This window comes from Melospiza melodia, chromosome 11, assembly GCF_035770615.1.
Source record: "Melospiza melodia melodia isolate bMelMel2 chromosome 11, bMelMel2.pri, whole genome shotgun sequence".
In the NCBI taxonomy this organism is placed as follows: domain Eukaryota; kingdom Metazoa; phylum Chordata; class Aves; order Passeriformes; family Passerellidae; genus Melospiza; species Melospiza melodia.
In genome coordinates, this window is record NC_086204.1 from 17692555 (window position 1) to 17980912 (window position 288358).

The window sequence follows — 288358 nt, forward strand, 5'->3', positions numbered from 1 at the left end:
ACTTGACCTTTTAGCTGTCAGTGAATGTGCCAACTTAAGGCAAAACAGTAGTTTATGTGCAGATAATACAAACTCAAGTGTTGCTGTGAGGCTGAAGAAGCATTTTTAAAATTTTAATGGGGAAAACCCTGCTCAGAGACCTCACATAGTCACTGAGTAGCATTTTTAGATAATAGCTTTACAAATGTCTGTCCTGTAAGGGTGTTTTATGAATTCTTTCTCATCCTTTCAACTGCTTTGGGTATACAGACCTCTTGTCAATGTGATACTTACAGAAGAGACGCCTGTAGGAGTTATGTGTATTGTTTTTGTAACTTCAGCAACATGCCTATTTTATGCAAAATGCTAATGAAATAAAAGACCATGGACTTCATGGATTGCATACTGCCTTCTCCGTGTTCTCTGGATAGGAGAACCTTTTTGGAAAACTCCCCATACTGTCAGGGAACAGCAAACTGTAAGTTAGAAATAAGTTTCAAATATTTATCTCTTACCTGATTAACTGAAGATGTCTGGGTTAACAGAAAAAATAAAACTGAAATGTAAAACTAGAAATATTTTATTTTGAAAATTTCTTTAACCAACATATTTGCTGTCTTTGATGTTGTGAAGCATGATCTGTTTCTACAGCACAGCAGCACTTCTGGCAAATCCTTAGTGATGGCTAAATGACAAGTTGCTCAAATACAGCCATAGTTTTTTCCTGCTAAACTGGAAAAAGTCACTGTCCTTGTCACATTGGCTACAAATAGGAAGAGAGTCACATCCTACTTGATCTGCTGCTGTAGAAAGTTTTAATGTTTCCTGTTTGTCTTTCTGCAGACAGATACTGTTCAGTATCATTATCATTAGTTAGTAGTCCAAGATCATCCATAGTTCAAAGCAGCTGCTGTATTCCTGGTCACCAGCAATTGGCAGATTTCACTTACAAATGGAATTTTCTTCTACTTGTGTCCATTTCTCGACGCTGAAATTGAAAAGGGAAGTTGTTTACCAGCAAGTTCATGCAACAGGATGAAACAAACAAGGAGGACCACTCCACTTTATAGCAGGGCAGACAGTGAAATGTAGTTATTGTACAGCAGAGTTGTAAATAAGTAGTTACGGTATATTGACATTCATTGTCCTTGATATTTTTATTTTTTATTTGAAATACAATAGGATGTTTCTGCTTTGCATGACTCAAAATACACCTCTAAATACTTAAGTGCTTCCCCACTGAGACCTGCATTTATACCACTTTTCTAGGGTAAGATTTTTGGTTACATTTCATGTCAGATTTAGCCTCCCCAAGCAAGACTATTATCATTACTAAGACATACCTTATGAATCCACTCATATTCTCCAAATTTGGAATCAAAGGTTCCTTTTTGAAGTGACCTCAGCTTCAATGTAAAACGTGGCCCAAGTTCTTGAATTCCCACTTTCTTTTCACTCTTGAACATATATCTTGGGGAAGAAAAGAATTAAAATTAGGAATTAAGTTACAAGAGCATTCTCTCTCACTTGTAAATGAGTATTGTGGAAAATGTCACCTGTGGAATCTGAAAAAGATGTAGTCTCTCTGGTTGTGAAATGTAGCTACTTGTCTTCCAATGAACTGAGGATCGTGTGGGAAGAGCGCAGCGAACATGCGGCCGATGGAGTGGCCGAGGCGCGTTGTGAAGTTATTCAGGATCACTTCGGGCACGTGTTCTGTGGGCTCCTTCCCCTTCCGCTGAAATCAGAGCGATAACAATGCAAAGAACAGACTGAATGCAAAAGGATTTTAATCTATTACCTAAGAAGTGTTTGAAATAGATGGACAGGGCCAAAACCACGCCCTAATCATTCCTTCAAACACAACCTAAGTTCATAAACGTGTAAAGGAGCAGCTGGTAACATAAGGATCTTTGGTTCAACAATATAAATTCAATGAAAAAGCAGAAATAATTCTATATTTTCTCCTGCACCATTTTTTACTCTTAGCAGAACCTGTTATAGTAGACAATGCACTCTACCTATCACAGGAGTATTCCTCCTGTACTCATACCAACTAGGGGTATATGGGACTGAGAGCATATGGGCTTCTTTTAATAAAAACCAATTAGAGATTACTTATTTCAAAGAAGAAAACCCATTTTACTGCAAATTACTTAGGGCTAGGTAGACAATACTAAGAAGAGGTGACAGGGCTATAGGAACGAGAAGACCTAGGTTTTATTCAAGACAAACTACATCTAATGAAACCTTTTATGCTGCTGATTTCATATACCCTATTGTGTGTATTCTAGACATGTGGTATTTCCTACTGATAGGTTAATCATCTGCTATTTAATGATATGATTTTAAAAATACTTGTCAGATTATAAAATACTTGGCAGTTAAAGAAATACAGCAAACAAGCTTGAAAATGGAAATATGCTGCTTATGAAGTAGAATACACTAGTCCTTAGCCTCCTGTTAGCTTGCCAAAAAAACACATTTACAAGATCAAGCTGAATCATTTCAAAATGCAGTTTTGACAGTTGAAGTAGACTGGATGTATTTGTAATTAACCAACAGATAACCCATTTTTCAAATATTTTTGAGTCTCACCTTTATTTCTTTACGCAAACGCACACTACTCATTCTAAAATGAGCAGTTGGACCATCAGGCAGGTGACTTAAAACAAGACCATCTGTGCACCAAGTTAAGAAAAAGGCTGGTAAAATCGAGCATGTAACTTACAGAGGAACATTCAATGCAAAATGCAGTATTACACTGGAGGTTTAGATTCATAATCTATTCCCAAGGTTTTGTTGTATGCTCAAACATACATTCCCAAACTGGTTAACTAGCTTTCTGAAGGATGTCCATTACATGCTAACAAGGGTTATCCTCTACTGTTTTCACATTTAATGAATTCATAATGTTTTATCTAGCCAGAAAAAAGAGATGGATCTTCCTGGTCAGAAAAACTTGTTAATTAATCAAACTGTTATATTTACTGAAATAATAAGTGCTTAACCACGCATTACAAACAACTAAAAAGTGCCAACACTTTCTTTACTAAGTCCAAGTTCCATTAGCTATCAGACACTCAAGTTGGCACAGTGATTTTTAACTCTGTAATTTGCACTGTGAAGAGAAAGAAAACAGAATAAAGTAAATCTCTGATGCACACGACAGAATTGTTTCCTTTCCCTGATAAACACACAAAAGGATACTTGGTATTTTGCGATCTTCATTAATGACAATTAAATCTGTGAAGTCCCTTGCAATGCACTGTGGAATGATTCTTTTCAAAGCCAGCCCTCTTCGGTAGAAGACGTGTGAGTTGGGTATAACAGTGGCCAGCTGCTCACAGAATCTCACTGTTCTCTGCAAAACAGGGCAGATAAATTGCAGTGGGCAGAATTCAGCTGTTAGGAGAACAGAGGGTTGGTCATTCCATCCTTGAGCATGTATCACTTCCAGTATCTCTATAAAGATTTGAAGATAAGCTCTTAAATTACTTCATTCAGTTAGTGCAAAAAAAAATTATTTGCAGTAAAGAATGCTGCACACCAGAGATTTTTTAAGGACTTTTTCCCCTTCCTCCATCACGGAAAAGTGGGAAAATGCAAAAAGCATACTCTGCACACTCATTATTTATAAAGCACACTGGTTTATAAAAAATTCACAGCATCTCAAAATACAATATAACAATTTCTTCATGAACTCATGTCTGAGTTTTCAGACAAACTGTTTGAGGTGTATTTTTTCTTATTTTTAAAGCAATTTCTATTATGGTTTTAAAAAATGTCAGTAATCTCTTTAATCAGGCAATGCTGATCATTTCAATACAAGAACACATGCACAAGGTTGGGGTTTTTTTATGGAGGAAACAAACACTGCTGAAGAAACCAATGGATTACACACACATACAAGGTTACTGTTGGGCACTAAATAAAATGACAGAAAAAATCCATGTGAATGCTATTATCTTCAGTTTTAATGTAACAATCATAGGATGAAAACGCTGGTATCTTATAACCATTTGGTTTCCAAGTAAAAGGTACGTACCCCACGAGGTCGGTCTGATGTTGTAATAAGAATTTTGGGAACAGTCTGTCTATTAAAGTATGGTGCAAATTCATCAGTTGCCTCATCAAAAGCAACCTGAAAAAACAGAAGTTTTGTTAAATCCACCCTGTACAAAATACCTGAGGAACAATTGTTCAATGTGATCAAAATTTTAATTCACAAGATCTATTCTGTAATTAATCACCCAAAGGCACATGGTTTTCATGTTTTTAAGAATCTAGTGTGATGAACATGGGCAGCTTTTACTACCAATATCAGTATGGCAATTATTTAATATAGATAATGAAACAATGACATCACCTCTTAGTAAACCCATCATGTGTCAAATGTAATTCATCAACAGATTAACAGGAAAGTGGGGATTATTCAGTTTCATCAATCAGTTTATGTCCCTTGTTAGAAAAAAAAAAAAAAAGGTCAACTTATTAGGACATGCAGTTACCTCTTCATCATTGGGATCTACAGTGGTTTCATCATACACTCGCTGATTTTCAATAGTCTTTGGTACAGCTTTTGGAGGTGCCTAAAATACATAAAGTTTATTAACATAACATATTGATGTCATTATTAAATGCATTGCAAATACCACATTCATACCACCCCAATATTGCTTGTATTTCTACACAGAACTACAAGTATTATTTATTTGATGCCACTTTTAAAAAAGAAGTTACATAACCTTGATTAAAATATGCACAGCTATTGGGACATCAGAGAGCATCAGATGCAGAGAAGCACCACTGGAACAATGTCACTTTTCAAAACAAAACAAAAAAACAGGGGAACTTTCTTTCCATTTTTATTTCTTCTGTGGAAGAAAAGGATTCTGCTTTCAACTGCAACACATTTTAACCCTGATATCTAGAATTTAATGACTAATAGCTTTTAATGTTTACCCTGTAAACTTACACTACTCTGGTGAGACTATTGTAATACAGGAACTCACATCTGAATATCTTCAATCAGTCCAGTAAGGAAGCAAAACCTTTCCTCACAGCTGGGTTTGGAATCCAGCAGATAACTGGTCTGGGCATGATTTAGTCAGTTCTGATTGTTTTAATCTACACAAAAATTAAAATTGCAGTACAATTCCTAATAACAGCAACACAAATACCACAGCAATCACACCAGAGACAACTTTTCAGGAGTGGTGATATGTCATTAAGTTTAAAACTCATCCTGCCTGTTTACAGCATCATTTAACACAGGAGCAATAAGGTTTCTGAAGTCAGCTGTTTGATACCTCTGCTAGACAACAGTGTCTCTGAAGGCTACCACAGCCAGCGAGCACAAAGAGCATACAACTGCAGAATGGTTTGGCTGGAAGGGACCTTTAAAGGCCATTTATTCCAGTGCAGTGAGCAAGGACATCTTGGACCAGACCAGGCTGCTCTGGGCCGCTCCAACCTGGCCTTGAACGTTTCCAGGGGTAGGGCACTCTGGGCATCCCGTTGCAATGTTTTATCACTCTCACTGTATTCACTGCTCCGCTTCCCTGAAGTCTGCGGAGAAACCCTTAGGCTCAGGAAGCTGAGGAGCCCCAGCTCCGGGCAGAGCTGCAGGACCCTCACCCTGGCGAGCAGCGCCCCGTATGCAGGGGGGAAGCAGCGGCCTCGCCGCCACACCGGCTCCTGCGGCCGGAACCCTTACTTTGTCTCCGAGAGCCTCTCGCTCCTTCCTCCGCTTCTTCTTGAGGGCCAACTTCTCCTGCGGGCAGAGGAACAGCGCTCCGTTAGCCAGACCCGCCAGGCCCGGGCCTCCCCCGCCCCGCGGCAACAGCCCGCCCCACCTTCCTCTGCTGCTGCTTCCAGCGAAGGAACATGAAGTGCCGACGCTGCTTGTTCTTGATCTCGGACACGCTGAAGGTGGGCGGGAAGAGCACCCGCTCCGGGGCGGGCGGGCCGGCGCCATCCCCCGGCGCGGGCGCGCTGCCCTCACCCGCCATGGCGCTGCTGCCGCTGCGGGGCGGGGCCGGCCCCTCACCCTTGGCCTCTGCCCCGCCGGGCGGCGCCGCGCATGCGCTGCACGGGACTCAGGGCGGGCTCAGGGCGGGTTCGCGCAGGGCGGGCGGAGCGCGGGCATGCCGCGCCCACCCTCACAGAGTGTTCCGAATTGGAGGCGGCCGCGGGGCGTCATCAGTCCCGCTCTTCGCCCTGCACGGCCCCCAGGAGTCACACCATGTGCACACACCATGTGCCAAACGCTTCTTGAACCCCTCAGGCTGGTGCGGTGACCACTGCCCTGGGGGGCTGTTCCGTGCCCAAACACCTGGATGGAGAAACTTCTCCTGATACCCAACCTAAACCTGCCCTGCCTCAGCTGCAGGCCATTCCCTGGGTGCTGTCCCTGTCACTGAGCAGAGATCAGTGCCTGCCCCTCCTGTTCCCCTCTCGAGGAAGTTGTGACTGCAGTGAGCTCTGCCCTCAGGCTCCTCCAGGCTGGACAGACCCAGTGCCCTCAGCTGCTCCTCACGGCTTCCCCTCAAGGCCCTTCACCATCTTTGTTACCCTCCTCTGGACACTCTCATAGTTCAATGTCTCTCTAACATTGTGGTGCCCAAAATTGCACACAATACTCGAGGCTGAGTGCAGAGCACAGTCACCTCTCTCGACCCACGACGTGCCAGGGCTCATTGCTCAGCAGACAGTGAACCTGGAGATAAAATCAGTGTATTTCATAGGGGTTATTGCTGCAGTGTTTTTTATAAACCAAGTTAGCTGTCAAAGTGGGAAGCTCTGAGCGAACGTGACACATTGATGGGTTTACATTACTGCAGGTAACATCATGGCCCAGCAGTGCCTGCCCATGTGCACACTTTCAGACCCTTGCTCAAAGTGATTTAAGTTTTGGGGAGCACCTGTTTATTAGGAACCATAGGGCTTTTGATGATAATGTTCCCAAAAGTTATTTTTATTCCATTAAAGTCTGTTAAAACTTGATGTTAAAATGAAACAAGAACTCCTACAGCAAATTAGAGATTCAATTTACATAAAGTCATTTCTATTCCTGAGCTGATTTTCATGCTTGGAGATGTGCAAATGCGTCTGCACAGCAAAGACTACACAGTGTTTTATAGAAATTGAGTACTCAGGGGCTGGGGGGACCTGTTCTAAATTGGAGACATTTTTAATTTCAGACTGCAAAATTCTGAGCCTCAATGGGACTGCTTAGTTCCATTTGTCTCAAGCATTTTTTCAAAGCTCGATGTCTACTAATTTTATATAGAAGTACTATTTGTCTTTATTATGTCTTTCTCTCACTAGAAAAGGGAAAAAGAAATCTGTTAACATGAATATAGGAAGATAATAAAAAAAACCTAGAAATAACCAGAATAATAAAGAATGTCTTAAGCCTTGTTCTGTCCTATAAACAAATTTTGTTCCGCAACTCAACTTGCTTCACTGAGATTACTTCTGCTTAACACAGAAATCAAAGATCAAAGGCCTCATGCACAATCCCATATATTTCTGGCCTCGCTCCCATTTTTGTCAAGAGAAAATATTTCAGCTATCCTTACTGCCTTAAGGATAAGTAGTTTCCATGGTAATTGAGGCTGAGAGGATTTTGTTGAGAATATGTTAACCAAGGACTGCTGTAACTTTATCTCTCTAGCTGATGCAGATGTCAGAGATTGCAAGGTTATTTCTCAAAGTCATTAGCAGAGATTTTCATCACTGCTATTAGCAGAGCATACAGGGAACTCTGTTGTTTGTAGTTCCAGTTTGCAATGCTGTTTTTGCTGGGATCACTGAGTGCATATAAGAGGAAAAAACATATCATCTTTCTCCCTCCTAGCAAAAGGGATGACAACCTCCTAATATTATTCAAATACCTTTCTTCCAAGGACTCAGAGGAACAAAATAATGATACACAATAATACAAGAACTTCCTAGGGCAGGGGAGGGACAACGAAAGACACCAGAAGTACACTGAGGATTTGGTAGAGATCACTGACAACGTACAATTAAACTTCAATAGAAGGCTCAACTAATAAATGCATGCATAGTATTACTTTGGTTTTTTCACAGAAGTTCCAAGGTCTTTCTTAGCTATGAACTCAGTTCTGTGCAAATAACATTTTTACCAGGATACTTTTATTTCACAACTTAAGTAGCATTGTAAAAAACCTTTTGGAAGGTAAAAAATATTTTGGAAGAAACTGCTTGGTTAAAAACAAAACAACTGGGAAAAAAACCACCAAAACCCAAACAATCCCCCACCCACCCATACAAAACCCCCCAACAAGCAAGTTCTCTATAGAAAAGTGATGAATGAAAACATTGATTCCATGTCAGCACTTAGAAATTTTGGAGGAAAATTTCTGTAAATTCAGTCATGAAGCATCATTTAAAGTTGTATCAATAGAGCACTGTTTTGGTTTTTTCTGTTCTGTCATTTCAAAAAATTGAAAAAACCACTTTGAGATCAAGTCAAAATGATAAAAATTCGTCTGAGGAAAGGAAATTAAGTAAGAAAATATAGAAAGAGGCGAGAAAAGAGGGTAAGGTACCTTTGGATTCAATAATTCAGAGAACTGTTTTGGAGGTGAGGAGTTTTCTTCTTTGTCCTTTTTGTTGGGTTTTTTTGGGAGCGTTGTTGGTTGTTTGGTTGGTTTGGGTTTTGTTTGATTGTTTTTATGTAATAACCAATATTTTGCTATTTTCTTATTTTGTTGTTTGGGTTTTTTATTTGTTTTCCTGAAGGTTGAGAGCACATACTACTTGTCTCTTTCCCTCCACAATGCTGTGTAGATAATGAAGTGGTACCCCAAAGGTCTGGTTTTGTTATGCCTGTAAACACCTCAGAGCAGCTTTGATCACATCTGACCCCTCAGCAGGCCCCTCATGCTCACAGCTTCTCTCTGGTAGGTGTTCCAGGGGCTGCTGAACACCATGGAATGTGTAGCAGAGTCAGTGATAGTGGCTTTGCTTAACTGGTAGTTGAAGGATACAGAAGACAGGACCTTCCAGCCTCTGGAGATTATCATCTTACCTGTCAATGGAACACTGAAACCACAAGCCTGCAGGTTTTCTGAGGTGAGAAGTGTCTTCATTCTTCCAGCTGAAGCTACTGCTGTGTGTCAAATAAGATCTAGAAAATGCTGAATCAAATAGCCAGGCTGGGTACTCTCCTTCTGAAGGGAAACAAGATTTGACTACTGGCCAGATCTCAGTATTCTCCCTGTAGTTTACTTTAAAAGTTACACAGCAAAAAACAAGTTGTAGAGCAGCTTCAGTTTCTCTCTGTGTATGCTCTCATCTCTGAGTTGAAGAATCTGGTTCCTTCTATGCTGCTGGCCCGGTGCTCTGCTGGGCTTTTGGCACAGTGAAGAACAGACAGCGTGGCCTCACCAGGGTGGAACAGTCAGAGTGGTGGGAGATGCTCCTGTGGCAGGAGAATCTGTCTTTGAGCCCACTTCTCTTCAGCTGAGGAAAGTTGGGCATGGGCCCATCACAATATGCTGTCCTATTAAAGATGGACATCCACACCATCATTTTCTGAGAGAAAGGCTGCAATTGTGTTTTGCAGAGAGCCTAAGCCACTGGTGCTTAGTTTGCATTATTGTACCAAGCCATCTGGGGCTTCCACTGTAGAATAGTCTCTTGTTTACCCAGCTAGGAATAAGCACAAAATAAATGCTGAACTGCTTAGCTCTTTCCACATTGTTCCCAGACTCAGGCATACCCAGGGCTGTTTCTCCAGGAGTGCATTTCATTAAATTACCAGGTGACTATGCAGGAAGTGTGTGGGTAGTTTTTCAAGATCATCTGTTTGAGACTTACAGGCTTGCATTCCTTAGTGGATCTTGTCTACAGTCTTTTAATTTCAGTGTTTTCAGTCACCCAGGGCAATCTCTCTAATGGATAAAATGGGTATCATGCACAATGAGGTTGGGTATTGTTTATTATTTCAGGATGAACACTAGATCTAACCATATGCTCTCAATGCCCTGTCCTCATCCCATAACATAACACCAAAAAAATTATTTTTGTATGCTTTTCTGGGTTGCTCTTTTTTACAGTACCTGAGCTGTGTACAAGCATTAAGATGCTTATTGGAAAGAAGGCATGATGTCCATTATACAGATGGGAAAATTAAACTAGTCTGTCAAAACAAAATTTATCAAACACACTTAGAATGCCCAGTGTAAGACATCTAAAGGTTATTTTACAAATATTTAGCACCATGTGGTCAAACCACAGCTATATTAAATTATATTCCCAATTAATGTCTGCATGCTCAGGATCATTCTAGACACCAGATTTCAGGTACATCACTGACCAAATGAGGAATGCAGACTGAGTGTTTAAAAAAGTTTGGTGTACTCTGGGTCAATAAGGAGACCAAATGAATTTTTTTAGTTTTTATTCTGTAGTGCTCTTTCTTTTTAAAGCTTCTTTACAATCTTCACACTTTTGTGTAAGAAGTCCTAGGTTTAAGAAAGAAAACAATGGTAAAAAAGAACTAAGACCTCTCTGAATAGCAGCTTTATCTTCCTGAGTATTGACAACCCTGCTCACAAAAAGTATCACATCTGAACATGCTGAGAATGCCATTAAAAAGGACATTAAGAGTTTTAGCTCCTGTACAGGTCCCTGAGGAACACCATTAGTAACCAGCCTCCTTTTATGTGGAATTAGCACTGCTGATCAACACCTGTTTCACTGCACAGCCCAGCTGATCACCCATCCACCTTGCACGTTTTCCCACTCCCTATTTCACCCATTTCACTGCAGGGAGACTGTGGGAGTCCATGCTGCAGATCTCCCTAAAGTCAGGGTAAACAGCAAGCACTACTCTTCCTCTTGAGCCAGTCTTCCCATCAAAGGTTTGCCCTTGGCAAGGCCACATTGCACCATCAGTTCTCAGCCACCTTCGTGTCCCTCAAGTGCTAGGCAATGTGTCCCAGCAGTGTTTGCTCCACACTGGGCAATGTGTCCCAGCAGTGTTTGTTTGCTCCACACTAGGCAATGTGTCCCAGCAGTGTTTGCTCCACACTGGGCAATGTGTCCCAGCAGTGTTTGCTCCACACTCACGCTGGGGACAGAGCAGACCTGCAGCTCCCTGGCTCTCCCCTCCTGCTCTTCTGGCAGCTGCAGCAGCTCCTGGTGCAGCCTTCTACTGAAACACTGTGCAAGGAGTAGGGATGTGTCCAAGTGCTCTGTGTCAAACGTCTCAGAGTGTGTCTGTGGTTATGTGCATATGAGAAAGAAAAAGAAGCAAAGCTTTTGGAAGCCTGACAGAGCAAGATTTGCATAATCTAAGGAATAATTAAGCAAAGGAGAGGATTTAAAAAAGAAGGCATTTTATAAGGAATTCTTGCCAAAAAACCTTGCAAATGTATTATTTAAAATTTATGGAAATTCCATATTCTGCTGTATATGAGTGTCTAGTTTTCAACTCACTTGAGTTTAAAAAAAATGACTTTATGTATGGATGTCAACAGAGTAGTAAACATGTGGTTATAACCAACATAATAATTTTTTCCCCACAAGACTTATCAAGATGGCATAGCTGGTCATTATCTTAATCTGGACAGATTGGCCTGGCTAATATTGGGTGTTTGATTTACTACAAGTGTGTCAGCACTTCTGGTTAGTAGATTACAAATATTAGATAATGCATTAATTGTATATAAGCTGGAAAAAAAAAAGATAATGGCGGTTGCTAGAGTTTCAAGTGTTCAGAGTAGAAAACTGGAATACTTCCCCAAATAGAAATTCTATGGACAATAAAGTTGTATTTTGACACAATTCGAACTTTTGAGAAGTTTATCCAATAGTTACCCATGGCAAAGTACTGAAGAAGCATCTACTCTTTCAAACCTGGTATTTTGCTGAATTCATTGTGCTGCTTCTGGAGATCCCTACCCTTTGCTAAAGAATTATCCTGTAAAAGAGAAGATAGTCAATGGCAACATTTCATCAGCCTTGTGGGTATGTAGAAAAACTTGTGTTTCTTGGGAGGTGTGGTTCTCTTTGCAGAAAGTGATGCTTGGATCTTTCTGCTGGTGCAATTACACATAGCTTGGGCTGCCTTAATAAAACACTCCTTTATGTATGGAAAAATGAGTTAATCCAAGATTAGAGTATGACTTATTTCTAGGCAGATATTTCTCAGAATATGCTACATTGTGTTTTCATTTTATTTATTAAATTTCTGTTATTTTATATTAAGACATATTTGTGCAGTAGTGGAATAGTTTTGCTGAAATAAATCAAGTTGGTATATCCAATAATTTTGCTTCTTTTTCTGCATGCAGTTTGCCCACAGATAGAGAAGGATTTTCTCTTTGTTCAAAATTATTGCAACATAATTTGTAGGTGCTACTACAGAAATAAGGTGATTATTTTATTATAAAGTAAAAGGTGTCAACTGAAATGTCATTCCCTTCCCCTTGAAGACTGCTCTTAACTCCATGGTATCAACACACATTTTATTGAGAATAAGCCAAATACTACTTAAATATTCCTCTGTTTCAATACATTTCAGTGTCTGGCTATATTACACTAGGCTCTTACTATATACTTTACATTTTAAATTGAGAAAAATAGTCAGTTTTTTTACTTGGCATTATTAATAAGTGAGAAGTATTTATAAATAGCTAGTGACAGTTACTAGTTATTTTACAAATTTTAAGATAATCTTTTGTAAGGAACAGAAGCTGTGAAGTGATACATGATAAGAAATTAGTCCACATTGCTCCCAGAATCTAGGTGAGTTAACGTGAACAATGTGCATTATAGGATAGTTAAGTGCAGGTTAATATTGCTAGGAAAGAAAAATGTAATTTATTTACCTGAGGGAGGGCTGCATCATGAAAAGGAGTGATGCGGAAATGCAGTTAGGGACACACAGAAATGCCATCCTTGTGAACAAATGTGGGGAGCACTGCAGCAATGGGGATTTTGTTGGTGGAACAGTAGGACTTGCCCTGATACTGAGACAAAAACTGAGAAACTGGTTAAGCAGAACTATGTGGTTCCTTTGGGATCTAGAAACCCTTTTTACAAAAGAGACTTAAAAAGCTTCATCTCTTTGGCCCATCAATGAATCAGGGAAGAACTAACTCACCTGAAATTACATAAATAAAGAGAATAATCATAGAAATCTTCAGTTTAACAGACAAATCTTTTAGAAGATGCAACGTTTAAAAACTGAGTCAAGAGATCTTTTTTGATTGAAACCAAAATCAAAACAAACAGAAAACCCCTTGGATTAACTAAGCCCTAGGAAAAAAATTGATAGGTAGGCCCGTGAAGTATTCTTTTTCACATGAAAACTTTAAACCAAGGTGGTGGATTTTTTCCCAAAGGATACATCCCTCAATCTAATTATCACCTGTACCATGCAAAAGGTCAGGCTGCAGACTTGTGGTACTTTCTTCTGGCCTGAAAACCCATGATGCTATGAAAACTCAAAATGAAGTAGAAAAAGCCCTTTCAAATGTTTTATAAGAATGGTAGAATATCTTCCGTAATATTCATATGGTAGGGGGTTAGACACTGCAATGAATGGACTTTAAAATCATTTAACAGGCTACATTTTAGCTACATTAAAGTTGGGGGTTTTTCCTGTCTTTATTTCTATATTTTGATTAATAGTCATTAGAATTGCAGTATTTCTTTTATTTAAGCTACCAAGCCCCTTTCCCCCTGATAAGATTTTCTTTCTTTATTGGTTTATCAAATCCTTTAAGACTGATAATTCAATGTTGTGTGTTCACCTCAGGATAACTTTCTGGAAAGCATATTCTGTATTTGGCAGTGATCATAAAAAACATCAAAAGCAAAATTATTGAAGCCAATAAAAACAAATGCTAGTGCAAGTAGTAGTTCCAAAATGTGTAGACAGACTGGTGGGCTAATATGAAGATTTACAAGATTTCTTTCTCTATTATGTTACAAACTCTCAGTAACTGTATTTTTTATTTATGTGCTGATAAACTGTGCACATTCTTTTGGACATTTAAAAGTGCTAATCACAAAACAGCAAAGATAAAAGCAATGTAAGACATTTATCTTGGAACGTATAATCCCAGTGTAAGATAAACTCTTTTTTTCCAGCATGCATATGTAGCTCTTATTACTGAAACTCAAGCTGCACATAATTATTGGTAACAGAAAAACACTGGCGTTTACCTCCCACACACAGAGCCACACCTTACCCTCCAGGAAATCCAGAGAGCTTCCTAAGAATTATTTCTAGCTGTGGCCTAGATTTCAGCCTCTTTTGTATAATTTTACAGTAGAAGCTTGTGAGAGCCAATCCTGACTGGTGCACAGGGTTTGACTGAACAAAGAAATGAAATTCATAATGAGATTTGGCCTTACATTGGACCTTTTATCACAGGATTTCTTCTGCTTGGTCTGCACGGTTCAACAAGTTTGATGCTTTACCCAGTACAGACTGATGCTGGAGACAATCTCTGTTCTCTGCAGTAAGAGACAGAGGACAGAATTAAAAGCACATTTCAGTAAAAGTTACATACAAATTGACAAGGAAGGATTAACTAAAATAATATTTCCTTTGTCTGTATTTCCAAATTGATCACTTTTTTTCTCCTGTTTGGAAAAATACTTTATTTCCTAAGCTTGCATGTAATTATTTATGAAAGAGAAGGCATGGCAGGAGAGAGTTAGACTCAGTGGTTCAAACCCTGTTTTTTTATTTCATCAGGTGACTTTTAGATACATCTGGAAAGAAATGGCAGCATTCAATCTGATCCCAGGATTGTATCCATCAGCTGACAATGCATCTGGCCATGGCCTCTGTCCTTCAGCCTCACATGGAAATGTGCAGTACTGTAGTGCCAGTATGGGATTCAGGAGATCTGTCCTGTCCCCAGTCTCTTTCTTCACAAATACTTTGTGGTAATCTCTGATACATCCCTTTGAACCTTATTCTTCTACAAAATCACTGAGAGAGCCTTTTTGCCATCTACAAATAAAGAAGCAGAATATATATTTCAGAAAGAACAAGGGCCCAGCAAATCTCCTAGGAAGTCCTCTGCTGGGAAGGAATTTTATCAGATCACAATTGCTGCTTCTCTGCCATAGTGATCAGAATATGTAAAGTAACTCTTGATTGCCCAAGGAAGTAAATATTGAGAAAGGATAAAGAGATTTATACTTCATCTTTATCTGGTACCAATGCAAGGAAAGGTGGAATGTTGTTCAGGATCTGGGTCCTAAATTCAAAAGAGTGATGAAAAATGAGAAGGATTTCATTGAGTAGAGATGAGACATGATTAAAGGATACTCTCCTTTGAATGTGGGGTTCAAGAAGTTCCACCTAGTTAGTTTATCAAAGAGAAAGTTAATGGGGGCCCTTTATGTACCATTCTATGGTGTAAATATTCATTTAAAAATCCATGCCTTAGCTCAGGCAGACAAAGATCCAAGACCTGCAATCTTAATTTATAGTTACCCATAATTAACCATTGAGAGGGTTACCAAGAATTATAGTAAATTTCCTGTTGATATTTATATGAAGATATATGTGCCCCCCTTAAGATGATACAATCTAGTTGGGACAGGATGAGTTCAGGAAAATCTGTTCTCCATTATGCCAGAAGTCAGACTAGAAGATCACACAGGTCATATCAGGTTTTCTAATCTGTTAATTAGATAGTTTATATAAATTCAGTTTAGTTGGGTCTGTGTTTTTAATAAGCAGTGTCTTTAATGGTTCGCGTTTGATTGCAGCCTCACGTAATCTCAGTTGGTTCTTACTGTTTGTGTGTGGTGGGACTCTGTCATTCCAGCAGCACCTCCACCTTCATCCTCAAGTGTTGCATCATTAGCTTGTTACACAGCCTGCAGGCTTGATACTGCTGATATGACACCAACCTCAAAATCATTTAGAGATGGAGTGATGGCATTGCTGGAGATCCCAACAAAACTGCTCCAGATCCTGCACACAAGTTAAATATCAAGACCAAATTCTGTTGTACATTTTTTAAATCTTAAGTAGAATATACTGGTCCCATGATTGTAATCTCTTTACAGGTCTTTGATGAGAATTTTTTTTAATAAATAAACGTATAATTTTTCAAGTTTTTATCCAGGCTGAAGCTAATATTTAATTAAAAGTTCTGTTCTCACTTGTTCTTTCAGCCGTATTTTGCTCAGTAGTTCTGGGAAGAGCCTGCTTCCCTGACAAGGATTAACCACACCTGTTGGACATGCTGTTTTTTCTCTGGGCACCCCTTCAGCTTTGCACAGAAAGCAGCACATCTTTAGCTCCTTCTCATCAGGAAGCAGTCCATCCTTTAGGGAACACTAAAATTTCCTTTCCTTTGGGCTCAGGATCTTTCATTCCATCAAGTGTGTTGGCAGAAATTAAAAGGGATACCTCTGCTGTTTCAGGTGAGACGTCAGTGCAATGCCCTCAACCACTGGCTGAGTTTCTAGGTATTATTCTGCTTTGGGAAGAAGCAGGCACTCCACAGCTCTGCAGTTCAAAACTCTTTGAAAAGTGCTGTTCCCTTCCTGTTTACATTCATAAATTGTTTCCATTTTTCTCATTTCAAAAAGCAAGCTGCAGAAGAATATCCTCTTCACTCTTTTTGTTGTGCCATGGTTTGATGCCAGTTAAGCTCCTGCTAACTTCCTGAACCCTCTGACCTTTAAGTACTTCTTGCTTTTCCAAGAACTTTTAACAGCCACTGCCTAAAATGTCAATGCTACTGGATGTTCCAGTGTAGTCTCAAAGCAGGCTTCCACCTGCTGTGATTTGGAAAAGACATTGCATATGTCCATTACATATCCACAGCAGAACACTGTGTGCAGAAACCAAGCTATGTACTGAGGGTGAAAAGCATTTCACCAGGTTTTGAGAAAACCCTTGTAACTAAGCCTAGGTAAAGGCTCAGCATGAAGCTGGGATAATCTTGTGACTAATAACAGGTCAAACTCAGAAAAATTGTTCAGCAGCAGAACTGCTGTAGTGTACTGGAAGGGCACCCACAGAAGGAAGGAAAGGAACCCTTTGAGTCTGTTAATATAAAATACTCTTTATCCCTCCACCCATAGGCACACATCTTATCTGTACCACTCCTGCATATCCTAGATCAAATGAAGAACCATCATACTTCAGGGAGCTAAGCACTTTTGAATGCTGTATTTCACAATACCAGAGCTCTGCAGGTGTACATTTCTTTTTATATATAGTGTGTTCATACTTACTGGAACCCTTTTCTGTATTAAGCTATCTGGGACAGGGTGCTATATAGAAGTACTCCTTCTGGGAGTATCCAAATCAGGAAATTCAAAGCACTAACAGATACAAACCTGTATCAGCAGTGAAATAAATAGCAGGGGTGGTTTTCTTTAAGAACAAAAGCATGTATTCTAATTGAGAATATTGGCTAACTGTCTATGTGTGAAATACTTTAAAGGCTTGTGCCTTTGAATATATTAGGTCCAATTTCTAAGGCTATTGAGAATTTGCCAACTGTGTAATTTTCATCTGTAATTATGAAAGATTACTGTCAGAAAAGCTGACTTTCATTTTTGAAGGCAATTCCTGAGAAGATACTGAAAAAACCAGACTCACCCTCAGTGATGAACCTTTCACAGATTCTTCTGACAAAGTAATGCTGGTAAGATAATAGCTTTGCTAGAGAGCTTTTGAAAACTGGTCTCTCAAGCTTAGAAAATCTGTGTGAAGAAAGTAATAGTTATCATTCAAACCTGACGCCAGACTCTAATTAATACTTCAAACACAACACAACAACAGGATTTTTTTTTTAATCTCCTTGGTACACTGCAGTAGCCACACCTACATCCTTTTAGAGGAAACATATTTTTCTTCTCCTGGCTACTTTGCACAAATATGTATTAATTTGTTCAGCACACTCATAAATTTGTTAGGAGTTTGGCCCTTCTAATTTTTATTCTGTTCATCCTATTACTTTATGCAGTACTACATTTAAATTAAACTGGACTTCAAATGCTGTGGGCCCTTGCAACTTCCCCTGCTTAGGAAAGACACCTTGCTTATGGTAGAAGTGGTAAGGGCCACAAAGCTGCTCAGTGTCACTTTGCCTTTACCACACTGCTCTAACTAAGCCAATCAGACCAGCTGCGCTCAGCAGTGGTCAGTTCAGGGGTGTCACTCGATCCCACAAAGCCCTGGCCTCATATTCCCAGAGGAGACAGGGACCATGAAATACAGATGAGTTTCTTATCTGAAATACAATATTTCATGTTTCCTGTACTATCTGTCTCACTGAGAGTCATTTCAGATGGACTACCAAGCTAAACCCACAGACTCAAATAGCATTGTTCTATGATTCTCAAAGCAGCCAAACCACATGCTCTGCTCCTCCTTTCTTAGGCTGATTATACATGTGCTGGTAGTGAACAATAAGGGCACTGAAACCCAGAGGAATTTAGCATTAAACAAATATTACATTTTATTATAAAAAAGTATTGAAATCCCAAGTTCTCTGTACCTGCAGGATCCTGAGGAGTGCTTGCTCTTTCAAAAAACCCCAGCTGTATATTTTGACATATAATATGGGTCTGACTTGTAAAGAGCACAGGTTTTGAAATGTTCTTATAGTTTTGCAGGAGAGGCTTCAGATTCCTTAAGAAATTTAATGTATGGAAAACATGCATAAACTTGTATTTTGTAGTCATATTTGTGGCTTTAATAAAGGTTGTCCACAGAACTCTTTACACTCAGAAACACAAAATCACTGCTGTATAGAACACAGACAAGCAAACGTGCTAAACACATCTCTTTTAAAGGGGCTTTTCTGAAAGTGCTTGCCATTGCTTTCCTGACATGGCTGCAGTGGTCTGGGGGTGCAGACACCATACAAAACATGAAATATAATTAGAAATTGATGGAGGGGCCTTAGTTAGGGTACACACTCCCATGGAACATTTTCCTACTGTTCTTTGGAATCTGGGTTATTTGAAAGAGTCTATATAGTCAGACTTTGATGACCAGTAAATAATTAAGCACAGAGGGGGACTTTTTCTCACAGAGCTAAAATATGACTATGAGGAGCAAATAAACTTATCAAGAGTGTAGCAACCTCCCCAGGTTGTACATTATATGTATTTTCATCCAGCAACTTGATACCATGTCATATTATGAATTCCCAGGAATGGAAGAAGCACTAGGAGTCATCTAAAGGAAGGACAGGAAAACTAATTCTGTTGTTAGTACATCTGTTCTTTGAATTTTTACTTGCTGTATGGTGTGAGTACCAAAACAAGACCTGCAGAGATGCCCAGGAAGGAGTTCCTTCATCCTGGCTTTCCCTCATTCCCAGCATTTAGCAGGCCATGTGCACTTAAATATGTTCTTAGTCTTCAGGGGAGATCTTAAATCTTCCTGGAGAAGAAACTATTCTTTATGTCCACACCACTCGTCTTCCTCAGTTCAAACAACACAAATCACGACTGAGGAGATACAGCTTTCATTCTGCCAGAGACAGGCTTTGAAAGAATATCTTAAGCTACTGAGACATAAAAAATGTACCAATAAAGGTGGGGATATCACTTCATCCTGATTTGGACACTGAAAGTACAGCCATGAGCAAAGAGAGAGGAGCTTCACCTGTGCCCAGCTCATGGGCTTCAGGGAGGTTCTTCTGTCGAGGAATGAGCTCTCTGAGGTCTGTCCTAACAACACCACATGCCAGTGCCAGGGACAAGGTCACAGCCAGGCCAAGGTCATGCAACTCCTGCTGGGGACATTTTCATGGTGTCAGGGCTACCCCACCACCCTCAAACACAGCTTGTGTCAGAGAGTATGGAAGGTTCAGATTTTACCCTTCAGGTTGTATGGGTGATTCCCATGTCTTTGAAGTTCTGTTCCCACTGAAGATGAAGGCAAATTCCTGCTGATATTAATGGGGCTAGGATGTGTCCTTGTCTCTGTTTCTTGCTGTTGTTTCCTTTGTTGCAGTAGACCTATTCCTTTATTAAAGTTTTTGCCTGGGGGAAAAAGCAAAGCCACGTTGCTAAATAAATTATGAAATATTTACATTTGTGAAGCCAACCCCTTATGCCTAGCTCCTCCTCTGATATTAAGCTGACACTTTTTATAGAGCTTCAGCTTCTATGCTGCCATTATTCCTCTGTGGGATCCGAGACCAGGAGGTGACAAAACAGCCACCATGAGCCAAGTGACAGTAAGTAATACCCAGGAATGATTGCTGATTTTGACTCAGTGCAGTAAGAAACTACTATGGTAGACCAGTGGTGGTTTGTTTAGTGTAGGAGAGCAAAGTAGGATCAGAGATGAAAATGAAAAAACATAAAACTGGGGGAGGTTTCTAAACAAAGCTTGATTTTTAACCTGACAATAAAAGGTCATATATTGTACAAAATACCCATAATAATACTGATCCCAGGAGCAAAGTCTTAAAGGCATCATTTTGCTACTCCCTATGTATATTCTTTTTACTTTCTTTTGTATTTGTATTTACCTCTTTTTGCCTGTGGTACTCTCAATGCTGCAAGAATGAATGCAGCTCACATTAGTGTCACCAGCTGTAATGAAATGATCTGCAGTTACTCTTGTGAACATTTTGCATCTCTTGTTTTTATTGTATTTGTACATTGGCTTTATACCTTAATAGTAGCTTCCTTCTTTTAAAAAAATGGTTTAGCATGTTGTTCAAATATGTATGGTTCAAACAGGTTAGCCTAGCTTACAAATTTCTCCCTCCTACTTTTACCTGTTTAATGCATTTGACTTTACCTTACCCCACCTCTTGCAGGTTTGGAAACAGAGAGGTAATGACTTTCTCGGGTGTTGGTTTGCACTGTGGTTTTTTACCACTTGGCTAAGTCACTTCAGTTTATGCCTTTTGCTTTTATCTCTGTGATGCAGCCTGTGGAGAATGAATCTGTAAAACGCTTAAGTGTTAGGTAACTACCATAGCAAATGAAACATCCTGTTAACTGGATTTTTGCACAGCTAACTCCAAAAGTTTCTCTGTCCCAACACACAAGGTCTCTAACTGCCTTGGTGTTGACCATTATAATGTTCCTTCTGCTCTTCCCTTGCTTCCCCTTTCTTGCTTGCCTCCAGTTGTTTTGTTCTCTCTTCTTCCTTTGTCCTGCAAACAATTTTTGCTGCCATTTCTCTGTCTATTCCCATCTTTTGGCAGGTTGGTGAGCAGCTGGGAATACAACTGCACAAATTGTCCCTATCTGCTGGGAAGTGTTTCTTTCTTTGCAAAATGTTCTGCACAAAAATTTCAGTTCCTTCATTCTCACCTTGACCTTCCTAAAAAAATAGTTGGAGTAGTTAGAAAGCAAGAGATTAAAATATGAGATTTTCCTTGCACAGTGCCTAGGAATAACAAGGTCAGGATGTGAAATGGAGCAGCTTTCAGAGCAGGGAAGAGTTCTGAAATTGTGCTGAAGTGGGGGACAGTGGTGCTTACCATGTTAAAAAATACATTTTTAAACTGCGTTACAGCAAGAGAAATATTGATATTTGGCTGACAGAACATTAACCCAAAAAAGAACCCTGGAAAATGGCAGACACAAAAGTGCCCTGGAGCTAAATTCTCTCACTCTTTAGAAAGTCAGCAAGCAACAAGAAGAAAACACTCAGTGACACAGCTTTTAGTGCTTTTGGCACGTTTTGGAATATAATGGAGAAACCATGCAGTGCTATAATGTGCTAAATTTGTGGGCATTAATACATGTGAAGACAGATTTTTTCATTACTGTATTATGATGCACAACTCTCTGGCTAATTTGCATGCAACATTTCTATGATTAATAAATGAGGCAATGCTGGAAACTACTGTACTACAGTGAACCACTTGTGGCAATTGCCAGCACTCCAGCATGCAACATTAAATACTATGCTCTGCTTCTGTAAGCTTTGAATATTTGAACATCAGTTTGCAGTTCCCAGGCTGCAAAGTGATCAAAGGAGGGGAAGAATGTTCCTTACTTTTATCCCTCTTACAGAGAACCAGAATAGTCAGCAGATAGCTTGTGTAGAAATGTCAAGCAAACACAAATGGAAAAAAATAAAATCGAAAGGACTTACTAAAATAACTTGAGTAAAAGTGTAACACAGCTCTTTATAAAAAGCAAGATATATTTTTCAATCCTAATGTTTTGTAGTTAACAGTTTTAGTAAAATGAACATATATCGTATTTACATAGAATAGCATACTCTCAATACTGGGATAAATCATTTAAAGACCATGAAGATAAGCATGCAATGGGTCTGCATTAAAAATTTTTTGTTGTCTGAATTCAAGATCTGAAAATACTACAACTGATTGCTTGGTTCAAATACCACTTCTTTTACAGCATTCATGCCAAATTTGTGAGGATTATGTGAAAATTTAGAAGGTTAGATCTATAATCTGGTATCTTCAGTCTAAATAAAAAAGTGTCAGATATGTGACACATATGGCTAGCAACTCAGGGTGTCAGGATATCTATAATACATTGATATTGCTATCCTAGCTTGGAATTTCAGATCAGGCTCTCTGCCTTTTACTATGAAGAATTTTTTCCCTGCTACAAAGGGTTTTTTCTGACACTAACAGAATTTTTTCTCAGCCTGACACAAATTTCTTCCTCTCCATTCTCATTTTTTAATTCCTGTCTTTTTAAGAAACCTCTTGTGAAATTAAAGAGGTGCATCATATTCTTGCATCACTCCCTGAGCAGAGTTAGGCTTTGGCTTCCTGAGCTTTCAGATGACGCTGCCAGCACCACTCTGCCTCCTGAACATTTTACTGCAGGCATGGGCAGCTTACATCTTCTGAAGCAATGACTATATTAAGTACCCAGTGATGTATCCTTCTCAGAAACTGAAAATAAAGGTATAAAAGAAATCTGCACAATAATTTATGGGCGTTAACATATGGGTGTAAGTTTCTCTGTGGGTAATTATGTGGCTATGCTAATAATGCCAAGGATGCTTTGATACATTAAAAAAATTTCTCACAATGATGTTATTGAGCATTTCATTAGTCAGAAGTACGCCTGCAGACCCCTATGACAAGACAAAGCACCAGGCTGCATTAGCATGCCTTGAAGAAGGTTCCCAGCTCAGAGAAATTGCTCCCAAAGCTTCCTTTGACTTGCTGGCAGGCAGCTGGCATGGAGCCCCAGAGTCCTTGAGAAATTCTCCAATACATTGCTCATCACTCCCATCATGAGAGCTCAGGGTATGTTCAGTTGCTGTGGAGACACCAGAAGCAATTCCACCACAAAGGCTGTCCTGTGAAGTGGGCTCAGGCTGCCATGCCTCTGCCTGTTTTCCAGTATTGTCATTGCTCAGCTGGAATTAAACTTCACACAGTTTAAATTTTTAAGCCTTCAAGTTTTTTTTCTATTTTTAGCTTTTCTTCAATGTCTAATCCTTTGACGTCTTGCATTAACTTTGTGTAAAACTGCACTGTTCAAACCACTGCCCTACTGACACACAATTACCAGCATTGGGGAAGGATCCTCAGGTATGCAGGGGTTTACAGAAGAGCCAGCCAGGTTTTTTGAGCAGTGTCAGGGAGGCAGAGTCCTGCCCTTGCTCTGGCTGTGGGGAGGGCAGGAGATGCCCTGGTGGGGGGTTGGATCTGGGGAAGCTGTGTCTGCATTTCCTGCACCCCGCCAGCGTGTCAGGCGTGCTGGGACTGAGCCTCAGCTTGTGGAAATGATTGCAGGGCAATTTATAGCAAACAACCACCCCTGCTGCTGTGTTTGTTACAAACTTGGCTGCAGTACAGTAATGTTTAGTGGATTAATAATGTTTGCTTTTGGCCTCTCCTACTCCCTCGGCAAACAATTTTCATGTATAATAAATGTTCTTATTTAGTCTAACTAGAACAGAGCCCAAGGGTCAGAATAGCCAAACCTGCATGCTGAGAAGAGACTCCAGGTTTCCACACCAGGCAGCAGCTTTCTTCTCTCTCCAAGCCAGGGTCCAGTGTTTGGGCACTTCTGCAGAGTCAATTTTGCTGAGCAGATCTCCCTGAAACTGCAGAGGGGCCATGCCATGTGTCCCCTTTGGCAGGAACCAGTCTGTCCAGTCAAAAGGGTTGCAGTGGGCAGCAGAGGCAGCACAGAATCACTGGAATAGGCAGATATTTCTTGAGTGTTTGGCATCTTAAAATAGAACAGCATATTTTAAATTTAAAAACCTTATTAATATATATATATAATAGGCAAAAAGTAAACATCTCACATAGGGCATGCTGTGAGGATGAGTAAGTGGCTTATGGTCTTGCATTTTTGAAGAAATTCCTAAGACTTTTAGAGTTACAAACCCTTTAAAAATCTATACTGTTTATTTTGTTGACTATTAGTCTCTTCAGGGAAACAAGGAGTCTGGCCCTGTTTCATAACATGTAGCAGAAATACACAGATATGCAAATACAGAAGTTACACAACGAAAGCAAAACCGAATTAAAGCTGTTTACAGTCAAAAAATGAGAACCAGATCTGCAGCCTTTTTATTGCTACACCACTGAAATGAGTGTGTGCACAGCCAGGCTGCTGAGGTGCTCATAGGGCTGAATGGTACAGCTGTTTCTCTGCATCTTCCCACTGCTCTTTTTGCCTCCTCAGTTATAGCTAAAATGGAGGCAACCAGTCTTAGGTATAATGAAAGACAAATGTTTAAGCAGTCCTGTAAAACTTTATGACAGCTATTAATTGACCAAGTAATTAAGAACAGCAATCAGCACTTATTTCAAGTGATGCACTGGTGACTGCTGGCCTGGGGAGCAGAAGGCTGGCAACACTTCTGTGACAACCAGTGGGACCGAGACTCTTGGCTATTGAACCCTGTGACCCAAGTGCTGTGGCTGAGTATTTGAAAATACTACAGGAAATACAGGTTGTTACACAGATCCAGGAGCTCCCTGACACACATGGTGAGCTTGCCAGCACTGTCTCCAGCAGAGGATTCCTTGCCAGTCCTGTACACTGAAGTTGTGCTTGCACAAAGCTGTGGGCAAGATACAAGAGCTCAGACAGGCAGGTTAGGTCAGTGTCTGCCATGAAAAGATAGGCAAGATAAATTAATTTTGTCTTGGCTTATCTGAGCAAAGCCTTACCACGCCACGGCGCAGTGTTCTGTGTCACTGGCAATTTTCGCTGCCACAAAAGGTGTTGCTTGACCACAGCTAGCAAAACAAGAAGTAAATATATAAAACAGTTTGAGAGGCATCAGAGAAAGAACATTATCAAACAAATTATTTATCTAATGTTATTGGGTCATATGCATGGAAAATAAAATAAAAAACTTTTGCAGGATATCTAAGCAACAAAACTATTTTCACTGAGCCATGAGACTCAAGCTATGAGCTACCTTCAATCCAGAGTGGCTAATTATGAAACTTATTCCTGTACAATTCCCTTCATTACACATCACATAGATTATTTCTATCTCTTCAAGAAATATGCACAAGTGTTTTCTGAAATTAATTAGTTTGACACTTTTTACACTTCGTTGTTTGGCTGATTGTTCAGGGTGAAAAGGGAAAGAAATCTTTGGCAACCTCTTGTGGTTGTGGGGCATTTCTTCATACCTACTTCCGTGGAGGATCAGTAGTGGGGACTACAAACACAGCAAAACAGAAATATCAGTGGGACAGCCAGATCAGATCTTCAGACTGGAGTTTATATTAGCAATTCAGGAAAAAAAGAGACAGAAACATATAAATATATTTAGGAACATATTAAACACAGATACACTTCTGAAATCTGAACACAAGAGTGTATTGGGAGTTTGCAAATCAGCTTTGTCTTTATAGCAAGACCATGCAAACTTCAGCTCCTAAGCCTGAGACTAGAGATATTGAAAATTACAGCCATCTTTGATGTAATGTGAAAATGTAGATTAAATAACATCTTTGTTCAAATATATTCTTCTCTTTATAATTTTTCCTAATTATCTTCATTTTTCCTTTGGCAGCCATAAAACATTTTAAGCAAATAACTATACAGATGGGAGAGGGAGAATGTAAACAGACTATTGTTACGCCTTGTTTTGCTTATTCATATTTTGAACATGTTTATTTGTTTATAAAATTGCTGTACATTAATAGAAGTGCTAGAAACATTTCCAAGCTATTAGTTACAGATAATTTAAAGATGATTTAAAGTTCATTAATTCTCTAAAAATGAATCATGTAAAAATGAGGCCTTCCTGTCCTCAGATCTACTCATCGCCCTGTCTGGATCTAATTTTCTCAGCTCTTTTAGAGATTCAGCCCAAGCTGAGCAGAAATGCTGTGATTTATCTCAACAGTGCCAGAAATCCAGGGCAGTTCTGAAGCACCTGGGGGTGCTTATCCCTGGCTACCTGCCAGGGCTGCCAGCCCAGTTCAAGGGAGAGTTTCCTGTTGTCCCTCCCATCCCAGGTCCAGCCCCACTCCCAAGGTGCCCAGGGATGCCCGTCAGATGTGCTTTGGTGCAGCCCCGTGCAGCAGTGTCCCTGCCATGCCATGCCATGGGGAGTGGTGACAGGAGCCAGGGAGCAGAGCAGGGCCCAGCACACACCCCCTGAGGGCCCCACAGCACAGGAAAGCAGCTGCCCTTCACCTGCTCCTACAGCTAACAAGGGGATGGCCTAGCACATCTGGGAACTCACAGAGCTGCTTTTCAGAGTGAAAATACAGTTCAGAGAGAGAGAGATTTCCTACACTTCCCATGTAACAAGGGCTGTGCTGGTTGGGAGGAATGTTTGTTAGAGCTCTCTGGGAGCAGAAGTGCAGCTTTCATAGTGGATTATCAAATGCCTGAAGGCTTTGTAGATCTGTTCATTCTGGGTACAGATGAACCCACCACTTCTCCAAGCTTGCTCGGCAGCACGGTTCAAGTCCCCAATGCATGTCCACTGATCTTTGTATTTCCTTGAAACAGCCCATTTGGAATGATCATTAATGGAATGGAAGGTGGAGTTCAAAGGCATCCCTATTATGTTTATGTTGTAGACGTGGTAGTCAAGAGAGCAATTTGAGTAAAGCTTTTCGCCAGAACGCTGCCAGGATTCAGCCAACAAATCAGTCTTCAGTTCCTGAGCCATCCAGGCCACATAGATATCTGTGGAATAACACAGGGTGTGGGCAATCAGTGTTTCATGTTCCTTCATTTAAGAAGAGACTGAAAAGCATAATCTAAATTGTGCTAGTTGCATTGTAAAGCATGAAGCTGGCCAGAGGGAATTTTGCCCCCTCCCCTTATTTTGAGCTTTTCAGAAGTTCATTTCTACTTTTTCTCCTTCTAGAAAACCTGTTACAAACAAACAGCACGAAAAAAGGGAACAGACAGAAAAATTGCAAGTCCTCTTCATAACAAAATCTCCCAGATGATTCAATGATTCAATCCCCCTATTTCTTCTTCTTTATTACTGTTGAATAATGGAACATAATTTTCCTGAAAATCTGATTGTTCAATATTTTAGGATGGACCAGACAGCTTTTTGCTTTGTGAGGCTATGAGAACATTAGGATAGGACAGCACACCTTGCCCTCTGTTACATTTATTGCTGAAGCTGAACTTCCTTTTTCTCCCTCAGAGAGAATATGAATTTTTAAAGAATTTATTAATTCATATTTTAAGAATTAATTGATTGAGAATGTATAATATAGAGAGCAAAAGTTCTCTTACCATCTATGAACAAGTGTGACTTTGCAAAGTGGAGAAAGGTTTCCCCCTGAGCTGACTGGAGCTTGGAGAGGTGGTACAAGGGGGGCGAGGGCAGCCTGGACTTTGCACAGAGTTTCTGGAGATTTGGGAGATCAGCTTGGAAGATGTCAGGGATGGAACAGCTGTAGATTCCTGGATTATAACTCAACATCTGTTGGTCTGAGAAAAACCCACAAAAATGAACACATGCAGAATTAAAATGGGTTAAAGAAAAGCAATCAAGAGAGGAAAGTTCTGTCTTGGACAGAAAACCTAAATCCTTCTTAATCTTCACAGCCTACCTCCTAGATGAGTTAAGTGTCAAAGTATCTTATTTTAGCAACCAAGAATTTGTGTATTGCTTTGTATTCTGACTGGCCCTGCAGCACAAAGACTGGCTGGGAGAGTACACTCAGGCTTTCCACTTAGAGCCCATTATATCTAGCAGAGCTGTTAACTGGTGGTTTTGGTCCCTGCCACTTCCACCCATGCCCATCTTGGAGCCTCTCTGCAGTCAGGAGCCCTCAGACATCATGTGTAAATCCAAACCTGGCTGTATTTACAGGACTAGTCTCCAGCCAGTTACAGCTGCCAAGCCAAATGCAAACAGAGGAGCTGCCAAAGGGTCTAGTTTGGTTTTAGGGAGAACAGAACTTGACTTTCAGCATCTGGATTGAATCTGCAGGAGAAATCTCCTTTTCTGAACAGTGCTCAGTTGTAGAAGTCCTTGCCATGGATAGCATAAACAGCTAGGGAACAAATGGGCTCATTAGGTGAGTTCATGGAATACCAGTCCATCAGAAACATTCCAAGTCTTTCTGGCTCAGGAAATCCCTGAACCACAGATTAGCAGAAGCTGGGAGGATGAGCATTAGCATATGCATCTAATTTTTTGTCCTCTTCTGCTAAACACATGCATAGATGTGTTTCCACAAACAGGAACCTGGGTTAGATAGCTCTGAGGTGTGGACAGCCTGGCAATTTGCACAGCAGGTGCTGTTCATTAACTTGATTTGAGGTTTGTAAGTGAGAGAAGAGGGGAAAAACAGTGTGAAAAGAGTTGAAGAACATGCCAACATGACTTCTTGTGCTGTCTTTCAATAGTCCCTTTTCAGGATTCCAGTACCAGTTATCACTGCCAGGTAGTTCTGAATCTTGCAGCTGTATTTTGTTGGGTTATGGAGTTTTTTATATATTTAGTATTGGCAATTTTTGTGGCAAAGAAATACCTGGGAAAATTCTAGGTGATATTTATTCCATACTTCATTTCTGATGAGTCAAGGCTACTACTCCAGCTCAAGCAGTGGTTGCCTTACATTTTTAGAAGTGCAGATGACTGATGCTGACTGAGCTATTACTGTTAAAAGTGATTAATCATCCTACTTTGTATTTCCAAAGCATTTGTTTGCATGGGCTGAGTTTACTCTTGATATGCACTTGTGACTATTATTATCCTGATAGTCCCCATAGGGAGATGAAAACAGAGCAGAAGAGTGAATTTCCCACATTCACACAGGAAATCACTGGATAAACACAACTGAAGCCAAGAATGCTTTTTCCAGGCCCCACTTGCTTTCCCAATGTCACAAAAAAACTCAAGAACAAGGAATTTTTGAGGGGAAACCTCAAGGAAAGCTTTCAGAGAGGTGTGGTGGGACTTTCTTAGGGAAGCTTTTCGTACCTATTTCTGTGAACTGATCATATTTGAAGGTTATACAGATGGCTGTCTGTCCAAAGGACTCCCCAGTAGATGGATATCCATAACCATCCTCAGGGCTGGGAGGGAACAGGGGCACACTGTGAATCACCCAGAAGCCTTGTGATTTATCCAAGAGCAGAAATCCTGTCAAAATAAAAGTTACTGCAAATGAATAAAGGAGGAAAAAGCCCTGAGATGATAGAGCTGTGCCCCACTTTGGTTTTGCTGCTGCAGATCCCACATTTCAATGTGTTAATGTCTACAGTAAGCTGTTCTAGAGTAGATTATTAGGCCATAGGAAACACTAATATTGTATTAAAATTGCATCAATTCTTTCCTGCATAACTCAAACTGTCATCATGTTTTATTTGAATGAAATCCTTTCACACCCCCATCCTCTGCTCAAATTTTGCCTTCAAGAGTTCTGACAATAGAAGGTCACTCTCCATCACTCATCTTTCTTCACTTCAAATATTCACTGGACAAAAGGAAACAGGTTCTGTCAACACTGTGGTTCTTTCCCAGACCAAAATGTCTCCCATGGGGAAGCAGGAGAGAGACAGGCTATGCTCCTCCCCTCCAGGGGGAATCATGCTCCTGAGCTGTGCCCATTGCTGCAGCCTGGAAATACAGCCCTGCAAAATGTGCTCATTTCCACCTCAGGCTGGGCAAACCCCATCTGCTTCCTCAGGGGAACATTTAAACTCCACTGAAGTTTACACTCATTTAAAGTCTTGATTTTCTGTAACTACATCCTACAGTGCTTCCATGATCTTGGCAGCAGTTTCTTGTCCCAGAGAGTTTGCAGAGGTTTCTGTTGAGGGAATGTTTCCCTTCACATCTTGTACTGCTTTGCCATCAGGCACAGGATGGTGCTCAAAGGGTTTGTATTAGTTTCAACTCTTGAAACAAAGAGTCCATAAGCCCCAGGATCCTTCACACAGCACAGGCACAGCAAAACCAAAACAAGCTGCAGCGTAGGTAACTATACAAAAAACACACATCATGCAAATCACTCTTCAGTTTTGCTTTAGGCAGGAATTTTAGATATGCAGATAGGCAAACAGACAGACAAGCAGATGCTATCTGCAACTTTAGAAAGAAGAAAATAGTAGTTTGGGACTCTCCCTGTACCTTTGGTGTGTCCACATTGTGATCCTTTGGAGTCTGATTCAGGGATCTCATCGTTGTATATTGCATATGCAGTGGTGTTCCTCTGCAGGGAAACACATATTTCTGAAACATGACATTCAGTAAGAGAAAGGCACTTAAGCAAACATCTGCTGGGAACAGAAGAAAGAATTCAGGATTCCTCTGTGTGAACATCATGAGCCTAATCCTGCTCCCAGTTCAGCTGACACAGTCTGCACAGAGCTTACAGTACAATAAACCTGAAGACTCAGCATTAGACCTCAGCTGACATGAAGTGGAAGCTCTCTCAATCACTGCAGTTGCCCTTTCCCAAGGGTTGAAAATGCTTGCTAAGCCAGTTTACATGGGTTTAGTGGCCCCTTGCTTGCAAAGAACTTCCACTGTCTGTTTTTAGGGCCTCTCTCTGATTTAGCAATCAGATCTGGTAAAAAATATTTGCTGAGTAAAAATAAACATGAAAACTGTTGTTATTAAGGGCAAGCAATTAAAGGTTTTTTGCAAAAAATTTGCATACAGCCACACCTTATTTCCCCTGAACAGAGAACTTCAAAGGAGTTAGGACATGCCTCCCCTCCCAATGTACTTTGTAAACAGTTTATTACAGCTGCAGTAAGAGCTAGGATTTGACAGTTTTCTGGACTGCCAATATTTGAGTGACTTTTGGGAGTCTCTTCTACATACAAATTAATTGCACCCTACCACAAACCCACAGGAGAAATGTGAGGACACACCCAGACTCCCAACAATACCACATGGATGGGAAAAAAATAATTATAGGGAAATCTTATGATATTTTACAGTCACTTCACACAAATGTACGTGAGGTGTCTGAGGGTGGGAGCAAAAAAAAAGGTCACAGTCATTTCAGGAGGACAATGAAAACCCAGATTTGATTTGAGTCAGAGTATGAAACATATGCATATAGCAGGGCTTAGGACAAGTGTCTGTAACAATTACCACTGACCTTGGTCAGATATTGCTTCAGATATTGCTCAACGTGAATTGTCAATTCATGTTGGCATGAAAAGAAGCCAAAGGGAGAATGCATGAACACTCTTTTTTTGATGGACAATAACTATATTAAAAGCTTAACGAGAAATTAGAAGTTTGAGGATTATCCCTAATTGTAGCCAAAACTGCAAATAATCTGCCCAGCTGTCAAGGTGCTCCTCCCCTATGTGTTTTAGCAGATCCATTGGTCAGGCCCGGCCTTATATGCTTATTTTGGCTGCTTTCATGTCATCTGCACAAAATATCGAGTAACCACACTAACAAAAACAAAATGTCACTTGCCTTGGATTCATATGTCTCATAGAGCTGCTGCAGTGTTTGTCCCAGAGCACCCTGGCTCATGTTGATGAGGTGTTTACCAAGCTGCCACTGTGGAGTCAGAGCATCCATGTACAGGTATTCCAGGCCCAGCAGGGGAATCTGTCCTTTGGCATGCTTTGGCAGCTTGTAAAGAGCAAACCTGCAACAGTGAAGAACAATTGGTTTTTCACCACCACCCTGTTGGAATGTGTAAATGAGTACCTCCTTCCCTGAGGAAAAGGAGGGTGAACCCAGGGATGCCTGGGCTGGAGGGGGAGCAGAGGGGCCATCTCAGCCTCAATGCACTGACCCAGCCAGGGACCAGCTGCAGTTGGGCAGCACAGTCCCTGCTGCAGACAAATTTGTGCTGCTTCTTAGCAAGCAAGGGAGGCAGTTTCAGCACCAAACTCCTGTTGCTGTGGCCAGACTGCTGTTGGTATCCCTGAAGAATCTGAGGTAGCCTTGGCTCAGTCCATGAAATCCCTACTGCTCCTGGTTATGGTAAAGAACCTCAGGTCCCAAACCCAGTCTAACATTCTCCCATGTCAAACAATTTCCATATTATATAAATATGGCTTTATATTAAATAGATAAAAGGTATTGAAATAAAAAGTGCATTATATTATGTTTATATGTATCACAATCAGAAAATAGGTATAAAGCAAAGTGATAAAGTGTAGTTCCAATCATACTTTCCATAATAGACTTGCACTATGATGAACTGTTGCAGACTGGAAATTTTCAAACCATTAGCCAGGAATACAAATCTCTTCAAAACTGTAAAGTACTCAATATTGTCAGTAAAGAGAGTAAATGGCTCAGTTCATACTAAGGTTCCTGATAAAGTAAACAAGTTTTCCCAGTGCACAAGTCCATGGGATTAATCACAATGTAATTAACTCAGCCACTTTCTCTGAGGGCTGTAATTGAGTCATTTGCTATTAATGTCAACAGTAAGGACTGAGTGGCATTATTTTCAATCTGTTTAACAAAAATGCAGCCTGTACTTAACCCCTCAAGTATATGAGGAGGAGAAAACCTTGCCCAGTTGATTTAGAGGCTCAAGTTGGTCACAAAAGATATCTCCAAATACAGGTAAGAAGTGGCAGGAAAACATTTTGCTAGAGAAGAACATTTAATCCACAGGCAGAAAAAAACCACACACCAGTGGTGGTCCTGGTAATCTACCTGCATTGCCACTGACTGAATGATCTCCTCAAAGTATCTCAGGAGAAATAACTTCTGATGACAGATCACAGAGAAGAAAGTGATTTATACAACTAGGCTGGGGAGAGTGGTCTGTGCCTACACATGCACCAGGAGTCATAACAATCCCTTTATTTTAAATAAAGATTTGAAATGAAGACTCGGAAAGGAGAGGAATAGCAGTAGCTACAGTAGTAAGAGCTGATGCAGGAATTAGTAGATGAAGCCTTTCCAAACTACTCTGACACCTACTGAAAGGTTTATGCTCTGGAAGTGTTTACAGCCTTGCATCTGACAAACCCACCTTGGCAGACATGCTTATGAAATGCTAGTCTTTGAACTATCAGGAAACTGCCTGCCAATTCCCAGTGGATACATGTTTTGGCTCTTCCCAGAAAGCCAGCTCAGTGTATTACCAATTAAAGTTGTATAAAATTTTTAGTGCTGTTCGTGCACAGGGAATTTCTCAAGAACTTAGGCATTGGTGGGAGCAGAGTAAAAGTTATTTTCCTGAGAACCAAGAAAGAGCAAATCCGCTCAGACTGGATTAGCATTGTCACATTGTTTTCTTGGGACTGAACACAACTTACAAGCAAGAATCACATCTTTACTTCTTCCCTTCCTCCCCACCCCACCAAAGAAGCCCAAACAAACAATGTGCATGGCGGCTTCAGTCCTTGACTCAGCATTTCTCAGAAAGCATAGTTCTGGCTTTTATCTGCAGGGAAGGCTTCCCACAGAAAGCAGTGAGTTTATATGAATAAAGGGAAGTCTCTGCCCTGCTCACACAGCCGGTCCTGCGAGGATTGTGGGATGAGATCCCCCATGTGCTCCGGCAGCCCCTGCGGGAGGGCAGCGAGGATTGCGGGATGAGATCCCGAGTGAAGGGAAAACACGGGAGCGATTTCTGCCCGCCCAGTGCTGCGAGCAGGGAGGAGCTGCCAGCCCAGCTGAGGAGCACAGATGGGATCAGGTCAGATACAGCAAGTGATCCCTCTGGTTCAGCGCAAAATGAAAGGGTGTGTGAGCACTGAGGAGTTCTGGAATACTGCAGGGTGAAACCACTGCATAGCAGGAACTCACACAAACCTTCTGCTAACTGAAAATAATGCAGTGTTGTTTGTTTAAAAGGACATTGACATATTTTGTTTAAGAGGAGGCTTTTCTCAGCAGTTTCAGTTCTGCTTCTCCTGTCAGCTTCATAGCAACCAATCCAGAATCCAAAGGCTGACTCTTTTTAGTAAAGCAGAATGACCCCAGCTGACAGGCAAGTTTCTCTTCTTTTGATCAGGGCATATTGAAAAGGTAACCCCCTGTCCTAGCTGCTAAATTTGTGAAAGGGAACATGGATTTGCCTCTGCAGACCCACAAGTTCTCTCCTGGAACAGGCCCCATGTCACTGGCATTGACACTGAGGCACAGGTGAATTACTCCTAGCCCCTTTAAAGAATTTCTCAGAAAATTTTAATACAAAAATGGTCTTCATCTAATAAATTCACAGTTTGTATATATATTGGTCTTTGGGGTTTGTTTTGTTTGTTTGGGTTTCTGTGTTCATTTGTTTTTCACAAAAAACCTCATTCTGCAAGGAATAAATCCAGTTTAGGGAGAAATAAAATATCTCATACCCTTAAGTTCCTGGGCAGCTGCACCAACTATGAGTCTGATTCCTGAAAAAATTACATTATCCAGAAGTGCCTTGGCAAAGGTGACAAGTCACAGGGATGGATTAGACCCTCATACATTTGACACTATGCCAACAGAGCAAAGCCAGCCTTGTGCTCCTGCCTGTGGTGCAGGACCGCCTGCCTTCCCTGCAGTTAGCTCTGTGCGTAAGGAAAGGGATGGGCCTACTTCTTTAGCACTTGTATCCAAACTAATCGTTGTTCACAAGAAAAACATTTTTCTTTTGATATTTATGTTCAGGAAGCTCTTTTTAAAGAGCCCTCATTTAACTTTTAAAATCTGAGCGGGATATTATGCAATTTTACTTTGCATCTTTTCATCTTGAAAGCTCTTTAATCCAATTAATCATGTAATGTCCGAAGTTGGGCTCGCAGGTGGCACTGGGAAGGCACCGGCGGTGCCGTGACGGCAGCTCCGGGCAGGGAGCGACTCCTGCTCCAGGCACGGGCACAGGAGCTCGGCCAGCCCGGGGCGGCTCAGCCTGCGCTGCCCTCGGTGCCCTCAGCAGGGCCAGAGCTCCGCTGCTGTCAGGGCCAGCCGAGGGACACCCGGGCGCCTTCCCCGCCGCCGTTCCCGGGCCCGGCCGTGCCCCCGGGGCGGCCGCTGGCGGGCGCAGCCCTGGCACCGCAACACAGGTTGTGCTCCCTTTGATCATGAGACATGAACGCTGTGTAAAACCGTGCTTATTTGATTGTTCTGCAGTTAGTCATGGTGCTGCACGGTGGTTGGTTGAGGGAAATGAAATCCGATTTCAGTGACTTATCCCAGGTTTTTCAAAGGCAGCATTCCGCCACTACTCTCGTGCCAACAGCGCTGAACCAGCGATTGTTTTTGCATTGCTCCTCGGTGACCCAGCCACTTCCCGCAGTTTAATCTCAATATATTTATTTACTCTCCCAGCGTTTCTCTCCAGCACGGCATTTACTCACCAGTCCACCGTCTCCCCATCTTCATTCCTGCAGGAAATCCCAGCGGCCCACAGGGGAACGCAGGAGAGGAGTAAGAGCAGAGCAGGCTGGCACCAAGCAGATCCCGCCGGCATTTTGCTTTCCCGGCTGCGCAGGGCGAGTCCCGAGCGGCTCTGAAAGGAGAAGTTGCGCTGCCGGAGCCGTCAGCTCCTGCCCACGGAGCGGGGAGCGCACCCCGCCTGGGAAACCGGGCTCCAGGGCAGGGCCGGCCATGCACAGCGGGGCAGGGGCTCCTGGGAGCCGCCGGAAACTGCTCCCGGCTTCTTTGGGCAACAGAATGACAGTGGACAAGCTATGTTTTTGACACTAAACAGAAAAAAAGTATTTTGACTATTTAGAATATTAATGGTATTCTGCTTTAAATAAAGCTCCAGCCTGCAGATACCGAAACCCTTTTTGTTTTCCTTTCGGTTCTCCATGACTGACGTACAAATTTTTCACAGCTATCTGAAAAAACCCTGGTGTTCAGACAAGCAAAACAACATGACTGCAGCTCGCTGCTTCTCCGCCCAGCCCTTGCCCCGTGCCCGCAGAAAGGGCTCCCGGTGAGCGCCCGATGCCGGCTCCGGCGCTCGGCGCCTCCAGTCACCCCTGGGGACTGAGCCCTTAGGGACCGAGCTGGAGAAACGCTCTGATCTCTGAACCAAATGAATTTACTTACAATTACCTAATGCTTTTTTCAACTATTTTAAAAGTGCATTTAAGAACAAACATGTCTGAATGGAGCGATTTCACAGCTGATAATCTTTTAGCAACTCACGCATAAAAAGCTTCAATTTATATTTTGGTGCGGAAAGTGCTCTTTCTCCATTCTCATTATGCCTACATGAAAAGGGGCTGATTTACATCACAAGTTGTTGATATGGGATATTTCAGCCTCATGGAAAGTCTAGTGCAATGAGCTCTGGGTATTTTAGTACAACAGAAATCCTCACAACTTTTGCAGAATTTTGTCACCTTGCTAGTACAGCCTGTCCAACGCTGTAAGAGATGTGTAAATGGGGTGTGTTTGACAGAAGCAGGGTAAAACTTAATAACAGGGCTTAATGCAAACAAAACCAATGATCCCAGAGAAGGGACTCAATGAAGGTCTATATAGGCAGGATTAATTCACAGATGACAAATGAGAGATTAGTTCACTGTGACTCCTGTTCTATAATCTGTTCCTCAGAAAATTTTAGAATTTCATCACAGCTGCTACTAATACAATAATAGTCTCCTAAAGCATTTTTTCTTCCTGTCAGGACTCTGCAATTTATAATGAAAATATTCTCATTATCATGAATAACTACAAAAATAAAGGCCATAAGCACTGTTTATGTTTCACTGACATTGTTTCATGACTGCATAAGTCAGGCTACCACTGCATTTTTTTACTACTGCCACGTGTTTTCTTTGCAGATCAAGGACCTTGAAGTCCTCAACTGTGAATATGGCAAGAATACAATTAAGTTCCTTCGCCTTCATAAAGAAGGAAAGAAGCAGTTTGTTAAAGAAGTGGAAGTGTGTGCACATCTCCGCCTGACTTCTCCTCAGGAGTACCTGGAAGGAAACAATTCTCTTGTGATACCTACAGACACCATAAAAAATATTGTCCTTGTGCTGGCCAAAAAAAATGGGGTATTTTTTTATTTTTTAACTAGTCTTGCTGCTTCTTACAACTTCATTTGGAAGTATTTGTTATGCTAACTTTTTATTTTCAATTTGCATATCAGACCAGTACCAAAGTAATTTTCAGTGATTTTAGTTTTCGTCCTCCACTGCTTGTTCTGTGGATTCTTAGTTTTCCAAAGCCTTTCTTCTCAAGATATAGCACTGGTTTTTGTGGATTTATCATATAAAAACCATCTTTTTTTTAATTTAATAGCCCATAATCCTGCATTATTCCTATATAGTATTTTTAAACAGAAGGTCTCAAAGTATGATACGCCTCTTAAGTCTTCTGTGCTCTTCCTGCCATCAATTGCATGTATCATAATGACAATCTGTAGCACTATATTTCTCCATAATGGAATCCCATCTTTACCCTGTAAAACTTAATTACGGTATCACCATATCAATCAGAATAATTGCGATAAATTATTATTTCAGCATTATATCCACAAAGCATAACACTCCTGCAGCAGTTTCTCTCAGTCCAAGAACTGCAGCTCATTGTACCAGAATGGAAGATTTTTGACACAACTATAGTTGCTATTTGCAGCACACGCTGCAAGCTGGTCAAATGACTGGGAACAGTGAGCCAAGCTAGAAATAAGAGAAATGTGTTTTTAACCACACTGATTCTTACATACAACAACCAGAAAAATCTACTTTTGTACATGAAGTTATTGCTTCTTTCTAATAATACTGTTTTCTGCCTTAGATCTCAAGTTTAGAACAATTTGCTATAGATATCTGCAATCACTTCATGACAACATTTTGCCAAGTGGCGTACGTCAAAGCCTACGTTCAAGAAGTACCATGGCAACGTCTGCATGAGGTATCTCAAATACATTCCATTTGTTTATGCTGTAGTCATTCCTCACTCTCTTAGCTCCTGTTTTCAAATTAACATAATAATATTTATGGCACTTTTACTTACATGTCTGCTCTAAATTGCAGGATGGCGTTCCCCACATCCACTCATTCATATGTGTTCCTGACGGGATCCGCTTTTGTGAAGCTGAGCAGTGCCGGAATGGTGAGAAAAGAACTGGCAGCATCCCCTACTTCTCTGTAAATATTTCTGCCAATGAGAGATGAAATGGCTTTAGAGATAGCTAAGGGTGTTACAGGGCTTAGGGCACAGCCAAACTGCTCCAGAGGTCTAAACCAAAGAAGATTTTTATAGTGTAATTTTGATGTTCTTGATCTCTGAGACATGGCTGAGGAACTAACATAGCTCACATTTGTATGTATATCCCAAACATGGAATGGTTACAACAGCACATCCAGCAGAACTGTTACATCCTGCCACAGGATTTAACGGCCTTCTGAGAACAGGCTGCTTCCTTTTCTACCTTATACTACAACCTGTGGTCTCCTATGATCCTTACCTGATACCACACTGCTGCAGGCCAATTGCCTGCTTTGCAGTAATTTCCAAACTCCTGTCAGCATGCCCTGATTTTATTTCTAGGAAAGCAATTTCACTGCTGCAAGCCAGACTAGCTTGCACATCATGAGCACTCTGGTCTACATGTGAACCATTTTTCACATGAAAATACTTCAGAGTCTGCTTACTATTTTTGCACACCATGCATAAACAAAGCAGTATTTGGCTGGACCAAGAGTTTTGTGATACTTAAAAGACAAGTTTTCAAGCTCAGCTGTCTGTCCATGAATTGGCATTCCAAATGGAGTGTAAAAATTATCTCTACTTGCTGTAGCTTGCATCAAAAGCCCAAGTCCAGTCTCACTGTGATGGTATTTTGTTTAATGCATCTCCTGGATTACTGGGAACTGAGCTGAGGCCACTCTATCATTTCACATCATGGCTTTAGAGGGCTTAGGTTTAGTTCAGTACCTGTACTGTATGTAACTGTAATGTAACTTAGAACTATTTCCCATCCTATCCAGAACCAGTGGCAAGACCAGTTTCACTTGCAGACAGGACACAAGTTTTGAAAGGTCCATCTGAGCATTGTTCCTGTGGTCCTGCTGAAAGAACACAGAAAGTCTCCAGTGCCTCTTGGCCTCATCATTTTAATGTCTCTAGTATTAACTACTGCTGTACTTTTGGCAGCCTCAACAGTATTGACTGTATTTTCTGGAAAATGTTAAAAAAGACACCTGAATTAAAAAAAAAAAAAAAAGAAACAAACAAAAAAAGTCTATACATTTTTGAAAAGCTTTTGCTCTTAATATAGAGCAATCTTAATATAGATTGTATTAAATTTTTCATCATCATGAAAATTTAACAAGCAATTCCGCAACTTCAGATTCTACACAAACAGAAAGCTTTTACAGCTTACTGAAGAAACCACCTTTTCTTCTTAGACTTCCCTTCATGTAGCCTTTTAGTTGTTTCTTTAGAATTCCCTGCCTAGGTGAACAATAACCAAAGTGATGATTTTCAAATCACTTTTATTTTTCTTCTAAGAGAATGTTCTCTATATTTAGCATCCTCCTATGCACCTATCAGCCAGACACAGGAGTTCATTTCTCAGTTAATCCTATTGTTTAATAATTTTCTTATCATGAAAAAGAAAACCCTAGTGAAGTTTAATAGAATTATGTTTTGCCATTGTATCAGCTGATAAAAGGCTCAGAGTTTTTTGGAAACTCAAAACATTGTAAGTAACTTAACTGAATCAAAATTTGTCAACTGAAGACAGCTCGAGCACAAAGCCCCCTGAAAGCACAGCATGAGCTGTTCACCTTGGAAACTCTCCCTTTGGAGATAGTTTCAGGCTGATTGCTGTACAGTCAGCCAGCCTTTCAGTCAATCTTTTGCTGCAAGGAGCTCTTTCAAATAAGTCTAAGTATTTGAATATAAGAAAAATATTTCTCCAGGTTCACTGATAGTACCTGCACTACATTAATACCTGTGTGTCACAGTCTTATACCCAAGTGCTGAATTATTCAAGATCTGTAAAAACCCCAAAATATCCTGTCCAAGGTCAGTCTCTTCTTTAGAATTTTTTACAGTTTTAGTAAATAACAGGGGGACATAGGCAAAATGATAGATACACCTCCTTAGACTAATTCAAAAACAATACTGCATGTAAACAAGAAAAGAAATAGATAAGATACAGTGTCAATAATATCCAGTCACAGAGCAGTTTAAAAACACACAAACCTCTAAACAACCATGCAATATAGAAATGCCTACCACGGTGGAATTATTTCCAGTATAAATTCCTTCAAAGACATAATTTAAAGACAAAATTTGTGAGTCTTCCAAATCCAAGGCAGGATTACTATGCACTTGACATATTCAAGGATGAATTTTGAACTAGCTAGTGTGAGCACCAAGAGCAGCACAAAACCAGCAGCTTGGACTTCAGGCCCTGACTATCTGCACAGGCCCTGAATGAGCCTGCATGCTGTGAAGTTTCTCTTTTCTGAATAAGCTCTTTGGCAGCTCTGGTCAGTGAAATTTTCAGTTACCATCTTGTTGTGCTCTAAATAACTGACTGCTTGAAATTAAAATAGCTGCCGTTCAAAAGGTGTCTGCAGAAAAAGTTCACAACTGCTTGGTGTTTGGAAGACAAAGATCCACCCATGCAGCAGTGATCCTCGACAGCTTGTTTTATAAATAGTGGCTAAGAGCAAAGCCATTGCCAGTTTGAACCTGTGGGTGGCATCTGTATCAGTGCCAGTTCCTGCTCATTAGCTGAACTGCAGGGATTTGCACTGGCTCCTGGCTCTCATTCTCAGAGATGCAAAACTCCCAACAGGATGGGTATCTAAAGCAAATTACTGACTGAGGCTCTGTGTTTATACCGAGAATTTTTACATTAGTCTGTGTTCTTGGAACAGGCACCATCACAGCACTGGTAGCCTATTTCATTTCCCTTTAGAGCCATTCCTAAATTGACATCAGCATGAGCCAACCCAACATGTCCCAATTCCAAGCGAGATAAAAAAGTCTATCCTCAATTCTCCTTAACTGCATATCACTTGATGGGATTCTCCATTTTCTAGATTGAGCCTGACTTCAGTAGTTTCTGTCTTGTTTCTTCCCTTTCTGCCAATATCAGTATGCAGAAAGTTATTGTCTGCTTTCTGGCTCTCGAGCTGTCAATGCAAGTATGCACCCAAAGATTTCTTTCTTTGTGTAAAAAGAAGCTCATATTTTCTTGTGATTTTCAATCACAGGTCCTCTGATTGTCTTTGCTGGAATTAAGGACCTGAAACTTATGAAGACAACACAGTCTGGATTTGAAGGCTTCTATAAGAATGAACACACCACACTTCCTGAAAGACATGACAGGATTCTGTGTGGAGAGTTCTTCTGCAAATGGTCATACGGCGAATGCAAGGATTTTGACTTTAACTGCATATGGTATATGTTATATCAAGTAATATTAATTTCCCAATCTATACTCACAAAGTCCCTCTGTACAATACAGGAGGTGTAAGGGCCAGATCCACAGCTGCTGTGCACCAGCCACTCACAGCAATAAGCTCTTGTTACAAGGGGTGAGAGGCGTCTCTTAGGGGTACTTCCCTCTCTAAGGGTACATTATTGGACAGGATTCAAATGAACAGTTCAGTGTACAGTACAGAAGACTTTAGGAAAATAAAATAACTATTTGTTAAATAGTTTTAACAAAACCTTTTTGTGAATTATATATCTGGTGGGCATGGGGAGAGGAAACAGAATTTGGATGAAAGTACAACTTGTTCTTGCATAAAATCCCATGGGCTATATATTTGTCAGAAAAGACATGCAAAATATAAACAAAAAACACCCCACAGCAGAGCATTACAGATCTAAGCAGAGACAGCTGATACAAGGTTTTGTAAGAACCTGTGTTACCTCTAGGAAAAAAATCCGTGAATGTATCCTTGAAGCCTTTGCTGGACCACCTGACTGTGGGGAATATTCACCCTCTTACCAGAAAACTGTCAACTGTATCCAGATGCTTGTCCTTTCCAGAGTGCCACAGGTATCTTCTTTCCTCCTAATGATGTTTTACTTCAACAATTGTGAATGTTAATTGCACCACTGAGAAGACCAGCATGAGGCTGTTATTTCCTCTGTAAGTTCTAAGAGTGGAAACTCACCAGCTGGAAACACAATGGGGGAGAACATCACTCAGTTCTTGGCAGCACTTGAATAAAAGTGAAAGGTGTGCCACACATGTTCACTAGATTGCATTTGATAAACTGTACTGAGGGGGTGGCATTGTTCTTTTTTACACAGAGTGAAAAGCCTGCCAGCTGTTGACTGAAAAGGTGCCCTAATTCATTGTCTCATCCATTTTCATGGTTTCAGGTACAGGTCATAGAAGTCGTCTTGAACAACACCTTTTATAATGTTGTAGACATGAAGAATCTAGGCTTGACCAATGACAAAGAAGTAAGTAAATGCTTCAAATACAACTTGACTGCCCTCTTTAGAAATACTCAGCCTCAAAGCATAGCTGCAGTTCTACATAAAACAGAGTTAAAGTAAGCAAACTTTCTCGCAGCCCCAGTAAAAGCTCTACATTACCTCTGAAAGAGACTTAAGCTGATTACAAAAGGAGGATAAATAATTGTCTTTTTGTGTTATTGATAAAACTTAAATGGCAAGTGGAATACTCTGGACATCAAAAGGATCTGTAATAGAGACTATCTCTGAAAAATTATTCCTGCTTTCTCCACTGAATTTGACTCTCAATTATAATGCCAACCTGTGAATCTTACCCAAGCAGAATGTACTGTGGCATCCCAGATTGGTCAAACAGTGGATAAGATACAAGCCTGGGATCAGGCAGAGAGCAAGAGGTACGGGGTGAGATGTATTTGCTCCTCCCTCCACAGCCGGTGTAGCTGCCAGCTAGGTCTAGCTGAAAGTCTGTCACATGAAAGAGAAAAATTGGGCTATTCCATTGACCTTTGATGGTCTATAGACTGTTTATGCTCTAGTCTCCCTCTAAAGTCCTGTGGTTCTGCTACTGTGCTCTCGTATCCTTCCCCTCCTTCAGGTGGACATTATAGATCCACTCTTACTTGTGATAATGTCAGCATCTACCACTGTTGTTCCAAAGAAGGAGTAAAGGTCTGGGCATGATTTTCTGCTGGTCTATCCCTGTCTCAAACATAACCTTTGTGTTTGTGCTCATCCCCCTCAGGTTTTGGTTCCAGTGGAAACTCCTTATGGCTCCTGTACTTGCACACTTGGCCGGAAGACGTTTTTTGAAGCACAAAGCCAAATGCTGAGAGATGAGAGGAGATGTCAGTTTGGACTGGCAGCTGCCCAGGGAAACTAAACCTCTTGGCTCTACTCAATCTTCCTGATAAACTTAACAGCATGGCTTTCCTATCAATGTTTACTCCTTATTGGCCTCTTCCATTACTGACTGCTTTTCCCTCTATGAACTCCTGAACATGGGATTTATGAAGGACCCTCAGGAAATTGGAAATCAAAGTCTGTCCCTGACTTCCAGTGTGATTTGCAGACTGAAGTGCCCTAAGCTCTTTGGAAAATCTCAGCTGGAAACATTAGGTAATTTAATTTTTAAACTAGCTATTCCTAGACCTTTTAATGAAACAAATAATTTGATGTCTGTAATAATTTGATGTTTTTGACATGTAAAATTAGGAAATCTCTATATTCTCTTTATTAATATTTCTTCAGTAAGTTGAATATACAGGCATAAGACCTGCTGTTTCATTGACATAACCTGTCATGACCCCTTGACACCACACTGATCTACAGAGCTGATGTTCTGACCGAGTGACTGAACAGAGAATCAGAATCAGGATTTCTTTAAGCAGAAGATGAGAAAGAAAAAAACAAACATCTCTCATATCTCCTTTGTGTTGTAATAGTTACAACTTTCTCTGCATGTAATCTGACTGCATGACTGCTGCTGCTACTCATCAGACTGTAGTTACTATAGTACTTTTACATTAATCACTGAGGTGATTTGAGGGTTTGGGCTATCTCTGTAGGTTTAATTAAATAGTTTTCTTTATTCTAATAATCTTATCATGACTTCTGAGCAGGTAGGAGTCAACCTACGTAGCCCTATTACATTTGGGAGGGGTAGGGAGAAAACTAGACAGACAGATAATGCATATTTTACTTTAGTTAGCCCAGGTGAAAGCTTTGAACATTAAGATAAAACAATACAGTCAATGATTCTCGTCTCACAAACTGGCTACCACATTTGCAACAGGAATCATCCTGATCTTCCAACAGCTTCAAACTCTTTCTCTTGTTTTCTCAGAGTGTCATTTTCACAGACTCCATGTGACAGAGTACAAAACAAGTGGGAATTGCCCAAAGTAAAAACTGCAGTTAAGTTGCCTTTGTGCCTCCTGAGTTTGCAGACATGCAGCACTGCTCTGGTACAATCATTAAATTCATAGGCACCAAAAATAGGGGAGATGTCCTGCTCTGTGTGATATTTTGAGGTGCTTTGAAAGATAGAAACTTGCCTTGATGAGCAGGGCATAAGAGATGCAAGAGGAGAACACTCCACCAGCCTGGGCTATGCCCTGAACAGCAGGAAAAATGACACCATGGAGTGAGGCTGTCCCAGCTGTGATGTTCTCTGGTCACCAGCCAATTCTGAAAGCTTTATTCACAACACTTCCAGCTTTTCCTGGGGATGGTCTTGCTTACCTTCTTAGATTGTGTTGTACTGTACTTGCGGGCTTATGTCTTGCTACTTCTGTCACTTCTAGGTGCTTTTAATTTATTAATGTATCTTTTAAAGGCAAATAAAGAGCAACATCAAAAAACAAAGTGGCTTTTGACTATTTACTACCTATATATAAATGTGAACATTTTAAGTAAAAGAACTCTTTTAATTAATCCAATTTCACCTCAAAAAGTCACCAATCTTCTTCCAAATGACACTTCACTACCAACAGATGAAAAAGAATCTTACTGAAAATTTCAGCATTTGCCTCTCTCTGAAACAAGGCAGATCTGCACAACCAACTTCCTTTCTACCTTATAAGAAATTTACTGCATTAGGCACAAGGTTTCTTTCACTACTTTTTGTGCTTCATTTGTGGCCCTGCAAGGTAGTGGTGGACTAACCTCTATGGTAGAATGAGGACACAAAGCAGTGAGCAGTTGTTTACTGAGCCAACAAACACACACACTCAGTCAGTGTAGTTTGTATAAACCTCCACAGACAGGCAGACACTGACTGTCTTTGGAGCATGTCAGTGCTGCTCCATCCAGCACTGCAAACCTGAGTCACTTACGTGGGCAGATTGCTTCTAAAGAAAGCACTCAGGCAATCGGAAGCAGCCCCAATTTCCCATATGGCAACAACATTAGGGTAACAGTGGCATAAATCAGTCTTGAAAATGTGAGTTAGCCAGACTCACTTGGGCCTGAAATCTGACCAAATTCCCATTGGCTTCATTAGATTCAGTCTCCACAATGGACTTGCATTAATTTCATTCAGACAGATGTTTTTTCAGTTCCTGTCCTAAGGAGCTGCTCAAGTTGCTTACTGTATTTTACTCAGAAGCAGCTGTGATGCTTTGCTGATGCCATCACACTTGATGAAAATGAGCAGCAGCTAGCAGGTTGTAAAATTGCTGTTTAAAATACAACTTCTTGCTGATAACATGAACCTTGCTGGTCTTGGGCTACATCCCAGTATTCATAGGGGATGAAGTCTCCTACCAACAAACAGAGTATTTCAAGTGCACAAACACATTATCTTTTTAGTCTTTGATTCTTTTCCATCCTGTTTCTGTTCAATTCTGATAACTGCCCAGGACAGTCCAACACAGCCTGCCTCAGCTGCTCACCATGCTCCATGCACAAGCAATGTCACACAGATAAAATGTACCAGCTAAACTCATCAGCCAGTACCTAAAACAGAGAACAGATGTCACTGTCAGGGTCAGGACAAGTCATCTGTCTTCCCTGACTGTATTATTCTATATATATTGTTACCTGCTTTCCAGTATACATTTAAACCTGCCATTTTTTATTAACTATCACAGCTACTTTTTTTCCTTCCTGAGAGTTGTCTTTTTCCTTTCTTAATTTAACCTTGCTTTTATCAAGAGTACATAATCCTGACTCTAAGTTAAGCTAAGCTACTTAAAGTGACCAAAAAACTGTTTCTGTCTAAAAATCTCAAAATAAATACTTCTGAATTTAGAATTACACTATTTTTATATATACAGCAGCCAACCATATCCCTCCTGTAAAGTGCACAGCTGTATCTAGAAAGGAAACATATGAAATGTTTCCAGTTACTGGATCAAAAATATCAGCTCACATGTCAGCTACAATATAAAATGTTTTTTGAGAGCTTCACCATTCATAGCAGCCTGAGAAGGACACACACAAGTACCTGAGTGCATGCACACACACACGTATGTGTATACAACATGAGTATAAATGACACCTACTAGATCAGCTGATGTATGTAGGACTCATCTATGTTAATCACATCAGAAAAAATGATGATCTGGGGTTAGTTGTTGCTAAAACAAAAAACCAGCCCAAACAATACTGGAGGGATTCAAAATTAGATAAACGAGGGGGTAGAGCAACCTTTGATTCAGAGGGAAGTACAACAGAAATTCAGAGTGCCTGAGTACTGTGGAGGGCTTCTGCCTCAAGTGTGGCATTAGGAATGAATTTCTACATTACATCTAACTGAAAAAGACAAGCGTTCAAGTTTTCATGACCTTATACTCCTGCAATGTTTTCAAATCCTCTAGACACACATATTTCCAGGCAGGAAGGCCCAGGCAAACTGGGGTGGGTTATTTATGCAGAAGGGAGGAGGGAATTTGAAGAGTGTCCTTGTGAAACAGGGTTGCTGCACCCAGGCACACACCCATTTCCACATTTCTCTCCCCACAGTTTGGCCACCACCTTGTGAACAAACTCACCCACAAGTTCCTTACTTTGACTTCCTTCCTCCTTCCCCAATCCACTAAGACAAGACAAAGCAATGTTCCTCTTGAATCCAAAAGATCAGTGCAAATGATAAGCTTTCCCTCCCTTGTCTGATAAAATTTAGCTGCTAAAATCAGAGGCATCCTCAATATAGTAAGTACCAAAGAGTGCACTCTATAGAGGGGCAGCTGGATTATAGCAATCATCCAAAAAAGGGAAGAGAACATCCTGAGATGAATGCAAGTCTGCCAATGCCAAGACATGTGCTGCTGCCTTATCAGCAGATCAGCTGATAATAGAGCAGTTGTAACTGCTGACTGCTCCTTCAGCAAGGATGCTCACAAGAGCAGCATATAAATACAACACTGGTCTCCAGTACTCACCAGCAGCCTTCAGCAGCAATGAAAGCCTCACATGGAGACCAACAACCACTTACAGTCTTCAAGGTGCTCCCCTTGGCCTCTCCAGGTGCCTGAAGTTGCATTTCCCAAATTTATAGCAACTACAGACCAATGTTATTCTGGGAATTGAACACACATTGAAGATCCAAATGAACATCACTGAATCAACTCCCTAATTATAGGGGCTAAGCAAAAAGTAATTTAATGACCTTGTTACACTATCAAAAAGAAGACAGACTTTCCCAATAGGAATGAAAGTTATTTATTAAATCAGTCTGCCCATTCTTCCAATGGAGACTGCCCCTGCCAGAGGGCTAATGACAGCCACTGTCTTCAGCACTTCCCCTGGGCAAACTGCTGTCCAAACTGAGCAACACAGAGGTGATGGAATGGGACATGGCTGAGATCTCCTGGATCACATCTCCATGCACCAAGTCCTCTCATTTGATGAAGAAGCCAATCCATTGCCTGTGTAAATTGCCCAAGGCGAAGGAGAGAGTAAAGCAGACCCTCCTCTGCAGTGCTCCACTCACCCTGCTGCTTATGAGCCAGTGATTGTTACACCCTCCATCATGCACATTCACAATCATTTCATTTCCCACACGACTTTTGGGCCAAAAGCCATTCCTGGAAGAGAAGGAACTGCTGTTCTGACTTGGAAGTAGAAAACCAGAATGAAGACAAAGTAAGGTAATATTTTTCTGGTCCTACCCAGACTCAGCCTTTAAATGTTGTACAATATTGCCATTTTAAAAATGAGAAATAAATTTGCAGCCAGTGTCAGACTCACAAAAAATAAGACCCTCTGATTTTAAAATAACTGTCACTGTAACTTAAGTGTGTGACACTGGAAAGAGGATTGCTGAAGACAAAAGATCAATTAAATGCTGATTTTTTAAAAGAGGAAGAGTGAAAGGATTTGGCAGAATTTGAACATGCTAGAAAAAGCAGGGAGAAGAAGGAAGAGTTCATTTAGCAATTAATGCCTAACATTGACAGCCTAATGAGACATTTTGCCAGGGTCATTTCTAACCAGGAGTGATGCATGGGAGCCTCCCCCCCTTGTTACAGCTGTTGAATCTTGTCTTATAATTATATGGGCAAAGAATCTTCTACAACATGAACAAGTGCAGCACATCAGAACAAACTGTGACCAATAACATGTAGGCATGGGAGACAGCAGCAAGCAGTCAGAACCATTTTTTCTGGGCTGAGAAAGTGGTCCTGGTGGACAGGTACTGCCACACATCCCATACTTTGCTGACAGGTGCCTTACACATGCTTTATGTGTGCTACTTGGCTCTGTTCGGATGCAAAGAGAACGTACTATGTTGTGTATCCACAGCTTTAGAGGAAAAGTGACCAGAGCTGATGAACAATTCCTATATATTTCACATCCATCATACCAGAACAGACAAATTGTAATGCTCTGAAATAGTTTTAAAAGTGTATGAAAGACTCTGAATGATAAGCACTTCTGATATTAGGAGAGAGGAAGGACAGGGAAGACCTTGGCTGCAGCATGACACTTCTTGTGCTGACCAACAGCAGGGCAGGGGAGCTCAGTGCTGCTTTATTCCTTAAAGCTGCCTCCAGGAGAAGGGCACTCTCTAAAGTGTGATTCAGTGTGAAAGCCATGACCTTCATCACACTCACCCCTGGATCAGCTGAGCAGCCAGAGGCTGGCAGCTTAACCATCACCAGGGCACAGGCAGGGCTTTTAAGGAAGAGGGACTCTCCCAGCTGCAGGCACATATAAGGGCAGGATTTAAATTGGATTCCTGCATAGCTCTGCAACTCAGAGCTGCAGTACTGACATGGTATCCAGTAATGCCTATCAGTTGCTTCCTCATCTCAACAGCAGCTGTGTTTTCTGCAAGAGGAATGGTAGCTAAAAATAATCTGGCTTTGACTTCCTCTTTTAAACCCTTCAGTGTCTTAGAAAGATTTTTTTGTTCTCCCAGAAATGGCAAAGAGAATGTAAGAGACAAAACCAGAACAGTCAACTGCACAAAGAGAAGAGCAGCATTAGAAAGCTCAGAGAACAGTAGGAAACTACAATAAAAATCAGAGACAGTAAAAAAATTGTCACAGTTTTGACCAATATTTTCCAAATTCCTTTTTGCACTTGCAATGAGATTTCTGTTATGCCTTTACTTGTATGACTCAGTGGTGCTGAGCAAAGGGGAAATAAAATCTGGATGTTTCTGACTGCAATTCATTTGCTCATTAAACATACTAAAAGAAATAACTTTGTTCAGTAGTCATCAAATGCACTCTCATGTCTGCACAGTGGAGATTTTTACTGCCTCTTGGAATAAGTACATTTTACTTCAAATTCTGTCTTCCATAGGACCACAAAATGTAAATCCCATACCAAACATGCAAATGGAGAAAAAAAAGAATATTCGATTAATCCTTCCATAACACAGCACCATGTATTCTCATCCAAAATAATTCTACACATACAGTGCTGGTTAGCATGTCCAGGCTACTTTCATGATCCTTTTCATAAACACACCTAATTCTATATTAAAATATTTAGGAGTTTCATGTATACTTTTTAAATTGCAATCCAAAATTAGCCAGATACAGACTATAGCTCAAAATTCCCCAAGGCAGGGTTGATGATCTGTATTTGAATCTAGTCTTCCAGCAGAGCTCTACTCCCAGCAGGTATCTCTGGACATGACAAACTATAAATAAAATCATAAACAGAATTCAGACCATGACTTACAAACCTGCTGCTAACAGACCAATGCCTGAAGTAAGGTCAGTACAAGGGACAGTCAAAGAAATGATTAATTGTCTGTCCTATTGTCTCAAATTCCAAATAAATACACTGTACCATGTAAAGGTTAGGAAGAATCCAAGAAAGCATGCTGCTGTATATATTTATGTTACACATCATATACCATGAGCTTCACCTATGGCATAGGTATTAGCATGGCTTTGTCCCTTCTCTCCCCTCTCTCCCTTTAGCCACAAGCATGAACAGCCACCTCACACTTGGCCAAGTCAAAGTGAAGACAGGGCCACTACCCAGGCAGAAAACTGCAGGAGTTTCTCCTTCCTCTCCCTGAATCTTGTCCCCACTTTCACCACACTCTCATGCTTAATTCCTCCCTCCTTGTTCCTCTGCTCAGCATTACCAGTGCAAGCCCACATTCCCCATTTCAGGGCTCATGGCAAAGCTCTCTGGGCCAGAGATGATGGTGAGCCCAGACAGGGTTTAGCAGCATCCTTGGGTGTCTCCAGACATTCTGGGGTAAATGGACCCACCCTGTGTACCAGGGCCAGCACAGCAGCTCCACAGCACTGACAGCTCCAGACACGGGTAAGGGAAACACAGATGTTATTGGTGAACTGTGGCCAGGGCTTCTCCTTCAGCAGTATGTGATACCAGAGAAGAAAGAACAAAAATAATTAAATCTTTAAATATTATGGTAGGTAGTGTTGCAAGTAATCACAAGAACATAGAATAGTAAGTAGATTTTGATACCTTTTTAATAGGAAAATGGAGGAAAGGAGCTCCAGTATAACACAACAGAGAAAGTAAAAGATCTGTAAAGTAAACTGAATCCAAACATAAGCAATGTTTTATTGGGATATAGCAAGCAACCTATCAAATAGGGAACCAGTACAAACAGATTGAACATGACTCTCTTTTAACAGAGATGTATGGTGACAAGACAGCTTCTTTCAGTTCTTAAAACAAGTATTCAAAGTGTTAAGTAAAGCATTAAAAAAAAAATCAATCATTACAACACCAAAGACAGACAATATTAAAAATGTGCAGAATTTTACTTTTTACAAATTTCTGCATAATGTTAGAAAACAATCATAAATTAAAAAAGGAATAAAATGAAGCTTTTTTGTTTGCAAAGCAACACAAACCTTTAAAAACCAACTATATTTTACATAGGACTACTATTAAAAACAGGTGAAAAGCTGAAAATTTAAAGGACAGCAAAAAATACACAACTCAGTTTCACCTGTCAGCAACACCTTCTGCTATCGAAGGAGTTATGTTAGTTCTATGTACAGCTTTAAACATTGCAGCATACCACAAGTAAACCTTAATAAGGTCAAAATAGGACCCTCTGCAAAAAAGGGTGACTTGGCAAGTGTCAGTCCCATCCTGAAATTATAAGCAGTAATAATTTTAGTAGGTCTTTAGTGTAAACCAAAACCTACTTTAATTGGTTCCTCTCTCTAAAGATGCATGTAAACGTTGGGGTTCTTTTTGTTTAATTTTTTGGTATCTTAATTAATGAAATCAAGAACATGTCTGGCTCAAAAATGAGAATGACATACCTCCCTTTTGTTCTGGATACAGTGATGTAGCTATCTCAACATGCTCATTGACACTTCCTAAAAGAGAAAATCATTATGTACTATGTAAAAAATACACACCACCTCTCTCAGTTCAGACTCAGCATATAGTATATTGCCAGCTCTATCCAATAGGATATATATTCTAATTTGGTTTAAACTCTTAATAGATATATTCTCTCTTTACAAAGTTCCATCACATGAAACCAAATTGCTTATTTTTCCCTTGAGGCACAGCATGACCCCAATTAGACAATTAGCTATAAAGAGTTGTTCTTTAGATGTTGTGTCTGTAGAGGTTTTACGTGATATTCATAGATTTTCAGCGCAGGCCCCAGTTTTAATGAAAGTCCAGTCAGTACATCATTTCTTGTCATCAACAGTAATGATTTGCCATCAATTTCCTATAAGAAGAATTAAAGAGTTGATAAAGACAAATATACAAATCTAATAGAGGAGAACAGTCATGCAACAAATGGAATACTACTATAGAGGATCAGTGAGGAAAACAGTAGCCTTGATTTTCCTGAAACCATGTTCACAGCTGCTGAATTCTGCTTGCTGTCTGTTTTTCAAGTGCTCACCTGTGCTGACTAAGGCATAAATACTATTCAGTCAAGCACAAAATCCAAATGAGCCTAATTTCAAAATTCCCTCCTTGTAAACCTTTTTCTAATTGATAGGTACAAGTGAAGAATGCCTAATTATCAGCCATTTAGGGAAGGATACTCCTAAGAATGCAGCTTATGAAGTGCATTTCAGAAGAATTACTATTGACAGCAATATGCAAGTTTAAACTAGTGAATATCTGCTAATAACTTCAGGTGCCTTCTTTAAAAGGCCAACCTTCCCATGCATCCTGTGGGGGGGAAAAAGGAAAAGACTCTTGCAATCAGAAATTTTGGAAGGGCTTAACTAGAGCTTGACACACTGAGAAAACTTCTCTTCCTCTACTTTTAAGGGAAAATGAGAAAAGCAGCAACTTGTCATCTTAAGTTTCAACAGCCCCGACACTTTCCTACTTAAAATACCTCTTGTAAATCACAGATATGGTGGGATTTTTTTTTTCCTTTCAGACCTGTTTAGGTTAGAAATCCTGTAGGCTTTGGATTTTTGTTTTCCATCTTAAAACGTTGACATATGCTTGAAAACTCCCTCTAAATCATTTTTAAACTCAAAATGGAAGAGAAAGAATCCACATCTCTTCACTCCCTTCTATTATCTTGGAAATATCAGAGATCCAATCCTTGATTACAATGCAAGATGAAAAGAAGACTTCTATTAGAGCTCAACAGGAATTTGTCAAGATGGATCTCTCTTAAAATTTAATAAATTTTATAAATACAAAATACATGGACAAACCACAACACAGTCAAAGATCAGCTGAAAGTGGCATTTTTAAAAAATATCCCCAAGATGTATACAACTACTAATCCCTCAGGGGAGCATAAAGTAACAGTAACTCTAAAAGAAAAAAAGTTTCCAATAACTTTTTACCCAATTATAGCAGGTGCCTCTTTCCAATTACTGTTGAGAATGTTAATGGAAAAAACCAGTTTCTATCCTCTCTTTTCCATTCGTCACAATTCTTTCTGTGGGAATTTTGACACCAGTGAGTGTTTTGCTCATTGCTATGACCGATCTGAAGTTGCCTTTTCTGCTGCTGTTCAACGATGCTATGGAGGAAGAACAGCCTCCAGCTTGGTAGGATCCAAATGGAGTAAATCCAGTACCTGGAATAGGAGAAACTCCAAGAATAGGAAAAAAGCATCTATTCCTTTCCCTTCTTCTTCCACAGGGTTCCCTGTGTTTTATAGAAATGCTGGTAACTACCAAGACTTCCACTGAATAGGAAACTGATTCTTTAAACACATCTGTGTAGGAAGGAGTGATTACATATTCAGAGTTCAAGCGTTTTATATCTCTGTGTGAATTGTAAGCTTTACCTTTTTCACTTCCTTTAAGTTTTCCACATTTACCTGATCCTGCAGAATTGTCACACCCTTTTTTTGCACCAGGTAAGATTTCGTATGCTCTGGTGACTTCTCTGATCTCTTCTCTGCTACTTCTCTATCTTCTGGATTTTTTTTCAGGATGCAATTTCAATGCTAGCTCTCAGTATGTCTTTAAATGTTGATTGCAGAGAAACTTCTCTGCACAACTCAAGCTACCAGTAATTACCCAGGTGCCAGGATGACCTTAACACCAATATCACACTGTCTTCAACAAATAACCAGGGGACTGCTTAAGCTTCAAGTCCCCCCACCATCCCTTCTAAGTGACTGAGAAATGCAAAGTTTTACAGTAAGCCAGCACACTCACATGCTTCTCCCTACTGTGGCTCTGCCAGAAAGCAGCAGTGGACCCCAGCTGATGTCAAACCCCAGTTTCCCTTCTGGTAAGGCATTGCAGTGAGGCTAGCAAACCAGCACTGGGTCACCTGGGCGTGTCTGGCTATCACAACACAATGCTCAAGAAGCCACATGGGCCATAACAAAGGTCAGAGCACAAGCACATCTTGAGACCTTATAAACAGCTTCAGTCTTGGAGTGAGCCACAGTCCCCTGTGCTTCCAGGGCTGCTACAGAAATCTCAGCCACAAATTGGCAGGCTGAGATTTTTCTGGAAGTGTCCACACCCTCGTCCTGCAACTGCTACTCCTCCCTCTTCAGGTATCCTGTGTCCTCAACTTCTTGGCTTGTCTGATTTGCTTGCTGATGTTATGGATTTTTGTTATTGGGCAACATCCTTCAGCTGAATCTGTTTTCATCAGCGAGCTCTTGATTTGCTGACATCAGTGGAACTCCAAGAAGGAATAACAGATAATCATCATACAAGCATCACTTCCTACCAGCACTTACAATAGAGGTTAATAAAACATTCTGCAGCCCCATAAAATGTCTCCTAATTATCCTTGAAGTATTGTACAAAAAATTCAGGTCTTAAAGATCTTTTGAGACACTTGTTTCAGGTGAGTCCAGATGTATTCAGATTCATCAAAGGAAAGTGTGGACCCAGTTATTGCTGTGTAAAAGCTCAGTGTAATAAAAGATGTCATGATTACATTCTGGGCTAAGGATATTTTCTAAGGAAACCATTGTGCTACCCATACTGAAGCAGTTCAGTGGAAAACAATTTCCCAGTGTTGTAGGTGAAACTGAATACTTTCCTTTACTGCTTACAATCTCATTCCTCTTCCAGTACATATTCAGGGCAGTAGCTCAAATGAAACTGGGTTTCTGGGGCCCAGGCAACTGCAAATGACAGAGGAAAATAGAGATGGCCAGAATTGCAGCTGCATGCCTGGTGCTCTACAGACAGAGGATGGCTAAGGGTTCAAAATCAATCTGTCTGCACTGCCATACCTGGGAGATCCTGACAAAATTACTGTAAGAACACAGGTCAAGTTAGTGGTAGCAGATAGTGTAGAAGAAACTGAACAGCACCACTGATAAGAAGTTAAAAATCCTCTTTGTTTATGGGGCTGTTCTTGATGCAGACAGGGAACAGGCTGGCAAACCTGGCACGTAGAACCAGGCACTTGCTGCTCCTCATGCTGCTAATGGAGAGGAAGAAGGAAGTGGCAATGACTTCTGCTGCAATTACCCATCCCTCAGCTCCTGGCCACATTCTGGTGGCAGCTGTCAGCCTCTCTTTCCAAGGTTTTAGCATAAGGTGAAGTTGGCAGTGGAATCACAGCCACATTTCTGCGCATGGCTGTCCCAGCAGAGTCCTCAGTTACCCTACTGAAACCACTTATCCCCATTGCAAAATACTAATAAAACCTACAAGGCTGCTGTTGCAGGCTGATTTGCCAAAACTCAGAAATCAGCCTCACCTTTCTGCTGCAAAATCAGTAGTAATTATTTCAATATTATTGACAATAATTGCCAGCTGTGAGGCAAAGAGGTCAAGATATTTGATGGAAGCCAGAGGTATCTGTCAGTATAAGGAAAAGACTTGCAGAGACCACAATTACTTTGCCTGTGTAGTTTTTAAGCCACATTTCCAGGGCTTTTTGACATGGATGCTGGAATTAAGGACCGGACACACTCAAACATTTTCCTTTTTAGCCTGTTCACTCATCTTCAAATTCTGAAAAATTAGCAGCAGCTGCAGAAAGAACCTTCTCTGCAACCTGTAAGAGAATCACCCAACACCACCAGGCTTTTCACCCTCAAGAACAAAGAACTGAATTTAGATACTTTGTTATATGCATCAGTTACATTCAGACTGGATTTCACTGACGTGGTGCTGAAGGTCAGCAACATTACCCTGACCAAGCACGATGTTATTTCATGGACAATGAAATGGACAGTCTCCCTGCAAAGCTGCCAGTAACTTGCACCAGCTCAGTACCTTGGAAGGTCGAGCCATCTATTTTGATAACTAATTACAAGTGTGGGTGACTAATTTGCTGGTAGTCACACACAAGCCTACAGACTTATCTGGGGAGGTGCTGCACTGCCAGTCTGATGTAAGTTACTTCTCTATGGAACAGGTGGGCTGTAGGCCAAGCAAGCTGACTTCCCAAGCCTGCCCCACTAGCACACAGCCCCAGCTGCTGGCAGGTGAGTCCCACTGGGCCACCTGACTGTTTAAGCTCTGACCTAATCTACCAAAAGGAGCCTCCCATTAGTATCAGCAGTTACAGGGCCCAGAAACAAAGACCCAACTTTTTCTCAGACTGAGTCCTACAAAAATGCTGCTCCTCTGCCAACTTAGTGCCAATCTGTCCTTTCCATATTCACTTGTACTGCCAAAGTTCAGGGCAACACAGCAGCCCCTTTGTCACCCTATGCCTTCACACTCACATTGTTGCTTAGAAGCCCCAGGTTTTATAAATACTCATGAGTGTAATTACACAATACACTAAGAAAGAAGGGAATTCACATTTTAAACACCATTCACATTTTAAATAACAAGACAGTGAAACTGAGTGGGTTGTATAGGGAGACTGAGTTCAAGCCAGAAAATTTATTTAGATTTCTCACCTTTCTGAATCCTATCTTAAACAAACTCCAACTCATTATCCACAGCTTGCAGAACAAGAGAGATTATTATATTACTCAGAGATCACAGTCCCATGCATTGTCACCCAATAACAGACTCAAATCCCACTATTAATGTGGGATTTTCTCTCCCATTTTACAGTATATAACCAGGCTCACAGCAAAAATTTGCAATGTGAGAAACTGGTGGCAGTCAAAAGGTGTTTGCTAAGAGATTTACCTGCTCCTGAAAAGCACTGGCTTGTTCTTCAAATCCAGCTGTTCTGAAATAATTCACAACATCAGTAACAGCCCAGTCAGCAGGATCCAGAGGTCTCCCATTCTCTAGTGAACTGCAAAGTGCAAATGCAGACAAGTAATCACTAAAGGTGTGCAGAACATCTGCTGCTGCTTTGTGCACGCCTCATGTCTGTCCCCCTCCTTCCTTGCTTCTGCAGGAAAAGTGTTTTTTGATACATCTCCCCCACTCCAATACAGAACAGTGTATCCTGTTCTTTCACATTCCACCTGATGCTGGGGAAAACTGAGACCCCTCTCCTTTCAGAAAAGAAGAAAGTATATGAATCTTCACATCAGCCAAAGGCAATCAGTTAGGATCTTCATACAAGTGTGCTGTCTTTGCTGTTGGAGAATGAGAACTGCCATACCTGGGGTACCAAACTCCTGCCTTTCAAGCCTGCAGCTTGCTTTCAGCTACACCAAGTACTTAAAGAATTACATGTGGATTATTTACACAGATGAGACTGTCCTTGTAACATGGGTAGAAATTACTGCTAGGCATCATTACCTTGCAAAATAACAAACAGAACTTCCCAACCAAAACAAAAAAAAAGGCACCAAATGATTGAACTAATTCTCAATATAGAAAATTTCCCAAAACTGTTGTTAGACTCATCTTTGGACAAATCTATGGACTTTTTAAATAGCTGTGCATCTGAGAAAACATCTGTTAAACACAATCAGAATTAATTCCTTCTGTGATTAACCTCAGGCAATTGTTTTCTACAAAACATTCATATTATTATCTTTATCCTGCATTTCTTTTCCTCAAACTACAATCACCCTGTCACAAAGATAACGGTGTATCTGAAAATTTTTGGTAAAAAAAAAAACAACACATTGTAAGCTTGACTTCCTGTTCTACTGCAATTTATGAGGATGAAGAGCAAGACATCAAAGAGAGAGCTTCTTTAACATGTTTCCTCAACCAGAAGTCCTGAAGTTCATGCCAAATATTCCCATCATTATACTTGCTGAACCATAATGCTAATGAAGCAATATTGAAAATGTACAGATTAGGGCAGGTGTCAGAATCCTGTCCATTTTCTTGTCTGAAGCTTAGAGGCAGGACTTTGATTTCAACAGCACCAGCTGGAAAAGAAACACAGATTATACTCTCCTGACAATATTTTTGTTCTGTCCTTCAATTTTTTCTTTTCCAACTGTCAGTATCTCTGCCTTGCCAAGACTTGTCTGTTTTTCAGCAAAATAACTGGGTGAATCAAGGGCAGACCATTTTTCAAAGCAGCCAGATGCAATCCATACATAGAGTGCCTCCCATCACCATTTCTATAACATTCTTATTCCTACAACTATCTGAGTCCTGGGAAGGAGGACTCATGGAAACAATGATTTTTGCAAGTCCCCAAACTCTTGAAATGTGTCTGTCAATATGGCAACAAAATCTGACCACAGGGACCATCTGCAGCCTGTGTTACATTGGGCCTTCTAAAAGCAGTTTCTTTCATTTATCACAGATCTCTGATCAATGAGGAACAGTTTCTTACTTTTGCTCATCACATGATGACTTACTTCATGAATTGCTTCACTGATTGTGATTACACAGAAAGCAATACTCAGCAAAATTGAAAATGAGACTATATGGCCTTATTAGAGCGGCACTTTTTTCATGCTTTTTTTTTTTTTTTTTTAATCAAAGAATGCCTTTCAAATAAGATTTTTTGGTGTTGTGCACATTCTGAGGCTTAAGAAGTAAAATGTGAAAACTGCCACACAAAATCTGTATGTATTTATAAAAGCAGCATTAGAGGAATTATATTTAAATCTTTGCATTTTCCTTAAGACACGGACTGTCACTTTCAATTACTCATTTTCTACTAAAAAAAAAATAAACTAAATGTGAACCACTCAGTTAAAAAACCAAACAAATTGAATTTAACCCTTCCTAAACAGCAAATAAAAGGTTCAGTCTGTAAAAATATCACCTAACTGGAATTAACTTACTTCTCCAAACACTTTAATTTCAAATTAAATATGGCTCCAAACCCTCCTTCCACAATTTTCTATCTCAGCCCAAGTGCTCCAGTTTTTCTTGCAGCTTCTCTTTTATCACTAGGGAGCTGCAGCTTGGTCTGGGTCCAGCCCCATCCAAGGCTCAACTGCAGTGACTTCAGGGACTCTTCCTCAGCCATTAACCAATCACAGGAATTAATTGCAAGTTCCTGCCTCAAGGAACAGCATCATGCTGGACCTCAAGTGGAGCCAAATTCCACAGCTACAGCTGCAGAAGACTGGAAGGCATGTGGCAGAGTGCTGGAGGCTGGCTGGATTTTAACCCATCTACCCACACAGAGGCTCATTCTGCTTGCAGACTTTGTCAGTCTCCTCCTCACACTGCTGCTGATATGGCTCTATTCTTCAGTCAAGACAAGGGAATATATAACATCCATGGCTTAGCCATACACTGGCTTATGCCTCACATCCTGGATGCTTTAAAATCTTACAAGGACTGGCATTTTAGGCTTTGAAGCTACTAGATGCACTAACAATGAATAAAAAATAGGCTTGTCTGTTTTTCACCACTGTCCCTGTGCCTTTATTGCCATCATGTGGCAGAAGCAGCAAGGTCTGAAAGGATATAGCTGAGAACAAACAGATTTTATCCAGCTTATTTATAGGCATTTCAAGAAAGTGTCAAATACTTCCTTTGTAGATATGCCCACATACATACAGCATACATCCATCTAGAAACCACAGCCCCACAGTTTAAATACAATTTCCATCCACTCTAAAAGGCCAACTTAGCAATCAGTGGTTGAGTCTTTATTACCCAAGCCTTGGGGAAAATGATTAAACATAAACTGTCTCTGCTTTGACTGTCTCCTTTCTCCTCCCACCCCAGAGGGCTCATTGTAGAAACCAGCCTGCCAAAGGGAAGGTGGTTTCTAAGGGACACACGATAATTATTCATAGTCACTGAATAGGAAAATGCTCTTTATGTTGGTGTGGTGTAGCCAGCATCTCAAGTGAAGGGGGAGGATGCTGATTTTAATGGCTGCCATCAGATCTTTTGATGCTTTTGATAATCAGGTGTTTTATCAGTAGCCTGAAGTGACCATTATGATTTACCTTACTCTAATGCCTGGTAGCCTACGCATTGTCACGTTTTCTTGGACAGCTTATGTAAGAGAGATCTGAAAGAGAATAATGAGGTGCAGCTGCACAAAGTGTTGCAGCTTGACAGAACAGACTAAGAGCTTACTCTAGTATCTTTCCTTATGGTCTTTTTTTCCTTTAATATATACACATATGTGTACATCTCTCTCACCATGGCTTCTGTAATCCTAAAGCAGCAAGGCCAGATTTTTCCACACAGAATGTCACTTCTCAGTCCATAATGTCATTCAGAATTTCTAGTCCTAATTAAAGGATTTCTGATCTTAAATAAATGCTTACAAAAAACATCTATGCCTTAGCTTGTAGTTTACCACACAAAAGAAAGCTGTAGAGCAATGAACACCATGTCTCTGCCTTATTCCTGCTCTAGGTCTGAAATAAAACCCCAGCAACTAAAGTATCTGTTTCAGAAGGAAACTGACACCTCAGTGATATCCTGCTACTCCTCAGCCCCAGACAGGTGAGCTGTCAGCAGAGAAGGGCACAGAGAGGTAACTTCCACACAGGACACATCTCCTATTAGGCACTGGTTCTGCAAAAGCCACTGACAGACAGGTGAGCAGAGACACAGTATTGGCTACAGTGCTACCACTTGCTTTAGTGTCTGGCTGAGAGGAAAAGAAAAAACATACTCCTGACTTAAGTTACTATCTTCTACATCTCTTCATTGCTATACAGTCCTACCACATATCACTTTTAATCAGCTCAGTGCCCTGGACTCTTCGATTTCAAAGCTGAAATACAACAGAAGTCATTAAGAACAGGGAGGATTTGAAATGTGCAAAGATGGAGATGGCCAACCACATTAGTTCAAAGGAAAACTACATTCAAAATCCATGTGCTGTTTATGTAAAAGAAACACTTACTTTTTGACATCCAGAGAGCCATTTTCCTTGTTTTCCATGTCAACAGTTAGCATGGGGAGGATAGAAGTTTTACTTCAGCAACTGATTGATAGGGAGGAAAAAAAAAGCCATGTTTAATAACTGGAAGTAAGACCAGTGCAGCGTAACGTAACAGAAACAAGCATTCTACAGGGACACATGCATGTTTCTACTTGAGAGCAACAGTGCTGTCAAAGACTGATTTCCCTGGAAGCCTGGCAAAGCTGATAGTAGCTAATGAACTAGAAAAGAAAGTTGATCTGTGCTTCAAACACAAGAAATAATTCTTGCCTGAAAATCAAGGAAGGTAATACTACATTTAATCCTTTTCACAAGTGTTAAAATTTTGATCAAACTGTATGTATTCAAATACATGGAGATTGATGTGCAATATATAGCTGTGTATCAAGAGCTTGATGGGTCTTCAGTCATCCTGTGATACAGAGGATCCAAACAGATGGAGGATCTTTAGAAAGATTTGGAAATCCATAGCCTTGTTTTACAAATATGGACTTGGATACAGATGAGCATGTCACTTATGCCCATTGTGCAAATAAAGCTGGTAAGCAGAGTTACTAATTGAGCCTCAAACTCCTGAGGCCTAAATCGTAAGACCTCCCTTCCTGCACTAGAGCAGCTTCTTCTATAGGTATGCTACACTGAACTCCAAAAAGGAAAGGAGCACATGAAGGGCACAGGAGAAAATCCAGTTTGTTTCCTTCCTTGCAGCACGCTGGAGTACTTGCACCACACAGCTTTTTCCATCACTCCACGGAACATGCAGAAATAACCCAAGCCTTTCCTTTCTGTCCTCAAGTAAGCCATTTCTATTTCAGAAGGCACCAGAGAACGGACCAAGGACTCAGGATGTTCTTGCTGTAGCATTAATGGATGCCAGTGAAATGTCTCAAAGCTCTGGGATACGGAATAGGGAAATCATGCTCTTCAGCTAAAACTTTGCAAAAATAGAGAATAGCAATTAATATTGCTGTGGGGGGAAAAAAAAAGGAAAAAAAGGGGAAAAAAAGAAGACGACCCTTTATTATACACGTAGAAGCGCGTAAAGCACCAAGAACACAGTAACAAACTAATCGAAAAGATGCTTCTTCCTGCACCGCTGACCAAACAACTCCACGAATTCCCTGAAAGCACTTCTCGGTTCACCTGAGGTGACTGCAGACGACACCCGCACCAGCCTACCTGCGGAACGCCCCGCGCACGGCCCGCAGCCCCCGGGCTCGGGGCGGGCACTCCCGCGGAGCCGCGGGCCCGGCCGGCGGGGGCTCCCGGGGCTCCGCTTCCCGCGGCTGCGCCGGGGCTGCCACACGCGTTCAGCATCTCCCGGGCACCCGCTCGCACTGCACCACATTGTCACTCCTGGCTGGGGGCGAGGGAAGCAAGGCAGAAAAACCTACCTACGAGCAACTAAACCGGCGCATGGCTACCGGCTGCTGCGGAGCGGCGGAGCCCGCGGCCCCCGCCCCCCGGCGGCAGCGGGCGCTCCGCGGCGGCTCCGAGTGACACCGGGAGCGGCCCCGCCCGGCCCCGTGACGCGCCCGCCACACACGGACCGCCCGCGTCATGGCCGCCGCGTTAAAGGCGCCGCGCCGCGGGACGCCCGCCCGGCGGGGAGGGCACCCGGGGCCGGCGGGCTGGGGACGGCACGGCACGGCACGGCACGGCCCGGAGCGGCGCCTCCGCCGAGCGGCTCACCCCGCAGCGCTTACCTGCTGGGGAGCCGCGGGCAGCGCCGGGGCCGGTATGGGCGGGCACGGACCTGCCGGCGGCACACGGCCGGAGAGCAGCGATCGGAGCTCGGTTCTTGACTTGAGGTTCTTGGGGCCTCCTTGTGGACATTTCTGCTCCTCCTAACAAGCAGGGTATTACAGGTAACGGAAAGGAAACACATCCCTAGTTGATGAAGGATGCAGTACCAAGCCGAAGACATTTTATACAAGGTACGAAGTAGGAGTCGCCAGATGTTGGCAGATTAATAAAATTACAAAAATTCATTCCTAGAATGACTTCGTCAACAGGTTTGTGAGTAGCAGACACTTGGTTTTCTGTGGAACTCCTGCAACTGCAGGCTCGGGGTGATGGGAAAGAGGAGCGACCCAGGACAGCACCACCGAGTCACCCCCACCGTGCCACCGCCGGCACTGGGGAAAGAGGAGATGGAGGCACTGAGTCTGCAGATCCTACTCGTCTGAACTTCAGACTTCATTTCACAAGGAGACCATGTACAGAAAGAATCAACTCAAAGAACTTACAAATTACTAAGTGTCCCACTGGCAATAAAATTGTCACAGAGTTTAATACAATCACCCACAGAATTTAATACAAAAGTTGTCGCGTTTTTCTGGCAACAGTACTTCTTTTTTTCTTTTTACACTAATTTTTTCTCTTAAGTATTTCCTTGCTTGGTGATGTTTTCTAGTGGCAGGTAGGCATTACCTAGATGCACTGTCAGTGCAAGGGAAATCAAGCAAGAACTATCAACACACCCTGTTCCCACACATGGGCTTTGTAGCCAGGGCTGCATCCCAGCCACTAATCAGGTGCTGTGACCTTTTGATTATCCATAACAGGCTGGGTTACTTCAAACTGGTGGGATGTTTTACTTGAAAAATTTCCTTCCAAGTCAAGGCACTCAAATTACACACCTGCTCTTTGCTGGAAGGCAAGGGGGACATTACAAATTACCTGGGGATTTGCACAGAACCTACTGGTGACTTTGGCCTGATTTCTGCAGGGCTCTGACACGAGTGCCCAGCTGGCACAGACAGAGCTTGCTCAGCCACTAGAGTGGGCACCTGGGACTGTCCCAGGCACTTTGCATCCATCTCACTCCCAGACAAAGCTTACTGCACCCAGACTGCATGGAGATCCAGGTCACCTTAACTGCTAACTGGGCACACTTACAAGCACTAAAATTACCAGCAAAGTGGACTTTTGGGCAAAGGACTGCAAACATGACTTCCCAAACCACTTCATTTTGTCTTACTTATGTGTTGTCAGATAAATAACCAGAGCTTGCAGGAGCTTTGCAAGTAATGGCACTCAAATATCGACAGAAGCATTGAGAACAGAGGGCAGTAACAGTTCTCACTGCTTTGGGATTTAAATAAATGCAGATAAACAAAATAAATAGAGGATTAAGAGTATGGTGCCCTAAACAAAATCCTCTTTACTTCCCATCCCAAAGTGCACTGTAAAACGTGGCATATTTGTGTTGGACAAGTTAGCCAAGCAAGGCAATTCTTTTCTGTCTCTAAAGAAATAAACATTCTAAATGAAGCCATAATGAGTTTTCTGCATCAGCTGGTTTCTAACTTTGGTAATGAACTGACATTTGAGGATACAAATATAAACGAGCTATTTTACTCACACTCTCCCTTTCATCATGTTCTTCAGTTAATCCTTTGAGTATTTGAAGTGAGGCTCACACAGTGCATGCATTCCTTCTAGAGGACCTTGAACAGAAAAGAGAGGAATTTTAAGAAAATGGGTTGTGGAAAAATTCCGTGTGGAATATGATCTGTGGCCTGTATTTTCATTCATTGGGGTAAGGTAATTTAATTATAATGAAATCATGTCTGGAGGGAGATAAAGCAGAGAAGTGAATTAGCCTTTTGTTTGACTATTTGCATCCCGCTTATGGCCAAAAAGAAAAAGTTTCCAAGCCATGCAGGGAACCAAGTGAGACCAGGGCTGGCAGATCCAAGTCAAGGGGTCTGTCCTCTGTGTGTGTCTGAACTTCTGCTATCACATGAGGGGAAACACACAAAGGTCAGTGCAGGTATTGGATACCAGGGTTTTCTGGGTACTGAAAAATGTCAGTTTCCTACTGGAATCCTTCCTATCCTTTTGTTTTATCCCTAGCAGTTAAAGAGTAGAAGACAAAATGCACGGCACATGTGGCAAAGGGAGAGCACAGCACCCTGCTAGCTGTGCAGAGAGTACTGAATTTCAGCTTCCCAGAGCTAAATAAAGCCCTTGGAACCTTCTTTTCAGTGCCCTGGGCAAAAAAACCATTGGGGAAGCTGAGTGAGAAACTAACACAGGAAATTGAGGGGAAACCCCTCTCAATAAGGCGGCATTATGCAGAGTCGAATGAATCTAGCCCCGTGTAAAACACGTATTTCTTTGCCAACAACGACCGAATGTTTCAGACCCCTCGGGCCCCGAGGGAAGCCCTGCGCCCTCAGCGGCAGACGCCAGGCAGGCCGCGTGCGCCGGCGCCGCGGGGGCTGCTGGGAGTTGTAGTCCCACGGGGGCCGCGCCTTCCCCTCACGGCCCCGGCTCTGGGAGCTGCTGGTGCCGCCGGTACCCGAACCGCGGCGTGGAAGGTGCCTGCTGCTCCTCTGGGTTCTCAGGGAGACATTTCGGGGCTGGCCGCGATCGTTTGTGGTTCCTGCTGCTCATTGTGAGGAAGAAAGTAAACCAAAGAGATTTCATCCAGATGTGGCTGGCGGTCAAAAAATCATCAAGTCCATATAATGCTCAGGACTGGCAGCATGGGAGTCCAATGGGGGCACATGCTGTTTCTAAGTGACTTTTGTCATGAGTGTGGAAGTGGCATGGGTGTAAAACGCCAGGCTGCCCAGCAAACTGAATAAATGTATAGTTATGTCCAGTCAATTACTAACAACAGTCTAAAAATCCCTTTTGCATCATTTCCCTCCTAGCAATACAAGACTGGAAAGGGACCGTCCAGGCCATGGGCTTTGATCTCCTGGCATCACAACCACCTCACACAAGCACATTCACACCCAGTGCTGGCTTGGGGCTTCTCATGGGGAATCTCAGCCCACTCTGCCCTCCAGAAAGGCTCTGTCCAGCTCCTCTTTGCAGGGGATTAAGAAATTTTAATCTATAACTTAAAAAATATAGAAACAGTTTATACTTGTTTGTTCTTCTAGTAATAATCTTTAGTTTAATATTCTTAAGTGCAATATTTGATTTCTCTGTTTCTCTGATATTAACATTCTTATATAGACTCAAACATCTGAGTGACCACAGCCCTTTTGTGGTCTGCATTTTCTGATCTTGTTCCCCTTTCTTCTTTTTGTACATTCACCTTCCAGGAGAGGACATTTAGAGCTGCACCCTGGGCTGCAGTAGGGTTTTGGCAGTACCTTCTCCCCTTCCAGTCTGCTCTGAATGGCCCCTTATCCCACACTACATTTTTATCACACCTATATGGTACTGATGATTTGAGGCATCCTTGCACTGATAAGTAACTAAGGATATTCTCCACAGTTCCTGGCAACTCCTATCTACCCAGAAAGAGGAAAAATCCCTCTTACTTGTCCAGTTGCAGCTTTTCAGCACTTTAGTCTCAGAAAACTCTCCTTCTTCACTTAAGGTATTTTCCATCCCTGTCCATAGTATTTCTAGTTTGCTTGAATTGAATTTTGCCACTTACCTTTCTCCACCGTATCAACAACTTACTACCTGTTGTCCTGCCGTCCCTTCCCTACTTCAGCACTCCACAGAGGAATGAGAGACAGTTCCCAGCCCATGGACTCCAGCAATGAAGTGCCTCTCTTCAATTCATGTCTTGGCCAGGAAGGTCCTCCAGAAACCAAGCTGTGTCTTCTTCACAGTTCCCTTCTGGCCAGCCAATGTGTTCTGCATGGCTGGGTATTGTCATGTTGCTCTGAAGTTCTGCATAAAGCCTAGACAAAAGCCTAAAGATCACAATGGTGTTAAGCAAGTGAGGAGGGAAGGGAGGCAGAAAACCCCAGGCCAGAATGCAGCAGTGACTTGGTACCAGCTGGCATTCATTTTGGAGGCAGTTATGTTACTGTGTGTGTTAAACACCAAATCAGAGCACAGCAGGCAGTGGGCCTGAACTTACCCTCCCTGCAGTTCCCAGGGTGCTCTCCCACAAGGTAAAGAACAGGGTCTGTAGATGTGCACAACCTCCTGTGACATCTCCTGGCTGCCAGGCTGGATCAGTGACAGCTCCTGGCTGCAGGCTGGGGAGAGCAGCTCTGCTCAGACTCACTGACCAGGCAGGGGGCAAAAATCTGGCTTCTGTCCTGCTGGGGAGCCCCTGAAACCTTTGCTTTAGTATCCTAAGGTATGCATTACCTGACCTTTTTCTCATAATCATATGAATCTCCAGTAAGATGACTGAAGTTGCACCCTCTTCATACAGCCTAAAAATGAATGTGTACAGTAGCTAACTAGAATGCAAGGCCAGTGACACCTTTATGCTTTTACTTCCTCTTTTTTCCAAGACTGAATTGCTTAACTAAATCTTCCTGCACCTGAATTATATACACTTCACTGAGAATTTCCTGCCCTACTTATTTTGTTGTGCAACTCCTTATTGTAGTAGTTGCTCATATTTAATAAAGCTTCTGTCTAGACTTAAACTTTTGTTATTTTAAAGCTTATACTTCATATTAAAAAACCACTGTATAAAACACAGCTCATTGTGCCCATACTGGCAGTAATACCTGCCACATATTTGCCCAGCTTGTAATAATGTAGCAAGAAGCTTATAAAAAGTATTCATTTGAAATACCAGTAGTGTTAAAAGGAATCCAGCCTGATAAAAACATTTTCTATAAACATGGCTCACCCATCTCAGTGAAATAGCTACTACCTCTCTAGGAAATCTATAATGTAGCACTTGGTTGCAGGAAGTGAGGAAAATGAAAGAGCACAACATGGTGATGCACTCAGAAAAACAGTTACAGACAGAAATGTGTCAACAAAACTCAAGCAGAAATTTCAACTATATTTCAAACAATACATTGAAAAATGAGTGCTAGTTTTTTCCCCCCACTTTGCTGGGAAGCCCTTCTCCTGGGAGTGAAGAACTGACTGTCAGAAATATTCAGATTTTTAAGATTTGTAAAGCAACCATGTCTCAGCAAATACTGGCATTTTCTCTCCACGTTGTTATTTGGGTGTAACTTTCATTCTTTGCTCCGCCTTGCAGGATGCTGCTCCTCAGCCCTGGGAAAGCACCCCAGAGCCAGGGAAGGGTCTCACTCACTGCTTCTCTTTGGGGGACGTACAGGTGCTCTGGGTGCTCTCAGGCGCTGAACTGTGAGCAGAGCAGAAGGAATGGCATCCCTATGATTTGTGCATCAATGTGCAAGCTCAAAGCACGCACACAGTGCTTTGGTAGGACAGTGGTGGCCAAAACAGACTGCAAGAAAGGAAGCTCTGTTACAGGGGGCAAATGTTCCAGTCACACATTGGATGACCCTGTTTCCCCCTCTACTCTCTCCTCTGATATAAACCAAACCCAGATGCATCTGAATATGAGCAGACATGACATTCAACAGTTCTGCATTAAGATTGTAACAGTTAAACTGATCGTTTAAAAACTTACTCAGCTCTTAAATTGGTTGATGATGCTCTGATCACAGGTGCTCTCAAGAGCACATTTGCTGTAACTTGTTCTCCAACTGCTCTGGTGATCACATAATTCAGAAAAATATAAACAGTTGTTATTTTGCCTGTAAACATAATTAGTAGAGATATACCTAAATTTGATTACCATCCAACACAAAATTTTATATCCAACTACTATAAATACTATTTACTTAATAAATAATCATAGGAACACTTTCCAATTTTTATTGGTGACCATCTTTGGTTAAAACAGTATATTTCTGAAATTTTAATTGCACATAAAATAGAAATGTAATTGTGGGCTATGAGTACAGACACCTCTACTTCTAGCTTCAAATGGTAATAGGAACTATCAATCAGGGATTTTTAGTGAAATTTTTATATAGTCCATGTAATAATACATATTATGAAAAAATACTTCTGTTCAAATTAGTGTCAAAACCTACTTTTTTCGCTCATGCTGATATTAAAACCAGTAAAAATATTGCAGCTGTTAACTCAAAAAGGATTTAAAGGCAAAATCTACTAATACACAAAGAACAAATACTCATGATTGGTATTGCATGTATTATTCCCTGACATATTATGTGACTGGTACAATCTAAATTTTTCATTCCCTATTGCTCTTAAATACTTTCCAAGTCTCTTATTCTTACTATGCTCTGCAGCTGACATGTCTTACACAGCATTCCACACCATGTAAATGTGACATCTAATGGCAAATAAATGTAACTAGAGCAATTGGCTATGGAAAGCTCCTGAAGATGCAATCATAGAATACTTTGGGTTGGAAGGGACCTTAAAGACCATCTCCTTTCATTATTTTAGTTGACAGGATTTTGCAGTAACCTGAAACATTAAAAAAAAACTTAAAGAAAAGTCAGAGTTGAGTTCTGTTAGTTAATAGGTAGTAGCAGAATGAAGACGAGTTTAGTAACTTCAGACACAACACTAGGTATGCCCTAAAGCAGAGGTTTGTGTTGCACAAATCCCAAGTGAAAAAGAATTTGTGCTGATAGTTCAAGTTTCCTTGAGTGGCTTTAAAAAAGATCAAATAAGTTTATGAGACTTGAGGGAGTTATTTTCCTCCCAGCACTCCCTGCAATACTTCTCTTGGCAGGAAATACCCCTTGCAGCAAACTCAGTCTTGCTCTGAAATTCCTTTCCAGAATCCATGAGCTGTGGGTGCTGTGGCCTCGGGAGGTGGCTCTCTGGAGTGGTTCTGGGGAAGCAGAACCACTCTGGAGATGAACTCATGTGCTTGCACTAACAAACTGTATCACCACATGCAGGTTACATCACATGTTCTGCCACTGGGATCCTCTTTCTGCCTCCATGGGATGTTTTTACTCAGGCTGCCTGCTCAGTTCCTCTCTTAATTTTGCCACTGGTAAGCAAGCCTGCCAGATGCACACTTCCCAATGCCAGAGAATGCCACTTCCCAATATGGCCAGAGAAAAAGGGAAATAAAGATAATATATTAACTGAGGACACACAGTGCCTTTTTTTAGGGGGGCAGTTGAAAACAGATACTTGATAAACTCTGGGCATTTATAAAAGGATTGCATATTGGTTGCTTACCCTGAATTAACATGTCTATGAGATGGGTGAATCATGTTTTACTTGTCCAGGGTGTTACCTATCATTACCAGAGTCCTGACACTCAGATCCCCAGTTCATGCAAGCATCAAGTAGAAGGATGGCAAAGACAGGAGAAAGTGAAAGGACATCCCAATCAAGCATTCATTTTGTTGAACTGTTATTTAGATAACTACATACACATTCAAAGTAGCAATGTAGATACAAATTAAAGAGTAATACTTTTGGTATTCTTGTGATATTGCTGTGTAGACCAAAGCATTAATACACCACTAAATCTAAGTGAGGTCTTTTTTTTTTTTTTTTTTTTTTTTTTTTTTTTTTTTTGCCTTCAATTGAATTAAAACACCTTGGTGGGGGAAGAATTCAGTTAACCAAGCCTTTCCAGCACTCCAATTTTCTCTTTGTTGCCCTAGTCAGCAGTAATTTTTCCTGGAACTTACTGAACACACTCAGAAGATACCACACTGCTTGCCAGGCTGTTGAGACCTTGCTCCATTTGTGTCAACATAGCTACAGCTGCGTCCTCTCTGATCTTCCACAGCACCTTGGAAGCAAAGGCAAAGGAAGAAGTCTCTGATAACAACCTCCCAGCAATGGCAAACACCTGTTACAGTGGTTGCACACAGATGGAACAGATCACTGACCTCCCTCCTCAAACTCCAACCTTCCATCCTGAAGAGTTTTTGTGCTGCAGCCTTGCCATCAGACTACTGTGTTTCCACTGTGTGCTCCATCACAATCTAGACCTGTGAGCTTGGCAGCAGTAAGAAATGTGCAAGTTTGCCACTGGCTCTTCCATTCACGCTTAGTGACAGCAGCTCATGTCAATGAACTCCACAACTATGTTTCTTTAAAGCTTCAAAGCAAAGAGCCATACACACACAATTCTTAGGAATATGTTTTTGCAAAGACATTGGTACTTGACCCTCCAAGGGAGGGAACAGCACAATGAAGCTGTAAGGATTCTAAAGGAATTTTTACTGGCTTCGAAACACTGGTGGGAACTGATCCTAATGATGTCATAGAAACCTCAAGCTGTTTTTATCCCTCTGAGGGACTACACTCTTTGTACTAGTCAATTACAAAAATAAAATACATTTTCAGTATATGCAAAGTTCCTTCAGGCATCCCTTTTTGTCATACAATACCCCTTCCCAAATCCAAACAATAAAGAGGTAAAAATGTGACTAGATCTCAGATTTAATTCATACTTTTATTCATCATCAAATTCAGAAGTTAGAAAGGGAAGATTTCATGAGATCCTGTCTTGCCTCTAGGTACCCATCTTACACTTCTAAAAAGATCAACACTTCACGTAATCCCTACGCAAGATGACAAACACTTACTGTCTATAAGGCATTTAAACACCCTTGTGGAGTTCCAACCCTTTTACTGCCCAGCTTGAAGCTAGGGGCTCATATTTTACCTACCTGTTAAAGAACTTAAATCAGTCAATACCTTGTGAAAATACCTTTCCATTAAAAACATTTTTAAAATGTATGCAAGACCCACACTTGTAAAACTGTGGTGGTCAAACTCTTTTTTTTTTTTTTAGTATCATCAAACAGATCCAGATCAGCTATATGCACCTCAGCTAGAGAATGGAATTGGTTTTTTACGATTTTCTTATGGAATGGCTCCTCAATTCTGATCTGGGATAAGTCCTCCTTATGCAGGAAATCAGAACAGATTTGAATGACACCTTCAAATCTGTGGCTCAGCATGCTGTGCTTGTTTAGGAGCTGTAGTAAAAGCAGAAGACAGTATTTTCACAGGTTTTTTTAGCTGAGCTTTAGAAAAAGTACAAAGGTCTTTAAAATGTAATGTAGCAGTGGTACCAGGAAACCAAGAACACAAGACCGCAGGCGCACAGCAGCAGAAGCACAGAGGCCACAGCTTGGCTCAGACAGTGGGAAGAGGAGAAGCTGCATTACAGAGCAGGCACCAGAACCTCTCCAAACACCACTTGCAGAAAAAGCCTCAAGACAAACAATGCCAAGACCATGAACAGTCTTTACTTCTATCAGTTGTTTCACAGCACAATGAGACACAGCACAAAGTTTGTACAGCGGGATCTGCAGACAGTTTAAAAACAGGCAATTATCTTTAATAAAAAGCATTGAGTCTGAATGAAAATAAAATGAAGACAAACAATACTGAAGCTAATGATCGCCTTGCTTGCTTTTGATTGTCTAAGAAGTCCAAGACTTCTCATAGTGCCTTTAATGTTCTCCACATCACCTTCTCCAGACACCCTAGTTAGTGTAAAGCTTACTGTGCCCCAACTCATATGTGTAGTAGGTTTCACAACCTCTTCCTCTTGCTCTCAAACTCTGCTCACACGTGGGGAGGTGCAACAACTGTCATCATACAACATTCTGATTCACAAAGAAGCAGCACAAGTGTTGTACATAATTTAATTTGCACTTCCGTATATAAATGTTTACTATTGCACACTATTGCAGCACTTAAAAACATCTAATTATTTGCAAAAATTAGTAAAATACTTTAAAGGATTTAAAAATAAGGGTTTTAATGCAACTGACAAGATAATAAAAAAAGCAATTTACTTAATGAGATACAATCCTTTATGTTGGAAATGAAAGTTACATACAACTAGAGTACAATTAAAATATACCATATAGTTCAACACTTAATTCCTCAAATGTGTAAAATTAACAAGCTTCTACTGTCATAGATATACAATTTTTCCATATTGTGAAAAGGATTTTTCAAATTAAATACAGGTAACATAATATTCTGTAGTTATATTTCATGACTGTGTTTAAATGAGAGGGTTGTATAATACTCACATTGTCAAATGTACTCACTAATGCCTTGGAAATTGCACACTTCCCCTCCTTTTCCAAAATAGAATCTCATTTCCATACTGAAGTCTATTATGCCATATTGGAAAAGTGTTTTACTTTCTAACAGGATTTTCATAAAATTAAAAAATAGCATAATATCATGGCATTATGATGACTTTTCCACTTATGCCCGTGTAGAATTTAATCTGGATATCAGACAGACATGTCAGAACCAATTTCCTAGACTTTTGTCTTATTGTACACGCAAGATGAATGATTACAGTATTTTACAGAACAGAAAAATCTTTGAACCTTTCTAGAACTATAAATGTAATGATTAAAAATTAAAATCATAACAGAATCAAATTGTGATCTTCAACATTTATTAAAATCTTTTAAAGTTCATAAACGACAACAAAGTTACTGTAGAATTTATCGCATACAGCTAGCATACAGCAGCATGTCCTTGGTCTAAATGAAATACAAAAGATTTTAACATTTTCATACAAAGGATTTCTTTAAATTTATTAATGTGACGATATATCTTTGTTACATAAAATTTGCTACAGCAAAGTATCTTATACTTTTCTTGCATGTATGTAAATATGGGTGGACAAAGACTGCATTCAGTGTCAGCCTCCTAATGACGTTGTGCAAAAATGCTCAACAACCTAAACAGACAGAACATTGGGTGGTATGTTTCATACTCTTTTGTAAAATGTCTACAAAGGCCTTTCTTTTAGGAGCGTCGTACAGATTAAAAGGAAGGAACGCCAGCTGTTTATTTGCACTGGCATTCAAACAAATCCAATGGCTATGTATCAATATAGCTCATTTTTTAAAAAAACAATTCATCCTTGTATGCATGTAAATTTATCATAAAACATGAGTCTAGTTTAAACTTTTAGATGTGCTGTTTTAAGACAGGTCACTGAGACAGCCAGAACCAAGTGTTCAAATAAAACTACTATGAATAAGTTTAAAAGCAACCCCGAAAAAAGTGCTGAGCCGCTGATTATTAACATTGAAATAAATGTGTAAAAGTGCCCAAAGCTAGCACATGGTAGCAATACCTTTTAAGTCAGTTGGTGAGAGTATACAAAACATAATTAAACCCAAATACTTGTATCTGTGTGACCATACATTCTGATTGATTGAAAGAAAGTAGGTTAGAAATGAAGACACAACGCAACTAAAATAAACTCAGCTGTTGCAGTTTTTAAACTTGATCTCTTTTCTTCATGAATGAAGTGCTGTAATTAAAAAGAAAATGATTGTAGCAGTACTCCATCCTCAGTTTACTAATATAGTATACCAGAATAAAAACTTGGCAATAACCTCTTATTCTTAACAGCTAACAAAAAATAACCGTGTTCATCCAGCGATGCATCTAGAACATTATTTTGCATTTGCTAAACCATTTGTTTTTCATAGCTAATGGCAGAGCGCATTTTGCTTTCTGTGGCATGATGGTTTTTATTCTAATGGATGCCTTTTTTAGTCAAAAAAGGCTTGAAGCAAGGAATACTTTGGGAGCCGAAACATTGGCTACTTTTAAAAAAATAAGAAAAAAACAGAAGAAGAAAAAGTGAATCAAAATGAATTCTCTACAGTACTGACCAAAACTTCCTTTAAGAGTTTAGGGTTCTTGATCTTAAACAAGCCATTTCACACCTGCCAACTGAAATGCTGGTAAGTTGACTTGGTTTAATATGGTCCAAAGTCCAGACCAGGTGGAATTACTCCCTCTGACGAGACTGCAAGCTCTCCATGGTACAGTCTGGTTATGGCAACCCGCCTACTGCCTAGGTGGGAAATACAAAGGAAGGAGGCAGTGACGAAAACTGCAGGGATGTAGAAAACCAAGGCACGGGGTCTAGCTACTGTCCCCTACTTAAGCCATCCAATTGATTCTACTGAATTTTGGTCAGCCTCCAAGAAGAAATGTTTTTAAGTTAATTTAGCAGACATTTATATGGCGATAAATACTACCTTCAAAAATGCTAAAAATGTTGGCTAGGTTTAGTCTGAGCTACTAAAAAATTATTATAAATTGTAGCATCAGACACAAGACAGACATGAATTATTGGCTGGCACAGACTAGAAGCAACATTTATCTTTCACTTCAGTCTAAATCACACTAGCCGCAACACCTTCCATTTCACTCACACAAATAATACATTAATTCAAAATAAAATGGAGCATTCTTGGGTAAAAAACTACTTCATTTCAAAGGGGGAAAATGAACAATACACAGAAACAAAGAACGACAGAAACCAAAGTTAAGTAGGAAAGTGGTCTATTATTCTGTGTTACTGCACAAACAGTGCTTGCTTAATTGTGCCTAGTTAGAAGGGTTGGTGCAAACTGCACACATGGAAGATGGCAATAAAGACCTCAGTCAGCTTTGTGGAATGAAGTAACTAGGTAACTGTTTTGACATATGATGGTCTCAGCTCCACCTCATCTGTTAACAGAGTGCAAAGATCCCAATGTGAGCCCTGATGTCATCTTGTCCTCTTACTCCTACTAAAAATCAGCAAATTCTTTTGCACATTTTTCTGTTAGAGAAGCACGAATATCTTCTTCTTCATAGTCATCAAAGTTGCTGGTATCTCCAGGACCTCTGCACTTTGGTATGAATGGAGCTTCTACCTGTATTGGTAGGAAATACAAAAAGGCAAATGAAATGTTACTGGCCAAATACCAATAGATTTAACATTGTAATAATGAGCACAGCAATACTCCCATTACTTCTCACATCCTGCCAAGAAATCAGGTATTTCAGATTTAAGTCGTGGCACAAACAAAACCAACCTAGGAAGGTAGAGACCTAGATGTGTAAATCTAAATTGGAAAAGATTAATCTCTTGCTGACAGACTCAAAACAAAGATTAGTCCCCTCCTCGTAGAGGTGATCCTGCTCCTTCCAGCTCATTAGCACAGGACATGGAGTACATTGATTGCCACCATCACCACACAAAAATCTTAGGAAAGGTTGGAATGCCTCTCCCTCCTACTTGAAAACAATCTTCTATTTCCAAATAAAAACTAACCTAATTCAAGTGGAAAAGAATTTGTTCTGCATATTTTATGAAGTTTCTCCTAGGAGCCAAGTGAGAAGTGAAGGCCTTCTAAAAACTAGGCCACAATGAGACACAAGCAATGACTTGAAGGAGTCACTCAAAGACTGCACTATAAGGTAAGCAAAATTACAAAAAATTATGCAGGTGATGCAAATTTAAACCTGGAAACACAAAGTAATCACTATCTTTCTCCCAAACATCTCAAGGAGTAGGTGTGCCAGAGGCAGAATGGTGGGGAGACAACGAAATGGGGCAGGCACATCTCCAGCTGAGGCAGAGGATCACACCACACTGTGCCCCCAGGTTGATGCTGATGGTGGGGATGTGTTGCATGTTTAAATCAGTAAATTAAAGAGGTACAGCACAGACTAACAAAATTAAACTCCAGACTGTGGGCAATACCATTATACACTGCCAAGAAATAACAGTAACTTGTGCATTTGTGCGTGCAATTGTCACGGATATATCCTCTTATTCTTAAAACAAGATACATGTTTCAGTGATTTAGCCTGAGTGAAGAACACAGTCTGTGTACATATCCAGCCTACAAAGGCACACATGACCAGTATCTGAATTCTGTCTGTGTCTTCTTAAACTGATTTTCAGTTACTTTATTACAGCAAAACTCAGAGCACAGAAAATATCTCATTTACTGCTTGAACTTTAGAACACTTTCAAATGAGACACAGCATCACCAGCTGGGCAAGGGAGGGGATTGTCCCTCTCTGCTCTGCACTGGGGCAGCCTCACCTCAGTGCTGGGGGCAGTTTTGGGCACCACAATGTTAGAAAGACACTGAATTATTAGAGTGTCCAGAGGAGGGCAACAAAGATGGTGAAGGGCCTTGAGGGGAAGCCGTGAGGAGCAGCTGAGGGCACTGGGTCTGCTCAGCCTGGAGGAGCCTGAGGGCAGAGCTCACTGCAGTCACAACTTCCTCGAGAGGGGAACAGGAGGGGCAGGCACTGATCTCTGCTCAGTGACAAGGACAGCACCTGAGGGAATGGCCTGGAGCTGAGGCAGGGCAGGTTTGGGTGGGATATCAGGAGAAGGTTCTCCACCCAGAGGGTGTTTGGGCACTGGAACAGCTCCCCAGGGCAGTGGTGACCACACCAGCCTGAGAGGTTCAACAAGTGTTTGGACAATGCTCTCTGGTACATGGTGTGACTTCTGGGGTCCTGTGCAGGACCAGGAGTTGGACTGGATGATCCTTGTGGCTCCCTTCCAAATCAGCAAATTTTGTGATTCTGTATCCAAAATATGAAGTAATTGACTGGTTTACTTATGACAATAGCATTAAAAAAAACCCCTCAAAAAAAAAAAAAAAAAAAAAAAAAAACCCAACCAAAAAAACCCCCAAAACCAAACCCCCAAACATAAACAAACAAACAAACAACAACAAAAACAAAAAAAAACCAAAAAAACCCCAAAAAACTCCAATAAACCCCAAAACCATTCGCATGACATTAGCTGCTAACGGAACACTAGGTTTATTCAAGAGAATACATGCTGTAGTAACAGCCACTGTGAAAAACTAGTATAAGTCTAATGTTTATTGCTGTATTTCTGTGACTACTTGAATGACATTACAATCCATGCTGTTGATTCAGACCCTATTACAATATTTATTCTTTATAGTTGGAAGCTTCAAACTTACTCAGTATCAGTTTTCACAACCTTTAAATTTAGTAATAGTTATTCTGACTCTACTACTTCTTAACATTTAAAAATATTTCTTATTTATGTGGAAGTAATTCATTATAGCAGTACACTAGCAATGCTAAGAGCATTTAACACAGTATTAAAACACTGTTAATATTACGGGGCCTGGGTGTTCCCAAACAGCATACTGGCAAATGAATCTTGCTGCATATAATGCCTCCTTGCAAAGAGCCATTAAGAAAGTGAAGAGCAGATAATTAGAATTCCACAATGGGGAATATTTTCTTAAAAATATCTATACTTAGTGCAAGGAATACAGGATGCATTAATTGTACCCTGTCTTCTAGTAATTAATACATTAGTGAATAATTCAACAATTGTACTGTCAGTTTGTGTAGCCAAACAACCAGTTTCCTTTTATAAACTATTGTTAGTATTCAGGTTTGGCCCTTAAAATACTGCTGTTACAGCAGCAAGTTCATGCCTCTATAGTCAAGACTGTTCGCATTTCAAATCCAAACCAATTTCTTTAAATATTATCACTTATCTCTAGCTTTTTTTACAGAAAGAGCAGGTTGCTTTAGGAGAAAAGAAAAAGCTCTAGCTTTGGCATGAGCTTCTCCACACTGAAGTTCAGTCTGAGTGCTGGCTGGAAAGGAAAACAAATTCATTTCTGCTGTGGAGGAGTATTTATAGATGCCACTATAGCAGGGGTTAAATAAAAAGTGAGAGAGGCAGGAGATGCCTTGTCCTGAGATAATCCAGAAATAGACTAATGCACAACATGTGTGTTAAAGAGAACGTGAATGTACACAGAGGTCCAGGCTAGAATACACAGAAAAAGAAACATAATTCAACCTATACATATCCTTTGGAACCTTAAAAGATTAAACTACTTTCACCCTTTCTCAATTAAGAAGTCACAGATCTAGGGAATGGAAATTAAACACAACAATTAGAAATTTTACTTCAATCCTTTAAAGACTTGTAGTAGTTTTGATCAGGAAGGGTCTTACCTTTCTCTGATAAATGGCAATCCAATCTGTAGTTGCAAACCACTTGTGATTCTTTATGTCATTTACACCATTCTTGAGATTTCCATATCGTTTGGTCAAATCTACCTGGAGTAAATTTCTTAGAAGATCCTTTAGGTCTGAACTGAAGTGTGATGGGAACCTCACCTAAAATTATACACCCATAACATTAAAAAACATGATACAAATTTGATTCTTTCCCCTGTGAAGGGAAACAACTTGACATAAAGGGAAACAGCAGGGCAATTTTCTATCTTTCTTCTAAAACCAAATCAAGCAGGAATGCATGAAGAGAGAGATGATTATTGTTGCACATGCATTTCTGCTTCAAAAAGCCTTCATCAGCAGCATTACATTGCCCATTTATGATTTCTTGAACTGGAAGTTTCTAGAGGGCAAGATATTAATTTAATTTAACAGTGATCTAAAAGCTAAGTTGAACTTGGTGTTTTAACAACACATCATCTCAAGAGAGTCTCAGCTATTTTCTAGGTATATATTTTTAGATTATATTATATATGTATACATCCAGAGGATACACACTATATAGCATATATATAGCATATAAATACATAGATATTATGCTCTGAAATAACTGTACATTCAGCAATCATATATGAAAAGTCAATCTGGAACTTCATGCTGTACTGCAATCTGTTTCTCATAACTAAATGCACCAACATCAGAAGCCTTACATAACAGCACTATTTGAAGACAGCACACTAGTGACTTGCAATTCATTCAAACCTGGCTAAAGGATATTTGAGGATGATTCGTGGGATGTAATTACAAAGGGTTTTTCTAACAAATGATCTACTGACACCATTTGAGTTGGCAGAGAGAAGGAAGGGGAAAAGAACAGGCAGAAAGCTGTATTTGTCATCCTCATAGTCTCAGTGTTTGACACTCCCGATACTGAGCTGATCAGTTATGATGTAAATATAGATCATGGAATTACTTAACATAAAAACTTTTAAAAAATCAAGAAGTCCAGTTATTAAGAACCCTGCTTCAGTTTACCTACCAATATAGTTCTATTGTAGATTATGAGAAATTCACAGGTTTAATGACTATACTATCTAGTCCACTGAGAAGTAAGGAAATATTAACTCAAATTTTTATGTAGAGAACTATGCAAATGAGGTAGAATAAATGAAAGACCCTAGGTTGTAAACAACTGCTAGCTGAGGAGGACTGAATTATGGTCTCCAGAGCTGATGTCCAGTACTATTTCTGCTGTAGTCCATCCATGGACTCAGTAAAAAAGGTAGATAACCTTTTACAGATGTCAAGCCAATTAGATAAAACTACAAAAACTGCCTAACATTTTGTTTTTAGTTTAGAAGAAAAAGATTTCTTTAAAAATATGTCCTGGTAAATTAATTCCCATATATTCATGGACACAGCTGAAGCTTCACAACATTAAAGCTTTCAAAAAGCAACCACCAATCACCTTCTTTATTAAATAAGAATCAACCTCAGTGCAGGGCACCACAGGCCTACTGAGGTACTGCCCTTGATTGGAATTACAGAGGCACCTGAGATGCAGCACAGCATGTGTCTGTGTAGGGAGGCAAGGAAGGGAACAACTGTAACAAATCAAGTGAGCACAAAGAATCAACACTGGCTGGCAGGGGAAACAACAGAATGACTACATTCTGCTGCTATCCAGCACTAAGAGATATTAATGAAAAATAAACTGGAAACATTGGATACACTTTTCAAAAATTTTATATAACAATGAAAGCCAAACAACTCTAGACATGTCTACCTATAGGACTGTGGAAGTAAAGAGACCTAGGAGTGATGGAAACTATTCAGGGCTTCTCAAAAATTGCAAAAAAAAATTATAGAAAATAGCTAGGCAAATTAAGCACACTGCTAAGTAGTTGTTAACAGTCGTTGGATCACTTTAATCCAAGCATAAAAGGATATAATACCACAATGTCTGTAAATTTAGTAACTTGCATTTTAAATTTGAAGGCAGGGAACAGATTTTTATAACTTTGCTTTTCAAGTAACAATGTCTGTACTTACGAAACGTACATTACATACTTCTCCTAGGCCCTTTTCAAATTGCTCACTGTCTAGAGGCCAGTGAATTCTGCATCTCCTCCACCAAAACCCAGGGTCTATAAAAACAACTGTGTTTGTGGAAACACCCAGAGCCTTAACCCACCTTGCCAGACACAATCTTCTCGTAAATTTGAATGGGCTGATCTGCAAAGAATGGGGGATATCCAGCTGCCATTTCATAGATTAACACTCCTAGTGCCCACCAATCCACTGCCTTGTTGTAACCCTGAATGAAATGAAACATGCCACTGTTAGTACAGGTTCTAACACAGCTTAGGATTTTCACTATAGATCTATGTATTTATGCAATACAAGGAAAGCAAATACATTTTTGTTCATTTAATGCAGAACTTACAACCTGACACCAACCAAACTGGCATTCACAGATTCCAACAGCAATACACTTAAAACCTAACACAGCAATGACAGTGAAATAGTGATGGAAATAAAGCATTTTGCACACATTCCTGTGATGAGTGTCAGTGATTTCTTTACACTCCTGGGTAAATGGGCACAGCTTATTTATTTAAAATCAAAACAATTTTTTACAGACTGGTAATTCTTCAAAGCTTAAGGAAATTTCATTACAACAACATACATAACATTTCCTATATTGTACACTGTCACCATTTTTTTTGATTATCCACATTTTGGAACATTCAGTTTCATATGTAGTTAACCAGCTACAAGAGCTTAGAAGTTTAGTTATTTAGCTCTTAGAGTCATTTATGATCTGATCTTAAAAGCCTGATCCTTAAACCATTAGTAGGTGCTATTCAATGTTATGAAAGGCAAAGAAACCACCAAACCCATTAATTTCATTTATGTTCTTTGAGATTTTTTACAAAGCTCAGGGCTGAGACTCAGTCTTTCAGGAAAATCCATCGTGAAGACATTGCAGTAGATGCATTGTAATTTTTTCTGCTGTTTTAGCTGCACAGGGGGAAAACATACAAACAACAAACTTTTTTCCCCCAAACAAAGTATTTTTTTTCACTTTTGATGATCTGTAAAGGGTATTTAATTAAAGCACATGTTAAATGTGTACTTTAGCATTATGCACTACGACTGTTTTATAGCATAAGCAGTTCTATATTTTCCATTTGCCAAACAAACAGTGCTGCAGTTGAACAGCTATAGGATAAATATTTCTTTTTTTTAATGTTGGAACGCGATGCAAGTAATGGACACACAGATCTACAGTCAGCTTAGACTGCATGTGCTTTACATGTAAAACCAGTGGATTGTCATGTTTGATTTGATGTCAAATGCCTTAAACCTGAAACTCTGCAACTAGTTATGTAATGACTACTGATTCATCACATCACAGTTCTTGTTACCTCTGGAGTTCTTGTTCTAGTGTGTTAACACTTCAGAATGTAATCACTCAGATCTGTTCTTCTGATAAGGATGTTAGTTAAATAACCTAATGACAGTTTCTCTAAATCTCTTTCCTCACAAGTTATGTGGCAAGCATATGTAGAGAGTTTGGTACAGTTATGAGAAAATTCCTTATCTGGCATAAGTTTTGGCATACTAAACCAATATTTACAATGCAATGACTGCATTTTGTGTCATCTGTCAATTAACTAATCAAGATTTAATTTTTGGAAGTATCAGCAACTTTTTATCCCTCAGAGCTTGATAACTGGGTGAGAAGCTTTAACTACATCAAATGCATGGCTGAGTAACAAGACAAAGTACCTTGCTGAGAATTATTTCAGGTGCCAGGTATTCTGGAGTCCCACATAACGTCCAAGTTCTGCCTTTTACTCTTTTTGCAAAGCCGAAGTCCGTGACCTGTCACCAGAAGAAATAAATTGATTGTAAGTGCATTGGTGCAAAGAAATTTAAAAGGAAGTACTTCAGAAATATTTTGGAAAGCCATTTTTTTACAGGGGAAAAATTTATTTCTCAAAGCACATAGTATCATATACTTTATTAGTCAGTCTTCCTGGAACTTCTAAGTCAGATAAATAGGGCTCATGATGAAATTAATAAAGAACACAAAATATGTATTATCACCCCGACATCAGTTTCTATTTATAATTTAAAAATCACTAGAAACTATGGTTTACTAATCTTCCACATGTACTGCAATTACATTATTATTTTTTGTTATATTTTAACATCAGACTGTTTGTCATGCTGAAAATTTGAAGAATATAAACAAGATATTTATCTTTTCCTTTAGTTAACAAATAAATGAATCCCAAAAAGGGTCAATATATTCTCCAGTCTTGTAAACTTTGAATTTTATTGCATAAGTGTATAAAGGTCATATGTAAAATTAGTGTGGGAATAAGACAACATAGAAGAGGTCTTCCAGTAACTTCTGATTCTGAGTATCTTTGAAAGCATTATCAGAGTCATGTTTGTTTATTTGAGGCCTGGGGGGGGAAATGCAGCAATAACTGCATTCACAAATGGCAAGTACTTGAACATTATAAATTCCTCATTTCACTTGTCATGTTTTCTACAGTAAGTTTTCAGAACTCTGTATGCAATATCATACTGTCTGTGTTTTTACCTGGACCATATTGTGGAATACATACAGAACCCAGGTAATTAAATGTGGAATTCTGGGATCAGTTTCAAGCTACTAAGTCTGTGCTTGTTTCTTTTGTTTCCTCCTTCTTGGTTTCAATTTCAACCCATTCCTTGAGCAAACATACTGTACCAAATGAGAATCACTGCTAATTACACAATAACCTGTGCTGATGTTACTGTACATTAATGTCACAACTAAAGAAGCCAAACTATCAAGGCAGCTTTTTTTCATTTTTGGTAGAAACAACAGCATCAGCAGCTGGAACTGAATGGAGTGGGTGACATGCTGACTGGAGAGACCTGCTTCAGTCAGCAAAGAATCATTTCTGTGTTTGGGAATGCACATCAGTCTATGTATGAAGAATACACTGCAGACATGGGACGAACAGTAATGGCTTTAAAATACAAAAAAAAATTAATTTGGAGCTGCAGCATCAACATATGAACACAAGCCTCCTTCTGCCACCATCACAGAAACATGCTGTTGCACAGAGAGAGCTGCCGGTGCTGGAGTAAAGCAGTCACAGTAAATGGAGTAAACCAGACATACACTAATGGTGCTCCCCAGCTACGTTAAGCTTGTACTGATCTTCTTCCTACAGTATTATCTTAGACTCCAAAATTATCTTACAGTTATAAACAACATAAGATATGAATCCTTTACACTTCTCTCAAACATTTTTATTATGTATTTTCTTGTTTAGATTCTGCTGTGGCAAAAGGTGACACAATGAGGGAAGAAGAACTTCCTTTTAAGTTTAAGGACTGCACAGCATTGCAGAGCGCTTGTTGCTGCACTCTGCCTTCCCATTTGCCATTTAGCTAAAAGCATAAGAGATAAGAGGAAGATGAGAAGGTGCCATGAGAGGCTGTTGTAAAACAAAGGCTGCTATTTGAGCACTGCAGTGCAGACCTCAACTCAGCTCCCACCCCAGCTGTGCTGGGAAGGCTCAGACTCTCCAAGGGTGGGAGTACATGATTAAGTACTATCATGTCAGGGCTAATATCTAAGCTGGTTTTCCTAAACTCTTTATACACACAGTGCAGAGAAACAGACATTTTAGGGCATCTTTCATCTTGTTCTAGGGCAGACATATAAAATAGGTCAGATGAACAGAGCCATGTAATCACCTACTTCTCACCACAGACCCCAAGGGAAATTCTGACAACTGGCTCAACTGCAGACAGCTCTACTGTGCATACTTAATTTTAGTCAGAGGAAGTACAACCCAAGGGTTTTAACCATTACTAGACTGTATGGCATTTGAATGCTCCACACAAACATACTAACAGACCATTTATTCTCAACACATTTTCTCAAATTACCTAAATCTACACTGCAAGACAAAACTTCATCCCTAAATATATGAAAATATCATACCTGGATGTATCCTTGCTGATCAATTAAAAGATTTTCAGGCTTTAGATCTCTGTAGATGAGGTCTAATGAATGGAGGTACTCAAATGTTAGCACTATCTGAGCTGCATAAAACCGTGCATGTGGTTCACTGTGAAGAATTAAAAGAATATTAAGTACCCCAGTGCTATGCAAAGGTGCCAAAACAACCACCTAACTGTCAGGCATAGACAAAGTAAGTATCTTTTAACTGGTTCTTTTACTGTGCAACAAGAAAGAGCAAAACCAAAAAACATTTTCAGAATTGATACATACATTACCTAAATTAAAGTCTTGCAGCTAAAATACACAAGCAAATCAAGGTAAATGTATCCCACAGTGCAGAGCTTTGACTTCAAATTTTACTTTTAGAAACTACCATGAATTTCAGTGACAATATGCATAGGAATTCCAAGATTCTATCATGCACAGATCACAAATGCCTGTATTAACTAAATGAAAAATAAATAGGAGTTCTTCATTGCCTAATTTAAGTCCACTGAACTAGGGGTAAATGCACTTAACCCTTCAGAATTTTTCCTCAATGCTAACAAATTTTACAAACCCCTCTTCCCAAATCAGCAAATTAGGCTTTTTAAAAGGAATAGTGTCATTAATACTCTTACCTGAACCTTCCGATTCTTCTTAGATGTGAAAACATTTCTCCACCAGGAACATACTCCATTACCATGTATAAATTAGAATTGTCCTAAGGAAATTAGGGAGACAAGTAAACACACATAAATGCACATTAGGCATGCTAGAGTCTCTACAATTCCTACGTGGAGCAGATTTTATTAAAGAATGAAAATGAAAAATTGTAGCCATCCAATGACATTGGCAAATGTAATGCAACATAGGTAGAAATTCTTGAAAAACTGCAAAAGAAGCATGAGATATATCTCAGGAAATATATTTTAAAGCAAATCTGATAAAGACAATTAGCGAGGTCCAGACGCAGACTGGTGTGTAAGAGACCTGAGGGAAGAGAAGGTAAGATGTCTACTGCAAGGCAAGGCCTTGAACTCTTCAATACTTATAACTGACAACCTGAGGTATTCTTGTCTCCACAGCCCCTGCCCCAAACCTCAAACCTCTAGAGATTGAGGTAGAACTTGTGTGCTCATTTAAAATTAAAAAAAAAGAAAAAAGAAAAAAAGAAGGCACACATCACTCCATAAACTAGAAAGCTTCTCAATTTCTTTACAAACTAACTAGTATGTACTGTCATTAAATTAGAAGCTTCATGTTAAAACTGTCCTTCATAGTCAAAACTGTCATTAAGACCTGCCTCAGGTATAAATGTCAAGCAAAAAGATCTGCAGAACAATTACAAATTTACAATTCTGTACAGTGGTACAGAAGATATGCTTTGATATCTCTCAAAAGTAAAATGATGCCTTAAAGCTCCCTTGCTGTACAATCCAGCTGCCCTCCAAGAGAAGAGAAAACTCTGAGGAGTTTAACTTAATTTAATTTTTATTTTTTTATTTGGAGATATCCTTTCAAACATTACCTGATGAACGGGGGTATATGAAGTGTACACGAGTGCACTCCACTCCTACTCAAGCCCTGGCAACAGTGCCAAATGAAGCATCTTTGAAAACAAAAATACTTGAACTATCGTACAGTAAAAGTTATATATTTTAATACCTAAAGTGTAAGCATGCACTTCCCTGAAACCCAACAACTACTTTGAATGTAATGAATACCTTAAAAGAATACTCCAGTTTAACAAGGAAAGGAAAGTTCACCGCTTGTAATATCCTCTTCTCATTCAGTGTGTGTTCTATCTGCTTCAGTTTGACGACCTGGGAGAGAAAAAACAATCTTCAGCTTAAGTGTGATATTTTATAGCTCTTGATAAACTTTTCCATGTTAAACAATTAGTTGAAAGCAAATTTGTAACTTTTCAGAAAATGAAAAACCTTATGGATTCCTAGTACAGTAACAGCACCAAGAAAGGACTTAAAAGTCTAATAACATTTTAAAGAGTAACACTTGTGTAATATGGTTGGCAGACAACTCTACAAATAGTGTTTCTTCCTATTTGCTAAATGTATGAGTCAGTAAGGAAAACCTGTCTGCATTTTCTATGAAAGGTTTATGTTTATTATGGCCAAACTTTCTCAGCACTTCAATAAAGTCCACTTGATCTTTGGACCCTTTGCTATGAAAGGCAGGAAACTGTGTAGGACACAATTATGAATTTTGTTACCTGTGAACAGAAGTAAACAGGCTGATGTTACACAGCTCACACATTAGTGACAAAACTAAGGAGAATACAAATTCAAAATATCCATTTTTATGAACAAGTTACTTATAATTCATTACAATGTTAGGATACTAACAAGGCAGTAAGTGGCAGGTTTCTGTTCATTCCTTCTCAGCAATTAATAATCAGTTTTCTTGTGTTAGACCCCCATGGTGCATAATGAATTACATCCATTTTATTTAATCCCAATTGCACAATTTATCTATAACCCATTTTCAGAATGGCATGATTTCCAAGAAAAGTTAAGGTTTTTTTCCTCACTCCATAGGAAAAGAGAAGAACATGTACATGAGTGATCAAAACAAGTCTGCTTTTATGTTTGGAAATCAAATCTAACTGCTATAAATAAGAGATAATCAAGATACTCCAACCTTGAATGAAACAGTACTTAAATTTAATTTTAGAAGCAAAAAGTAGTACCTATAAAAAACTCACTACTGTTTTGAAATAAACATCATACAAAGGAAATAATGAAACCCATTTGGAATTCCAGATCTTCAGGGTACAAATAAAGTTTTGCTCAAATCAACTCATTTGTGGGAAGTATCTCCTTCATCCCTAAAAAGCTACACTGCTGGAAAGATCTTGTCCATCCAAGCAAGAAAGCCAAGGCTCTTGTCTGGGAGGTGTTCAGCTGCAATGCCAGATCAGACTTCACTCCTGCTCCTGCATCTGCTCCCAGGGAGGTACTGCAGGGGGATGGAGCAACACCACAGGCTGAAGCTGCTGTTTAACACTTCACAATGTCCAGCTGGGGCTTCAGACCCAGCTTGTTCACACTTCAGCACAGACTCAGGGCATGGCCAGTGTCAGCTTCCCATACACCAAATGGTATAATGGCAGATCCTCCAACAGCTTGTTTGTGCCCAGGCTCTTGTTCAGGATTTTTTTCTTTCCAAAAACAATTACCTAATTAAACTAGCCAAACAGTGGCATGTTACAACCTTCCTAACTCAAGGCAGACAAAGGAATAACATCCTTACACAGAAAACTCCAGGCTGCCTCAACATCCATTACATTTTTTTCATGTTCTATGAACCAAGCATGAGACTGGATAAAAAGACATTCACTGGATGCTTTCCCTTTTTTTCAAGCAAAATGGAAATGAAAAATTATAGGCAGCCTGCCCATTGTCTAATTTCAGATAGCTGTATGTTTTCTGTCATAAACAAAGAGACAGAAATGTATTCTTTATTTTTCTAACGATTAATGGAAGCTACTAATATATTTCTAATAGAATACATAAAAATAATTATGCTAAGATTAGTTGAAAAAACAGGTATTTCATAAAGGAACACATCAAGATTTCTTATTATATACAAAACCATCTAATTTATGAAAGAAGACTGATGTCTGGATGCAAACATCTTTGTAATCCTGGGAATCATTTACTGCAAGTGCACTGCAGTTGTTAAAAATGTGACCTTTTTGCTTTTTCCAGATAACTTTCCAATTTTGAGAGGTAGTAATGAATTTAATTAACTTTAAAAAAAAAAACCTCTTTAAGTATTTTTATGGCAGCTTTCTGAAGTAAGATGCTATTTCCTAAACTCCTTCAGTAATCACAATTCAGCCATTCACAAAAAAATGGTTCAAAGTAAAAAAACCAGCTGAGACTCTGAAATTTGGTGGTGGACTCTTTGTGCAGCACTGGGATGCTCTGCTGCAGGCTGCCACCAGCCATGCTGAGGTAATGCTGAGGCACATTTCCACATAGGTGGAAATGGCTGGGCTGCCTCTATTTGTACTATGCTGGAATGTCATTTTAACTTCATTAGATTTTTTAAAAATACAAGTTAGACACCATTATAACAGGAGAATGTTTTAGATGCAAAAAATGGGGTTTTCTATGCAAAAAAAAAAAAAAAATCAAACTCTTCTGTAGCACAAAACCCCCAATGAATTATACCAACCTTCTGTTTGTCCAGTATCTTCATAGCATAATACTGTTCTGTGGATTTATGTTTCACCATCATTACTCTCCCAAATGATCCTGTTCCAAGGGTTTTTTGCCGCTCAAAATCATCTAGGCCAGCAGTATTCTATATGTAGGATATAATCACATTGTTTACAATAATACCAAAGAGAATTTTAACTGTATGAATTCAGTTATGGAAAAGAGTTGGGAAATACTACATTTAACAAAGATAACTATAGCCAACTATACTGTTATAATTTGATATCAGTCAAATTTTAAAAAAGAGATTTTACATTTCACTCATTGAAACAGAAGAATCAACATTTCTGTAATTTGTCCATACAGCTGTCCATACATGAACATCTAGCAGTAAACAGATCATGAATATAACATGCAGATAAATAATCCCTTCATGCTTCATGATCAAGAATATTAGAACATGCAAAAGACCCCAAGCTCTAGAAAGAGTTCTACATGAGAGCTGTCTGAAGAGCACATCCCCAAGTACATTTTCTCAGACATTCATTTCCATAGCATCTCAAATATTGCATTAGAACAAGAATCTTACCCAAAATCCCAAATTTTACAAGACTTCACTCTAACAAGCTCATTAACCAGCTCCCAAGCACTATGCAGTAGTCTTAATACTCTTAATTCCACTTACTAGCATGGCAGAAATTATTAACACGGTAAATTACAGATGTGCCAATCCTTCTGGGTATTAAAAAAAAGCCAACTAAAAACATGCCAATAGATTTTGAGTCTTGTCATGTTCATTATGAACATCATTCTCATAACAGAATATGTTGTTCAGTGGGAGCATTTTATCAGCTCAAATCTGGAGAAGACTTGATAATCTCTGTTGATAAACTTTTATGAAAGTGACAAAGCTGGCATCAAAACAACCTGAAAATCCTTTACAAATTGCACTAAAATTATTTCTGCACTACTCATTACAGGCTGAAAACATATTGATAACATTATCCAAAAAATGCAACACAGAAAATTACTGAATGCTTAAATGACTGATACCTGAGGGGGGCTTTCCCATTTTCTTAAAAAGTCTTCTTTGGCTTTGGCTAGGAACTCTTTCACTGAAAACACACAAAGAAGGTACATTTCAATTAATATAATTCATCATGAGTGCAATGGAGATGGTTTGTTAACAAAATACATAAGCTTCATTATCAACTTCTTTATTCAATTGATAATATGCTATTTTCACCATGGATGAAAGCAAGCATCAATGCCTCTAGAAGTTCTACTCTATTTCCAGGTGATATCTACGCTTTCTGGAGTAACTACATCATTCTACACAAATTACTTAAACTTTACCAGCTCTAATAGCTCAAATACTCTATAGGCAAGCAGGCTTTAAGGTGATGTCAGACATTCTTAATTCAGCTGGGAAAAAACCAAACACCTGACATTTATAAATAGCCATTCCACAAAGATTGACTTCTTATCTCTTTAAATGTTGCATTTTCTTTCAGCTGCTTGAGTGTAATGTCAATCTCATTGCTTTTTCCCCTCATCACCTTTATTTAAAGGCTGTTTGCAAGCTCAAGGACCAAATGGACAGCATTACTGCAAGCAAAGACAAAGCACAGGGCTACAACAACACTGCACGTTAGGCATGCCCACAGTCAGAGAATATGCAGTTTTAATATTGATTTTCCATTGAAATTGAAGGAATGTACAATGGCAAAATTCTGGATGACTGTTTAAAATGTGCACCAAAATATTTTGTTCAGATCATCTCTCAGATGTTCTCTTTTTTTTGAATATCAATGCTCAGCCAGATCAATGTGGATTACTTCATGCACAGTCATTAATGGGAGGTGTTTCAGACATTGCTGTGGTTCTGAAAGAGTCACAGAATCAAGAAAATATCATACTGGTTGTGTGTTCTCTGAATCATTTCACATAATACAACATTAATAACAGTGTTTTTTCTGTACTGTGACGTTCTGCCACAAGCAATTGCTAAAAATACACCACAATATGCCAAGATTATTCTGGTCAATATCTAGCACTCTGTGTTTTAGCAACTGTATTTTACATTCTGACAGTCAAAAAATTAGGTTTATAACAGGTTGTAAACAAATCACTTGATGAATCAGAACTTCCTTGTACTTTTCAGTGAATATTAACGTTGACAAAGAAAACTTCAAAAATACTCTTCTTATACTGGTACATTTCCAGCAGCAGTAAAAACAGCAGCAGCCCTGGAGAAGGCTGGTTGTAAATTATTATTTTTCCTTTTTCCCCCCCTTCTTGGGTGTGCTATGGGACTTGATTATCACAAAACACTCAAAGGAGGTTTATGGCTCCCACTACCACTGGCTCTGATGGAGCATTAAATAAAATGGTAATTTCATAGAAGTTGTCAAAAGTTCTGGCTGACCTCAACATTAGGAAAGTGTCTAAAGCATGATATCCACTCAGCAATGTTATTTGAAGAGAAACAAGCAATATCACAGAGGAGCAACATATTCAGTACTCTAAACTTATGGTTAAGAAGTGCAATAAAAACACAGTTTGTATCAAAGAAACTGGTAAAATGGTATTAAAACTGAGAGTTAAAAATATTTTAGTGGCTAATCAGCAAAAAATGTTAACGTATTTATCCTGTGTGTCGAAAATATTTCCTTTGTTTATAAGTAATAGAGGTTATTCATGTAATGACTTTTAATTATCCTAATTTGAAGATAGGACAGGATTTCCTGTGGCATGAAATAATTTTCAACACAAAAACCGGAAACTAGCAATGTCTAAATTCATGTTTGATGATCCTTTTTCCATTAGGAGAACAGAGATCACTTGATCAAGTGAGGAATACTGATACAGTTATTCAAACATCAATTTATGTCAAAGTAGCACAAATATTTTCTCTTAATGACAAGAAAAAAACCCCAAGAAAATCATTAAGATTACCAAAAAGCTGAGCCTTCAAACTTTAGCGACTGTAGCTTAGAAGTGAACATTAACACAAAGTAATTGCTTTTTTCTTTTTTAATGTCATTATAGTACATATGTTTAAATATCCCTCATGCCATCTCTGTTCATATAAATAAATATTTTATGTTGCTACTTATTTCACATTGAAGTATGACTATTCAGTATTTATAAAAATATACAATGACATTTACAGTCATTTTTATCTCTGTTCTACTTATGGAATAAAGAATGCTGTTTATGAACTGAATGTGATCCAGCTGGAAATATTCAAATTGTGGATTCATGAGAAAAATCTCTCATTTCTAGAATACCATTAAGCCACAAGCTCTCCTGCAACAAAACTCCTACATTGTTCTACTTTACTTTGGCCCTCTTTTCATAGAAAGCAGCATTGAACATAAATTTTCAAAATAAAGCTACCCAAGGGTAACAACATATCTGAAAATCACTATCTTTTAAAAACAGTTTAATGTTTTGTGCTCAGTTTTATTAAAATCAGTTTCTTCCTAATGGCAGAGTACACTGAATTATGTCTGGTTCTCACTTCCAGAGGTCACCTGGGCTCCTACACCTCAACACAATTCCGCAGGTGCTTTCAAATAGAACTTAGGCAATTTAAGTGCATGCACTTCTGTCATTTCTCAAAACATGACTTGGAATTTGAACTTTTGAAAATTATCCCTCAAGCATAAAACAGCAGCTCTTGCTAGAGGAGAACACATTTAATTTCTACTTTTAAGTGCAGAATCAAAATTTACGCCAACTGGGTAGCAGTGGCCATTGGTATTACTGTGATGATGCAAACAAACAGGTGTAATAGATGATGACTTAGAGGTTTTCCTCAAGTGCACATTTTTAGCCACCTTACATTGTGATGATGTGGCTCTTGTTTGCTTTTCTAGTCTAAACTGTACCTAGCATCTGTGACTTTGGGCACTAATGAAGGAATGAGCATACCAAACGTCTCTATAGGTTCCCCAAGGGTTTGCAGGAACATTCACCCACACAGATGAGATGATGAAGAGAGGAAAGAAAGAGAAGAAGAAAAAAAAGTTTTATGCATTTCCACAACAAACACATAGAAAACACAAATACATTCCACCCTTTCCCCTCCCCACTCAAGAACAGACCCTGTAATAAACCAGCCCTTTCCCACACAGACAGAATGACTCATGTTAAATCACAGAATGTTTGAGCAAAGAAAGAAAAAAAATCACCAAAGGCAGCTAAAATCAGTATGAAAAAAAGATGATGCATCACAGAAATAAGCACAGCTTAGAAAACTTCAGGAGATCAAGTTGGCATCTTTAATTATTAAGCTATTCCAAGACATACACATCCATGGAACTGTTGCTAACAATAGTGTATCTATCTTCATCACAGCATGCTGGATCACAATAAAACCTGTAATCGGGTGATCTTCCCACTACTTAGCACTTTGTTCCAGAAGACAGCATGTGTGAATTGCATGGCATGTGGTAGATAGCAAAGAAGTGGCAAGCAGTCTCCAAAAAATAAAAAAATCTCAATCAGATTTCAGTCCTATTACCCAAGAACAGCAACTTGAGAAGTCTAATCTGCACAGCTGAAGTTACCGTATGCAAACTGGAATGTACACAGGGATCTGGTATGGACACCATATGAGCATGATTTAATTTGGTAAAGCTGTCAGAAAAAAGGAGCTAAGGATGTGGACATACAGGTTCCCATAAACACTGAAGAGCAAGGATCACTTGTCTGTGGCTGAGCAAAGTGTAGATGAGAGTGGGGCAAGGAGTGTATGCACAGACCAGCAACAAACACTGCTCAGACGGGGTTTGCTGGCACAGTGGAAGTTGGAGTGCAGGAGGCTGAAAGCAAAGCAGGAGAGCTGCTGCTCAAGAAAGGAAGGTACTAGGAGGAGACAGCAAAGCACAGGTAACAGCACCAGCACAACAAGGACCACAGCAGAAACAACTGAACACGGCAGGAAGGACACCAGCTGGAAGCAGAGAGGATGCCCCCACCGGCTGTCCAGGGATCAGGCAAGCACAAACTGCACAAACCCAGCCCTTTGCCACCAGCATGAGCAAGCCTTGGCAGGAGAGGCAGGTCCTCTGCAGTGCAAACGCCCAAAGCAGGACATTTGGTGACATTCAGAAGAGGGTGGAAAGAAATGGAATAATGGCCAAGGACCACAAGTGAACGGCTTGAAGCAGTCACACCTTCTGCCTGCTCTGGTTCACCTTGGTCAGAAGCAGTGCTACAACCACTGCAACACGAGGCCTCAGCTACTCCCTTGCATATCACAGGGGGCTTGTGGAGAGCTGTACTTGGAACCAAGGCAACAGGAGGATAAGCAGGGAAGTCTGCTGGAACAGTGTTCTAAGGGAAGAGGAACCCAACATCCAGAGGCTCCTAGGTAATGCCAGCATAGGAGGAATTAAAGAAAACCCCAAGCATACAAACCAACAACACCTGAACAAATGAACAAACTCTGCTACATGCAAAACAGAAACACCCCTGAGCCCACCCCCAAACAAGAGGAGATTGGTCTCTATTGGTATATTCACACAGTTCACAATATGTTTGCTTGTTTTATTGATCAACTTTTCTATGAAAAGTTAACATGCTGATAAAAAACCTGTTAACTAAGGGTATGAGTACTGTAATGAGTACTTTGACCTAAAACACAGTTTAAGGGCAAGTGAATCAGAAGCAAGTTCCTGAAAAAAATCAAGAGGGTGAAGACCTCTTGGTTGCAGGATTGCAATGACAGCAGAGGGAAAGGGGTCACAGATGGAGCAGTCCTGAGAGTTACCATGAGTTACTCTGCCTTTCTCCCACCTCCCACATGCACAGTATTTGTTATTCTCAATCACATCTCCCACAAGAGCCAGCAAGCCAGGATTTTTTTTTCTTTGTAAGGGGAAAAAAAAGTATTTGGCTAGGATTCACAGCAAGAAAGCAAGAACTAAACTGATTAAGACTAAACACTGGGCACCACTAGAAACCCCCATCTGCTGTGCTAAATGCCAATCTCTGTCTGGTATTTAAAATGCCCTTTATCAAAATACAATTCAAATTTTCTTCCAAAACTGTAATATAATCATTTGAAGTCTGGAGTTAAATGGGCTATTTAATTAAATCATTTAATGGAAAAATGAATATGTATGAAGAGATTCTGGTAAATGTATATGTATATTTCATTTTTATAAAAAGTGTATTTATAGCCTTAAACTTTATCAAGATGTATATAGATATCTGTGGTTTTGGTACCATATGCAAGTGAGAAGCTTCTGATTCCAGTTCTAAGTCCCATTCTTACACTATTAACCTGTTGTCTAAATTTTTAAATATTTCTCTTTTGATTAGCAGGAGTAATAAAGGCTCAAAATAAGGTTTCTCTGCCCTGGCAAGTGTTTCAAAATGAACACAGCTAAGTGTTAAGTATTATACCCTCAGATGAAGCAGTGTGAGCACCAGTTAACAATTTAATAGCTGGAAAATACTTCAAAGCATAAACTGAAATGGTATCATTGAAACGGACTGTCAACAAAACCAAAACACTTTGCTTCTCACAATATACAAATGGTGGGTGAAAAAAGTCCAGGTGATACAAGCCTGGTTGAGGGCAAGTCCACCTTTTTTGAACACAGCAGAGAGCACAGCCACCAGACCTCCTGTGAAGAGCTGACCAGCAAGGAGTCTGCCTTGTTTCTGCCAAGGCTGGGTCAATGAACTGCATCAACTGAATATCTCATTTATCAGGTTTTGACTTAAAGAGCAAGGTTTTGACTTCATATTTCTCTATAAACACTAATTATGGTAAACACAGGTGATGCAGAGCAAACCGACTTACCAGCTGAAATGGGTAAGACCCTTTCTTCAGTTAAAAAAAACAAACCAAACCAAATCAATCCAATCCAAACCCAAAATCCAAAATCCAACAATCCCCAGAAACAAAGAGCCAAACAAACAGAGCAGTTCTGAAAGGGCCCAATTGCTGAAATACAAAACCAGAAAGTTCTTAGTAGCTACATGATCATGTAAGAATTATGTATCTACTAATTAGTAGATTAACTGAATTAAGCTTGCTTTTCACTGAATGTAAGCTTACTATTAAAACAGGAGCACTAATTATCAACTGTACACTGTAAACTTTTCTGAAGAATAGTGGAAAGAATGGGGAAGAAATGGGAAAAGAGACAGGCGTGGGAAAAAGGGAGACAAACAGGAAAAAACAGTAAATTAAGACCAATTACAGCTGTTGTGCCTAAAAACTAGAAGAAGGTACTAAAATCTGATCTTCGTAGGAGCACATTCAGGAGTTAATTTAAAGTGTGCAGAAATTGTAAAATACAAATTGATCTTATCCATTACAACTCAATTTTCAAACACGGGCACAAATCTTATTTGAATCCTGTGCATGATTTTCATGTTTTGAACTAAACAGTATTTTGTGAATTTCCAAAAAGCAAAGTTAAAAGAGTTAAGAGCTCTGTAAAGAACCCAGTTCACTGCTTTACTTGGCTGGCTACACAGCAACAGCCTGTACAAGAGATGTGACAGATTAAGACACATCAGAACAGGAGCCAGGTTTTCAGCCATCAGAGATAACACTGATCTCTGTTGAATTTTGAGCAGTAGATACTCTACTGCACAAAACTGCCACAGTCAGACTGACTTCCTTCTATTTTTATTATAGACAATATAATTAATTTCATTTTCAAATCCAATGCTCAGTCTTTCTCCCTTGATCTTTTCTTAAATACCAAAGTACTGCTTCAGAGGTGGCAAACCCTGCTAGTGCCAAAAATAGAATATAATATAAGGGGGGCACTCTGGGGAGACAGAATCAAACCCAAATAACAGAGTTACTTAGGACACGAATCCCTGAGATTTTGTTTAACCTCCCCCCCCCCAAAATGTATAATGTAAATCAGTAAAGTCAAATGTATAATGCAAAGCAGTAGTTTGTCAGTCACAAACACAATCAAATCTTGTACTAGCACTGCTCAGCAGAGCTGCACATGCACCCATGCCCCACTTGAATAATTTTCCACAAAAAAATATACATATGAGATAAAGCTCTACTTTCTTAATCTAAAAGATTAAGCTCCTCCAGACCCAATGTTCATCAAAATTTACAAACACATACTTTTATAAGTGACTTCTCCCTCAACAGAAGATAAATACCAAAAGCGCCATAGCAGGTTAACTTTATGATCCAACCTAGGATCTGTTATTCAAATCCTAAAGAAATAATGATTTGCAAGACTTTCTCAATGCTGACAAGCAGAATATTTTCATCTGAGCATCAATGTATAGGATGTGACAAAGCCTCCTGCAGATTCCGGGTGGCTGAGAGCTGTTCAACCCCACCTTAAGGTATTTTGGTCCTTCAGGCTGCCACCCCTCTTTAATACCCAAGCTTCCCTTTCAAATTAAAGGGCTAGTAGCAAGCTTTTGCTGATGGATTAAGGTTGAGGTTTTTGTTTCAATTCTCTAAATGGATCAGTTAGAACTAGCATTCAATTAGTTCTGGAATATATTAAAACTAGGATTTGGCTTAATGAACAGAGTCTCACTCATACCTTCTTCCTGCCCTTGAAGCATAAATTGAAGGAGATGACACATTTGTAAATCTGCTTCCTCTCTTGCAACAATCCATGTGATTTGAGGCTTTAAAGTCCAAGAAATAGCAGTTTGGTTTGTCAGGCTACAGTTCAGTGTTCAGCATGGGCTGAAAAAAACCCCACACCAGTCCTGTCCTCCCGCAGTCATTCACTCCTGCATTTCTCTAATGACCTTCCTTGAAAGAGCAAAAGCATTCTCGTGCCTGACTGCAAGCCAGGTCAGGGAACCAGCCCAGACTGAAAAGGAATGGGCAGGAGGCAGGGAATGAGCAGAGAAGCAGTTCCCTCCTCTTCTCTTGAATGCTCCTCCCGAGGTGAGTAGGCAAATATGGGGGACAGAACTGCTCCTTTCTGAAAGGGTATCAGCTTGTGCTACCATGACAGAACCATGAACACATCACCCTGGACTGCTGAAAAGGCTTCTGAAAAATAATTCTAAATTCAAGTTATTGGTTTTCAATTATTGTATTGAATAATTCCACTATCTTAAAATTTAAAATTAATAAATTATGTGTTTAACACAATTACTTTCAAATGCAGTACATAACACTCTCCATTTAAAAAATTTGCTCATACACAAAAAAATCTATGTGAAGAATCTTAACATGTAACAGAAGAATCTTAAGATGTAATATACTCAAGTGTCATCCTCTGAGGAACTTAGTATAGGCAATTAGGAATTAAGGTGCAGCTGTGCCATACCATCCTCTATAGTTGTTGAACTTTATCCAGCAAATAATCTAAAATGTTACAACTATCACAGGACCTGTAGTGTAAAAGACCACATTCCTGTGTGAAATATAACAGGTATTAACAATACAACAAAGAAAGCTGAAAACTGTGTGACAATTGTCAAAATTCAAACATCTTTTGTTCCTGCAGTGCATACATTTCCATGGTTACCATGTGGGGAGAAAAAAAAGAAGAATACAGTTTAAGAATGAGTTCCAAGAACAACATCTTCTAGGGCACTACTATAAAGTATTTTGCAAATGTATTACATTTTTGAGTAAAGGTTTTTAACAAATTCTAGTAGTTGATACAAATACACAAATTAATCAGATTTTCCTATTACAGTCAAAATCACTTACCAAGAAAAATGTTTTCAGCACCTGCTGCAGAGTCCCTCTAGTTAAGCTCTCTGCACCATTAAGATTCTGGCCAGTTGGTCAGCACCCACTTCCCTCTCCATATCACTGTCCCACATTTCCTCTCTGCAGCAGTTCAGTGACTACAAAGGATAACGTGCAGCTATCCCTAAGACCAGGCTTTATGGCTAGATCATTAGCAACAGTAAACATAAATCTGCAGGTAGTTGATCTTATCTGCATATTGACTAATGAACTCCCTGCAAGCAGGGAATAATACCACACACACTCATGCGCAAATACCCCTTCCTTTTAAAAGTAACCTTCAGAAGTTTTACTAAACTAACCTCTTCCTTATACTCCAAACTAAACAACTGCAGGGGCTGTTCACTGTATGGATGTATTTAAAAAGTTATTTGAGAAGAGAAACTATTTTGTTGCTTTTTCTTTTTTTCAAATATTTAATACAAGGCATAAAAATAATAGTGGATGCAACAATCTTGGTCTGTGGGCACACATGTCTAAGCCCACTTCCCACCTGCTATCTTGTTCCAGCCCTTGCATTATTAAAACTCCACAAAAATTATCATATAGATACTTTGGGATCAGCAAGACATCTTCACAGCTGTCAGGGTAAATCAGCAAAATAGTTCTTCATCTCCTCACAAGATCTGAGCTTCTGACACATTGCTGCACTGACATATCTCCTGCAGAACATGCTTTCAATATTTACAGGAAAGGGTTGCCTGCAGTAACCAGCCAAGCAGGAGAAGTTCATTTATACCCTTAAATAGCAGAGACTGGCTTCCTGAATAAGGAAGTCTTATGTAAATAAACACATTTCACAATTCAACACACTGGGTGAATAACAAATTTTTGTTTGTCTCAGGATTAAGGCAAGTAAAAAGTAGGTAAGAGGGTTTATTATCCATTCTGATAAAGAATGAGATTTTAGAAACTGGGTAAATTCAGCACTTATTTGTCATAGAGGCATGCCAAATAGAGGCATGCATAGAACTGAACTGCAAACCCTGAAAAAAAAAAAAAAAAGCTGAAGAAATTAAACCTATTAAACCTAAGAAATTAATTCTTAATGGGCTGAGCTATCTGTCAGCAGCTAAAGATGAATAAAGAAAAACAGCAAAAACATTGTGCAAGTTACAAAACTACCTGTAAGAGCCTCCACAATTAAAGCTGGGGAACTTCTGTGAACTTTGGCCTACAACAGCAGGACTAGCAGAAACTCTCCGAGTAACCAGCAACAAATATATAAACAATTTGAGATGTTAACTAAAAACGAGGGCAAAAACCAAATATTTCTGATAAAAAAATACAAAAGTAATGCAATGGTGACTAGAGTAAGTCAGAGTTCAAGACTACAACATACCAAATACCCTTTCCTTTGGAAGAAATCTCAATTCTGTTACTCTCATTTTTTGCTTCTACCCCAAACCAAGCACTGTGTTCACTTTGTAGATATATTTCATGAATTATGTAAATGCAGCAGCCTTTGTCTTGTCTTTTTCAAATATTTTGTACAAGAACTAGAATAAAACACAAACCCAAGTTAACACCAAGAAACTGCTGTAGTTTGCTGTCAGAGGGTAATGAGTAACAGTAGGGAATTTTTGAAAAGAAGAAAGCATTAGTCCCATGAGACATTCATAGGAAGATATATGGTTCTGGCACCCAGAAATTCCATGGCAGTCTTCCATTTTTTACAATCTTTTGAGCAGTGGGAATAATCAGTTGCTGCTTATTGCCCCTTGCTGTTAGAAATGTTCTCAGTGCACATAACTAATGTATTTATACTACCCCCCTTCACCCTTCACTCCTTACACAAGCCTATGCTCTAGTGTGCACAAAACTGGGCAATATTTCAGCAGAGTCCATCAGCGTGGCTCACGCCCTTTCCATGCACTGCTCCATCTGTCTCCATACACATCTGGTGTCTTTTGAGTGCAAATGTCTGTATCTCCAATTACCTCTATTTGCAGTATTGGAAAGTAGCAGCCCAATCATGTAATTAGTGACACTTCAGAATTTTAAGCCTATTCTTAGTGAAACAGAAGATTTAGCAGACTATACCTTTGACCCCTGGGTGCTGGGGCTATTATTTACTTGACCTTACAGTTTTATCTGTTCAAGCTGTTCAAAACAGAAGTCCAACTTTAAAGAAATAGAAAACCACCTTTTCCTTTGAGTCTTTCTAGAAAACAAAAAAACTAAGCATATAACCAGACTTTTCTGGGGAGGGAAAAAAAGGAAGAAATAAAAGGGGAAAAAAAATTAGCCACTTGTACTTGCAATTGAAGAAAATACATAATTTTTTTCATCAAGGTTTCACTTGCATCTTGGCTGTCTTTCTCAAGGAAAGCATCTGATTTTATCCACTGACAGGGTGTAATGTAACACTGCTGCAGTGAAGCCAGCCACAAAAATGCACTGAAAAGCACAAGTGGTTTAAATAGGGAAATGTTTACAGCAAAGACTTAATCTTGATGGAGCAGGAGATAGCTGCCTTTCCCTTGTCAAAATTAGACTAATTTATAGGTATTTTTGATTGGGAATCGACACCTGTTAAAAGTTGTTCCTATTTATTTCTATGTTTTAATGGAACTGGGAGACTGCATGCAAGATGAATAAAATCTACAGATGCAAATTGCAGAATAAACCCCAAGGGAAAAAAAAATCCCCAACCCTAAGAAGAACCACCACCCCCCAAAAACCCACACCACTAAACAAGCAAAAAACCAACATAATTGTTGAGGTTATAAACAACTATAACCTCTTTCTCACCTAGATTGTGTGAAATTTATTCCTTTATGACTCATAAATCATAAGAAAATATTCAAACAAAAACCCAAAACTCAGAATTCACAGAGCTGACTTCCACAAATCTCAATTCCTATGGAGGCTATGACCTAACTGTAAGAGAAACAGAGCAAAATGTGATAGAAAAACCAGTCTGGTACCAGCTGGTGAAAAGTGGAGACTTTCTGACCCCAGGAGAGACCTCTCCATGAGCAGAGGAGTGGCTGTGGCATGGAGGAAATGCAGAGGCTGCCGCTTCCCCCCTCCTGGAGGCTGAGCAGGGCAGGTGGTGCGGGGATGCCGGGATGCCATCGTGTCCCTGCGGGGCAATGTGGCCACAGCGGCTCCACGCTGGCCTCCACCTGCCAGCATCCCTGCAGGGATGTGGGGAGCACACACCCGGGGCTGGGACAGCACTCCCAGGGACAGCCTGCATTTGGGTTTATTCAAACAGCCATGAATGATGCTGTGCCACAAATCTCCATCGTGTAGGTACAAAGTACTGAAACACTGCCTTAATAACTGCATCGGTTTGACATTTGTACTTTGTACACTAAGGAAATGACAGCCACACTTTCCATTCTGGGCAAGATGACCTCAACACATTTGTATGAGATAAGTATAGATAAGCTGATATTAGATAAGGCAGTGGGATAACGCCTCCCTGCCATGCACACAAATGAAATCTTTGTAAAAATGGTCCTTTAAATTTGTAGTATTAAGCAAAACCACACAGACACACATGCACACAAACACCCCATATACGTGATTAACTGCTCTTTCTTTTCAATAAAATGTGTTTCAAGTCATTTTCCAAAGCTCTAGACTATCTGTTTGAAACAAAATGGCATCATTTCCATAACTAGCATATTTGGGCTTTTTGAAAACAATTTTCAAAGGATATATTTTTCTAAGAAAACAGATTTACAGTCTATATATTGAGAAAAATAATTTTCAATAATATTACAAGAAGGACTACAGCACTTCATAACTCCATTATATTCAAAGTACCTTATAATAACTAGTCACAGTGGTTTTGGAAAGTAAATACCTGCCTGATAAGTTTACTAGATCTATTACAGTATCTCATTTCAAATGAGACTCCCCTCCCTTACTTCCATGAATGACCTCAACTATTCTGCCATTCCAGCATTTGGAAGACTAAAAATAATAGCAGAATAAGCTGGTTCAGACGAAAAACAAAAGCCTGTTTAGATTTTCAGGTGATGATTACAAAAATTTCAGAAGGCCTCTCTGATTTGTATAAATTCACAGAAAATAATTTATTGTGAGTGACACAGAAAATTAAGTGAACAGACATGTATATATTCAATTACAAAATTGTCCAAATCAGATATTTCCAAAAGAAACCTTTAAAATAATATTTAAAATACTAAATACCAGTCATGCAAAGCAAGCTGTTTAACAAAAAGCTGCAAATCTTTAAGACTAATAATTTTACATAGAAACCCACAGCGAGTCGATTACAAAAACAAAGAAACCAGCAGTCGATGCAGCTCTGCAGACAAGAAAGGGAAACCTGGTAGATTTTCCCTGATTGTGAAGACGGAACAAAAAACGTCTCAAAAGGGAATAGAAAAGACTTACCATTCATGCTGAAGAGCTAGTTTTCAGAAACATATTGCTCCAAATATTAATCCAACAGTTGATGAAATATGTTAATCTCTACCAAATCAGTGCTTCAATCTCTAAATACACTTACACACTAACCAGAAAGAGAGCACACAGAATCCAGAGAGCTGCTCTTCCTTATGAGCTCCTTGTGATGCAAAAAACTACGAAGCACAAGATACCAGTAGGATATCAAAATCAATATTCAGGACACCGGTATTTGGTTTTGCTCATTAACTACTACTGCTCTGACCAATGCTACCTATTCATGTCTAAAGCAGCTCAAAATGGCAGGGGAAAAAAGCATGCAAACACCAGGAGGGTTTAAGATGTTCTCAATTATATCAAGCACTGGTTGTTTCCATGGCAACCTTAGACCAGAATTATCTGTTGACTTGTACCCAACTAGTAGTTATGCTAAAGCTTTAAGCAATTCATACAGTATGCTCTGTACATTATTTCATATTTAACATGCGTTTTTCTCTCTCTACACCACATATACAAGTAACTATTCTGCTAAATCTCTAGAAATCATTCTACTGTATTTGGAAGTATACTGGTATTATTTTGAATCAGAGATCAAATTATATTCTTTTGATTGTTTATCACCCATCCACTTTCAATTTAGAGACTATGAAGATGGCAGATGCACTAGTGGTGACCCTTCTGCCCATTTCAGGTATCCAAGTTGTTGATATTCTTATGCAGATTTGGAAAACACTTATTGGTTCAAGAATATAAGACACACTGATCTTACTGTCACTACATTCAAAATCAAGCAACCTCGTTCTCCTTTCCTTTCGCATTTCAGTTTTTGAAAGAGCAACAAGCAACTAAGAAAACAAAGCAAAAACCAAAGTGTAGGTTCCATATATTTGCAAGTGGCCACAGTCAAGACTTCTAAACAAAGAATGAAATGCATCGTTCTGATGGCTCCCATCATGTCCCTTTCACCCTTGGGCGGTGCAGCACAACTGACCTGGTCACCAGTTCAGGCTGTACCATCACATGCGTGCTCAGGCAACTTTTTAAAACAGATTTCAAGGCCTGTGGTGCCCTGAGTCACCTCTGCCCTACTGGACTCTGAGGACATTACAAAACACATTAATTTCATGCATCAACCAAGTATCCACGGTAAGTTGGAGAAACTGTATGCTTTATATATCAAAATAACAAAGCAAAGATGCTAAGTTTCAAACCCAACCACTGAAAATCCCCAAAGGCCATAGACCACATGGTAATTTATTCAAATCATAACACTGACAACAGCACTAACAACCAAAGTCCACCCAAACAAGCTCCTTCCCCTTCAGCAACCCCAGAGCTTCTGCAGAAACCACTTGTAAAAGAAACAGACCTGCTATTGTATTTCATTACACCAGAAGATACAAATACATCCACTTCCTTTTCATATGGTTTCTACCTGAAACAAACAAAAACTCTGAGAAGTCGCTTTGCAATTTTTTTTTCAGGAATGAGAGTGTTTTTGCCTTGAACTTCAATAGTTATTCATGCTGTCTGCTAAGTAGCTTCACCTAGAATTTTACACTAACATTACTAAGTTACAGTGATATTGAAAGAATAGTTGAGAATATTCAAATATCCTTCCAAGACAAACCACCGGCATGTTTCCAAAACACTGCTTATTAATTAAACTTTCTGGGAAATTAATCTACAAGCTGAATTCAGTGACTCTAGGCAATTCTAAGACATTGCATTCTTGGATATAAAAACCCCCCACAACAAAACAAAATGACCCCCAAACAAACAAACCAACCAAAACGAAATTAACAAAAAAACCCAAACACCTTGTTTCTCTTTCATGTTTTACAAACTATTTTCAGTGATTATGGATTTTTCTGAAGATCTCATTAGAAGTCAGGAGTAGACAGAAATACTTTCTCCACTGTAATCCCTTTTCTTCTCTATCAGTCTGACTTCAGTGGTAGCAAAATGAGAACCTTTAAATGTGAACTCAGTGCATGGGTACCTACAGTAATTTATATTATTACTTTTTAAAAATAATCTAGAGATTGAAGGTAGAGTTTCAGGATGAAGATTCAGAATTTCATCCCAAAACCAAAGCTACATAGTCACCCACCATTCAGTTACCAGCTCAGCAACTTCAGCTCAGAAAACTGCACGCAACTGTTCTGCTTAATTACGACTTAAAATAGCACAGAACAGCCATTTTCTCCATGTTTATCAAGAGACACGACAGTCCATTTCCTCATCAAACATGTCACACTAGGAAGCCTGCCTTATGAAGAGGGGAAGAAAGTAAGAGACTTGTACAAAACAGGTCGCAATTTGTGAGTGTCACTAGGTCATTACCATGTTTTTTTCTTCATGTTATATAAACAAAAATGCTTCAGTGTTATTTTTTTCAAACAGCTATTTACATAAAAAAGAGCTTCTTCATAAACACAAGTATGTGCCTATTTTTACCAAGCTGAAAATATTATGGAGAAGTGAAAGCTCAGAATTTATGCACTTTCATCATTTATCTTCTCAACAAAACGAGTCAATTCTTCCTGTCTCATTTGGGAGACCTAGATTTAATCTATTTTAGATCACTGCATTAACACCTTTTTGTTTCCATGTTTACGGCTTATCCTCTGAGAATAGATTCACTCCCTACTCATAAAATATTTTAAATTTAAAGTAAGAAGTATAAATGCTGATTTTTTTCATGGCAATACTGTGATGCTGAAAATTTCCAACATGGCCTATCTTCAACTGAAATAATTGTGCTATCTCAAATCCATCAATGAATCTGAAATTTGGAACAAAATTATCATAAATTACCATATTGTAACATTTTAAAATGAGTATTTAACCAGAGACAAGAATTGCTTTGCAAAATACTACACAGTTTTAAAGTTAAAAGGAAAATCAAACGTCAATTTATTTAGATTGTGATTTTTTGAAATCTCTTTCATTACTCAAAATACAACCATGGAAAATATGAATCCATACAAATAATACTGTAAACTGTTCACTAATTAAGAAATTAATTAGCTAATCCATATTCCCACACTAAGCTAATATGTAATAGTTAAAAATTAAACTCAATTTTATATTGTTTACCACTACATAGAACATTTCTGATGTATATATCCCTTAAAATACAACTATGAATGATGAAAAATCCCTTTAATTAGAATTTTAATCTGCACAGCAGTGTCTGCCTATTTTGAAGTTTAAACATTCTAGTCTTTAGTTAGTCTTCTACTTCTGCTGAACTCACTGATTTAATTTGAAAATAAGTAATTTAGAAGTACGAACTGGGGTGGGTGCTTGCCAAAACAAGTCAACTGTGCTTTGAAAGAAAAAGGAATGCACGATAAATTCTCCTGCCAGCCACCAGTCCATGAACCAGCCCCCATCTTCCCCTGCCTGATGCAATATGCTCTTCTTCCCATTAATACCTTTAGGTAACAAATGACAAAACTGCCCCAGAACCTATCACACATCAGTGTTCACACTTCATTCACGAGGCAAACTGAAGAGCAACTACCTATAAAAGAAACCAACCCCTCCCCACACTTACTTGATGCATCCCACTGGGCAGTGTACTCAGAGCACTGCGGGCTCTCATTTTCCAGAGCCTCTCTCTGCTCATGCGCACCATTCTTGGAGTGCCTATGGAAGAGGCGGTTAGCAAACCCTTCCAGTCTCTGCAGCGCCGTGGCCGTGCCTTGGCTGCCAGGGACCTCCTTGTGCCCTGCCATCTACACACACCAGGGACTCACAACAGCAAAAGAGAAAACATCTAAAGGGAGCTGGACGCCCCAGCGCCACTAAGAGCTGTGCATGTGCCGAGCTTCCTGCCTGCAGTGTTTGCTAACCACGACTCTCTTCTACTTCCTGTTAAGGAAAGCTCTATGATGTACTGAGCTCTATGATGTACTGGTTTGTACAGTGAAATGTTTTTTTTCATGTAAATTGAAAAGTGTTTTGCTTTTTAGAAAACAAGCAAGCAATAATTTCTCTAGTAGGTATTCTCATTGCTTTTTAACGCATTAAACTTCATACTTAAGTATACATTTTATGTTAGAGGACTACAAACAAGCCATTTAGAAGTAAAGATCAGAAAGTAGATAGGTAATTTTTTCATTTACCACAACCACACGTGAAAAAAACCAAAAGTAACTATTCTGCAGTTCCTCTCCTGTTATTAAGATGGAGTACCACATTATCACAGCAACATATCCAGCTGGAATCTAATCTTTAGTAATCTCATGCTTTCAACTAATCAACTTCCTAAGCAAGGAAGTTACTGAACAAACTTATGTTATTACTGGAGGAAGAAAAACCATATTATTTTCTTCCTTTGTGGATAAAATCAGTGAAGAAGTTGAATTCTATAGCACATTTAAACACAACTGCATTGTACTTTTTCAAACTGGGTTCTACTTATTCCGCGAATGAACCAAACACATTTACATTTTGCTGATAAGATTTCATTCTTTCACAAGAAATCTTAGTATTTTCAACTGTGGAGTAAGTCTAGAAAGTGTAACTTTTAATGGCACAAAATATAAGGAAAAGAAACTGAAAGCTGTATTTAACACTATAATTATTTGCAAATTATGTAATTTTGCATGCTTACAATGGGTAATACTAAATATTCGTTTTTGTGAAAATGGAAACACATCTATTTCTGCACATCTACAATGTGGCTTTTTAAAACTTTAGGCTATTCTTAAGAAGGATTGAAATATGTTTTCCACAATCTGTCTCCTGTCTTACAGTCAACACGTGTTAAAGACATACCTCTCATTTTTCACCACCATACTTCTCACTGCATAGTTTTCAAATGTCAGCAGATACCCACCCTTGGACATTATATAACCATTTCATAACAGCCCTGTGCCTCAGAAAAAAACCCCATGCTGACAAACTGCCCATGACAGTGATAAAACAATAAAAATGCCAACAGACAGATTTTACAAATTTGGCTACATTCTTCCTCATGGGCACTGCTACGCTTGTGATTCGCCTCAGCCAGCGCAACCCATTACATTTCTAGACTCTACACAAAGCCCAGGAATGCCCTGTGCTTGCAGGCTCCAGATACTTTGGAAATGTAACTTCTTTCTCCAGCCCCTGGTCAAAATTTGGAACCAACTGTTGAGGTGCCTACATTCTGCACAGCCATCTGACAATTCGGGTAATCATCAGCTATTGCAGAGGTGCCCAGGCTGCTCCTTCATCAGGGTCTGGCGCTGCAACCTTCCCTGGAGGCCACCTCATGCCTTCCAGCCTTTCACCTGCTCTGTTCCAAGGCCAATTATGACATCCAGAACATCCCATTGGTTCAAGGCTCTCTGCTAGAAACAGGACGTAGTGAAGATCATGAGGATCTGTTTGCCTTAGCAGGGGTCACAAATGGGCAGAGGGGATATATTCCATGCCATATATAACCCAACACAGAGTAAGGCCATGCTACTCCCACACAACAATACAGAAATTATTTAAGACAACATCAAGATGCTTATTCCATGCATGGTGATCTTTCTGGAGCTGAAGAGCCTCTCTGGAATTGTACAGATGTGCTCCCCCTGCAGCTCACCACAAGTCCTTGGGCACTGAAAGATTCTTTCCAAGAGACTCATAGTCTCTCTAACCTTGGCTGTTTTGTCCTGTAAACAAAGCTACCTGGTATGATGGTGTGCTTGTCTCTTTGCTCTCCCGCGGTTCTGAGCCATTACACTGCTGTTGTTTTATCATTCACACAGCTCTTCAACTAAACCATTTTGTTTCCCTGATCTGAAAGACAGTAATTTACAAAATTCACATTACTTAAGTTCCAGTCTGCCAGCCATGTTGAGTCTATGGAGAGATGTGGAAACTGCCACAGAGCAACTCTGCCCATTAAAATTCAGGGCACTTAATGCACCCAAATGTCTAGCCTGGACACTTGAGGCAGGGGTCAAAATAAGAATCGTCAATACTCATACTCTGACATCACAGAAGTAAGTGGTTTAAGTGAAAACATGTTACCGAAAAGGAATTCTTAGAAGAAATCCAAAGAGAAAGCCTGAATTTGCCAGAATTTTAAGAACTTCTGCCGGTGTATGGTTACAGAAGTTTCTGCACACACAAAACATGAAAAGAAAGTGCTGGTAACATTTTCACAGATAGTAATACACTTTTCTAATCTAGGAAATTCTTGGCATTGATTGGCATTGCCCAATGACAGTACAAAAAGCTACCATACAAACATCTCATATGGCTTTCAATGTCTCCAAATGAAGTCCATGATTTTTAAAGATGGAACTTCCTATTCCTGTTTACTTAATCTTTCATTTTATTGACACACTGATCTTCCAATTAATTATTACATCAAGTAAATTGTATGCTATATAGGAAGAACAGCGTGCAAGAGAGAATCTGAAATTCCTGTTCTGTAAGAGATAAACTTCCAATTTCTTGCAGCCAAAGTCAACACTGAAATGTTGATTTTCTTTAGAAATTTTACTTTTGCTATCTTCTGACCACCAAATCTTGGCAAAATTTTAAAACACAGTCAAAAACTCAGAGCAGTAACATTCAACAAGTAACATAAAACTGAGACATTCAACTCTGAATTTGAACATTGCATGTGCAAATTCTGGTATTTTCATAAACAGTATTTCAGCAAAAATGCTCCCCCAATTTTATAAAAAGCAACACCAGGATGTGTTAGCCCAAGGACAAGGGCTAACATAGTGGTCCTCCAAGCTGAAAAAGGCAACAAAGCCATTTACACTTCTCCTGATGGCCAATCTATTGGTTGGGCAGATTTCCCAGGGGCTGATGCCCTGTGGCATGTTACAACACACAGCACTATAACCCAGCCACAGATCTTCCAGCTCCTTGCTGAAAAAGAATCTACCAGGTAGCTACATGGACAATTTATTTTTAATAATCCCTGCTAAAACAGTATTTCTCAATTTCTAAGAAGAAACTCTACTGTACCAGTCAACCCTTAAAAATGAAGGATTAAGAATGAGAGAAGACTCCTCTCCTCAAAGGACCCAGATGGTTGAGTAACAGCATGTTACCATGTGTTGTAACTTTACTTGGAAATCGTTTGAAATATTTTTAAAGGATAATGTGTGCATTTTTCTATATTCAGGCAAAGCAGGACTGTACAAATAATACCATTCTCTAGTGCTTAATGAAGGTTAACCCTGAGAATCTTGCAATCAAGAAAAAGAGTTTTTAAGACAACTAAATATATTCCTTAACAGGACTTAGAAAAATGGGTTTACAATACAAACCAAATTTCAGATCACCTACAGCTAAATAAAATTTAGGCTTTAATTCCATATCTTGAAATAATATTTTTCTGGTTCCATCTTCTAGTACTCAAAATAAAAATACTATTTTCTATCTTCTTTTACATATGAAACATTATTTGAAACGGAAATATTTCTTTTTTTCACAGGAGGCCTCTATCTGTATTAAATAGACATACTGCAACAGTTTCTGCTTTTTTTTTTTTTAATCAATGGAAAAAATAACAAACCTTATAAATGACTAATGAAGAACTTATTTTTCCTAGAGGTTAAAGAAAGTTTGCTTATTTGCTTTAAAAATTGATGACTTGATGAAACACATCTTCTCCTTTATGCATCAGTTATTTCAAAAATGAAAGAAAAAAATCCATCTTCAGCATTTTTTATTTATTACAAAAGGAATGAGCAATTACTTGATACAAAGCATTAGTGAGGAATCCTCCATTTTTAAGAGCTTGGGGATCTTGCCAAATTTTGCTTGTCTCTTACTGACCAATAAAGTATTTCTAAGTTGAAAGACACAGCCAACACATTTCATAAAAAGAAAATAATTTAAGTGATGAATTTTGAATTTGGAAATAAAAAAAAAGTTTCTAAGTATTGAATTATTCTCAAAATTTTTACATGATATATACAAAAAAACCTAGAGTGTCTGTGCTATAAGCCTTAGGCAATATGTGTGGTATTTTTCTAGTTGTTAGATAAACCTTGAGAGAAAATGATGTAAAACAAAGTATACAGATAGCCCTTTTGTAACTTAAAAACCCCCTTCATTTTCATCCGAAATTATGTAATTGAACACAATCCATTTTGAGTCTTGCCAGGCATGCATATTTCAGAAGGAATTATGGGTAGAGAGACAAAAAAAGGCTCTTGAAAAAGCAGATGTGTTTTGATTTTCACTGTACATCCAGCACTATTCCACTGGGTTGCATTTCTTCTTAAACACACGGAAGGAGGAGCAGTATTTGCTCACAGCTTACAGCTTTGATGGCTCTCCATTTTGAAACAAAGATTTTTCAAAACGTACATAACGAAAATAAACACAATCAGCAACCTCATTGTTTAATAAAACACAAGAAAGCAAACCCATCCCGGTTCAGTGTGCCTGTATGCCTACATTTTTCCTAGCAAGGTTAACCCTTCCTAGAGAGTCCCTGCGAGAGCTGCACCGAGGCTGGGACTGCAGCACCGCTATAAATAGGAGCGCCGGGAGGAAGTTGTTGCTATGGAAACACCAGTCATAGTTCTATTTTCACTCCATAGGGCTCTACTGGCATCTACTGTACACCAGTTTAACTGCAGCACACATTCAAGGCCTTCTCATCAGGAAGCACTCATTTAAGCTCACAGGGTCAAACAGCATTGTTTGCTTGTTAATCACGATGATACAAAATGAATTAAAAAAAATAAGTGAGAACTTGGAGTAAAAAAAGAAATAAAAATGTCAATTTCAGCATCTGATTTTTCATATGTAGGCTAAAAGTTCTTACTTTTCCCATCAGTTTTCTTGTCATAATTTGACAAATTCACCATCTCAGATGTTGTGATTCATGTATGTGCTGTGGACACATACCATGGCAGCAGATTAAGTTTCCTCATTTCTACCAACACATTATCTGGTCTTTTTGAAATCAAATACCTTGTAGTCACAGTCCCACATCTAGCCCTGACAATAAAGCAACAGAGAACTCTCTCAGTACAAAAGGCAAATCTTCAACAAAACTGTCCAATTTGCCAAAGACAACCGAATTTCTCCCCCAAGACATCACCTTGTCCCATACTTGTCTCACAGCTCCCTCCAAGGTGCTGTGCTCACTGATGCTGGCCAGTACAACAGCGGACACTGCAAGATGGGTGTTGGCAGAATGTGAATAAAAATTACCCAATTGCTTCACAGTAAAACAAAGGTTAGCCAGCAACCATCTTTGAAACAGCTGCTTTCATATAAGCACAGGAGATCTGAAAGTACTGGTGAGATCTGCTTGGTGTCCATGCCCTTCCAAATCACACACATTGCTCAATAACCTTCTGTAGTTAGTTGCTAGCTCAATTTATGATAGCCTGACAGCCAATCAGAAGTTTTGTATTGTTACTTTGTAGCAAAAGAGAAAGTATCTATGTAAGTGGTATTTGTTGTATTTACACAAAATAGTAAGCTACCAGGAGTAAGCTGTTTCTGCTTTTGGATCACTGAGGTCTAGAAAAAACATGTAAGTATATGGACTTTTAAAATTAAAATCCAAGGTTAAATTGTTAAGCAATTTAGCATGAACTCAGTGGCTCTCCCTCTCTGAAAAACCTAACAGCAAATAAAGGTTTTGGTCCACCTAATTTACATCAAACTAAGTACTACTGTTGATTAACATTGAGCATTAATGGGTTATTGATCCAAAATGAGTAAGATGAAGTTCTTGAGTTAGAAGAACCATGCAGACAGTTTGCTCAGTATCTGACTGGGCCCAAGGAGAAGCTCCCTGCTTCCATCCTGGCCCTTCTCCATCAGAACAAGGATGCTGAAGATCTGCCTTTCACAGGAACCACAAAGGCTCCTGCAGGTGCAAAGCTGCTGTTAAGAGAATCTTGGCTACAGGAAGCTTTGGTAGAGGAGCTCTCCTTTTTCCAAAATCTACAGGCTTGGTCTATCCTTCCTTGGTTTAGCTACTGAGCTAAAGGAACTTGTAAGGAATTGCCCCATATGAGGCACACTTAGGTTCAAAAACTCCTTCCTAGGACTCATTAAGCATTATTTGTCATGAATCAGAGTGCCATGCATCATAAATTATTATTAACTCTGAGAGATCTGGAGTCATATTTACAGATAATTTTTGATGCAGGATAATGGGAGGAAGTAAGAGAAAGAACAGCAGTAAAATGTTCACCTAAACTGAAGTTTTGTAGGCAAAAATTATTCACAATATTAGCAGCTAGACTTCACTATCAGATCTGTACTGCACAGTAAAAGACCAGAATGCTAAATACTAGAGCAACCAGAGACATTTTAGTAACACTTTCAGGAAGCCAATCTGCATTTTAAATCACCAGCACACTTCCTAGGGGAAAAAAATAACCCAAACCAAATGACTCCACCTTGACAAAGTATTTTAAATTCATACCTTTGTTTTCCTTCTAAAACTGGAGCGTTCCTTGATTATATGACACTTAGGTTCAATTAGAAAAATATCCAAATAAGGAAGAAAGCTAACCCAAAGTAACTCTATTAAAAGGGATAGTGCTTTTTCATAGACTGAAGGAGCAGAGAGTGCAAATTAGAATACAGTAGTGGCTTTCATAAAGTACAGTCTGAAGCACAAAACATTTGGCCAAGTGCTGCAGAGATGCACTCCCCGCTACACAGCCCCTGTCCTGCAGTGCCCCAACAGACTGCAGGCTGCCTAGAGGTCCTGCTCCCTCCTCTCCCACCAGCCTGCTCTGCTTCAGATACCCCACAGCACAGAGGAGCAAGTGAAGCACTCGCTGTCCCCCAGAGCAGCTAGAGTGCAACATGGGCATTAAGCCCGGAAAAGTACAGGGGATGCTGCTGGCCACAGGACAAGAGGCTGCAGAACATCTAAGAGGGCATGTCAGAGCTCACCAAACACACCTTGTGCTGAGTGAGGGGAATCTCAACTACGGGAACTTGCAGGACTGCAGAGGCATCAGAAGCACAGCTCAGAAAACAAGATTTCTCTATATACTGAGGTTAATTACACTGTGTTTACAAAATGTATGTTAGTCTGCACTTAAATGGAGTAACAAATGCCATCTGCTGGTTTAAGACCAAACAAAGCATGAGGTAAAAAAACTATAACACTGAACAGAAAATTTTAGAAGTACTTGGTCATTCATTTGTAATGTGTTGCACAAGCACAACTGAATATCTCATATTTTTTAGAGGGGAAATAATTCACACACCAACCTTCTAATTACTGGCTATTTTTCTTAGTGAAGCAGCAATGAAGGTTACAGATTGTACTTTTTTCCCTATTTGTGGAGGGTTTTAATTTAAAAATGCTAATTTATATCATGTTTATTTCACATAAGGTGGATTTGTTTATTATTAGTCTGAATATATTGGTAAATAGTATTTACATTTGAATATAACAGAAATAATTCATGAAGTTAAAAAAAAAAAATCTTAAAATTAAACATTTGCCTTTGGCTCTTTATGAAATGTGTTTACCAGTAAGCAACAGGCACTTTGCTTCTCAGTCCACATCACCTTGTGGCATTCCCAAGTTTTACTTTACAACAAATGCCAAAACAACTAAAACTTGGACAGGCAGAATGGTCAAAAGATATCTTTCACTCTTCTATTTACAAAGAATGAGATAAATATCATAACTACAAGTATATTTTATTTGGTTTTATGTTTGTTTTAAAGCATAGGAAAGCAGGAAGCACGTTCCAGGAAAGAAATACTACAAGATTAAATGCAGTGTTTCTTTTCTTTTTTGTGGATAAATTACACCAATCTGTAATTCTCTGAACAACTGTTTGAACAAAGTCAAACAATTCACACGGCATGCTAGCTCCACATGCAATATGAATATCACAAAGATATAATTCCTTAATATTGTATCCTCAACCTTTCAATTGTATTTTCCCTTTAAAAGCATCATGATCAAAGGTTTTTTTAAAAAAAGATCAAAAGAAACTAGAGGTTCCTTTACCAGCTTACAGAGAAAAAGTTACAAGCTGTGCTACACATAACATTTTTTCTTATTTTAATGGAAAATGAGTGCTTGATAATACGTAACAGTTTTATTCTGAGAAGTTTAACAATTCTGCATTTTGCTTAAAAAGCAAATATTTTCTTTCTAAGAAACAGGTTTTTGTTATGCTGGCTACTTGTAATAGAGTTGACTCCATTACATTTCACAAAGAATAAACTTTTCCACAGTAACACTATTTAAATAAAGAAATAATTTTAAGTGTAATATAAACTTTTAAGTGACAGGTTAACCACAGTAAATCACCCTGAAGCTACTTTTTAATTAGATACAAGAACATCCATTAGTTGAAATTGTATTTACCTTTGATTTTCTCTAAAGAGAAATAAGAGCAAAGAGTAATTAAAAACACATTCTGAAAATCACTGTATTTCATACCGTGAACTGCCACTAAAAGCATCTTCTCAAAGCAGTGCCAATCAAGCCCATACCCTCCTGATCAAGGATACTGTGACCCTTCTGTGCCACCGTGTGTTTCAGTGCCCACCTCCACTGCAGACTGCACACAGGGACAGCAGATCCTTTCCAGATCCAGCAGATCCATCCAGGGCCTTCCTGCTAATACCTGGCAGTGGTCACACCATAGGATAGGCCATCTTAATCATGATTACTCCAGAATAAAGAAAATGTTTTGACTCTTCCTATTTTGAATGGGTGAAGTCTATCTCATGATAGCATTGTACAGGCCCTTTGTATTTCTGGGAAATAAGAATCTCTCTAATTTAGCAGAGCTTGAAGATATCTCTTGAGTTTTTATCTTAATTTACTTGAACCATTTTGAAGAAAAATGCTTAAAAGTTTGTAACTAGCCAGAGGCTTCATTTCTTCCTGCTGGAAGAACAAACATGTTTCACTGGGAGCCAGTCTCAGATGCTCGCAGCTCTTCCTAACAAGCTCAATACAGAATTGTTATTTCTGGGAGTCACATGGCATGTGGGAAGGTTCTGGTTTTCTTCCAATTCCTCTCAAGTTAAAATCTACCCAAGAAAGCTGCCAACTGCCAAAATGAGGTAACAGTTGCACTACATTGGGCAATTTTTCTAAACTTATTTCCACTATAAGATCCACCTTCCTCCACTCTAGGGAGGGTGGGTGGAAGGAAACACATGGCATCCCATTTAAGTGAAGTATCAAAATAATGAACTTCGTAATTGCAGTAACTGAGCCCTCTTCTCACCTTTCTAATACAATAAAAAAAAAGAGCCCAGCACTTAAACTACAAGAAATAAAAGCCTAAATGAATAGTTATCTGAAGTGAAAATGAGTGCTTACATATTATTATTAGGTAACATATGACATTTGCATTCCTTTGTCTCTGTGAAGTTGAAACTTTCAGAAGAAAATATCAGCTTCATTTATGAGCCAAGTAAGGCAAAATATTATTGCAATTTTTGAAAACACTGCTGATACATGATTTTTCTGTAAAGTTGTGCAAGGCTAACAATGCATTTATGCATTGCTGGAAAACTTGCAGCCTCATTGCCATTCATGTTGAAACACCAAGTTTATCTTCCTTCCTTGCTCTGAGGAAAACGGGTACATATATACCCACTCGAAGAAACAGGAAAGAAAGGGTGATATTCTGGGTACAAGTTTTGTTCTACTTAAAGCAACCAGCTCAAGGAATATAGATAAGAAAAGCATACTTTCAGAAAAACTGCAAACAAACTATAACTAACTACCCTAATAACAAAATGCTTGCACTCACCTAGAATAGGTATGAAAATAGCAGGGCAGGAAACTCAGCATGAACCTTTAACTCTTCTCCTTTTCTACAAAGACAAATTCTTCTCAATACTATTAAAAATGCAATTCATGTCTCTAGGTAAATATTTTAATATTTAAAATATTTACTTAGAAAATCACATATGAACATAATTACATTAATATATATACTACACAGTATTTCAAAAAACTTCCCCTCCTCCTTCCTGTCAGTTGGAGAGTTTTTGTTGAATTATTTGTTTCTCTCCCTTGAAGGAGTGAACACACATCTAGAGACACAATTACCAGACACAAGAATGGACACAGCACCTGCAAGAGAAGAGGCCACTCACGTCCTGGGCAGTGTGCTGTGGAGCCTAAGCTCAGATGTTCTCTCTGCTTTTCTTCACAGAATTCTTTTGCACCTCTGGTTTTGCAAATACCTCTTTGATATAATTCTGTTCCACATATTATACATTCAAGCATTTTTCAGTTCAGCCTGACTGCTCAATATGCCAAAATTTCTAATCATACATTCCATCTGTTCTCATTAATTTATGTAGTCTAAAAATAATTGGTAGCCTGAAATTCAACAGAAAACTCAGCCATACACATGGAAACAATTTCAAATAAAATTGTCTGTTTTTTGATTAAATTAAAAATAAGACTTATTTTGATGTTTCATGCTTAAATTGGCATCCTCAAGTTCAAACACTTGCTTTTAAGGTTTTTTTGCATCAGACAAGAAGATGGATTAATATCACACTTTTGACAGTAAACAACATAAATTGGCTGACATATTAAAAATTAAGAGAATTTTAAGTACACATAAAAAAGACACATTTAATAAACTCTGATTCTTGTCCTAAATTAAATAAACCCCAAATTAAGGCCTCCAAAGAAAACATATTGAGTGAAATAGATAATTTCAAGACATATTTACACCAGCAACTTTAATTATTGCTAAAACAGGTTAAAATATGAAAGATAAAGGAAATTAGACTTGCTTCTTTGCTTACAAATAATTAGTGAGCCATTAAAACAGTTTAAAATTAAAATACTCTTTTCTCTGCCAGTAAGTTTCCCCTTCAGGAACAAGTATGACACAAGCATGGGGAACATAACAATATTAGAACACACCAGAACGTCACCAACACTTGGTCAAAAATTAGAATTTCACAACAGAACTGGGGGGAGGAAAGGCAAAAAAAAAAAAAAAAAAAATCAGAGGAAGGGCCAACAGGCAAAGAATTGAGAATTGATGCAAGATTGCATTAGGGAGCTGGCACAAGGCAGAGGTAAAACTGAAACAAGGAGCTAAGGAAGGACAGAGTGAGGGCTCTGCATCTGAAACCACGATAGTGAGTGAAGACAAAACCTGAGCCTGAGGGTATGGTAAAGAACAGGAAAAGGCATCTTCATCTGTGGTCTCTAACAATTAGAAGACTTTTATTCTCTCATATTATTAAAAAATAAAGTTGTACAATGCAAGCCTCCAAGAGTGTAGTGTATCCAAAACTTTTCTAGATAAAAAGGTCTCCTCTCACTGTACATGAAGAAGAAAAATACCCTAACCCCTTGCTGCCAATTTTTCAGCCATTTAAATTTAAAGGACAATACTTCATGTCTCTATACAACTTCACCCTTAATTCTCTTTTAGACATTCATTTTAGAAGGTCAAAGGCCAAAAACTGATTTAACACAATCTTATTATCTCAACTCTTTTCAGTTCTCAAACTGAAATGGAAGCTTAATTTAGTTACTGAGGGCCAACTGGGCATAAAGGAAAGATGAAACATCCACTTCTTCGATATTCTTCAGTATTTTAGCAACTTATAACTTGGCTAGGAAATGAATGCCAAACTACAGATACACTTTGGGCATGCTAAAAAAATGAACTCCTCAAACATTAAAGTTTGCTAGATCTTGTTTTGCTAGCCTTCATTTTTATCTGATGGTGCTACAGATGCTGATTGAGACATTTAAACTGTAAAACTTAGTGGCTGCAGCATCATTAATATGTTCATGTATTCATATGAAATAATAATAAAAAAAATCTGACCTTGGGGTGCGATCTCCTCAGCCAGAGCCAAGACTGCAGCATGAAAAGAGACTTCAGAAAAGCACTTCTGCTCCTTGGCTCACAGGCAAAGCAATCAAAACATCCAAAGTGTATCATGGATTACATGGATCACTTAAGGGTACTCCCCTGGACCCTAAATTATGATGCAGCTCAGACTGCAAAAATAATTAATATTCCTTTATGATGTGGTTAAATACTGCTATCTGTGGTGCTGCTTGTCATTGGTATTTTTGTCTTTGTAACTTTCAGACTAAATTACTACAAGTGGTGATTACACACATTTATGCTCAGAAGCCCAACTGCAATCAGTGTACAACACCACTGCATGCTCTGACAGAGCCATGGAATCAACAGTTTAGTAACATTTTACCTGCTCTCCTAAGACTCATCTGCTGCATTTTACAGCTGCCTTAAACCTAGAAATGACTAAAATTCTTTATTGCCTTGGCGACTCTCTCTTTATCCATTTTCATGATTGTGATGGTTTGGTGAGATCTAACATTTAACTTGGACCACGTGCAGTGGGGATAAAGAGATCCCCATTGGCCGTTACAAAATAAATATTAACCTAAGCATAACTTCTGAGCCATGACTGCAGAGTAAGAAAGGTAAAGACTCTTTGCTTTCCAATAGTTGGCATATTTTTATTATGAGACTTATTTTTAATAAGAGATTAATAAGTTTTGAAAAGCCTGTCACTTACAGGGAAACAAACATTTTTTTCTTTGCTGGTGAATGTAAGTTCACAGAGAAAATTATTTCAAAACAAAACACTATTAAATATGATTCTGAGCTCATGACTTCCAGCATACATTTAATATTCCCTTGCAGTATCCGAACATTTTCAGGACTGAAATGAAGAAGATGAAGTTTCCCCAGCTTGCTTATTTTGAAAAAGAATTTACATAATTCACCTGACTTTAATTCAGGGTTTTTTAATTAACAAACATAAAGCTTGAAACATGGCCAGAAAGACGAACGGCTATTCCAGGACCCCATTAGGAGGCACTTTACTCAGGAACACATGGGAAACCTGCTCTGCAAGAGAAGCCAAAAGTTTGCAAAGTACTTTCCCAGAGTCCATTTAGGTTTAAAAATAGAAATGTAGTATTATGATACAGCAGTCACATGTGGTACATTTGATCTATTTTGAGCTAAAATTAATAAGCACTTTGAGAACGTGAAGTAAATTGATATACTAATTGCCATAAAATAAGGTATAGTTTTCTCTCTGTAACAGACTGCCAACTTAGATGTATGACTGTCAAAAAATGAAGATACACATTATTTTAAGTTACTAGAAGTGTTACTACAAGCCTAGGGTAATTATAAGAAGTCTCTTTACTGTATTGCTGTATGCTTAAGTCTTCTAAATAGTTAATTGTTAAATTAATATTTGCAGTTATTTTCCAGTTTACAGATGAAAGGTGCTTAATAGTGCCAATTAATTTAAAAAGCTAATTATTTTCCCAAAACAATTCCCCTGTTATTTTCCCTATACTTTCCCTAACAGAAATACAGAAATGGTTAAAAGCAATAGGACTGTTAAGCCTGATTGCATTGCCTCTGCCTTGTTTTTCTGGAACATCGCGAATGAGAAGTGAGGATTTAGACAATCATATGACTCCCAAGTTTAACAGCCCAGATTTTCAGTGCATCAAGCCTAAGCAGGAAGGTCAACAAATACTGCAGTTTGACCTCGGATAAGAGCTGAATAGTATCTGCAAACAATTTTCATTCCGTGATACCAGAGCACAACACATTTCTGCTATTTGTACAAAACACTGATGAGTGGGCTTCTAATGAGATTTTTAGGAGTACTTCTGAGTTTAGAAAAAAGAACTCCCTAAGAGTTCCAGACAGCAAAGGCTTATCACAATACCTGTTCCTGTCTTATGATCCCAAATTGTCTGTCTTAATCTTGATATAATATATATACAGATTGATTTCTTCCCAAAATTTTAAATAAATTCCTCTAACTTGAACATAAAAATATGCAAATTACAAACTGTGCCACTGAAAAAGCTCCCATATTACCTCTTAGCTTTATTGTGCATTCTAAAAATAATAACCAGGAATTCCAGTGATACTGGATAAAGTCAACTAAACTACTGCCAACCTATTGTCATACTAATTATGAATATTTATGAATAAAGACAATAACTGACTAGTAAAATTTATTGCCTTTTCATAGGGAGACATTTACAAATTAAACCATGTAAACAAGTACTTGTCTACATAACTTAAACAGAAAACTATGTCTTAAAGACATGCTTTATATTTCACATTTTGGCATCCAAAGGCATTAAAAAAGTCAGAATTAGTTTACACATTCTTTGTAACAACAAATACAGGCATGTATTCGATTTTCCAGAAACTGGTACTTCCTGCAGAACAACGTTTGGAACTATCCTGGCACTCAATCAGGATCAGGCAGTGAAGGAAATGTATCAGTTGAGCTCCTTTGGAAAGACCAACAGAACTCTGGAAGCAGGATGAAGGAGCCTTTAGCAGCATCAGGACAAGCTGCTGCCAAAGGCTAATAAATACCATCCTTGAAGAGTAGACACTATCCTTGTTCTGGGACAAGTTACTTGAACTACATGATTTTGGGCTGTAGCTACTGCTGGTTTTTTATCCCCAGGATGATGAAATGTTATTTGGGTGCCTATTTCACAAAGAAGAAATAAAAACTATTAGAACAGGAAGAAAACAAACAGGGAGCAAAATGAGGCTTTATTTTATTCTCTACCCACTGCATTAATTAACCTGTAGTAACAAATGAAATAACTTTCATATAGACTTTCAACAGAAAACAGTGTGCGCATGCAGTATTGTAAAAACTCCAATTTGAACAAAACCATAATGGAGACATAAAGCTAATCTGTCTGAAACAGACAGATTCCTACGTGGAAGGACAGCTTGGGAAAAAGGTGTAATGAAAAAACAGAGGGGCTCTGTGTGTATGTTAATTACAGCTGAAAGAAGCTGTATAGGACTCATAAGAAGTATACATAAAAATGAGGGAAATAAGTTCAACTTATTAATAAAACCCTTTCCCTCTGCCCCCATCATGAGACGGATTTTAATTTGCCCAAGCAAGGAATCCTTTAATTGTTATAAGAGCTATATAACCATAAAAATTCATTCTAAGATGATTCTTTATTAAGGAAAATAGAGGCCTGACAGAACTGGAATTGTTCCACCAGATTTTTTTTAAAGCTTATAGATTTACACAAGAATTGCAAACTTTCTTAGCAGCAAGAAAGCATCAGTTTTGCAAAATAAAGCGGCACACTTCATGTCTGGTGGTGTGTGGTCACAAACTCTGAGAATCTGTTTCTATAGAGAAAACACATACTGATTTTTAACAGCCCAGGAAAGGAAAATTATGTGTCACCTGAAAAGTCACATCTCAGCCTGTTGATAGAAACACTAAACCATAAAATGAAGGCAAAGAACTAGGTGATACAGCAAAAGAACCTTTGGACAGTACATATCATTACAGCTCTGCCAGTCAAGACAAAACCAAACCCATGCTCCTCACACAAGTGCACATGGTCACCTACTGCACCTGAGCAGGTAACCTGCTTCCATCACCCACTCAGCACTTGAACAGAACTAAGTGAAATGCTGCTCTCTGCAGATTGTCTTGATTCAACCCTGGGTATTTATAAAGAATGTATAAAAATCTACCCATACATAGAAACAAAGGTGAGAAGTCCATAACAAGTTTTCTTTAGCCATGCCCAGTCAAAAAATGCCATGCTGTGCTTTTCAAGGGCCATCTTCCACTATTTGCTCAAACTCTTTGTGTGGTATTCTTGCTGTGTCTTTGACTCCCCTTAGAAAAAACACACACTCATCTTCCCCAAATGATATAGAGGTACACAGGTTCTCCTTCCTGAAATATTCCACTGGTGAGCTGCCTGGTTTTGTATTTTGAAAACATTAATTTGGCTGGTTTGAGTTTTGGTGGATTTCCAGTTTATTTACCAAGAAAAGGAAAGTTGCATTTCCAGCCTTCATTTTCTCTAGAAATCTACCCAGCCCATAATATCACAAATGTGATAAGAATGGACAACATAAGAAGTGTTTGAATAATTCTACTCTTACCAAGCAAAGTAAGATACTGAAAATGACCTGAATTTACTGATACTGAAAATATAGACACTGAAATAATGTAACCTTTACTTCTAAGCAAAGTAAAATTAAACTAATATCAAATACTTAAAAAATTAAAATGTGTAGTTTTTAATACACCATAGTCATCACTGTTTATTATTTAAAACAACACTATTAATTATCCTGTAAGATGAGATTAAATATATTCTTGAAATACAAGGTGTTAAAAACCACCCCATGGCACCTTGTTTCAACAAGGTGTACACGTCCTCTCTCTTTTTTAAATATTACCTGAATAGGTGCAGGATTTGAGGGGTAAAGTTCATAAACAATGACAATCTCACTAGCCTCACAATTTCCTTTTATTTAAATGAATCAAATACATTTGCTTAAAAAAGCTCCCCACGACATATTAAAAGACCTTCTCTTGAAACAGGCCTCTTATTCTCTTATTTTGGCTACTTTATCAAAATTGGTGACTAAGATGGGAATGGAACAAAAGTTGGCCATCATCTCCACTTTACCAGTAAAAAGATGAATTGATACCTGCTCTTCTGTAGTATGTCACATACAATGTCCACAGAATATTAATACGTTTTACAGAACTTTAAACGACTACCACATGAATGCTTTAAGATGCAACTGTCAATATATTAACTACTGTTTATTCCCATTTTCCTAACTTCAATTCCAATGTATCTCTCACCCACATCATCACTGTCAAAATACAATAAAATGTTTACAAACAATGATCTTGCCTAGAGCATAATTATATTTGTTGCATTAAAACTGTTATCCTTCTCTTCACTTTCTCCAACCTGAAAAATCATTAAGTGGTAATGGTAGGAAATTTTTTTCTTGCCCTTGTTTAGAGCTTTTCTTCCTTCAGTTAAATGAATTCCATCTATACAGCAAGTATGTATACTTCAGTACAAAGCATCTCTAAATGATAGGCTACCGTTAGGACTACATTTTTGCCTTCTTAAATTGTAAAAATTTCAAGGACCAGATTTATATCTGCTTGTAGGTCATCTTTCAAAACTGTTCTAATTTTGCCATCCCTTCTTAAACACTATCACCAGTGAAGAAGCACTTGAACAGAATGATTAGCTGGAAGTACTTTTTAAACAGCAATGATGTCTAAGCATAGTATTTTGGTACTTCAAATTGCAGTCCTCTAAGTTCAGTTCTAAATTACCCAATCTGTGACAATTACTCTGTGTTTGGACCACAAAACCATCTCAGTAAGTACACCTATAAAAATGAAATAGTGGTTTTGTTGTGGTTACATATTGTCCAATAAAATACTGCAAGGTTGATGCTGCTGCAGCAGGAAAGTAATTCTGATTCAGATAACCCTCCTGCAACTACACAAAGAAATGAGAACCTCCAAACAATAACAGATGCCAGCAGCATCTGCAGTTTAATCGTTCATGAGAGAATACACTCTGCCATGTGATGAAACACCAGAAAAAATTTAATGCTACCTTTCATTGAGTACTTCTTGATGCAATTACAAATAGGGAGATCTAGTGTTTCGTCATATCCTTGGAGTGCAATAAAGGTCCACTGGGCTCTTTGCAGCAGGGAAAGAAGTGTCCCAAAGAGGAGTAACATCAACAGACATGTCAACAATTCTTTTTTTTTTTAAACACACAATACTAATATACTTCTCTGTTTCGGAAGAGGAAAATACTCGTCATGCTATAATGCTATAACTGATACCTGTAGCATAAGCAAATACTTAATAGGGACTAATAAATCTATTTCTTAATTTTGTCACACCTTCCCTCTTCAGTATTTACTATTACTTTGACTCAGAAAGTTGCCAATATTGTGGCTTACACACATATACTGAAGATATTCCATCTTTCACAACTGAAGCATACATTTTCTCCAAATGTATTTCCCTCACTGTCTCCTTTTCACTATTAAATGCACATTCAACAAGAAATCAAAAGCGTTTTTCGTATAACTCTTGCCTTCTTGAGACTATCCCACTGTGTTCACACCATTTAAGAGGAATCAAAATTCTCATTCTAGCTTTATTTCTTAAAAATGTACCTATCTATTGTCTCCTTCCCAGCTTGTAGTTCACTTCCTACAAACCCCTCTCTAGTGCTGCCCAAGTATCAAACAATCTCAAGCTCAACAAACATGCTCTGCTACTCAGCCTCTCCGTACCATGTGAGAGAATCACAGAACATCAGCTTGGAAGGGATCTCAAAGCTCATCTGGTCCAAACCTTCTTGACAAAAGCATGCCCTAGACAAGACGGCCCAGCACTTTATCCAGCTGAACCTTAAGTGTCCTGCTGTTGGTGAGTCCATCACTTCCCTGGGGAGATCATTCCAGTGGCTGACAGCTCTCCTGGTGAAAAATTTGTGTCCAAGTCTGAAGGGACTGCATTTGAAAGGACTGCACTTTCATGCTTTCCATACTGAACATCTCTGCCAATGTGTCTTGGGCTGGTCCTCTTAACAACTAGACTGGCAGCAGAACAAGGAAAGTTTGTATGTATTAGTGGAAATGAATGAGTCAATTTAGTTGGTGGAGAAAATTATAGTGTTGTGAATAGAACTGTGTAAAACCAGCCAACTACTATTTTCTGTTTGGAATTATTTTCACACAAAGAAAGTCTGAACTACCACAAGTTATTTTTGAACAAAGGGACAGTAAGGCTATGAACTTTATTTTTACTTTAAATGAAAAATACATCTCGCAGAAAATCAGTATCTTCACCTCTAAGCAAGAATTCAGTTCAACTGCAGAAAAGATAAATGCAAGAGATGCCTTCATTTTTTTTTGCCAAAGATCATATTAAATTTCCAATGCTTACACCTCTGGCTTTACCATACTGTTTAGGTTAACTTTGGTATTGGATTCCTTCACATCTCATTGTGCTGCTGCACAATTCTGTACATCTCTTCTTCCTCCTGCTACTCCCTACTCACACACTCTATCTAAAAGGAATGTGCAGGTTTTAGTCATCTTCCAGTTTTATTGTCCTAACAAATACTTGAGTACATTCTGGAGCAATTGAAATATGAAGAGGAAGGCTTACAATCTTTTTGATACCTTTGACAAAATAAATTGTGCTCACAACCATGAGGGTAATCACATTTAACAGAACTAAAATGATACAAACACTATTTTAGTCTCAGTTGTAAGCAAAAAATGGGGCAACTCTTGCAGATAGTATTTGAGAATGGCATGGTGATGCACAGCACAACAAAGTCAGTGAGCAGCACCTCTGGATCAAGAGAAAGCTCCAAGGAGTCCCTCAAATTAAAAACCATCTCACATTAACATATCCAAAAGGTGATACTGACACCATGCAACAGTAGCATTTTCTCCTCCCCTTCAGTGAAACCTGCGTTTTCTTCAATGGCAAAAGGCACTTTCAACACCATTTCCCCATTTTGGATCTCTCCTTTGTATCAGTCCAACACAAGGTGGGATGGTGTTTTAAGATAGGTCCATGAAATAAAGGGTTAAAACAGCAGCACCAGGTGGGAGCAAGGGTCGTAAGCATTGTGGTGAGACAGAGCAGTCCTTGAACAGCTGTATCAGGACAGGAGGAGCAGTGAATTGTAGCTATGAGCAGAGCAGCAGGGGTGATAAGGGCAGGCATTTTTCAAGTCAGCTTTACTGCCAAGGAAAATTGGTCATGTAAGTACTGCATAAGCAGCAAGTTGAAGAATGTTCATATAATTATAGCCTCAAACCTCAAGCTGAAGACAGTAGAAACATGTTTTGTTTTTTTTTTTTTTTTTCAAAAATATCATACCAGCAAAAATCAGGTTCTACTCTGAAGACTCTTGCCCAGCAGACGCAATAAAATTGCTTCAAAAATAAGTCCTGAAAAAAACACTAAAGTAACAGTGACAAGCAATGGGGGCTATAACTGGTTTGAAAATTCAACCAGATCATCATACATCACTGTCTTATAGTTGAACAAGTTATTTGACCAAACTATGTTCTATATTTCTGCTGTCAATTACTTAGCAGATGTTTTTCTTTAATAAACTGTGTAGTTTGAAGCATCTACTTTGAGGCAGAAAGCACAAAACAAGACCCAAAACCCATCACCAAAATAATCCAAACTCTTCTGAAGTGAATAACTAATACCATTTTAGCTCCTGAAAGTACCAAGCTTCTAGAGACACCTTCCATTAAAAAACAACAATCCAAAAGAAAAAACCACCAAAAAAACCCACGAAAAACCAACCAACCAAACAAATCCCCAACAACAACAAAAAAAAAAAACCAACAAAAAACCATCAAAACCAAACTAAAAACCAACAATCCCCAAAGAACTGGCTGAAACTATACAATGTGCCAAGTACACCTGGCACCTCTGGCAGAACAAAACCCCAGAATATCTCCTCAGACATCTGGCATGAAGGTAGTCAGGGATGTCCTCTGCCTCTGCAGCAAGAGCTGAACTCACCTACAAGACTGAGGCAGGAGTAACCCCAACAGAAGACTGTTGTCCCGTGAGACACATGCCTTTCCCATGCAGCATTTCAGCAGGCTTCATGGCATCCTGTTCATCTTCACACCTCATCTTGGAAAATTCCATTATGCCCTCATACATCACTTTCTCACCATTTGCCCTGCCTAGACAGCAGGGGATGGGATCTCCTACCATCAGGAGAGGCACCATGCCAGGTGGATCAGCTTGTACTTTGGGCTAAATCCAGAGCCCAGCCAGGAAAAATGCATTAAAGACATGAGCACATCCATAATGCTCTGCCTGGGGTCCTGAAAGCTCCCTCTGGGATGAGGAGGAATACATGCATGCCATGGCCCAAGTGGGATTAATGGCAACCTAGACCTCAGCTTCTCCAAAACTTCTCATTAAGATGCTCTTGGTTCATCTTTACATTTATACATTTCCTCTCTAACTCTCCACACAACGCAGGATCTCTTAATCAGAGACTCTACTGCTCTGACCAAGCTGCAACCAGGTGGAAGAAGCTTTCCAGGATGTCCTGACACCTGTGGTACTTTGATCTCCTCAGGCAGAGCATCTGTGGCCAGCATCCATCAGGTCCCTTTTCTGGGATGGGACTATGTGGACAAGACCCAAACCATATTCTGCTCAGAGCTCCCTTTGTCTCCCTGTTTTTACATTTCTCTACTCACATTCCTTCTTTTACCAGCTGTTGCCTGTTTTTTTCTCCATCCTCATTTTCTGTAGTTTCTCATTCTCAAGGAGAGCTCTAATGTTTTATTAGGAATAAATTCATATCTGTTCCTAAGAAAAAAGCCAATGGAAGCAATGACTCAAAGCAGTTACTTTAAAAAAAGCAAGAAAAAAAAGCAAGCATAGGACATTCCTCACTCCCCATGCCACAGTTTTCCAGATCATGCCTTCAAGCTATTCTAGATAGGAGATGTCACTTACATAGCAATTACATAGTAATTCTTCACATGAACATCATTCCATCCTTGCCAACCTTTTCCTGAGTGTTCACCTGAGATGCAAGGTGTGTGATGTTCATCACCAACACATGGTAGTAAGTATTGCTTAAAAACAAAAATTGTTAATTGAAATTGAAGAATCCCAAAGTCTGAACGCATTCTCTAAAGTTCAACAATGCCCTACCTTGGAGTTCAATATAAAAAACCTAAGTTAATATGCAAATGAAATAACATCTGCATTTGAATATTAAACAAACAGTTGGATTATGAGGTAGGTAGTATCAAAAAACAATCTTTATGGAAGAAAGGTCATAACAATAGACCAAATTTAGATAGAAACTGAACTTTATTAGGTATTAGTGCCATCTGTGTGAAAAGCAGGCTAAATTTTTGTGTCAGTTTTGCATCTGGTCATTCATCCTCAAGAAATTCAAGGGAAAAAGAAATTGCCAATTTGCAAAAGAACCAGGAAACACCCTGAGAACCACTACAAAGCACTACACACCCTCAATCTCCCAGGCAATTCCACATCCCATGAAGCTGCTGTACACTTAAACAAATTTCAAAACTTGCTTGTTTTGCAATTTGTTATTCAAGCTTGTTAATACAAGCCACTATACTAAGCTAAAAATCTAGCACCTAATTTCTCTCTGAAGTTCAGTTCACTACACAAATACCACTGCAATGTAGATTTTTCAGCCAGTGGAGAGAATGCAGTTTGAACACACGATGCACTGTTGCACTGTACTGCTTTAGAATGCTTAACCCACAGTTCCCAAAGCAGAGGACCAGGGCTGGGAGCTGCAGGGTGTGCTCCTCACTGCACGAGTCTTCACAAGGAACAAACATACAACTGAGGTATGGAATTTTTCAAAGCTGCCCAATATAAAATAGTCCTCAACAAGTTAATGAAAACATATCTTCTTTCATTATAGCTGTTAGAGGGAAATACCATGATCTTTCAAATGGCCTTGGCATGATTTTAGCTATGCTCTTTCTCTCTCTCACCACCTACCCTATTTCTCAATGAGAAACCCTGATCAAAACCTCCATCCTCCACAATAATCTATGGAGCAGTTAATAAAATGCTTAAATATAGATAATTTGCATTAAAAACTTTATCTAATGATAGACTTTGGTGCAGTCAAATCACAATTTTGCCCTGTGCAAAGTAAGGCTAGATTATCATATGCTTAACAATCAATCTACATACACCATAAAACTGTAACTGCTGCTTGCTACAAGACAAAGAATTTCAAACTGCCTAATGTTATAGTAATCAAAACTAACCTTAATCACTATAACAATGCAACTACTGAAGTAGCAGAGTATTATGTCATCAATTATGTCATTTTGTGAGAGGGAAAAGCAAACTGTTTCTGGGCACAGGCAAAGTAACAGTCTTTTCTATCTTTCCAGTTTCCACCTTCTTGCCAAAAAAACACTTTCCTTTGTTTTAATTTCTTGAGCCACATGGCAGCTGTGGATGTCTGTGGGTTTACAGACAAGTGCTAGCAGAAAGTGCAGTATGTAAATGACCACATACTTCCTGGAAGCAGCTTAACCTGAGTGAAACAAAAGAAACAAAAAGTTCCTGATGTCCTCTGTTTAAATATTACAGTATTTTAGCAAAAGAATACAAGTTAACAAGAGGCAGAGGAACAACAAACTAACAATAACACTTACAAAGCACTAAGCAGTTTATATATTCACTCACCTAGCAACATTTTAAAGGACACACAGGTAAGATATCTTGCTGCTTCACAGTTAGTCTATAACAGAAATACTGTATCTCTCTAAAGAAAAAAGGTCAGTGCAAGTACAACAGCACCTCTCCAAGCCCTTCCTAAGGGGAAGATTTGGCTCAAAATGCTCATCAGGCTTTCTTTAGTAAAGATCAGCTATGCCATAGAAAAGACTTTTGCTTTCTCAGAACATGGACATCCATTTAGCTCTTATATGTAGAGTGCATTTATATGCCTCCTTGATTTACTGAGAAGTATTTCTAAAACCACAATTATTGCTCAAAACTACAGACAGATGACATACCAGTGTAGAGAAACTGGTTGTTTATTCAGAAGTCACAAAAACTGTGGCTTTAAAAAACAAACACTAAGGCGTTTCCACACCTTTACTGCATAACATAATGCTAAGAAGTTAGCCTAACCCTTGCTACACGTCTAACAAGGAATACATACCAGAAGTCATTCTACCAGAAGCCAGCAAACACCTCTTCCTTCTGGGCAGGAAAAACCAGAAGGTAATTTAATGGAAGAAATAAAAACTTTGTTATGTTTCTTCCTCCGAACAGCAAATTGGAAAAAAAAAAAAAAACAAACAAAAAAAACCCAAACAAAACAAACAAATAGATACAAAATGAAAATCTTAAAAATAAAGAATCCTTCTAAAATATTATTGTCTTAAAGATCCATATGACAACTGTAGAGATAAAAGCAAGCAATGTTTTGCTCTATTTTTCTCTACCTCCATATAGCTCTAGATGTCCAACTGATAGGTGCTAACATCTCTCATCAAAAAACTTGAAGTCTTGAATTTCTTATAAATATAAACAAATGCAGATGATAAAGTGGTAGTTTGGAGTAATATTTTTTTCAAGAAGTTGGCAGAGTGAGATTTTAAAGAGTTTAATGCTAAAAAATATAGACTCCTTTTTCTTGCCACCTAAGCATTTCATCGTCAATGGTGCTTTCAATGCTTCCTTTGAATCTGTCTTTTGCCATCTGACACCTCAGTGAATTGATTTGGAGTGCAAAAATAATTATGGACAACCCAAAGAGATAAAACCTGCATTGTTTTCTGCCTATGTAAAATACCTTAACAATGGTCTGGAGAAACCTTGAGTCCTGACTTGTGAAGGGTCTAGGAATAAAACCTGATTTTTCAACAGTGCAAGTCACCAGATGGGCTCAGCTGTTTTGTGAAACCTTACTCTGAGCGGATGTGATTCTGCTGAGATGTGGAAGAAAGAGCAGGGGAGATGCCAAAGAGAGGCTCAAATGAGCCCTGAAGAGACTCCTGTTCAGGGCTGCTCAAAAGGCAGCAGCTCCCTTTAGCTCTCTGCAGAGCAGACCCTCTAAACTGCTGCATCCCAATTCTCCTGCCACACAAACCAAGTCTCACCTTCAGTTCCCGTTAGCATTTACCTCATTTCCCAAAAGAGTTTCAAAGAAGGTATGTTTATACAAACAAAATGGGGTTCTAGCTCATGACTAGCCCCCCTGAACACCAGGATAACAAAAAGAAATAAAATGTGTCTCTAAATCCTTTCCAACCATTGAAGGGGAAGGTTAAAAAGAAAATAAATCGGAAACAAAGTGATTTTATCTTCTAGTTTTGCAACTCTAAGACAACATACTCCTCACTTCAATTACCTCCTCAGAGCTCCGCTGCTACTTTGTTCTCTTTGCCATTTCCCAGGAAGCACTTCTACCTCACAGCAGAGAAACTGCTTATGGTAGGAAAATACTCACAGTACAGCCTGAAACCACAGCTCTCCTCTTGGCAGCAGCAGCAGGTCAGGCAGCTCCCATTTGGTGCCTGCTATCCACCCTCTTCTCTGTGCCACATCCCACCTGCACTGGTACAGCTCTGCTGTGGCTGCAGTGAACTGCATTGGGAAGCCAAATACAGGTAACTCAAGTCCCTTCTGCTTTCCCTTTTCTGCAGTGTTATTTTTAAGCTAGATCAAGCTCAAATTCAGTTCACCTTGTTGTCTCATAAATAGTTACTCCAGCACACTTGAGGGCACAGAGGCAGAAAAGCAAGTAGCAGGGGACAGAAAAGCAGAACTGCAAATGAAGGAAATGCTTATGAAATAACACCTTGCACCTGAAACAAAGACAAAGCTTGAGAGCAGCACTGCAGGGTAGACTTTTTACCAAGTTCTAGCCCTCAATTCTACAAGTTTATAAGGAAAATCCCCACTCATTCAAGGTTCCTAACACTGAAAACTTTGCAAGTTTAAATGCTAGAAGCACTGATTAAATAAAACAAAACAAACCCGTTTAGATCCAGTTCTAGATCAGATCTGATCTGGAACTCACCTGCTGTATAGCAGAAACAATATTCTTTATTAAACCAACTGCTGTAGTTTAGAAAAAAAAAAGCATCTGGACAAACAAGTCCTTTATGATGTCTAGAAAGGATGCAGGCAAACCACAAAATCTGACAGCTGTCCAAAAGCCTTTCCAAAGGAGCTTTGTCCAAAGGAGGGATGTGTCAGCTCCAGGAGAACTTTCACTGTCTGGAGAGGACTCCCTGCCAGCCTGGTGTGGAACAGAGCAGGGCCCTCCACTCACACCATATCCTGCACTGCTGCATCCTTACATTCTGCTCTCTGTACCAATGAGAGGCTTCATTTCTGCAGCACAGCACAGCCCTAATTAGGCTAAGGAACAAAGTGACTTGAAAGAATATGAGCACTCCCAGCATTATTCAAGATATTACTTTTGATTATGTCACTTCTACAAATGTGGATGGGTAGATGAACAAACAAACCCAGCAAAGAGTGAATGCCAAGTAATTTAAAATACTCTGTCTCTAAAGTAGTCTGAGCCTGTAATAAAGGCCTAACCACAACAGCTAAATACAAATCAATTTATCACTTGGAAGCCCTTCTGACCTTTTGTTATGCCACCACGTGGCTATGTTTAATGAGTGATAACCTCTCTCTTTGCTAATCCAAGTTGTGAAAAAGCATTTTGGTTTTAATTAAAGCAGAATTTTCAGATGGCACCTCTCTTCACACAATGCATACTGGTAGTCTTACATTGGTGATTACAGCAGAGGGATTTTCAGGTATTTCTTCAGCAAGTAATTACAACCATTTCCTATTTTCTTATTGCCAAAACCTACCTGATTAATAGATGATACAACCCCAACATAGTGGGAAAGAAAAATTGCATACATTGTTCAAAGATGTTATTCATGCTGACCATTCCAGCATCACTCCAATACACATTTTAAATTACTCTTTATACAATACATACTTTAGCTGATGTTCTGATCCAAGAACAAGGCTCCAAAAGATACCCATTTCAAAACTGGAGTGTTAAACATAATGAGCAAAAGAAAAAAAGACAATCTCTGATCAAAAACACTCAAGCAAGAGCCTCTGGAAAAGTGACAGGGAATCAGCTACCTTGGGATAGCAATGGATACAGAGCTTTTCACCTTTACTTCACCAATTTTAATTTAACCAATGCCAGCAGTGATAAATAAAGCCTTGCCTCATCTAGTCTTAACAAGAAATACAATTGTGGTCTCTTTTGGTCTTCAGCAAGAAAATACAACAGAATGACCCAGCAGTGAATATACATGAAAATATGAAAAAAAACCCCACCCTCAGTTTTTAAGAAATGTACCCAGAGGAGGTTAAAATCTACTGGAAAAAGAAAAAGTAGAAGGCTGCATCTTCCTGTCAAGTACACTTCAAAGGAGCACTACTTAAACTTTCTACAAATTATAAGAGTTCAAAAGCAAAGAATTGAGTATAATGGGAACTCTCATACTGAAGATACTGTAGGGAACACTTTGAGGAAAAATGGGAGTGAATGAACACAAAACTCACATGCAGAATACACATCACACATGCTGTACTTGGCTATTTAAAGACCACAGAAGTCAAAGTTAGTAAAATCATGCTGGATTAATAGAACCAGAGGTCTGGCTACCAGGTAAGAAGATACATGTACAGAATTATGCTTTAAAAATCATGTATAGTTTCCCTTTAAAATACATTTTGATAGCAATTTGCTACCACATACTGCCACAGAAAAAGCAGCAAAGACCACCTGAATCCCAGCAACTAAAATGCAGAAGCCAAGCCATGTCATCAAGATCTATTGGAAGAAGAGAAAATTTACAAATCTTTCAGTCCCTAAGAGTGTATTGTAGTCACCTGGTCTCTCAGCCAGTCTGGTGGTTACACAGAAACAGACAACATCACACCTAAGCACTCTTGAATCTGTGTGTGTGAGGGGGAACGGGAATAGGCAATGGGGGAAACAAAATAATCCAACAAAAAGCACAAACAAAACTACAAGTGGGATTACTATTAATTTATAGCCAAACCTCTTGCTATCATGTATGAAATTCTGTTGCATGTCTAATAGGGCAAATAATTCAGAGCTGTACATCATGATTACTTTAAAAAATCTGTATTATTGTGTTCTCTGAAGTAAAACACACAAAACTTTCTAAGTATATAGTTTTGCAGAACTGACATACATTCTAGTTTAGAAAGCAGTCCTAGTAAAGTTAAAGCCTTCCTGTTTTGTTGAAAATTAACAATGATTTTGAAAGCAACAGATTCACTTGCTGAACTAAAAAGTTATGTGACCTTTTTTAAACCTCAGATGTGTTGTAGTTCTGTTTCATGCTACTTCCACAAATTATTCCAAGATAATGAATAATAATAAAGCTAACATTTTCCCACATTAACTGCAACAAGTTAAGAATTTGGCCTTTTCTAAAAAATGAAATTTACTACATATTGATATTTTTAACTTCTAGGTTGTAAAAGTTCTCAACTACTGTAAATGGAGCAGCTGAAAAAACCAACAAATAATGAAGAGAATAATGAAATGAATATTAGGACGAGGAATCAGAGTAAATTTTATGGCAACTCATAATTGTCTCTCTCCAGATTTCAAATGAAAGACACTTATATTACTATTCTAAAAGGCTCTCAGAATTTGTAGGTTGCTGTGGACAACCATGAAAACATCTAAAACAAAGCTAAAAATGGAGCTAGAACCCTGATGCTTCTCGTTACCAAAGGACAGCTTTTAGTTTTGGTCCTCCAAGTCAAAACCCAACACATCTTAGGAGAATGTGGAACAGCAGCCATAGAAATAATCCCATAACAGATTCCATCTAAGCTTTCCTTTCCAGCTTCTGTGCACACAATGTATCTTGTCCTCTCTGCTACACAAGCCCCATTCACTCTTGTGGTGACCAAGCTTAAGAAACCACCACCACTCAGATTTCATTCACCTGCAACTTCAGCCCAGAAATACTCCAAAACCTTTCCTCTCATCTGCTGCTGGTGTTCACATACTCATGGTTTTACTCCTCTTCATTGCCTAAGTGAAGTAACAAGTACTAAAGACATTTGACTATAAATGGAAAGCTACAATAAATGAGAGGGATGCAAGGGCCATAGCAGGGTGAACAGCATTTACCGTGCTGGCCACAGACACTGCAAGAGGTCTCAAATTACACTTCATGAACTAGTAAGTGTAGTTATCAGGGGAAGCTGCGTTACCCTTCATTGTTCTTCCAGGGACCTCAGCATGCCCTTGATCCATTCAATTCCATAAGCTCTATGCATGAATCAAGGCATAACACCACCTTTAGAAATCTAAGCTGGATATTCTTCTGTTGGCCCTTCAAACAACTTCATTTTCAGTGTCCTGTCGTCTGGAACACATGCTATTGATGACGCTTAATGTGCAAAACTAGAAAACTGGTTCAACAACGCAAATAAATAATTCAGAAATATTAAAGCTCCATCTCATATTTCTTTAGTTTTTGGTTGCCATGTATCATATGAATAGATGACAATCAACATTCACTGATAGTAAACCAAATGTTGTTTCTAATAATTAATTAGTTGTATAATAGTCATATCTTATCAATCTTCCATGGTAAGTGAATCCTGGTCTTTCCCAGCAGTATGTCAATGATGACCAATTTTTTCTCCTAGTTACAGGAGTTGTATCATTACAGAATTTTGCTGCTAACTATACTGAGTAATTAAACATCTGAGCTTGATGGCTCTAGCAGCATTTCATTTTTAAACACTAACAAAGGGGGAGAGAGGTTCTGAAGGAAACTCCTGCAACCTGAAAAATTATGATATATCTATTTTGTAATATGAGAATTCATTAAAATGAAAGTAAACACTGTGTGTTGTAGGGTTTATTTAATTGCACAAACTAATAGCAGTACAGTTACCATTAAGTACAAAATGAGGTGTTTTGTCATCTGAAGTACTTCAAACAATCCACCCTCTCCATACTTATCTTTATAGTTAGGCCAAAATACTTCCCATCAAAATTAATGCACTCAAGTAAAAAAATAAAACCACTAAACAATAACGGTAAAATACTCGTAACAGATTTGGATTGTGAAGTCTACAATAATAGTGAGCTAAGACAGAAGAACTGCAAGGTGAACCCAACAATCAGAACTGGGTAGGTCAGCCAGAGCCCCTGCTCCACAGCTGGAAGCGCCCACTGCAGATCCCTGGGAAGCCAGAGGAATGCTGTGTGGGCAGGACCCGGCCTATGCAAATCGGGTTACCTGCTTCTACCCCTAGACCTCAATAGTAAATACACAAAAAGTACACACACTAAGAAAACCCTAAAAAACAACAACAAAAATCCCAAAATAACAAAAAAACCCTCACCACAACTAAAAAAAAAAAAAACCAAACCAAACCAACAACCCCCCCAACTTCGACTTTTAAAGTTATTTCCATTTCAATGCCCTAGGATTTTCCAGTAACAAAGGGTATTGTTGTCACAACACTGAGCTTGCACAACTGCCTGCTCGCTACATCTTGTCTTTACTCTTATCCATCACAAACATACCCAAAGTTTTTCAGTAGAAACGAAGTAAGTCAACATGCAAAAAAATAAAGTCTAGGGTTTTCTTCCCAACAAATGAATCGGCTTTATATTGTTGAAAGTTGTGCTGAAATACTCAGAGGAAAAAAAAAAACCCAACAAAATAACAAAAACAAAGCAAACAAACGAACAGAAACACCAGCAGAAAGCTCCCTGCCATGACGAGTTCAGATCAATGCTTTTGTCTTCCATTTTACTCAGGGCTCAGGAGAGCAACGCGGTACCGAGGGCTCTCCCAGCGCGCTCCCGAGCGATGTAAACACGCCGCGGGGCTGGGGCTGCGCCGCGGGGCGCGGGCACGGCCGCGGGGTCACCGGGGCTGCACGATCCGGGCGAGCACGGGAGTTTCTGACCTACATTCCCCGCAGCGGGATAAAAACCCTCCCGCCGCAGACGGAGCGCGGCGGGCGGGAGGCCTCCCCCGCCAGCAGGGTGTGTTCGGGGGTGGGGAAAGCGAGCGGGCCGGGGCGAGGATGAAGGCTGGCGGAGGCGCCGACACCTGCCCGCCGACACCGCGGCCCCGCCGCCGGCTCCTCCTCCACCGGGGACGGACACCTGCTGCGGGACAGCAGCACGCGCGGCCCGGCGGCGGCCTCGGCCCGGCGGCCGCGGGCGGGCTCGTCCCGCTGCTTTCCCGAGAGCCCGCTGAGCCCCGCGGCGGGGCCGGGGTCGGGCGAACTCCCCGCGGCGCCGCGCAGGCCGCGGCCGGGCCTGTAGGGGCGGAGGGCTCGGCCCGAGGCCGCGGGGCCTGCGGCGGCGGCGACGCGGGGCGGGCGCGCCAGGCCCGGCCCCGAGCCCTCCTCCGGGAGCGGAGCCGGGCGGAGGCGGCGGCGGCGAGTCCCCCTCACTCACCGCTCTCGATCTCGTTGCCCTTCTTGGCGGTGGCTGCGTTCCCCATGGCCGGGCCGGGGCGGGGGGCGGGAGGGATGCCGGGCGGGGGCCGGGCCGGGCTCGGCTGGCGGGGCGGCGCGGCCCGCGGGCGCGGCGGCGGCAGCGGCGGCGGAGCTGCCCTGGCCCCGCTCTGGGTCTCTGTGTCTCCGGCCGCCGCGGAGGAGGAGGCGAGCGCTCTGCCCCCTCCCCCGCCCCGCACTCGGCGGAAATGACGGCCGGGGCGGCGCCTCCTCCCGCTGCGCCGCCCGCGGGGGCGCAGCCGACCACGGCCGGGCCGCTGCCGCCGCCTCGGGCGGGGGCTGGCCCAGGGCAGGAACTGGGGGAGCCCCGGGCGGCGCCCCTCGCCCGGCAGTGGCTCAGGGGGGCGGGCGCGACGGGTGCCCGCGGCCGTCGCCCGCGGGGTCTCGGCACCCTCCGCACCCCCGGGCTGGCGGGCGGCGGCCCCCGAGCGCCCCCGCTGCCGCAGGGCAGGCCCGGCCCGGCCCGCCCGCGGGGCCGCGGCCGAAGCGGGGGCGAGGCCGCTCAGCCCAAGGTGACCCCGGGAGGCCGCGCGGGCCGCGGCCCTGCGGCTGCGCCCGCCCCGCGCCCCTGAGCATCCTCCAGGACACCCGGCCGGGCCTGCACCCCGGCGGCCGACGGGAGGAAACTCGCACTTGCCGCCTGTTCAGTGACTGTTTTTACACGGCTCACCAGACTATAGAAAAAAAAAAAAACCGCAGAAAGCAAGCGGGCTGCCAGGAAAGGTTTTTTTTTTTTTCCTCCCCCCCTTTTGCTGCCACCCATCATAAATAGCTACAGCTACACATTTTCAAGCGGTATTGTGACTTTCAAGTTGATGATAGCTCTCTTTATATATTTATCATGTGAAACACTTTGAGTGTTTTAGCTCTGGAAGGAAATGCTTATCAAAAAAGGCTCTATTTTACATGCTTTAAAGTGGAGAGAGTGGAGAGCAGAAGTGCTAATCTTACAGATCACAAACTGCATATATTCTGCCAGGACAATGTATGTGATACCCAGCCTCTCCTGGCAGCATTCTTTCCCCAGGGCTGCAGGAATTGTTCTGGCTACCATCCTTCTCTGGGGTTATCAAAATCCTCTCCCAGCACTGTGGGCTACCTGCTGGTAAAGCACATGCTGTCACAGCCTAATGCTGAATTACCTTACTACAAGACAGGATTTTGTACACACACACTAATGCACATTAAAGTAGACACTTCTAGGAAATTCCCAGTTTCCTAGGCCTGTGCAGTGGGTACAGTGTATGGGAGCACTGGGCAGATCTAGCCAGTGCGTGGTCTGCCTTGACAGTTGTACAAGCTGCCTGGGTTATATGGCTGCAAAGTTTTGGGAGCACTTACCTGAATTATCTTGCTGTTTTGTAAGTTGAGGTTTGATCAATGAACTTTTTGGTTTAAGGGAGTTTCTCCTGATTTTCTTCACCTGTTCCATTGCATTATCCTGATGTGTAGTATACTGCTTACTTCAGGGGAGTACCTGTGTTTCTATGATTAAAGAAGCTGCCTCTGAGGAAGCCAGGTCTCTATTGCTTTGAAGATAGAAACAGGACTCAAACATCATGAGGATATAACCTGCAAACCATTAGGGGCAGTGAAGCAGCTACTATTGAAGAGGGCTGTCTCATTTTGCCAAATATTCTTTATGCAGTTAAAAAGAGGTTCAGCAAGTTATCAGTAATTCACTTTGCTGAGGAATGGCATGTAGATTGCAATGGCTGGATCTGCAACAGAAGGAGAACTTAAACACGGGAAAAGGAGAGGGTACTTTTGTCATCTGTCCTCTTGATCACTCATACAATGACAAAAAATAGAACTCAGGTGCTGTAGTATTTAAACAAATATCTGAAAATTATATCTCAGGTAAAGATCTTATCCCAGTTTTAAATGTTTTCTTTGCTCCAGCCACCATAGTTTTCATTTTGGCCACATTGAGTCTGAGTCAGCTGATTTTCATCCAGGTGCTGACAGGCATTTTGATATCCTTGAGAAGACAGCAGTGGCATCACTAACAAATGAGGTTTGCTGCAGCACCTTTAGCATATTCCTGGCATTACAGCTCATCCCTTCGCTAGCAAATTATGCTGCAAAGGCTGCATATGTGGGAATCCACCAAGGTCCAATAGACATTACTGCCCTTTGGGTCTTGGGGGACAAGGATCAGCTGGTCATTGCATGTACTCCAGCAAAATCCTACATATACATGTCCAGACCACATATATACATATATTTATATGTGTGTGTGTGTGTGTACACCAATGCAATGACACTGGTTCTCAAATAACCACATGCTCAATGCACATGCAGCACTGAGGGATTTGCATCAATGTTTTTACCCAAATGCTCTCTTTAACAGAAACGTAACAAGTATAATTCAACAGTGCTGTGAAATATTAAATTAACCATATCCATGGTTCTAGCATTACATGTGTAGGCAAAGATACCAAAAATAAAGAGTTAGGGATGAATGTTTGTATTCACATTTACACTACTCACACATCTTATGCTGTATTAACAAGTTAATAACCATTGATTAATTGCAAAACATACCGATGATTATAGATATTATGTATATACAATCAGCATTCAGACTCTTGTTCCAGTCCTAATCTTTAGTTTCCTGAATTTTCTTATATAAAATCCTTTTATGCTGAAATACCTCATATCACTACTTATTCACAAGTAGTTTACCTTCTTTCTATCAACACAATTGGTTAAAAAATAAAGTAATGCAAATATGAAAAATGTTCTGTTTGTGTTTGTTAATATATTTCACTAAAGGTCCAATCTGAAAATTCAAATTTCATTTGTTTTGCTGATCTATATGAGATTTTAAAAAATATACTCTAAGAAAGTCAACTCAGCAGTTTTAGCAGTATGAATTTGATGATGTTGTTTCAGTAACTCTCAGCAGGTTTTCATCCATTTTTTAACATATTTCTTGGGAACTATCAGCTAGGAATATCCTAGCAAGACCAATCCTTCACTCTGATAAAGCCTAAAGCTCTGTATCAGATGTATGGCTCCCTCATGAAACTCACATATTTTTCCCTACACAGACTTACAACTAAAAATGAGAGGGTCATTTCAGGTAAAAAGGATAAATTTCTTCTAGATTAAAGACTCTCAGGTGTTTTTAGTAGAAATCATCTGATCACCTGGTAATTACTTCTGGAGCCACATATCCTTTCACTTCATAACCATTCTGATTTCTAGATGAGATAGTGGCATTTCTGTAGCAACTACAGCAGTTGTTTTCAATACACATTTGAAACAAGTCACTAAATTTAAATCATTACACATCTTCATTTTCTTCTCTCAAATTTGAGGTGTGCCTGCATTGCAAGGGGTTGGCATAGACAGATTGATGGTTCAGCCCATCCACACTGATCATCCTTAGCCTGAGGGTGTAGGCTCTGCTTGAGCTGTGACCATGAACCTGCCTTAGTTGGGGTTCTCATTCTGTGGCCAGCCTGCCTCACAATTGCAGCAGTGCCTGTAAACTTCGGGCTTTGAATACCAAATTAGACGGCTCTTCCCAAAATCCCACACTCCTGCATCTTTGAATACCTCTGGCAGCCTCCTTCTCTCTCCTAAACAGAATGATATATTTGGCATTTAACTCCTTGTTTTCCTTTTGGGTTGTTCCAGGCTACTGGCACATTTCCTGCTCTCAGCTAACCCCTGTTCTGCCAGTGTGGGATGCTTTTCTAGCAGGTTGCTAACGTGCCAAGAAGCATATGTATTTCTTTGTGAATATGGAAGATATTTTCCAAATTTTACAGCTTCTGACCCAGAAACAGGAATATTCATCACTGCAGCATAATTTCAGACCTGCCAAGAATGTATCAATTATGTCATGTAGATGTGCTAAGGGAAAGGATGAAAGCAGGAGTACAGCAATTTCCCCTGCTCCCTGTACTAGCTATACAGACAGCCATAAACTACATCCTTCTGCAGGGAAGGCTTAATCCACTGATGCCAAATTCATTCCAGTTGAAGACCCACCCACTCAGAGAGAAGTGAAAGGACTTACATCATATTTCTACAATATCTGAGATGGCTAGGCCCTGAATCCACTATGAAACTAAAGCAACTTGGCCAAGGACTTGCTCTGCCAGTTTCAGATGTCCTGAAAAATGTTCTTTGATGCTTTTCAACTGTGAATCCAAAAGGAATCTGGAGCCTCAGGAAGGTGTTTGTCACACCATGGATGTTACAATTTTGAGGGACATTTATTTTGGAAGGAGTCTTAACTAAGGGCAACTTGGGCTTCCTTCAGTGTGACTAGGTAGACTTAAAGCAAAAAACTCCAAAGGAAGTTTACACCAGCAGCTAATACTTCACCACTGCCACCCTTTCTTTCTTGGCATTAGATGTTTCTCAAATATTTCCCAAGATAGCCACTGGTCAAAAATCTCCCATGTAAACAGAAGAAAAGAGTTTGTATATTCCCTTACTGATTTTTAACTATGTTTCATCACAAGCCTCTAAAGAGCCATAAAGCTTCAAGGTGAGGGGTTTTTTGATGTTTTAGACCTAATTTAACAAAAAAGGTTCTATGCTTTTGCTGTCAGTATTACCCCCTAGAAGAGAGCATTTGATCAAATTTTCTATGGATATTGGCTACATAATAATTCACCACAGGAGGTGAGAGGTGCTGTGTTGAGGTCAATGTCCTGCAGAACAGACATGTTTTTTTGAGAGATAAGCTACAGACTGCCTTAATGGGCAAGTCCAGCTGCTCAGTTCTTGGCCTTTATCTCTTATGATCATTTGGCAGTGGGTGTAGTCTCTTGCTATCAGCCAAGCAGCACTTTTTTTCAGTTGCTTATAATTGTTCTGCAGATTATTCCATATAAGTTGATTATGTACATATTGAGTAGGGGAAGGTAAACAAAAACAAACAAACAAAAAAAAAAAAAGACACATTTTTTCTTGTATTTTTAGTAGTTTAGCAACATATTTTTACTGCTGCACATGAACTATAGCAGGAATGAAACCAAAGTCAGAGTTGATGGTATACTTGTCTGATATTTGATTCTAGTTTACTCCCACAGATTTGAATAGAAATACTACTTGTGTAGTCAAAGTTATTAAAAAATGCAAAGCTGTTAAAAAAACTATATAGTAAGCCACTTTCAGGATAACATCCTTAATTACTTAAGTTTACCATAATTGAGAGGTGATCAATATTATACTGTTTGTTTTTACTGTATATTAAGACTCTGAATCACCTTCTACAGAACTGAGAAGATTAAAAACAAAAAACAAAAACAGTGGTGTTTTTAATTTATCTTTTTAGGTCTTTTCTACAGAGATCTCTAAGTTAATTACAACTGTTAATTTAAAGTAGGCTAAGCTATATTAAATGCCTCAGTGTCTATTTTTCCTCAGAATTAAAAATGACCTTAATTCAGTTTAGCCTAACTCACTTTGGAAGTGAAATATGCTAGGTTACCTGAAGGTCATTTTAATTCTAGCTGAGAAAGTTCAAACAGTTTAGCAAGTTTTCCTACATACTCTGCACCCAATAAGTGAGGAATGATGAGGAACTAGTAGTCTCACATCTAAATCTAGGCTTCACTGTATTCTGCTCAAATGTATGTCCTGTAAATTGTGTCCCTCTGTCACATATTACTGTATTGGTTAAAGAAGTCTAGCTGGAAATTTTCTTAATGCATAATAAGCTTTTCTGCTGCAATATCTTTAGCAGTGCCATCTAAAAATAGGAAAATTGTCCAAGATGGTTTTCCTGGTTTTTTCTTTTTTAATTTCTAGAAGCACATTTAAATAGAAAAAAATCACTTTCATAAACCTGTATTTTTACCCCTTTATATTTCTACAACTTGCTGTTTTTATCTCAGAGTTACAGCACAGTTCCTAGAAAGACTAGGAGCTGTGCATATATGCCTAATGAGAGTAATATGTCCCATTTGCTCTTATGTTTGTTATTTCTTCTGCACACATAACCTTTTGCTGCAAGTGTTTTTATTTTACAGAAAACAATCACCCAAGGTAGCAACATGCAGTTTCTTCATGCTTCAGACCCCTGGCACCTGGAAGACAAATACAAGGTTTTGCTTAATGTTCAGAGTCTTCCATCTGCTTTATTTGTGTTGTTATTCCTTGCTCAGGAATTCCAGCTCAGGGTGTTTTTCTGCCTCTGATATCTCTGTCTTATGGTATTTTCAGCTCTTGGTAATATCTAAGGTTCCAAAGTACAGTCCAGTCCAACACTTGAATATTCAAGTACTAGTTCCTTGGCAGATTCTAAATTGCCTCAGTTGGAGCCTGCTTCTCCCAGGAGTCTATTTCTGTATTATTTGCTCCACTTTCTGTTGAAAACCAGTGGCTCTTTAAAGTTGGAAAGGCTTTACATTTTTTTTTTTAAATCTAAAAATCTTCAATAGATCTTACTCTATGGCAAGGTAATGCCACACTTTATCGTACACTTCTAGCACCTCATTCTTATATAGTAAATATAATCTTATAATCTTGTCATCCTAATATTATAAAGTAAAATACACTTCTAAACATTCAGGACCAAAGCATATAACTTTAATATGCTTCATTTTTATTTAGAATGCAATACTTCTCATTTTTTGTACCAGCTTCATGAATATCCTTCTTTTCTTAGATTGCTGAGAAGTGTTAAATATGCCAAATGCATCAGCACTTGCTATTTTCAGAAGGAAAACCTCCTTCTGATAGACTTGCTTTTAAATAACACTTACTGTTTCCAGATGTACACTGAAGCGTCTTGCCTTCTTTTCCAGTAGTTTCTGCTATTTCCAGAGTTTGAGCCTTTAAATGCTTTAATTTCTTCTCAGTGTCTTTTTTTTTGTTTAATATTTTCTTATATTGCTAGTGCCATGAATGAGTGGTCATTCCAGCTCAAAGGGTTTCAGCAGATGTTCTTCAGTCAGGTGCCTGCAGTGTCTTTTCCTTACACTAACAAGCCAGGAAGATGAATTGCTAAAAGAATATTTAGGCCATTAGGAAAAATAATAAACAAAACCAATAATAATATCATATTCATAGGGGTGAATCTATTGAAAAAAAATCCATGCAAGAAAAAAAGAGTCAAATTTAGCCACTTTCCACATAAAAAAAAAAAAGCAGCCAAAACTGGATTAAAAGTTTATTTACTATTTTTGGATTTCTTTTTGTTTGTCTTTGACTCACAAAGCTAAAAGGAAAAATATCTACAGTGCATGCCAAGAAGAACTTTTTAATTCTCATTAGCACAAAGAAGAAGTGGTTATTTCAAGTGGTTGTAATGCAAATATCAATGTAAAACTTTTTCCCCCTCATCTCCAGAGCCTGAGAAGCCATTGTCAGACTGTACTTTGATTTCAGTAGATGTTCTGTATATTTGATAGATGTGTGGTGATTCACCAAGAAAGAGAAGTTGAGTGTTTTCAAGCATTGTTTTAATCTCATGAAACAGAGAACTTTGACTTCTATTTGCATTTAGCCCAAGCCAGATTTTCTCTAAACTCAGTTTCACATCTGAAATATAGAGGTAACTTTCTAATAATAGTTGAAATAAATGTAATGCTTCCAGTGAAGCTTTTATTTTTCAAATTCATTTTAAAAGACGGTAACCACGTGCAGTACAGTTTTTGCACATGAATGTGACAGACAGGGCTTTTAAATTGGTATTAAGTATTATGATTTTAACCATCACATTTACAAGAAAGAAGTCCATTCTTTTTTGCAAAGAGTAGATGCATTCCCAAGTAATATATTAGCCAATAAATGTTGACATATAAAAATTATCCTCAAGCATTTCTCATTTCCAATGCTGTAATTCCTTTCAAATAACTTCAGGTAAAAGGAATCAATCAAGGTCTCTAACAGAGGATGTATAGAAATATGTCTTGGGGATAACATCTGCATTTATTTCTTATGCTCAGGTGCAACATTTTAACTCAGAGGTGATGGTATTATAAGTGTACATCACTTGAAGTAGCTAGATATCAAAGCTTCCCTTTGATATTTCTCCTCAGAAATCTTCCCTTCCATCTACTTTATCACAGTAAAAGTTAGTCTGATTTAATCAGATATTTTTTGTCCCTCCTAGTTTTAATTTTTGTTATACTGCTAAAATAAATTATATTTACATTCCTCCCAAAAAAATGTTCTTTTCTATCCTCCAAAGACTTTATATGCCTCTAATTTCACACTCTATCTTTTCTTCTTTCCTATCCTTTTTGGCCTCTGTTTGTTTTGTTTGCCATTCTATTCCATTTACTTGGTCATTCCCTTCACTGTACTGCAGATTTACTACCAGAACTGTTATTTTGTAAGAGTTCACAAAACCAATGGAATTCAGCAGCACAGTCTGGTGGTATTTTGCATCCCTCACCTCCTCCAAATATTTGGTACCTTATATCTTAATTTTTACTGACAGTGTTGAACAAAAATGAAGATATGTTTAAATCAGTCAGGGCCTTTCCTCATCATTACTGACAAGACAAACCAGATTTCTGATCCCCTGGGCACACACAAGCAGGAGCAAAGGCCATAGAAGCCATTACTGATGAGAAACTATTCTTCTGAAGTCTCAAATGAAATCTTGATTTCTTCATACTCAAATGAAGTTTTGCCATCAGTGACAACAGGATGTTACCTGCAACACTGGGCCTGGCTGTGTTTTCTAGTTTTGTGCCTGTTACTCTTCATAAGCTATCTCAAGGATTGCATCCTCTTTTTCATTTCTGCAATAACACTGCATCAATTTACTGAAGAGACAAGAGTATAATTGGCCATATCCATTCCTCAAAGTTAGCACAGGATAGTATATTGAATAGGCACAAAAGACATGTTAGAAATGGTCCTTGGGTAAATAACTGATTCCTATAATTTCTTAGAAATGTTAAATCCAGGTTTAAAGTTCATTTTCACTCTGGATGAAAGGGAGGAATATTTTTTTCAATTTATTGTCTGTTTGAAGGGGGAGCTAAATGGTTTGTATATGAATCCTTTAACATGCAAATATTAATAACACAATCAATATCAATACTTACCAGTTAGAGAGGGCTTTTTCATCCACAAATTTTAAGGTTATACAGTTAGAAGTAAAAGGCTTCTGAGAGTTCCAGTGGTGTTGGAGAGAAGGATTTCTACGGCAGCTGGGATTTCAAGGAAGGAGGGAAGAGAAAGGCTGGGCTGCAGGACAGAAGAGAGTGTTTGAAAATGGTAGAGAGAAGAAAATGAAGGCAGGACAGCTGGAGCACATACATGTGCAGGAGAGAACAGAAAATAATTATAGAAGAATTGTAGAACTTGCCTCATGCAACAGGAAAATATGCAACATAGTCTTTTAAGAAAGATAATAGGAGATGGTAGCCTATCTCATTTGGAGAGATGAAGTTTGCTTTAATTAGGAGAAACTGTGATTTTGTTACAATCTTGGCAATACACACACTGTCCAGGTTCATCCCTGCCTGTGAGTGTTCCATGTGTGCTGCTGTCTTTTCCCTGATGACTCTGAGTGCAGTAATTTGCAGACTTCTGGTCCAGACACAGTCTTTTAATATATGTTTGTACAGCTGCATCACAATGGGGGACTATTTTTGAATGGGGTCTCTGTTTTCTACCATAATTGAAATAATTAATCATAGTCATTCAATAATGTTGTCACTGTCACTTCTTGGACATAAAAATCCAATGAGATCCTAAGGAAATGCACATTATGTTAATATTGTCTATAATAGTAAAAAAATTACAATCCATAATCTGAATCAAAACTCACCATGTCTATGTAAGTCTAATTGTAATAGTCTTTTATTTCTTTGCTACAGCAAGCAGTTGTAGGAAAGGACTGCCTAAAATCTGGAGGATTCTCCTGCCCCAGGCTGTGTTTCTCTACAGGCAGGGCTCCTTTCCTTGATGTGAGTTTGGAGCCCACAGCACAGACAGGGCAGGCCCCTTTAAATCTCTGTTTTATCTGGTTGCCTAGACAACCCCTGTAAACATCAGTGGAACAACGTGTGGTCTTCAGAAAGCTGGGGACCTTGAGGAAAAGCGAGGTCATTTGGGGACAGACAGATCCAGGGTAGCCTTACCTATATGAGCAGACATAGATTTTTTAACAGACACTTTTTGCACGTTTCTTTTTGAATGCTTCATGCTCTTATAGTCTGTTTTAATTTGTGATATATGGAAAAAATAAACATGTTTTCTGGCAGCAGGTTTTTTCTTGTTTTCTATATTACTTTCTGTTGTGACATAAATATATACTGTTTAAATATTTATACGTAATGAAAGAAGAATATGAGAAAGAGTACTTTGAGTATACAAAAGTGACAACTCCACTTACCTTTTTTGATATGACTTTTTTAGATTACATGATTTTTAAATTTTCTTAAAATTTTCATTTTAGAAAGCATTAAAAGTACTAGTGAAATTCAAATAATGGTGAAAAAGTTACCATTTGCAATGTGTTTTGCCATTAAAAATGATAAATGGATGGGTTAAATATTTGTTAGCTGTTACATGAAAGTAATGAGCCAATCACTTCAGACTTATTTCAACAAACCTATATAGAGGAATTTCCGCTTGTATTTGGTAAGGCATGGATTGAACAGATACTGAGAACTTTTACACTGTGAAAGGACATGCATGGAAAGATCACAACTTTGCTGGGGTGGAAGTCTCATGCCCACTTTCCTCATATTTGACCATATTGCTTAAAATAATGTTTTCATTACTGTGTCCAACTGCAAAGGAGGAGCAGCTCACACCCCTCTTTCTACTTGGGCCTGCATGACAGCAATAGCAGAAGTATTTATAACATTATATGAACTTGCCCCAGTGTGTGAATATTTACAAAAACTGGTTTTATTTCCTGGATGACCATGGTAACTTAGTTGACCAACAGATATATGTTTCCATTTTCCTTCAATTTATGCTTCATTTCATCTCACAGCCTTCATACAGGAGAATAATTTTGTTCTCTATGGCTGCTCAACAAAAGGAAATGTTTCTCCAAACTGCTGAAATTCTGGGACTTCCTTTCTTAAACAGAGGCAAACAGCAGATGGAAACTTGAAGACATTTGAAAAAGAACCTCCAAGTTTTGATTACTAAACAGATACAGATGCTCCAAAATGATATTTTGTGTGGCTAAAAATAGAAGTGTTCCTATCTTAAAGCTGTTTAAAATCATTTCTGAACCAAAGGAGCCTCATTAAGCTCGAGGATAATTGGCTGTAGTCTGTGGATAGCCTTGGTGTTATGGTATCTGCTTACATCAGTACTGAGTTTCACCCAGAGCATGTTTGGAGTGTTGAGGACTATAAAAAGTTATAGTACATGAAATGCTACATTATGTCAATATCATACTGCTACAGCTTGTAAATTCACATTGATCTCTATAATAAAAGATGTTTACAGCACTAATGAACTCAATCAAGTGCATATTTGCTGATACATAAAAAAGTAACTAGCCATCTTGCTGGGCATTTGATTTCCAGGAGATAATCCCAGACAGTGCTCTGAAGATTAGAGAGAGAGGAGATAAGAAGCTGTGACAGGCTGGCAATATCTGCCTGAAACACCATCCCCTGTTAGCAGGTGTTGGTGCTGCTGGGAAGCTGGTGCATGGATTTTGCTAACATGCTGAGCAGATGGCTTATAAAAGAAATGGGTGTTGCTTTTTGAAGCAAAAATTATGTATGGCCTGAGAAGTATTGTAGCAAGAATCCCAAGGGAATATAAAGTATAGGGATGGAAGTTGAGCTGAACCTTGCTTCTTCATTGGTAATGTTTTCTAGGCTGACACTAGGAAATGGATGGTTTATGACAGCACAGATTATGTTTGGACATGGCTTTATAGCAAGTGGGAAAATGCACCTGTTTAGAAAAGTGTAATCATCTACTCAGTAAATATATTCTAAGATGAGTGTTGTGCAAACAGAAGAAAACACATATAGCTATTAGCTAATAAAAATAGATATTATTCCTATTACAAATCTATATGCTGATTCTGTTTCAAAGCTTTTGAACTTCAGGATTGTCACATTTCATATTTTGAAGATCTTTTTGGCATTTGTGAGTACTAACAGCTGCACAAGGATAGAGCCTGTTTCAACAGCAGGGGTAAAATGCAACTTCAAGTGTTCTGGACCACACCAGACTGTGAATTCTACTGCAGCTCTGTAAGCTGGCAGTGGAGTGAGCAGGAGAAACAGGTCTGCATTTCCAAGTCTATTTTGTGGCTTTGTTCAAATACCAGTGTTCTTTAGAGAATTTAATTATCCTCTTTGTAATTTGAGGACATTGTATTTACTGACTTGGAGATGGATTATATACATAGTACAGTGCTCATAATTATTCAGGGAATATGTTTGTGGTAACAGGAAGGGTGAAATAGGAACTGTGTTCAAGTAAATAATAATTCTTTCTCTTGAAGATAGAACTGATCTGATTGCCCTCATCATTTTTCAACTGTAACAATTAAATTCATGAAGGAATCCAGAACTTCTGTATGGAAAAATTGGAAAAACCTAAGAAAATTCTTAGAAATATGTAGATTTCTGAGAAAACACTTTCTTCTTGGTTAGTTTTTCTGTCTTTCCTGTTTGTTCATTTATGAAATTCATAATATAATCTTCATGCTATGTAAAAGGTATTTTTTTATTACTCTTTCTATTTACAATAATTATCTAGGCACATCTGTTCTCAAGTGCATCAATATACAATATTTAAACTAGCTCAATATAAAAAATATAACTCTATTTAATGCTCCTAATTAAGCATCTGTGTATTTAATACCTGGCTTTGGTTCCTTACTACATTTTGTAAGCTCTAATGTTTCAACATGGAGGTAGCGAGTACCATTTACTCTCAGAGTGATTCAGAATGCAGATCGCATTAAAAAGAGTAAATCTGATCTGCTTCTGGGAAACAACAACTAAAAGCACATTCAGGAAGAGATTAATGCCTCCTGCCTCCCAGGAACGCAGAGGAGAAAAGTGCTTCTGCTGTGAGGCTCTGGCCTTTGCTGGGAAGATGTGTTCCCAGCTGAGAACAGCCCCATTGGTACCAGCCCTCTGAAAAGAGGAGGCACTAGCTGCACCTGGAAGGGGAGGCTTATCCTAAAATCCTCCCAGGAGCCAAGCAGGCCACAACTCTATCCCAAACTTCAGGTTTGCCTGTGAATCATAAAGCAACAGCTGGGTATGCTCCCATCACAAAGTCCCTTGTGGTTTGCTGTTGTTCCCAAGCTCCAATTGCTCAGCAGAGGTGTGCACACGGCTTGGGGTGGAGAGGCTGTGGAACGTGGACACACCGCTAAAACAAAGCAGGCAGCCCGAGCTCTGACCCAGAGATAACGTGCAGTGCATGGCAGCCTTGGAAATGGCTTCATCTGCAGTCAGTGGCAGCATTCCAAATGAGTAACGGAAAGAGAATCAAACCTTTCCTCGGGAGCATCCTGGAACACAGCTTTGGCACAGCTTGACAGTGATGACTGTTTACACGGGGACAGGCTTAGGTCCCGCTGCTTTAGCATGGATTTTCTATCACTAAAATTCAGAGCTGCTCCTACAAACACACAAACAAGCATGGGAGCTTCTATCAGATTACATGCTTGTGGCTAGAAATTATATCTCTGATTTTTTTTTTCTTTTTTTTTTTGACAAGCCCAACAGAGGTTTTACTGGCAAATAAATCATAATTTCAGCATAGCAGTAGAAATCACAACATAGTTTGTCATCCAACCCAATGAAAATACCATGTCTGTAGAAAGCAAATTCTTCAACTTTACAAGCTACAAATTGATACCACACATGAGAAAACAGTCTGATATCTCTCTAGGATTTCCTAAGGGATTTTTAATGTGGTTTTCTGTCCTGAACAATAATTTTAGCATTTGCAAGAAGCCCACAATCTGTTCCTATTAAAGTATCAGTTTACCTCAAAAGATGTTAAAAGAGAGTAAAAAAAAAAACTTAATGCTGACCAAGTTGCAATTAAATTTTCATTATCATTTAACATTATCAACTTTTTTTCAGTTATTTCTGACCAAGAAATAGAAAACCTGAAGCTAAGCCTACTGAACAGATTTATTTCTAACTGCCTTGAAGATGTAGTTGTAGACGTTAATTTGTAGACATAAGGAAGACCTTAATTTAGGCAAGAGATTGTGCAGAAAAGACTAGACTGGAATTGATTTTAAAGGTATGTAGTAGTGAGGAATGTGTGATGTAAGAATGTAATAGGATGAACAATGTAAGATCATCAATTAATAAACCAGAAGTTAATAAAAGATTACTGTTAGCTCCATGACAAACATAATGCAGACAAAATAAAATGCCATGGTGATATCCACTGCTTATGAACTGGGCTCCTAACCTTGATAAATACAGAGGACACTACATAATCTACTGAGATACTTGACTAAATTTCAGTTGATGTTTTATGATTTATTCTGTAAATATTCTTTTTTTGTCAAACTTTTTATTCTTCTGAAAAATTCCTAAAAAATTTTGTTTGGCAAGCGTTTCTCTATTTTTTCAATCTTTATTGCATTTATCTGATTGGGTCACGTGCCTTTATGCGAGGATGCAGTTTCAGGAAAAGCCCGAAATGGCTCTTTCAGAGTGCCAAACAGCGATTGTGCGCACGGGAGCAAAACATTTGGCAACGGTTCCAAAGGGGAAGAGGAAAAAAACCCTGTTCGGAGCCGCGGGCAGGAGGCACGGCTCTGTGGATGGGGCAGGTGCCGGGCCGTGGCCGGGGAAGCGCCGGCGGCTCCAGGTCCGCAGGCGCCTCCACCCGCCCCGGCCCCACGCGCCCCGAGGGTGGGGGGGAGGCTCCGCTCCCCGCGCCTCACGGCCCCTGGGGCGCGCTCGGGGCATCCACGGGGAGCGCTCCGCAGGATTGCTAAGGCGCTTCCCGGCAGCCGGAGCCGGCCATGGGTCCCGCGGCTCGGCGGGGCCGAAGGGAGACGGCCGCAGGCAGCCTTGAGGGCGGCACGGCCCGCCTCGCTCCTCCCGGCGGCCGCTGGCCGCTCCGGGCGCTGCCCGCGTGGCCGCCGGGTCCGCTCGCGTCCTCGGGCAGCGAGACAGCGCGGGCCGCTCCCACCGCGAGCGGGGGGGGCACCGGCGGACCGGCAGCGCCGCCCGCGCCCGCCGCGCCGCTCCGCGTCCGCCGCCCGACGCCCCTCGGGGGCGAACCTCGCACGTACCTGTGTGGGAGGGCCCGCGCTCCCCGCCCCGCCCGGCCGCCCGGCCGCCGGCGGTGCCCCCTCGCAGGGAATGGTTTGTCCCGGCTCGCCGCCGTAACCTCCCGCTCCTCCTCCCGCCCGTGCCCGGCGCGGATGCTGCCGCCCGGGCTCGCCCCGCCCGGCATCGCCCCGCCCGGCATCGCGCCGCCCGTGAGGCGCAGCACGCGCCGCCCGCGAGCACCGGAACGCTGCAGGACCGCCCGCCCGCGCCCCGGCAGGTGAGGGCAGGGTGAGGGGCCGGCGGGGCGCGACACCTCCTCCTCCTCCTCCTCCTGCGGCGGCGGGGCACAGGCTGCCACCCCCGCGCTCGGGGAGGCGGCGGAGCGGCGGCCCGCCGTGATTCAGCATCGCCGGCGGGAAGGGGAAGCCGTGTCCGGCCGGGGGGTGCGGGGGTGCCGGGCGACCGGCGGCTGCCGGAGCGGGACCTGCCGCCGGCTCGGGGCGATGCTGCGGGGCGGGAGCGCGGGGAAGTGCCGGCAGCCCCGCCGCTCCCCCGGTGCCCCGGGCAGACGGGGCAGCGCTGTCCGCCCGGGGCCGCGGGCAGGTGCGGCGGGAGCGCGGGCAGCGGCCCCTCGGGAAGTTTCCCCAATGCAGCGGGCAGCCCTCGCGCAGGGAGGGAGGATGACTGCGCGTGTTGTCGCAGTGTCAGGAATAGGGAAGCAGGAGGCATTCCAGGATTAAAGGTATTAATTTTCTCTTCTCGCCCCCCTCCCCCCCAATTTTTGCATGCCAAGCCCATCGTCTGTGCGGGTCGTATCGCATGTACGGCCAGGTCTCTTCAGAAGCAGTTAAGGTTAAAATGGGATCGTCTTTTGGCAGTGGTACCCAGTGGAGTCTGAAATGTAGAACAAGTTAAATCTCTGGAGATGCAAGTCAGATATCTTCCTATGCTCTCTGTGCTTAGCTTGAAGCCCGTAATCTGTGGGATCTTTTTGAATTTCTGCTGCTGAAAGCACACATAATTGTAAGCAAAACGGAAAAGCAATTGATGCTGGAATTTGAACGTACTGCTGAAATCTGTGAAACTGACTTAAGGTCTCAGTATTGATCGCTTTTGTGCCTTTCTTATTTGCAGTTTGAGTACCAAAATTAGACTTTATTCCTTCTTAAGCTCCCTCTAAACCACCAAGACACACACATCCCACCCACCCCTAGTTCAGTATACTTTTCTGTCTAAATCTCTCATTAATTAACCAGAGTGCTAATACCTATCTAAATAATATTCAGAGAAATCCTGCTGGTTCTTTTCACACAGGAATGATTTGAAGTACTTTGCTCTGTGGGAATTGGTTGTCCCCCAAATACTGCAAAGTATCTCAAAATATACAGTGACTTGGCATCTGCAGAAGCTTTTACCCCTGTTTTAAGTGCTGCAATGGGGGTTTTTGTAGAAATAAGACATGTTATTGTTTGAACTAATGATAGTTCAAACAAACAAACAAAAACAGCGAAGCAGGTATTTATTATGCTGTGGTTTTCCTGTGTGGTGAGTATATGTAATGTCTATGATGACATATGGAGCTATTACTTCTGAAGCAAGATTCTCTGGAGAAAAATGTTACAAAGCTTCAGAAAACTACATGAGGTATTTATTACAGAATATGTGACTTCATTTATAATGACAAAATATGGTTTTACTTGCAGGTATTCACCATATTATGCAAGAAAGTATAGAAAAATAGTTGTCAGGTTTATTTATTTTTTTTTTTAATTTTTTTTTCTTTAGAAAAACACCCCTATTCTAGATTTCTGATGTTTTGGATACATTCCACATATTTCCAAAGGGATCTACCCAGCACTTTTGGAGTGTTAGAAGAGGCCAGGAGATCAAGCCTGTCAGCAGTTATTAGGTAATTATTCCAGTGATCTAGCAGTCATTTTAGTAATATGAAGCTTTGATTTGCAATCAAAATAAAATTTGTTCCCAAGTTCTTCCAAAGCTGATAGTGGTAAATTGGCATCATAGATTTAGTTGTGGACAGTTCTGAAGAACTGGGAGATTAAGTGACCAAGAAGTAGTCAGACACAAAGCCATTTTGCATTTTTTTGTATAGTTAGGATTTTTCACTAAGATGTTTCTAATGCTGTATGTTGGTTATGAGGGCCATAAATAGAATTTTGAAGGTGAAATGTGGCACACTGATGCCAACTGCTGAATGTGCTCACTCTGAATTGTCAACATCAAGAATGACTGAAGTATGATTTGATTTTGAATCTCCATCCATGGATATTTATTATACATTTTGAAAGTCTCTGTAGGATACATATGGCAAATTTCTTGTACATCCACATTTTCTAAGGTTCTGTGCTTTTTTCCCCCATTTTTTTCCTTGCCTATATTTTAATGTTGTGTTAAGGAGTATTTTTGCATTTACTAGCTACTTGCAGATGTCTTATACTAATTGAGAACACATTAATCTAAGTCTGTAAATCCTTATGTAACAAGAAATTGAAATGAAACCTTAATGTCTGAAATAGAGAAATAGATAACATCATCTAAGCTACCCTGCACCTACTTTTACAAAGCACCTGTCTTAAAAAATTCACATGGCAGCATGTTGCAAGGTAATTTTTTTCTATGAGTTACTAATGTTTTTTAAATTTTGTGCTACAATTTACCAGTGTGAAGATATCTTGTAGAAACTGACAATGCTAATTTCTCACTTCTATATGTTTGCACAAATCTTCAGAAAATTCCAAGTGTTATTACTGCCTTGAAGTGCTGTGGCTTTTGGGGCAATCCTAAACCATGATGACACAGAATTTTTTTCATAGGCCTTGTATCAGTCCCTGACAACAAAGATGAATGCTTGCCAGTCTTTTTGATGAGGTATTTCCATCACCATAGTTGACACAGTGACTCTACAATGGTCTGAGTGGGAAAGGAATAGTTTGGATTTGTTTGAAAGAGGGAGTTTATTTTATTTGGAAAGGTGAATACAGACTGTCAAAGCTAGAATCTCACTGTAAGTGCCACAGCATTCATACTGGAGCATTTTAGCTGGATTTTGTTTTTCCCTTGTGAACTTCAGAACACTTAGCACTCGATTAATTTTTATTTTCTACATACCTAGAAGTTAATTGGGGCCATTTGAATCCTACTGATGGAAGTCAAATGGCCCTTATTAAGCACGAGGAGCTCTTTAGAGATCCATTAATGCTTACCTAAAGTCCTGCCAGAATGATACTTTGCAACTACTCCTTTTGCAAACATTATGAGCTTCCTGGAAAGTTTACCAGAACAGTGAACCTTTTAAACATTAATATTTAAAATACTAATGTATTTTTAAATTTAGAATGGAGTTTGTTGATGTCTACTACACTGATGGGTAAAAGAATAATTTGATATTGTATGGATATGTGAGCAAAAATGTGACATTCTGAAGGAGTCAGCCTTGGAACCTGGTGGGCATTAGAGCAAATGTTCCTTTTCCAGGATTGCAACCCCTTGGAGCCAGAATCTTTGACACCAGGAGATTCTATAGTGCCCCAGTCTACTGAATCCTCTTGTTCATGGCAGTGAAGGCAAGAACCTACGGGTTCTGTAGGGGTTAAATAATAGCTTTTTGCTAGGAGCATTTCCCAGTTTCCCTCCTTGCCTTCTCACTGAAGTGTTCATACAACTGTACAATATGGTTTCATAACTCTACCTCATTAGTTTATACTCATTTACCAACATTGAATTCCATATGCCCAAAAACAACCTCTAATGTATTAGAATAAATTTTTGGCTTTGTGTTTTGAAAGGTTAAGTAAAGCAGACATAATGGGTCTTGCTTTCAATATCAGTTTTAATCAGAATACAGGATCTCCAAAATTAAGACCACTATATGCAATTGTACTATTTTTTTTCCCAGTGTTCAAGTTCAGAAAATTGAAAATGTTAAAATACAGATCCATATTGTTTCAAAGGCAGTATTAATAAGTATGATCACATGGGGTTTTTATGAACATTCATTTTTGGGGACAGAGGAACAGTACTGCTTTACAGAGAGCCCAAATTAACAAAAATGAAAGAAAGACAGAAGCAAACATTCTGATTTAGGGATCACTTTTTACTTTCTGGAGTGGAGTGAGTGTCATGCCACTTCCCATTTATGCTTGTATTTGGTTTTGGAAGGATTCCAGATTGAAGTTTAATATGCACCACTGTCCAAATGCACCTTAGATGGCTACATTACTGTTAATTGATAGAAAAACTGACTGCCTAAAAGGATGGAAGTGCTTTACACTGCAGTTCAGGAGCCTTTATGGCCAGGAGTAGTAACAGAGTACTAACAGTCACTCTTCAAATAAAGAAATGAAGGCTAAATCCACTTTTCATGTATAATAAATGCTGCAGAACGAGTTGAGTAGGGTGTGGGTTTCACAGTTAGACACAGCAATGTGTTGACATGTTTATTTTCATCCTTGCTTAGTAGCAAAATGCTAAATATATTCTTCTTTGGTTACATTAAAGTATGTTTCCTTTCAACTTTGTCCTTGGGTTGACATGTGTTTGTTTTATTTTTAGCACTTGAAAACCAACACAGTTATATCCCTATAGGGTGCAGTGGAAGCACTGGAATATAGCATGAGAAAATGAAATCAGATGCTTAATACTGAATTGTTGCAGGTGAAGGGGCAAAGATCTTGATACTGGTTATGACCGCAAAAAACAAGTGGACTGAATATTGATTTGTTGGGGAAATCATGTTTATGTGCTTGCTCAGCATGAACTTCCCTTGAAAAATATAAAATAGAGCTATGTGATAGAAGACTGTGCTTTCTATGCTTTTGTGGGTGGTTGTCAAGTGTTTAGTGTTCATTGAACATGAAATTTCTGTGAATTTCTAATAGTGTTTTATCCTTCCAAGCTTATCTTGGTTTTGTGGAAGGTGAGAGAAACATGCAAAAACACTTCATGTGAATTATTGGCGAAAGAAATCTCAAAGGTGTGCAATTTACTCACCCAGAAAAAACTACCCTTTGAATTACATTTTATTTCATGGGGCTTTTTAGAGGGATATAATATTATCCTAATTTTTAATGTCAACTTGAAGTCTTTGAAAGACTATAAATTACCAGTGAGCATTAACAATTAGGCATTAATTTGAATAAAAAGATTTTTTTTTTCTAAAAATGAGCAAGAATGATCTGAGAACATGAGTTTGGTACATTTTGTGCCACTTAAGAAATGGGAGCATTTACTGAAAATAATGTTCTGAGGATGGAAAGGAGCTATGCAGTGAATAAAATAAAGTATGGAGTTACAGGAACCAGTGCTGTTTCAAGCCAAACTTGTTTCACATGCACAGAGTTGGGAGTCTTGTAGGATATTGTGGTGGTTTTGGCTGGGAAAATGTTAATTTTCTTCACAGTACATAGTTTGGGGCTACATTTTGCATTTGTGTTGAAAATTGTGTTGATAAGAGATGTTTTGTTATTGCTGAGCAGGGCTGACATTGAGCCAAGGCCTTTTCTGCTTCTTGTACTGCCATGGAGACTGGGGATGCTTGGGAAACTGAGAGGGGACACAGCTGGGACAGCAGATCCCAGCCCACCAAAGGGCTATCCCAGAGCACGTGACAACCATACTTGGCAAATAAAGAGGGGAGAAGAAGGAGCAAGGGAGGGATGTTTGGAGTGGTGCCTTTTGTCTTCCCAAAGAACTGTTACTCGTGATGCAGCCCTGGTTCCTGGGGATGGTTCAGTGCCTGCCTGCCCATGGGAAGTGGTTCATGAATTCCTGGTTTACTTTTCCTGTGCATGCAGCTCTTGCTTTCCCCATAAAACTGTCTTTATCTCAAGCCATGACTTTTCTTATTCTGATTCTGATTCTCTCAGCCATGCTGGGAGATTGAGGTGGTGGGGAAGGGAGCGAGTGGCAGCGTGGTGCTTAGGTGGCAACTCAGCTTAGACAGTGACAAATATTGACCCAGAGCAGCATCCACAAGTGCAGAAATGGAAGACAAGTAAGGGAGCAATAAAAAAAGAGTTAGATTTGAAAGTCTGGACATCAGTTGAGAAATTATGCAGTTAATGACCCCGAGCAGTCAATTAAAAAAGCCTATATATTACTTTGTTCTGTTGCCTCTAGGTATGAAGAGAAAATGAAAGGACATTGTGGCCTTTTTGCCAAAAGCAACACTCAGGAATACAAGCACATAGAGGAAGCAAGTCTTTGATATTTTATGGGAAAATGAAATAAAATTTATTAGAAATTAAAATAAAAAAAATCTATTCTTGTGAATGTGTGTTTGGGAAGGTTTTACACAGATAGTTGACACACCATTTAGTTTCCTTGATAAATAAAAAGTCTCAGTCCTAGGATATACATACATAATTCAGTTCCAGTTGTTTGAGGGTAACAGATTAATAGTACAGTTGAAGCTGAGTTTCTGCAACAGCTGCATGTATGACACCTGGAACCAAGACAGTGTGAGGAGCCATGGGGAAAAGTCATCTGTGGGAAGAGACTTCAGGAGAGATGTCCGGATTTCACTCCCTGTTCTATTCTTCCACATGAAATTGCATCTCAGGTGGCTGCACTAAGTTTTCTCCTATAATTTCCTATAGTTTCGAAGTCCTTGAGTCATTTCTTCAATTTTGGAAGGTGTACCTGGCCAGTATGACTGAAGTAGGGGCCTTCATCCTTCTCGAGAATGGGCAAGCAAGAGACATTCTCTGTTGTTCAGAGAGAGCTTCTGTTCCTATCATTTGCAAATTAGGAGGGTGGGAAGTAAGGGGAAATGTCTTTTACATACACTGTAGCCTTTGCACACTGCTCCCCAGCTGTATTCTACCTGCATTTGATTTCCAAAGGCTGGCATTTGGCTACTTTATGTGAATATATCCCTTCCCATCTCACTAGACTCTATCATGATACTTCATCTGATGCCTAGAGAGGCTACCTAGAGAGGAGGCTAGACAGTGCCAAAGGAATAAAGTAGGTATTTATTAAAAAGGCCTTCCAAGGATACACCTTGGGCAGTACAAGAGTCTGGCCAAGGCTACACTCAAGAGGGATAACAGATGACACATTTTCACACTTTTATAAGTTTTGATCCATTCACATATTTGGGCTAATTGTCCAATTACAGCTTTAGGTTATGAAGTCTCATCCTCCCAGATTGTTCTCAATTTGCTGTTGTTTATAATTTTTGGGCTGGAAAAGGATTGTTTTATTTAACTAAGCTGTGAGAAGAACTTGCTAACCCTTTATGTGAAGTTCAGAGTTATATACTAATGCAGCACAGAATCTGGATAATATGAAAGCTAAAACTTAAAGCATCACATCCTTGTAGGGTAGGTATGGCACTAGTGGTGCAGTCAGTCTTGTCTGGCACGTCGCATGGGCCTGACTCCTGTAAAACTAATGCAAAACAATGGAGTGCACTTGGTACCTCCAGTTTTCTTCCATGGTTGTTCTTTTTTGGTGGCCGTTGTTTGTTTATTTTATTCTGTAAGGGAAGAGTAATCCGTTTGAACAAAGGAACTTTCCAAACCTTTTATTGTCAGATATCCTTTGTGGCCCATGTCCATTAAAGTGTACTGAGCTGTCAAATCAGAGCAATCTTTTCTTAATGTAAAAGAATAATATGACAAAGAAAAGCCATATTTTGAAGTGATGTCAGAAAACAATTTCTTATTGGTATAAATTGACATTGTAAAAGAAAACAACCTCATTTGAGGAGTAGGAATTGTTTCAGAATACTACAGAAACAGCTATTCCAGTAAAGGATGTACCTTTTCTCTTTCCATTACTACACTTAATATTCCATTTGGTTTAAAAATTGATCTATAAGGTTGTAATGCTGGCTTCACTGAAACCAGGTAGGTTTGATTTCAAAGCTCAGATCTCACAGATCCAAGCCTGGAAGAGAATGAGAATCTTTTTTCTTATTGCAAATTATTAACTTCTTTAGCCTTCTATACCAGTGCCTTGTGTTCTTGACCTCTTAATTCTACATTTGGAGAAACCACTGTCCTGGTTACAGTAGCTCATATCCCTGTTATATCTCTTTCCAGTCACTGAGTCATTTTCTGTTTTTAGATTGTACTTCTTTTTAGCTTATTGTTATGACTAAATCCTACTGACTTTCTTCCCACAACTCTTGTCACTAAGTAAAGTGGGAAATCATGCATTCTTTTCTTATAGCATATATCGTGCCTTTGTCTTGCCACCCAAAACACAGGGAGAAAATACCTAGAAAGGGTTAAGAAAGAGATCTAAAAAGTGCTAGAGACAGGCTAAATGGGAAGGAGCTGCTGCTGCAGCCGGTCTTTCCCTGGTGTATTACTGCCTGAAACTGTATCTGCTGTCAATTATTGATAGAAAAACCTGTTTCTGGAGAGCTGACTCCTCAGATAGTTCCAGCAATGCAATACTAACGGTAAGTGATTTCATTTTGCTACTTCTACTGCAGAATTATTTAAAATCTGTTTCAATATCAGTGGGAGGTCTTGGTATGACTGTGTATTCTGCAGTATGTAATCTTGTCAGCAAAATCCATGATAAATAAACGTTTTGCACTATCAGTAATTGTATGCAGAAAAATTTGGTATATCACCCTGTCACATGCTGCTGCAAAGGTTCATTTTGTTTGTGGTTTTTTTTTCACTATGACTCTACTGCAGACTATGTTAATTGAAATCCATTGCCTTCAGTTTGAATGCTCATGCATTCTGTCCACCACATATATTTTGCAATGAATTATTTTTCCAGGATTCTTGTTCCTTTTCTATATTTTTTATGCTTTTTCTGATCCATCCTTGAGAGCTTGCAGTTGATCTTTCCTTATAACAGAGAACTAGATTCAGGAGCATCTACTGAATGCAGTAAATTGTGAGCTGTTAGTTGGACAAAATGTACTTGTGGAGAGCAGCATGAAGCATTTTCTGTGGCAGTGTATCTGTATATCACCTGCACAGGAATCCCGGTTTCTAAACATGTGAATCCTGCATGAGCTGTGGAATATGAAGTCCTACCTCTAGACATCCAAACAATTCTGAAAGTGATACTTGAACCTTGTATTCTTTGACAAGAAGGAGAGAAATTTGGAGGCAACTCAGTAAGTTTGAGTTGTAATTTCTACTGTGGTGAAAGTTTGATTTAAGTGGACTCTAGTTTTGATGTGGATGAGACCAGAGTCTTAATTATAATTCTGAATTGTGTCACCAGCAGGTCTGTCCTGGAACTGAAACATCATGATATAAAGTCCAAAAAGCTCAATAGAAATATCTGTATTTACTTCACTAGGTTACAGAGAAAATCCTGTATGCTTGATCTCATTTACATTATGGACTTGAGAAAAATTTTGTCATTTTTCTATGTGTCTTCAGAATGATGGGACTAGGAAATTTCCTGAAGAAAGCTTTTTCTTCCTTTGAGCAATCAAAGGAGCTAAAAGAATTGGGAAGAAATGTCATATTTGTCAAGTAATATTCAGAGTTCTGCATCAATGGCCAACAATGAATGCCAGTTTATTATCCTTTTTTTCTATTTGGATGTCAGTTGTGATCGTCTCCATTCTCATCTGTATTGACACTTTGCATGAAACTTTTTCTGAAAGATTTACTGTTTTACTTATTAGGTGTATTGTACTATTTCCATACCTTTAGATTTAAAAATACCTTTGACTCAGTTTGGTGCATTTCCTTTTTCCTTATCTGTGGTTATAAGGCAAGTATGCTACTCTCTGGCTACATAAATTCTTCTACAGTGTGAAGGGCATGATATGTCTGAGAGAGTCAGAAGTACAAAAGAATAAACTTCATAATTTTCTGCCTAGGATAATATGATAAAAAAAAAAAAGTATGTGGCTCAGTTCCCAGTCATGTTTTGTTTTGGCTGGCAGTGATGTATGTTGCTATATCATAATAAGAAATTAATTTATTTGTTTCTTTTGAATATTTGAAAAGCAGTTAGCTTTGCAGCCAGCATGCATTTGACTATATAAGTTTATGCATTTATTTTTCATTATGAATGCACCTTTAAGAAATATAAGATTTAAGCAATGGAAAATAAAATTGAGCCTTGCTAAATGAATAGAATATCTCACTCCTCCAGCCTCTAGTTGAGGACTTTAATTTCAGAATACTTTTCAAGTGCAGCTCTTAGCTCTTAATCTTAAACCAACAATTTTTTTTTAATTAAAATTAAAAGGGGAAGAAAAAAAGTAATACACGCATGCCACAATCTCTTAAATGTAGCTTTTTGGACTTGACCAAGATGGATGAGGACAAGACTAACTGTGATATTGTTCCAAACTTGGAACACGGCTTCTGCTGTGATTAAAGCAATGGAGGCAATAGTTGTGCTTAGGGCAGTTTTCTCCTCTGGTTTTGGAACTATTTTAAACTACATTAAAAAGCTCTGGTGCTGTTGTCAGTATGGGCTCTGCAGCTCAGAGGTGGTGCATGATTACTCAATAAATAAACTACTGAATACTACAGGGTTACCTCAGTAATGCTGTACTTATTCAGAAAATACATTATCCTTATCCCATGAGTTCAAGCAAATCCCAGGAAATTGCTTTTTTTGTAGGCTATCCTCATGATTTAAGTAAAACTTAAAGCTAGGGTGTATAAAGTCTCGTACACTTCACTTTTCTCTCTTATTTTAGATATTCAAAGTATTACATTCAGGATCAATATTTAAGACATTATTTTTCTAGGCTTTGTGACTACCTACTGTATTTCTCTACAGGTGAGCAGTATTTGCACAAAATATTCCTATAGTAGAATAATGGAGTCTCATCTCACTGCCAATGAGGATAGTTACTCTATTTAGATCCGCTACAATGGATAAAATAGTGTGATACAAAGGGTTTGGAGCCAATCCAGCCTTTTAAAGGAATTTCTATAAATCAGGTCAATTAATTTAAAGAAGCTTCTGAGGGCTCTCATCCTTTTGAAACTGCTTGATGTTCTCCTGTTTTTATGTGCAAAAATATTTTCAAATCAGTGGTACCCCACTGAGCCCCAAGTACTAAACTGTGGGGAGGAAAGCATGTTTTTGTGAAATGTTTTATAGCTGCTGGCGTTTCTGGTTCATTTATCAGCTGTTTGCAATCTCTTACTAGCACTGAGTGTTGGCTGCAGTAGCCTCAGTGATATTGTAGGCCAGCTGTGAATATTTCTGACTGTCACTTGTTCTTTTCAGAGTAGAAGTACATGAGAGTCAATAAAATGTTAGAGATCTACCAACACTCATACAAGCATACAGGTATTGCTGTGGAGCTGAGCAAATGATTTCATAGTTGAAAATGTCAAGATAATGTGATTAAGAACTTGGTGATCATATAAGAGCACCTTTCCTGTACTTTCATGGTCAAGAAAGCTTTGAATAAATGTTTCTTCTGATTGCAAGAAACTTTTTTTTGGTGATTTATTCAAGACCTGATTATTGTCTTAACATTTGCACATCTGATGCTGAAACTACAGGCTAATGTCTGCCAATTTAAATTTCAGACTGCTGTGGGAGTGTCACCCTTGTTGTTAAACTAGAAAACAATGTTATGTGGCAGCATGTGAATTAGGATGATGTAATCTTCAATCAGAGTTGTCATGGGCCGTGTGAGAGGATTGCAGCCCATGTCTAGTGATGCTGAAAAGAATCTATGAATTGCAGGCTTGTAAAATATGAGACGAAATTATGCAGACCAGCACAGGGCTGAAGTGTGTCTCTTGTGATACACAGAACTCTGTAGAAATGAATTTAACCATATTTGTGTTCTTGTGTTCCTGAGCTTGAGGTTGTTTTCACACTAAGTCAATGCTGCCAGCTTGAAGCAAGGGAGGGGAGAATATGATGTGTGAGGGGGAATGGTCTAAAGATATCTTTTTATCTTTTTTTTTCTTCCCCAAGATCCTTAGCAAATCTCTCCCCAAGGTCTATTTATAATATAATGAATCACTGCAAACATATCAGCTTCATTAAAGGATCAGTGCTTTTTATGCTAAGACAGCTCTGCTGCTATATGTGAAATGTTAAATTGTCCTATCTGGTAGATCCCTAAGGCCTCTAGCTCTTACTAGAGAAATAAATCTTTTGAGAAGTGAATGATAGAAAAAGAAAGGAGTAGTATAATTCCAGCAGTGATTAGTGTGTGGTGTACACAATTTGAAGCTCTGCCTGGTAGCTGTTGGTGTGTGTTGATGGGCTGTGATGATGTGCATGGATGGCATACTGCAAAGTCAGAAGAAGAGCAGAGATGCTCCCACAGGTGGCACAACTCAAATTCCTCATTTAACTCTCTCTTGTTTACCTTTTCCCCTACCAAACCCACAATGTTGATGTCACACTTCAATATTACTATGACACAGGATCATTATGGGATGTTGTCATCTCTGTTCCATTCATTGAAGGCCATGGCTCTCTCACCACAGAGAGTGTGAGTCCCTCAGTGAGTGTGGCTTCCTGGCCTCAGTCCTCAGCACAAAGCAAACCAACATCCTTGTGCTGTTTGGCTCAGGGGAATGCTTCATTTGAGGGGACAGGGCTCCAGCCCTCCTGTGGCCATGGGTATCTGGCTACTCAGCTGTGGCTTGCACAGCTGATGGGGCTGAGGCTCTAATGGTGTGTTGGAAATGCCTAAGCACACCAATGCTGGTTTAAATGAAGGTGGAATGGTTGTATATAATATATTTATATAAAACCATTTCATATATATATATATATATATATTTGAAATATTAAAAATGGTTGTATATAATGGTTCTATAATAAATAGAGATTGGCTTCCATTCAGCAGTGTTCAGTAGAACTTACTGTGATCAGGAGGTAGGAACACTTTATATTCCAGAGTTAGTGAGATGTTCTGCTGTCAGATTTATGGTGCTATTGACACTTAGTGAAGTGGTGAACAAGCTCTATGTATTGTCTCAGCTTTTTGCTGGCAGAGAGTAGAACATGAAAGCTGATTTTTTTTAGCAGCAAGGCAGAGATATGTATTTTCTGAAACTTAGATTTTACTGTACAAAAGCATTGTTACACTTGCTTGTTTGAGCTATTTTGTCAATATTTTTCCTTGCCATTTTGAATGCTAAATAATGTTTATTTAAAGTTCACAGCATTTTATTTTTGCATTATTGATTTTTAAGTCATGTAGATTCTTTTCTCTTGCCTTGTCAATTAATATATTTTCAATGTTTCACTGAACAAGTAAAAGATTCAAACCTTGACCTTTTTGTACTTTTCTAATTTGGTCTCACTTTCTTTGATGGTCCTTGTTCAATATACAAACCATAACTATGAAACTCTATAGTACTCAATTTGCTAGCAATCTGAAATATGTTATCACATTGGAAAGGGCTTTTGAAGGGTGAGAATGAGCTAACAGATAGTCACATTGTGTGCTCTGCTATGAAAGTCACTTTGAAAGTCATTTTTTAAACAGAAAATCAATCTTCAGATTTGAAAGATTTGACATTGATTCAAATTTGGCCAGTGTTTTGAAGTTTCATTTTGGAAAATGGATGAATGAAAAAAGAAGCAATGTTACTTCAAGACAACACTGAAATTTAAAAAATTGCTTCTATGCTCAGTTGTGGTCTCTGTATTTTGTGAGTAGGAAGTGATTAATGCCTGTGAAACTTTGATGTGAAACTTCCACCATTTTAACAGCTTCCAATTCATTTCCTGTTGTCTGAATCAGGCACTCTATACTTATAATTTCATAGATGTTTTGTGATATTAAACAATAAAAAAATTCAATCCAAAGCTGTGAAGTGCTAAGTCAGGAGAAGACCAAAGTAAAACGCTGCAAAGCTCCTGGGGCTCTGTGCCACTGCATGTTGCAGCCTTGGAGCTGGCACTGAAGGGTCTTTTCCTGGCTGGACTCCAGCCATTTAAAACAATGCTCTGTAGCTTGGCTTGGTCATTTTCCTTGGTGGCTTAGGGAAATGGAAATGCTGGCCATTTGGATAAACTAGTTCGGACAGTTGTTTTACAGGACTGCATGATTTGAAAAAAGTGGTCTAAATCATGCTGTTTGGATTCCTTTGTAGCTTGTACCTGTCCATTTAGCAAATCAGACATCTGAGAACTCTGTATGATCTGAAAGAGCTGCTTAATAAATATCATATCTCTTTGGTGGTGGGAATGAAGGATGTTTAAATTAATAGACTTCATTTGACTTCAGAATATTTTGAACCAAGCCCTAATTACATGCAATTTTAAGCCAGCTGACAGATAGCCTTTTAAAAACAAGCTTGTCACTTTGACATATCAAGCCTCAAAATGAAGACTACTTTTTGCATATAGAATTTCTCTGCAAGAGAGAACTTGCCACCAAATTGTTCTTGTTTGTGGCAGGAACACTTCAACATACATTTTATAAGGCCATATATTAAAAATCATGAAAAGGTAGGAGACTTTTAGTTCTGCAGTTCCATTACTGAAAATTGTTATTATCTTGCTGAGAAGGGTCCTGAAAAAGGCATTTTTCTCTATTAATCTCATTTTGAATCTGAATTTTATATCTTAATTCCAGATCAACAGTAGATTATAGGTTTGCATAACTGCAATAAATTACACACCCCTCACTATGGTGTGTCCAGACTTCCATACTCTAAGATCTAGGGATAATTGATTTAAATATTAGATTGAAAAATCCCAGAGCTCAGATGTTTTCTAGGTCAATGCTCTGAAGACCATATGTTAACATCTTTCTTTTACCTGTTTCTGTGAAATTTTTGTTAATTTGATTTTCCAGCTAAGTGAAGAGTGGGGATTGCAGCACTGTGATGTTGACCTTCCATCTCTGTGGTCACCTGCCCAGTCCTGTAACTGTATCTCCAGTGTGTCTCCATTTCACTGTGAAAGCTCCTTATGTCAGAAGCTTTGTGGGTTTCCTTCCAGCTCCTCTGCATTTGCAGACACTTGTGACAGCACTGAGTAAATTGCTCTAATGGGCTCAGAGGAAAGCAGTCTGCTAGTTTGAAAATCTGTTCTAAAATATTCCAGCTCACTGTTGATGAGTGAGTACTTATCTGTACCCAAAGAATTCAGGAAATTACCCTGACAATCCATTTTTGTAGCCTTTCACCTAGGTATGTAGGATGTTAGCTGTCTTTGAGAGGTCTGGTCATATGTACCATGGCTTAAGATCTGAAGTCTTGTTTTCTGTTCATGTATGTAAAGTTAAACACATGTATAACCCATGGAGCTTTTCAAACTGGGCACCAGTAGTATCACAATTGCTTAGAAGGAAGGAAGTTCTCATTGCAAACAGTACACTGAGTGATGTGTGGAACATAGAGTATTTTATAGCAGGTGATTCTACCATTCTGAGAGACTAAATATATCAGATTAAATAATTTAAAATGAGCATATGCAATCTAGTCTCTTTTTTCTAAGGGCACACTATTGTGATTTCAAAGTTACTGGTATGATCCAAACTAGGTTGAAGAATCTCACTGTCTTGTTTGGAATAGATTCTCAAATTGCACTACCTTACTTTCAGTTTGAATTTGACTCTCCTTGCTCTTTTTTGATCAGATTTATCAAACCTTTTTCTGTGATACTTACTGTTTGGGGGGGAAAAAGGGGGTGGGGTCTAATGACATACAATTACTATTTAGAGATTAAAAACTTTCCAATTGCATCAAGACATTAAGTGAAGGTTCATAAAAGGCAGAGGTCACTTGTGAGTAGTCTGGAGGGGAAAACCAGGGAAATTAGAGAGGGATTTGTTAAAAAATACCTGCATATAATCTAGGCCAGAAGAATATTTTTCAGGGCAACTTACTAACTTATTATGATACACTTAATTTGTGTAACAGCATGAAATATTATTAAGTTTTGAGTTTCTAGAATATACAATACATAACATACAATTTGTCAAAGAATCATTGTATTAACTATGAAACCACTTTTTTCCACTGTCCTCTGCTCTTTACCATGGCACTGTTCCTTTAAATGGACTTGAGCTTGAGCATCTGCTATGTTCTCTGTCCATGTGCAACACTTCCCTCTCCAGCAAGAGTATCCTGCCTCTCCTGTCCCTGGAGGAAAAAGGATCCTTTTTTTCTTTTTCTTTTTTGTCTTCTGTGCCTTTCTAGGACAGAAATGTATCTTTCCTACTGTCACTCTTACACCTTTGCCAGGCAGCTGTAAAGATAACATCTCATCTTTTTTTTCTCTGTGGAGCACATTTAGTCCAAGTGCTTGTTTATATAAGAGTGTGCTAACCTGATGAAGATGCTTTCATTTCTTCTTCACAAGTCTTTCTCCCTTTATATGTTAACCATTTTTGTTCAGCTACCCTTGAATCTGTATGGTTGAGCATACAACTTCCCTAATTTATGTGTATCAGGATTTCAGGAGGGAAATGGCATATGCAGCAGCAACTGCAATCCTTTTCTGCCTGAGTGTGAATTCAGAGATTTCTGACAGCTGACTTGCTCCAAAAGTCCCAGTTTGAAAATAGAATGCTTTTTCCTATGTTATTAAAAGCAATCTCTTGGAAACAGCTCTCTCAGGTAGATTATGTGCAAGATATGCCTCTGCATTATTGTAGCTGAATGAGGGTTATAGGTTATGCTTATTTTATAAGCAAAAACATGTCACAGGTATGAGAACTGACTCAGAATTTGATGCAGTCATTACCTGACAATGCTGCTGCTGTTACTGTGCATGATCTGGGTGAGTCCTGCAATCAGCTTTGGCCTGTGACTGGCAAAGGCTGCCTGCAGAGCAGTCTGTGCTGCTTTTCCTTCAGCTCTGCTCTGACCTGGGAGTAGGGCTTGGCAATAACAACAAATAAGAGGATGTGAGCTAGAAGAAGATACCTGGGGAGAACCTGAGTCAGGGAACGAAGTAACTTTGGGATGATTTCTGTGGTGTAGAATTAAAAAAGAGCTGTAGGAGCTTGTGGCTGCCAGGGTGAATTCTCCTCCTTCCAGCTCCCTCCCCTCAGCACCTGCCCTTCATGTATTGCTCTGAGAGGTGTACTCCTGTCTCTCACAAGTGATCCATTCCTCTGCTTAGAGAGTTGGTTATCTAAGGGCAGTTAGAGGAACAGTTGCAGTTTACCTGGGAAGGCTGCAGCTTCCTCAGCAGGGTGGTGCTAGGTTTTCTTGCTGCAGAATTGGAGCATCTCATGCTACTGCTCTGGGGATGCACAAAGCAGGGAGATCTAAACAGGGGTAAGTCTACTGCTCCCATGGCTTAGCCTACAATTCACAGCAGCAATTCACTGCTCTGAGTAATATATCCCTCCAGATGACATGCAATGTCTCTTGACATGTCATGTCATGACTCTTGATCTGTCACTTGACACGGTGGGAAAAAATGCTGAGACTGTCCCATTTCACTGTACCTTATGTGGCCTTTGGAAAGGAGCAAAGGGAAGGACTGCATCCTATGTAAAATATTTTGGAAAACTAATGGTTTAGAACTGCTGGTGCTTTGGTATTCAGTGAAACACTTGGTTGAAGATGGACTACTGAAGAGAAGTCAAGGAGTTGTAAAATAATTTTTAATTATTACATAGAAGCTTAAATCAGAATACGAATATTTATTGGTATGGAATTGTGCTTTTGAACAGTAAAATCCTCAACTAAGTTTGAGTACAGAGTACAGTCCCATTACCTTGTTTTCCATATGGCTGAACTACTAATTGTTCTTGGAATACTCTAAAGGTAGCTATAAATCTTTGCCATCCACTCATCTATGTGTACAAAAAATGTGAGTGGTCACAGACCTTGACCCTAAAGAGTATTGTTTTGAGAAGAAAAGAATAGTGTCTATCTAAAGAAAAGCAGCAATTCAGTAGTGTGGTGCAGTTTGGAATTTTATGGTCCACCTTCAGAACACAGTGTGTTACAGTAACTTTGGGCAGATAATTTTCTGTGATATGATGAATGAAAGTTGTATGAGCTGCTGGCTTTTTATTAGCACATCATAGCTTGTAAATCATGCTGTGTTAGTAAAGGGCTGGCGTTTCTCATAAGGCAGTGTTAGTCCTCTTAACATTCTTCCAAATTTATTGCAAGTTTTCAGTCAGTACAGCAAAGAAATGACTGCCATGCATTTTTGTACATTCATAGAAGTCCTTAATTGGCTAACAGACGTACTTCAGTATTATTCCCAGGAACTGAACATGTCTTGTACTCTGGTGGTATTCTTAGCCTGAGAAACAGATAACATGCAATAGCCAGTGAGTCACTGTGCCCAGCGCTGCTTTTCCTTCACTGTGGTTTTAAGGAGGACAAATGCTTTGCTTTCCCAACTCTGTGTCTAATTTTAGTATGCCAGTGGGCCCAAGGACTTTCAGGCCACCTTCTCAGATAATGTCATCCAAAACACTCAAACTTCAAAATGGCTGGGAGTTACATGCTGTGCTGTCTGACATTGTATCTGTGTATTAAACATCTCCTGTTCTTTGTGGATACTCAGGGGCACTAAATGGACATGAGGGAGATATTTGTCTTGTTACAAAGCAGAATTTGACTCCTGATATATTTGTGACAGTCATAAAAGAATCATAATCTGTTCTTTTTAGGCTTTTGCATTACTGGGCTATTAAGGGTAAATGTCTGTCTTGAAAGGAAGTTAGATCTTGGAGCTCAAAATATCTGCTTTTGTAGTTTCTTAAAAGGTAGGTGACTTGTCCAGAAAATACATCTCTCTCTCCTCTGTTGTGTGCACACACACAGAGAAAAAGGTGTGGACTTGTAAGCAATGTTTTAGTAATTTCCTTAATGCACATCTTGTCCAGTCTTAGGACCACATATATTTTGCATCCTAAGTCATGGCTGAATTTGACTTTGCTGTAATTTTCTGCTATTTATAGTAGAAGAAATCCCTGGTGCTCTCTATAAGTTATTTTAAATAAGTCTTGCAATCACCAAAAGCAGCAATGTAAACTGATCTAAAGCTAGTGTGAGGAACTTTAGCTACACATATAACTGCAGAAAAGCAATGAAAGCTTTTAAAGATCAGTAACATCTTAAATATGTTTTGAAAACTTGTAGATTTGTTTGAGGCAGCCTGCCAAAGACAGCATTTATTTCCTTACAGACTTTGGTATAATAGTGCTGCATGTTCAAAGTCATGTAACAGTGTGTTTAGAAGTGATGTATTCCCAAGGTTTTTTCGCTAATATTTTAACCCATAGTTCTTATGGTGCTTAAGCTGGACCTAAAAACTTAATATGAGTTATTTTTCATGTAGTGCTGTATTCATGAGGGAAAAAAGGAAAAGGGAATTTTGGGTGTAGATGTAAAAAATAGCATTTTATGCAAATAAATGTTCACTTTAAAAACTGAAAATTTAAATGCTTGTCAACCCAAAATGTCTTCAAATCATATCTGTTGTGTCATGAAGTAGTCATGAAACTGCATCCACATTACCACATGGTTACTGGACAATTGCTTTAAAAAACATTGAAAAGTAAAAGAGAGGAAACAGATTATTACTGTGATTTCAGTTATTTCCCACTTGGTATTGAAAACCTATCACACAGTGTGTCTGATTTTAATTTTTTATTTAAAATATGGTTTAAAGTATAAACCACTAAATTCATTGAGCTTTATGGAGATAGAAAGTGGCATTATTGATTGAATTCAGTGTTACCTATTTTCATGTCCAAAATGTCCCATACCCAAATGAAAATCAGAAAAAGAGGTAATATAATTTCATTTTGAAAATTGTCACCGCAAAATGATTTTTCCAGAAAGAAAATAATTGAACTGCAATGAATAAAGTTTTATATTTACAATAGCTTGATCAATCTTCTGAAATAAGCAATTCTTTATACATGCAATTAAAAGTGTTTTCATATTTAGTTTCCTGCTATTTACTCTTTTCTTTTCAGGACTTGTCTATGACAAAGTCTCTCTTATATTTTTTTAACACAGGTATCTGTCCATTCCAGAACTAATATTTTCTACAACCAGAGACTGAAATGGCATGGCTGGAGTTTTAAGTAATTTGGCTTTGACAGTTTCAGCCTTTGCTGAGAAGTTGGAACAGAATTTGAACTCCATTTCTGCACTATCCTAGGTTATAATGCCATCCTTTCCTAATGAGGGAGGTATGCTAATCTTGGATTTTTAATATACCCTATGAATTCCTCAGTATGCTTGTACCTATAAATTGTGATGGAGTACTGTTTGTATTTTTAGTTAATTTGTATATGTTATTTGAGATATAAAAATGTTAATAGTTACAACATTATTTTTCAAAGATAACCGTGGAACTGCTCCTCTGACTTTGAGTTCAGAACTACCCTATCAGAGCACAATTAAAAGAAAAGTCAGAAAGAAGAAGAAGAAGAATGGAGTTATCACTGCCAATATTGCTGGCACGAAATATGAAATTGGTAGGAAGCTGCATATTTTGTTTTCCTCCTAATAGCCTTTGATGTGAGAGAGTTACTGATTAATGGCCTGAATTAATGGACTCTGTATCAAGCTGTCAGTGAGACGTTTCTGAAGGAGTTCCTTTTATAAGAAACCTGGGGTTTTCTTGTAACTTTTAATTCATAGCTTTGGGTACTGTGCATCTATTAATCCCCATTTGTTACTCATATTGATTCCCACTTGTTACTTTGCAATGTGAAAACTTAAGTAATCAAGAAGGCTGTGGAAGAGTCTTCTAAATACCTATGTGTTTGGAAGTTTATTAAAGCCTTGAAAGATGAGCAGTGTAAATTCAATGTTAAATACTCTAATTATTATACAGAGGCATTTCAGTAAAGTCTGTTAAGGTTTTGTATTTTCATGTTTAGTGCTAAAATATTTTTTTCCTATAATCAGAGTTATGCATGGCATGTAATCAGATTTTTTTTAAAAATTAAAATAATGCATGCATTTGCTTTTGCAACACTGGACCTTCCTCAAGGAGGTATTTTTGTCCCTATCTGCAGTGACACTTATAGTCATCACTGTTTTAAAATTAACTTATGGCATAGCCAAGATTAAATCTAACTGCTGTACAAGAGGATTTGTGCTGGAGGGTTGGGGAATACCTTGAAGCTCTTGGCAGTTCCCATAAGAGGTTGTGCTGATTCCTGCCTCACTTCAAGGTGCTGAAACACTGTAATGGCAGGTTTGCAATAGACTGATGGAAATACTGCAAGATAAATAGTTTGCCATGCTAACATTGTTCTCTGACAAAGGGTTCTATATTGGAAGTATTTAAAATCTTAATTGATTTTTTAAATGTTGAAAATGAATCTACTTAAGAGATTCAAAATAGTGCCTAAGAGTGTGATTTCTCCACAGTGCGTATAGTAATACAAGAGATGGGATTTGTGAAAACGCGTGATGAGGATGAAACAGCAAATCTCATCTGGAGTGATTGTGCTGTGCAGCAAGAGAAGATTGCTGAGCTGCAGAACTATCAGGTGCAGTGGTAGTTCAGATTTTTGTCATGTTTCCATAAACTGCTTTACTCTGAGATGTGCAGTAATTGTCAATAACTGCTCAGTTCCGTTTGTGTGGAGTGGAAAAAACCCACACACAAACCACAACCAAAGGGACTGCATTAAGGCTGTACCACTGCATAGCTTAAAATCCTATTCTCTTCTCCAGTTATTTGTTCTCACATACAAGCAAATTAAGCTGAACCACTGCATAGCTTAAAATCCTGTTCTCTTCTCCAGAGTTATTTGTTCTTACCACTTGGAATCTGGTGTATAAATATTTGGGGCTGTTCTTTCATGCTTTTTTCTGCCAGTTGAGTGTTGTGAATGATCAATTTATAGAAGATACTAAACATCATTTATAAGTTTGTCATGAGCTTTGAAGCAGTAAGTTAAGAAACAGAGCTCTCTCTCTCCACAGTCCTGTGAATCAATATTTTGGTTTTTTTACCATTATCTTGTGTTCGCATTCTCTGTTTCTAGACAACTTTGTGAATAAAAGTATGATAATCTCATGTATGAAATTAAATCAGTGGGCACTTATATGGATGGAAGAGAATACAACTTGCAGCATCTTCAGCATTGTTAAGAATAGGTAGTGTAGTGTAAGATATTATCTTAAATAATTTAGATTTAACAGTACTTGTGTTTGCCTGAGCATGCAGTTGAATGTTTTAAACGACTGTAATTAGGTATGCCAGAAAAACTAAAACGTTTCAATTAATTTTCCTTTTTTTTTTTCTACTTCCTCAGAGAATCAACCATTTTCCAGGAATGGGAGAGATATGCAGAAAGGATTTTCTGGCAAGAAACATGACTAAGTAATATTTCTTTTAATATTAAGAAGTTTTCCAGCTGTGATGTTTAATGCAATAATATACAGAACTATTGCTTTGGAGGCTTGTTTATTTTTACTAAGAAACTAGGAGAGGACCAAGAATAATTTTCAAAGTTCTTTATTAGCTTTAGCTTTGGTCCTGGATCTGAAGCATTGGAGTGGGCTACTTTATTTCTCCAATTGATTTCAGTGGAGTGTTATGTGGGTTCACTTCTCTGTCTAAACACTGCAAAACGTAGGTGAGTCTTGAATTATTGTACAATAAATCTAATATATAATGCACCCACGTATGTATCCCATAATAGTAGAACAGAACAAAAGAGCTGTATGTGGCTGGATAGTGCATCTGGACTATCCTGTGCAATGTACTGTAGGATTGCCCTGCTTCACCTGGGACACTGGACCTGAGAACCCACTGAAATCCCTTCCAACCTCACCAATTCTGTGATAGAACTTGTTTAAAATAATTAATGGTTATATTTTTCTGTATATCACATTTAAAAAATGTGAAGCATCTTACTGTTTATATAAGAAATTAGTCAGTGAGCCTCATTTGTCTAATTAGAAATTAGCCTCACTTTAGTGGATTAACTGCGTTCTCAGGAATTATCCTAGCTGAGAATCTGTGAGTAAAACTTGTAAGAAAACAATACTAAATAATGATCTGATAGCCAGGTAAGGAAAGGTTTGAGGGTAAATATATGTCAATATTTTATTCTAATCTAAATTAGTTTGTAGAGAAATTATTAATAGAGCTAATCTTTTGGCCCAGAACCTGATTTACACAATTTAACTTCTAACAGAACAAATCTACCTTACTTAGAGAGGGAAATACTATTCAGGAGTAATGCACTTCAGGAGTTCTTTTTTCAGGCAATATCCAGGCACTCTGGGTCACAGGACCATGTGGTTTTCACATGCAGAAAGGTGGAAAGGAGCAGTGTAATTCATAATGTGTAATATGAAAGAAGACAACTCAGCAAAGAAAGTATAGGAACACAGAATAATGGAACAGATGGAAAGAGGAATGTAATTGAGAAAAAAAGGCAGGCATGAACATCATTTTCAAGGATAATAACAAGAACACAGAAAAGAAAAAAGTAACAATAGAAGTGCCATTGTAAGGCCAAGTAGATCTTAAGAGAGCGTTGTGAAGGGTCTCTTAGATGAGAGTTCCTTGTGTGAAGGATAAGTGTGGTTACAAAATAAATTCAGTAAATGGGGGAGAAAGTGCACAGGATGAGTGGGAAGGGGCATGGATTCAGCTATGCAATATTGTCTTTTCCAACACCTTTGTTGATTGTATTTAAAAGGTTCATGAACTGATCATGGGCCAAGAATCATTCTCATCCATATATATCCACTAAAGTTTCATATGTGAAAAGTCAGGAAAGTCAGTGGAATCTGCTTTATTAGACTGAAGGTTTTGCCTTTAGTGAGCTATGTTTTGTTCAACACCATTGATTCTTTTGTACAGAAAGCACTCTGAGATCAAAAGCAGTCTGACCACATTTGTGAGCTAAAATAGTACTCAGAAGAACAATAATTTGCTGTTTATTTCTCAGACCTCCTGATAAGGACAGCAAAAGCTAAAGGGTAGAGCAGCACAGTGAAAAAGTGGTTACTCATGATAGTGGACAGCCCATGTGCTGAAAAATAGGGCTATTGTAATGGAATAGGCCTTGATTCCACAGGCTACTTAATGATGTTCCTAAGCCCTTTCTGAATAGGGCTTTGCAGGGAAAGAACAGAGCTGAATTCTTTTTTTGAAAGTTTTAGTGAGCCCCAGAACCTACAAACAATGCTGAAGTATTCCACTTAATATTATGAAGTGTTTGTAATCCCCCAGTTATGCATTAAAAAAGATAAGGCATATAGAACTTATATACTTTCAGTCAAAAAATAATATCAATATGTCAGGAATAGCTTGAAGCTAGAGTAGGCAGTGTGTATATTGAAACCCTTGAGTAAGTTAAACAACAGGTCTCTAGCATGTAACAGGAGGCATATGATAAATAATCTGGAGAGGAATTTAAACTAACACAGAAATTGCTTTTTGCCTAAAAATAGGATAATTTCTGCATAGATAAGATACTCAGTTGGCAAAGTAATAATATTCATAAAGACAGAGCAGATGGAGAGTAGTTTAACTATATGAATCAGTCAGGAATTCAAATATCTACTTCTGTTTTCAAAAAGTTTTCCTGAATATTTAGTGGCTTTCATTGAACTAGATTTCTTAGAACAATAGTTACAATGAAGCTGCAGAAGCACAGAACCTCATGCAGTAGTGCTGTAGCCATTGTGGTTTCTACAGAGTGTTTGTTGAGTAGTTGGCTGCACAGTTTGGTGACAGTGTATCCATTATACCAGTGGGGCTTGGCTACAGTCCTAGCCCCATGCATGTGGCTGAAAAAGAGCTCTGTTTTCTCCATTAGTATTTTAGCCACTTAAAGAAAAAGTATCTGCCCAAGAGTATTACATAAGCTTATAGTAGAAATGAGAAATAGAAATGATATTTCCTTTTTTACACATTATTATGCTGACGCTATTAGTTTTCAATACAAAAGGAGAAATATACCTAAATCTGTATTTAATTAAAAAATATTAAACTTCACCATAGTGGTATTTAAAAAAGAACAAATCTAAGTTGGAGAACTTCCTGTATCACCTAATTTCTTTTTAAACTTCCAATTCCTTTCTGTTGTTCTGTGCATATTTGTATTTTAGATGTGTCCATTCTATGCTACAGAGTATTTGTGAGTTACCTGAACTAATTTCGTATGAGGTTCTGTATGAAGGGAGTTTCAGGTACTCTGAGTACCTGAAACAAGCTAGCTACAACAGTGTGTAACTCAGCAAAGACTAAATTTATCCTGTTGGGAGCAATGATGCCAGTGTGCATAGTTCTCCCATTGCTCCTTTACCTTGGGTGCTAAGCAGTGTTAAAGGAACTGTGTGTACCTCAGCCATTCTGACAGGTGGAGAGGATGTATCTTCCTGTCATACACAGCTCTGGGTGATGGACACTTCTGCTACCCCAATTCTTTACCATTCTACTTCTTCCATTTTTCTTCACAGAGGTATAGAATTTTTCTTCACAGAGGTATAGAATGAGATACACTCACTACCTCAGCTGCCACAGCTATTAAAGCAGGGAGATCAGGACCTCGCTGCATGCTTTCCCCAGATTCAGAGTTTGATTCCCTATTTTTATTTTAGTTCTTTTGCTCTACCCCTTCACCCTACTCCCTTCCTGCTTGATCTTGCTTTGAATGTCTTTGCTTTCTTTTGATTAAATTAGGTGCTCTTGGAATCTTAATCCAAATATACTGGGACCAAAGACTAATCCAAACTTGTGTGATTTGTCCTATGTAGGAAATGAATGAGTTGCTTGGCCTGTGTCAAAGTCTATTTACTACAATTCCTTATTTAAAAAATTCTTTCAAAAGGAACAAAAAACTCCTCCTTAATTGCTTCCAATTGCTTAATATCCCATCTCCTCTTTTTTGTGTCTGTTGATCCTCATAGCTCCCCAGACATCTACCAATATGAAGATTAAAATACTTCCCAAATATCACCACCAACACCCCCCCTCAAAAAAAAAAAAAAAGTTTTGTAAGGAGTTCAATATTTCTAAGAATAGGAATAGCATCAAGTCATTTGAGTAAATGGCCAAAAATTGTAACAGGAGTGAGATGGATGCCAAGAAATGAGATGGATGCCAGTAACATAATAAGCACATATGCAAAAATGCTCAAGATAGTCTGCTTTTGAATATAACACATTCAAACTCATATGAATATGTAATAGAATGCTAACTATTCTTAAAGAAATGCAAAAGTTTGCTTTCATATTACAGAATTTTGCTGAAAAAGCTCCCTTGTCAAATTGTCATGAGTGCTTTTTCATCTTGAGGATTGAAACATCAAAGTAGTCAAAAGATTTTAACTCAATTACCCTTTTTGTGCAGAATGATCAAGAGTCAGCCTCAGGAGTACAGTTTCATTCCTCGAACGTGGATCTTTCCTGCAGAGTACACACAGTTTCAGAACTATGTAAAAGAATTGAAGAAGAAACGTAGACAGAAAACTTTCATAGTCAAACCAGCTAATGGTGCAATGGGACATGGGTGAGTTGTGAGTTAACTTCAGTCTTCTTTCCTGTTAAAGGTGAAATCCAGTGCTACTTACAACATTAACAGAAGCTGTATGTTAATAAGAAGATTGTATTTTGAGTTGAGTGAAAATCAGTGTATTGGGTGAAGGCTTCACAAGGCTTAAATAAACTCATAATTATTATGAACACAGTTATTTTATTGTGATTTTTTTCTGCTGTGCTTAGATTTATAGGGTGAGATTGTATTGGGCATAAATGGCAGGGTTTTGGTGGCTGGAGGCTGCAGGGATGTGTGTGGGAGGTCAGGATCTTTCATAGCTTTAAAACCAGCTCAGACACCCCATTGTGTTCCCAAACTGCAGCCAGTCAGAGATGCAGAAATGTGTTTGAGAGCAGCAGCCACAATGTTTAGGAGAGACAGAGGAGATGCTGTTGGGGATGTGGCTGGATGTGCACTCTTGGAAGCAGGGTACAGCCCTGAAGAGACTGCAACCTGCAGTTGAGTTGAAGAAGTTTTATTTGTGACAGGGCCACACAGTAAAAATCCAATGAGATAAATATTGCAATTGTAATTTTAGTTCTTTTTTTTTTTAGATATTTTGGTTTTAGCTTTTATTGCTTTTAATATCAATATGAATTATACTATATAGTAAAACTCTTAGTTTTTCAGCCTATGTCAAAATTACTATAAAAGTAAGGCTCCCGAACTTTCAATTTCTTTATTTTTCAGTCTTCTTGATAAGGGCTAAGATAAGCTAAAGGGAAAGGTACTGGCATAGTTCAGAGAAATTTCTGCAAAGTACTTCACTCTATTAGGACTATTCAGTACCAAACCTCTGAAATGTATAATGAATAATAGGGAATAAGGTTAAGGTAGCCTTAAGGTTCTGGGAATTTTAGGGTAATAATTGTATACTGAAAATATTAGCTTTTACAGTTATTTAAAAGTCTATATTATTAGAGATTGGAAGTTCATAGTTCATATGTAAACCTTTTTGCATTCTGGTGTGAGGGAACTGGAAATACAGAAATACTGAGCTTAATCTGTGCCATCCTCAGACATACAGATCAGTGTCCTGCTTTGCAAACTTCATCACCTATGGTTAGCGCTGAAAGTTCTTTGCAGTCTGTGCCTCAGGCAGAAGTTGTGACAAAGACTGGAAGTCTATTTTTAGAGCTGCATGAGGAATAATCACTGAAGCTGGAGACTGGTCGTTCTGCCAAACAATTTCTAAGTGTAGAGCAAACCCATTATTACAAATTGTTGAATCAAAGCAAGCAGAAAGTTACTTTGAAATGGCTCGTTGCCTTTTTCCATCTAGTGAACCACAATAAAGGACAGGAAACCAAAAGCCTTGTATGGGAATGGAACTTTTTCTCTGCCCTAAAAATCAGATATCAAAGATATCTCTTTCTCTAGGTAGACCTTAGCCTCCCTACTTGGCTGGGTGACCACGATAATCTATTTCAAAGAGTAATGTCCAAGTTTTAAAATAACTTTTGTTTTTACCAGGATCTCTTTAATAAGAAATGGAGAAAAGTTACAAGCTCAGGATCACTTAATTGTTCAGGAATATCTTGACAAGCCATTTCTCATGGAAGGCTACAAGTTCGATTTACGTGTGTATATTCTTGTGACCTCCTGTGATCCATTAAAAATATTTTTATATCATGATGGACTGGTGAGAATGGGCACAGAAAAGTATCACCCCCCCAGTGACTCAAATTTGGTAAGTTGAAGTTCATTCCAATTTATTGCTTATGGTATAGACTTTAACCTGTGTAGTGTTTGCAGGTGGTAAAATTAAATAAACTAGGAACTTGATTTCAGCTGGGTAAATTTCTACATTGCCATTGAAAAGAAAAAAAATTATATCAAAGACCCTTAACACATGGTTTTCTATCAAAATCACAAGTACAGCCAAATTATTGCTTATATATAAAATTTTATATGACTTTGAATGTAGTATGCTAAAGAATTTAAATATATTCTAGAGGAAAGCAAAAGATAACAATCCAAAAAATAAAATCAAATCACTGCAAGAATGGGCACATTACTTTTATATTCATCTGAGACTGAGGCTGGGGTGGAAGGTGGTAACAAGCTTTATCTCCTGCTAGATCAATGCTCAGCATCCATGAAGTTTGGAGCCTTTGCTGAGGGTCCTGCCAGGTTTCAGCCATTGTGTTGGGAAGTGAGGCAGAAAGGAGAGAACCAGCACTGCAGGGGCCCAGTGCTCACTGCAGTCCCTGAACATGAGGAATCTCCTGCTGCTGCTGCTGTTTGTCAGTGACTGCTCCAGCAGGGACAGGAGTGTGTACTTGGCTGCTTTAGGGTGATTCAGTAGAGCTGCCTGTAAGCACAGAGAAAACCCAGAAAGGCTAAGGGTCGTGCTAAAGATTTTGCACAATTTTCTGCTCTTGTTCTACTGTATGGCATGTTGCCCTATTGGGGGTGTAAACCCTTCTCTTTTGGCTCAGACCAAAATGCAGATGTCTAAGAAAGAAGTAGATTTGCAGCATTGGAAGGTATTAGTACGTTAGGTTTGTTATACCTCTCTCTGTACTCCATTGCTTTTAGAGCAGCTTCCATGTAATTATGTAACAGAAAAACATAGAGCCTTTTTGCCTATGTGAAATTTAAAATTCTGACTGTCTCTTGCTGTGCCTTTGAAAAACGCAGGTACAATTTGAGGCCCAGTACAAATGCTATATTTGGAAGTGTTCCAGTACTATATTTGGAATAGTTTGCTTTTACAATTTGTGTATTGCTGCTAATCTCGGCATTAGCAGCACTGAAATATGCTCTGAGAGGATAAACAGAGCAGGCAGTTGTTTCTGTGTTCTCAGAACTGTTCATGCTGGAAGTTGTCTATTGTGTGAAATAACGTGCTTGTCACTAATGACATTGTTCTTTGGAAGACATATTTCCACAGTGACATTGCTCCAAATAACTTTGGACTATCAGTTCAGATGCCCAAACACTGTTTTTTTTTTTTTTTTTGGAAGTCTAACACATAATTACTTTTGTCTGAAATAATTTGAATTTCATGGAATGATGACTTAAAACCAATAGATTTCAGAATGATTCTTAAAGGAGTAATGAAGCCATGGGAGAAATTCATTGCTTCTAGTGCTACTACAATATACTGTTAACTCATTTGCAATTAAATTGATTGGTTTTGGTAATTTCATTAATTTTTTTAAAGATAAGGAAGTGTAGTAAGATAAATGGCAGCAGAAGGCTTGTGTTATCTATTAAAGATGAATTGGAACAGAAGGCTTATGGTCACCTTAGAATATCATCTACTCTCATGTATGTAATCAAACATGACAGAGAACTGTCACTGTGATGAGGACAGGCATCACCACAGTGTAAGTGAAAAGCTGAATTAATTTCTGGGAGATAATGTAAATGTACAGATCATGATTTATAAAGTGAGCTTGGAAAAGGAATGCTTTCTTTAAATTCAGCTGATAACATGAGTCTATTGCTGCTGACATTTTGCTCCATGAAGGATCTCAGTCATTTATGTAACGTATGTTTTGAAATTTACCTCCCTCTGATGTATGGCTACCAGCCAGTTAAAAATGAGCAATTTTGGCAGATATCAGCATGGCAGATGAGTTTATATGTAAAAGATATTTTAAAGTATCACTATCATGAGAACACTTCTCATAAATAAGCTACAGTGAAAACTGAAATGTGGGATTGTCTATGAAGCAGATGTCAGAGTGTCTTTTAGCACTTTAAAAGTAGCACTTCAAAATACTGACTTTATTGTTTGCTTCTTGTGGAATGTAATAATTCTCTAAGTTATGATAATTGCTCTTTACTTTTTTAGGTAGTTGTTTATATATATACATATATATATATATATATATTATAGAGACCTGTAAAAATGACAGATATAGTATCTAACCAGATGTGGATTGGTGGATCAGTTCATTGCAACTGGCTTAAGTAGAAGCCCAGGTTTTGTTGTAAGAAGGCTACAGAGCATTCAGTCATGCAATCTCCCAGAATCAGAAACACTAAATCTGCACGTAGTGTATTTCCAAATATGAGCTGTTTGATTATGTCTTTATTGATTTAATGTCAGTTTTTCTTTACATGATTTTGAATTGACTATTTTAGAATTGTTTTTAAAGTTTTTAAAATGTCTTCTCTTCCTTTTTTTAGAGTCAATTGTATATGCATCTGACTAACTACTCTGTCAATAAACATAATGAGCACTTTGAACGGGATGAAACAGAAGACAAAGGAAGCAAACGCTCCATAAAATGGTTTACTGAGTTTCTAGAAACAAATAATCTTGATGTCTCCAAATTCTGGAGTGATATTTCAGTAAGATAGACTAAAGCACTTTATTTTATTTTGTGTATTTTTAGAAAATTAATTGCTTCTGCCATCTGCTTTACTGCAATTCAGAATGATTTTTGAAACTTTATTAACCCAAATTCTCAGCAATGGATGTCACAAAGGACATACTATAAACTATTACTATGTTTTTTAAAATACTAAATTCATAGTCTGATTACAAATTAAATGTTAACGTTTTTTTCTGAGGATCAAAAGTCCTTTCAAGCAGTTCTTCACATAAGGAATATGCCATTTAAACTCTTAGAGACTTTATCTTAGTGTATAAAGTGAATTTTATGTGTAAATATTTACAAAATTGTAGTCAGTGTTGCATATATCTTTGTACTTACTCAAGCAGCACTGAAGTGGTGTTACAGGTGTCTTTAGATGAGGAATAGGCTTAAGATTGTTAGAGCTTATAGCTGTTTGTATGATTCTGAGAACACTTATCAAAAATTATACTGCAAAATGAAATGGATGAAGATTGGCTATACTATTCAATGTTACCAATTTGCTTTTATTCTTTAACTTATTGCAAGTCTCAAAGTTTGTATGTAGCATGGAAAATGCATCAATAGTCTAGAACAATATAAAGTTATATATGGTACTACATAGGAATAGTTTGTTTACTATACACTATTTATTTGGTATTTTAAATTTTTTCTAGTAGGTATATAAATGAAATTTGAGATATTAAAGCAGGAAACACTGTAGTTCAGTGTGTGCTGGTGTTTTCTGTGCTGATGAATTTTTCTGAACCGCATCCCTGCAGGAGCTGGTGGTGAAGACTCTGATAGTGGCGGAGCCGCACGTGCTGCACGCCTATCGCATGTGCAGGCCGGGGCAAGCTCCAGGCAGTGACAGTGTCTGCTTTGAAGTCCTGGGATTTGATATTCTGCTGGACAGAAAACTAAAACCATGGCTCCTAGAGGTAAACCTCTTTATACAGATGTAAAGTAAATTTTTAGGCATAAAGTTAACTAAGCCCCAGCTGAATCCATATCTGTGTAAGAAAACCTGCCAAGAAAATCTGTGCACTGTTGTTGAGTATATGAATGGTGCTTTTTTGCAGCGTCCATACAGAAGTGCAGTATCACCTTGCAGTGATTTTTGATACTGAAAAAAAGATAATTGTTTTCCTAGACTGATGTTGCATTTCAGATGTTTTTGAAGGTTTTAATGGGAAATGTAACATTAATGCAGTTATTATTGTAGCTAGAGGACCTTGATTATGGCAAGTGGGTGCTACATAGATTTCCTTCGTGAGTATGGCTATGTAATATGGCTCTGGTAACTTTTGTAAATGTGTGCCCTTAATCTTTTCCTTTTTGTGGATATGTGTTCTTTTCCTCTCCTGTGCTTTTAAAAGCATGGCCATAAACAGAGAAAATGAATTTGATATACTGGAAATTCTGCAGACAATTGGTGTGATGGGATTGGAAGAAACATTTATTCTCTGATATGTTTGTTAGTGGTACAGCTAACTTGAGTGGTGCTCACACACATTTTCAACCAGAAATGTTTGAACTTTGTCTGTTGTGTCTCTTATATTGCTCTATTAATAACATACAGATGATGTTCACTTGTCTTTTTTCAGATTGTCTTATTTCATTCTGTTAACTGGTTGGGGGGCTGTGCAGCTTGGGGGAAAAAAGCAAAATGTATTCAAAACCCCTGATTGACAGCAAGTCATGAATATGATTTAGCTACTGATGAACAAAATATACACAATTAACTTACTGAATTATAACCTCATTTGCAGGCCATTAATACTGTCAACAGTTGTTTTGTTGTGCTTATTTCTCTCAGGGGTTGATTATAATTTTAATTAGAAAAATAAAATTCCTCCACTGTTGCCATGCAGACATAGCATATTTGGTGGCTTTGATGTTCTCGCCAACAGCAGCACATGACATGAACTTAGTCTGTACTACATCAACATCTTCTGTTTTTGTCCAGTGAAGCTTGCTGCCCCTTTTATTTAGCACTGCACTTCCAGATTATCATCTGTAGGTTGCCTGTAGCTTGCATAAAACTCTGTGTGTAGTTATTTGAGTGAAGACTGAAGGGGGTGTGTAACATTTCATTCAGCCCTGTAGCAAATGCTGACAGACCAATTCCTGTGAGAGGTGTTGAGTCAGCCAGCATTGGGAGTCCATTCTGAAGGACCCCTCTCTGTCTGCCCTGATGAACTATGGAGATTTTGGGGGATTTGAGTAACTGCATATGTGTCTCTGAGGAGAATCATATTATCCCAAACTCCTTGTTTAGGAGGGAGTAAAGTATTAAATGCTCCTGGTATTTTGAGTTGCTGGAGAATACTTCATGACTTGGAATTGTGTACCTAGTCATTACTTTTTTTAAAAGCAAAAGTCCAAGAATTTCCTTTTCTGCATTTGGTAATACACATATCCTTCAGCTTGTTTTGCCAGACATTTACCAAAACTAACAAAAATTTCAAATTTTGAAACTTGCTAATTTTGCATACTTATTTACTGTTTTTTTACCTTGCTTGTTCATGCTTTTTTGCAGCAATTCCAAGAGTGTGTAGATGTATGCACACTGTATGTATGCTGTGTGTAGTGTAGTAAAGGTCAAATCTGCAGTGTATATACATAGACTATTTATAATATATATAGTTGCTGTGTATATATATATATAGGCGCATGTGTAGATAATTCTTTTTTCCTAAAACACTTGTGCTACTTCCACAGATTTACACTCTTATCTCTTTCCACCATTTCCCTCTTGCCAAAATCCCCTTAGGGGAGTGAATCATTCTTTCTAACAGTGGTAAACGAGTCCTAATCACAAGGCCCTGAATGTTCCCAGTGATATGGGAAAATTGCCAAAATAGGATTAGGATGATTAGTTTCATGTTTCCATGCCTCATGTAGCTTTTCTGTTATAAAGATAGCTTAACAAACTATTAAAAGAAATAAATTGTGCAACTTTTATAATGTCTCCGCTTTCCTGAGCTGACTTTTGTTTATATTGCCTTGATGCATTGTAGCTCCCCTGCTCCTTGATGCTGCTGAACTTCCGGAACCTTCTATCGTAGCAAGGGTTGTGGGAAATGCAGGATTGCCATCTTGTGGCACCAAGTGTTTCTGGCAAGGGTCTGTGGAGCCTACATCCTTTCTGAGTAGCAACAATGACCTAGACCTCCCTTCGATTCCCAGGAAATCCAGCTTTACTTTTTGACCAAAATTTCCATGTTAGTTTATTTTATGAAAAAGAAAACCATGCAGTTGAAGTTCTTTGATGGACTACAGCCTTGTTCACCCTCATTATATTCAGCTAGGATCACACAGTTATGATCATAGGAGAAAAAGATAACTTGCATTTTAATAACTTCCTCGAGTGTAGGGTACCTAACTTCTTTTGTGATTTATGTGGGCAAGGCAAAGGAAACCTTACATACACATTCAGAAATTTATTATTTACTGTCACTGAGCTAGCAAAATCTGTTCAAAACTTTATCAATCCAGGTGAAATGAATGTGAACATCTTAAACCAATCAATTATTGCTAATTCCTAATAATGAAGTAGTTAAAGTTCACATACACAAACTTGCTGGCATTTACTTGTTTCTCTTGTGTTATGCTTGCCCTGTTTGTACCCCTGGAGGTCCAAAGGCCACCACAGTGGTAGGAGAAGTCTACTTCTCCAAAAAGAGATGGTAGATGGTTATACCAAGTTTTCAGTGTCTTGTGTTCTTCACCAGGAAGAACACACTCTTGATGGTGAAGTTTTCTTCATCTTTGCTCTGAATTTCACTTTGAGTTATTTTTCTTTGTTTGCTGCCATGATCTACTTACTAGGGTTCATTTACTGGCCAGCAATTCCACATTGTCTCCAAGTTTTACCACAAGTCTTTTACATCTCCTGGAATCATGCCGTGTGCTTTCTTTGTTACCTCTAGACCCAGAATTATCTAGTTTATAAGACTGCATTCCTGTAGTGAACACAGTTTAGCCACTGGCATCCGTATCTAGAATTTCAAGACCTTTGCAGTCATCATTTGCTTGTACTTTTGCGGTCCCTCATACAATCCTGTTTTTGACAACAATCTTCAAGATGTGCCTTGCTGATAAAATTACTGATGTAATATTAACACAACCTAGTTGTGCATGTCCTGGTTCTCGGGTCACTGAACTCCAAATAACCATCTCCCAGCTGGCAGATGCCAGACAATGGTTTGGTAAGCTGTTATTGTGAATAGCTATTGTGGCATATCACTAGTATGTTATCAAGATTACAATGCCACAGTCATACAGATTAGTCAGCAACCCTATTTATCATCTTTGTGATATGATAGTGGATGAACAGATCAGTCTAAAGAGGTTGGTCAATGAAATATTTGGATAAAAGTCTTCCAAAAAAGAATATGTATGAATCTTTTCATTATTTCTGCTGAATTTTCAAGATTTTTCTTTCAACGTCAGATTTCACTGCTCACTTTGCCAGTCTGTCTGCAAAAGCAGCAAAGGGGCTGACTCCCAAAGCTGAAGGTACCTGTCAATTATGGGCATAAGTGATGGGGCAGCTGGGACTCAGCAACAGGACACTGGGTGGCACAGCAGCCACGATAGTTCTGTCCTACAACTGTAGAGGCTCTAAAATGCTCTGATATATTTAGAGTGCTAAAACAAAATAAACTGCTTTTGCCATCTACTTTGGACATGCAAACTGTCTCCCATTCCTGATTTGTGTAGGGCACAAGGCATTATTTTTCACTTCTGAAGCTCTTTTTTATCTGTGCCTTCTGTAACCAGCACTGCTCATGCACTATCAAAGTGAGAATCCTGCTTGTCATTAGCACCCATTACCCAAGTATACATTTTTATACCAGCCTGGAAAGAGTTCCTAGAATAAATCATTATTCCTCCTCAAATCTTCCTGAAAACTGAGGTTCTGCAGGGAGTCCAAAACTTGTCAGGGTTATATAGGGTGTTAAGTTTATGATTTAGTCTCACTATGAGATTCCCAGCTGCATTTTCCTTGCTTCTCTATATTTATGGTACAGTTTTTAATCTCTAATCTTGTACTTTGCTTATAAGCTTTTTGTTGTGGAGACTGTTAATTATGTTATGTTTTCACACTCTGTACTGATTTAATAGCTTAGATCTCTATGTGTTGCTGTCAAGTATATCTGAAAAGTTATTTAAATATGCTTAAAAATACCTTGGATTTGAGCCTCTTTCTGTCCTTGTACAGTTGTTATGTTTTGAAGTAGTATTTAAAGTTCCTTTCAGATTGGGAACTAGAAAAGAGTTTGACTCCTTCTGTGCCTCACCACCATAGCATGGCACATCATCTGTTATGATGTGTTTAACACCACTTTGTGTGGTAAATTTTCTGGTGGCAGCAACCAAGAGTAGATTAGACTGGATTCACAGTGGCAGGACTTGAATGGTGTTCACTGTAAATGTCTGGATAACCTGGTGACTGAAAGGGTACTTTTCCCAGCTCCCAGTGTCTGTCATACTCTACTCTATTTAAAAAATATACAAATGGAAAAGAACTTCTCAACATGCATTCTCTTAAACTCTGCTGTATTTGAAAAAGCCATTTCTACAAAGCCTGTTACAATAGGTGCGTTCCCAATGAACCTGAACATCCCTGAGTCTTCTGTGTCTCGTTTTTTTTCAGATTAATCGTGCCCCAAGCTTTGGAACGGATCAAAAAATAGACTATGTTGTAAAAAAAGGTGTTCTGCTAAATGCATTGAAGCTTCTCAACATACGGTACCTTGTCCTCTTTTCTTCAGTCTGGCTCTATTTCTGTTGCTTTGATTTTTTTTTTTTTTTAATTTGAATTGGACTTAGAGGAAATGAAAACCCTTTGTTCCCACCTTCACATTTTTAAAATGTAAATGTTTCCCTTGCTATCAGTTTGCCATAAAAATTAACCTAAATTTAATTTTTCTTCATGCATATGTGCTTGCAAAAATGAATGGTAATAGTAATCTTTGTACTTCTTTATAAAAATTTTTCAAACACATCTTGAAGTTGGCATATATGTGCAGTCATAGGTACATGGCCATAAAGGAAATTTGCTTGAGTGATAGCAAAATCACAAAATCACGTTCGGTCAAAAGCCTACCTCTCTAGAGGAAAACTTTGTAGCTGAGATATGTTGAAAAAAATATACAACTCAGGAAAATAGATACAACCATGTTTGTACATTACATTATAGCACAGAGTAAATACAGCATCCCTTAAGGTATTAAAATTTTGTAGCCATGAATGTTAATATTAAAAAAAACCGTAATGTTTCAATTCTAATTTTATATGATAAACACATGACTGACTGGAAAATACAGATTATTTACTTGATATGAAAGTTCATCTCATTTTGGCTGCATTGAATTGACATTTCTTATTATCATCTGTGCTTCAGGACAAGTGATAAAAGGAAGAATTTAGCCCAACAGAAGGCTGAGGCTCAAAAAAGATTGTATGGTCAAGGGTCAGTGAAAAAACTGCTGCCAGGTTCCTCAGATTGGGAGAAGCAGCGCCACACACTGGAAAGGAGAAAACAAGAACTGGTAGGAAGGGGAAAAAATGTGCTGTTTCTTGTTCATGGTTTATAATCTCTTTTGTTTTAATTGTCTTACTTTCTTGATTTGTAGAAGGAAAGACTTGCACAAGTACGTAAACAGATTTCCAAAGAGGAGCATGAAAATAGACACATGGGGAATTACAGGTGAATGTTTTTGACTGTATTAGTAGGAAATATTCAGTATATTCTTCAGGAACAGTGGAAACAAGTATTTGTGGTAGATGATAATTTTCTGCCAAAAATGTGTAGGCATTTATAGAAAATATATACATATACATCAGGTATCTTTTTTTCAGATGGTTCTTTTCTTGATTCCTATTTTTTCCATGCACTTAGGAATTTATATGGCATCAGTCACCCTATTGTTTGTGCAAGACATTTGCTTCAAAGACATGATTGCTCACATTCAGTGTACATTCAGTCCATGATTGTTGTTATGGACCTGTTCTCTAATCACATATGATCATTCTTATCATGGTGACAGGGGGTGCAGTGTGATATTCCCCTGTAAAAAGATCATATTTGAATTTTATCTCTGAGGCTTGCCAAAAATTCAGAAACTTTATGGGTGCTTCCATCATTTTGAATAGAGTGACATTTGAAATACTTTACTTTTATTTTTGCACTTGAATTTTGGATCTTGGCAGGCTGCAATGTAAGTACCTTCAGATTCCTTCATAAAAGATGTTCAAAAGAGAGCTTTACATTGTCAGTTACAGGAAAACAAAAATTTTGTTTTGTGATGTTTTTGTTATTATTTCTTGTTATGAGAAGTGAAAGCATGGCGTAGGAATATTTGGTGAAAGGGAGCAGAGTATGGCTAGCAATATATGATGGGAATATTTGTCCACTCTTTATAACATTCATCCAGAATGTGAGAGGTCTTCACAATATTTTATTGTGAACTACTCAGAATACCTTTATTGCTGTTCTTTATTGCTGCCTTTTTTTGAGCAGATGTTCTATATTTCCCAGTAAAATTCTCATTTAAACAGATAGATGTTTCTGTGAAATTCACATTTTTGATGACTTAACATTTTGCTTACAAAGAGTCTTTTTTTGTAACTTTTAATTACATATTATCTTGATGTGTAGAGCTGAACTAGTAAGTATAAAAACCGTCTAGATGTACAATGAAGTGACGGAGTGGTTATTTTCATGCTACTAAAAGAAAGCACTATGATGCTTTAACACATTTTTCTTTTTGCTAACTTAAATGTCTAGCTTATTAACTGATCACATTTTAAGTTGCTTATTCAGTTCTTGACTGAAAATCAGACACATGTTCTCTTTATTTAGCTTTTGGGTTAATGTAAATCAGAAAAACCACAAAACTTTCTTTTTCTCAGGAAAAACTAAAGTGTCACTTCACGAGGAATCTGCACTTTTAAAAAGGCTAGAATAGCTTTGTGTTTTCTTATTACCATGTCTTTGAGAAAAGGCTGAAGGATCAGCAGACCATGAGAAGGAAAGTAATTTTGGCTAGAGAAGAAGAGGAATTTTATCTGAGAGTTATGCAGTATTTTCTCCATGTGATATTCATCTGTAGAGCAGGACTAGCTTGTGTCAGGCATTGACATAGAATCATGGAAATTTTGGATGCTAGTACTGCTGAATGGTTTAATATTGCACTCTGAATAAAAATCCAGAGAAACCTCAGTCAAACTCAGGAGGTTTGGATTTAATCTGTGGATATCAGCTCAGCAATTGGCTTAGTCCCTGTCTGTGCAAGCACAGCAGGCTCCAGCAGGAGTCTTGGGGCAGCTGAAGTAGGAGCTGCACTTTTGAGCTCTTGTGAAACCATGAGGAGTTGGAAAGGAAGTACATGGCTTTGAAATGGCCCTTAGCTGCAGTCTATTTCTAAATACATTAAGAATACTACCCTTTCTTTAAAGCATTCTTGTATGGCACTTTCTCTGCAGTAGAATCAGCACCATTAAAAGGTGTTGACTGAAATGAAATTAGAACCTAAATCTCCTTTAGGTGTTTAATGCAAACTGGAAGCATCTTCATTTGGTTCTACAGCTGCGCTGAGACTAATGGTATCAAATCATCCTTTTTTTCCATTGCACCAAAATCCTCATGATAGATACCTTTTCAGGGAGGAAATGGCTTAAAAGGAAGAACAAGAGAAAAAAAGAAACTTGTAAAAAGTACAGAAAAGACTCACAAATACAAAGAAGTCACAAAATGTCATGCACTGTATAAATGGTGTCCATGCCTTGCACAGTGCAGGCAAAATTACCTTATGGGTTACTCCTTACAACACCTTAAAAATTAGTCTTCCATCTTAGCCCTATTTCTGGCTGTGTTTTGGGTATTCATGACAGATGGATTGAAGTGGTTTTCTTCAAAGCCCATTGTTGCTTGATGAACATGAATAAATCACCAAGTCCTGCTTCTGATATTGTCATAATCTCCTTACCTGTGATTTTAGAGAGTAATGGCATAGCTGCTCTAATGGAAAATCAGTCACTGTGTATATCCATGTACCAGGTTTTTTTCTTTCTTTGTTATAGCACCTATTTCTTCCTGTTAATTTTTTGGAGGACTTAGCATTCAAGTGCACTACATACTCAATCTTTAATTCATATCCAGCCCATGGGATCAAAGCTATTGTTCAGATTTTCACTGTTTTGTGTCCTTTGATTGCTAATACAAATTGTTTTGTGTCCTTTTATTGCTAATACAAATTATCTTGTGGCTTTGAATTTGACATACAATATTTTGTTAATATTTCATGAATCATTCACACCTGTATGCATCACTCACACCCACTGAAATTTCTGAGCACTGCAAAACTGGGTTTTGGTGTACCTTTGGAATGACCTACATGGTATTTCTTTTGACTGGCTAATTGCTGGTTTAAACATGAACGTGTTCACTGAATTAAAAGTAGATTTAGAGAGCAATGATCAGAGTATATGTTGTATAATTTGATATTATATAATTATTATAGATGGGATATATACATGTTAAAAAAGAGACTGTGTATTGTGTGATGAATACTTCAGCTTCTATCTTAAATTGTTTTCTTTTTCCTTTTTCAGGCGAATTTACCCTCCTGATGATAAGACATTACTTGAAAAGTATGAGAGTTTGTTAGCCACTGCTTTCCAGACGTTTCTTTCTGGAAGAGCAGCCTCGCTTCAGCGGGAAATGAATAACCCCTTAAAAAGAATGAAGGTACTGAAATACACCGAGTTCTGGCTTTAGGAGTTACTTTGAATTAATGACCTCATGGATTAGTTTCACTAAAATCATGTGTGATGGCTGCTAAATAGCATTTGATAATGTTCTGTGATCTTATTATTATTCTTTGTGCAGCTTGTGGGGCCAGATCCTTGAATCTGGATGAACTGCAGTGGACCCAGGGTGGAGACAGGCTAGATGGCTTTAAGCTACTTTACCATATCCCTGATCCTCAGCCTTACCCCTGGCCAAACCAGAGGTTGGCAGAAACTGCTTTTGAGCTGATAATTGCCTCCTACTTCCTCCAGTAATGTTCCCAGCCTATTCATCCACTTGTATGGACTGGAACAAGAGGTACCCTAAAACCAGCTCCACTACTTAAAGGATTTAAGGCACCCAAAAATTTCACCTGATTTGCCTACTTATTTAGTCAGAGACAGTAGGAAAACAGCTCTATTAATAACCAGCTAACATTATGTAATTTGAAATCTGAGAAATAGTTTTGCCTCTTTGTAGTTGTCATCATCCAGCAGTTTTACAGGAATCTTTGTTCAATCCTTCAGACTTTTTTTAAAAATATATGTTAAGACTTGATTTTAACCCTCAATTTCATGTTGCTTGCTAGGAGAGATGCATGTATGAGAAGAAATATTTCTATTTCCTCCTGTGGAGGAATTCATATTCCTATTTCAGGAATTAGTAATCAGAGTAATTTCAAATTTCTACCACTTTCTGCTTGAATTTTTGAAGGACAGGGTATGTCCTGCTTTGAATTAATAGTAATGGAATTCCCATTTCTAGGAGGAGGACATTTTGGATCTTCTGGAGCAGTGTGAAATAGATGATGAAAAGCTAACGGGAAAATGCCCCAAGCAGCGAGGACCTAAGGTATTTGACTTCTAGATACTGATTTTTTATTTCACTCTATAGACAGGTTTTCTGAGAATTTTAAGTGGGGAATTTAGTTAGCTGATCCAGCTGGAAGTTTTCTTCCTCTGACTGCCATTATTTTTTTATTTTTTTAAAAAGTATAAATAGAGGTATGACTACCATTTGTCCAACTAAATCCCATTAAATTTTTAAGGGGATATGCAATCCTTCTTTCCTTCTCTAAACCATTTGGAGGAATTGCCATGCATGGCAACAACTGTTGCATGAGAGATTGATTTCAGTGTGTGAAAGGATTTTTATATCAATAGTGGATCTCTCAAAAGAATGCTTTCATCTCTAATTAATTAGTGCCAAAATCAGGATTTTGAGATCATGGGATAAAAGTATGGAAAGTCAACGAATTAATTATAATTTTGATATATTTGGAGCTTGCTCCCTTGCTAATAGGGTTGTTCAGTATATCTTGGAACGCATTTTGTATCCAAAATCTGCTTTTAATGTGAATGTATATTATTTTTAGCTTAATGCTTTCTGCTTGTGTGCATAGTTCATGTGAGTCTTTGCCTTAAATAAACTGCATATCTCTAAGCCAGTAAAGATAAATAGTTTGGGCTTGACTAGAATCAGTATGTTTTTTATATCCTGTAAACATTTTAGGTCAAGTCTGCTTAGAAGAGCCTACATCTCTGTTCTGAGCTTTGATGGATTTGTTTATGGATGCATGTAAATTTTTTTACAGTGTTTTATGATTCTCATGACATAGTGTACAAATCTGTGGATATCTGTATAAAATGAATGCTGACAATTGTTCTGAGCTTGAAGAGGTACTGTAAATATGTGCAAGAATCCAAAGAGCTGCATCTTATTACAGGCATTCATTCTGGAAAGAGGATCTACATGCCCAATCTGGTATTAAGATAGATTTGCAGGGACCTCATTAAAATATGGGGATTTTGTGAGCTCGTGCTTTAACAGCAGTGGATTCATTTAAACAAGAGAAAAAACCTCAGTCCACCCTAGCAGTACTCTCAGTCCACATTCTTACAGAGATGCTTTGCTTTGAAATTTTGTTCTTTAACATGGGATCAGTTATTCAAGTTCAAGATCTCAGTCACATTTTCCCCTTTTCCCAGAACCCTGTATTTTCCCAGCAACCCTAGAGAGCAGCTATCTGGTTGACTGAGTGCACACTGACTTGTTCTATTCTACCTCTACACTCCTTGCTCACAAGGCTTTCCCAGGCTGGAGACGGTAACTTTTAATTAAACATTAATAGGGTACTAAGCCCATAAGCCCAAATTGAGAAACCTCTCTCAATTAGTTGTAAGATGAATTTTGATTAACTTATGAGTAAGACTTGGTCTTCTTTTATAGCAGGCAAATGGATGGTGTAGCTTATAGCTGCCTTACTGGTACAATATTGTTTGCACTTAGGTGAGAAAGAAAAAATTGCTTATGACCAAAATTTCATTTTTTCCCCCCTAAAACTGATGAAATCCAGCCAGAAAACAATGAAACTAGCTTATCCAGGGAGAGTGTTTATTTTCCTTGCACTGTGCACACTTCATGCTATGCAGGATTCTTATTCCTGCATCTTTTTTGTGGCCCTGATACATTTCTCAATCATTTAAACCTTGCCTACAGTGAAGCCATGTAAGCAGAGATTTCCCTGGTTGCATAATGTCCTGTGAGTTCCCTTTCAAATACAGATGACCATGCAGATGGTTCTGGTATCTTTTCCCAAAGATCATCACCTCTTCCCTGTGAGGGTTAAGGTGCATATAGCCAATCATATGCATTTAATTGGCCACCTCTTTGTAAAGAGCCTGCTATGAGATATGTAATGTCTAAATATATGTCTATACAGAAATTTGGTGAGTGAGGCAGGCAGTAGAAAGTACTATTGCCTGTCAATCTGCCAGGTAAGAGAATAATCCAGCTGTAAACCTCATCTTGTAACGATAAAATCCTACAAATAAAGAACTATTTCCACATACAGGATCTAATGGAAAAAAACCCCAACAAAACAACCACAGGACTGGTACTTTTCATGTCATGTAATCCAACATGAAAGGTTCTTTGAGAAGGTCATGGAGTCTGTCCCCCCTTAAATTCAGTGGCAGCCCTGCTGACTGAAGGTACTCTTAGGTCAGATGCTCTGTTTTGGGTTGTACTCTTCCTTAGAAAAAAAACCATCAGTCAGGACTCAGAAAACTAAAAGGACAACTGGAATAGTTAGGAGAGAGAAGTGTGTTCCTACTCATAGGAACATGAGTAGAACATGTTTCCTCCACACATAGAAACATATAAACATCTACATTCTCACATACATATATATCTCTGCATAGGAGAGGTTGAGGGCGGTGCACGTATAAATAAATACAAGCTTTGCATCTTACAATTATTCTGTATTTGCTAGGAATTTCAGCCTTATTTTTATTTGAACATGATTAGGAATTCAGTGTAGGAAAAAAGAAGTCAAGAAGTTCACAGAATGAAGGCATTTTTTCCGGCACTTAAAATATCACTGAATTTTGCATAGATGGAGAAGGGCATTCTGGAAACGTCCAGTTTATTTACAGCCTCTAGAGGGCTCCTGACACCTGCACACTGTCAGGGTTACCTCTGTTTGCAGGACAATGGACTGAGGAACTAAAATAACAGATGTTGTACAGGAAATGAGAAATTAATTTTAATTATTTTGGTATAAGATCAGATGAGTTTAGTCACAGAAAAATTGGGTTAGCATAAGGGTAAGATCAAGGTGATGAGCTAGGCAAGATGTGCTAGGCAATCAGATGTCTCCTGAGATCAGCTATTATTTGTTATTGAATCTCCAGATTCATCTATTATTTGTTATTATTGTTTTTTGTAATTTCTTTGATTTTTCTTTTTATTTTTCTTTGTTAATTGATATTGTTTACTGTAGAATGTGTGAGGAACATGTATATGATAAGTGGAATAAGATCTATCTTAAAGCCCCTGTGAGCTATGATTGAAATTGTTTGTTATACTTTGTGTAACTCCTCAGGAATGTCTGATCAATATGTCTACATCATACACAGCATTTCATGATAAGAACAGCTATTTTTAATAAAGTGTTATGTGTTGAGGCACCTTACTTTTATCCCTTTGGCAGACAGATACATATCAATCTTGTATATATTCTTTGTGTAACAACAATGTTAGGGCCCTCCTATATGCAATATTCTTCTCTAACTTCTCCTTATCTGGTCTAGCAGCTTGGGATGGCATAAACGTGCTATTAGTGACAGAAATCCCTTCCCTTCCTTGTCTGGAATAGAAGTTTAGGTAGCATCTATTTAGTTATAAAGTGTATCTTGCAGGAACAGGAGGTTTTGGGGCTTTTTCCTGTTACTCTCATAATAAATTTAGGTGCATTAAATTATGCTAAGATGTCTGAAAAATTTAAATTCTTCCTGGGAGTTCTTTTTCACTTTGACTCAAAGTATGTCCAGAAATTATGATTTAAATTTTTTTTTAATCTGGAATCCATTCTGTAGATGAGGCTATCAGCATAGCTTCTTATAGCTGAGAGTAACTGGAAAGAAAGTGTGTAGGAAAAAAAGGTGACCACATAAGCCTACATAGGAGAACAGATGTAATGGAAGATACTGCATTTTTTGTGTCTCACTAATGGTAGATGGAAGATGAAAAGTTTTCAATTGCAGTTTCTGTTCTTGGATCAGTTTCTCTGTCTCCACCTTTTTGGTTTTGTCTTGCAGTATCCTTGGTAATAGCACAGGATTAAAATTAGGTAATGGCACTGAATCCCATGTGCATATGAGGCACCAAGAACCCCCAGCATGGCTTGCTATAAATTCTTTGGTTTCTGCTTTCTGTGGGATGTAGATTAATCACTTTCTTTTTGAAAGTAAAACAGACAGTTCCCTGATGTATTTTTCTACTTATGTTGATCACTGTTACGCTCTAGTTTCAGTTATTGCAAATATCAGTGAGGAACCTGAACTGATTGTAAATGGTATTCTGAATAAATTGATTTATAATTTCAAACCATAATGCAATATGTCTGGTAGTGCAATTCATACTTCAAAGAATTCCCCCCTTCCTTACTATATTATGCTGCTCTTCATGTGGCAAAGATTAGAATTACAGTGGAATGAATTTAATGAAATATTTAAGCAATTATTCTAAAATTTAGGAAAAACTTCCAACTAATTTGGAAGGGTTTATAGCTGTGCAAATACTGCCTGAACCAGGGATTTGTGTGATAGCTGGTAGTTTCTTTGGGATTCAATTCAATTTCTTGGGGGTTTTTTCTTTTTTTTTTTTTTTTTTTAGCCCTTGTGTTCAATGCCAGAAAGTGCACATTCCTTAAGGAAACCTAAGAACCACAGCAGTGACAGTAGCTGTGATAGTGACAGCAGTGTGTCAGAGTCAGGAGAAGAAACTGAAAAGGAAGATCACAATGAAAAAACAGAGAAAAAAGTTTCATATGATGTTGAAGAAAATAAATACAAATCTTTAGAACGATCAGGTAAGTTAAATAATCACTTTTTCCAAGGAAGTCTGGCATTGATGATGAATTATATTAAATTCCTCAGTCTTTTAGAATGTGTCAACATTGTATCTCAGGGTTTAACTCTGGTTTGCTTGTTTTAGTTTCTTTAAAATGTTTTCTAAATTAACAGATATATACCATGTTATTTTTTGTTTTAGTGATGTATTGTCTCAAAGAATTTTGTAATGTAGTTGCACATGTATAATGATGCTTCTAAAATTTTGTTTTTCATAGCAGCATTTATTTAGCTGAAAACTGAATTTAAAAATGCTGTAACAATGCCTTAACAAATGAGAGATACTGAATATGAGATCCATTGAGCAAATTTTCTCTCCTGTTTCCATATTGTTATGGTTAGGAAACCATACACAGAAGTCACATGCATTTTGACCTAAAGAGCACATGCCCTCTCTCATAAATCTCATGTGTGTTATAGTGGATTGGAGTCTGGTTAAAGCTGAATATGAGGAAGAAATAAATGTACCTATAAGTATGTAAATTCTGTATTATTAGGGGATCTGACATGATTGACTTCTACATAGATAGCTGTTGGTCAACACACGTAGTACATCATCTGTGCACACTCTGATCATATGTGTTGTTAGTTACAAAGACTGAAAAATGGGTGTTAAAAAATAATAAATAATAATGTCATTCATTTGATCTGTCTGCAGGTAGAATGAACTGCAAACCTTCAAATAAAAATGTAAAGTCTCCATCATATTCGTCCCCCACATCAGCCACAGGTCCGATCCGGCGTTCTGTGAGCTGCCCTCGCTCCATATCGATCCTCACTATGCAGTCCCAGGGAGCGGAGCCGCGCCCCTTTTCAGCCAAAGCAGCTCTCCAAATGCAGCGAACAGCCTCTGGGAACAGGTCCCACTCCTTGAGTCGTAGCCCATCTTCAGCCAGATTCTCTCAGACAGCCACCTCGGGAACCATGAACTCTTCAGGGGTGAGTTAACACAGTGGTTGCATTCAAAATGTGTTCCATTCTCTCTAAATCTCAATAAATACACTAGTAATTTTTGCAACATCAGAAAATTTGAGGTACTGTTGTCAAGATTGTTTTGACAGACACTTGAGCATACAAGAACTCTAGACCTGTGTGTGAAATGGGATGAGTGCCAGCTGTGATGTCTCAGTGTTTGTGGTGCAGCAATACAGATGTTACATTTTGTAGAAATAGGTTTCGTAAGAGAATGGGAAACCCTCACTTTCTGAATGGGAAACCTTCACTCCTAAACAGCCTTTTGAAGATAGAAAGGATCATTACTTCTCTTAAAAATTTTCTGTGATTTGTCTGGGGGCTCCTGGTTCTGAAGTAAGGCTGTACCTACCTTCAAAATCCTTACAGTAACAAAAATACATCCAGATTTCAAACCCAGTGTATAGTCCAAGGGTAAATACATTGTGCCAGAATAAAATATTAGGAAGGTTTTGTATGGCTGTCCATTGTAGAAGATGGTGAGATTAATTTTCAACCTATTAGACCTCTTTTGCATATGCTATACCTCTGCAGTAGAGCTCTACTTCCAAAGTGAACAGCTGAAAATTTATACAGTGCTTGTGGTCTTCGGGATTTGCCACTGCAATAGCTGACTCAGAAGCCATTCTCTTTTTTAAAAAAGAAGATAAACTGTCTTGCATTTGCACCCTCTCCTTGAGACAGACAAGCAACTGGCCCAAATAATTAACAGATTAGATAAAACACTTTTAATTGTTTAGAATTCGTGTGGTTTGTTGTACTTTTCACAATGTACTTCTGGACCATGTATATTTTTTCATTTTGCTGGCAGATTGCCATCCTCTTTGGTATCTCCTTCACAGCCCAGGCATTTTTTCTTTTGTGTTGGGGTGATGGAGCCCATATTCACTTATCCCTAGGCAGCGTTTGCAGGGATCAATCCCCAGCCTCACTCAGGATTGCATTGCCTGCTGGTGCCAGAGCATTTCCATTCATGCTTTGATGCCTGACCTATATATTTCATCACCCAAATAATTTGTGCGGAGATGGGGCAAAACAAATTGGCACTTTTAACCCGTATTTGCTGCCTCTCTGTATTGTGGTGAGCTTTGATTGTGAGCAATCCTTTTGTAATGCTAATTAACTTGCTTCATAGTATTTACTATCTCTAATCATCATTTTTATCCGGTAGAACGCTCATTGTCTGTTTTGCCTGTGAGGCTTTGTCTAAATGATGAAAAAGGGTGCTTTTAAAATTGTGTGCTGACATCTTGTGAAATACTCCTTAACATGGTTTTCCATCTTTAAAGTCAGCTAATAGAATTGGAAAGACATTAAGATTGTGTCTTCACAACAATGTGTTAAAGGTATTTTTTATTGCATTAGCTATCTCAAGTTTAAAAAGTACCCTTTTATCATCACCGTGTACCCTGAGAGTTTAATGAGACAGTGCTAATATGGATTTTTCTATTCACATTAACTTTATATCAAATACAAATTACTGAAAGATTAAAAGCAGTCTTTTACCATCTGATGTTAAAAATGGCCTACTCGCTTAAATTAACATTAGTTAGAAAGCATACTCTCTTTTTCATTGAGAAAGCTCCACCACAGAAATGATCTTGATCTTGATGTCTAGAACAATTACTTTGGGTGATAGAGCTTAGGTCATGCTTCCTAAAAATGATGTGAATAAAATTACTTACAGAATGGATAAGAATTACTTATAATTTAGCACTGTATTCTGAATGGAACTCTGTTCATAAATATTTTTGCAACTAAGAATAATATATTATATATTACTGCTAGAATAACATTAAAATTGATAATCTGTGACTTACTAAGAAGAAATCATTTGTGCATGATAAAGTGTTAGTTTATCTGTTCTTTGGGCAAGAAAAGAGCAGTACACTGCCATTTTTGGAGTCGGCTGAGATCCAAATGTTCTAATTGCAGGGAAACAAAATTTTAAATAAATCATTTACAGTTGGGAATTACAGACATATTCTTATAGGAGTTAGAAGCATAAGTGGATTTCAAATTATTTGCTATCTTATTATTTCAGCCATATTAACACGTATCAAATACCAGAGTATTTTTTTTGTGCTTGAAAATATTTATCACTCACTTCATTAAAGATATCCTTAAGTATTGTAGTTGTTACAGAATACAAAGGTTAGAAGTGCCTAAAAACCCTGCAGAGGTTCAGTTCAGCGTTGATGTAAAAACCATTGATACTTTAAACAAAACTCTGGACAACTGGAGGCCCTGTCAGACCCCTTACTGACTAAAGCAGGAGAAAAGTGGTCTTTTTAATGCTCCCTGAAATGTTGGCCCTGTGATATACTGCCTATTTATGTTAAATTGTTGAAGTGACGCACTGAAAGGATGCTTTTTATGACTAATATTTTTTATTATGTTGAATTTAAATTCAAAGTCTGTTATCTCAATTTCAAATGTATACTTTAAATTGTGGCACCATAAATATGGAATATATGTTTGTTTATTCTGTTTCAAACAAACGAACATTTTAACTGTTTTTCTTGGATTTCTTGACAACTCTCAGTAATGGTGATGCATTAATGTATGTGATATATATTAGTTCTGTATTAGATAATATGTCTATGCACTTTATTAATATATTTTATGTCACTCTAGAATTTTTTTTTGTCAAGCAAACATCTTTGTAATGTGATTTAATGGCACGCTTAAAATGTTTTCCTCTGCTTTGTGTTGGCTTTTAGAGTGAGTCTTTGCTGCAACAGAAAACAAAAGAGCAAGAAGTTGCTTTGACAAAGGAAACTCTTCTCCGTATCAATGACTTGAAAGTAAGGTTCCCAGGAAAAACAAATGAAGAATCTGAATTAATTATAGAAGATGTAAGTATCTATAAATAAAAAAGAAGAACAGACTAGACATTGTTTAGGCTACTGAAATGAAGGAAAGTAAAAAGCTCAATCTATGATTCATTAGCTCCTATGGCCTTAAAACTTCCAGAACTCAGGATTACTCAAAAGAATTTGAAAGCTTGGAGCTTTGCATCCTTTCTGACCTTAAAAGCACAGCACTGAAAACATTCCTGTGTCCTTATAAAATATGTGAGAAATAATCAGGAGGGTTAGGAAAATTCAGTTTTTCATTGTAGAGAGAGTTCAAACTTTTAAGTCAGCCAAGAAGAATGTTGCAATTCATATTTCATCTGATATTGTTAAAACAGACCCTGACCTGTTTAACTTGCTCTCAAGCAGGCATACTAGAGAACTCAGAACTGTATGCTGCAGGCAGAATGGAGGTTAGGGGGTCATAAAGAACACCAGTCTCATGTGCTTTTTTGGCTCTTGTAGTCTACCAAATTCACCTTTCTCACATCTAATGTTGTCCTGAGCCTTGTAGTTTAGTATCGAAGACATGTGAAACAACGCCAAAATAAAGGTCAATTAAATCCCAATACTTGATATATAAACAGAAATGGCATGGTGTCTAAATACTTTGTAAATATTTAATGCGAAGAAGCTAACAGGATGGAAAAGAAAAAAATGAAGATGGATGTTCTCTTGTCATTTTAAAAGGAAAATTGAAAGGATTCAAACTAACCTGTGCTCTGATGTAGTGAGCACCGTCCTTGATCTGTTAAAATTAATCTGATTTGTTATCTGGCCAGAAAGGACCTGAGCTCTGTGAGCCTCCAGAATGCTGATTATGTTTCTAGCAATCTCTGCAGCTACACTGGAGTGGGAAGGAATTCTTCTGTAGTGATGGTTGATTTGGTGCTGGTGGAAGACAGTACTCACCACCAGCAGGCTGGGTTTCCCAGCAGCAGGGCTGGAACCCTCCATGAGATGCTGTCCCCGATGCCCCAGTGCGCGGCGCTGCGCGAGCCGGCTGCGAGCGCTCCTCTGGCGCTGCTTCCTCGCACAGCGCCAGCCTGGGGAGCCCCACGCCTTCCTGGGGCACAGCTCTTGTAAAATTCATCTGGCCATAACCAATTCCTGATGGCAAAGAGTTCACCACGGAGGAAAACGAGTGCTGGCGAGACAGAACTTGTTGAAGGTCTGGAGCAGAGTAGGAAGATAAAATAATAAAACAAGAATAAAACAAGAATAAAAATGTATTTTTGCAGCTTGAGCTATTTTGGTAGCACTTATATTTTGTGAGAGGAGAGTGTTGCAGTTCATATATGATTATTTATCATATATGATTTCCAGGTATGTCCTATGTCCCATTTGCAGCAAAACCCCTCACTATTTAAATAGATCATGCATTCTTGAGCTTACTACTCTCAAAAAATCTGGGCTGAGTCAGTCAAGACAACTTTCTAACTGCTTTGTAGTGTATGATTGTCAGAATCAGGTAGAAAAGAGGGTGATATTAACTGAAGCATCACACAGATCTTTGCAAATGTTGCCCCACATAATTTTGCAAATATTTTGCTATTTGTTTTAGAGAAAATTTCTCACAGCAGTCTTTAAGATGCTCACATTTTTAAGGGTTAGGAGTGATCGTGATTGAAAGACCAGCTTTCAGTTGTTTTCATGTGTGTTTTTTATCTTGTGTTTTACAATGACCACAGATTATGGATAATTGGAAGTATCATAAAACAAAAGTCTCATCCTATTGGTTGGTAAAACTGGATTCAGCAAAGCAACGAAAAGTAAGTGACATATTTCATTTTCAGGAGGTCATCTAAAGTAGATGCATAGCAGTGCTTCTACTGGTGTTTAGCAGTAGCTGGGAGGGACTTGAGATGCTAAAATGTAGACTATTGGTACTAACATAGATGTGCATTAATTCAATTAAAAGACATTATGCTCCATATTTGGAGAAGCATGATTGCTCTGGATTATAATTTAAAAATAAATTTCTCAAAAAATTAGTCTTCTAAAAAAAAGGCAAACGAATGAATGATTAGTGCTTACATACCTAAGTTCTAGCTAATGTTCTTAGAAAGGTATTCACTTGGCAGATTTGATTGATAAGGGCTACACCAGTCAGCAGTTTCAGACCAGGCATATTAAAACTCCATTAGAGGTAGTGATACTCACTTGGTTGTTAGAGTATTTGACCCACAGTATTAGAAGAGATCGTGCTGAATAAAAAATGGACCTACCAAGCAAAGAATTTTCTCCTTTAAGCATTATTTCAGAAAGCCTCCCATAGAGGGTGGTTCTGCCCTTTATTTGACTGGCAGTCATGTTAAACCAAGGGCACATGTACAAAGGATGACAGAGATTGATGTGCCAGGTTGTTACCTGCAAAAACTGCACAATCAGAAATGTGGACTTTTTGCTCTTCTTGTGAGGACATCTTTTATAACTTTAGGAGACTTATAATTCCTGAAGCGCTAGTGAGCCCTTCATCTTTGCTTGCACTGGAAATGATTTGCCTTTTTTTTAAACTGCTTTTAACCTCAATCCCTTCAAGCAATCAGATAGTTATTCTTAGAAGGGTAGTTTATAAAAACGGATTAACTTTGACAATGACATTGCAGCTGAGGACTGCCAAATGTCTTTTGTTGATTTGAAAGAAGTATGTTTTATATTCCAATGAGGTGGGTGAAGGAGAAATGAGCGAGGTGGAGAATATTTATGCAAGTAAGAAATCTGTCTCAAAGGTACCTTTTGCAACTTTGTGAAATACAAAACAGAATCTCAGTCCCCTTCACTCTTACTTACTGCGAAATTCTAACACACAAGAAGAAAATACCTGGGCAATGTACTAGATTGCACAATGTTCCTACATGACAGCTGTATTTGCTGAACAATTATTCCACATGATATAGAAAAATTAAACTTAAACTTATATTCTTAGTGTAATGTTCTGGCATTACAGCATAGGTACTGGAGGCATTCAGAAGTAAGTTGAGAATAAACCAATTAAATCAATTCATGCTAAAAAAAAAATTAACCTCTAAGACTTTCAATAAAAAGAGATTTTGGTATGGGAGGAGTTATGACTGCTTCATGTTGCATCACTTTACATAATTTCTTTAAAAGTGTTTTGATTGTTACCAGAGGGTTTTGAATATGCCCTTTCATAACATCTTGTTCTGTTATACCTAGATAATTTGTTTTGTTAAAGTAAATGATGTAAATTAAAGAGAAAAATGAAGGCAAGCTAGGGAAATTAATTTAGAAAAATGAAGATATAGGTTTCATGAAGTTCCAGCCCTTGTGCAATGCCTTGTCTCTTTTCTTAAATGGATGATTTTTTTGCCATGTTTGCACATAAAGGACAATTAACCAGCACATTTCCTGCACTGGCGTATTTGCAATATCAGCACAGTAAAAACAGGAGAAAGATTTTTTTTTCCAGAGTACTTGGCAGTCTGTGGCTTGCTCTAAGATGTTCAGTTCTTAGTTTTCTTCAACTCCAGGTACTACAGTAAAAGGAAAAGCTCCACACTGGCATCATTGTTTTTAGCTTATGTCTTTTGGACTAGAGAGGGAGCCAATACAGGGTGGTATTGTTCTTTTTCACTCAAGGAGATATTATTTGTCAGTGTAAAACTGCAAAGAAATGCAGGGCTGATTCTTATGTGCTTTAGGGACTGAGTTGTTTCAGATGTGTTTTTGACCACAGACACCAGCCATGTGTGTGGGAATGCCTTGGACAGGTGAGACACAAGGAAAAGGACTTGGGAAGCTGCTAAGGAAGTGTCTGAAAGTCTGAGCCTGTCCCACAGTCATGGGACAGTCCAAAACCTGGGCTTAGCTCCTGCTATCACAAAAAAAGATCAGTGCCCTTAGGTTTTAATATCTTACTCCTTCTATCTCACTCTTTGGGAAGACTAGGCCATGGGTGTGGGTTTTAGTGCATTAGATACCTGCATTCATAACGACTCCCAGCAGAGAGGACGGTATTGTATTTACTTTGGGCTATTATGTACATGGAATTACTGCAAGACCTGTGCATGCAGACTAATCTCAGGTCTTCATAAAGAGTTTAAGTAACATGGAAAAAAACCATATTTCATCAAGGCTGTCATTATTAGGTATCTATAGATTTTCTGCCCATTGGGCATACTAAACAGCTTCCTTGTGCTATTGCAAGCATTTTGGATATTTAAGCTTTATTTCCTTCATTGTCAGACAATTTATAAACAACAATTTTTTATGTAGAATCTAAAAATTGCAATTCCACAGCATTCTTCCATAATTTACTGTTCTACTAAATCTCTTTCACCTTTTGAGAACCATGATTCACTACATGAATCAGTTTGTCTTACGTATCTGAAAGTTTCCAGGGAAAGCATTGTACCTTCTAATTTATAAAATCTTACACCAAATTAGCAAATACCCCCATCTGTTTACTACCCACTTGAGGGTGATTGTTTTTTTGGAAGATGCTGTTATGCAAAAAAGGCAGAGAGGGTGTTTCCTTTGAAGGAAATTTCATGGATTTAACTGGCTTTTTTGTTGATAGTTTACATGCACTGTAGGCTTTTTTATAGGACAGATTTTACACTGCTCAGAGTGTCAATATGTGGTCTAAATACTACTTTGGTCACAAAAATATTCCCAGACTTATTGATAGTATCTAAATAAACAGAATCCAAGACACTCTGGAGTCTTGAATCTCTCCAGGGATTATGAAGGGAACATAGAGGACTTGGTTAAGAGAATGTCCAGATATTTAAAAGCAGGCATGATAAATCCCACCTTCCTTCCATGTCCCAGTTCAGTGGGATGTGCAAAGGTGTATCCAGGACTCTGGTAAGTTGGATGTGCAGCTGTCTAGCACTATACTGAATGCAGCTCAGCCTTTAAGCTCTTGCAATTAAATGTAGTCCATATGTAATAAATCCATGGCGTGCTGATACATGTTTCTATTTTAAATACCTTGCTGATTATTTTCTTACTGATTTCACCACTGTCTCTTGCCAGGTACACTAATATGGTTTGATATAGGGTAACACTGAACTTAAACAGACATTAAACCAAAGGCAGTTTGTAGTTTTCCAGGACATTTTACTTCTTTATAAAATAGATTTTACAAGGGAGTGGGAAAAGAAGACATACAGTGCTTGGGTTAATTAAGTTGCTTCCAGTCTTTAATTGACACAATTAAAGACTAGAATTTGTTTCTTTTTACCCTTTCTGTCATTTAAACGAGCTAGTATTATTGAACAGACTGAAAAAACAGAAATAAACTTTTCAGTAATAAAATTAAAATACTTTGATTTGGCTTTGCAAAATGTTACTAACAGAAAGAACATATAATAATAAAAAAGTTAGCTGATGACTGCACAGAAATGAATGTAGGAATGTACAGGGATAGCTGTCTGTATGCATGCTGGGCATCAGCCATCAGCTGGGTTTTGGTTTTGCAAAATGCCTTTGATTTACTTGGAATGCTCTTTCCTAGGTTTTGGATATAGTCAGGACAAGTGTCCGTGCAGTTCTACAGCACGTCTGGAAAGCTCCGGACATTGAAAATCTCCATCTCTACCGTCTTTTTAACCGGCTGTTTAATCGCTTACTTTGGAGCCACGGCCAAGGTCTGTGGAACTGTTTCTGTAATTCAGGGTAAGCCGATTTTTCTTCTCTTCTTCTTCATAACTTCACAATTACAATCAATGCTGACATATTTTATTGCTCATTTTCACTCACAAGAATGATGTCATATACTGAACTTGTTTTAAAAGCACCTTAAGATATATAGTAGAATTAAATCTAGCAATCAAGGCCAACATTTTCAGAAATGGAATCAAACATTTAGTAATGTATTTACAAATTTAAAAATCTAAGGAAAAAAATCTAATATTCAAAATATTTTAGCCTTAAGTCAACTCTTTTTCTGGATGGTGCATGATTTTTAAGCCAGACCACTGTGTCAAACATGGAATTGCCATCAACAGAAATCACAGTATCTATTTGTGCTCCAGATCATAAGGATAGTTCAGCCACAAGTGCAGCTGACATCTCATGCCAGATGCAATGTCACTTCTGTGATTTACTAATAAACAGTTCAAACTTCTGTGCTTGATTATATTCACTGTTTCCCATAGTGGTAGAAAGTTAAGTATATGCAGAATATTGAATGTCCGTGTAAGCAGGTGTTTTTGGTTTGGGTAGCAAATACAAGTTTTTTACAGGGAAGAAAAGATCTGGACAAATAAACAAGTTCAATAACTTATACTTCAGAATCTACCTTCCTGAAATCAAAGGCATTGGTAGAAATATAGATTTGGGGGATCATATCAAGGGTATTAACCAATTGCTCCCACACACCAATTTATTCATAAAATAAGAATACAAAAATTTAAATATGAAATATATTGCACACAAAAAAGAACATTTTCTCTGTTAGTATATAAATGTATAAAGAATGGAGGGGGGCATTTGCTAGCTTGCATAAGTTGTTCTAAGAGATGTATTGAAAATGAACTACAACAATTAATATGCTGCTGGATATTGTATGGACAAAGGAATCAAGTCAATATGTTGTTCACATATAGTCATTTATCATATGTGGAGAACTTGCACATTATCCTTGTTAATTGTTTCCCAAGAAAATGGATCACAAGAAGAAGAGGGATCTGAGGGATCCAAAAGATCAACAGGTCTTTTATCATCATCTCATTACTGAAGGCTTGTTGTTGTGCAAGCTGTTAGGATTCTTTACAATTTTTTCTTTCCTTCATGCTAGCAGAGGCACGTAAAGTCTTGAGTACAAGCTCAATTCTTTTGTTGTCATAAAATATTATAAGTGGAGTTATTATTTGAAAAAGATTCAGTTCCTTGTAAGAGGAGTTGTTATATAAAAGATTCTAAAAATACTGTAGAATATATAAATATCCAGTATGTATAACTATCACTCTGCATGTAAAACACTTGTTACAGATAATACAGAATTCATGGAAGAAAACAAAAAGGCTGTTTGCACCTTGCCAGTATGTTGTTTATTCAGTTACAACCATCCTTCTTGCCCCATAACACACAACTGAGAACTCATGGCAGTACCTCTGTAGCAGAGAGGTCAACTTTTCATCACTCTTCCCCAAGAGTTCATTGTGCCATTTTAAAGAATTGGAATAAACAGATTGGAATAAACATAGGGTGTGTGTAGAATTTGGAGAAACATGTTGGGAAAGAGGAATTAATGTGCTGATTCAGAAACAACATTACTATATGAAAATCCATTAAGGAGTGTAGTGTGTTCACTATTCATAAGATATATGTCTTGGGAGAAGAATGGAACTAATGGCCTTATGGTTTCCTCTTGCTGTTAGATCTCTGCTAGGTATGTGCTATTTTAATGAAAAGAAAGAACAAAGAAAATCTCTTTGAAAAAAAGGTGATGTAAAGGGTTTTATAAAGGTTCATTTGTTTTACTGTATAATAAACAACTAAAACTAATAGAAAAAAACTAGAAGAACTAGTTGACTTCAGATGATTATAAAAATAATAACACATGATTGACCACATTGCACAATCCAGTATAATACTCTTTTTTTTTGTATCTGCTGAGGAGTCTGTGATTTCTTACTAATGTATGGAAGATAAAGTTACAGCATAACCAATTAAATTTAGCAAACAGAATTCTGATCCCTGTTGATTGCAGTATAATGGAGAATAAACTGAATCTGTCTAACACATGGAGGAAGTTGCACAGGCACATTTGTATGAAAGTTCATTAAAATTCATGTGTATTTTTCCAAATTTCAGCTTTTGTTATGAGGGTAACTATCTAGTATTAGTTCATAGTCAGTCACAGTTGCAGCAGGCCATATATTATTTGTCACTGAAAAAATGCCACTTAACTGTAGAAAAGTTATCACAAAGTCCAGAACCTAAGGAATTTATCAGGAAAGTTTCTTCTACAGGATTTCTGAGTGAATGGAGTGAATTATAATATAATTATGTGTAGCAATGTGAATCTGTTGATGGAATGTAATACTTGGACTGTCATCTTGCTACTTTCTACCGACATGACTTCATGAGGAAAGACTGAAGACAATAGATTAATTTCTATATAAAAATACATATCGACAGTTCCCAGACAGAAAACAGTTGAGAAAAATATATTAAAGAAAAGTAGTAGTATTACTCAATGATCTTAAGAGCTCATTTCCACCCTAAATGATTCTATGATGATTCAGTTTGTGAAATTAAAATTTTAATGTATACAAACAATACTTAAACAATTGTATGAATAATAATTAAAGACAAATGCTTGCATCATTGAAATTTATGTTTGCAATGAAAATTCAGTAGGACTGAATGTTTTCAGCTGGAACATACCATCTAGACAGAGGAGCCAGGCTGACAAATCAGTTAGCTATACATACAACTCATCTTTTAGTCATAAATGGTTTTAATTCCATCCTAATCATAGAATCATTGATTCATAAAATATTAAGGGGTTGGAATGGACCTTATAGATTATCTAGTCCCAGCCCCCAGCCATGGACGGGGACACCTCCTACTAGACCAGGTTGCTCAAGGCCTTTTCCAACCTGGCTTTGAACACTCTCAGGGCTGGGGCATCCACAGCCTCCCTGGGCAAACTGTGCCAGTGTCTCACCGCCCTCACAGTGAAATGCAGCTCAGTTAAAAAAAAATCTTACTAGGCAGGAGTGAGCTTGCTGGTTCTGTGATGTTGTTTGAAGGATGAACTTTCTACAGGGGCATTGTGAAATCTACTGCTGCTCTCTGTGGGCAAGGCTAAATCGGTCTGGATGCTATGTTGAAGCCAGATGCAGCAAATTTTCCTCACTCTGTGAAGTGGTTCTTTCATATACAAACAAAAAAGCTCAAGCTTACAAACCGTCTGTGCTACTGGATAATAATTCTGTCCAAAAAAAGTCTTCACAATCACCACGTTGCCTTTTAAAACAGATTGAATTATGTATAATATGGTCAGAATTTTGCACAAACAAGAATGCAGAGATGTATGCAAAGAACTATTTATTGTAGTCTTCTGTGCTGAAACACCTGGTTTATATGGATGTGGTAGGCCTTGGTGGCTTTTTTTCCCTCAAAGAAAAATGGCTTCTTAAGAAAACAAAAGGAATTTTTCTATAGATGTACTCTGCAAGTTGCACTTAAGTGTAGATCACCAACCCATGTGACCAGAGGAAATAATAAGCAGTATTCGAATGACTAAACTGAAAGACTCTCTTCATATAATTTTCTGGATAAGGAAGAAGAACACATACTAATCTCCTTTAAATTAATTTCAGACTTGTTTCTTAGTATCACATACTTAAAGAAAAGTATTATTATACTGTGTGGACATTTAGAAATAATTTATTACTTTTATTAGTTCCTTTAATTCCTTTTAACAGGTGGTAGCCAGTTAAAAATAATAAGTGTTTTGTGTTATTCCTGTTGTAAGACAAATATACAATTTTGTGACCATAACTCTTTATGTGCTAAACCGAAGTAATGGCTCTGTAAACACTTCAGGGAACAAACCAAATGAAAAATGGCAGTGGATATTTCCCACATAAAGATTAATTTCTTACTTTGTGTTTTGGACTCAGCATCTGCCAGTATTTGTGTTAAATAGTATAAACCTTTCCTGTACCTTTCCTGCAAGGTTGTGCTTTTTCTCTTGTTCCTCAGTTGTTAAATCTGATATAAAGCAATAAAGCTCTTAGATTGCAATTTGTGACAGAGACCATGAATTTGTTTCTTTTTCCATAATAGGAGCTCTTGGGAAGCCACATTTAGTAAAGGCTCAGAGGCGCTGACTCCAGAGCAGCTCCAGTGCTGCCAGCGAATAGTTCAGCTTTGTAAACACTGCCTGCTGGTAGTTTACAAACACTCATCAGATGCAAGAGGATCCCCAACTGGGATGAGCCACCACTGGGATGATACAAGGTATAAATTTGAATATTTTCTTCCTAAGTTATATGTATAAAGAATAGTACTGGAACAGGTTTTATTCCATGTTGCTACCACTAAATTTTTCCCTAAGTCTGGTTTCCTCTGTATTTAAGAAAAAAGCCCACCAAACTCCCCAGCATATCCCTTGATCCTGACTTTTGGTCATTCCAATATCACTGCCTCAGTCATGAAGTGCTACCAAAAGAAAACTTGACATACACATCTTGTATGTCTTATGAAACTTCTGTGAACTTGTGTACATCTTGTACACTTATTAAACTCTTGATTGCCTACTGCCTAATTAGCTGCAGCAAAGGCTTTCCAGAAAGTGAACTGAAAATCTCCTTTCTTCCCCTTCTCAGATCCCTCAAAGTCAGTGTTTCCAGATTTGCATTCCTAGAGGTATCCTAACATGTCAGATACTTCTGGCTTCACATTCGCAGTGGGCTGCCATAGGGGCACAGCTCCAGCCAAGGGTCAGGTAAGTGCCATCTGATTTACTGTGTTGCACAGTTTTGCAAAGTTGGTTTCCAAAAACTATAGACCAAAAGTTTTATTATTCCATTTTATGGAGCATAAATATATTTTCAAACCTTGCAAAACAGCACCATATAGTAAAATAATTATTTGGCACTTACCTGATTCTCCATTGGCTGGTTTAGATGCCCAACTGGATACAATAGAGGTTATAATATTATCAGTGTAGGGATTACTGAGAATGCTCCAACTATGGCAGTCAATAATTTGCAATTAAACAGTCACAGACAGAGAATTAAATGTCAGTTTTAAATTACTTAGAATCCAAATTCTATCCCATTTTAATTATTGTGTATATAAAAATCCCAAATGCTTTGTTTATATAAAATATCTTGCAAATATTGTTTCATAGAAGGGCTTTGTGATTTAAGCATTATGTGAAAAACAAATTTTTGATATATTATCTATTAAACTTATTATTTAATTGCTTACTTGTTATAGCTCAGATTAGTTATTTGATACACTGGACCCATGCATTATTGACATGTGGATCTTAAGACACTCTAACATAATTTAAAGTCAACCAGAAACTAAATTTGTTTGATCACAGCAAACGCAGAAGTATGTTAGCCACAAAGCAATCATATTCAATATTAACAGCTCCTGAGTAATAGCAGGAGTATGGTAAAGTCATTTGGATTAGCTAAGACTAGAAAATCTCAAAGTTTTTATTGCCTTTATAGTTAATGCTGCAGAAAATTTTACATCATAACCAACCACAAGTTATTCAAACAGATCAGATTACTGTAATGTACTCAACTAACAGGCTTGCCTTTGGAATGCAATGAAAGGGATGGTCCAAGAGAACTTTCTCGTCTCCAGTTTCTGTATTTCTTTGGATGCTGAATGGAAGCCATTCATAAACTTCATAGGCTGGAGGAATCTAAGCCCTCTATATCCTAAATATCAGTAATGGAGTGTCAAGACAACTCTGATTAAAGTTACAGTTAAATGTTTCATCTAGACATGAATATAGCAGTATGACAGTTAACCATGATATTCTGAATTTGTGAAATGAAAGACACACATGGAAATAAATTCTCTTGTCTGTAACAGTCCACAATTGTAATGAACTACTTTTCTACAAGTGGGAGAACCACAATACCAATTCACTTTTCACATAGGTTTCTGTTTTTAATGAATCTCCACTACTAATATTAGTTTTCCTGACTCTCCATAAAATTGTGTGGTGAAAGAAAATATTACAGTATAATGAAATAAATGTATGAAAATTCAATTTTTTCAAGACTTTATAAAATCTAATTTGAAGAACTTTTTTTTTTCTCAGCACAAACAAATTTTTTATTTTGTTTGTGTTTAAGAAACAAATGTTTGTGAAACTAAAGCTCTCACAGTTTGCAAATAGATAGCTCTTTAGCTGGGAAAAATTATTTGTACTGGGACAGATAAAAAGATAATGAAAACTGCCACAGAATTCTTTAATAACTTCCCAAATTTCTTTTCAATTCTGTCTCTTAACTGGAAACCCCCTAAGTAAATGAAACAACAGGATTGCTCAGAAACCATACCAAAGTCTCTTGAAAAAATTAGCTAAAATCAAACTGTGTAAAAAGTCATAAATTAACCTGTGTTACAAAAAAAAATATCTACCACTAAGTCCTTACAGCTTGCTAAATGACCTTATCTATTACATGGCATATTCTCTGGGAAGTACTGGAGTTTTTTACTGTATCATCAGGCAAAGGTAGGACTAGGTCTGGTGACACAGTGAAGTGTCAGGCTCACCAAAAACCCATTCCAAATCAGACTTTATTTTTTCTTTAAAAAGTATGTTGGTGATAAGGTTTTTCTCAAGCTCTAACAAAGCACATGTGTACACTTTCTCATATAGATTGTTCCTCTTGACACAGTGCTGCTGTTTCTATCCATGGAATCAGTCTGACCAGTCTTTTAACTTATTTGTCATTAATCAATATGATTCACTAGAATTGCACAACAATTTTTAAGCAATAATTTATACAATGTGTTGTGTTAATCCATCCTAACACTGACGTAATTCATTGTGAAATTCTGATTTAGTATTGATGTTATTTTTGCACACTTTATTGACTTCTACAATTAACTTTTAGTTAATTAGAGCATGAAAATATTTAAAAATTAATATTAGGCATACAATAAACTGCTTGTTTGTATTTTTAGATTAAATACAAGCTATACAGTTGCCTGAATTGAAAAGGCAAATAGTCACTGATGTGAATTGAATTACTATGTTGTAGGATCATTTCTTCCTTTACTACAGTAGTGATAACATGTCTATTCTTAGAACATTAGACATGGAAATCTTGGTGTTTAATCTTTTTTTTTTTTTTTTTTTTTTTTTATGATCCAACTTTTTATAAGATGGTTTTTTGCCCAGTTTAAATTAAGCAAGATTCTGATGTTTACACAGGATTCCACTGTTTATTTATTTAATGGCTGGAAACATAAAACTGGAAAGATGTTTGATCCTCATACAACAGAGTTTAGATTCTTTTTCTGAGTTACTTTGTGCCTATTGCCCTCTGTGTTTCATAAACAGCATTTACTGTACTGAGTTTCCTGCACACACCAATCATAAAGTCTGGCACATTAACAACTACTTCTTTTGCTCTTGAATGTTGCTTTGTCTGTAAACTTTGCTGTATTTTTCATATCCTTTCTAGGTGTTTATTGCCAAGACCTTCACTGTTCATCCTGAAACCATCCTCATCCAAACTGAGCTGCAGTCCATCTGGATCGCCTCGCCCTAACCTTTTGTTCACACACAGATACAGCCACTTGTGAAGTAAAAGGAAATTGCTGTTGTAAATAATAGCAAATTCCTTTTTTTTTTTAAACTTGTGATGGAGCTAAACATAAGCACTGTTATATATTTCTTACCATCATATTATAATAAAATTTAGCTGAAAACCTACTGTAAAAGCATAGCTTTTCTGGGAACATAATAAACCTTGTTAAGTTGTTTACACACACATGTGAATGTGTAGATCTTGCTAGGTTTATAAGTAACTCCTTCCTACTAGAAATGTTATTTTTGCTGCAGAATATATAAAATGGAATCGTTCTGGAAGATTCTATACAGTATTACATTATTTTGTAAGTACAATACTTTGACTTGAAAATTATTTATTGTAAACTGTATTATTATTTATTGTCTCAAATGTCCTTTAACAAAGCAGATAATTAGAAAACTCTTGCAGAACAGTAGATCTGTAACAGTTATCAAAAATAATCTGATCATGGATATGTTATCAAAAATAACCTGTTCTTGGATATGTTTAAAATAAACCCCAAAACTCTGTAAGCCAAACCTAAAGCAGACATATTTTTATTTCTCCTCTGAAATGACAAGATCTATTTAATACTGCTATTTTTCTTAAAGGACATGATATAGTATCCTTTAGCCAAAGTGAAGGCATCTAGTACACAAACAGTAAAATATCAGTTTAGGCATTCACTTCCTAATTGGATTCTCGTAATAAAATGGAAGCCAATGTTTGTTTCCAGGTTTTCATTCACATTACCTGTATCCTGTGCCTTTAGGTTTCCTTTGGGAGCAGGCAGTCATCCTCAGCTCCACACGCATGCATAGTGCATAGTTTTTCTGTTACACTGCCTAAGTGGTAAAGCAGACATTTTTAGGAAATACTGCAGCTGTAATGTATTATTTAAAACTTAAACTAATTGGTTTGTTGTAGTTTTTAGCATGCAATCCAGTACCTACTGTAGAATGTATCTTTGCAATGGACAGTATTTTCTAGATTGCTGACACCTTTAAATGTTGGAAATCTAATTCACTAGAAAGCTCTCATTCAGGTCTAGATTCCTGAGACTGGCTAAACAGCACAAAACCAAAATGAGCCAGAGCAGGAACCTAGTATTTACAGGATTTGTAGCCTGAAAACATCATTTGGGTTTTGATACATACAGCCATTTATCCCACTCAGCATTGTGCCATGTGAGCCTTATTCATTAGAGAAATAATTATTAAAGAAATCAGTTACTCTAGATTTAAAAATAATTAAGTTTTTTATTTGAGTGAAGAACAGAGTAGTTATTATTTACCAAAGACTCGTGTACTTATGAATCATTTAACCCTGAAACGTGTTTGTAAATTATCAATGTATTTTAGGTATACTTTAAAATTAATTTGGGAGCTAATTATCCTCAGGAGCAAATATGTTAGTGTTTTTTGATATCCAACAATTTAAGACAAAATTTAAGAGACTTAAGAGATTTCAGATTGAAGTTGTATGGAAATTATTTTTTAAGAAGTTTTAGTCATAGGATATATAAAAACTGGAAATTTGGTTGAGATTTTTGATGCCTGTGCTGTAGTGCCTCAGCTCTAGAATTGCAGAATATATAAAAAGAATAATTGTAAACAAATAAGAATACCCTCTTGCAATTACCAGATCAAATCAGTCTTTTGGTCTGGTAAAGTATTTTTACTTTTTGTGGTAATACTAGTTCAGTAATATAGTATGTTCACATTAATTGTATATCTCTTTTGATCCATACAGTGACTATTAATGCATACTCTGGTTATCTGTAACATCTAATAAAAGCTGTAAATTTTCTCTTCTTGGAGGAGGCTTCCATTGCATTCTACTTTTGGCCATAAGGATAAGATCAGCTTCCAGCTTAGCTTGCCAGACTCTAACAGAGCTTTAGGACAGGAGGTTCACATGTCTTTTTATTCCTAAACTTCACTATATGATTTCTATTTTCAAATGCCAGTGCTGGGCCAGGTCAGTCTGTACAGAATACTCTGCCAAAAGAAAGAGGGCTACTAACCATACCTATGGACAAATCTAGGAGAAAAATTTCGTTTAGCATGTACAAAAGTGGACCAGATGGTGGTTTACGTCTGACATGACTTAATATATTTGTATTTCTGATAACCTTTCCTAAAGTGGTCATGTGTTCCTAATATAATGTGTGAATCAATACCTTCAATAAACATCATGCTACACTTGGCTGCAGCTCCTCAGAACCAGCGCGTGTGCTCTGCGGGTGAATTACGGGCTGCACCTGTAGCCCAGTTCCAGCGAGTGCCCTAGGTGGAAGCAGTTACCCCTTTCCTCTGCAAAACAGCCGCAATTTGCTTTGTGATCACACCAGTGGTTCCAATAAGTCTTAATTAGTGGCCGTAAGCTCCTGCAGCCTTTTGACCAGCAGGTCTGCCTGCCCCTCGTCCTGGCACCCGGGCTCTGCTCAGGGAGCAGCAGCGAGCTCGTGGAGCGCGGCGCTGAGGGCAGCCCCGCAATGTCCGCGCTAGCGCAGCGAGATCCCGGCTCTGTTTCCAGGTGCCGTGTGATGCCAAGCAAGGGAACACAGAGATGTCACCAGCGGTGATCTTTACTCGGTTCCGACACGACTGGAATGAGGTATTTAATGGTTCTGTGCGGTGTATCACAGCATCTGGAACGCGCCCGGTGCGTGCCCAGCTCTCGGCGCCGGAGGCCGCAGCCCCGGCCCGCCCGGCCCTAGCAGAGGAGCAGGGAGAGCTGAGCTCCTCGGTTATCAATAACGGCACCTCCGGAAGCCCCGCTGGCGGTTAGTCACAAATATCGCCTTTTTTAAATTTTATTTTTATTATTCCCCGCGGTTATTAGAGTTACAAGGTTTTTACAGTCAATTGGCCGGGAGCGGGCACGGGAGGCCGGCGAGGAGCGGCCCCGGGCAGGGCTGGGCGGCGGCAGCGCTCACCCGGTCCGGGTTCTGTGGGAACCGCGCCTGGCGCTCCTACTGCCCCAGCGTAGAGACGGGCTCGGAAGTGCCGGTTATTAAAATTTACAAAGACTTCGCGCGTTATTTGAGCACCAGAGCAAGGAAATTACCTTTTTGGAGGCATTGCTTGAATGTTGGATGAAATGTTACTTGATGTACAGCATAAGGACACTTATTTGTCGACCTTGGCCTTGGCTTGTTGTCCTGCCTCAAAAGACTCAAACTCATTTTGGAAAAATTAGTAACTAAGTGCTGATTCTCTGTACTGAAAAGTAAACAAATTACTCAGTGTTTAAAATTCCATCTAAAAGGTTTCTTATCTGGTCTAGGAGCTCTAGAACAAATTCACTTTTATATATAAAACCTTAGGTTTATGGTTATGACTTTCCCTGTCATATTCAAGTGAAAATATTAAAAATGTGCCAGAGGGATCTGGATAGGCTGGATTGATCAGCAAAGACCAAGAGTATGAGGCTCAACAAAGAGAAATGCTGAGTCCTGCCCTTGGGTCACAGCAAAGCTCTGCAGTGCCACAGCCTTGGGGCAGAGTGGCTGGAAATGGCCTGGCAGAAAGGGACTGGGGCTGCTGGTCAACAGCTGCTGGGTACGAGCCAGCACAGGCCAAGCAGGCCCGTGGCATCCTGGCTTATGTGAGAAGTAGCATGGCCAGCAGGACTAGGACAGTGATTGTCCCCCAGTCCTTGGCACTGGCGAGGTGCCTCGAGTGCTGCGTGCATGCTGGACCACTCAGTGCGGGAAGGACAGGGAGGTGCTGCAGGGTGTCCAGTGGAGGCTCTGGAGGGTAAGTCCTATGAGGAGCAGCTGAAGGAGCTGGGGCTGTTTAGCCTGGAGAAGGGGGTGGCTCAGGAGTGGCGTTATCTCTCTGCAGCTCCCTGCAAGGAGGGTGTAACCAGGTAGGGTCAGTTCCTCCCAAGGAACAGGTTACAGGACAAGAGGACGTAGTCTTAAGCTGTGCCAGGGGCAGTTCAGGTTGGGCATTTGTGGGAATTTCTTCAGAGAAATGATTAGACATTGCAATGGACTGCCCAGGGAGGTGGTGGAGTCACCATCCTAGGAGGTGTTTAAGAAAAGGCTGGACATTGCACTTGGTACCATGCTCTAGGTGATATAGTAGTGTTTGGTCACAGGCTGGACTTGATCTCGGAGGTCGTTTCCAATCTAATTTATTCTGTGAAAAGACTGAATTGCATTGACAGTTATACCATCTAATTTAGCTGTTAGCATATATGAGTATTTGCAAGTTAGCTTTGCATGCATTGTTAAACAGTTAACTTGAAGCTGTTGCAACAGGAATCCATTTTCAGGAGGAAATAATTTGCTGTTAAATGACATTCTTACTGGCAAATCTTTCACTTCAGCATTTGCTAAAAACATTCGTAATTTTTTCTGTATGTGGTAAAATTCGCATGTGTTAGATTGTTATTCTGCATCTGTGTTCTTTGTTCTCTGCCAGCCACCTCTGTGCAGTTCCCTACATTATTGAAATCTCTTGTTAACATAGAGGAGTCTTTGTTAGTGTGTAAATACCTGTAGCACTTTAGGACTCTTAAGGAAATGGGGATAATTTCACCCTTTACATATATGGAACAAGACTCTGCTTGTGGGGAATCAAGGCAGGTGCATTCTTGATGTTTTTAACATATCCTCATTTCTTTAAAACAAAAGGCAACATTTCTGCAGAAAGGAAATCTGTTTATACTGAACTGAGCGCTGCCCTCCTTTCAACACAGATGCCAAAGCTTATGCTATAGAATAGTGCAGTGAAGGCTACTGTGTACGGCCCAAGTCCCCACTGCGTGGGTCAGCCTGCTTTTAGCACCAGTGAGTGAAGTGCAGCCCCTGCCTGGCTGCAGGGGTGTCTGGCACGGGTGCCCAGCGTGCCGTGCAGGCTCAGGTGGCTGCACAGCAGTCGGTCCCCTCTGTGCCATCCCCTGTCAGGGCTGATCAGCAGCGTTGTGCAGGGAAGTGACCCCTATCCACCCTTCCTCCGTGCCCTCACTGCTCCCCGCTCCTGCCACGCAGCACCACGGGAGGGATGTGGAGCACGGGCAAAGCGCTGCCTTTCAAGGCTGAAGGGGGGCAGCCATCGGGTGCATTGGAGCCCAAAAAGAGTATAAAATGTAAGGGGATATGGTGAGAAAAAAACATTATCCTGGAAGTGGTTTCATATTAAAAGTTTTCCTTGTGCCCACCTTTGTGGAAATTATTTGCTGTTATGGCAAATAATTCTGCCATGGCAGAACAGATGGTTTCACTTAATGCTATATATTGTTTTTAACTAAGTGGTGCAGTGTCATCTGACTGACCTATATCATTAATGCATAGTCAGTTGTTTCTTAAAAAATTCCCCACAATCCAGTGTCTTTTTTGGAAGCTTATCAGAAGGACATAGAGGACCTTATTTTCTACATAGAAGCTTTTAAGACTAAAAAAAAGTCATTCAATACTTTTATTTCAAACTTCTATGCAGTGCTCAGATTTCTTGATCTGACCCAGGTATCAGACTATCACTCTGGTTGTCTTTGCACAAGAGGGATAGGATTAATTTACTTTGCAAAGAGAAATACAGCTCTGAGTGACGCAAGTGGACTCAGCAAAGGTGCATCTGGCACAAGAATAGACAAATATGAAAAGTCAAAATGTGTTTCTAGGAGAATGCACCTGTGCCCTGAGCAGCTCTTGTGTGCAAGCACCTCTCTGCTAAATGATTTTGCTCATAGCTAAAGTTGCCCCTACAGCTCTGATGTTGCTTGTCCAGGGACTTGGATGTCACAGGTACAGGTTTCATTAGTTCTAGTGTTTGTTTGGTAAAATAACTGATTTACAATGTCCCTTACAAAGACATTAAACTTGTCAAATAACTAAACATAGGCAATGAGAAGTGGTACAAATAGTCCTGTGCAGAAATCTGGACTCTTTCTGTTAACTAATGAACTGGGACACTGTGCAGTCTGGACACATTTTTGAAACTGACCATGTTGGTAAATAGCTGGCAATTTCAGAGATACCTAAGTGTTGTGAGAGTTGGACTTTATTCCATCTCACCTGTCCTTTCCCATCTAGCCCTATTAGGTGATTGCAGGTGTTCTGCTGAGTCAGGCCTCTTCCCTCCCTGTGCAGGGTTTGTGGTCTCTATGGGTGTGATGTGCTTTTTCACAGTTGTGTGGGATTTAAGCCATCTGATGTCTTTTATTCTGATTCAGAGGCTGAACAAAGTAGCTGCACCAAAATGGCACAGTAGACAAGTGTGCTGTGGGGCAGTTTAACTTCAGTCACACTGTTGGTTGTTTTGATGTTTGCTCTGGTCTGCATTATGCAGTCAGAAGCAGCTGAGAAATCTTACAGGCGTGGTGAAAAATATGTTCCTCTGGCACTTAAAATAACTTCTGCAAGTATTGGTAAAATGGACCTGACAGCATCTTTCCAAACTTGAATTCAGTTTGGACTGAAACCTCTGAGATTGTTTTCCATATTAATCAGAACGACTGCCTAAAGCTGTGTGGTTGGGTTATCCTCACTAAACTTGACTACATGGCACACCAGACAGAGTTGGTGCTTTCCTCTATTTCTGTCTGCAGTCAATTCAGCCTGCAGTCCTCTCCTATCACCATGGCCTCTGCTTTTGTTTTGGAACAGAGGAACCCCTAACTCCCTTCAGCTGTGATGTGCCTTTTGACCAACTGAGAAGGCAAATGCTTTGCTCCACAGGTGTGCTGCTGAGTATGACAGTATGGTCACAAGTGGTGAATAATGGGAACACAGGTAGCAAGGGAATTTTTTTGAAAAGCAGGGTAAGTGCAGTAGTTGTGTAGTTGCCCTCCAAGCTGTTGGTACCTCTTGCATGGGTTGTTGCAGCTGTCAGTAGGGTGGCTGTTTGCTGTGGTAGAGGAACTTGTTGCTAACTCAGACTCCTCTTCCTAAACTTTGCAGTTTTTCTTCCCTTCCTTCCTTCCCCCAGCTCACTCAAATGGAGGAAAGAGTAAGTTTTGTATATCTTATAGCTTCCAATGCTAACAAATTTGGGTTTGAGGAAAAAGCTTTAATAGAAATATGAATCATCATCTGATGTGAAACAGTGTTCAAACTATCCAAGTATACGTGCTTATCTGTGTTTGAATACACCTCTTTTACAGGAAATGTGTTTCAGTTGCCCAAGTGGTATCCAATTAGTATACTCTGCAACACCTCTGCCTGTTGTATATTTTCCTTCAAGTGCCCCAATTCAGGTATTATTAATGATAATAAAAAACCTACTTAGGATTAGAATACTGAAGTAGTTGGATGTCTACTCTTACTTGAAAAACACCTATGTTGTGATGAGGCTTGGCTCTCAGTCAAGCTTTCACAATGATTACATCTATTTCACAGTAATTTTTTTCTCCTGTGCAGGCTGGAACAACATGGTGAGGATAGCTTTACTGGTTATTATAGTCAATCAAGTAAATAAAGTTGGTATACACATTTCTGTGAGTTAGCAGCCATATAATTTGTTTTACAATTCTAGGAGGGCAGTTGTGTATATGTATATATTTTTGTATCAACAATAACATCCAGTAGCTCTAATATGCATACTGTCATGTCAGCATTTTTGTTATTTAGGAATTTGTACCTCACCTGAGTTACAGCTTAGCTTGCAGACCCTCAGCAGGAAGTATAACGCTTTAATTATTTAATCAACACTAAATTGTACTTTCCCGTTAGTGCTATTGCATTTTATTATTTTAAAATAAAATGTCATGTTTTTCAGAAACAACTTTCCTTTCATTGCACACTTACTAGTCCTCTGTCTAGTAACTGTAGTCCAGCAATGCTCCTTTCAAGTGTCTGTACACCCATAAAATTCAATATCAAGGTTTGCTATTCCGTGCGGAGAAAGGATTTCACGTTTTGGTCATGTTGGTCTTGAGCTACTGAGTGTTGAGATTATTTCAGGTTCAGGAACTTGATGTGGCAGTCTGACAGCAGTGGAGCCACGCGGCTCTGCAGCTGTGCTCCCACACTGCCAGTGCTGTGCTCTGCCTCTGTCCTCTGCAGGTGTCAGCAGTGTCACCTGTGCCACTGGAACCAGCGCCTCCAGCAGCGAGGGTGCTGACAGCAGGGCCTGCGTCCTTCCCTTCCATCTCTCCAACATTCCTCTCTTTGTATTTTAGCTTTGTAAGTCTGCATGAGAAAACTTGTAAAATGCCAATGATCCTCTCTGAGCAGGGAGGGCTCTCTCAACCTGCAGGTTTTGCTTCTTCAAAACACGGGTGAAATAATCCAGTTCCAGCTGCAAGCCCATCAGAACAGAGGACTGAGGTTTTCTGGTGCAATGGCAGTAAAGGAATTACTTTAGCACTACCAGTGATGATTTTTCTAATGTATTATTATTTTAATTATTTTCTTCAAAGTTTTTGGGAGAGATTTTTTCCCAAATTAATGTTTTCTTGTTCCCAAGGCCAAGTGGGAGAGCAGTCTAGTAATAATTACCCTGGCCTTTTTGTACTGGTAGTTAGTGTTTCTGGGAGAATTTTTTTCTGGAAGATTTCGTTCCTGCTAACACTCTTTCATCAAATAATGCAGATAACCCTACCCCTATGTAGCTGAGAAGCAATTCTTAAGATAGCAGTAGTTTTCTACAAATCAATGTCAAGTGGTTTGGTGTTTATTTTGGTTTTTTAAACTTATGGTCTTGTGTGATTTTATCAGGTGGAATATGAGGGCCAGCAGCATTTGTGCAATGAGATGTCAGACATACCTACAAAAATGCAAATTAAAGGTACTTTCCTTAAGTTTTCTCCTTTTTAAAAGCAGTTTGCCGTTCATATATTTTTTCATATATTTTTGTTGTGTGAAAATTTGCATTCTTAGTATCTTATAATGCAGCGTAAAATATTACTGCTATTCAGGAGTCTGAAATATCACTCAAGTGTGACTTGTATGAACTAAGTATGTCACATGTAATCTGGGAATTAATTTACAAACCTAGTTCGTGTCATCATAGTGATATGGGAACCTTGCAGTTGTTTGTAAGAGAAAAAGGTAGATTATCAGAGGTATAGAAAAGCCAAGTATTTTCTAATTACTTCTCTAGTTAAGGGAGAAAAACCCTTCTTGAGCTGCCCCCAAAGGAGTTCTCTAGTTTAAGCCAGCAATTGCAATTAAGAACATCAACTAAAAGAATGATATAATGCTGCTCCATTTTGCTATTAAAAGCTTAAACTTTTGCTCCATTAAAATTGAAAGAGAGGGAGAAAATCTAAAAAGGATTTAATTAACTAGTAAACTTGAGTGTTTATCAGCTGTAAAAATGATTTGATTTCTGTAGCAATAGGATACAAATCAACTTGGAGATTTTAAAGATCAAAGTAAGAATAATTGCAAAAACACTGATTGACTATTTATTTATTTCTATTTTTAATTGAACTTTTAAAGCTCAGTATTTCAGGATATTTTTCCCCACTTACTATGGGTTATTGGGATTTGGTGTTTAACTTTGCATTTATTCTATAAACTGTAAATTAAAAGGCAAAATAATATTTGTGACCCTTAATAAAGCCTCAGTGGTAGAAAGTTGCTCTTGTATATATCAGCTGTGTCAAGGGACTGTAACCAGCAGATTTCTGCCTTCTGTTCATGTTTGGGCTCAACTGTAACTGAAATAATTCCAATTAAGGAGTTATTAAATCAGCAACAGTGGATTGACTGGTGTGAACTGTGAAGGGTCACAGTGTAACAGGCTGCATCCCACCAGCTGCAGAGACTCCAGCCTGAAGAGTGCACAGAGCCTTTCTTTTCCCTTCCCCTTGGTCTCCGGGCTGGGACAGCTTCCCTTCTGCTCTCTACAGCTGGCTTGCAGGATGGCAGAAAAGGAAGGCATGCAGGGTGGTGAGCTGTATGGGGTGGGGATCAAGAGACAGTTGATGGAGTTGTGCAAAAAATCACCTTGCAGTTTGTTGGGGCTGGTTTCCAGAGAGATACAGCAGTGGGTGGCATTCAGTGGAGCGAGGGATTTGACAAACTCAGGGCAGGATGAGCAGACATCACTGAGCCTCTGCCCATGTTAGCAAGCATTAGACTTAAACTTGTGTCAGGTGCTTGAAAATGAGTCCTTACACATCGCAGTGTGGTTTTAAAATGTTCTTCCTTGTTTTGGAATTTGGCTCACAAGTGACAAGTCACTCTCTGAGGGAAGCAGAAAGCAAAAAGTATTTGTTCTGTGTTAGATTGTGGGAATTCATGCACTTTTCCTTTTGAACAGCACTGTCTTCTGCCTAGCTTCAAGTGATTGCACCGAGGTGCTGGCAAGCAGTGTTCAAATGAAAAATAAAGAATTATGGCTGTGCAACAAATTGCAAGGGCACCCTGGGAAAACATGTGACCAGGGAGTGTAGATATCAAACACTTACCCACAAGGTTTGTTGTGCTGAGCCCAGGTGTCTCCTCCTTGGTTTTGCCCTGAGGTACTATGAAGTAGCAGCAGTCTGGTGCTAGGGTTGAGTAGGATGGAGAGGACTGAGAAGGGCTGTAGCAGATAATCTCTCAGGGTTCTCTCAACTCTTCACATCTATTGTTTTGGGTCTGCTTAGCCTGGAGAAAAAGAGGCTCAGGAGGGAACTTAGTGCACTCTCTAATTACCTGAACGGACAATAATTGGAGAGAGCAGTAGGTCAGTCTCATCTCCCAGGTGACAAGAGGAGACAGCCTCAAATTGCTCCAGGGGACATTTAAAATGGATATTACTTAAGATTCCTTCACTGAAAGGGTTGAACAGCATTATGACAGGCTGCCTAGGAAAGTGGTGGAGTCATCATCCCTGGAAGTATTAAAAAAATGTAGATGTGGCCCTTAGAAATATGGTTTAGGGGTGGATTTGGCGGTGCTTGGACTTCATCATAGAGGTCTTTTCCAGCCTTGATGATTCTATGATTTTACAGTCATTCTGTTCCTCTTGAGACCAGTTTCTATTATTACAGCTTATCTGGTATCCTGTCCCTTGAATTACACTATTGTCTTGATTCTGTTGTATGTTGCAAACATACATGTTTGGGCCATTAGTTAAAACAGAGCTACTACAGTTTCTGCTCCAGAGGTGTGTTGCTGTTTATGAATTATCCAGTTTCTCTTCTTACCATTCATGACTTTGGTGGAATCATTTAACTGAAGTATGGCTCCATTAATTTTTGTCTCTACTATTTATATGTAATAATTAGTTTAAAAATTCACTCATTATGATATCTGCATTAGGTATAACTTCTAGTTACTCCTGGGGCAGCAGCTGTAGTGGGAATACTAATCAAAAGGCATGGTCACAACAGTTCTGCTGCTATTACTGTGTTCTGTGTATGGATGCAGCAGGCTTCTTCACAGGTTTTAGGGAAGTATTAAAGAGGTTCAGAAACTTTCATTGATTTAACTCTCACACTTCCATGTGTGATTTCTTTGATTTACAGATTAGGTGAGTGCATCTGGATCAAGTGGGATGAGTAGCTTTTTGAAATATGTTAAAAGATAAGATTTTTCTAAATATCACAAAGTCCTTGAGGAGCTGTTTTTTTTATACTTATGCGAAATCTCTGTATTCGTTTATTTGTTGTTCGCAGAAGAAGGAGGACAAAGCTTCCAAACTGTGGTGGCTAAAATTATATGTCACCACAGTTAATACAGCTCAGTAAAAGAAAGAGGATTTAAAGATGCTGAGTGCTTCATTTTGTGCCACTAAAATCCAGGAGAACCAATAAGTTTTCTCTCATGTTAATGAAGAATGATTTTTGCTTACTTTTATGCATATAGGTTTGAAAGCTTCATTTTAGGTGCTTAAATTAAGAAGACTGTCCTTTGATGATTAGACTTTTTCACAAAAATAAATGGAACAAAGTATTTGCGCTCCTTTAGTACCTTAAGTCCATGTGTACCCTAAGGATTAATCTCTTTAATTTAGATTATTTGTCCTGAATGAGAAATAGCCTGAAGGTTACTGGGCTCTGTATAACTACCACACAGAATTGGTTATAAACATTATTACTGCAGTTCTGTGCAGCCCAGGTGGAAAGGACAGGGATTACTATTAAACATTTTTATAGTGCAACATATGTACAAGCAAACAGGTGAACACAGAGGAGACAAAATAGGACAAAAGATGAGGAAAACAAGGATCTAAAGATATCACTGGTGAGAAGGTGTGGCTAAGGAAGAGTTTAATCCAGAAGAATGGGGAGGGCAGGAAGGCCCACAGAGGGCGAGATGCAGGAGAGTATAGGAAGTGTTTTGATGCTGTGCTAGGTCTCTGCTCTGTGAACTGTGATGGGGGTCTCTGAACAAGCATGAAGTGAACAAATCCATTTGCTGTAATGTTCATATCCTGTTTATTCTGCCACTACACACAAACAACTGTATTTACACTGAATTTTTCAGTGAATGCTTTACTGTTTGCTGGCCTTTGCTTCTCCTTCCTTAACCTCCAGTGCAGTAAAGTACAGCTGCCATTGCCATGTTAAAAAACCAAAACAATTGATCATATTTTTTCCAAAACTATTCTTCCCTTTCAAAATACATATTTTTGATTAATATTTTTGTGCATGTAGATAAAGTATTATAAAGTATTTGAGCCACTTTGTTAAAGTAGCTTGTAGCATGTAAGCCTGGTGAAGAGGCAATGACAAGAGCAGCTAACTTGTTACATCATTAGCCTTTTCTGAGATGCCATAACGATGAAAAAATAACCAGCATTTTAATAGGATTAAGATCAGAAGCTGAAGGTCATTTGTAAGACTAGTTTTGGAATCAGAGTTGGCTAAGTATTTTTAAGGCTGGAATTGTTGCACAGAGAAATTTGTGTCAATACTGCACATTGACCAAAAGAGAGCAACATAGGCACACTGTATGTGCTGCAGGCAAGGGGCCATTTTACACTGTAGGCAGGAACATCTTGTCCTCTGTTTTAGTCTGTTTTACCTGCCTCTGAATGTGGTGCAATTATTATTTAGGTTTATAGTTATCGATGATGCATGTTTTGTGGATCATATTTTTTGTCTATCAAATGTTTATGTACAATATGTTTCCTCATTCATTATGACTGCATTTAGGATACATGCTTAGACATTTACTGAAACATTGCTGCTTTTCTTTCCTTCTAGAAACTTTTTTCAACAACACAATTTGTATTCATGAATTTTTTTTGGCTAAAGGCTTTAAAATGTGCTTAACATTTTTAGTTTTATTAAATGCTTTGGCATGGGATCAGCTATGTGTTTGATTGACTTGGAAAAAAAAGCACTTTTAGACCTAGAAATGAGGTCTATTATTTTGCATTAATATTTGTCACCATCCTGAGTATGTAGACTACTTTATTTAATATTCAGATTCATCTTGCTAAATAATCCTTCTAGCCCCAAAGTTAATAAATTCCCTCAGAAATACTTTAGGTAAGCATTTGGAAGTTCCTTGAAGCCCCTTTCCTACTATGATGTCCATCTTTAGTTAGCAGCTGTGAATTTTTTAAAGCAAAAATAAAGAGAAATGATCCTCAAAATAAAAGAACAAGGACGTTGTAATGCACAAGGTTGTTTTTGGAAGAACTTGCCTGGAGTGTCCAAAACCTCCCCGTGTCATTTCTCATAACTTGGGTTTGGGGGTTGGTTATATCGAGTTGGTTGTTTACATTGTCTATATATTTGTGCACCCTGTGACCCTTGGCTGGCACCAAGGTGTTGGGGTGTGACCTTGTTTAGAGCTGTGCTAGGTCTGTTGATCTTTGTAGGCTGAAACAAGGGGAGATCTTACTGCAGTGGGAAAGGGATACATGAGCAACAAATCTATCCTGTACCAGGCTGAAAAGGAAAAAGTTTTCTCCTCCTTCTTTCTTGTGTGCAGGAGAGAGAGAGTCATTTGACTTCTTTTTCCCTTCAGTTCAGTGTTGAGTTAAAAGACATCCAAGTTAGTTTCAGCTATATTCCAGCTAAGCCACTAGAAACTAAGATCTGTAAACTTTCTGGTCGCTTCCAATGTCCCAGTAATAGACACTTGATCTATAGACACTGGCTGCACAGAGTAGACCCATGTTTGGGAGGGTGTTCTGTAACCTGGGGTCCTCAGGCAGGGATGGGGCCAGAGTTGAAAGTGCTGCTTGTGCCAGTGGCCATCCACGACTCAACAGCACGTCCTGAGCTCCGCAAAGACTCTTCAACAGATGCTGCTGTCAAAATGGCTTTACTAGGATCCCCTTAAGAGGGTCCAGAAAAAAGTCAGCTGAACAACATCTTTGGGCTTGTGGCAGGGTGGAGAGAGTCCGAGTACAGGAGAAGAGGAAAAGAAAATCCTGAAAAATTGCTGTAACAAGCCATCATCCCATCATGGTCATTAGGAATGGGGATGATGCATAGTAATAGAAATGAAATATGAGATGTATATAAAATAGGAGTGTTTGAATTTAAATGTGGCCAGAGGCAAAGCAAATGATGGTGTTTTTAGTAGAAACCTTGCATGAAAGTCTTGCTGGAGCCAGGAAGTGCTAGGTATGGGTGTCACTGGAAAGGAAATTGTAGTCTACTATAGCCTGGATTTTTGAATGTATGTGCCCCTATTTACTTTTGTTTAAAAATAAATAAATAGTTAATTTCAGACTTGAGTATTCTGTGGAAGTTTCCTATGAAGAACAAAAGGAAAGCCCTGATAGATGCTCGGTGTGGGAGTGAGAGTACATTGGGCTCTGGAGAGCTGAGCAAAGATGCAGCAAGGTTTGGCTGTGCCGGAGGCTTTGAGCCCGTGTTTGTTTGTTGTGGGGTTTCTGCTGGAATGAGTAACTCTTCATCTGAGACCTCTGTGCACAGAGAGTGACCCTGTATGTGCCAGGCAGATTCTTCCCCTCAAGAGCCAGGCTCACATCTCTTTGCCAGCAGCTTATAAACATTGGATTGAACCTGTTTTTCAATCCCACTAGAAAGGATGTCTGCATAAGCTGCCCAAAGTCTAAATGTAAGGACTGCATGTAAATAAGACAAAATGTATATATCTCTACAGATCTGTATGCATGTACACATGAATTTTGCTTAAAATAATTAAATCCAGATTTCTGGAAGACTAGTGTTCAATAAAGACTATTTTTCTGACTATGAGCCAAGGCATCATCCTTTTTCCAAATATTTTCTGACTAAATAATCATTTGAAAGAAGCATAGATTAGTAATTCTGGGGCTGCTGAAGCTTTCAAGCCTTAGAACTCTGCATGTTTCACATCTCAGATTGAAACAGAGCATTTTTGAAACTGCTGTTGCAAAGGTATGGGGTCTTGCAACAAAATTTTGGCTAGTTTTCTACAGAGTCGGGGTACAGTGATTCTGTCCAAATGAGAAGTGTTGGCATAGTTTAAAAAGCTGAATTTAGGAACGCTGCTGTGCAACCTCATGTATTACTTGGTTTTATAGACTGAACTCACTTTCCTAATTCTGACTTACAATATGAGGAAAGAGTATTCCCGCTTTCCTGATTAATGAGATTTATCAAGGTTTGTAAAGTCAGGCTAGGGAACCCAGCTGAGGGAACAGCATTTGCACAAGAGACATCTAGATGAGAGACCCTCATGGATTGCTGAATCCACATTTTGGCACATAGTTTCCTAGAAACTATTTTTTGTGAAGAATATTGTTAGTGAACTGACTGTTTTTTGAACTCACTATAGTAGCTATATGTGTACATCATCAGCCATGAATGGTATTTTGAGTATTTAACTGTGTTAAATTAGTATGAATTAAACTGACTTCAGTATGAATGCCAGTGATACACACAGAGACCAAACATGACCCAATGTTTCCAGACTAAGTTTGTACAATTTCTGTGAACAAAAGGTGCTTATCCTTTACTAGCAAGTTATATATTCATCAAAATAATCTGTCATGTTGTGACTGAACCATTCTTATTTAGAATGAAATGTGTATTTTAATGGCTCTTGTTGCTCTGCTCTTTGGTCCTTGTAAGCCTTCTGCTCTGGTTTACAGAAATGCCAAGAGTGAAAACATGGGACTGCCAGTTGTAGAGTATAAATTCAGGGAAATTTTGGTGAAATGAGTTTGTGTGGGCAAGAACACCCCTCCTAGACATTCCAACTCACAGAAGGTGAGGAAAAGAGGAAGAAACAAGGGCCCCACTGTAAGTGGGATGATGTTTTTGAAATGTTGAGCAAATAAGTGTGTCATTTGCTGGGAGGTTCCTGTGCTCAGGAAGTGCCCTGTTACTCTCTGGGCAGTTGCACAGGAGTTTCTTGCTTTGGCCTGCAGCCTTTGAGAGTAATGGGTTAGTGCTGGAGACTGGAACCCTGTAACTCCAAATTGTGATCATGTCAGTATAAAGAAACCAGTTAGGATTGATCCTTGAGCAGGCATTACTTTTCAGGGTCACACTGTCCTTCCGTGAAGGTCAAGTTTGGGAGAAACTTTATTTATCTATATATATGCACGTGTCTATTAAAAAAACCCAAACCCAAACCAACAAACAGCCCTTTCTGTTTCCCTGATCATAATCTGTAGTGGTACTCTGTGTTTTTGATTATTTTGAGTTTGCCTCTTTCTAGCTTCTATCTATTGACAACTATTTTCTGTTCATGTCTATGCAAAGCAGAATTTAAAATGCTTTGTGCAGTTGGTAATGGCATTCCTGGCAAAGGTAGATTTCAGGTGCTAGGAGAGAGAAAATTTATTGGAACAGGAGAAACATCCAATTCAGCTCTTGCTGTGTTTGCCTCTGTGACTTGTTTGTGTAGCACAGCACTGTAGCTCTTACCACCTTAAACAGCCCTGCATCATCTGGTCCCCTGCTGTAAGGGCGAGATGTCTAAAAGAACTCAGCAGGGGCATGGCAATTGCAGAACTTGAAGATCAGAATGGACCAATACAGAACTTACAATAATTGTTTAAATCTGTAGTATCCAACTGGTGGTGGATGATGGTTTCAGACTTCTGCTCCTCATAATAATTTTAATGAAGCTGCAGCTTTCCAGCCATGTGTGATGTGAATTTGGAGATCGGTTGTTGCTCTGCAGTGCCCTCAGCAGCAGGATGTGGACACTGCTGCCACAGCACCGACAAAATTGTAACTGTGTTACCCAAACAAAGCCTGTGAGTGGTGGGATGATATTGAGTATTTTTCATAAAATTATTTTGGCTTTTGTTTTAGACAGAAAAGCTTCCTAAGGTTAGCAGTCATTTAAAGAGCTTTTAAGCATGTAACTGGAATGTAACATGAATTATCATTTCCCATTTCATTGCAATTCTTTGCATGCTGTCAGTGATTCCTGGCTCTGTAAATTATTGTTAAGTTAGGCCAACCTACAAATCCTGATATCTTTGCATAATCTCTGTTGTGAACAGTAAAAGCATGTGCATTCTGCTAATCCATATTCAGACAGAAGCCTGCAGTCAGAGTGCTAAATATAATTTGGTTTTAGGCCAGGAAAAATAAGTTATCTTTTTTTTTTTTCCATTAAAAAAAAAAAAAACCTATGAAGCAAATATTGCCTTTTTTGTGTCTTTTTGTTTTTAATTTTTTAAAACATATTCCACAGCAGATATTCTCCCCACAGAAAACAGCAGGAGGGTTTTCTTACATAATAATCTGACAGATGTGTCATGGTATCTAATCCCTTAAACCTCCAAAGCCCTCTGATAGTGGATGTTTTAAAAGGCCAGATTGAAAAGCATGCTGCTCTTTTATTGAGTCTTTGCCTTCAGTGCCCATTCCACACTTGATCGCTTCATTTTGCTAAAGCACAGTATGTGATAACTTGAAGTCAAGAAAAAAAAAAATCTTAGACAGCCGAATTAAAAACACCATTAAAACAATTAATGCCAAATGAAAATACCATTTAAAACCTACATTTACACCTGGATTTTTTTTTTTTTTTGTGCTTCTCTGAGATTGAGTCAAGAAGTGAATCAATAATAATTACACACACAAAATGACCAGCAGAATTGCAACTGAACCATCAGGATTTTCAGATTCCTGAACTGTGCAGCCGTGTAATCACATTACTGTAACTCTTGTACCTCGTGTCTCGGGCTGCGCCTTCCAGCGTCCTGTCCGAGTGCACCGCAGGCCACTCCAGCTGGGGCACTCTGGCTTCCTCTTGCCTGGGTAATCACCTGGCATTCTTTTAAAAATAACAAAGTCATTAGAAAAGTCTTTGCCTGTTAGCTCATTTTAGCCTTTTCTTTTTCAGAGCAGTTATAGCTTTAATAATCCAAATGTCAGAGGGAATATGAATTCAGAGGATCAGGGTTTCAGTTAATCATGTTAAATAAGTTCCCCTGATAGTTAGGTACAGCAGCATGCGACCTTATTTCAGCCACCAGGAATTTTAGATAACTGGGGCTTGGTAATAAACATTAGAATACCTGTGCCTAATGCACCATTTGCCATAAATTTGTGTACTACATAATTAAAAAAAAAATCGTATAGTGCGCTATTACATGGGTGTTGGATTTCAGCTTGTACTGAAGCTTGAAGGAAGCAAATATTTAGAAAGAAAAGCTGACTTGTTTGGGATTTTAACATCTGCAAAATTGCAATGTGATCTTAAATGTATAGGTAAAAAATGATGCTTTAGAATATGTAAGAACACCTAGAATTTATTTCAAAAATATTTTTCATATTTGTTTTGATAAAATTGGAGTTTTCTGGTTTTCATAATCCTCATTACTTTTGCTAAGGCAATTATTTAGGGCTTTATCTTTGAAATGTGAACTGACTTACCTCACCTGATGAGGTTATCAATGATTTGTGAAATGACACTCTGGGACTGAGAAATCATGTTTGATGACACAAACCTGTCTGTCTTTTTAATGAATTCAGCAGCTAACCTTGAATAACCTTGACACATGGCCAGCTTCTACATTTTTTGCAGGTTAAAAAAAAAATAAAGTTTTTCAACAGATTAATTCTATAATGCAGTGATTTCTTTCTACTGTGAGGATTTCTAAGTGATTTTTAGTTTTCATGCTAAGGTTCTTCATATACCAGCTGTATACACAGCATGTAAGATAAAAACAGAAGACAGACAAGAAATGAAGATGATATACAAAGACTTCTAGGTTTAAGTGGTTCTGCCAGTCTAGCAAATGTGAAATAAAAGGTTAAAAAAAGATGTCTTTATTATTGAAGTGCTATATGTTGCATTATGGACAAGAGCTTTTTTTAATGTAGATTACAGTGCTGCCTAAAGATGGTCCCCTGGCATTGCTCATCCCTTTTTGTGGGGTCAGGTCTCCTCTGCTTTTCTTGCAGAGAATTGACCATTGTCAAATTATCACCTCTCTGTGATTTTTTTTGTTTGTTGTTCATTGCTGTGTGTATATTGATGAAATCTTGATTATTCAAACAAGCACTTTAATCTACAGCATGGTACAGCATGTGTGTTTCTCCTGTACTCATGAGATTGGATTGTGGATTTCAGACCCTTGTCTCAATGTTGACAGGCACTCTTTGGGAAATCAGTGATACAGCATAAATGCCTAGGCAAATCTGACAGCAACTTGCTTGGTTTCACTGTTCAGGTCTGTAAAGAATGGGGAATATGAAAGAAGAGAAATTGTGGTTTTTTCCTTTCTGGCCAACTGAAGGAAGGGAAACATCTGTTGGTTGATTGGATGTTAATTTTACTGTCTGTTGAATAGGAAGGGTTTTCAGGAGCAAGGATTTACCTTTTCACGGAACCACTTCATTCGAGAAATGGTTGTTTATTCTGTAATTCTTGTCCTTTTGGTACTGTCCTAATCCCTCTGAAAAAAACTAGGTGATACTGGGGAGTAGAGAGCCAGCCTGGAGAGCTCTTATAAAACCACTGCTGTCTGTTCTTAGGCAGCTCCTTTGATCAGTTTGACCTGGTGGATGTGTCTCCAAGGCTAATACTTTTTCAGTTGCTGGGAGCACTCTATCAGTTAACCAGTTAAGGTACACTGTAGACTTCAGTCCTAGATAACAATGTGAGGGGTCTGCTCAATTTTGTCTTGCTAGAGTAACAGACATGACTTCTGCTCGTGTATGGAATATGCTAAAATAACAGGTTGTGATTAAAATGCTTTGATTTTTGGAGGCTCAGACTTTCTTTGTGATTTTTGACTGATAATTTTGGCTCAGAATCTCACATATACTTAACAGCTATGTAAGCTGTTAGGCATTTGATCTTCCTTTTAAGTGGCAATGACTGTTTTAAAATCATCTTGCCCTTGCTACCTCAACCTGTTATTGATACCTCATAGGCAATCGTTTGTCTGAAACCAGAGCTCTGCAACAAGATCAGCCAAGTTGAATTGCAGAGGCACTTTTTGAGCGGGCAGCAGCTGAACGGTGCTCGTGCACAAAGCAGCTGAAACCAAAAGCAGAGGAACTATGGTGTGCTGAGATATGACCAGAATACTTGCATAATGAGAATTTTTTTTCTTTTATTGTTATTTAAAATTTACTTTTGTTTTTTACCTTGCCGGACAAATAAAAATTTAGGTCTCTGGTATCTCAGGATAATATTCTAGCTACTGAACTGTAGATGAGATGTCTTTTTTCATTATAAATTTTACATATATCAAGAAGTGGAGTTTCAACAAGAAAGAAACACCTCCTACTTAGCAGTATTTTGATCAAGTGGAATTTTAATTCATGCTTCACCTTGATGGTTTGAATGCTGAAGCTTATGATGTGTTTCAGATTTGTTGGTGTTTCCCTCCCCCCAGTTAAGCAGAGATGAGCTTTTGGAGGTGTTGGTGTTGCACTGAGGGCTGTGTGCCTGGAGCTGCACAGCCTGGGATTAGCTGTGCCAGTTCACGAGTATCAAGCCCTTTATTTCTGTGCTCCTCTCCTCTCCCCCTGTAATTCAGAGAGCACCACCCGCCTGTGCCACGGCAGGGGAAGACTCAGGAGGTGTTTGGTGCTGCCTTGTGCTGGTGGGGTCCATGCGGGCACTGCAGCCAAGGGAACAATGGCTTTGCAATGGCAGCTGCAGAGGGGCACTGGGGTGTCAGATTTCCACATAATTTAGTTCTAGTTTAATCTGCTGTTTCTATTTGGATCTTTATTCAAAACCAGCTGGTTTTGCTTGATGAACGCCCAGCTTTTGCAACTGGCCTGACTTTCGTGAATGTGTACAAGGTCAGACTGTTTCTGTCTAAAATACATCATTTGTAGGGAAAGATATTATTAAATGAATAATTACATTTTATTTTCCTGTGTAGCTACCACACAATAATTTCTAATATTCTGCCCTCTTAATTTTGATATATATATTTTGATATAATTTATGAACCGCATAAGTTCTTACTTCTATGGCTGAGTTTCCATTTTGCAAAAAAAAAAAAAAAATCATGACGATTAAAAAAAAATTTTTTTAAGGTTCTGGTTCCTGATTTTTTGAGCCTGCTAGTGATATTTACACTAAATGCATTCTGCTTGCAAATAAGAGAGAATTAGTGTAAATGAGTGGCGGGTTTTTTTGTGAAGTGTTTGCTACATTGTTAAAGCCCTACTTTAAAAAAAACAACTTAAAAAAAATAAACCTGTTCCCTGATTTTGGAATCATGTTACAGCACTTCCAGATGTTGTCATATACAGTTCTTTAGTGAAGGAGCCTTCAAGAAGGAAACATAAACCAGGGAATCTAACTAGATGACTTGAAAATTATTTCACATGATATATCATTCTGTTCCTTTAAAAATGGGGCAAGAAACTCACTGGTCCTGCCTAAATATTTAAGGAAATTACAGGCAAGAGGTACATAGGGTTTGTCTCTGCCTCAAGTCTGTATTTCACAGGATATTTAACAATTTCTATTTGAAGAACTTTCACAGGTTTACTGCATTTATTTATTAAGAGAAAGGTTCCAGTCACTGAGAAACTGTTGAAATGTGCCATGGTCCATCTGTCACCAATCAGATTCACTGTTATCTTTTTATGTCCAAAATTTGGATGCCCAGAAATCATGAAGTCAGCTGTCTGGCCATGAAATGTGGCAGGAGAGAACACATAAAATTTCTTACACTGAAACTCTATTTTTTTTTTACTAGTGAACTAATTGTTCCTGTGGCCAAAGTGATACACTTGATACTGGACAGTAGAGCACCTATCTAGAACTGCTCTAATTACAGTTTATTTAGAAGAGAGTGTGTTACCCTAACTGGATGAAAAAAAAGTAGCCTTCCTAATCTAGAGCTATGGATTCCTTCAGGTCTCTAGAGTTATGTGGAGAGTTAGTAGGAAGGGTGTGCAGCAGGAAAGGCCTGGCTTCAGGGGAGGGGAGCTGTGTCAGCCCGGTATTTCCTTCTGAACTGGCAATTCTGCACAGTTTCTGTGGGGTGCTCTTTATGTGCCATCACAGCAGATCAGGCCAAATTCTGATATTGCTGCTTCTATGAAGAGCACATGGGCTTGTGCAGGTGTAATGGGTTGGAAATTAGCAAAATTAGACAATAATTCTGCTGGCACTTCAGAGGGAGAAGTAAAAGTCACAGTCCTTTGCAGCTGGCTGAGGTGATTACCTACAAAGGGCTAGCAGGAAAATTATCTGTTTGAATAGACACTTTTGCAAATGAAAGTGGTGGTTAAAACTGATATTATCTCAAGACCCCTTTTAATGAACTATTAATCAGAAAATGTAGAGATCCTAGGCTCAGTTTTGCTATGTGACTCTTTGTCACCGAATTTCCATGTACTTTGCTCTGTTCACTGGAAAGGCACATGATGTGACAGGTGTCAGTGGTACCACTGTTAAAAACCCTGAAAAATCCATGACATCTTATCTGGAATGTGAGACTTGTAATATGACATTTTGGGGGGTGCTGCTGGAAGTGGTGTTGTGGTTTGAAATCAGAAGTATCAGAAGATAGGTAGCAGGGGAACATCCATACCATGGGTGAGTTACAGAGGTTTCTGACTCTGTGGAGAGGGGGTTTGTTGCTGCTGTTCTGCTGCGGGACTGAAGCAGTGGGTACCACTATTAGAACAGTTGCTGCAGAATCAGAGAGCAATTGGGGTAGAGTGGATCCTGAAGTGCAACCCTCCTGCTCAGAACAGGGTCAGCTGAACAGGCTGCTCGTAGCTGTGTCCAGCTGGGGTTTGAACATCCTCGAGGATGGAAACACTGCAATTTGTCTGGGCAATGTGTTCCAGTGTTCAAGTGCCCTTACAGGATAAAAAATAGGTTGTTCATATGATTAAATGAAATTTCTTGACTTTTTTTATGGACAAGTCCTGTACATTCTGGGTAAATAAACCCCGTGGTTACAACACTGACAGTCTTTAACAAGAGTCTTTAAGGCTTCCTCTCTCCCCTACATTCTCAGCCATTGGTCTATTGCAATGGTTGCAATTAGTACAGGAAGATTTCAAGATAGTGTTTTGTTGTGAAAAAGGCATCACTAAGAAGAACTGGACTTGATTCTAATACTGAAAACCAATATTGACAAGTGTGTACTATTCAAGGCTTACTATGGCTGCAGCTCTTTGTTGGCAGCCTCTTCTATGGTGAAGGTCAGAAAGAACACAGCTTTGTGCCCAGGCAGAGCTGAAGTTTGACTGTTATTAATTTAATTACGTAAGAATAAAATGGCTGCAGTTGCCATTAGGAGATGTTTAATGTGATAGATATAAATCACTTCAGCCCTGTAATGTCATTGAAATGAGTGGAGCAGCTATAGATTGTGACATTTCCTGTGCCACAATTGCAGTCAGAGTTGTTTTCAAATTTCAAATTACGTTAAAGTTGCTTCTAGTGTTTGGATGCTTAAATGCCAGTAATTTTGGAAGGTGGCTTGGGAGATCTCCATGTATGTTTTTCACTGGGGTCCAGCTGTCCTATTCTTGCAGCTGCTGCTTTACAGTTTATTCCAAGAGTTTTGGTTTTATTCTTTTTCCTTCTGAAGCTGTGTTCTGATGGTGCTCCTCTCTCAGTTCACAGGGAGAAAACTCGTCACAGGATCAGCAACTGAATTGGGACCAGTGGTCTGTGCTTATTAACAAAAACGCTTAGGGGGTGTAGATAGGTTAATTGAAGTTAGTTGTGTGTGACCAGGTAGGTTTGTCTTTAATCTCCTATGTTTAAATTTCATATGCATGAAGACAATTAATCCTCTTAACTGCTGTAGACTTTGAATGCTTAGTAAATAAGTGGCCTTTTAGTTGATGCTATGGTGTTTGCCTGTTTAAACCAAAATAAAAGTAAAGAGCTACACTGGGCCTTGAGGGAATCTTCCTCAGTGCAGTGAGAGATTCTATTATGTAAAAGGCTTAAGAGTCTTCCCAGCTCATTATTTTTATAGTACTGTCTGCTTTGCTCTTTTAAGACAATGGTCTTTTTTTAGAGCATCAACAATTTTGAGATCAGAGAGCACTTCCTAAGTCAAGGCAAATTGAGCAAGATATTTCAGCACCTGGCAATCAAAGATTACACTTCTCATGCATGCAAGTTAACACTGTTTTCTTTCTCTCTCTTTTTTTTTTTTTTTTTAACTGAAATCCAAAAAAAGTTCCTTTCAAGTGAAGGGATTGTTATTTTTGCAGTGTGTACTTATTTCTTCACAGTGAATCATGAACTGCTTTACAGAGTGTATCCCTAGGGATTAATTGCTGGCCAACTGACCAAATTACTGGTATTCTGTACCAATAAATCTGTATAATAGTTTTAATGAGATGTGAAGGATATGTTTGTCATTCTTAATTGGGTTTTGAATTTTGTTCAGGTAGGATGTTAACACTTATTCCATTGAATGCCATGTTAGTGACACTTAATAAGCACATCCTTTTTTATACCAGATTTCAGATCATAGCTGTGTTTCTTAAATCATTGTTCCAATGTTGTTTTACTATGGCCTGTGTGATGAATAGATTAGGTGTAATAAGATGGAAGGAAGGAATCTGATGTTTAGAGATAATTTTTCATACATGAGCTATGATAGAGAAAGGGATTGTTGTCTGATTTGCAATGAAATCTAAATTCAGATGAGTTTCACAATAAATATTTTGCCAATATTTTCACAATAAATATTTGCTGCAAATGTCCTCAGTATTGTGCCAGTCAGCAGCTGAGCATGGATGAGAATTGTTAGTGCCTCAGAGAGGCTTTTTCCATAGGTGCCACACTCACTCACTGCCTCAGCCTGATGCTGCATAGCTGTGCTCTGAAGTTCTCAGATCTGATCAAACTTACTTATGCATGTAATTGTGTTAATATAGAATTTTTAATTTTTTATTAAATTCACTCAGATTTAATAATTTTTGGAAAAAATAATCTATGTTAAGTGTAATCTGTATTTTTGAATAGCTTTTTTTGAGGTTCTTAATTTTTTAACATAAAATTTTAAGGTCAGTGGTCTGACTCTGTAAATTATTAAATATTTTTGAATTTTTTATAAACTTTCCTAGCGATGCAGACTGGATTTTTCCCCCTCTTCATAATTCCTGGATCTGTGCAGTATGGAGGGTGATACTGTACTTTCTTTGATTTCTTTCAGAACATAGTTGTTAATGTGAAATCTAAGCGCTCATTTTACAAATTGTAGTAGTAACATAGGGAGTATTTTGCTCCCTCCAAATAGAATTGATCTGTGTCTAGTCTTTCAGACCGAACAGCAATTGTCACATTCATCCCATTGTTTGGGCTTCCTCTCTAGTGGACCCCAGGTACTTCTGTGGTTCAGTTTTCAAGGCAAAGCCTGGCACTACCCCAGAACAGAACTGATGCAGCAGAATTTGACAGTCTGCACTTCTACTGACTCTAAACCTGAAGATTCTGCCCTAGGTCAGATATTGCTCCTCTGAAATTGTGGAGCAAGAGGATAGTTCTCTTTTTAGTAGGGTGATAGTACAGGGAAACATTTTTCAAGGCAGTAACATGTCAAGTTGAATTCCTTCTGAGGAATTATTCTGAAGAAGGATGCAGCCATAAGTAGGGAGGCACATTTGTAGGGTATCTCTCAGACTGCTGTACATTTCTGTAGGGATCACATTTGTTTTTATCTGTTTGAGATTGCTGACTGCAGATCCTTTTTTTTCTCTGTGACCCTGATTGTTTTACTTGAACATCCCCGTGACTGTGCTAAGGCAGCCCTTTGGAATGGGTGCCCTCTCTATTCTCTCGCTCTCTAAGCAAGACTGAACCTATAACAAATAGTTAGCACTCATGAGAAAATCCATTGTGGTTGGGCAGGCATGTTTATAAATTATCTGTTTAATATGGGGAATGAAATGCCAAATGCCTTTAGACTGTGAGTTCCATGAACAAGTCATCCCCCTCATCTTGATCCTCCTCTCCCATGGAGTGACACTGAACCAAACTTCCTGGGCTGCCTGCACAATTTACAGACCATATTACTTTCCTCTTCATAATTCTCGAGTGGAAGAGATTAACACCTCTGTGTGCTGGCAGCTTATTTTTTTCAAATTTATTTATTGGAGAAGGCAATGCTGCTTATCCTTCCTGAGCCCCTTCTAGAGGGAGTAAAAGGGCTTACCTGGTAACAGCATATTGCAGTGGGCACACAGGATATTAATAATTTGTGGAGCAGATAAACACACTGCCAGTTACTTGCTGTAGCAATGAAACCTGTTAATCACAATGAGGTAAAATTTTCCATGTGCAAAATTTTCAACTGGACTAGTTTATGCCCAAGGGAACTGAGAGCTATCTCTTTTGGCATTTCAGTGTCCACATCCTTCCATAGATTGAAAATGTTTGTCTGTAAAGCAATAACTCTGCTAGATAAGCAATAGCTTTAGAAACATTTATCTGAATTTTGAAGCTTGTTTCACTTTCCCTAGAGCACATATCTGAAACAGTTCAAATAGTTCTCAGTTGGAGACCACCAACTGAGGGTTTAGTGTCTGCAGCCCCATCAGTTAAGTCTATTTTATCATTGTGCCCACATCACCTTGTAGGCAAAAACTAAAAATGTGTTTCAGTAATTGAAAGCATTTAAATTCAAATTCAAAGCTTTGCAAACATGACATTTTGTTTAGGTCAGCCTTTAGACGCTTGTTGCCCTTAATAAAAATCAGTGCACTATCTTCCTATCAATGACAGTCACATCAGATACGTAACCAGCAGCTGTAAAAGAAGCTAGAAAGCAAACATACCATTCATTAGATTTTCCAAACCCAAATATTATTCTCTCACCAGGAAGAAGTTGCCCACTCTCTAAACCAAGAACTTTCTTGTCTGACTTTTCTAAATTTTGAAATTTTGGTGGAATAAATATCATGTGTGTTGTGTGATGCTCTGAGTTGATGACATGTGACTGGTTTTGTTCTGTAGTCCATTGGTCAATTGTAGCTGTCTTTATATCTTCCTTGTTATCTTCCTTAAAAAAAAAAAAAAAAAGAAAAAAGCTAGAGAAACATATATTCTTAATTCTGGAGCCAAAGGAGATTCTTTTCCTCTATCCCTTTAATTCTAGCATTATTATTGAGGTATCTGGTAAGTGTACCTAAATTTCTTGAGTTTCATTCTTGCTGCAAGGAATACGTTCAAGTAGTTCCTGGATGTACCTTATAGTTGCAAAATCACAGTTCTATAAAAAATCTGAGTCAAAGATGAAATTAAGAACAGAAAAAAAGAAATTAAGAACAACTTAAAATATAGAGGCTACACAGGAAGATAAGTGAGTCTGTATATGAGATGCTGCTTACGCTTAACTCGACAACAGATGTCACAGTCTTCAAAACAGCAATTCAAATACAAACCAGAGCTTTTTAATTTTGCTTGTCTGTTAAAAAAGAAGCTTAATTTTATGCTGATGGAATCAGGCAACATGTGATGTTTGCTGTTGCTTCTGGGTGTGTGCTCAGACTGAAGTGACCACCCATCCTGTGTCTTGTAATGTCTGGTCTTGTGAAGCATCTCTGCCCTTCAGGCAAGCTACCTTGTGCTGTTTCTGATCCAACATGAGCTATGAATGTTCAGCATCTCTGGAAATCAGACACAGATTGTCTCAAGTTGGGTGCCCCAAATCTTCAGAAAATGCTGCTAATTAGGCATTTTGCTGGAGGGTGCTCTCTGAAACCACCATGAGATAGGGTTACTGTGATTGAAGTCCCTTCTACTTTGGCATCTGATTTTAAAATGAGTGACAATAAACACAGTGTCTGATCAAAAGACATGCAAAGCATGGGGTCCCCTCCTGCTGCATATTTATATCTTGCAATGTGTTATAAATACATTTAGCTCAGTAGAAACCGTTGTAGTTTATATAAATCAGCTGTTATTGAAGAGCTCTCCAGTTCGTTAGTGTATGTGCTTTTGCTGCTAGAGGCAGAGGGTTTCTAGAGAGTCAGACCTGTGGTGGTCCTCTTGCATCCTTCCATTCAAAGCAGCAGCAGTTAATTGCTGAAAACTGCAATAGCTCTTGTAAATAAAATATCCAAATCTTTGTCTTTTAAAAAATACCTTTAAATCAGTTACGGCGCAAGCACAGAAACAATTATGAGACATGTTAGACTTGTGTAAAACATTTCTGTCTTTCTGAAAAAGATGATCTGTCCTTTTAATGTCTTTTTGGGATATTTTGTGTCAGGGTTGAAGAAGGAAGCTTTGTCTTTGTGGCTTTATCTAAATTTATGTGTCAGGTGAAAGTAAGGCTCAGTGATTCAGATGTGGTTTTTACCTCACAGATAAATATTATTGCATAGTGAAAGGAGGACCACGAGCCTTACTTGTCCTCCCTGACATGAGAACCAGTGCCATGATGTGGAACAGAAGTTATCCATGGACTCAGTAAAATATTTATATATGACACAGTTTTATTTGAGCTGTGTCAGAGGCAGAATTGTGCTGCTGGAAGTAGCTACACATTTTACTTCTTTTGCATTTCTGGACATCTGCGAGAACAAAATTGGTAATGCCAAGAAATACATAAACCAAAGAGAGAGTTAAAAGATAATTTGATTTGTCATCATTTCATTTGTTTTTCTACAGAAACATGTTACCATCCAACTGAAGCGCTGACCAAATATGTTGCTAATGATTGCAAACTTCCTGAAAGGACCAAAAAAAAAAAAAAAAAAGGCCAAAAATAGATATATAATTTTTCGAATAGAGAAAATCCCTTTTGTTTTTAATGTGTTCGTTTCTCCTGGGTGTAGCCGTTTATTTGTCCAAGACACGCCAATACTTTTTTCTTCTTGTGAAGTTAAATGTTAATTGTGGGAAACTACCTGTCAAAATAGAGAAGTTACTCCTTTGCAGGGATGGTGGTAAGGGGAAAGTAGGCTCTTTCTCACCATCTGTTTTCCCTAGGAGGTGGCCCGTGTGGAAGATTGCATGTATAACTGTAAAGTCAACTGCTAATGAGCCACTGGGGGTGGTCTTGAAGTAGCATTAGTAAGTCTTCTCAGTCCCCTGCTCATTGTGCTCTATGGATATTAATGTTTGCAATATTCCACGAGTTGGTGAAATGTTGTGCAAGTATTATCTGCTGATTATATATCACCAACAGAGCCTAGAAACAAAATTATTTTCTTACAGATCACTGCTGAAACTTGGCACAACTTTTAAGGAAACAAATCTGCCTGTCCTGTACTCACAGATGCATCAGGAGAATCCTTCTGTTTCCTCAGCATATCTGCAGTGTGCAGCTCACTGCATGTGCAGCTCCTCCTGTGCCCCCTGTAGGAGCCCCTGTGCAGCTCCCTGTGCCCCCCTGCAGGAGCCGCTGTGCAGCTCCTCCTGTGCCCCCCTGCAGGAGCCCCTGTGCAGCTCCTCCTGTGCCCCCCTGCAGGAGCCGCTGTGCAGCTCCTCCTGTGCCCCCCTGCAGGAGCCGCTGTGCAGCTCCTCCTGTGCCCCCTGCAGGAGCCCCTGTGCAGCTCCCTCTGCCCCCCTGCAGGAGCCGCTGTGCAGCTCCTCCTGTGCCCCCTGTAGGAGCCGCTGTGCAGCTCCTCCTGTGCCCCCCTGCAGGAGCCGCTGTGCAGCTCCTCCTGTGCCCCCCTGCAGGAGCCGCTGTGCAGCTCCCTGTGCCCCCCTGCAGGAGCCCCTGTGCAGCTCCCTCTGCCCCCCTGCAGGAGCCCCTGTGCAGCTCCTCCTGTGCCCCCTGTAGGAGCCGCTGTGCAGCTCCTCCTGTGCCCCCTGCAGGAGCCGCTGTGCAGCTCCCTCTGCCCCCCTGCAGGAGCCTCTGTGCATCCTCCCTCTGCCCCCCTGCAGGAGCCCCTGTGCAGCTGCTCCTCCTGTGCCCCCCTGCAGGAGCTGCTCTGGCATGCAGAGCACTGTCGGGAAGGAGAAGCAGCCACCGAGCAAGGCCTCGAGCGCAGCTTTAACTTCAAGGCCCTGTGATCTTTGTTTCTGGTGAGACTGTTGTCCTGTTGAAAACAGCATCAGATCTGAGCACCTTGTTGAAGCAAGGTATAGTCATAAGCAAGAATCTAAAAATCCAACTTTAGCAAAGCTGTCATCAAGTGGTTTGCATCTCCACAGAAGTACAGAGCCAGAGGGCAGCTGCTGTCTCTGTGCCTTGTTTTCAGGAGTTGTGTGTTGGCTCCGGAGGTAGCAAGATCCACTAAACCAGAGAATCTCTAGGCATACATAATTATCAGCTTCCACTGAACCCTGGTTTGGACACCTGGTTCCCTTTCTAGCTGGAGAACTCACATGTTGATAATTGCTGCTCATTTTACAGAAAAGAAGCAAAGTCTGGGGGAGAAAAACATCAATCCTAATGGTGATGTTTACCAAAATCTGGTTAAATGCAGCCTAGAGTTTTGGTGGTCAGAGACAATGGGAAGGGATATTATTTGTGGGAAAATGTGAGCAGCTCACATTTTTTGTTGGTTTACTGGCTCAGATAAATTAGATTAGTCTGATGGAACAGGCAGATTAGTGCAGTTCAAAGTATTTATGGAAGTGTTTACTCCATACGTATTCTGTTTTGTTACACTCACTATATGACAACCAGATTGGCTTAAACTATATATATACACACACACAGACACACACACCCATATATATATATATATATATATATATATATATCAGAATTCTCAACTTGTTTATTTAATGTTCTTGCTGCACCATTCTTAATAATTTCATGTATGCTATAATCTCAAAAAAAGATTAATGGACTCTTTGTTGGATATAGTAAAATGAATAGTAAGACACAATGTATAGAAAATATTTTCACGTTAGGCAGCTGCTTAGTGGATTAAATTCTGTAGCAGAGCCTTCATCAGATGTTTTTGGTGTCAACCTAAAATGCTGGTGGCATCACTGCTGACTAAATAGGTACATCCTGATGTGTTTAATGCAACCCCAAAATAACAGTTTGGGGTGGTGGTAGTTTAAATGCAGGTAGGACTGGGAAATGGACCCTGGGCAGGAGCAAGTTTTGACAGCAAAGACTGTGCCAGGGAGCAGTGTGCTTTGTTGATATATTCTCTTTTTGTTACAGATTGCTCAGCCTCACCAGATGAAAGGAGGTTGTGTTTTTTCTGTTTTAAACATAGTGATACTATATGAAGAAACTTCTTACCCACACACTGATTTAATGAATCTGTAATTTTAGGCTTGTCTATTTGGAGAGAAGGGATTTTCTGATGTTTCCTGAGGAGACTTTCTGAAAAGCAATAACTATAATATTAAAAACCTCTTAAGTCACCCTTTTTTCCTCACAGGAAATAACACATCTCTCCTTGCATCTCTAGCAGTATTTAATTATACCCAAATTCTTACAGAATGGCAAATGGCAGGTTGTCTTTGTCATAGAAGATTTGAATTTTTAGATGTGAAATGCAGATTTTCTGGGTCCTGGATTATCTGGGCTTTGCCTGTGTATTGGAGCTCTGACAAAATTTTCCACTTACCTTTGTATGGTAGTAGGCACTGAAAGAAATGCTGCTTAGAAATGTGAACTTAACAGTGTGTCTCTAATATTTGCTGCGTGCTCCTGGCCTGAGGATACCTCAGCCTGATTTATTGCCTGACACTGGACAACCCAGACCTCCATGGGGTGCATGTGCTTGCTGCAAAGTGGTGGTAGATGCAGATTTATTTACACAAAGCTTCTTTATGCTTCCTGTGTGTGTTTTTCTGCCTTGGTAATTGCATGCAGGACCTTTCCTAAGATAGAAAGATGCTTGCACCTTGGTCTGGGGTTCTTTTTGGACATTCAATGGTTAACAGTTCTTTTGGCGAATAGTTGTCAAAGAAAGATGATGTTCTGACCAGAGCATTCTTGGTAGAAGGGTTAGGGAGGTTATTGCCACAGGAGAAAGCTGTTTGCAACTTGGGTTCCCAGTTCTGACCTTTGTAGGTAGTGTTTCAGCATGGCAGAAAAAATTGCAAGTCATCACCTCTGTGGGGAGTTAACGGTAGGGATGTGACAATCTGTTTTATTCCCCCCAGCATTCCCTTTTGAGCAGTGCTGGAGCTCCAGCTCCTGCCCTGTGTGCTGCCCATGTCCTGGAGGCTCAGAGTGGTGCCAGAGCTCCCTGTGCCACTGGGACACCCCCTCACAGGGCCCACCCGTCCTGCCAGTGCAAGGCAAGCCAGGCCATCATGCAGGAGCAAAGCCACCTCTGTGCTGGGTTGGTTTGTGCTTGGGGCTCTGTGTGTTGCACACACATCAGGGGCTGCGGGCACTTTTTAGTCAGAATTGGAAGAAAAAAAAAAGGGAATAATTTAAAAAAAAATATATGGGGAAAAAAAATCACCACCCCATTAATGCACTTCTTTTTGTTATAACTGCTGAGAAATGTGAATGTCTGCACAGATTGGGGCTGACTGAAACTCTAGTCATTATACTGTAAGAATATTTTTGATGGAATTTCAACAGCTCCAGAGTTCCTGTCAGCATCACTATGTGGCTTTTGAAAGTTCTTTCCTTTAATGGGTCCCAGGACCCGTGAAAACATTCAGGTCAGTTTAGTACCTGAGTCTTCCCAAGTAATTAACAGGTAGAATTACCTGGTAGCAGTCAGTGTTTTCTGCTGTAATCTGTCCACAGAAGCTGCAGCAGAGTAATTGCTGTCTCTGGCGGCCCTGCAAACATGTCTGATTTAATGTGTCAATAGGGATTTTTCTCTCAGTTTTTTTTCATCCCCAATGCCAGACTGTGAATTTTCCTTTCAGAAGGCTGGACTCAAAGTGAGATGGATATATTGAACATGTGGATTTAAAGGCAAATGTTTTTCCCAGCAACTGTAAATGTGTAAAAGCATTCAGAGCTCATTCTCGTCTCCACATGACTTTTCACCAGGTTAAATAAATGTATGTAGCAGATGTACTCAACTACCTGTTCCACAGTTACTGGAGCAGACAAATGCTAAACTGACCGTGGTGTCTCCTTGCCAGCCGTGCAGTGTTTCAGTCCTCCTGGCTTTGGGGATGCTCTGGTATTCTCTGATGCTGAGTCAATGATACCAACTACTGGTGAGACACATGTAGCCTTTTAGTCCTTCCTTGGTGAACATTTGCCAGTAGTGAAGGAACAGATGGGCTGGGATCTGCTCAGAGTTCAGATGTGGAGTAAGGGTATTTACAGGGTACTCCACAGGTGGGTTTTGCATCAGCAGGTTCTGTGTCAGGGCAGCAGTTATCTTTACTGCTCCATTTGCCGAAATACCACCCTCTTCTGTGTCATGTTGCAGGGGCTCTGAGCTTTTGTTCTGTATTGAGAAATCACAGGGTCTTATTCTGCATGAGGGAAGGCATGTATTCTAATGATGAAAAGGGTTGTTCCCAAAAGAAAGATCTATGTCTTATAAATTCTCTACAGATCTGTAAATAGTCCTTTAAGTCCAGTCACATCATGCTGCGAGCCACTGGTGTTACCTCTTTAGTTTTCAGTGAAGGCCTTAGCATCTCAGTTGTAAAGGAAAAATAAAATAAATTTATTTTGACCACACCGAATGGGCATGTTTGTGAACAGTCCTAGATACACAACACACAATATTATTAGATATTAAAGGAGAGGATCCCTGAGAATTGGAGCCACATTCTGTCAGGGATCCCAAGCATGCAGAGTAAAACTGTCCTTCTTGGCAGCATCAGCAAGACCTGGGTGACCCAACTGGCACTGCTAAACTGAAGGCAGGAGACCCTTATTACCTTAGCCACTTGTATGGTACTATGGTCCTCTTTTTATGCTAGAAAAATTCCCTTTTGAAGGAGTATTTAGTGTAGATTTGAAATGCTAGAGGACTGTGGTGTGCTGCTCAAGGTCTTGTTGCTTTACTTTTCTTAATCTGAATTTCCCAACTTTAAAATGGACCCTTTGAAATTTGAAATACTGGTTCCAGTGGCTAGCACTGATGTATATAAATGCTGCAGTTATGCTGGAAATGGATATCAGGATTAAATAACTGTGGCAGGATCTATAGTGAACATGAGCAACACAACTTTATTAATGAATTAAGACTATAATTCATACAAAACAAAACTGGATCCTATGTCAATTGAAAGATTCAACTGCTTAAATAAAAGCAAAATTGCTTGCCATAAATTGTGACCTTTTTAATACAAAAATATTTATTTTGAGCCTTAAATCTAAGCAATATAATAATGCTTGAATGTAGCCCTTTTCAGAAGGATGACCTACAAGTTTTACAGGGAACTCATTCAAAACTGCCTTTCTGCTCAGCAGAATAAAAACTGAAGTCCCTCTCTGGTTTAAATGGCAGGCAGAAAATCCAAGGTAATCCCTGTAACTTTTTATATAAATTTGATAACAAAAGAAAGGTGTGCTACTGGTATCTCTATAACATAAGTAAGCTTCATTGCATAACTCAAACCATGATGGAGATTTTGACATGCTTACTGGCAGCCTGACAGATGTGTCACTGTGTCTAATCCCCAAAAGCCCCAAAGCTCTTTGAAAATGGGTGTTTCTGAAAGACTGGATTGGAAAACATGCTACTTTTTTATTAAGCTTTTTTTTATCAGTACCTGCATTACTTTCAATGTCATCTTGTTGCCAGGCTGATTTAAAGATCTGCACTAACCAGGCTGGTAACTCTACTTTGTTAGCAAAGAGGTAATATATCTATAATTACATCCACTTAAACAATATATTTTATCTAAATTATGAAAACCAACATTTTTTTTCTTGCAGTATGAAAATACTGATTTTGGAATTTATGACTTTTTAAATGTCAGATTTTCCTGTTCTGTGGAAATGTACTTCTGGTGCGTCCCAGCCTCAGTATTTCTGGCAAATAAGACCAAAAAACAGTCAACATTAATATGGATTTGTAATAAGTTCAGAATGTATTCTGGAGCAATGAAACGCCAGTTGTAGGGAGGAAAATAAGCTATGTGCTTAAAAGTGTGCTTGACAAAACAACCCCTCAATCTAAATGCAGACAGCATCTCTAGTGGGGGATTTGCCAGCATATCTCCAGGCCAGACTCTTGGGAGACTCCAAGCAGGTTTCATGCAACACCACTGTGTCCTACATATTGTGCATAGTGGCGTTTCCATTATTTGGATGACATCCACCATTTTTAAAAAGAGGAAATTGGGCCAGTTTGCATTCTCTTAGAGAGCAGCCTCCTGAATGACAGAATAATTTCCAATAAAGGTACCCTGGATTACTCCCTGCTGTGAACTAATAGGGTGCTAATTAGCATATTTCATTTATTTACTTAACTGGGATAAAAACAGTTGGGCACAGGTCCCATTTCCAATGGTTTCCTGGGGAAGCTGCAAACTGCTGTTAGTGTGACTGTGCTGCATTAAAAAGATGTAAGCTCACATAAACATAATCTGCAGATTGAACACTAACTGGCATGGCTGTCCAATCTCCTCATACACAGAGAGCAGTTTAGAACATTAAATAAAGCTGTATTTCTGTTTGCTCCAAATCCTTAAGTGGGCCAAATGAAATCACAGCAGTATGTCTCCAGTCCTTGCAGGTCTGCTGGTGGCAGTGCTGAACAAGTGCTGTGCTGTGCATCGTGTTCTGCCTTCTGCTCTCCTTGGTGCTCACTCTTGCCTTAATGTCTCTTGAATGTTAACAGTACTGACACCTTCTGCAGGTACAGGGTTTCCCATGAAATGTGGCTTGGAAACTGTCCTGCAGCTTTTTTCCTCCCATGTATTTCCATGTTAGGGCTCACCTGCCCAGCCCGCTGTGCCATTCTTGAAGATGTTTCTAGTTGCACAAATGTTGGAAGTGCCCATTGATTTCTGCTTCACGCCCCCAGATTTCCCATGCTGCCGGCTTCTTGCATCTTCCGTAATTTATAATATTTCAAGTACCCAAATTAGTATCTCATCTTGAATGTATATACTGAGATTGTAGAGGGTGAGGCAGGAAGGAAAACCCCTCTCCTTTGCTAAACAAAGGATTTTTCCAAACTGTGTGACGTTTAAAATAATGTTTTTGCATTTTATATTTTAAATAAGATTTTTACTGAGGAAGCTATTCCTTATACATTTTGATCCACATTCTGCTTAGTTATGAAATTCTGGATTTGGCCTAAAGCAGTAGAATATCTCTCTGCATCTGGGAGTCAAGATCATTAAATGAAAATGGGAGATTTTGTGATCAAGAGAACTGGGGCCTGCTTCTTCCCTCTTTACATCTGCTTGTGTGAAACTGAGTAAGCTGACTTATATTCTTCAGTTTCCATGTTCATGAAATGGAGAGAACAATGCTTTATTGCTCTACATAAAATATTATAAAATTCTGAATTAGAAAATGCTGTAATCCTAACCCTAAGCAAAACCCTAGCCCTAGTTGAGACAGGAAAAGGTGCATGAGGATGAGGCAGGTGCCAAGAAGAAAGGTGAGGAGGGAGCCTGGGGTTAGGGTTCTGAAAACCACAAAGCCCAGAGCCCCAAGCACACTGCAGCTGTGAAAGGCATGCTGAGGGGAACACAGAACTGCCACAACGTGGCTGCCTCCACAGCTTTCTCCTTTCCACCAGCCTTAGCCCAAGGCTGCTTTTACTGCCTGGGATTAAGGTTGGGGTTCCCAAAACCACAAAGCTCAGAGCAGCCTTCAATTAAACTGGAAAGGAAAAGGTCCTTCCCATCACGTGCCGTCGTTGGTATGTGCATGTATCTGTATGGTGTTAGAGCAATCACTAAATAATCTAGGAGGCCTTTCTAGTGTATTTCCTATACTCAAGGTGTTCCTAAAGAGCTGTGTTCATTTCTTTTTCTTGGATTGCTTGCAATGTCAGAGTAACATGTTGAGATCTCAGTTTTCAATGAATGAGCATGTGATTTGAAATATGTGTAATTTAAAACAAGCTTTAGGGTTAGGAATATTTGAATAGCTGGTTTTGGTTAATTTTTCTCTGGATCTGTAAACATCAGAGTTACTGAGCCTACTATAAAAAGAGCTGCATGAAATTCTGGAAAAAAATAGCCCTATGTAAATTACTGTCATTACTTAATCACTACTTTTTTTATTTAGTTGAGAAGTTAGAAACATCTATCTTGTACTTCAAATTTAAGATAGTTCTAAGCAAGTGATAGTGGTAAATTTGGATTTTTCTAATATACCATTTTAACCCATTATTGTTAAATTAATTTTTGGAATGTAGCTTGATTTTAAATTTACATTATTTTTTGTGTTTGTTGTGGGATCTGAACTGAAATGAGCTTCACACAGAGCTGGGGGAAGTGTGGCACCTTCCTCCTCTGTGTTAGATAGGTTCTCTGTCTAACTGGGATGTCTCTGGCTTGGAGACCTTCCAAGATAACCATCATTTATCATTTGTGGTATGGTGTTCTGTTATGGCTTTCTCACAGCCCTTCCTGATGGATCTGTTTATTTAATTATGCACCAAGATAGGTAAAAATATCTTGGATATTTAGGAAGAGGGTCTGTGGCTCTGACAGTAGCTGGACATTGTCCTTACCTGTGTCTTGCTCCTGGCTCTGAGGGAAAGGGTGTCCCTCCAGAAGGGCAGGGCAGGAGTGTGCTGAGGCAATAAATGCTGTGGCTGTTTGGAGCATGGATTGAATGTGTGGCTACCCTCTGTCTCTGCTGTTCTCTCTTTATGCTCCAGGAACACAGCACATATCGAGCAGAAGTAGAGGGAGATTGAGCAAGAGTGTCTATTTCTGTCTATTTCCTCAAATATTTCTAAGTATAATGATTTTGCATGCCTGTCCTTGTTGCTCATTCTCTCTCCAGACTCAGGGATGTGTAGCTGGGAGGAACTGAGTAGTTCTTCCTGGCTCTAGGTAATTTATAATGTGAATATTTATGTGGAAAGATTGGGGAAGGGGGGATATTGTGGCAGCAGAGTGCTCAGAGGAGAAAACTGGACATTCACAAAAAAATGAAGTTTGTTTCTGCTTCCATGCACACAAGAGATGTTCTCAGATATATTTACTTAATTTTTGCTGTTGTCTCATTTTCTATGTTCCTTTGTTCCCTGATCAATTGTTTTGTTATTTGAACTCGTTCTTTTTCTTCTTCTGAAACTGATATGTGCATAAGCTGTAGCAGAAATAGCTGAATATTGGAGATTTTGTGTCTGGGACTCATTCTACTGTGAACTGAATACATTATTTTTTTAGACTCTTTACCCTTTACAAAAGAATTGCTAAATATATGCATATATAATATATCAAATGAACAAACCCCACATCTGGTTAAAGAATGTTTGATTAAAAAAAAAACCCCTGCAGCTAATTTTTTTACATTTCAAAATTCAGTAATTTCAAGGAATTAGGGGTGGATACTTTTCTGCAGACATCCTCATAAAAATCAAAACAGGAACACCAGTTGATCTACTCCATAGCAATTTATTTCCTTTAAATGTTAATAGAGAAAGAACAATCAAAGAAAAAAAAGGTTAACATATAAATCTTCCAAACTAACGTTGGAAAAAATATTCTCAATGTGTATATGCAATGCAACGTCAGGGCATTTTGCATTGCCCACATGGCTGCTTCTTTTCCTCCATCAGATGAGTCCTGTGTTACTTTTTGTGGGCTCAAGAAGAGGCTGTGTGACCTACAGGGGAGCCAGGAACCCCCTCCCTGCCACTGAGCTGGAGCAGATCTGGGTTGCTCTGCTTTCTGTTCCTTGCTTGCTTCTTGTTCCACACTGCGGTGTTCAGAGGAGGTGGTCTGGAGAGGACCTCTCCAGTGCAGTCCAGTTCTCTGTCAAGACTCCAGTTTGCTGCTGCCAAACAAACAGAACATTTGCTTTGCTTGTGAATATTGTTAACTTGGAACACGTCAGGAACGAAATGTCATGTCAGTATTGACAGCAGGTGAATTGTGCAGTGTGTGCTACTTGTAAGCAGTTCATAACATTTCTCATTCAACTTTGTGGATACCAACTCTAACTTTCACAATATCTCTTAGAAAGTGAAATGCTGCTTTCTTAATGCAGAATGAGATTTGTATTTTTCCTTATTGAAATAAATGACCATGACTTATAAAATGCTAGCAGCTGACATTGTCATGACTTTAATGTGCAGAAAGATTTTTATAACTTATTATTTCTGTTAATGCAGTTTTCTTCAATTCTCTACAAGCATGTATAAGGACAGGTTTTTTAATACTTTATCAGAAGTTTTCATGTATCTATCCTTTGTAAATATACGAAGCTGTAGACAGAAAAGCTAAGCCACAAAGAGAATTGTTAAATCAGACTTGATGTTCTTTGCCAAACGAAGGAAAAGTTCAAACTGCATTGTAGATATAGTGCAAATGAATTTCTTTGCAGCTATAGACACTGATCCATGGTCTGACAAAGACCATTCTAATTCTGTTCTCTCTTCAAGGCTTTACAGCCATGTCTGTCTGTCTGTCTGGGAATTCTTACCAGTACTGTAGCAGGTGGCTGAAAACCTGCATCACCTTGTAAAGTTGGTCAGGATCTGAATGGGGCCCAAAACCAGCACAAACCACAGGCCATTTAAAATATATTACCAAAAAAATGGTACTGGGTTGAATAATTATTTTTAAAAAAAACTCCTATGTGCCTCTTTATGTGAAGTCTTCTTTTGAAAATCATCAAAAAATTAAGTCAGTTACAATATGTTTGGAAGTGCTGGGGGAGGAAGAAAAAAAGACAGTGTTCACAAAGACTAATTGAAGCACAGAGATATGTATCTTTGTGTATGTTCAATTTATTATTTTTCACCACTTGTTTTATTAACATGCATCTAGAGTTACATGTTGCTTTAATCTCCTTGATTAAGACTTGGTGAAAGGATCTGTCATTATTTATTGTCGGAGAGCCTCAGGTCCCACTTTTTGTTTTATATTAGCCTTGCCAGCTACTTCTGACTTGAAAAGGGAATACTGTAGTTGTGGTAAAGTTTAGCATAACTGAGTTTATTTAAAAAAAAAAATCAAACAACAAACCAGAAAACTAAATCAATTATGTGATTGTATGATGAAGGCAGAAGAACCCACTTGCCTACAATTGATACATAAATTCTTTTGAATAGGTTTTCAGAGCTGTTTTCTGTGTTATCTAAATATAAGTTTGCTATGACCACTTTATTTTTGCTGATGAAATACTCATGTTTTTTTTTTCCTTTAGTAAGTGCATGTCTTCAAAACTGAGGTAAATTCTTTTTAGCTAGAAAGAGTTAAGTCAGCTTGCTAGTGCTTTGCTGCTGAGCCATATTTAAGTAGTTCATTGGGGCAAGTTCCTAGAAAGAAATTCACAAGAGTTTACTATGATTTCAGCTCAAGAGGAGAAAATATGTTTTTAATGTAGGATTTTTTTCCCCCCTGTTATTGAGTTCAGGAAGATGCTTAGTGGGAGAATGAAATAAAGGCCCATTGTAAAGGTACCTAACTCATCATTTCCACATGCAGGCTGTACATTTCTGCTGCACTTTTGTCTTTGATATTATAAACTGATGTTGATTTTTTAAATCCTAAATTGGTTTTTATGTTCAGGAATACATACAGAAAGATATAATTTAAGAAATATTTCTAACATATGGTAGAAGTATTTGTATGCATGAAAATACCACCCTGGCTCCCAAAACTAGACATACATTCTGTATTTTGATTTTTCTTTGTGAGTTTATTGGAGAGAGGTTCCAGTTATGAAAGACTCTAGTTATAATAACTATTGGTTAGGGAGCATGGAATCTGCTTGGAGAATTTGCAGCTAAAAATGCCATTTACATATTCTGCTTTCTTAATACTTCAGGTTAGTAAGAACTGCTGTAAGAAAGTATTTTAGGATGTAGATATTTAGAACAGTTGGATTACTTTTGACAACAGTGCAAGGAATCCATTCAAAGCTGATTTCCCTCTTTTGTTCACTGAGGACCTGCAGAATCTAAGATAAAAATGGCAGTTGTCCTGAGGGCACCCTGAGGCATGTCATTAAAATTGGAATTTGATCCTCTTTTCATGGTTACTTGGGACAATCAACCACAGCAAACCTGAAAACTCATCAGTTTTCAAAAATATGACATGCCCTTGACTTTGTCAGTTTGGATTCTGTGTGCAGGATTCGAGTATTTCAGAATCCCTTTAGATGTCACTCTGTCTTCAAGAATACAAATATTGTGCCTTGTACTATACAAAAGACACAGTACTTCTAAACATTTCTGAGCACTTTCCTTATTTATGGCAAGGGAAAAGCTAAATTATAGTCATCAAAATGAAATGCTTTTTAAATTGAGATTTTTAACTGCTAATTGTAAGAAATACAATTGTATAGAGTCCAGTTTTTTAACTATTAAAATGTTTTAAAATGAAAATTTGACGGTTTGAACTGATATGGACCTTTCTAAAACTGAATGAAACTACCCATTCTACCTGGCTGTGTATTTCTATCTGATAACTGAAATTTTCAAAAATACCTGGAAAATGGATGTAAACTAACATTTTTCTGTTTATGTCTCTGTAACTGGCCTCTTACTGCTTTCAAACCCCTTGCCTTCCCTGCTTCCAGACTGTCAGGTTTTTAAAATTTGCACACATTTTCGTATGTATTATTTTTTACCAATAGCAAAATAATCAGTTTTCTGTTCCCGCAGCTGGGCTGCCAGAAAATTGCATTTTGTCTCTGTGGCAGAGAACCCATGAGCTGGCCTCTTTGCCATCCCTGCAGCTTGCCGTCGGGAGCTCACTGATGCTTGATGTGCTGGGAGCCATATGGCCACTTCTTGCAGCTCTTCCTCTTGCTGCTGCCCTCAGAGTTGCAAGGGGAGAAGAACCTGGCACCGAGGACAAACAGAGACTTGGTTCATGAGAGGGATGGTGATGGTGACAGACCTCTGACTGTACCTCAGATTCCCCTCGAGACATTTTCCTCCCAGCTACCTCTTGCCCTTAGATTTTATGTAATAAGCATATGTTCCTCCCTCATATTTTTTTTTTTTAATTTTTTGGTACTTCTTTTATCGCTTAGTCTGCACTGAAGTTCCTAGTTAATATGCAGATTATTTGTAACTGCAAATCCATTCATTTGATAATTGGCATAAAAGTGTTACACATGGAGTGGCACAAAACTTGGCAGCAGTAGGCAGGAGGAGGTTTCGGTGCCTAATCCCCACCAGGCACATGGGTTAAGGTGTTTACTTGCACCATTTGTGTGGGAAGGAGCAGCCTTGCCTGTTCATGTGGAAATTCCTAATTGCTTTCTTTGTTTTGACAGATTTATGGGTTACAACAAAACATAATTGCAAGTAACATAACAAAGTAACACTCTCCTGAGCACCTGTAGTGTTGTTATTATAAATAGAACTACTAATGTACAATGCTGGTTATTGTAAAAGTACATTCAGTTGAAGCTCTCGATTTTTCTTGCCATGCGTGCTGTGCTCTTGGTCTTCCGCTTTAGGTTGCAGGAGAATTTCATCAGTCTTCAGCCCAAACATGCAACATCTGTTGTCTCACTTTTCTCATCTCTTGTTCAACAGTGAAATGGTTAATTATGTGCTAGAGGCAAGTTAGTACCTGGTAACCTGTTACTTGTCCTGAATTTGCACTCATGGTTGAAATCAATCCCTGGGTTTTTGGAGAATTCTCTGCTTTGTGAAGTAGTCCTTTACAAAGAGGTGTTGCGCTGTAAGACAGAGTAAGGTAAAATTGTGTCTGTGGCAGCTGAGGAAGTTACATGTCTGTGTGCTCTGCAACACTCACAGAGAGATCCGTGGATCTGCTGAGATGCTCACTTATCTGGTGTGACTGTTGAGGGTGTCAGGTGGATAAATGAGGGAAGGAACCCTGACCTGAGGTTGGAAGAGGTCATGGATGTTGGTATTTAGGACACTTCTGCTGCCTGCCTGCTTCATGTACTGACTTTTCTTCTGCGACAGTTGACAAATTATCCTATTTCTTTGAGCCTTGGTGTCCTTCTCTACAAATTGAAAACATTTCTGCATTTAAAAAAAGACGTTTCAGTGGCGGAATGCTGTAGGAATGAATACTTGTGCAGGCACTATAAAGTCCTCATATCAGTTATGTTGGTGATTTAGCAAATACATATCACATTTGTTCTAAAATCATATAAGAATATAGCACTTCAAGTAACTGATGAATAGCTGTGCTTACTGAAAAAAATAAAGAAAAAGAAAATGAGCCCGTTCAAGAGAGCAAGCAGTTCTCTGATTTAGAACTGTCCAGATCTCTGTCTTCACCATACACTGCTCCAGGAGGGCTTTGCAAACCTGGCTTCTCCTTGGGCCGTTCTGCACTCCTGAGCTGTGGAGGCGTCTGAGCACTCCCTGGTCTCCCGCCACCCCCATCCCTGCATAGCCCCAGCTGGGAGACAGGTAGGGGGGATGTGAAACCAGGGTTCAAGCTTTATTAGAGATGTGGTAGCATCTTTTCCTTTGAAAAGAACTGGATAGTGTCTGTGCTTGCATTTATAGCATGCTACAGGATTATTTTCCAGAGGCCTGTTGTCAAGACTGCTGTGTTTATGGAGAATGAGAGGAACTTTGATAAGTCTGAGGCTGGGTGTGTTCCCCCCTTATACTGTTTTGCAGAACCGTTTTCCTCCTTTTTTTAACTTTCAATTCTCATAGCTCTGTGCCATTGTGCTTAATATCTCCTAAGAGCTAGGAAAGATATGTGCATGTTAGTATGATGAAAACTACATGTTTCATAAACATATTAAAAATTGAATTATGCTGGTATTGAAAATTGTCTGTTGGAAATACTATGCAAACTCTGAATAAATTCTGCTGTGGCAAATCATATATTTGGATTATAGTTGCTGTGAGGCTGAGCCCTTACAGATTCTTAAACTTTTCTCAGGATAATTTTAAAGCTTCACTCAGCCTGGGATTTTAGCTTAAATCTGTTAAACAGAAAGGTCTTAAGATTGTCTGTCAGAGTTTTCTGTCAACAGTAACACAAATACTGGGCTTACTCAAATGCTGGCCTCTCTGGAATCTGAGTACCTTGAGCAAGGTGCTTCAGAGCAAGACCTAAATCTAATATTAGAGATAAAATATTGACTGTTTTTATTTCTTGCTGAGAAAACTAATTAGCATTTTATTATCAGTGCACGTTTTTTCTTATTACATTCATTTATGTTTGGTGAATATGAAAAAAAACCTTCTTCAGAGTCTCAGAAATTCCTATCCTTAATTTTGAAAAGACACAGTCTCAGTTCTGTGACCTTTATCATAGCAACAGTGAAGAGTAAATCTTATTCGAGGCATTTAAATGAGATCAAACATAACCTGCAGAGTAGGTAGAATGGAAAGTCATGTCTTTTTGTAATGCTTCTGATAGCAAACCCTTGCCTTTGGCCCTTGGTTATTAAAGCATGACCCAAATGTCTTCTAATAGCACCTAAACTGGTACTGGTGCAGGTGGATGTGCTCTGGAGTCACTGCAAATGAAATCCAAACCCATTGCATAAAACTGCTCCCTTTACAAGCTAGAGGAAGCATTTCCTTCACATCCTGATAGTGGAAACATTTCACTGCTGGAGTGATGGGCGTAGGCACTAAAGACAGTGTTGGTAATACGTGTGTAAAACTTACTACATATGGAATTCTTTTGGTGATTTTATCGTGCTAAGCCTCACTGTGAGGCTTCTCAACAAATAGCATCTATTAATCATTGCTGGTATGCCTCAGTTTTGGTCCATTTACTTTTCTGACACCAAAAATGGTGACTTGAAGACATTTAATTATAAATTTATGCTGAGAGAGTTTGTTATTAACATTGGAAGAGACCTTTTTTTATACAATAGAATATATGTGAATTTAGAAGTCTTGATGATTCTTATCTGTTGTATTTCCACCTTATTTAGGGATTTTATGTTGAAAGGGAAATAGCTTAGTATCTTAGTTAAAAGTGGTGTTATAGAACACATTTTGTGACTGGCAATCGGGCAATAAGGAGCTTGTAAACTTCATAAAGTATGTAATTCTCCTCCTAGATTTTATCTGTCCAGATTTTTTTGTCTTTAAGTATTTCATGATCAGTAAATAAGAAATTTAATTTACTGAATAGAAGTTTCATTACTTAGAAATACTTGGAATATATATTTTTAATTGGCATCAATGGCACATTTCCCAGGGAGCATAACAAAATGGATCATTTAATAAATGCCCAATCTCTCCATCCATCTATCTATCTATCAGCACAGCACATGATGTTTTGACTTTAACATGGTAATTATCTCAGGCTGACTTCAGAGAAGAAGCTGCCACCCACACAGCAGTGCTTAATTACTTCAGACTTCAGTTTGCCAAGAGAAAAATTGACTTTTTTTTTTTTTTTTTGCACATTGCATGGAAATGAAATGATTTCATTGTCATTTTATTTGAAATGCAGCCTGACATCACCATGGCATCATGGGAAAGAGAATGCAAAATTTCTCTGAAATTCTTAAAATAGGCTGAAAGCTGCCTTATATTTTAATGGTTTTCTATGAAGCCTGTGTTCACGTTCCTTGAATGTTAATGATGAGCTGCTTCAGCGTATGGGAGGAATTTTTTCATATGAATACATTTCATTTGCAAGCCAATGAATGCATTTTTTTTAAAGTTGCCAAAATTAATACAAACTTTGGCATTTTAAGGGTAGGTTACTGTTCAAATTAGTGTTTGTGCACTGTAGAGTTTGAGAACATAACTAATAAAATGAAAGAGATAATGAATTAATGGTAGTGTACAGGCAGTTTAGGAATCAAATAACTAAATTTTTTTTGTCATTGAAAATTACAGCTATTATCCTGAAATGAGATAAGAAAGTTGCATATGCGTGTTTTCAGCATCTGAAAGCTAAATTTAATATCTATGAAAATTAGTACAAGGTTTTATATATATGTTGTTAAACATGCTGCTAATTGATTTGCCACACAAATACTTGAGGCAACCTGCTTGAATTAGGCACTGTAGACAGACTTTTGTGCTCAAAAGAGGAGAGAATTTGATTCCTAGATGTCTAACCCTATGTTTTCTGAGCACAAAGAGCCATTTTGGGATCTATTTCAAAGGCTTTAGTGGGTCTCTTGCAACCACTAATGCCAGTGGCACTAAACTCCTGGAAGCCTGGGGGACAGGAAAGGAGCCTGAGCACAGCAGCAGCCTGGATCCCATAGGAAAAGGCTCTTTGTTGCCAGGATAGAAAGCAAAAACCTGGGTCTTGGCTGTGATGCCTTCCACTGCTTCTCTGGTGCAAGCTTTTGTAGGGCTGCAAGTAAAGCTGATGAGGTCTGAAAAAATGCTTAAATCAATTGTTCTTTAAACTAGCTGGCCTGCTGCTGGCTGGGAGCAATTGTGGGTCCTGGCTGTGCTTGGACTCCGCATCCTGTGCACATTTCACCTGGCTGTGCATGCAGCACTGAGGCAGGACAAAGCATGTGTATTTATCTGTATCAAAATTGGTAATAAATCTTCACACAGCGAGCTCTGACAGTCTTCTTGTTAAAATTTTTACCCTTAACAAGAAAATTCAATGTACCATCTTCCCAAATGGCAAATAAGTAATATTGGAAGTGTCCTTTTTAAGGTAAGATGTATTTTCTTCTTCGGTTTATGCATCTGTATGGTAAAGACCCACTGAAATTATTTCATTGTCACGCACACTTCTCACAAAAGAATAATGTGGAGAAGCCTTTTGAAATAAATCTGGTGACACTAGAGAGTTTACAAATACTAGCATATTAATATACAGCTAAAATAATAATAAAAACCAGCATGCTGCTAAAGATGTTTAGTATTATCTGCTCGCTGCGGGAGTTTATTAGAAACTCCAGCTTTCTTTTATTAAAATTTCAATTGGCTTGGTGAATGAGATCCTATGTTAGTGTCATAAAGTGAGAAGCCAGAAGGAGAGGATATTGGCATTTAAGTGCAGATTTCATTTTGAAATAGTGTATGTTATTATACCAGAATATTGCATATCACAAATATTACATACTGCTGGTGTTAGAAATAGTTGCATTGATTTCTATATTCATCAAATTGTCATTGTTTTCTGTGCCATCTGGTAGTTTATACATGTCATTTTAAAATATATCCTAAGAAGTTTTTAATATATCTATAAATAGAAAGCAAATACCACAGAGTTCTTTGGAGATTTTAAAAGATGGTTGGCACAGATGATCACCCACAATTGGCTTCAGTGTCAAGGGATGCACTTAAATCAAAAGACCAAACCTTTTCTGAATCATTGTAGGGAGGTCATGGATTTAGCTTTGACAATTGTATCTTTTTTGCTGTGTGGTTTAATAGTGTTTTTTATTTAAGACTCCTTGGCGTATTTTCAACAACGTTCTCTCTTATGTAAAACAACATTGGGCTGTGATAGCTTTTCTCAGCTGAAAATTAACTCTTAATTCATAACTTTTCCAAGTGCACTGGGCTTTGCTGAGTAGTGTGGTACAATGATAAGCATATAAACAACAACAATGACTTTTGCTGCCTATCGGTCTCTATTTCCTGGCATCTTCAAAGAAGATGAGCTGGAAAAGACAAGAGGTTAGTGTGCAGTAAAATGGGTGGGGTGTGCTTACCACTCCTCTCCACTCTTCCTAGAATTGTCCTTTGTGTCTAATTACAGCAGCTGGTGGTGGTGTCCTGTCAGACACACTGGGGGTGGCGGAGGCTTCGTTGCTGGGAAGGGAGGAGCATGGCTTTACTCTCCCATTTCTCTGCAGTGGTGAAAGCACTTGGGTGAAAAGGTGCTCAGAGTTTTATTTCACCTAAGATGCCGCAGAAGGACTGTAAAGTGAATGTCATTTTGTGGCTGAGTGGGATGTGGTGTATATATTCTATATAACCTCATACGTACATGTTTGTATGTATCCTCATACACAATATGAATATGTAGTATATCCATATAGTTTAAATCTCAGGTTTGTACCTTTTGCTTTTCAATAGCATGTCTGGATTGCTGTTTAATTCTGAACTGGTATTTTTCCTTAATTTTTTTTTGGTTTTGGTTTCGTGTAATGTAACTTTGGTGGTCTCAGCACAGTGACATCTGGACATGTTGCAAAACGGTCATAAATTAGCCCACAGTTTTTCACATACTGGTGTAATTAGCTTCAGATTTTTTTTCTATTTTATTTTTAAAGAGATTCCTCTGTTCTGTTGTTTGTGATTGGATAATCAGTGTTTCATTATTTGGTGAAGTGTTGCTCTAAAAATTGATGGCACCAACAACTCAATCCAGCTGGAACCCTCCATGGTGGAACAAAAAATCTCTCACATCCCCCCATCTGGATTCTTCAAGATGCAGTGAGAAGTTTGCACTTCTGCAGCTGCAGTTCTTTCATGACAGGTTCTGCAAATTTTACACATGGCTGCCTGCTTGGAAAATATTTTCCAGATTTACATGTTTACAGCATTGACATGTGAAGCTGAAGTGCCTTCCTTCTCCATTATGGCACAAGTACTCACAGATTGCACACTAACTTTATAAAATCTGGAAATGGATCATTTACAACTTTCAAACAAATCAAAGTGCCCTTTGATCTTGGCTCCAAGTTTCCTTAAGAGCAACAAATAAAAATAACTTTGTGGTGGGTTTTTTCCTCTAAATATGGTCAATATTAATGTAACTGTTGTTTCTCTCTGAAAAATCAAGAAACACATTTAATAAATTTTTATCTCAATGTTTATATGTTTGGAAGAGAAATAGAATTCAGCAAATGTAGGCATCATTAAGATCATTGTGTCATTGCTAAGTGCATCTATAGAGGCTATATGAGCTGAGCAAGAGATAGTCTGGTTCATCCTTTATTCCCTCCTACGTGTGTGGATTTATTTTTATTAATGTTATCAAAAATTTAAAGTACTGTTGTTGGAAAAAGCCTGACAATGCAAAATCTATTGAAATCTCTAGTTACTGTGATGCAAATTAACTTATCCCATAACCTTCAATTATATTTTTCTGATTCCTACAGAACAGCTAAACACATTAAAAATGTATGCTGTTGAAAGTGTGAAAAATATGCAACAGTTGCAGAACACTTGAATTTGAAAATATTGCATTTAGGCAGTCATCATTGTGATGAACTTCAAGTCACCATATTGCCTATAGTCATTATTTTCCTTGGCCCATCATTTATTCTAACTTGAGTTACGTTTTAGATATCCTTTTGAATATTATAAAAGTTTAAAAGGAGAAAATGCAACTTGCTGACAGAGGAAATAAGCATCATTTATTAACACTGGTTGAAAAGATATTTTTATTTCTGTTAGACATTGCAGATTTTTGCAAACATGTTCTGTCTCTTGCAAGATAGCCAGACTGGAATCCATGGTGTATATGCTCAGTGTTTTCTTATTGTTAGTCATGGTGCTGCCTGAAATACTTTACCTTTATAACACCTAGCAAAAAATACATTAAAAACCCCCTTTAGTAAAGACAGACTTTAAGAGGAAGAGGCTGAGCATCTCAAAACTAAAACCAGCTCTGTAGAAACATGGAATCACGTGGGTTGACAGGGTAGGTGCCAAATAGCTCATCTGCAAGGGAGGAGTGAGGCATCAGTGGGCACTTGGATCATTTGCTGACCTGCTTTGAGAGAGCTCAGCTGGTTGGGAGCAGCTTTCATTCAGCAATGTTTATGAAGATGGGTAGGGCCTTCAGGAGGGTTTGTTGTGTTTGATGGGGAAGGTGATGGCCTGGCTGTGGCTGCCTGAGAGGTGAAGCTGGGCTCTCCAGTCTGACTCTGCTGGCAGCTGCCCCTCTGAGAGCTTTGGAAGGCTCCAGAGGCCAGCAAGGGTCAGAGCATGGAGCTCACCCTTTTCAGGGCTAACACAGGCCACAGAAATGGGTTTCAGATGGAAGTACAGTATCTATCACTTCAGATAATTTTTAACTTCTTGTTAATTTTCTAATTTATATATACAAGCCACTTGTAAACAAGTACCTTAAAATATTTGAGGATTCCCTTACATGGTAAGAAGAGGGAAAGATTTAGTTAGAACCAGAATTGAGCACATGTCTTCTGTTCCCTTCTGCTCCCTTAATAGTTAAAAGAAGAACCTCAAGTGTTTTGTGATGGAAGCTGGGAAAGTAAGAGAAGATAGAAAATCAGATGACTTTAGGACTATTTCTGCATGCAGTTCTGGGTGATGAATGGCTAGGGTAACGTGGAGGAGCAAGATGAGCTAATGAAAGAGTGATGTAAAGTGCAAGTCAACTGTTTTTTAAAAAGTGGCATCGTCACTGTAAACAAGAGAAATGAGAGCTATCACTTTGTATTTAATCATACAGTGCCCTCATGATGGGCTGAAATGCTGTATGAAAAATGAGCAAAGCAACCTGCTCAGGAGGAAAATATGTGTCTGCTCTTCTTAAAGAAAAAAAAAAAAAAATCAGCTTTTTAGCCAACTTGTCATGCTCATAAAACTTAATGATCATCTCAAAATACAGAGCCACACTGTATACATGCACTGTACTGGGCTGTACTCAAGCAAGGCCCTGCTTCTGTGACTTGCTTCCAGCCTGAATTTCTATCCAGCAGTATTTACTGTGCTTTCTGATGCATGGAAAGTTAAAAATGAGCCTCACCATCTTCTCTGTGTCGGAACTAAAAGTTCTTGCTGTAATGCTTTAATCCAAAATTCAACAGTGTACTGATCAGAAAGGTTTGCATTACTTTATCAAAGTAAAATAAAAAAATCTGTTGAATTTCTGCAAATGATGGTTATTTGCAACAGGTGCCATACAGCTTCTAAATCCTTTCTCCTGCTGATTAAATGTAGAATTTCTTTACCATTTTTCCACAAAATAACTTTTAAAAATGAAATATTCTGTAGCATTGTACTCCTTTCCTGTAAAGTGTGAAAAAAAAGGGCTGTTAAGAAATCCCATAGTCTTTAGGCTTGTTTGTTGGTTGTTTTTGGGTTTTTTGTTTGTTACTTTTTTTTTTTTTGAAAAGAGAATGGACTCTGTTGAGCTAATAGGCATTAATATGGTAAAATTGCTTTTTCAGATTATGACTCTTTGTTTGCTCATAATTAGGATTAAACCTAAGTCTAGCAGGTAATGATGATGTGAGTGGCAGTGCTGAGTGGGGAAAAAGAGAAAAGAGTATTTTAATTCTATCTCTGTATTCCATGCCCCAGCAGTCCCAGAGAGGGGAAGTTTACTGAGTGATCAGAGTTATCCCAGGGTTGGGATGGTGGAGGAAAGGCAGTGTCAGCTGTGGCATTTGGCATTCCTGGGCAGCCACTGTGGCTCCCAGCTTCTGATTAGTACATGTGCATTGACTTCTTTTTTTCCACTTGCTGAAGCAGTGACTAGTGTTTGGTCTATTAAATGGTTGTAAGAGTAAAGATGTGCTTTTCTAGGTTTTCATGCCTAATGTGGGAGCGTTTTATTAGTTTTCATTTAGTTGTTAGCTACGTAATGCATGTTATCAAAAAGAGGTTTGGAATCTTTGTGTGCCTATGTTGAAAATTTTGTATAAACAGAATTCCTTGCCCTTTGTTGTTTGTGTTCCCTGATAACTAAATCTTCAGGCATTAGGGAACAGTCCTGAAATTCTTCAGTCTTTTACTAACATAACAAAAACAACAAAAAATTATTTATTTTTTTTTATGTAGAGCTTATATTGTGGCTTAGCTTTGTGCATGTGGGTAGCTGCTTTTACATATGAGCAGTATTTGTGTATGCTGTCACACAGAGGTGGCTGCAGATCTGAAGGTACACTGGCTGTCTTTGGTAGTACTTACAAAAAGAGAAAAGACAAAAGATTATTGTAATTTGTAAGGATCTTCTCAGTGGGAAGATTTTCTGTTTGTTGGAACCAGTACAGATCATGCAGCCTTTATATACTTAGTGGTGGCAGCTCTAGTACTTGTGTGACTGGGAAGAGAACGAGGGATGGCAGGAGTAACTCTGCATGTATCATTTTGTAGCTGGGGAGGACAACTTCAAATACCTTTTTGTTTCATTCAGATAAAGCTGAGGGAGACCTGAGGGAGACTGTGGTGGGATATCTAAGAGAATAGAAACTGTTGATTTCATTCTGCTTTTTTTTTCTTGACATTATTTTTTCCTTGGTTTTTTTTTTTTTTTTTTTTTTTTTAAGAGATTAAAGAGACTTGAGACAGAAAAAATCTCTGTATTCCAGTTTACCTCTCAGTAAAATGGCTGTTATAATACTTAATGTCCAGGGGTGAATTTTATAGTAGATTTCAAAGGCCCTGAGATTAATGGATAGAAAGCAGTGGATAAATTTAATTGTCATCCAGATGTTTTCCCTTTCTGCTACTTCATCACAGTATAAAATTTTTAATGAGATTTTTAACGCAACTGGTTGCTGTTTTTGTTTCATTGTTCACAAAATTAATTTTTTCCTTGCTAAATGTCTTGCTTCAGAGTGGTAAAGAATGTAAACTGTGTAATCTGATAAAAAATATTTGTGTTTGCAGTAAACTGTTTGTGAAATATTGGCAGTGTTTTGAATTCTATGGTATTTTTTAGAGAGAAATTGATTTTACAAGATACTTTAAGATTTCCTACATGTAACAGGGAGTGTGTAATGTTATCAATTTAGCCCCAGTGTGAGCCAAGGTGCTCTGGTTTTGTCATGAGGAACATATTTTCATCACTCCTCCTGAGTATTTTAAGGGTGACTTTTGGCTTTCTGCTCCCTCTTTGTGTGGAAGCAGCTGAGTTAAGTGTGGTGCTCTGAGCCTAGTCCTGTGTGCCATGGACCAGGGAGTGTGCTGAGCAGAGGGGAATATTCTCCTTTCTGGTCATGCTGTGCTTCTGCCTTGTGGCTGCTGCCAGAAGCTCCTCAAAGAGGCCTTTTTATTATGTAGCAGTTTTTGAAACACGAGCCAGACCCCTGCCATGTTCCTTAGTTTCTGGGTCTCTCTTCCCTTTTAATCTCTTCACAGTGGTCTGGATCCTGGCATCCTGAATTAAACCTTCACCAAGGCAGTGGCTACAGGTGGTGCAGACAATAAGCTTGACTGACAGTTTGCTGGAAATCTCCCTTGTTCTCATATTTTTCCAAATGTTAAGGTGGAAAAAATTAATAAATTGTCATTGCAAGGTAAAATTAGGATAGATCTACCCTCCACCCCAAAAAACATTCTCCATGTTGAGTGACTGAGAGATTGTTTCCAAGAATTTCTCAGAAAATTTTAACTTGATTACACTAGGGATTGATCCTTTGTGTTCTTGGGGAACTACTTGAAGGTAAATGGGAGACAGAGCACAGAGATGTCAATAAGCAATTATTTCACAGAAAGCAGTCATGAAGCCTCCAAATCTTGTAAAGTGTGGCATCTATTTAATACATTTTTGACCAAATAAAAAAGTAGATGTTAGGAGTTTCCCCCTGCCTTTTTAGTGTTCTCCAAACAGAAATCTCTAGCATAGTGTTCCCAAGTGGGAGATGCTCTGTGAATTTCCAGAGATCACATTTAGCAAAGAGCTGAGCGATTCAGCTTCTGTTGGCTGTTCATGAAGCAGAAGGTGACCTAGCTTGACTCTCAGATTTGATATTTTATTTGCATGTTGGCAAGCAGAAAAGTAAACAACACTTAACTTGTAAACTTAAAACTTAATTAATGGTATTAAAATAATTGAAAGAATGTGAATATAAAATGCCAAGATGTTGTTTTTATTGCACCCTATACAAAGCAGAACTGCAGTAAAAGTAAGTTATTCTGTAGTGTAGAGGAGTATGCATTATTAGTACATTAATATTCATTTTTATTGGAGCTTTTAATGGTTTATTTGGCAATTGAAACATAAAAAAAATTAAAATCCTGTAGATGGCCAAGAATCACAAAGGGCAACAAATATATTAGGCTATAAAGTATAATGTGGTGTGTTTCTAGAATATCATGAAGAAAAGGTGAAAGCCATTTTGGTCTGGATGTGACATTCTGCCACATAGTTTCTGTGAAAAAGCACTGAGAACTATAAAGCAAACTGAGGCACAACTGTCTGGGTAAGCTTTTGCTCACACAGATTTTACTTTGTACAGCTGTAGAGGCTGTGTGAGGCCTCAGAGGTGGGTGCTGGCCATGCTGTGCCCAGCAGCCTCGGGAGCTGTTCCTGGGGTGTTTGTGGTGGCAGGAGCAGCAGGGTGCTGCAGGTCAGTCACTCACAGGTGGGTGCTGGCCGTGCTGTGCCCCTGCAGCCATGGGAGCTGTTCCTGGGGTGTTTGTGGTGGCAGGAGCAGCAGGGTGCTGCAGGTGAGCCTCTCAGACCTGGGCTGATGCCGTCCTGACACTGTGCAGTGGCTGAACTGAACTGGAGGGATCAGGGTCAGTTTGATTTCAGCTCTGCAGCTGCTGTTTGGGATCAAGGGCCAGTGAAAAGAGAGAATTAAATTTTCTATGTTTATTTATGTGGACATGGGGGTGCACAGGAATATAATTATCATGGGAATGGATGGTTAATGATGTGTAATTAAATAACCTCCAACACTTTCCAATGTAACATTTCTGAGAGTCATAATGCAATGGCAGTGCTATTAATTAAGTGGGTATATAGATAAGTATGGGCAGATTATCCTGAAGGGTAATTGAGTCAGGTAAAGATGAAATGAGAAATTTGAATATTAAAGTGAAGGAGATGGAGAGAAAGGAGCAACATGAAACATCTGGATTGGAGATTTACATAACTGCAAGCCACGCAGTTGGACTGATATTTGTTAGGTAACTGAATTTTTGTGTAACTATTACATATTCCTGGACATAAGATAGCAAGTTAGCTCTTAAAAAAATCCTCAAACAAAACTTCCCTTAAATGATTGATTCTGAAAATATGCTAGGGTTTACAATATGATTCATATAATGTATTTTTAATGCATTAATTTCTTTAGGTGTTTTCTAGAAGACCTTTATAAAAATGCTGTAGAAAAATTCTACAGAAGTGAATGCATTTTTTCTAGAAAAAATATGGTATAATTTCTAAGCAGTTTTTCAAGTCTGGAGGTATTAATGAAGAATGTATCCCAATATTCCTTGGGACCAGTAACCCAAGTGTGTATATATGCATGTATACACATGTGCAAAAGGATATTCTTTGGTTTCCAGAAGAAACTGAAAACGCTGACGTTGTGCATATATTACTCCATTAAAATCATAGCAAATTCATCAAGGATCTTTTCTAGATTTTTAAATTCTTGGTTTTTATAGATTTGTCAACATTGCGTGACATAAAGAAATAACTTGTGGAAGAAGTAGTTCTACTTTTTGTTTCTAATTAGTGATGTTACTAAGAAATCTTCCTGAAATTAAACTCTATTTCACTTTCAGACATACTCTTCTCTTTTAGTAGTGTGCAACAGAGTTTGACCCTGGCTAATGTTTTTCTCCAATTGTAGTTCCTGAGAGAGAAAATATGTTTGCTAGCTTTCTACCCTACAACTAAATTAATAGACTGAGGGACCAATTCATTAAAATTTTATATCTGATTTGTTTGGGTCATAGCTCTGTTATAACTTGTTATAAATATCTTATATTCCTTAATATTGCATACTCTATTAACATAGCAGACATTAACAACTATAGCCCATCTGGAGCTAGAGGGAAAAAGCCATAATCATTTACCTTGCCAGCTGAAAAATGGTATAAAAAAATCATGTGTTACAAAAGTGATTTGACCCCTCTCACTAGTAATCAAGGAGATTATAAATAATTAAATAGCCTTGGGTGGTTCAATAGAAACTGTCCTTCTTCCTCCCCTAATGATCTGCTCATCTTATTTACTCATTCAGATATTCACTAAATGGTAAACTAGGCTAGGGCCTCTTTTTCTTGGGTCTGGTTGTAGAAGATACTGAACAATCCATCCTGCTTTATGATAAGATTAAGGTTGATAAGTCACTAAGTCTCCAGCTTTTCTGTAGAAATTATTTTGTGTATCATCCTCTTTAAATATCAGCTCTGACTCAGGACCTGTGAAGATGTTCAGCTGGGGAGCTCTGCTCTATTCCCTCAATTTCTTTTGGCAGGGAAGGAGGGCTGAAATGTGACCCAAACACCTAAACATCATGTTATTCTCCATGGTTGATTACTGTACATCTTGCATTTTTTAATGTTTTTCTTCATTTGTTCCAATGGATGATCTTCTCCTCATAGTGGATCTCTTGTCCCTGCTGTCCAGTGATAGGATGTGTGGGAATGGTTCAGAGCTGCACAAGGAAAGATTTAGATGGGACATTGGGAAGCTTTGCTTTACTAAGAGAGTAGACAAACTCTGGAACAGGCTTCCTAGAGAGGTGATGGATGGCCTAAGCCTGTCAGTGCTTAAGAGACAATTGAACAATGCCCTTACTACCATACTTTAATTTTTGGTCAGCCTTGAATTGATCAGGCACTGGGATTAGATTATCACTGTAGGTCTCTTTAAGTGGAAATATTCTATTCTATTTCCTCTTTGTTAAAGAGAGGAAAATCAGTCACACTAGCAATACAGAGATGATGTTTGCATAAAGCAAGGAAAGAAGTCCTTGTGAAAAAAAAGGATCAAAGTTGAGCTGATGTTATTAGAAAAGCTGTCAAACACTGATCCTGAACATAACTCTGGGTAGATTTGGTGGATGTCAGGGGAGAGCTACTGATGGGTTCTCTGAACCAGAAGGGGGCCATAGTTATGGATGGTTTATAAATTATAGGGAAGTAAAGAGAAAAGTCTTGTCCTTGTGGTACAGTAGTTCCTCTTGTTCACATCTGAATTGCTAGGTTTTAAATCTGTGTGCTAAGTGACATTAGAGGATGGTACTGATTAGCTCCTTCTCTCTGCTCAAAGTGAGCTCCCCTGTCTATGTTTGGAGAGCAAGTCTTTCTCTACCTGATGTGGGTCCAGATATTCCTGCCTGCATATGACTGAGCAATCCACAAAAATTGTTTTATACCCAGAGTAGTATTTAAATAAAGGCCAAAGTAAAGAAACAAGCAAACACTGGAATCTCATGTTGATTGACTGTGGTTCTTCAAAATTTCTTGGTATATAATTTATTGCTTATGCCACAACTTGTGGATAACTCTGCTGGAATGGGTGGAAATGACATAGCACAAATTTTCTCTCTCCTGTCCTCTGAATCTAATTCAGATCTCATATTCCCAGGGGCAAAACCAGAAGTGGGATGTATATGGTTGTTGACTAAGTGCGTGTGCGCTCGTAAAAAGGAGGGCTGCTTTTGATCTTTGTATTTGCATACTAAAGTAGGCTTATTTTAGCCCTCACATTTTGGACTTTGTCAGCGAGCCAAACATAGGAGAGAAAAGCTGAACAGAATTGAAGAACAAAGGCTGGTGAAGGTTGCCAAAACACTACACGTCACTCATCTGCAACTAAATATCTGATTTGGTTTTTGAGTTCTTCCTGGTGGCTGTAGATTAGAGAGATGATAGGATTCTGCCCATCTCAGGTAGCCCCCAGTTAATAGTGTCAATAGTTGTCGAGATGTCCGAAATGCATTTCCAGATTTATAGCTTCCCAAGGGAATGGGCTGAAAAAAAGCTAAGTGCCCATTTTGTTCCTGAAGTAACCTGAGAAAATTGTGTGGGGGGGTATGGGGGCAGAGGGGAGGAGCTCTCTCTGTACTCAGTAGAATAAGTATTAGTTCAGAATCCAGGAGTCCAGATTGTCTTTGCCTATACACAGTGGCATTCTCTCACCAGATTCTTATGACTCTAAAGAACACTGAGTTGCAGATTCCTACTTTCATTATCTATTTTTGTGTCAGCACAGTGGGAATGTCAACCTTGGCTTATCAAGTGGCTGAACAGCACTGAATAACTTTTGTGCATTAAAGCAGGTTCAGAAAAAGCTTTATTAGTAATAGTAACATTAGGAAAAGGCAAGAACCTTTTCAATGTGTTAACAGATTTGTGTAATCAGAAGTTTCTAAGTTTTGAGTAGATTAATTCTATGAAATCATAAATGAGTGTTGCTTTGCATTCAGGGAAGACTGGGGGAAAGAACCCTGCTTAATTTATTTTTGTATAGGTGAGTAATCTGGTGGCAAAGTGCATTCCATTCTACCTCCTTAAGTAAGAATTAAATTTTCTTTCCTCTAACAGTATGTTGAAATTAATCATTCAGGGAAACTGGGACTTAACCTTCACTTTTACTAGAGCATTGTAACATTAAACACGCAAAATGGAAAACCTGTTAAATATGAGACACAGAGCTTTTGGAACATTGCAATGCAGACAAAAGATTGCAAAAGCTTCCATGCAATACAGTAATTTCAGGGTGAGTTTTCTGGTGTTTTTTAAAACGCATCTCAAACCTTTGTGAAATGCATTTAGGAAGTAATGAATTGTTTCTCTGGAATAATATGTTTCTTGATTGCAGTTACAAGGTTTTGTCACTTTTGTTATTAATCACAGTGACAGTCTTTTGTCTTTAGGCCAAGGGCAAGAGTTCTCTGTTGTTGATCTAGTCAGAAAGTACTCAAAGTTTGTAGTGGCATGTCATTAATATTTACACTGCACAGGTAATAGAGTAAATATTAAGGCTATGAATTATTGAAAGTGAAAGAAAAGAGATGAAATACTGTTTGTTAGTTTGGTTCTTATGTAGTTTTGCATGTTTTTGGAAAAAGAGGACCCGTAAAAGAGAGCATCACTTTCAGTAGGGCTTATGACTTCTGCATTAATGGGAATTTTCTTTGTCAAATGATATTAATGTTAAAAAGATTTCCAAATCCAATTCTTATGATGAGCTGTAGGACAAAAAATATTACAATAATTGAATGCAGCTGCCTTTCAGAGGGTTGAAGGCGTGTCCTCTACAATGGTTACCCTTGCAAGCAAGTGTGATTCTCAGAGTATTCTCAGTCTCTACTGTGATAGTGCTTCAGTTCTGCTTTTCTCTACTCATCATCCCTTAACTTCTCTTTATGGATCTGGTTTGTGGACAAAAGCCTTTGATAGGCTTTAGGCAAGTTTCCTGCTTAACTTTGGGGCAGAAGTGTAAGAAAATTATGTACATACAAGCTGGGGAGTAGTGCAAGTGGCTTTTATATCTGCTCGAGTGTAAAACAGGGAAATGAAGAAGGGGTTTCTTGTGTGTGTGTATTGGAGGAGTTCTACAGTTTGCAGCAGTTCACAGCTAGAACTGGATGTAGTAGAGCAAGCAAGGAAAGTCAGCAAGGTCAGTGTGTAAGCAGAAAGTGAATAACACAAAAACTTGTATCTGCTATTGGACTTCTGACCTGTATATGCGCCCACAAAGTAACATTATTAACCAAGAGATGAAGGATTGCAGAGCAGCCTGGCCCTAATGCCAGAAAGGATCTTGTGGTCCTGGGTCACGCAAAGACAGGCTAGTGGTCCTGTAGTTTGAATTGGCCAACAGTGAAGTGATTTCTTGTTGATAAAACCCATTCTGTTCCCTGATTATTGTTTTTCTACAAATGGTTTCAAAGTTTCTTGGTTGTATGGTGTGCAGATCCTTCCCCAGAAGTCAGTATACACGCCAGATCTGGCCATGTTTTTTTTATTCTGCTCTGTCAGCTCCTTCTCCCCTTTAGCCTAGCAGCTCTCTGGGGCAGCATTGGGGCTGAGGGCTGATAACCATACCTTCCTCAAAGAGTTACAGCCTATTTTCAACAAGCCTGTGCCCCACTGTTGCAGAGCCAGCTTGGAGGAGACCTGTGCTTCTGTGGGAGCAATGAGGGTTTCTCACTTGAGCTTCTGACTGTTCCCTGCTCTAGGCAGATCTTTCATGCTTGTGCTCTGTCTTGGTGTGTTGATTACTGTTTTTCTCTCTCTGCTAAGACAGATCATATGGGACTTCATTATGAATACAGAGAGCTAGGTTAATGGAATCTACTTCAGTATCCACTGATACTATTGCTAGATCAGCCAGGGAAATTATTTAATGGTAAAACCAGGTATTCTGTAGTGATCAATGCAAAAAGTCACCCAGTTGTATCCAAAATTACTGCTAAAGCCACAGCACTTGCCAACAGCTTGGAGGATGTGGTACCAAAATGATCAGAGCTGCTTTCAGGGTTATGCATGTCTGTTTTTATCATGCTTCTTTGTTCACCTTCTGTGGTACTTATTAGTAAAACATGACCACGCATGACCGAGCGCTCTCCAGAAGACTGAGTTAAACCTAATCAAGCTGACTTCTCTGCTAAAGCTGGCAAAGAGTAGAGATGCAGAGACCCCTGTGCTGTTGTACTGACTTCTAGTGGAGTTCAAAGAAATTCTGAGCTGAAGAACCACACCCTGCCTCATCTGGATGAGATGGCTGTGCTTCTGAGATAGACCAGGCTGATGACAGACTCAAAAATCAATTCTGGAGTCATGATTGAGCACCCACAGTAATTAAATAATGGGTCATTTCAGGGTTGAAGGATTAGTTTCGGTCTGAGACAGACTGCCAAAGACTCCAGGCAGCAAGGCAGTGCCAGTGGGCAGAGCTGGATTTGGCCAAGCAGGCCAGCCAGGGACAAGCTGTAGCACAGGGAGGGCAGCATAAAGAACCATGGTTCAGCAGGTGGGAAGCAGGATGAAGAACTAGAGCCAGGAATCAAGGTGTGAAGCATGATACTGAGGCAGACTGTGAATTCCCACAAGGTTGCTTGTACAGACAGCTCTTTGATGTCTCCTGTCATTAAGAAGAAGCACCGAATATGGTCTTTGTTTTTGTTACCTCTGTCACTATTGACCAATGACCAGAGATGCCTCACTCCAGCTGGGCAGTGGGTTCATTATATGCTTTTATTTTTAACACTGGCTTTAGTGGCAGGATCTGTATTCCCCCTTGTCCCAGCAGTTTTGTGCTTCCTACTGAGTTTGCAGTTCTTTATCAGACAGGCAGTGAAATTGTTTACCAGAGATTTACATTCTGACCAGCCAGGCTGCCTGGACTGAGCAGAGCAAGGGCCATATTCCTCCTTGGCCTATTAGGCTGGTGTCTGTCTCACCTTTGCTCCTTTGCATCGAGTCTCTCTGATTGCTTGTGAATGGAGAGGCTGTGATTTTGCTGACTGTGCTGCTTTAGTTCAGCTGTGAAGCAGTTGCTTATAACTGGTGCCAAGAAGTAGCAATCAACTGGAAAAAAAAAAGCTCTGGGAAAAGTTGTTTTTTTTTTCCCCCCTGCAAAATGTTTTTGTGAGCTGATGCTTGAAATGAAAATGTGGGTAGAAGAAAAGAAGACATTGTGGAGTTTAGTTTTCAGTGATTTACAGCAAAAATCTGCTTCTGGATGGTGAAGGGGTAGAAATAATGATGATTAACCCATAGGCTGTTTGGGCCTGGTTCTCAACATTGCTTTTTTGATGTCTCAGGGGGTGTTTGGTAAACAAAGGAACAACACCCAATTTCAAAAGGTGACCATGAGCAGTTGTTCAGGTTAAAGGAAGACTTCATTAAAAAAGAAAAAAAAGAAACACTGACAATGACCAAAAATTAAGTTAGTTCAGTGTTTTTGATATCTGTGGGGAAAAAGTCACTTCCAAATGCTAACAAAAATGAGAATATAATTACTCTCCATAATTATGTATTCCTCATTGGTGGATCTCAGGGTCATTTTCACAGTACAGTATGGTTGGGGGTTTTTTGATCACAAACTGTTTACTAGTACAGTTTTGTGCTTTTAAACAGATGCTGACTGTTCTACCCTTAAGATAAACAAAGTAAATTCTGATGTCAGCTACTTCCAAATATTCAGGAGGCAAGACAGAATGCTATGTATCTACTGTTAGGCTGTGATCGATAAAGGTCATTATTTATATTTGCCAACAAACTTCCTAATTTTTTTAAGCAAACCTTACTCTGATACATGAATTTTGAAAGTACATCACACCACAGCTTTGCAGCACAGCAGGCTTGTTTAATTTAACCAAGGGTCATCTCTTGGTTATGGTCATTTTTAATTATTATTTTCCATGCTTTTAGTTCAATAACATCTTACTATCCAATTTCACCACTCTCTTGCTACTTGAGTTATTAAGGTTGTCCAGTTCTTACTAAATTTTAATGTCTCTTTTCTTTCAGGTCTTGCATATTTTTGCTCTGATTGCCCTAATCAAATTCAATGATATCTTATTTTTTAATCACTAAAATAAATTCTAGTATTTTCAGATCTTTGATTCTGTTTTGTCTAAAAAGCTCAATTATTATAAAAATATTTAGTTCAACATACATAACAGAACAAGTCTTGCAATTTCAGCTGTGACAATTTAAATAAGAATTACAGTGTTGAGAATATGCCAAGCTCACCCCCTGACTTTCACACTTTATCTGGTCGGGTTACTGCTTCTGTGTAAATTCTTCCCTTCCTAAGGAGAAATTTTCACTTTCATTATTTTTATTTATATAGAAGAAGTTGCTTTTGCTACTGCTGTTATTTTCTACCTCTGGTCATGTAAGTGCTATAGAAAACAGATTTATATATATTAAAGACGGATGAAGCTCAGTAATTAAAGATTAATGAAGCTCTAGTTCCCCCCAAATACCTTGTGTATCCAATTTTTTTTTCCATCAGAATGTGTGGATCTGGAACTTGCATACCTGCAAATGTTTTTGGGTGTTAAGCTGCTCCTACTGCATGAGTGATCAAGAAAGTGGAGAGTATATGTTATACTTAAACACTTTTAGATAGAATTATTAGCAAAAGACTTAAAAAACCAAACAAACCAGCACTTCCTAACTCACTGCCTTGGATTTACTGTAGACTTGAGACATGAATGCAGCAGTGGCTCAGCCATCTAAGGATTACTTTATGTTTCAAATTTGAATCTCTAGTCTAGTAGCTTGTTTTTTAAGAAAGCCCAGGTAAGGAGTTAACACGGATTCACTTCCTTCTCCCTGGGTACGCAAATAGGTAGTGAAACTTTATGTGGAAGCTAGCAGAGGTTTGTAACACCATAATGTCTTTGCCAGAGGGACCAAAGCCCAGAGCTTTCCCTCGGAAGCAGGGAACACAGGAGTGATGTGCTCGCCAGGAGCGGCAGTGGGGGAGCTCCTCTTCGGGCCAGTCGCCGCAGGAGGCAGCAACTCACCCAGCTAGTGTTCTAAAGAGTTTCTTTCAGAATTCTTACTTTTTGGAATTCAGAATTATGTAAGTCAGGCACAGAGAGGCTCTCTGCTTAGCTGTAGCGGGTTTCATGTTGGTCACATGGAGCCAATTAGCCTTCCAGAAGTCTAGCCATGAAACTTATACCTGTGGCTTTGTGTAACAGTCACAGCATTCATCCTGCAAGGGGGAGAAGGGGAGGAAAGAGAAATAATTAGCTTCCAGAAATGTGTACAATTCCAGATAGTGACCAAAATTACATTTCTAATTTTAATGAAAGGTTTTCTGGCTCAATAAAATTTAGAGCAAAGCCCTGCTGGTTCAAATTATTAGTGCACTCCTTAGACCTGGTGAGTTTTATATAGTTTCATGTGGCTCTTTGTACATTTTGCACAGCTTTAGTTCAACTCTATTGCCCTCCTTGTAAGAACCCTTTTATAGACTTACATAGTGATGAAATTACTCCTAAGGAACAGTATTAATGGAATGATATTACTCATAATCTTCTTGGAGACTGGGATGTTTTCCAAAACAGCAGTATGCTTTTGAGTGGAAGAAAAATTACAGATCTGGGATCATTCTGGCTGAATTTAGGAACAGTGATAGTTCAATAAAATGAAACACTACCGGGTCAAGACTGTAGCTGTGCCATGTCAGTTACAGCAGAGTGCCTTGGGGAAGGTAGTTCTGGCTGTCCAGGTGGCACTTGGCTTCCCCCCACTTACAGGCCTGTCTTTTTGGGATTTTACTTAGAATTGCTCTTGTCTCAGTAATACATTTTGTGATTCTGCATCCCTCTGTATCATCTTGAATACAGCTGCAGTAATCACATGGAGCAGTTTGAGCTGGCAGGAGGGATGCAAGTGGCTTCTTCACTTCTAGGTCATGGGATCCAACAGGTGGGAGGAGGGAGTGTGGCAGAACTGCAGCTCATTTAACCATCTCATTTTAAAGCCTGTTCAGGACTGCTTTGATGACACATCAGAAGGGAGAGTTTCAAAGCAGTGCTGAAGTGGCTTGAGTTTATTTCATTTCTGTCATTTGAGAAGAAGATGGAAGCCTTGTTATCTGCAAGGTTAATGGCAATAATTTAGGTAAGAACAAGATGAAGAAAAAACCCTTCCTTCATTTCCATTAATAAAAAAGTCAACATTTAGTTCTCTGCAGGCAACTGTAAATAACTGCATTGGGCACACACAATATTTTTTTTCCTGCAGGAAATCCAGACATTGATTTCAGGGGAAAATAAATTTTTTGATACTTCCTAAGTATGAAATAAAGGAAGTTTCACCATTCAGCTATCAATCCTCTGATAAGCAAATCACAAGGGATCTTCACCATTTGAAGTATTTTATAGGCAAAATTCTTCTGTTGTACTAGGCCCATTAATTATTTCTAGAAAAAAATAGGTCTTTTAAAATACTAATTTTGATGTGATTGTATATTACAGTGTACATCCTGCAATTTACTCAGTGTAGTCTAAATAAGTAATGTGTGTGAAGGGGGAAGACACTGGTCATCCTAGAGACCAGTCATGGGTTAATGCACTATGGTCAAAGTCCTGGCCAGGTAGGAATGATGTAGACATTTGATCATGTAAAGCAGAGATTTCTATTGCTGTCTCCAGAAATTCTGCTGTTTACAGTGCTTAGAGGAGCAAACCCTTGCAGAGGCACAGAGTGTGCAAGAGAAGTTTCAGAAAGGGCCAAGATCTCCACCAAAATAGTAACAACTCTCATCTCGAGCTAGCCATTAACCGCTATTTATATTGACTCCTGCATTTTCTAGAGTGTTTATAGCCACTCATCTCTTGGTAGCAGTAGCTTGCAAAATGCACACAGTGGACAAATGCATCAAGATGACAAGACTCATTTCACACAGTACGTGGGAGTAGTTGATGTGATGTTTTCATCTTTTAGAGCCAACAGCTGTCTGGCCTTGAGCCACCAGAGTTTCTCGTGGCCGTGGCAGGGACATCACTGCGTGATTGCAGCTCCTGTGGTGTGCGCTCCTTGCACCGTGTCCTTTGCTTGAACTGTGACACTTTGCTGATGGCTTGAAGAAGCAAGGAAGCCCATTTGAGTGTCCTGAACTGTTCTGTTCACCTCTGACAAAACAGGCAAAATTGGCAGGTGAAGTTAGATGTCCCCTTACTTCTGAAAATGACAAAAATACGCTTTTCTGCCTGATTTTCCACATACTGAATGTGTTAGTATTCTCTTAGTCACAAGTCTCTTCATCATATGCTGCTCAACAGAGTTAGTAAATATATTACAGAAGACAGAAGGAAAATTTATATTTCCAGTAGTTTTCTTGTATGGATGTGACACATAACTGCTGGCTGACAGTAGTTCTAAAACCTTATGAAATACACAATCACTTCTATGTCCATCTGACTGATGGAACTGTTCAAATTATAAGCTTCTGCTGACTAAGAAATGTGACTTCTGGAAAGTTATTCTTTTTTTTGTCTCTGGTTGTCAGGGTGCTCTTTGTAAGGATGGCATTTCAAAAAAGAAACATATCGAACAATAATTCTGGAGATACTTCATTATTGCAGCAAAGGTGGATAAGAAACAAAAAATAATTTCCTATCTAGAGGTAGACAGAGACTGTATTATTTTCAAAGTAAGTGAGGTATTGATGAAAATGTAATAACAATTATATGACTCTGAAACTGAAGGAGGGTGACAGGACTAAATTGAATATAATCAGCACATAGCTATAGTAATGAAAAAAACTGCCATTATATGTATATATATCTTGTGAAAGAGAGGTTTGATTTGCTTTTATATGTATGTATTTTTTTCTTTTTGAAACAAAGACCTGCTATTTCAATATAGAAAGCTTAGCTTGAAGTTACAAATTGTAGAACCGATGGGTAGACAAATGTGAGATGATTGTGAAATTATTCCTGTTGCTGGCATTATTCTGCCAATGTCGCGTATTTAATTCTTGTTATCACACTTACCCATCTTGAAACGTGTCATCAGGGAGTGTCATTACTTCTTTTTGTTCCTTGAGAGAGAGGAGACAGAGAAAAGAGAGAAGTGTGTTTCTAAGGAAGATGTGAGAGTTAAAACAATTTTTCTGTACTTGGGGCATTAGATTAAAATCAGCACACTTGAGTGTATCTTAATTGTAAAACTGTTCTTGTTCTTTTAATCTGTTTGCCTGCTATAGACCTTTGGCCTCTAAATTTTGGAGGGCTCAAAAGGTGAATGTTTTATTTCTTTTCAAATCAAGCTGGTTTAGGAGATGAACTTGCCTTGTCAACTTCTTGGAGAGCAAAGGGATGACAATTCAGCATGAGACATGGCAGGTATCTAACAGTGTACTACTGGGTTTAGATATTATTTTCTTTTTAAGGATTTTTCTGCATGCTTTTGGTTTTAATGAATGGGAAGTGCTGCCTCTTATACATGCAGAGAACCATCCAGGTACTTCCTTAAGAGATGGAGTATCAGGTTCCTCCCTTATTGGTCAGTCAGATGCAATGCAGTTGGCTGGATAAATGCAGATTAGCATGACCTTTGGGTTACCAGTCTGTGCTGAAAAACAGCAGGTGTACAAGGAAATAGAGGCAACAGCAAAATTTGGAGGACAGAGGTTAGCAGCAGTGTCCTCAGTCCTGGTGCTTCACTGTGAAGAAATTACATAGAAAGATTGCCTTAAAAGGTATGTCAGTGATTTTGTAGAAATGAGGTACTTTGAGTGTTGCTTGAAATTTCTAAAGGAGCTTCAGGAATCTATAAAATGACATGCAAGATTCCTGTTTCATTACGGTTAACTTCAGGAAACAAACATTTTGTCAAGTGTGTGTATTAGAAATATCCAATTAAATTCTACATGTGTGCTCATATCTCAGTTTCTGGTTCCAGGAAAGAGTTAAACAAGTAAAACACATTTTGTTTATCTGAAGAGAACATCTACCCATAGGGCTCTTCAGTTTAGGCATTTACTCAGGTTCAGGTGATTTCAATGTTCACGTGCTTGTCCTTGCCTCAGCTGGACCTCTTTTTCCATTTTCTCTTCTTATCCAGAGTCTGCATCATTCCCATGGATTCCTGTTCCCTGTGCTCTTGGCTGCCCCATATCTGCAGAGAGCTACTTCTCTGTCTGCCCTTGGCAGTCCAACAGCAGCTCCCTTGCTCCTTTGGATATCATATTGTGAGAATCAGCAATTCTCTTTTTGTTTTTTACACTTAAAATATAATCATGCTGTCACTTGTGCTGTCCACGTGTTCTAGTTTGGTTCAGACTCTCTGAAAGATTCAAAGGTAATGAGGTGGAAGCATTTCCTATTTCATACTAGGCTTCTGCATCTGTTTTAATTTGCTTAAGGCAAAATGTTTTTAAAGCATGACTTGGAAGTGGAATTTAATAATGGTCAAGTTCTGGTTGCTGTCATTCATAGGGTCTAGGAGTATAGCTGGCAGCTGGCACCTATACATGAGGCCACATGTATGAGCATGCACACAGACACACACACACTGATGCATTCTAACACCCCCATCCTTGCAATCTGTGCAATACACACTCATCATGCACACACAGCCTGTTCTGCTGCACAGCACAGGGAGAAATGTGCTAACGTGTCAGCAAAGAAGCTGATGGGAAATCATGCTTTGGCTTCACAAAACTTCCTGGAGACTTTTTACAGCAGGGGAGAGAACAGGTACTTTGACAGAAAGATAAGGAGGAAAGAAGAGGTAAATTCCTAAATGTGTCATGTTGAATGCAAGTGATGGAGATGTAAAGACTATTAGGAATAAAAAGCAGAGAGGAAATAAGATGGGAGAAGAGAGGGGGAAGGAGAGCCTTAAGTATCATGAAACAGATTGAAAGAAAGACCTGGTAGGAGAAACTGAGAGCATAAGCAAATTAAAAGCATGAAAGTGGTTGGGTCGGGAGGGGTTTGCCATGGTGTGTCTGAGCAGAAAATGATGATGGAGTGAAGAGCATGAATACAAAATAAAAGGGTATAACTGAGGAGGAAAAGAAATTGTACACATACTACTAAAATTTAGGCAGCTTTGCTTTGTTGTATACTGCATGTATGCATGCATTTCATAGTCTAAAAGAGGAACTTGGTAACAGTAAGGGTCATAAGTTGAATAAAAAATCAGAAAATTTAATAAGGTAAGTGTAGGACTGGCTGAAATCTTGGGGACCATTGGCTCACTCTTCACAACAGAGATGAATAAATGGCAAACCCTAAAGGTTGCATCAACATCTTTAATAATGAAGGGAGATTGCTGCCTCCTTAAAAAAAAAAAAAGGAATAAATAATAATTTCCCTTTTGATTCACATATCTTGCAAAATGTCTTTGTCCATTTCATGTTTGTTTGTAAAATTTCACTACATAATTTTAAATAATAAAACCTACTTATTTTCATAAGCGTCTGTACTAATAACATTTTTACTTAGTAAAATGAATTAAACATGGCCTACATAATAGCTAAATATTTGTCATGGTAATGGTTTTTGTGAGAGATAAGTTATTCTAAAGCACTCAAATCTTCCCAAATAAATCCCAGATTGTATTATTAGAAGGTAAAATAAAAGAAATTATAAGACTGTTATTTTTACATAGAGGCACCGTAAGTAAAGTAGAATGTTTCCCATCCCAATAGCATGTAGTCTTTTCTCAAAATACTCATACATGATTGTGTGAACAAGAAAGCTGGTGCAATGTAGGGGACTGACATTTTCTGAACAGACAATGACATTCAGAAGTGAAAACTGTCAGCCAGGTGATAGACTTTGGCTTTTCTTGTGTGCTGAAGTTTGTGTTCAGTTCTATTACTAACTGTGTATAGATTTTGAAGACTAGGTCATCAGTGGTACAGCATCTTTTTATTATGATTTATACTCTGCATGTTTGAACAACCAAAATAATTTTCATGTGTACCATGAATCATAGCCTTATTTTATCCTTAGTTTTCACTTTTTTTTCCTTATATAAGCAAACTCCTATTGATTTTGAGCAGATTTTCCTTGAATAAGAGCTGAGGAGGGACTGTGGTATTTGGCCTGGAGGATTGTATAAGCTAGTATGAATCATAAGAATTTGGACACAATACATTCTAAAATTATTTCCTCTCAAGTACATTACTGAATCTTGCATGTTACTGGGAGCTGTCTGGATGTTGTTACCATATGGATAAATAAACTCTCCCATTCCCTGCTCACTCATTTTTCAGAGCCTCCCTAGTTTTCTTGGCAGGTTGTGTTGCAGAAATACTATTGATGGGGCTCCTCAGCCCATGCACCCTGATTCTAAAGCTCTGTCTGAAGAGCCTGTTATTTGGCTTTTATTTATCCTTCTTTTGAAGACAGCCCCCCTTGGTATAAATCTTGACAGCCTACATCAAGGTCTCAATCTTCTTTCTCCTTGTGATGGAGTTTGTGATCAACAGTAAGACATCAGCTCTCTCTTCCGTGTGTCTCTGGAGCTTTTAGAGCTCTGAAAATACCAAGAGCATGACCCTCAGTTATATATATGAAAATACTATTTTTTTTCCCCCAGAAAAAGAACAAATAGGGACTTGTCAGTCAATCTTTTTGAAAGCAAATTCTGTCAGGGAAGCTAGAGTCTGCATCTGTCATTTGGCTAAGGGTATAACTGTGGCCCAAACGTGAGGCGCAGTGTAAGGCTGTGCTCAAATAAATGAAGGAAGCTGGTCAAAAAGTTTCTGCCCTTGCACAGTGACTTTTGTGAATCAGGACATGAGCTTACTGTCAGTTATGGTGTGCTGCTCACAGGCCTTTCCACCAGAGACTGCACACCTTGGGAGTTTTGGTGACTAATGCTAGCATGGTACATGTGGGCAAAATAGGTATTTTTGCCAGAGAACTGGAGCCTAAAGTGTCTGAGCAGTTTTACACTGGTTTGAAGAAAGCCAAATAAGAGAATAATTTTCATTTTAAATTATCAGGATGGGGTTTCTGATACATATATATTCACCATTCCTCAAACAGATTAATTATTCAGATTGGCTCAAAAATTCCTCCGTGTTTCTTGTGGATTTTTTTGGTTGGATTTTTGAACCCATGTATGTTGTAGATACAGAAGTGTGGGTCCAAATGAATTCTTTTGAATTTCAATAAAATGTTGTGCATAATTGGAAAAATGTGCTATCAGTTATGTAAGAATAGAGTGAGAAGCAAACGAAACTTTTTTGCCTTATGACTTGAAGGTCAACGTGGTGAATACTTGTAAATAGAAAATACAGGAGGAGAATAGGATGTTACTCTGAGAAAATGATGTGTTTTTGAAAAAAAGCAATTGCAGCTCAAGGAATAAGAAGGGGATTTTGTGTAGTGGTCGCTAATCAAGTCTTGTGTATTTGTACACCAGTCAAATTACTTTCTTGAATGGCTGCACAAAACACAGCTTCTCAGATGTTATCTAACATGTAAAACAATATATTTTAAAAAAACCCTTGAACTTTTTGCATAATATTTTCTGATAGCAGAAAATATATATATTTTCAGATATACAGATGTATATCTGTAGCAGCATAAATTAGAGCATTGTTCCAGAAAGCTGCTGCAGTTAAAGTTATGTCAGTCGTGGGCAGTATCAGAGTCTGCTTGGCTCCTGGTGTCTCTTTGGGCAGGGTTATTTCCAGTGATATATTATTTTTTGATATAGCTAAATAGTTTTCTAAGTGCTTGTTTTTTAGCTATAATTAATCCTTTGAACATCTATAGCTGTTCCATTAAGACTCTCATAACTAATGAATTAAATCTGACAAAATCCCATTGGAGATGCATTTAATTTATTGGCTTTAAAATTCTAATGGAAGTAGTTATGGATGTCCGAAGGATTAAGGATTATTTATCTAGGAGGTCAGTCAGCATTGCATCCATTTTAGAGATGAATAAACTGAGGTGGTGGGAGATAAATGAAAAATGTAAAGAAAAGTGTATTAGACAGGAATGGAAGCCAAAGCTGTAAGTCAGTGTAGATGCACTATATGGAAAAACCTCTGGATTTTCACTGTTTCTTGAAGGAGCCACAATGTGTAGTTCATTGCTTTTAACTTTAATTGCAAGAATTCCATCACTTTGAAAAGCATAGAGATGGCATCTGAATTGTCCTAAGTTTGTTTCCTTCTCCTGCCTCATCCCCACTTTGTGTGACATTTTGGAGCAGATGTGTTTTCCTTCCCTTCAAAAACTGACAGTATTAATTCAGTCTGTAACTTCAGAGATGGAAAAGAGTTAATAGAAACATTAATAAGTACAACCTCAATAGGATTTGAACTCGCACCCTTTGAAATATGAATTAGGAATTTATCTGGTAGTCTACACAGTCTTTCATTAGCAGCTGTGGGAATTTACAGGTGTTAAATTAGTTAGAGAAATGCTGCACTATTCCATGAATGCAATAAAACGTAATGAGAACTACCAGGAAATAAATTAATTCTAAAAAAGAAATCTAATATAAGGGCAGCAAAGTTCAAATAAAGCCTGCTCTCTAGCTTTTAACAAGATTTCTGAGATGTCACCAATATTAGACATAATATCGCATTGTTATGCTTCACTTGTTGAAATATTTTCATTAAATGCAAACTTTAGTGATTTTTTTTGCCCTCCTTCTTTAAAACTCCTTCATTTTAAATATTTCTGTGTAATAGTTTGCCTGTTGAAATGATATTGCAGTGCGATAGGTTAAAATCAGAAGCCCCCGGTCTGAAGCCTCAGTCAGAAGGATGCT

General features: G+C 38.8%; 6 protein-coding genes and 1 long non-coding RNA gene across 27 annotated transcripts; 3 read left to right on the forward strand and 4 right to left on the reverse strand.

Annotated features, from left to right (window-relative positions):
- Positions 1–541: 541 nt before the first annotated feature.
- On the reverse strand, positions 542–5995 carry RPF1 (ribosome production factor 1 homolog). Its single transcript, XM_063165804.1, has 9 exons — positions 5838–5995; positions 5699–5755; positions 4491–4571; positions 4028–4123; positions 3190–3343; positions 2578–2660; positions 1536–1717; positions 1323–1449; positions 542–967 (listed from the first exon to the last, which is right to left on the reverse strand). Exons 1-9 carry the CDS (start codon positions 5991–5993, stop codon positions 926–928), a joined length of 978 nt encoding a protein of 325 aa, XP_063021874.1. The 5' UTR covers positions 5994–5995; the 3' UTR covers positions 542–925.
- Positions 5996–12471: 6476 nt separating this feature from the next.
- DNASE2B (deoxyribonuclease 2 beta) lies at positions 12472–57316 on the reverse strand. Of its 8 annotated transcripts, none has more exons than XM_063165814.1 (11): positions 57205–57316; positions 38294–38437; positions 35671–35822; positions 31832–32009; positions 30521–30602; positions 29369–29530; positions 27670–27867; positions 25113–27102; positions 20502–24124; positions 17609–20007; positions 12472–14484 (listed from the first exon to the last, which is right to left on the reverse strand). In XM_063165814.1, the coding sequence occupies exons 3-8, from the start codon at positions 35781–35783 to the stop codon at positions 26747–26749; spliced, it is 1089 nt and encodes a 362-aa protein (XP_063021884.1). In that variant the 5' UTR covers positions 35784–35822; positions 38294–38437; positions 57205–57316; the 3' UTR covers positions 12472–14484; positions 17609–20007; positions 20502–24124; positions 25113–26746. The 8 variants fall into 8 exon arrangements, with proteins under 8 accessions (XP_063021884.1, XP_063021877.1, XP_063021883.1 ...); XM_063165807.1 differs by lacking the exon at positions 57205–57316 and adding an exon at positions 50920–51023; XM_063165813.1 differs by lacking the exon at positions 57205–57316 and adding an exon at positions 42258–42404.
- Positions 36970–45096, forward strand: LOC134423125 (uricase-like). The gene is given in 7 exon segments (XM_063165817.1): positions 36970–37329; positions 38075–38191; positions 38314–38392; positions 41515–41701; positions 42185–42308; positions 42638–42721; positions 43479–45096. Coding segments are annotated over 7 exon segments (1089 nt in total). The 3' UTR covers positions 43617–45096.
- SAMD13 (sterile alpha motif domain containing 13) lies at positions 47884–62785 on the reverse strand. Of its 5 annotated transcripts, none has more exons than XR_010029008.1 (6): positions 62701–62785; positions 61268–61348; positions 57205–57316; positions 51955–52376; positions 50920–51021; positions 47884–48264 (listed from the first exon to the last, which is right to left on the reverse strand). XR_010029008.1 is itself a non-coding variant. In XM_063165815.1 (4 exons), the coding sequence occupies exons 2-4, from the start codon at positions 61318–61320 to the stop codon at positions 52233–52235; spliced, it is 309 nt and encodes a 102-aa protein (XP_063021885.1). In that variant the 5' UTR covers positions 61321–61348; positions 62701–62785; the 3' UTR covers positions 51219–52232. The 5 variants fall into 5 exon arrangements, 1 of the variants encoding a protein (XP_063021885.1); XR_010029009.1 differs by having other exon boundaries at positions 50790–51021; XR_010029007.1 differs by lacking the exon at positions 47884–48264 and having other exon boundaries at positions 50496–51021.
- Positions 62786–63023: 238 nt separating this feature from the next.
- LOC134422793 (uncharacterized) lies at positions 63024–63651 on the forward strand. Its single transcript, XR_010028942.1, has 2 exons — positions 63024–63243; positions 63322–63651. It is a non-coding gene; the product is annotated as an uncharacterized LOC134422793 (long non-coding RNA).
- Positions 63652–73443: 9792 nt separating this feature from the next.
- Positions 73444–151661, reverse strand: PRKACB (protein kinase cAMP-activated catalytic subunit beta). Of its 4 annotated transcripts, XM_063165821.1 has the most exons (12): positions 151541–151661; positions 147146–147287; positions 144848–145088; positions 90104–90165; positions 89067–89195; positions 86591–86689; positions 85505–85587; positions 84864–84990; positions 82637–82732; positions 81036–81158; positions 78839–79003; positions 73444–75732 (listed from the first exon to the last, which is right to left on the reverse strand). In XM_063165821.1, coding segments are annotated over exons 3-12 (1011 nt in total). In that variant the 5' UTR covers positions 144849–145088; positions 147146–147287; positions 151541–151661; the 3' UTR covers positions 73444–75606. The 4 variants fall into 4 exon arrangements, with proteins under 4 accessions (XP_063021891.1, XP_063021889.1, XP_063021888.1 ...); XM_063165819.1 differs by lacking the exons at positions 144848–145088; positions 147146–147287; positions 151541–151661 and adding an exon at positions 138055–138131; XM_063165818.1 differs by lacking the exons at positions 144848–145088; positions 147146–147287; positions 151541–151661 and adding an exon at positions 106738–106933.
- Positions 151662–153484: 1823 nt separating this feature from the next.
- Positions 153485–218532, forward strand: TTLL7 (tubulin tyrosine ligase like 7). 7 transcript variants are annotated; one of them, XM_063165823.1, is made up of 23 exons: positions 153485–153569; positions 155078–155201; positions 173200–173375; positions 173529–173663; positions 174568–174689; positions 175461–175528; positions 179519–179677; positions 181178–181394; positions 183848–184012; positions 184800–184958; positions 189683–189777; positions 190433–190580; positions 190665–190738; positions 193645–193780; positions 194588–194674; positions 199001–199196; positions 199895–200175; positions 202932–203066; positions 204758–204838; positions 208552–208712; positions 212841–213014; positions 213383–213422; positions 216221–218532. In XM_063165823.1, exons 3-23 carry the CDS (start codon positions 173351–173353, stop codon positions 216305–216307), a joined length of 2745 nt encoding a protein of 914 aa, XP_063021893.1. In that variant the 5' UTR covers positions 153485–153569; positions 155078–155201; positions 173200–173350; the 3' UTR covers positions 216308–218532. The 7 variants fall into 7 exon arrangements, 6 of the variants coding, with proteins under 6 accessions (XP_063021893.1, XP_063021892.1, XP_063021895.1 ...); XM_063165822.1 differs by lacking the exon at positions 155078–155201 and having other exon boundaries at positions 153486–153569; XM_063165825.1 differs by lacking the exons at positions 153485–153569; positions 155078–155201 and adding an exon at positions 154014–154034.
- Positions 218533–288358: the final 69826 nt, after the last annotated feature.

Excerpts from the sequence above, each read along its gene's own strand:
- RPF1 (XM_063165804.1), bottom strand. The coding sequence starts at position 5,993 with ATGGCGGGTGAGGGCAGCGCGCCCGCGCCGGGGGATGGCGCCGGCCCG. Across the intron at positions 4,124-4,490 it reads TAGATCCCAATGATGAAGAG|GTTGCTTTTGATGAGGCAAC; the intron begins GTAACTGCATGT and ends CTGTTTTTTCAG. Across the intron at positions 1,450-1,535 it reads ATCTTTTTCAGATTCCACAG|ATATATGTTCAAGAGTGAAA; the intron begins GTGACATTTTCC and ends TTCTTCCCCAAG.
- DNASE2B (XM_063165814.1), bottom strand. The coding sequence starts at position 35,783 with ATGCCGGCGGGATCTGCTTGGTGCCAGCCTGCTCTGCTCTTACTCCTC. Across the intron at positions 30,603-31,831 it reads ATGAGACATATGAATCCAAG|AGGAACACCACTGCATATGC; the intron begins GCAAGTGACATT and ends GTTTCCCTGCAG. Across the intron at positions 27,103-27,669 it reads GTCACACTTGTTCATAGATG|ATATCTATGTGGCCTGGATG; the intron begins GTAAGAGAACTT and ends GTTATTCCACAG.
- SAMD13 (XM_063165815.1), bottom strand. The coding sequence starts at position 61,320 with ATGCTAACTGTTGACATGGAAAACAAGGAAAATGGCTCTCTGGATGTC. Across the intron at positions 57,317-61,267 it reads GGCTCTCTGGATGTCAAAAA|TTCACTAGAGAATGGGAGAC; the intron begins GTAAGTGTTTCT and ends TGCACTTTGCAG. Across the intron at positions 52,377-57,204 it reads CCAGTGCTTTTCAGGAGCAG|GAAATTGATGGCAAATCATT; the intron begins GTAAATCTCTTA and ends TTCTTCTTATAG.
- PRKACB (XM_063165818.1), bottom strand. The coding sequence starts at position 106,918 with ATGGCAGGGCACAAGGAGGTCCCTGGCAGCCAAGGCACGGCCACGGCG. Across the intron at positions 89,196-90,103 it reads AATGGGAAAGCCCCCCTCAG|AATACTGCTGGCCTAGATGA; the intron begins GTATCAGTCATT and ends TCCTACATATAG. Across the intron at positions 81,159-82,636 it reads CTGAAATAATTCTCAGCAAG|GGTTACAACAAGGCAGTGGA; the intron begins GTACTTTGTCTT and ends CATTTCATTCAG.
- TTLL7 (XM_063165823.1), top strand. The coding sequence starts at position 173,351 with ATGCCATCCTTTCCTAATGAGGGAG. Across the intron at positions 189,778-190,432 it reads TTGAAGCTTCTCAACATACG|GACAAGTGATAAAAGGAAGA; the intron begins GTACCTTGTCCT and ends TCTGTGCTTCAG. Across the intron at positions 204,839-208,551 it reads ATTCAGCAAAGCAACGAAAA|GTTTTGGATATAGTCAGGAC; the intron begins GTAAGTGACATA and ends GCTCTTTCCTAG.